The sequence below is a fragment of the Muntiacus reevesi genome, chromosome 11, assembly GCF_963930625.1.
Source record: "Muntiacus reevesi chromosome 11, mMunRee1.1, whole genome shotgun sequence".
Lineage (NCBI taxonomy): Eukaryota > Metazoa > Chordata > Mammalia > Artiodactyla > Cervidae > Muntiacus > Muntiacus reevesi.
This window is the reverse complement of record NC_089259.1, coordinates 69,018,847-69,307,204: the sequence shown is the minus strand read 5'-3', so window position 1 is coordinate 69,307,204 and position 288,358 is coordinate 69,018,847. Positions and strand designations below refer to the sequence as shown.

Below are 288,358 nucleotides of genomic sequence, written 5' to 3'. Positions count from 1 at the left end.
GTCTTCATTGGAGAGTGTCTGTTTTAGTCTTCTGCCCAATTTTTGATTGAGATTTTTTTTATATTAAATTGCATGAACTGTTTGTGTATATCAGAGAATAATCCCTTGTCAGTCACTTTGTTTGCAAATATTTTTCCCCATTCTACAGGTTGTCTTTTCAGTATTGTTTATGGTGTTCTTTGCTGTACAAAATCTTTTAAGTTTAATTAAGTCCCATTAGTTTATCTTTTATTTTCATTACTCTAGGAGGTTGATCAAAAAAGATCTTGCTGCAATTTATGTCAGAGAGAATCCTCCCTATGTTTTCATCTAAGAGTTATATATTGTCTGGTGTTACATATATGTCTGTAATCCATTTTGAGTTTATTTTTGTGTATGGTGTTAGGGAGTGTTCTAATTTTATTCTTTTACACATAGCTGTCCTATCTTCCCAGCACCACTTATTGAAGAGACTGTCTTTTCTCCACTATATATTCTTGCCTCCTATGTCATAGGTGATACAGGTGCATGGGTTTATCTCTGGACTTTCTATCCTGTTCTATTGATCTATATTTCTGGTTTTGGTGCCAGTAGCATATTGTTTCAATTACTGTAGCTTTGTAGTATAGTCTGAAGACAAGGAGCCTGATTCTACCCAGCTTCAGTTTTCTACTTTGTTTTTCTCAAGATTGTGTTGGCTTTTCATGGTATTTTGTGTTTGCATACAAAATGTAAATTTTTTTTTCTAATTCTGTGAAAAATGCCATTGGTAATTTGATAGGGATTGCACTGAATCTGTAGATTACTTTGGGTGGTTTGTTTGTTTGTTTATTTATTTACTAGTATTTGTTGAGATATTTGTTGAGAATATCTTTTTATCTTTTTGTCTTTCTTTAAATTGCTTGAGGTCCATGCAGCTGTAGTAAGCTGACCTTCTGAACATTCCAGGTAGTGTCCTGTACGTGGATGGAGAGAACCAAATTTACTATTAAGCTTTTTGTACAGCTTAGGGTTTAGGTTTAACTTTAGGGCTACTTGGTTGTAGGCGTCTGGTGTACTGGGGAGAGAAAGATCCTCTGTAGCAAAGAACAGTGTGGTCACTGCTGTGTGGGTACCAGATAAGCAGCTGTTGGAGTCCACAGCATGAATTCACCATCCCTAACTATTCCATGGTAATAATCCTGAATCACAGTCTTTGTAATGGAACGAGAGTCATACTTCAGATTTAAAAGCACTGGCTGTTAGAACCCATTGCCTTGTTTTTGTGGTTGCAGCTGCAACTACATTGGCTGTAGAAAGTGAAAATATATAATGAAAATTGGAGCCATAAGAACAAAAATCTGAATAATTACATATGAAAGTGAAAGTCACTCAGTTATGTCTGACTCTTTGCAACCCCATGGACTGTTACCTGCCAGGCTTATCTGTTCATGGAGTTCTCCAGGCAAGAATACTAGATTGGGTTGCCATTTGCTTCTCCAGGGGATCTTACTGACCCAGGGATTGACCTGGGTCTCCTGCATTGCAGGCAAATTCTTTACCAACTGAGCCACCAGGAATGACCTTGAATAATGACATGACCCTCACCTGTATAATACTGTAAAATGTATCTCAATCCAGTTGGAATTAATAGGGTAAATGACAGAAATCACAAGGACCTATGAGAAGCAGAAGAGACTAGGAAGAGCTGGCAATAATACACAGAAGAGCTGTACAGAAAAGATCTTAATGATCTGGATAACCATGATGGTGTGTTCACTCACCTAGAGCCAGACTTCCTGGAGTGTGAAGTCAAGTGGCCCTTTGGAAGCGTTACTATGAGCAAAGCTAGTGGAGGTGATGGAATTCCAGCTGAATTATTTCAAATCCTAAAAGGTGATGCTGTTGAAGTGCTACACTGAATATATCAGCAAATTTGGAAAACTCAGCAGTGGACACAGGACTGGAAAAAGTCAGTTTTCATTCCAATCCCAAGGATGGGCAATGCCAAAGAATGTTCAGGCTACAATACAATTACACTCATTTCGCATGCTAGTAAGGTTATGCTCAAAATCCTTCAAGCAAGGCTTCAACAGTATATGTATTGGAAACTTTGAGATGTACAGGCTAGGTTTATAAAAGGCAGAGGAACCAGAGAACAAATTGCCAACATTTGATGGATCATACAGAAAGCAAGAGAATTCCAGGAAAACATCTGCTTCATTGACTACACAAAAGCCTTTGATTGTGTGGATCAGAACAAACTGTTGAAAATTCTGAAAGAGATGGGAATACCAGACCACTTTACCTGTCTCCTGAGAAACCTGTATCTGGGTGAAGAGCAACAGTTAGTACCAGACATGGAACAATGTACTGGTTCAAAATTGGAAAGAAGTACGACAAGGCTGTATATTGTTACCCTACTTTTTAAACTTATATGCAGAATATATTATGTGTAATACCAGGCTGGATGGCTCACAGGCTGGAATCACAATTGCCAGGAGAAATATCAATAACCCTAAATATACAGATGAAACCACTCTAATGGCAGAAAGTGAAGAGACTGAGAGCCTATAGTAATAAAATATCCCAATAATAGATGAATTGATGCTTTTTAATTGTGATGCTAGAGAAGACTCTTCAGAGTCCTTTGGACTGCAAGGAGATCAAACCAGTCAATCCTAAAGGAAATCAGTCCTGAATATTCATTGGAAGGACTGATGCTTAAGTGGAAGCTCCAATACTTTGGCCACCTGGCACGAAGAGCCAACTCATTAGAAATCCTGATGCTGGAAAAGATTGAAGGCAGGGGGAAAAGGGGATGACAGAGGATGAGATGGTTGGATGGCATCATTGACTCAAAGGACATGAGTTTGAGCAAGCTCTGAGAGATAGTAAAGGACAGGGAAGCCTGGTGTGCTGCAGTCTATGGCATTGTAAAGAGTCAGACAGAACTTAGTGACTGAACAACAACAAGAACATTGTTAATGCTTTACAAATTCATAATATTTTAAAAATTTACTTTTTCATTTGGCTCCATTGGGTCTTAGTTGGGGCATGCTGGATCTTCAGTGTCAGTTGTGACAGGCAGGACTTTAGTTGCAGCATGTGAGCTCTCAGTTGTGGAATGTGGAATCTAGTTTCCTGATCAGTGATGAAACCTAAGCCCCCTGATTGGAAGCTTGGACTCTTAGTTATTGGACTACCAGGGAAGTCCCTCATGGTAGTTTTTTTTGTTTTAACTGTATTAATATCTCAGTCATAAGAAGTAATATTGTGAGTAATACTGTCATTACATGCAAATGATTTAAATGTTATAAAGGAGTCTTCTCAGTACTATATATAAAATAGACAACTAAAAATGTCCCTCTGTATTGCAAAGGGAACTCTAGTTGATACCCTGTAAAGAAAATTAGAGATATCAAGGGAAAATTTCAGGCAAAGATGGGTTCGATAAAGGATAGAAATGGTATGGACCTAACAAGCAGAAGTTATTAAGAAGAGGTGGCAAGAATACACAGAAGAACTCTACAAAAAAGATCTTCACGAGCCAGATAATCACAATGGTGTGATCACTGACCTACAGCCAGACATCCTGGAATGTGAAGTCAAGTGGGCCTTAGAAAGCATCACTATGAACAAAGCTAGCGGATGTGATGGAATCCCAGGTGAGCTATTTCAAATCCTGAAAGATGATGCTGTGAAAGTGCTGCACTCAATATGCCAGCAAATTTGGAAAACTCAGCAGTGGCCACAGGACTGGAAAAGGTCCATTTTCATTCCAATCCCTAAGAAAGGCAATCCCAAAGAATGCTCAAACTACCGCACAATTGCACTCATCTCACACACTAGTAAAGTAATGCTCAAAATTCTCCAAGCCAGGCTTCAGCAATACGTGAACTGTGAACTTCCAGATGTTTAAGCTGGTTTTAGGAAAGGCAGAGGAACAAGAGATCAAATTGCCAACATCTGCTGGATCATCAAAAAAGCAAGAGAGTTCCAGAAAAACATATATTCCTGCTTTATTGACTACGCCAAAGCCTTCAACTGTGTGGATCACAATAAACTGTGGAAAATTCTTAAAGATATGGGAATACCAGACCACCTGACCTGCCTCTTGAGAAACCTGTATGCAGGTCAGGTAGCAACAGTTAGAACTGGACATGGAGCAACAGACTGGTTCCAAATAGGAAAAGGAGTACGTCAAGGCTGTATATTGTCACCCTGCTTATTTAACTTATATGCAGAGTACATCATGAGAAATGCTGGGCTGGAAGAAGCACAAGCTAGAATCAAGATTTCTGGGAGAAATATCAATAACCTTAGATATGCAGATGATACCACCCTTATGGCAGAGAGTGAAGAGGAACTGAAAAGCCTCTTGATGAAAGTGAAAGAGGAAAGTGAAAAAGTTGGCTTAAAGCTTAACATTCAGAAAACTAAGATCATGGCATCTGGTCCGATTACCTCAAGGGAAATAGATGGGGAGAAAGTGGAAACAGTGTCAGATGTTTTTTGGGGCTCCAAAATCACTGCAGATGGTGATTGCAGCCATGAAATTAAAAGACACTTACTGCTTGGAAAGAAAGTTATGACCAACCTAGATAGCACATTAAAAAGCAGAGACATTACTTTGCCAACAAAGGTCCGTCTGGTCAAGGCTATGGTTTTTCCAGTGGTCATGTATGGATGTGAGAGTTGGACTGTGAACAAAGCTGAGTGCCAAAAAATGGATGGTTTTGAACTGTGGTGTTGGAGAAGACTCTTGAGAGTCCCTTGGACTGCAAGGAGATCCAACCAGTCCATCCTAAAGGAGATCAGTCCTGGGTGTTGGTTGGATGGACTGATGCTAAAGCTGAAACTCCAGTACTTTGGCCACCTCATGCGAAGAGTTGACTCATTGGAAAAGCCCCTGATGAGGAGTTGGGGGCAGGAGGAGAAGGGGATGACAGAGGATGAGATGGCTGGATGGCATCACTGGCTCAATGGACATGGGTTTGAGTAAACTCTGGGAGTTGGTGATGGACAGGGAGGCCTGGCGTGCTGCAATTCATGGGGTTGCAAAGAGTCAGACATGACTGAGTAACTGAACTGAACTGAACTGAATGACATATATGGGCAAAATAACTTTAAAAGAATGGATTTTTTATATATGCAAACTAGTACAGCCGTTATGGAGAACAGTGTGGAGATCCCTTAAAAAACTGGAAATAGAACTGCCATATGACCCAGCAATACCACTTCTGGGCATACACACCGAGGAAACCAGATCTGAAAGAGACACGTGCACCCCAGTGTTCATCGCAGCACTGTTTATAATAGCCAGGACATGGAAGAAACCTAGATGCCCATCAGCAGACGAATGGATAAGGAAGCTGTGGTACATATACACCATGGAATATTACTCAGCCATTAAAAAGAATTCATTTGAATCAGCTCTAATGAGATGGATGAAACTGAAGCCCATTATACAGAGTGAAGTAAGCCAGAAAGATAAAGAATATTACAGCATACTAACACATATATATGGAATTTAGAAAAATGGTAATGATAACCCTATATGCAAAACAGAAAAAGAGACACAGATGTACAGAACAGACTTTTGGACTCTGTGGGAGAAGGTGAGGGTGGGATGTTTCGAGAGAACAGCATCGAAACATGTATATTATCTATGGTGAAACAGACCACCGGCCCAGGTTGGATGCATGAGACAAGTGCTCGGGCCTGGTGCACTGGGAAGACCCAGAGGGATCGGGTAGAGAGGGAGGTGGGAGGGGGGATCGGGATGGGGAATACATGTAAATCCAGGGCTGATTCATATCAATGTATGGCAAAACCCACTACAATACTGTAAAGTAATTAGCCTCCAACTAATAAAAATAAATGAAAAAAAATATGTGTATATGTATATATATATATGGCTAATTCACATTACACCTGAAACTAAGACAACTTTGCAAATCAACTATGCTCTATTAAAACTCATATAAATAAAGGAGTCTTCTTCATAAAGTGACGAAGGAGCTGTGTGAGGGGTTGAGAAGGAGATTGACTTGATTCCTTTTCTTCCTCACTTAGCTTTGGATCTCGGGCAGGTTGGCCTGGTGCTGTCTCTCACCATCGCACTCACGGGGATGTTCCAGCGGTGCGTCAGGCAAAGTGCCGAAGTGGAGAATATGGTGATGTTTATCTTTCCATTCTTAGCCTTTTCAGGTCTCCTTGCTGTTAAATGGAATGAAAGCAATTCTTATGTAAAGTAGTAAAACTATTATTTTTACATCTTAGTTAACAAAGTTTTTAACATTCTTCTCCATCTGCTTAAAGTTAATGTAAAATAAAATATATATGTCTTTTCTCAGCCTTAAGTGTGCCATGTCAGAAGGTTTTATATTCATCACAAACTGTCCTCAAATACAATAAATGTCTCTGTAGGAGAGAGATTCTGAAATCCTGGAGAGAAGCTAATTTCTTAGCAGCTTGTTTTTCTTTGTTTCTTAATGAGTGATTCCTCATATTTTGTAAAATAAAGAATTTAGTGTTTTGAGGTTTCTTTAATTAATATGTTCCTATCTTCTGGCCCTCCCCCATTTTATCATTTATTCTTGTATGTGTTGAACACCTGAATTTTCTGGTGGCCCTTCTTCCTGGTAGGATAAGCTCCCTCTCAGAAAGTGCTCTCAAAGATGTGGAGTCATGGTTGTTTAGGAGGCCTTGGTCAATATGTAAATTATGCACTTTTGAATATTTGCAGCTTCTCCTAAAGGAAAAAAACAATCAAAATGAAATCTTTCCACGCCTCTCTTCTAATAGAATAGAAGATGACTAATAATTAAATGGAGGTTTGATGACCATCCAGTTCTGTTATCTGGTGTAATACATGACCCTTCTGTAGCCACACATTACTGATTGGTGTCCATAAATATTCTTTTCTTTGACAAAATGCTCTTGTTTTTCATTCAGGTGTGAAAAGTGGATCAATAAAATCTTACTATTAATTTCTCTAATTATTTTAGTGTTACTATAAAGTTGGAGGAAGTGGCCGAAGTAAAAGTATTGAAGATGACAAACAAATTTGTAAATCATCCAAGGCCTCATCAAACTCCTGTTTCTGTCTTTTGTGGATGCTAAGACCTTGGATATTCTGAACCATATAAAATCAGATATAAAGATAAAAAAAACCAAAATGTCTCATTTACAGTCTCTGAACATCCATAAACAAGACTCTCGGATACTAACTCATGTGATGTCATATGTGTTTCAGATGATTTCAGTAGAAAGAGTGATTGAATATACAGACCTTGAGAAAGAAGCGCCCTGGGAATATGAGTATCATCCACCACCATCCTGGCCCCATGGAGGACAGATTGACTTTTATTATATTAACTTCAGGTACAGCTTGGATGGTCCTCTGGTATTGAAGAACCTGAGAGCACTCACTGACCCAAGAGAAAAGGTTTGTTTAAGCCAATTGCCTCTTTAAAATCCAGCTAAAGATTCAGCACCACTCTGCTCTTGGCTTCTTTGTCAGTGTGTCGGAGGGGAGGGCTCTTAGTATCTCATGGATGCAGATTTAATCAGTGATATGTGGGTGAATCTTCCTTGGAAACTGACCACGGAATGGGGATACAAGCATTTTTTGTCCCCTGTATTGTGAGCTCCCTCATGGTGGCTGATGGGCCCTGGGCTCCTGGGCTCAATTTTAACCTGACCCAGGACACTATTTGTAGCACCTGATTACTCATACAGAGTCTGGGAAGTCAGTCCTAGTTCCCTGTTCCTAATTCTCCAGTATCTCCTTTCCATCTTCTTTGTGTTTCTGAAATCTTCTCTTCCTCCCATGGTGCCCTCTGGTTGCAGCCTGCCCCTCTGTCCCTTGGTCTTTTCTATAGACTTCTCCTCCTACACATCCACGCTGAGCTGTCATCCCCCTGCCCTCCCCCCACAGACTGCGTCTTTCTTTAGCACAGATCTGATCCTTACTGGGCTGGGTGAGCTGCTGCTGAACCAGACCACAGCCCCAAGCCCACTCCAGCAGGGGCTGTGGGGTGAGCTGCTTGTTACTAGAGGAGAGCCTGAATCATGACTCAGTCAGGGGTGAGGAATTGGAGCCTCTGATGGAGGCAGGGCCTGGAGATTTGCTCAAAGTCAAAAGCAGATTGAACAGAGCAGGGAAGATCCATGTGGGAGATGGCAGAGAGGCTTGTGACCTGAACCAGCCAGTGTCCATGTCTGCTGTGATGTTCCTTTATACTCAACTTGAGGCCCTTGGCCTGGACCAGGGCAGGATCTTGAAGAAGAGAATAAACCAGAGCAGAAAAGTTGGTAAAAAGCTCTTCCTCACCTTCCTCTGCAGCCAGAATGTCTCCTGACTTACATACATCACTACACTCGGGTTGTGTGTTGGTTCTCCCAAAGCACCACATCCTCCCAGCTTCCAGTGTGCAATCTGCCCTCTGCCTCAGAGGTCTTCCCCTCTGTCATCTGGATGGTGAAAGTCTCCTCACTTTCTGAGGCGACTCTAATGCATCTGCAAGACTCTCAATTCTTCCTCAGTGTCTTATATATTCTTTGAAGGTAGCATTTACAGTACAACTATGTTCAAAGCAGCCAAAAGTTGGAAGGAACTAATCCTTACAATGAAATATCCAGTGTTTAAAAGGAGGAAAATTCTGACCTATGGCTAAACCTTGACAACATCTTGCTAAATGTCAGACACGAAAGGAACAAATACTCTGATTCTGCTTATGTGAGGTGGTGAAATTCTATAAAATTGACACAGAGTGTGGTCAAATTCAGGAAGACAGGAAGTAGGATGGTGGTCTCCAGGAACTTGGGGAGTGGCAATGGGGAGTTGTTTGTTTAATGGTTATAGAATTTCAGTTTTATGATGCAAAAAAAAAAAAAAAATTCTCGAGCCTGGTTGCATACCATGTGAGTGTACTGAACATTAAACTGTCCACTTAAAAATGGTTAAGTAGTTAAATTTTATGTTATGTGAACTTTATTGTAATTAAAATGTAAGATAGCATCTGTGTCCTGCTTTGTAATTTGAGGTCTGTATCTCATGGTACCTTGAGACTTTTTAAAATCAAGGAGCATCTTATTTTCATCTTTGTTCCCTAGAAAGTGGCATTCTGCAGGGCATAGAGAGGGTGCAGAGGAACTGCTGTCTGCAAGGGGGAATAACACACAGTGTGAGCAGCCAGTAACCAGAACATACACACAAGACAGCTGCATGAACAACTTAAAGAACTGCTCTTTAACTCTTTCCACCACAACCCCCTAGTGGACTATAGCTGTAATTTAATGAATGATATCCTTGTAACGTGAAAATACATATTCAACTTATTGCCAAAATGATACCCAGGGAGCAGTTTCAGTTAGTTGCAGCACTAAAGGTGACTCATAATTATTTCCAGTTCCATCGTAGTTCAGGAAGAAGCTGAGGACTGTTTGTTTGGAAAACATTAACCACAGCTCTTGATACAGTCCTGTGCCTGAGAGCACTGTACTTGATGTTAGCATACTCTCAGACAATGTGTCTGTCAGATTTCTTGTTGTAAATGTGATTCTGTTAATTTGCACTTGTCTTAATTTTCCCCAAAGCCATAAAATAGGAATTGTTTAAGAAACTCTGCAGTACAACTTATGAACATAATAGATTCTATTCTTCCTTCTTAAAAACTGCAAATCATAGGATTATTGAGATTCCAAAATGTTTGAGGGCAAATTGAATTTGGAAATTGAATTAATCACTGTGGCAGCTTGACTTTTGATCTCTGCCTTGGTCTATTCCCTGTATCACAGACCAGTTCAGTCACTCAGTTGTGTCTAACTCTATGTGACCCCATGAACTGCAGCACCAGGTCTTCCTGTCCATTACCAACTCCTGGAGCTTGCTCAAACCCATGTCCTTCAAATTCGTGATGGCATCCAACCATCTCATCTTCTGTCATCCCCTTCTGCCTTATCATCATTAGCTTCATTTCTGTGTTTGGAGATGATACTCATGTGTTCAGGAAGTGATTCTATTCCACCCATGAACATCCCGGTTTACCTCTCCTGCTAACCTGTCCCACCACATCACTCTGGGTCACCGCTTTGGTGTTGGGTTTGATTGAAAGAGGCTGCTGTGGGGGATGTGGGAGTGAGCCCACCCAGCAGAAATGGGGCTTTATTCTCTTTCCATTGTTTCCTCTGCTGTCCTGATTCCTGAAAGTTACAGTCAATAGGAGAATGTAGTAGGTACTACATAGAATTCTAACTGATGGAAGAAATAGCAAGTAAAAATAAAGACCCCAAATGAGGTAAATAGCACCTTAATCTTCCCGGTTAGAACACTGGTTGCAATTTTCATTTAGATGGTTTTGTGGTTGATTTAATGATTTTAGAGTTCTGGGACATTTTAAAGCATTTTTCCAGCTCTTGGGATAGATTGGTTTTGCTTTGTTATTTTTTTCTTGCTCAGAGCTCTTACTTCTATAATACACTTTTAGAGATGCTTACTAGACCTTGCTGTAATGTGCAAAAATATTAGTTTCCTACATTTTCTCTTTTTTTACATAGTATCTCCTCAGCAACCCCTCTCCTCACTCCCAGATTGTCCCACTTCCCTTGCCGGCTTTCTAATTTCTTGTGACTCAGACTGTGGTGTCAGGGCCAGCAACTCCTACATCTCCTGGAGCTTTCTAGAAATGCAGAGTCTCAGGCCCATCCAGACCTCTTGGCTCATTTGAATAAGACCTTCTGGTAAATTCCTTTCTCTCCCATAGGCATTTCTGATGAGTGATAACCTGTGATTTCTATTAAACATCCTTTGACAGGTTGGAATTGAGCTCAAGAGTTACCCAAGTCCCTGTTATGACTGAGCATGAGGCTCTAGAAAGTTCTGTGCCACTTCCCCTATAGATTTACTTACTTTCATATTCCGTACATTGCACTTGTACTTTATAATTCAACTCTGTGTGATTCCACCGCATTTCCTTGCATCCTCTCAGTGGAGTCTCGTCTTCATCTCGGGCAGGTTTCATCCTGCCCCTACCTTCCCCACACCAGCCTCCTGCAGGGACAGGAGGGATTTCCCACAGGCTCAGCCCTGCCTGGACCTGGAGTCAGAGACAGTCCAATCCAGCAGTGTATGTGTGGTTCTTTCACCACCTGATGGGATAAAAAATGAGTCTTGCTCCCCAAGTAGGGCAGGAGGTCTGTTTGACTTGTCTCCTGGGGAACCATTGCCCCACTTAGCTGCAGGTTTCTCTTCCATCCCAGCTGTGGGTGCTGGTTCTTCCTGCTGAGAGCCAGCCCAGCTGCCTTCAAGTACTCTCGCTGCTCAGTGATGTCACCCCTCTTGTCCCACTCACCATGTTATATGTACCCATGTCCATATCATGGTTCGATTCTCTAGCCACAGGATCTCTATGGTAAGCCCGTTCCTTTAACCACAGCTACACCTCTCCCCACTTTCTCTGTTCTAGCTACAAACAGGGACATGATAAGGTGCCAGGTCATCCAGGTTTAAGGACTTCATCAGCAGAATGGAAAAGGAGGCCAACTGATGTGGGTTTGAGTCTCATCCTATGACTTAATGGACTCTGAAATTTCAGGCAGACTAATTAAGCTTCAGTCTTCTTTTGGAAAAATGGAATTCGCAGGACCTAACCTGTAGGGTTGTTGTACGGCTTAAACAAGATAGGATATGTAAAGCACCCAGCACAGAGTAAATGCCTGGACAAAGACAGTTTAGTTTTCATACTGTATAAAATGACTATAACCACTTACATGGCAGAAGTTGTTGTCTGTCCCATGAGAATGAGGTGTTGATCATTCAAAGTTATATTTATGGCTGTAGGATCCATCTGCCATGTTTCTCTTTGTCCAGCTTACCATATGTCTTAAAAATATGGTGATAGTTTTTCTACCTGGCCTGATTAAAAATCTCACCTTCCTGCAGAAGCTTCTTTGTCTTAGGGCTCCACAGGGAATACAAACAAGAAAAAGTCAAGTCTAGTACAAATCCTGCTGTCAACATATACAGGCCAGTTGAAGAAACAAGAAAATGGCTATATTAGTTTGTAAGCTAGAAGGTGGTCAGAATTTTTATAGAAGTTTAGGAAAAGATAATACAACATCTGTTAGTATTTGGATAAGCACACATAGGGGACAGGGAGAGCGTTTCTGAAGAATTAGACTTGTGAGACAGACTTAGTGATGTATGGTCAGGGCTTCAGCAGGTGGAAATGCATGGGATTTCTGCATTCTGCATGGAAATGCATGGGAATGCCAAATGAAAGGCATTCTGGGATGTGAGACCAACATGAGCAAAGGCACGATGCCCTGATCCAGTGAATGAAGAACCAGGCACCTGCAGGGCATCCAGGGAAAAGAACTACCAGGTCTGTAACACACATTTTTACATTCGACCCTCACAACTACCTAGTGATGCCAAGGAAGCTGACTCATGTACATGAAGGATGGAGAGGTCAGTGGGAACAGTTTTGTAGAAGGGATGTCCTCGCATGGAGTGACACAGAGCCGACCTTCGGGAGTTTAATCTGAGAAGTGAGAGCAAGTGGACCCGAGTGAGCAGGTGTGGGGGGCAGGGAGCCAGGAGCTGTTGTGTTTCCAGTAAGATGTCCTGGGAAAGTGACTCCACTTTTTAGAATCAAACTGATGTCAATTAAAACAAAGCTACAACACCCAGGCTTGTGAATGTGCAGGGAAACGGGTGGAAGTTGGAAATGGTATCATTTTTCTGGAGGACTAGGTTGGCAATACTTAACAGCTTTCTCTTAAAATGTACATACCTTGTTCTCAGCAATTCCACATATGAGAATTTATCTGAAGAAAATAATTAAGGTTGTTTGCAAAGATTTAGTTTCAAGGATATTTGACACAGAGTTATTTATGATAGCAAAATATTGGAGATTGTCTAAATATCTACCAGTAGGAGTTCATTAAATAAATGACCACATATACTGTAACACTATGTAGCCATTTAAAATAAATATTTTTATGAAATTCTAAATGAAGATACATTATAACAGTATGTTATACTGTTATATGCACACTCAGGTGGTGCATGTAGGCGTTAAAATGAGGATTTGAGCCATGAAACATTGGAAGAGTAGAGTCTTCAGGGCTTGGCAGCATGCTGGACTCAGGGAAAGCTGGAAGTCAGGTGGACAGTTGTGCCTATGAGTCTGGGAAAGAAGTAGAGTGGATAAGTCAGAGGAAGTGGCTGTTTTGTGTGGGGCATTAAATGTTGATCATGTTGAGTTTGGTGTGTGAAGAGAGACCCAGGAGCAAGTGTCTAACAAGTTGATGTCGTCGTCAGAGACGAATCCTGGCCTGGTTCCCTGCACATTTACAAACCTGGGATTTATAGCTTCATTTTATTGGACATCAGTTTAATTTCAAAAGATAGAATCATTTTCCCATGACATCTTTCTGAAGGCACAACAGCTCCTGACTCCCTGTCTTGCACTTCCCACTCTGTTCCAAGTGGTAGGAAAAACAGAAAGGAGCTGTTGCAAAGCAGCTAAAATAAGATTTTTTCCAAGTGTCTTTGGTGTTAGGAATGTAAACTTACTGATACGGGTGACACTTTCCATGTGGAATTGGTAAAACCCATTAGTGACCCAGGCAAGACCTTCAGACTATATTAATAGTTTTAGTGATTTAACTGTAGAAGTAGCCAGAGCCATTTTTGTTTTTGTTTTTGTTTTTTCCATTGAGTTGCCTTTGTTGGAGGGGATGTGTGGCCACATAGCTTGTGAGATCTTAGTTCCCTACCAGGTATTGAACCCATGTTCCCTGCAGTGGAAACTCAGAATCTTAACCACTGGACTGCCCATTGTTTCTTATTATTCTCCTAACTGGAGTTTCGAGCTCACAGTCCTGTGGTCTTGAGAGGCCCTCAATGCCCCCATGTATCTCAGCCCATTTATGCAAAGTCTACAAATGTTCCCATTTGCACAGATTGATCAGTTTCAGTAGAGCTGATAACATGGGAATATACACACATTCTCATGGATATGGTTGTCACCTGTGTCTTAACATGTGTTGATTTATGTATGAGAACACCCAGACAGACAGACACATACATATTTTTATTGTGCTTCACAGATAATTCTGCTTTTTTTCTTTTAGCAAACTGAACATTTATGACAACTCAGTGTTGAACAAGTACATTGGCACCATTTTCCCTACAGTATTTGCTAACTTCATGTCTCTGTCACCTTTTGGTAATTCTCACAATATTTCAAGCCATTTTATTATTATTATATTTGTTTTTCTGATCTGTGACCAGTGTTTTTTAATGTTACTACCCAATAAAGGCTTAGATGATGGTTAGCATCCTTTTAGCAATCAGTATTTGAAAATTAAGGTATGAATATTGTTTTTTATACATAATGCTATTGTGCACTAAGTAAACTATAACACAGTATAAACATAACTTTTTACAAAATAATTTTATTTATTTATTTTTGGCTGGGCTGGGTCTTTGTTGCTGCTCTGGTTTTCTGTCTAGTTGCAATGAATGGGGGGGTCACTAGGTGCAGTGACCAGCTCTCTAGTTGCAGTGCTCAGGCTTCTCACTGCGGTGGCTTCTCTTGTTGTCGCTCCCCGAGTCTAGGGCGTGTGGGCTTCAGTAGTTGTGGTACACCTTCTTAGTTGCTCTGTGGCATGTGGGATCTTCCCGGATTTGGGATTGAACCCATGTCTCCTGCACTGATGCATGTTAGTCACTCAGTCGTGTCCAACTCCATTGTGACCCCATGGATTGTAGCCTGCCAGGCTCCTCTGTCCATGGAATTCTCCAGGCAAGAGTACTGGAGTGGGTTGCTATTTCCTTTTCTGGGGGATCTTCCCAACCCAGGGATCAAACCTGAGTCTCCAGCATTGAAAGGTGTGTTCTTTACAACTGAGCCACCAGAAAAGCCCCAATCTTATCATTAGTGCACTGAATATCTCTGCTTTGGTTTTAATGACTAGACTGTTATAATGACATATATCTTTCCAAGGTGCAATCGCAAGTATTAATTTGTTTAGAAAATACCTTTTGAACTGCTCCAGTGAAAGGTCCCATATAAGTAGCAAATGTTGTTTGTGTTGATGTTGACTTCATTATGTGTGTTTTGTCTACTGTCCTCTGTCTTATAAGACACTGAGATCAGCATTTTATAAGTTTAAGATATTTCCTTCAAGATATAATATAATTAAGATATTTAATATTAGGAAGTTTTTTAGTTTTTCTACCAAAGAATAATTCTTCTTAAATAATAGGCCCTTGAAAAAGTGAATACTCATTTACGTATAATACTTCTGACTTTACTTGTTGATATCTCCATAAAATTAGTCACATAATTCTCCAGGCTGTAGGAATAAAGCTAATTTAAAGGCTGACTTCTTATGGACCGATTAGGAGATCGCTGGCCTTTCACTGCCAGCAGATTGTCATTTTTAACTCTTCTTGGGACTAGTGGGCTCTCAACCAGGGGACAGTTGTCAGTGTCTGAAACATTTGGTTGCCACAGTTTATTTAGGGAGTGCTACTGGTGTCTAGTGGGTAGAGTTCAAGGCTACTGCTAAACATCCTACAATACAGAGGACAAGCCCTCTTCCCCAAGAATGAATTATCTGGCCCATAATGTCAACAATGCCATGACTGAGACACTTATAGACTACTCTTTATATAGAACTTTTAAAATTCATCATCAATAACCAGCATTTCTCCCAGATTCGTTGCATTATGTTAATTATTACTCTCTCCTGGATCTCTTTACAGCTTGGCATTGTAGGAAGAACAGGGGCTGGAAAAAGTTCCCTCATCACTGCCCTTTTTAGATTGTCGGAACCTGAAGGTCTTGTTTGGATTGATGGGTTCTGGACAAACAATATTGGACTTCACGATTTAAGGAAGAAAATGTCAGTTGCACCTCAGGTATGCACTCACATGTTCTTAGCCACCTAAGTTTACTTATTTTTTATTTTTATTTTTTTCAAATTAAATGAAAGGGTTAATTCTTTTTACCCCTAGTAGAGCCTATTTTTAGCAGCAGGTATTTTCAACAGATACTTTCATCATATACTAGGTTTTGTTTCTTTGTTTATTTGTTAGTTTTGTGTGCATGTGATTTAATAATTTACTGAGATGGATTTCTGGACTCAGACTTCCCCAGGTTCCACAATTTTATCCACTCATAACCACGTAATTCTGAGAACAAAAGGGTAAATTGTTTGTTTAGCGCTGGAGAGGTTCCTATAGGGAAATGCAAATTTTAAGTGTCTTCCAGATAGAGCTTTGCTGTAGGAAAAGAAGACATCTTTTCAAAGTTGATTATGTCCCTGGAGGGTGTTCTGTGAAACTGTGGGGCTTTGAAAATTGCAGAGTGTATGGATGCTATGGGGAGACTTTAACAAATCAGCCATTAATAAATAAGTTTCTCCAGGCAGTCAGTACAGAATAGTGAGGAAGAGAAAGGGACTTGGATTTCCACCTCTGTGCTCCTCAGTTTTCTCTGTCTTACAAGGTAGCTAACAGTACCAACCTTTCAAGCTATTCTGAGGGCAAAATAGGGCAGTGCGTGGTATAGAGTGCTTCACCCTGAGACCCAATGTGTGGCTGCTGTGATGGTGGAGCATTGAATTGACCATCTCTCCCTCAGCTCTGATTCTGTTTTCTTTTCTTCTGCTTCTTAAAGAAGTATGACTTTCAGAGAGTGTGTTGGAAATTGAATTATATGCACAGTAGAAGGTCCTATCTTTTCTTGTGGTTTATCCATTCAACATACTTTAGTGAATATTTACTGAGCAATTACTATCCTCCAGGTATACTGTTGTTGCTCAGTTGCCCAGTCGTGTCTGACTCTTTGCGACCCCATGGACCTCACCATCTCCCAGAGTTTGCCCAAGTTCTTGTCCATTTCATACGGTGACGCCATCCAGCCATCTCACCCTCTGTTGCCCTCTTCTTCTGCTTTCAGTCTTTCCCAGCATCAGGGTCTTTTCCAATGAGTCAGCTGTTTGCATCAGGTGACCAAAGTATTGGAGTTCAGCTTCAGCATCAGTCCTTCCAGTGAGTATTCAGGGGTGATTTCCTCTAAGGTTAACTGGTTTGATCACCTTGCAGTCCAAAGGACTCTCAAGAGTCTTCTCCAACACCACAGTTAGAAAGCATCAATTCTTTGTTGCTCTGCTTTCTCTATGGCACAACTTTGACAACCATACATGACCACTGGAAAGATCATAACTTTGACTACATGGACCTTTGTCGGCAAAGTGATGTCTTTGCTTTTTAACACACTGTCCAGATTTGTCATAGCTTTCTTGCCAAGAAGCAGTCATTCTCTAATTTCATGGATGCAGTCACCATCCACAGTGATTTTAGAGTCCAAGAAAGGGAAATCTGTCACTGCTTCCACCTTTCCCCCTTCTATAAGCCATGATGGGGCTAGAAGCCGTAATCTTAGTTTTATTAATATTTAGTTTTAAGCTGGCCTTTTCACTCTTCTCCTTCAACCTCATCAAGATGTTCTTTAGTTCTTCTGTATCTGCCATTAGAGTGGTATCATCCAAACACCTGAAGTTGTTGGTGTTTTTCCTGCTAGTCTTGATTTCAATTGAAACTCATCCATCCTGGCATTTCTCATGATGTTCTCAGCATATAAGGTAAATAAACAGGGTGACAATAAACAGCCTGGTTGTACTCCTTTCTCAATCCTGAACCTGTCAGTTGTTCCATGCAGCATTCTAACTGTTGCTTCTCGACCTGCATATAGGTTTCTTTTTTTTTTTTTTCTTTTTCTCTTTGCAGTCCTTTTATTGGCCAATGTCCCCAACAAGGGGAGATATCTCTTCTCTTCCAACCCTTTCTATATAGCACCCAAGGCCCCCAGTATACTGAAACAGCTCTTCTAAAGGCCTCAAATGGCATTTTTCTTTCCTCCTTCCATAGCTGCCTTTTTTTAAAAAAATTTTTTCAATTATTTTTATTAGTTGGAGGCTAATTACTTTGCAACATTGCAGTGGGTTTTGTCATACATTGACATGAATCAGCCATGGAGTTACATGTATTCCCCATCCCGATTCCCCCTCCCACCTCCCCCCCCCCCACCCGATTCCCCTGGGTCCTCCCAGTGTACCTGGCCCGAGCACCTGTCTCATGCATCCAACCTGGGACGGTGGTCTGTTTCACCATAGATAATATACATGCTGTTCTCTTGAAACATCCCACCCTCGCCTTCTCCCACAGAGTCCAAAAGTCTGTTTTGTACATCTGTGTCTCTTTTTCTGTTTTGCATATAGGGTTATCATTACCATTTTTCTAAATTCCATATATATGTGTTAGTATGCTGTAATGATCTTTATCTTTCTGGCTTACTTCACTCTGTATAATGGGCTCCAGTTTCATCCATCTCGCTAGAACTGATTCAAATGAATTCTTTTTAATGGCTGAGTAATATTCCATGGTGTATATGTACCACAGCTTCCATATCCATTCGTCTACTGATGGGCATCTAGGTTGCTTCCATGTCCTGGCTATTATAAATAGTGCTGCGATGAACATTGGGGTGCACATGTCTCTTTCAGATCTGGATTCCTCACTGTGTATGCCCAAGAGTGGTATTGCTGGGTTATATGGCAGTTCTATTTCCAGTCTTTTAAGGAATTTCCACACTGTTCTCCATGTGGGCTGTACTACTTTGCATTCCCACCAACAGTGTAAGAGGGTTCCCTTTTCTCCACACCCTCTCCAGCATTTATTGCTTGTAGACTTTTGGATAGAAGCCATCCTGACTGGCGTGTAATGGTACCTCATTGTAGTTTTGATTTGCATTTCTCTGATAATGAGTGATGTTGAGCATCTTTTCATGTGTTTGTTAGCCATCTGTATGTCTTCCTTGGAGAAATGTCTGTTTAGTTCTTTGGCCCATTTTTTGATTGGGTCATTTATTTTTCTGGAATTGAGCTTCAGGAATTGCTTGTATATTTTTGAGATTAATCCTTTTTCTGTTGCTTCATTTGCTATTATTTTCTCCCAATCTGAGGCCTGTCTTTTCACCTTACTTATAGTTTCCTTTGTTGTGCAAAAGTTTTTAAGTTTAATTAGGTCCCATTTGTTTATTTTTGCTTTTATCTCCACTATTCTGGGAGGTGGGTCATAGAGGATCCTGCTGTGATTCATGTCGGAGAGTGTTTTGCCTATGTTCTCCTCTAGGAGTTTTATAGTTTCTGGTCTTACATTTAGATCTTTAATCCATTTTGAGTTTATTTTTGTGTGTGGTGTTAGAAAGTGTTCTAGTTTCATTCTTTTACAAGTGGTTGACCAGTTTTCCCAGCACCACTTGTTGAAGAGGTTGTCTTTTTTCCATTGTATATCCTTGCCTCCTTTGTCAAAAATAAGGTGTCCATAGGTTCGTGGATTTATCTCTGGGCTTTCTATTCTGTTCCATTGGTCTATATTTCTGTCTTTGTGCCAGTACCACACTGTCTTGATGACTGTGGCTTTGTAGTAGAGTCTGAAGTCAGGCAGGTTGATTCCTCCAGTTCCATTCTTCTTTCTCAAGATTACTTTGGCTATTTGAGGTTTTTTGTATTTCCATACAAATTGTGAAATTATTTGTTCTAGTTCTGTGAAAAATACTGTTGGTAGCTTGATAGGGATTGCATTGAATCTATAGATTGCTTTGGGTAGTATAGCCATTTTGACAATATTGATTCTTCCAATCCATGAACACGGTATGTTTCTCCATCTGTTTGTGTCCTCTTTGATTTCTTTCATCAGTGTTTTATAGTTTTCTATGTATAGGTCTTTTGTTTCTTTAGGTAGATATACTCCTAAGTATTTTATTATTTTTGTTGCAATGGTGAATGGTATTGTTTCCTTAATTTCTCTTTCTGTTTTTTCATTGTTAGTGTATAGGAATGCAAGGGATTTCTGTGTGTTAATTTTATATCCTGAAACTTTACTATATTCATTGATTAGCTCTAGTAATTTTCTGGAAGAGTCTTTAGGATTTTCTATGTAGAGGATCATGTCATCTGCAAACAGCGAGACTTTCACTTCTTCTTTTCCTATCTGGATTCCTTTTACTTCTTTTTCTGCTCTGATTGCTGTGGCCAAGACTTCCAACACTATGTTGAATAGTAGTGGTGAGAGTGGGCACCCTTGTCTTGTTCCTGATTTCAGGGGAAATGCTTTCAATTTTTCACCATTGAGGGTAATGCTTGCTGTGGGTTTGTCATATATAGCTTTTATTATGTTGAGGTATGTTCCTTCTATTCCTGCTTTCTGGAGAGTTTTAATCATAAATGAGTGTTGAATTTTGTCAAAGGCTTTATCTGCACCTATTGAGATAATCATATGGTTTTTATCTTTCAATTTGTTAATGTGGTGTATTTTACCACATTGATTTGCGGATATTAAAGAATCCTTGCATTCCTGGGATAAAGCCCACTTGGTCATGGTGTATGATTTTTTTAATGTGTTGTTGGATTCTGTTTGCTAGAATTTTGTTAAGGATTTTTGCATCTATGTTCATCAGTGGTATTGGCCTGTAGTTTTCTTTTTTTGTGGCATCTTTGTCTGGTTTTGGAATTAGGGTTGATGGTGGCCTCATAGGATGAGTTTGGAAGTTTACCTTCTTCTGCAATTTTCTGGAAGAGTTTGAGTAAGATAGGTGTTAGCTCTTCTCTAAATTTTTGGTAGAATTCAGCTGTGAAGTCATCAGGTCCTGGGCTTTTGTTTGCTGGCAGATTTCTTTTTTTTTTTATTTTTATTTTTTATTTTTATTTTTTTTTTATTGTCTTCTACTTTATTATTATTTTTTTTTTCAGTGGGTTTTGTCATACATTGATGTGAATCAGCCATAGAGTTACACGAATTCCCCATCCCGGTCTCCCATCCCACCTCCCTCTCCACCCGATTCCCCCGGATCTTCCCAGCCCAACAGGCAGATTTCTGATTACGGTTTCGATTTCCTTGCTTGTGATAGCTCTGTTGAGATCTTCTATTTCTTCCTGGTTCAGTTTTAGAAAGTTATACTTTTCTAAGAATTTGTCCATTTCATCCAAGTTGTCCATTTTATTGGCACAGAGCTGCTGGTAGTAGTCTCTTATAATCCTTTGTATTTCAGTGTTGTCTGTTGTGATCTCTCCATTTTCATTTCTAATTTTGTTAATTTGGTTCTTCTCTCTTTGTTTCTTAATGAGTCTTGCTAATGGTTTGTCAATTTTGTTTTTTTTTTTTTTTTTCAAAAAACCAGCTTTTAGCTTTGTTGATTTTTGCTATGGTCTCTTTAGTTTCTTTTGCATTTATTTCTGCCCTAATTTTTAAGATTTCTTTCCTTCTACTAACCCTGGGGTTCTTCATTTCTTCCTTCTCTAATTGCTTTAGGTGTAGAGTTAGGTTTTTTATTTGGCTTTATTCTTGTTTCTTGATGTAAGCCTGTAATGCTATGAACCTTCCCCTTAGCACTGCTTTTACAGTGTCCCATAGGTTTTGGGTTGTTGTGTTTTCATTTTCATTCATTTCTGTGCATATTTTGATTTCTTTTTTGATTTCTTCTATGACTTGCTGATTATTCAGAAGCGTGTTATTTAGCCTCCATATGTTTGAATTTTTAACAATTTTTTTTCCTGTAGTTGAGATCTAATCTTACTGCACTGTGATCAGAAAAGATGACTGGAATGATTTCAATATTTTTGAATTTTCCAAGACCAGATTTGTTTCCCAGGATGTGATCTATTCTGGAGAAGGTTCCGTGTGCACTTGAGAAAAAGGTGAAGTTGATTGTTTTGGGGTGAAATGTCCTATAGATATCAATTAGGTCTAGCTGATCCATTGTGTCCTTTAAGGTTTGTGTTTCCTTGTTAATTTTCTGTTTAGTTGATCTATCCATAGTTGTGAGTGGGGTATTAAAGTCTCCCACTATTATTGTGTTGCTATTAATTTCCTCTTTCATACTAGTTAGCATTTGCCGTACATATTACGGTGCTCCTATGTTGGGTGCATATATATTTATAATTGTTATATCCTCTTCTTGGATTGATCCTTTGATCATTATGTAGTGTCCTTCTTTGTCTCTTTTCACATCCTTTATTTGAAAGTCTATTTTATCTGATATGAGTATTGCGACTCCTGCTTTCTTTTGTTCTCCGTTTGCGTGAAATAGTTTTTTCCAGCCCTTCACTTTTAGTCTGTATGTGTCTCTTGTTTTGAGGTGGGTCTCTTGTAGACAGCATATATAGGGGTCTTGTTTTTGTATCCATTCAGCCAATCTTTGCCTTTTGGTTGGGGCATTCAACCCATTTACATTTAAGGTAATTATTGATAGGTGTGGTCCCGTTGCCATTTACTTTGTTGTTTTGGGTTCACATTTATACAACCTTTCTGCATTTCCTGTCTAGAGAAGATCCTTTAGCATTCGTTGAAAGGCTGGTTTGGTGGTGCTGAATTCTCTCAGCTTTTGCTTGTCTGTAAAGCTTTTGAATTCTCCTTCATATCTGAATGAGATCCTTGCTGGGTACAGTAATCTAGGTTGTAGGTTATTCTCTTTCATTACTTTCAGTATGTCCTGCCATTCCCTTCTGGCCTGGAGTGTTTCTATTGATAGATCAGCTGTTATCCTTATGGGAATCCCTTTGTGTGTTATTTATTGTTTCTCCCTTGCTGCTTTTAATATTTGTTCTTTGTGTTTGATCTTTGTTAATTTGATTAATATGTGTCTTGGGGTGTTTCGCCTTGGGTTTATCCTGTTTGGAACTCTCTGGATTTCTTGGACATGGGTGGCTATTTCCTTCCCCATTTTAGGGAAGTTTTCAGCTATTATCTCCTCGAGTATTTTCTCATGGCCTTTCTTTTTGTCTTCTTCTTCTGGGACTCCTATGATTCGAATGTTGGGGCGTTTCACATTGTCCCAGAGGTCCCTGAGGTTGTCCTCATTTCTTTTGATTCTTTTTTCTTTTCTCCTCTCTGCTTCATTTATTTCCACCATTTTATCTTCTGCCTCACTTATCCTATCTTCTGTCTCCATTATTCTATTCTTGCTTCCCTCCAGAGTGTTTTTGATCTCATTTATTGCATCACTCATTTTTAATTGACTCTTTTTTATTTCTTCTAGGTCTTTATTAAACATTTCTTGCATCTTTTCAATCTTTGTCTCCAGGCTATTTATCTGTAACTCCATTTTGTTTTCAAGATTTTGGATCATTTTTATTATCATTATACTAAATTCTTTTTCAGGTAGATTCCCTATCTCCTCCTCTTTTGTTTGACTTGGTGGGCATTTTTCATGTTCCTTTACCTGTAGGGTATTTCTCTGCCTTTTCATCTTGTTTAGATTGCTGTGTCTGGAGTGGGCTTTCTGTATTCTGGAGGTCTGTGATTCCTTTTTATTGTGGAGGTTTTACCCAGTGGGTGGGGTTGGACGTTTGGCTTGTCAAGGTTTCCTGGTTAGGGAGACTTGCGTCAGTGTTCTGGTGCATGTAACTTGATTTCTTCTCTCTGGAGTGCAATGGAGTGCTCAGTGATGAGTTTTGAAATGTGTCTATGTGTTAAGTGTGACCTTGGGCAGCCTATATGTTGGCGTTCAGGGCTATGTTTCTGCGTTGCTGGAGAATTTGCATGGTATGTCTTGGTCTGGAACTTATTGGCTCTTGGGTGGTGGTTGGTTTCAGTGTAGGTATGGAGGCTTTTGGACGGTCTCTTATTACTTAAAGTTCCATGTAGTCTGGAGTTTTCTGGTGTTCTCGGGTTTTGGGCTTAAGTCTCCTGCCTCTGGCTTTCAGTTTTATTCTTCCAGTAGTCTCAGGACTTCTCCTACTATACAGCACTGCTAATAAAACTTCTAGGTTAATGGCGAAAGATTCTCCCCCTTGAGGGACGCCCAGAGAGGTTCACAGAGTTACATGAAGAAGAGGAGAGGGAGGAGGGAGATAGAGATGAGCAGGAGGAGAAAAAGGGGGACTCAAGAGGAGAGAGATTGATCTATGCAGTTGTCTGTTCCCAGAGTGTTCTCCATAGCCCAGACACCCACAAAGATTCACAGAATTGAATTGGGAAGAGAAGGGGAAAGGAGGAAATAGAGGTGTTCTGAGGTAGAAAAAGGAGAGTCAAGATTGGGAGAGAATAATCAACACACTCCTGAATAAAAATGGGAACTGAATACTGGATTCTTAAATGTCCACAATTTATATCATATACCGAAGAACAAAAATTAAAAATCTAGAGTAGAGGTTAGACTCTTAAAAATACTAGATTAAAAGCAAACACCAAAACACACACAAAAAAATTTTAGAAATATATATGAAGTTCGGTTTAAAAATAGGGCTTCTCTTTTTTTTTTTTTTTTTTGGCAAGGTTATAGTGTAATGAAAATGAAAATTAAGGAGTCGTAGAGGAGTAATAGAGGACTTTAAAAGGAAATAAGAGAAAAAGAAAAATAGAAAATAGAAGAGAAAAGGGGGAAAAAAAGAAAAAAAACCACACAAGTAAAAAAGAAAATTTTTTTCCCTAATTAAGAAAATCGTAAAAATCTATGAAAATGAAAGTTAAGGAGTAATGGGGGAGTAATAGGGAATTTTAAAAGAAAATAAAAGAGAAAACATAAAAAAGAAAAAGAAAAAAAAATTTTTTTCTTTACTCAAAAAAAAAAGAAAATGTAAAAATATATCTAGGAATTTCTCTGGAGCTGTTGCGGTCAGTGTGGGTTCGTTTCAGTTTCAGATAGCTCTTCCTTCCAGCTTACACTTCTCAATATCTACAGGCCCCTTCCGGTGTAGTCGGTGTTACCTACAGGGATTTTAATCTGTTGCACCGGTCCCTTCTGAAGCGGTTCCCTTTGTTTATTTGGCTTCTGTTTGCCGTCTCTTCCGCACCTAATTTCCGCCCTGACACAGGCGGGCGGAGGTGGTCTCTTATTCAGGCTGCTAGTTCCGTCCCGCTGCGGGGAGGGGCTGGTGCTGCTTTTCCGTCTACGCTGCTCAGGCTCCCGGCTGCTCTGTAAGGAGCGCGCCCCACGCTGCGCACGGTTCCAGCCCTCAGGTGATCCACAAAAGCGCGGAACACAAAGCTGCGCCTGCATTTTGTGCCTACGCTGCCCGAGTGGCTCAGGCAGCCAGGCGCTTGACGGGCGCTCCCTCCCCAGGTGCGGCGCATCTTCTGCCTTGCGCGGTCCCAGCCTCATTTTCTGCCCGCAACGGTCGGGTGCCTGCGCCCTGTGTCTCGCCTCGACCCTCCCGGCGGATGTCAACCATCCAGCATCTCAGGAGGTCTTTGATTAGAAAGTGGAGGCCTGTTTGCAGTGCGGTAGGGCACCAGGCTACGGTCCATGGGATTCTCCAGGCAAGAATTCTGGAGTGGGTTGCCATGCCCTCCTCCAGGGGATCTTCCCGACCCAGGGATCAAACCCATGTCCCTTATGTCTCCTGCATTGGAAGGTGGATACTTTACCACTAGCGCCACCTGGGAAGCCCAACTTTGTTCATAGTGATGCCTTCTAAGGCCCACTTGACTTCACACTCCAGAATGTCTGGCTCTGGAGAGTGACCACAGCGTGGTGATTATCCGTGTTATTAAGGTCCTTTTTGTACAGTTCTTTTGTGTATTCTTTTCGTCTCTTCTTGATCTCTTCTGCTTCAGTTAGGCCTTTACCATTTCTGTCCTTGATTGTGTCTAGGTTTATAGCCTAGGGCAGTGTAGGCCAGGGGTCCTGATCTTCCATCCTGCCCTCTGTTTTGACAGACTTGCTGTTTTTCTTTTTTTTAATTTTGAGATTTCATTTTTGTACTCCATAATCATCTGCCCCTATCAGACAAAACTTAGAAAAACACCCTCTTGAGATGGGAAACAAAGAAGAGATGAGACACAAAGAACCAGGCAAATGTGCTTCCTGGAATGTGGGTGTAATGTGCCCTGAAATGCCTGTCTATTAGGAAGCATTTCAACATGCCACCCAAAGGGAAGGAGACTGTGGGCTTGGGTCTTATGACTGAGTATAGCTGTTGCTACCTACTGGTGGCCTCTAAAATACCTGGAGTTACACTAAGTACTCTTGTTTTTTCTAATTTATTTTTAATTGATGAATAATTGCTTTGCAATATCGTTTTGGTTTCTGCCATATATCAACATGGATCAGCCATAGATATACATATGTCCTCTCCCTCTTGAACCTCCTTCCTACCTCCCACCTCATACCACCCCTCTAGGTTATCAAAGAGCACTGAATTTGAGCTCCCTGCACCATACAGCAAATTTCCACTGGCTATCTAATTTACATATGGTAATGTGTATGTCTAAGTACTTTTGAAACCAAGATATAGCTTTACAGACTACAGTGCAATGCCACCTCGCACCCCTTAAGACATCTATCAAAAAAGAAAAATGAAAGGGAGAAAGAAAGAAAATGGATTGGCAGTATTGGCAAGGATGTAGAGAAATTAGAATCCTTGTTCGCTGTTGGTAGGAATATAAATATTGCAACTACTGTGGAAAAAAAGTTGGTCATTTATTGGAAAAGTTAAAGATAAGAATTATTATATGATCTAGCAATTCTGCTTTGGAGTATAAACCCAAAAGGACTGAAAGAAAGATCTTAAAGTGATACCTGTACATGCATGTTCATAGCAACATTATTCTCAGTAGCAAAAAGGTGGAGGCACCCAAAGGTCCATTGACAGATGAATCGATAAACAAAATGTAGTGCATATGTGTATACAGTGGAGTATTGTTCAGCTTTAGAAGCCAAGGAAATTCTGACTTGTGCTACAACACAGATGAACCTTGAGGAAATTAAGTGAAATAAGCCAGTCACAAAGGACAAACACTGTATGATTCTACTAATATAAGGTACCTAGAGTACTAATTTCATGGAGACAGGAAGTAGAATGGTGGGTACCAGGAGCAGCTGGGAGTAGAGAGTTGTTGTTTAATGGTACAGAGTTTCAGTTCTGAAAGATGAAAGGAGTTCTGTGGCTGGATGATGGTGATTGCTGTACAACAGTGTAAATGTATTTATTACCATTAAACTGTGCACTTACAGGTGGTCAAACTAGTAAATTTCATGTGTATTTTACCACAATTAAAAATGCTTTTCAAAGGTATCCCTTTCAGGAAAAATGGAAAGAGCTTTTTATCACATTCAGTCTCCATATTTAAAGGTTCCCTCTGGCTATTAGATTCATGACTTGTAGTTACAGTAGAAAATAAATGAGTTTAGATTCCCAAGTTTTATGTTTTGATGGTACTCATCTCTGAAATGGCCAAGTGAGATTAGTTAGTAGAAATAAAGGGCATGTCTGTAAAGTCCTTTCATTTCCTTTGATACAAAGCTTTATAAACACGCCCTGCCTTATTTTAAAGCTTCTTAATAGGAAAAAGTTGTATGCTTGTATACATAAAATAGCTCAATAAATAAAGAAATAACATTAGAAGATCCTTGGGTCTGCCAATAATGTTTGGAAGCACAGCTGAGCAAAGACTAAACATAACTCTGCATCAACATGGTTTGGTTCTGTTCTGTTCTATTGATTTCCACCCTTCCTTTGAGCATGTTCAATGTACAAACTCCAGAGAACATCCTTACAAAATAGTGCCAAGATTTGTATCCATGTGGATTCCTCTCTATATGCCTTTGTCTCCAAGGTACAATATTGGTTGATAAAAGAGGGAGTATCTGTAGAGAACTTGCAATGTGCAAAAGTTTCCAGGAAATCATTCCAGAGGCAGCCAGGGATAGAATGTTTGTGTAGACCGAGTGTCAACGTGACCCACAGCTTTGTTCCTGCTCTGCCTCAAAGGGTTGTGGGGCCTTGATGACAGCACTCAGCTTCCAGACTTCAGTGTCCTCATCTTTAAACCAGGTCTGGGAATCATTGCAACACAGATTTGTTGTGAAGATGTAACTGGGCTTCCCAAGTGGTGCTAGTGGTAAAGGACCTGCCGTCCAATGCAGGAGACATGAGAGATGCAGGTTCAATTCCTGGGTCAGGAAGATCCACTGGAGGAGGGCACGGCAACTCACTCCAGTATTCTTGACTGGAAAATCCCTTGGAAAGAGGAGCCTGGTGGGTAGGAGCCTGGTAGTAGTGTGTATTTCTTAACCACAGATTTTTAACTTATCCTTCTCCTCCACTCTCTTCTTTGGTAACAATTAGTTTTTTTTCTATATTTGTTAATCTGTTTTTGTGTTGTAAATAAGTTCATTCCTATCATTTTTTAAGATTCCATATATAAGTGATCTCATATGATATTTGTCTTTCTCTGCCTGACTTATTTCATTTAGTCTCATAATATCCAGGTTCATCCATGTTGCTGCAAATGGCAGCATTCATTCTTTTTATGACTGAATAATATTCCTGTGTGTGTGTATGTACATCATATCTTTAAGCATTCATCTGTCCATCGACATATCTTGGCTATTCTAAGTAGAACAGTTGTGAAAACTGGTGCATGTATCTTTTTGAATTAGGGTTTTTATGTTTTCCAATTATTTGCTGAGGAGGGGAATTGCTGGATCACCCAGTAACTCTTTTTCAATTTCTTAAGGAACCTCCCTATTGTTTACCATAACAGCTGTACCAATTTACATTCCCACCAGCAGTGTGGGAGGGTCCCCTTTAAAGCCCTTACACCCTCTCCAGCATTTATTATTTGTAAATGCTAAAATGATGGTCATTCTAACCAGTGAGAGGTGATACTTCATTGTAGTTTTGATCTGCATTTCTCTAATAATTAGTGACTATGAAGAAAACTGAGCACAGAAGAATTGATGTTTTTGAACTATAGTGTTCAAGAATACTCTTAAGAATCCCTTGGATTGCAAGGAGATCAAACCAATCAATCCTAAAGGAAATCAGTCCTGAATATTCATTGGAAGGACTGATGCTGAAGATGAAGCTCCAATTCTTTGGCCTCCTGATTCGATGAACTGACCTCTTAGAAAAGACCCTCGTGTTGGGAAAAACTGAAGGTGGGAAGAGAAGGAGACTTCAGAGGATGAGATGGTTGAATGGCATCACCATCTCGATGGACATGAGTTTGAGTAAGCTCTGGGTGTTGGTAATGGATAGAGAAGCCTGGTGTGCTGCAGTTCATGGGGTCACAAAGAGTCGGACATGACTGAGCGACTAAACTGAATAATTAGTGATGCTGAGTATCTTTTCATGGGTCTGTTGACCATCTGTATGTCTTTGGAGAAATGTTTATTTAAGTCTTCTTCACATTTCTTGATTAGGTTGTTTGTTTCTTTGATATTGAGCTGTATAAGCCATTGTTTATACAGATATTGACTGTATTTATATAGACTAGAAACAAAGTATCAGAAAGAGAAATTAAGGAAACAATCCAATAACATCACATCAAAGGAAAGATAAAAAAAAATCGGAATAAACCTACCGAAAGAGGAGAGTGAAAAAGTTGGCTTGAAGCTTAACATTCAGAAAACTAAGATCATGGCATCTGGTCCCATCACCTCATGGAAAATAGATGAGGAGACAGTGGAAACAGTGTCAGACTTTATTTTGGGGGGCTCCGAAATCTCTGCAGATGGTGATTGCAGCCATGAAATTAAAAGACGCTTACTCCTTGGAAGGACAGTTATGACCAACCTAGATAGCACGTTAAAAAGCAGTGACATTACTTTGCCAACAAAGGTCCGTCTGGTCAAGACTGTGGTTTTTCCAGTGGTCATGTATGGATGTGAGAGTTGGACTGTGAAGAAAGCCGAGTGCCGAAAAACTGATGCTTCTGAACTATGGTGCTGGAGAAGACTCTCGAGAGTCCCTTGGACTGCAAGGAGATCCAACCAGTCCATCCTAAAGGAGATCAGTCCTGGGTGTTCATTGGAAGGACTGATGCTGAAGCTGAAACTCCAGTACTTTGGCCACCTCATGTGAAGAGTTGACTCATTGGAAAAGACCCTGATGCTGGGAGGGATTGGGGGCAGGAGGAGAAGGGGATGACGGAGGATGAGATTGTTGGATGGCATCACCAACTCGATGGGCATGGGTTTGAGTAAACTCTGGGAGTAGGTGATGGACAGGGAGGCCTGGTGTGCTGCGATTCATGGGGTCGCAAAAAATCGGACACGACTGAGCGACTGAACTGAACTGAACTGAACTGAACTAAAGGAGGTAAAATGCCCGTATACAAAACCTGTAGGACACTGATGAAAGTAATTGAAGATGATACAAACAGACGAAAAGATAAAGTGTATTCTTGGATTGAAAGATTCAATATTGTTAAAAGTAACCATACTGCCCAAGACAATTTACAGAGTCAATGCAATCTCTATCAAATTGCTAGTGGTATTTTCACAAAACTAGAACAAAAAATTTTTTTAAAATTTGTATGGAAACAGAAAAGACTGCAAATAGCCAAAACAGTCTTGAGAAAGAAGAACCCAGCTGGAGGAATCACAGTACCTGATTTCAGACTATACCACAAAGTTACAATAATGGAAAAAGTATGTTACTATCAAAGAAACTAGACACATAGATTAAGGGAAGAGGATAGCAAACCCAGAAATAAACTCATGCACTTATGGTTAATTAATCTAAGACAAAAGAGGTAACAATATGTAATAAAGAAGAGACAGTTTCTTTGATTAATAATGTGGGGAAATCTGTGTGACTGCATGTAAAATAAATAATTAGAACATTCTTTAATACCATAGAAAAAATAAATAAAAAATGAATAAATTAGCAAAGACCTGTAAGACAAGATACTTAGTAAGACAAGATCTTAGAGGAAAACATAGGCAGAATACTCTTTGACATAAATCACAGCACTATTTTTTTTAATCTGACCCCTAAAGTAATGGAAGCAAAAGCAAAAATAAACAAATGTGACCTGAGTAAACTTAAAAGTATTTGTAGCACGAAGGAAGCCATTAAAAAACCAAAAAGACAACCTATGGAAAAGAAGAAAATATTTGCAAATGATGTGATCAACGATGTATTAATTTTCAAAATATACTAATAGGGTTCAAAGTAAATTTAAAGAGATTCCCAACTCCATACGCTGAGAAGCAAATTACTCTGCTTGTGCAAGACTTCAGGTGACTGTTGACTATGGTCCTTGATAGAACTCCTTCATATCATGATTTCATGTGCATGCATGCACACACACACACACACACACACACACACACACACACACAGGAACAAAAATGTCACAAAACAACATTACTATTGTTCTGTGTTCTGATATTTACTGTGATGCCAGTTCTATTCTACTTCATATAAAAGACAAAATGTTGATCAAAATGCACAAAATTAATTTCATCACCCACTGGCTACATCTGAAGTTTGACAAACACTGTCCCTGCCTGTCACCCTGTTGGGCTGGGCTCCTGGTCCATGTTAGCATCACATCAGGAACTTCATTGTTGTTTCAGATTGTCACAGCAACCCTGCAAGGTTAACCCTAGTTTCCAGTAAGGGAACTGTGTTGGAAAGATAAGTAATTTACCCTGAGTCTAATAACTAATGAGAAGTTGAATCAGAACTTAAAACTATTTGACTCCAAATTTATTTTCTGTTTTCAATAAATGTTAGTTAAACTGAATGATGTTCTCGTGAGATATTTTCCCCAAAACATAACAAAAGTTTAGTAAAGTCAGAAGATATGACTCCTCCTGTTTTGAGTCTCATTTGGAGAATGTCAGTTTTGAAATGGGTTTATTCATTTATGTGTCAAAGGCTAATAAGTGTCAGGAGAAGATATTCAAAATCTTACCCATCCCCAGCCAAGAGCCCTTTGTCTTTACAGTGTCTTGTTGGCTCAGAGATGGAGAAAAGTCTGTTGGCTTGGTTACTTCAAGTTAACTTGTCTATGTGCAGAAAACGTACATCTCTTCCCCTCAAATGAGTATCAAGCAGTGATGCTTGTGTGTCAACACCCTGATTTAAGTAAACTGGGAAGCTGAGAGCAGACTCTGCAGAAGAGGGAGCCCAGGGCTGTTTCTTTGAGTTGCCCTACTCAGGTGAGCCAGGCCCACATCATGTTCCCCAAATCCCTGTTACCTGTGATCCTGGGAACAGCAGCAAGCTTCTGGGATCATCTGTCTCTCTCTCCCTCAGGCTTATCCCCATCACTGTTGATCCTGCCATGAACAGGTCGGAACTGGGGGAGATGTGATAGCAGCAAGGATCTGAGTAGGAACCAGAGACAGGGGAGTCAGGACATAGACCATCAGTCCTTGGGGGAACTTTAAAAGATAAGAAGTACTCTTCAATTTGTATTCCAAGTTTCAGGAAAAAGCAAAAATAAAAGCTTTTCCTAAATAATTTCCTTAAACACAACAGGTAGTTGAAGTGTATGCATCCTTTGTGCTCAAGATCTGAAGTAGTTAAGTATATTCCCCAGGAAGAATACCAGTTAAGATTACATTCAGGGAGTACCTGCTTACTTGAAAGGACCTGGATAATGGAGGGAAGATGGAGAAGAGAAGGGCAAGGAATCCTGGGGACCAGCCTCCCCTCACCTCGCTGGTTGTTTGTGTAAACTTCATAGATACAGCTAAAGGATGAGAAATCGCCTCCATGGGGGAATCTTAGGGTTGAAAATTACAAAGAGTAAGATGTTTTTATAAAAATATAAGGTACAATGATGGTTATTTTCCTGACAAGGAACTCTTACTATTGCTTAGATGGTTGTTAATCTTTGATCCTAAATTCAAGAATTTTAAGGGAAACTTTAAATTTGAGTCTCTGGATTTTTCAGTTCAATTCAATAATCATCTTGAAATGTTGTTGTCCAGTGATTTTCAATGCTTTGTAGGCTTATTGGTCCCTTAATCAACTTTGTGCAAGTGAAGCTCCCTACATAGTGTATTTTTAGTTTTGGATTTTCCTTAGGGATGTATTTCTTTTGGTGGCTCACTGTTCTGTGGCTTCTGCATTCATTTCTTGATCACTAGACTTAAAACTGAGATAATAGGGAAAGAAAGTATGGGAGGCTCTCTGAGTGTCATTCTTCATCATGACTAGGGAACAGAAATATTTGTCTTCTTCATCTTTCTTCTCAGGCTTTTATGAAGTTAGGAGGAAAGTCCAGCCCCAAGGCCAGGCAGGATATGAACATGGTGATTTCCTGGAGCAGTTCCGGGCATTTGTGGAAGAGTCAGGTCTCCCCTTGTTCCCACATGTGTGCGTCCTCTTGCTCTGCCCCCTTTACTGAAAGGAGCCTATTGGGCTCTTCTCTGCTGCCCATATTCTTATGACCTGGCTTATGAGAGCCTTCCAGAAGAAAATGTAAATGGTCTACATGAGCTTATATACAAAATTATTTGGCTCCTTCTAATGATGACTAGGTAGATGAATAGGAAAAACTATTTAAATAATTTTATTATGGCTCACGTCACAGTGGGTTTCCAGGTCCTCCTGGCCTTGCAGTTAGTAACGAGGTTCTGTGAGGCAGGTCATCCTGATGCACAGGTGAGAGAATGTGGGGTCCAGCTGATGTAGAATCAGAAGTGATCTCTCCATGGACAGAGGTGCCTCAGGCCCCAGGAGCTGACGTTCTCTTTGAACGTGCGGGGATGTTCCATTCATACCTGGAGAGAGATTCCAGATCCTACAAGACAGTCTAGTCTGACCAATGGAGAAAATAGCCGAGTTTATTCTTCATTGCCAAAGTATAAATATTGAATGGTTTTGCTTTGAAGCACAAACCTCAACTAATCATGTAGTTGATGTTTCCCAGTCACACCAGGATTGACAGTTAATTTATGTATATCTTGATGTAAACTTTCTCATGTGATTATAATGTCAGTTTGTGTGTGTGTGTTTAAGCAGATATTTATTACCAGAATGGCAACTTTTTTCAAAAAATAAAATTTTCCTTTTTTTTCTTCATTTATTTCTTCTTAAGATGAAAATACTTCTTAAACACTTTCTTCTTTTAATGTTTAATAGTCCAGAGGATTTTTTTGTGGCACACTTTGTACAATGGAAAATTATTTTAGAGATACTGTTTTGTAAACATACATTTGTAACTTTAATATTAATAATTGCAGTGAATTTTGATATTTTGTATTTTCATTCTTTTCTATAAGCATTGGTTTAAAATGAAAAGAGATTAAGTTACTAATGTTCACTATTTCGTGGTATTTAGGAACCTGTTTTATTCATTGGAACAATGAGGAAAAATTTGGATCCCTTTAATGAGTTTTTGGAGGAGGAACTGTGGAATGTCTTAGAAGAGGTAATTTATGTAATGTTATTAACTTGTTAGCATCAGTATCTGTGTGTGTATATTCATAGCATTGCAAGTAATTAAGGGAAGCTTATCATTTTAACTGTTTACTTTCTAGGAGAACAGTGATGAGATGGGTGCACCTAAAATGTGCGTATTGATAATGAAAACCAACAATATAATTCCTAATATTTTCATTTTAATTTTTTCTGTAGAACCCCAAGCAACTAGATACATTATTTTGTCCTTAACAGAGCATTAAACTAGACATTAAAACTGTGGGATCAAATTCTATAAATGACCTAGTAAATTAATTACCCTAATTACCCTCCAATGTTCATTTTATTCCTCTGACCTTAGGGACTATCTAAGTGGAGACACTAGTTTTTCATTATTAACTGAAAGATAAACAAGATCATTCCAATCAAATGCTATGAAGTCTCATAAGAAAGTGTTTATAAAAGTAAATTATTTAGTTGGAATGTTATGATGATTACTCATTGACGATTATATCATTTTAATGCTGCAGCATGAATGCAGGTAACAGAACCCTGGTGTTTTGGCTCAGATTTTATATGGATAGGTTAATTTCTAGAGAAGTTTCTGTTATTTGTGTCATATTTCCACTTGCCCTACTTCACTGAATTTCCCTACCCTTGTATGAAAAAAATTTGACTATTAAGTCGCTGTTGGTCTGTATATTTTAATACTAATTATTTTGTGTATTAGCCCTAGTTTTGTAAATTGATTCTACTGATGGCAGAAACTTTAGATTTCTAAACCATAGACAGACTTCTAATCTCTCATGGGACCTAGTTGTCTTTTGGTTTTAAAAAGTAGCACTTGATAAATAGGTACTAAATGTTTGGTTTATTGCTTCATTTTAGAGAAGTATGGCTTATTTCTTTTTTTTGTATTTTTTGACTTATTTCTCTAAAAAATTTTTGTGTTACACAAATCCAGCATCGATAGTATCTCTGTTAAGACACAAGTGTGTCTCATCACATAGGAAGCCAAGGTTCAGAAATCTGGGCGTCAGCAGCCTGTGCATCAGGAACCACGTGGTTCAGTCCTGGCTGTGGGACAGCTCACGTGTCCATTTCCCAGGGCCTTGTATTAGGTGAACTTCCTTTACTGCTGGTGCTGCTCTGGTAAAAGCTCTTCCCCATCTGTTGATTGCATTTCCCTGTCTTCTTCCAGCCCGCATCAGCCTTTCTTTTTGAGAAGTAAGAAGGTTCCATGAAATGTGGGAACCATCTGACGTCTGTGTTAACCTCCTGTGAGAGGTGTTGGCACCTACTAGAAATACTACACAGTGGGTTACTTTAAAAATGTTTATGATGTCAGAAATAGGGTACCTTATAAGCTCAGTTCATTGTTTTTCAATTTTGCTATATTTCATTATCTTCCCAACTTCAAAAATGATCTGAATTATTTCATATTGCGATGTATAGTTTTGATTAGTATTATTTGCTCCATTTTCCTTAAATTATAACTTTTTATATGCTTCCCACAGTTTACAGGGTGATGTGGTATTCTGGAGTCAGCTAATTGTTATAAGAATATAATCCTTTTACATGTAATAATAGTGTTATATGTAAACTATCTATATGGATTTGCTTTCTAATTTATAGGAACAGATATGTCATATGATGAGATTCACTTCTGCCTTCACACTGCCAACAAATATCTCTGAAAGCTTCTTAGACAGGCATTGTTGCAGATTCTGGGTCTATCATAGTCATCAAGAGATACAATCTCTATCCTTTTCAGGGACATTCTCTTGCATAATCTAACACAATTATCTTGAATAAGAAATAAAACAGTAATATTACACTTATCATCTAAAGTGTTCAGATTCTCCAGTTGTAACTTCTAGCTATTATTGTCTACTGCATCTGTTGCCCTTTACTTCCATTCTAATACTTCATACCTTGATTTTATGATTACACTGCAGAGAGTTTTGATATTCATATTATTCTCAAACCATCCCTGATTCATATGCAAATAAATGCAGCATCTCAGAAAACAGTATTTTATGAAAAACACTACCCCTTACAACTCTTATTTGTCATGAAGCAGATTTGGACAACCTAAGGAAAAGAAAAAAAAAAAAACAGATTAGTTATGTGATGTCATCCAACTCAGGAGTAAGTGTGAGATTATTTCTTCAAAGTTAGAATGTCAGTCTTAACAAAGACCAACCACTGGCATGACAATTCAAATCTTACCCTTTAGAGTTTGTACACCTTTTATGCTGTCACCAAATACTAATACCATATTTAATCCTAACTCAGAATTCTGCTTTCTAGGGATTGGACTCCATCAGGAGCACAGTTCAGGATCACATTCATGGAAGTTCTCCAGCATTTAGGAAATCACGAAAATTCTACTCATTCACCCTTGGTGTTTTGTTATCTGACGCTGTAGTGTGTCATATAACTTATTGGCCATCAGTCTGTTGGTTTCTTACTTTGAAGTGTATTTCTTCTTTGTTCTTTCACTTTAAATACAGCCTGAGTTTGCTTCTTGCTCCATAAAATTTCTCCAAAATGAATATTCATTGAACTGACTCCTACCACCAAGTGTACTTTCAGATTATATTTGGTGGTTAAAGATTTGTTTTTTTTAATCTTACGAGTATTATTTTATGAAGATAGATTAGTATGAACATCACCTATATCCATATTGTGGGTGAGATAAGATGTAATATTCTATCTTGTTTTTTTGTGAGTTTTCATTTACTGGAAGACATTTATGATATTGAAGAAAATGCACTTGACTGGTCCACTATTTATAGACTAAGCTTGGGAAATGTCCCAGGATTACTAATGTATTAGATGGAATTTTCCATTGCTTAAATTTGTATTATTTTAAACGTTAAAAAATTATAAACTGTTAGTAAGATTATATCTTTAGAGAACCATACTTTCTCTAATTTTTTATTAAAGTTTCTTTTTAATGTACCAACTCCTATGCAAAATGTACATTGGTAAAGTTGATTCAACCATAAAAATCCTTTTAGATTTTCTGTTTAAACCACATTGGGAGAAATAGCTTCAATTTTTGAGAGACTTTCTGAACTAATTCCTAGGTGGGGGTTGTTGGTGGATGGCATGTGTTGGGGATGAAGGGACATTGAGATCTTTCTGTCCTGACTTGACACTACCAACCATCTTTCTCAGTGACCACTAACTGGAAACAGCTTTTCCCATCACATGGCTGTATATGTAAGATACATAAGAAGTCATGAGGACTTCAGAGCTCTAACATTCTAAGAGGCTTTTCTACTTCAGCAGCCATTTGTTTTTGAATTTTGTTCTTTCTGTATCCACAGGTACAACTTAAAGAAGCCATTGAAGCTCTTCCTAGTGAAATGAATACTGAATTAGCAGAATCAGGATTGAATTTGAGTGTTGGACAGAGACAACTAGTATGCCTTGCTAGGGCTATTCTCAGGAAAAATCAGATACTGATTCTTGACAAAGCCACATCCAATGTGGATCCAAGGTATGGAGCTGAGGTCCATAAAACCTGGAATCCAAATTGTAAATATAGTAAATGGAAAACATTTAGTTATGCTGAAAAATGTTTCTGTGCTCTCTTTGGCCCACAGATATCTTTTAATAATATTAATCACCAAGGAAAACAAAGGAAGAGACCAAGACAGTTATATGCTGTTAATATTGTTATGAGGCTTCCTAAGAAAGATGGATTTCTAAATCCAACTTCTGATAGTTTCAAGCAATTTCAAGGGAAGATTATTTTCCATCATTTTATGAAAAATAGTAAATTTCTAAATAGACATTTTATACTTAGTTTTAGGAACAAGATTATATGTTAAAGCATTGATTTTTAATTTTTAACTCTTTAGTCTGCATTTCCTGTCTTCACTGAAGTATATCAACTTCTCTGATTCCAGAACTGATGAGTTAATACAAAAAAAAATTCATGAGAAATTTGCCCAGTGCACTGTGCTAACCATCACACAAAGGTTGAGTACCGTTATTGACTGTGAACGGATACTGGTAAGACCCTCACCATTTCAGTTGTTTTCACTTATATTCAATTTTGTACTGATCCTTCCTCGTAAAACTTGATAGAAACCTCCAGTAATTTAATCTTCTCTTGGTTTCTCTTCTCATTCCTGAAAATAACTCGAGTAGTTAACTTTACTTTCAAAATGTACTATTAACTAATATATCTAATAACCTTATATTTTCATATAATATTCTTATATTTGAATTGTTGTTTTTTTAAGACATTCAGTCATGAAAATATTCCAAACCCACGTTATAGCTTCATATTTCAAGAGGCTAGAACACAGTCATTTTCACTGTGTCACAGTTGTTTCAGCACTTTTTTGATTCCCTTAATAAAAAAATTAACCTCTCATTTAGTCTGCCAGGAGGTTGTTAGCTAAGGTTCTAGAATTTTTCAGCTCTTGCTGTCAGAAGGTAGTGCATGAGAAGGAAGGGCTTCGTGAGAAAAACAGTATTTCAGCTGAAAGGATTTAATATAGGATATTTGCTACTTAAGAATAGAAGGCTAGTGCACCAGGCCCAAGTACTTGTCTCATGCACCTGGGCTGGTGATCTGTTTCACCTTAGATAATACACATGTTTCGAGGAATCGGGTGGAGAGGGAGGTGGGAGGGGGGATCGGGATGGGGAATATATGTAAATCCATGGCTGATTCATGTCAATGTATGACAAAAACCACTACAATATTGTAAAGTAATTAGCCTCCAACTAATAAAAATTAAAAAAAAAAAAAGAAAGAATAGGAGGCTAGAAAAATGAAAGGAAACACTGGGGTAATGATTTTAGGAAGCCGCTACCATGTCCTAGGACAGATCTCAAGACCTAAGAACTCAGAAGAGAGGCCCTACAGTTGGTGCTCAAGCCTCCAAGGAGAGGTCACTGCCCAGCTGCTGGTCATATGTGCTGAGGAAGCAGAATAGGGCTATTTCTCTATGTGCTAATAGAAGCTCGGAGCTGGAGTCAGGTCCCACTGCTGAGGTGATGCTGCAGGAACAGCCAAATCAGTTAGAACATTAGCTCTGTCCCACTTTCAGTCTCCCCCTAGTGCCCACTTACTGGCACAACCTAAAAAGAGGCCAGCTTGCCAGAGCCTCTGAAAGGTGACTTGCAGAGACTGAACCTGTGCATCGCAGGTGAGAGTTTGAAAAGAAAGGCCTATCAAGATTGAGAGGCTGTAGATAAACAACTAACAAGTCTCTAACACAGTAGGTCCAGGCACTGCACATGTGGTAGGCTCCAAGCTTTGGTCTCTGGATATTTGTCTAGTATCTTCCCTCCAGATTTGATCAGCTCTTTCAGTAATTTAATATTTCCTTCCTTGTTTTCTTTTCCTTCCTCACTCTATTCCTTATCTCTTTTCATCTTCTTTCTTTGTTGTTTCCCTTTACTGCTCACTGAGTTTCAGTAAATGATAGAGTGTGGCTTTATAAAATGATATAGAAAGCATGGCTCAAAGGAAAACCTTTGGCTGCATATACTCTCAAAAGAATATGTTTGTCACTCAGTCATGTCTGACTCTGCCTCTCCATAGACTCTAGCCTGCCAGGCTCCTCTGTCCATAGTATTCTCCAAGCAAGAATACTGGAGTGGGTAGCCATTCCTTTCTGCAGGGAATCGTCCCGACTCAAGTATTGAATCCAGGTCTTCTGCATTGCAGACAGATTCTTTACTTTCTGAGCCACAAGGGAAGTCAGTCCCTAAAGAATGCAGGATATATTTAGGTATTTTGATGGTCTACACAAAATAGGTAATAATCAATAATAAACAGTAACATCCAAACTTCCTTATGTCTTATGATATTAGAACTCTTTTGATTTCTTAGACAGTTTCTGGAATATTGCTCCTTCCCCCTGCCCCCACTTCACATGCATTGTCAGATGGATCATCAGTGGGGACATTGAGTAGATAAGATATCAAGCTGTCAGCACTGAAGCAGTGTCTGTAGCCTCACTCACCAAGCTGGACATACAGAGAAGTGAGCTCCAAGGAGTCTGCGATAACAGTGGGGCATCCCCAACCACAGGGATGCTCTGGGCTCCAGCAGTGTAGCCAGTTGTCTAGACTAGAGCAACTCAGTAGGAAGCCAACTCCACCTGCAAACTTTCATGAGGCACTGGATTAAATTCCAAGACTACAGGACAGTAACTCAAATTCCAGAATTTTTTTTTTTAGCACCCAGTATTCTTAGACCCTCATTTTGTGTTCTTGAATGCTAACTGGAAAAGTAGACTTTCATTTCTACTTTTTCCTTGTTGCTTTGTTGTTCTTACCTCTTAGCACTATATATTTTAAAGACTGTTCCCTAAAGCATCCTTCTTCCATAATAAATAAATGATGCTATCAAATTTACCTGTTTCAAGCCCTTTGTCAGGCTTTAGAGGCAGCAGCAGAAAGTTGGCTTGATCTACAGCTCAGTTAGGGGTCTGTTCAAATAAATTCTTTGTTCTTAAATATACCCTGCAGCTTTATTTTTGGTTTTTGGTATTCCAGTATTAATAGTAGCAGATTATTTTTATTATCTAATTCTTAGAAATACTGTCACCTTGAAGTGTGTGATTGGTTAAGGAAACAGTGAGGAAGGACAGAGTTTTGAAAGCCTTTCCACTAATTAATCCTCAGTCTGATCCCTCAGCACCTCATTCACAGATATGAATGTCTGTATCCCCTGAACCAATCAGCTTTGTTGCTGTTATCAAAGTGTGTTCAATTTATTTAATGCTTTACTTACTCGTGTGTGTTACTTGCTCAGTCATGTCCGACTCTTTGCAACTCCATAAACTGTAGCTCGCCAGGCTCCTCTGTCCTTGGGATTTTCCAGGCAAGAATACTGAGTAGGTTGCCATTTCCTATTTCATGGGATCCTCCCTACCCAGAGACGAAACCAAGGTCTCCCACATTGCAGGCAGATTCTTTACCATCGAGCCACCAGGGAAGCTTATCTCTTGGTAAATTTCTGTAACCTCAAATTTTTCTCAGTTGATCAGTGTACGAATCTCTAACTTGCTTTAACAAGCAGTTTACAGCCCGGCCCCGCCCACCTTCCTAGTTCTGTCCCGCTCTGCTCCCCTCCTTCCGTTGCAGCTGAAAGCACACTGACGGTCCTCATTCTTCACACGCAGTGTCCCCTCTCTCACACAGTTGTGCCCGCTCTTGACTGTTGGTGGCTGAGACTAAGGTGCCTGCAGTGGAAATGGGGAGATGGTTGGATTTGGGGGAGATAAGGAAGAGAATCCAAGTGATGAATTGAACGTGGGACCTGAGTGGGGAGAGAGGAGTTGATGCTGGTTTCTGGGTGTGGAGACTGAGTATCTGGGTGAATGGAGAAGACAGAGAAGAGACATGTGAGGGTTCTCTTTGGAGCCTGTCACCTTTGCGATGACTAGACTTGTTTTCCGTGATGACCTTGTCCTTCACTGTGGAGCTGCCCTTCCCACTCCTGGCTTGGGAGACCTTCAGTGTAGGGCTCCCTGATTGAGGTCATCAGTGATGTCACAGGGAGGTCACACCAGGAGATGTAAACTCAGCCACTTGTTTACATCTTGGTCCGAAATGGTTGTGGTTGCTGACTCCTCTTGTAGGAACAGCAGGGTTAGACCTTAGGGGACTAACAGACATTCATTCCCCAGCTTCAGAGTTGGGAATTGTCCTCTGTGCTCCATCCACCCCAGGTGTAAATCTTATATTTTGTTCTAGAGCTTCTGATTACCGGTTGGTTTTCAATTCAGCAAATCATCATAAATAACAAATAATGTTCTAACCTTTGATTTTTGAATCAGTTTCTTTATTGCTTGCTTTAGAGGTACAGGCATACCTTGTTTTATTGAAGTTTCCAGATAGTGCTTCTTTTTTTTTTTTTTTTAACAAATTACAGATTTGTCAGCAAGTCGACAAAGTCTATAGGTACCATTTTTCCAACAGCATTTGCTCACTCCATGTCTGTGTCACCTTTTGGTAATTCTCACAATATGTCAAACTTTTTCACTATCATTACCTTTGTTATGGTGATCTGTGATCAGCAATCTCCGGTGTTATTTGCTGAACTCTACGATGATAGTGTTTTTCAGCAATAAATTATTATTATTATTTTAATTAATTTTTAAATGAAAGATAATTGCTTTTCAGAATTTTGTTTTCTGTCATACATCAATAAGAATCACCCATAGGTACACCCATTAGCAATAAATTATTTTTTAATTAAGGTCTGTGCATTGTTTTCTCAGGCATAATGCTACTGCACACTTGCTAAGCTACAGTATAGTCTAAATAACTTTTATACACCCTGAGAAACCAGAAATTTTGTGTAACTGACTTTATTGTGATATTCACTATATTCTGGAATTCTGGAACTCAACCCCAAATATCTCCAAGAGATACTGGATCTGGAAAGCAGGTGACTGTCTATTCTGAAAGCTTTAATGTTGACATGAGACAAGTCAACCTGCTGCAAAACCTGATGATCCAGAGGGCAGGTAGCCAGCCTGAGGGAGAGGCTGGGGAAGATATTGATGAAGGGCATAAGTGACAGGGTTGTCACCATAAAGTCCTGTGGTTATAGGTACTGAAGGTGTTGTTGTTTAGTTGCTAAGTTGTGTCTGAGTTTTCTGCCACCCCGTGGACTATAGCCTGCCAGGCTTATCTGACCACGGGGATTCTCCAGGCAAGCATATTAGAGTGGGTTGCCATTTCTTGTAACGAGTTCATTTTGTTGCACTGGTGAATATATTTGCACAAAAACAGAAGGGTATGGTTTTGCTTTGTTGTTTCTCAGTTGTTCAGTCATGTCTGACTCCTGGCGACTTGATGTACTGCAGCACCCTAGGCTTCCCTGTCCTTCACCATCTCCTAGAGTTTGCTTAAACTCATGTCCATTGAGTCAGTGATGTCATCCAAGCATCTCATCCTGTGTCGTCCCCTGCTCCTCCTTCCCTCAGTCTTTCCCAGCATCAGGGTCATTTCTAATCAGTCAGTTCTTCACATCAGTGGCCAAAGTATTGGAGCTTCAGCTTCAGCATCAGTCCTTCCAATGAATATGCAGGGGTGATTTCCTTTAGGATTGACTGGTTTGATTTCCTTGCAATCCAAGGGACTCTCAGGAGTCTTCTCTAACACTGCAGTTTGAAAGCATCAGTTCTTCAGCACTCAATCTTCTTTATGGTCCAACTCTCACATCCATTTCATGACTACTGTAAAAACCATACTTTTGACTATGCGGATCTTTGTTGGCAAAGTAATGTCTCTGCTTTTTAATATGCTGTCTATGATTGTTGCAGTTTTTCTTCCAAAGAGTAAGCGTCTTTTAATTTTAAGGCTGCAGTCACCCTCTGCGGTGATTTTGGAGCCCAAGAAAATAAAATCTGTCACTGTTGCCATTGTTTCCCCATCTGTTTGCCATGAAGTGATGGGATTGGATGTGATGATCTTAGTTTTTGAATGTTGAGTTTTAAGCCATCTTTTTCACTCTTCTCTTTTGCCTTCGTCAAGAGGCTCTTTATTTCCTCTTTGCTTTCTGCCATAAAGATGGTGTTACCTGAATATCTGAAGTTTTTAATATTTCTCCCAGCAATCTTGATTCCAGCTTGAATCTTGATTCCAGCTTGAATCTTGATTCCAGCTTGTGCTTCATCCAGCCCAGCATTTCACATGATGTACTTGGCATAGAAGTTAAATAAGCAAGGTGACAATATACAGCCTTGACATACTCCTTTCCCAACTTGGAACCAGTCTGTTGTTTCATATTCAGTTCTAACTATTGCTTCTTTTCCTGCATACAGGAGGTAGGTAAGGTGGTCTGGTATCCCCACCTCTTGAAAAACCTTCCACAGTTTGTTGTGATCCATATGGTCAAAGGCTTTAAGATAGTCAATGAAGCAGAAGGTGATATTTTTCTGAAATTCTCTTGCTTTTTCTATGATCCAACAGATGTTGGCAGTTTTGATCTCTTGTTCCTCTGCCTTTTCTAAATCCAGCTTCCAAATCTGGAAGTTCTTGGTTCACATCCTATTGAAGCCTAGTTTGAAGGATTTTGAGTGTTACTTTGCTAACATGTGAGATGTGTGCATTGTGCGGTAACTTGAACATTCTTTGCCATTGGAATGAAAACTGACCTTTTCCAGTTCTGTGGCCACTGCCGAGTTTTCCAAATTTGCAGGCATGTTGAGTGCAGCACTTTCACAGCATCATCTTTTAGAATTTGAAATAGCTCAGCTGGAATTCCATCACCTCCACTAGCTTTGTTCATAGTGATGCCTCTTAAGGTCCACTTGTCTTTGCACTCCAGGATGTCTGGCTCTAGGTGAGTGATCACACCATCATGGTTATCTGGGTCATTAAGATCTTTTTAAATATAGTTCTTCTGTGTATTCTTGCCACCTCTTCTTAATATCTTCTGCTTCTTTTAGATCCATACCATTTTTGCCCTTTATTGTGCCCATTTTTGCAAGGAATGTTCCCTTGGTATCTCTAATTTTCTTGAAGAGATCTCTAGTCTTTCCCATTCTATTGTTTTCCTCTATTTCTTTGTATTGATCACCAAGGAAGGTTTTCTTATCTCTCCTTGCTATTCTTTGGAACTCTGCATTCAGATGGGTATATATCTTTCCTTTTCTCCTTTGCTTTTCACTTCTCTTCTCATCTCAGCTGTTTGAAATAGTTTTGTTTACCCTAAGTAAATTAAGCAAAAGACTTGTTGGGAAACAACTGACTTGGTTAATAGCTGTTTTGTTTTGACTCTTCAAAGGGATTTACCCAACTTTGGTTCATTAAGTACCATTAATGTTTCAGAGTTCTATTTTATAAAGATGTTTTCTCAATTTTAATTTTATTAAACATAATGGAGTCATAGGACAGCTAATTTAATCTTTCTTACTGCCTCCAAAACAGTGGGAAAAGACAGATAAATTAGAAATCCTCTTTCTCCTAATACTCACCACTGTTTCTGCCTTAAAAGATGGGTTCTTCCTGTAGTTTTTAGGATTCACTGGGTGCTTGTGACCTGTTTTCTCTTCAGCCAAGAGCATAGTTTTCCCCTCCCATCTCTGCACACTCCAGTCTTCATATCACCTGCATTCTCCCTAGAAGCATGAGCGAAGGAGGCATGTGAAAATCTGCACTCACTCTAACAGTGTTGCTGGCTATGTTCAACATTTTCACTGTCTGCCATTATTCTTTGGGAATGAATGGTGAATGACTAAAACCAGGACCAGGAATCTCAAATTCCACCTCTTCTATTTGTAAACAATCTTATGCATATTCTTTACCTCTTTTCCTCCGCTCAAATCTCTGCTAAGTATTTTTGCTGGAGAAATCAAACCCAGAAACTCCTGAAAAACCCAAAAACATCTCAAAGTTAACTAGAGCTTTACGTAAACTGTTTTTAACCTTCATGGAATTTTTCTTTCATAAGCCTACATGGATACAGTTAGACCATTTCAGAAGAGAATTCTCCTTCAAAAGCATGCCAAGAACTTTCATTCAAGTTTTTAGAGGAAAAATAACTAATACGGAAGTAGAGAGCACAATTAGAGAGAAGAAATACCTTATGAAGGAGGTGCTTATGTGCATATGAAGGGGGTGCTTACATGCAAAAGCAGCGGATTTGAGAGAGCAATTATGGAAGTGACCATGACCCAGCATTCATCATTCCATGGGTAAGAAGAATGATATATTATTTCAGGATCCAAGAAAAAATTTTGAGTGTCCAGTCTCTGAGAAAATCACAAGAACCCATTTTATGAGGGACCCAACTTCCAAGGCTGGATAACTGTCCCTGTGTCACCTGGCAGCCAAAATCAGAGGTCTAATACTCAAATCTTTACATCCCCACTCTATTTGTCCTTAATGGGATCTCCCTTTAATGTTTGTCACCGTAGTGAAAACTGTTCCTGGCATCTTTTCTTACTAGGCTTTTCTTCCAGCCTCTCCTGCCCCTACCTCACCCAGTAGCCACTCCATTATCACTGATGGCAATCTGCCAATGAAAACAAATTGTATTATCTTGCAGTGGCTCCATTTAATTTTTGTGTGTAGGACAGCTCCCTGGAATATCTGTGGCTGCGCTGCACTCCTGCTCCTCTCAATTCCCCTTCCTCTCTGACTATCTCTTTTCTTCTTTATCTTTTCCATTATTTGACATAGATGAGTTTGAAGCCTCCATCCTCAACCCTGGTTTCACCCTCCTCCATTTCCCCCTCTCCCTCTTGTCCATAGCCATCCACCTGAGGCATGTGGTCCTCTAGGTCCACATTCCTCATCCTGTCATCCCTGTGTCCCCCACCTTAGCTGTTCCCATGCCAACTAGACTCATCCTCCCCTTGATCTCAGCCTGTAGTCTTGACAAACCACACCATTGAGTGCTCACCCAGTCATGCCCTGAATTTAGTTTCATTTGTATTGAACTTTCAACTGGCATGTACTGTGTGCCTGTTACTTATCATGTGTAATGCCAGGACCCTGAGATCCAGCAGTGAACAAGAAAAACTACATAACCCTGCCCTTAAGGAGCTGCCAGGCTCATCTCCAGTCCACTTGGCCCATGATAGTCCATGTGTCTGGAAAGACCATTGTCCACCCAACCACCCATTTGTGCATGTTCACGCCTGTCCTTTCTTTAAGGCCTAGTTCATTGCCCTCTCTCCTCCTTGAAGCTCATTCTCAGAACATCTGACCAGAAGTCATCTCTTCTGTTACTAAACCCTTCTTGTGCTTTTTTCCCTGCATGATAGACACTTGAAATTTTCTTCTCTCTCTCTCTTCTCAGTACAGGTTCCCTAGGGGCAGGGTCTGTGGCTTATGTGTGATGTCATCTTCCACAGCGTCTAGCAAAATGCCATCAGTGCACTTAAATGTGCAATAAATGTTTGCAGAATGAATTCAGAATTTAATGAAAATTTATTTAATGTTACTCAAATGTGTTTTGGCTGTGTGTTACTCCTGTTTGTAAGCATGAAATATAGTTGATTTACAATATTTTGTTAGTTTCAGATGTATAGCAAAGTGGTTCACCTAAATATGTATATATTTTTTCAGAATATTTTCCATTATAGATAATTACAGGATATTGGATATAGCTACCTGTGTTATACTCAGCAGTGGTCACAGGACTGACATTGTACAGGAGACAGGAATCAAGACCATCCCCAAGAAAAAGAAATGCAAAAAAGCAAAATGGCTGTCTGAGGAGGCCTTACAAATAGCTGTGAAAAGAAGGGAAGAGAAAAGCAAAGGAGAAAAGGAAAGATATACCTATTTGAATGCAGAGTTCCAAAGAGTAGCAAGGAGAGATAAGAAAGCCTTCCTCAGTGATCAATGCAAAGAAATAGAGAAAAGCAATAGAATGGGAAAGACTAGAGATCTCTTCAAGAAAATTAAAGATACCAAGGGAACATTTCATACAAAGATGGGCTCAATAAAGGACAGAAATGGTATGGACCTAACAGAAGCAGAAGATATTAAGAAGAGGTGGCAAGAATACACAGAAGAACTGTACGACCCGGATAATCATGATGGTGTGATCACTCACCTAGAGTCAGACATCCTGGAATGTGAAGTCAAGTTGACCTTAGGAAGCATCACTGTGAACAAAGCTAGTGGAGGTGATGGAATTCCAGTTGAGCTATTTCAAATCCTGAAAGATGATGCTGTGAAAGTGCTACACTCAAGTAGCAAGTTTGGAAAACTCAGCAGTGTCCACAGGACTGGAAAAGGTCAGTTTTCTTTCCAGTCCCAAAGAAAGGCAATGCCAAAGAATGCTCAAACTACCATACAATTGCATTCATCTCATACGCTAGTAAAGTAATACTCAAAATTCTCCAAGCCAGGCTACAGCAATATGTGAACCGTGAACTTCCAGATGTTCAAGCTGGTTTTAGGAAAGGTAGAGGAACCAGAGATCAAATTGTCAACATCTGCTGGATCATCAAAAAAGCAAGAGAGTTTCAGAAAAACATCTATTTCTGCTTTATTGACTACGCCAAAGCCTTCGACTGTGTGGATCACAATAAACTGTGGAAAATTCTGAAAGAGATGGGAATACCAGACCATCTGACCTGCCTCTTGAGTAACCTGTATGCAGGTCAGGAAGCAACAGTTAGAACTGGACATGGAACAACAGACTGGTTCCAAATAGGAAAAGGAGTATGTAAAGGCTATATATTGTCACAGCTTATTTAACTTATATGCAGAGTGCATCATGAGAAATGCTGGGCTGGAGGAAGCACAAGCTGGAATCAAGATTGCTGGGAGAAATATCAATAACCTCAGATATGCAGATGACACCACCCTTATGGCAGAAAGTGAAGAAGAACTAAAGAGCCTCTTGATGAAAGTGAAAGAGGCGAGTGACAAAGTTGGCTTAAAGCTCAACATTCAGCAAACTAAGATCATGCCATCTGGTCCCATCACTTCATGGCAAATAGATGGGCAAACAGTGGAGACAGTGACTGACTTTATTTTTCTAGGCTACAAAATCACTGTAGATGGTGATTACAGTCATGAAATTAAAAGACACTTACTCCTTGGAAGGAAAGTTATGACCAACCTAGACAGCATAGGAAAAAGCAGAGACATTACTTTGTCAACAAAGGTCCGTCTAGTCAGAGTTATGTTTTTCCCAGTGGTCATGTATGGATGTGAGAGTTGGACTATAAGGAAAGCTGAGTGCAGAAGAATTGATGCTTTTGAACTGTGGTGTTGGAGAAGACTCTTGAGAGTCCCTTGGACTGCAAGGAGGTCCAACCAGTCCATCCTAAAGGAGATCAGTCCTGGATGTTCATTAGTAGGACTGATTTTGAAGCTGAAACTCCAATACTTTGGCCACCTGATGCAAAGAGCTGACTCATTCGAAAAGACCCTGATGCTGGGAAATACTGAGGGCAGGAGAAGACGGGCACAGCTGAGGATGAGATAGTTGGATGGCATCACTGACTCAATGGGCATGAGTTTGAGTAAACCCCAGGAGTTGACGATGGACAAGGAGGCCTGGTGTGCTGCGGTTCATGGGGTCACAAAGAGTCGGAAGCAACTGAGCGACTGAACTGATTTTGCTTATCTGTTTCGTTTATGGTAGTTTGTATCTGTTGATCCCATAGTCTTAATTTATATGCCCTCTCCTTTCCTCTTTGGTAACTGAGTTTGTTTTCTGTGTCTTTGAGTCTATTTCTGTTTTACATGTCAGTTTGTTTGTATTAATTTTTAGGTTCCACATTCAAATGATATCATATTTGTCTTCCTCTGTCTGATTTACTTCACTTATTATGATTCTCTAGGTTCATCCAAGTTGGTGCGAATGGCAATATTTCACCATTCATTAGGTCTGAGTAATATTCCATTGTGTATAAGTGTGTGTGTGTGTGTGTGTGTGTGTGTGTGTGTGTGTGATCACATTTTCTTAATCCAATCATGTGTTGATGGGCACTTAGGTTGTTTCCATATTTTGGCTATTTTAAGTATTGCTGCTATGACTATTATATGTGTCTTTTTGAATTAGGGTTTTTGTCATTTATAGATACATATCCACTACTGAGATTGTTAGATCATATGGTAGCTCTATTTTCAATTTTTTTCAGAAATTTCCATACTGTTTCCCATCATGGCTGCACCAAGTTATATTCCCATAGATCATATAGGGGGGGTATCCTTTTGTCCACACCCTCTCTAGCATTTGTTATGTGTAGACTCTTTAATGATGGCCATTCTGACTCCTGTGAGTGATACCAAATTATGATTTTGACTAACATTTCTCTGATAAATAGTGATGTGCAGCATCTTTTCATGTGCTTGTTAGTTTTCTGTATGTGTTCTTTGGAGAAATGTCTATTTAAGTCTTCTGTCCATTTTTTGATTGGTTTTTTGATATTGAATTATATGAGTTGTTTGTATTTTTTATTTTTATTTTTATTTTTTTGATGATCATATGATTTTTTTTATTTTTTATTCTGTTAATGTATCACACTTACTGATTTGTGTATGTTGTGCCAACTTTGCATCCCAGGGATGAATCCCACTGGATCATGGTTTAGTGTCCTTTTAATGTGCTGTGGAATTCAGTTTTCTAGTATTCTGTTGGGAATATTTTTGTATCTATAATCATCAGGGATATTGGTCTATAGTTTTCTTTCCTTGTAGTGTGCTTATCTGGCTTTGATGCTAATCCCATGAAATGAGTTTGGGGGTTTTCCCTTCTCTTTGGGGTTTGTAGAAGTTTGAGAAGGGTTGGCATTAATTCTTTAATATTTGGTAAAAAAAATTTACTAATGAAGCCATCTGGTCCTGCAATTTTCCTTGTTGGGAGACTTTTAATTACTGATTCAATATTTCTTACTGGTAATTGATCGGTTCAGATTTCCAGTTTGTTCCTGATTCGGTCTTGGTAGGTGATATATATCCAAGAAGTTACCCCTTTCTTCTAGGTTGTCTAGTTTATTGGCGTATAGTTGTTCATAACAACCTCTTATAATCCTATGTATTTTTTTTCATAATTTTGTTTATTTATTTTTGTTTTTTTTTAAAATATTATTTTATTAGTTGGAGGTCAATCGCTTCACAACATTTCAGTGGGTTTTGTCATACATTGACATGAATCAGCCATATAGTTACACGTATTCCCCATCCCGATCCCCCCTCCCACCTCCCTCTCCACCCGACTCCTCAGGGTCCTCCCAGTGCACCAGGCCCAAGCACTTGACTCATGCATCCCACCTGGGCTGGTGGTCTGTTTCACCATAGATAATATACATGCTGTTCTTTCAAAACATCCCACCCTCACGTTCTCCCCCAGAGTTCAAAAGTCTGTTCTGTACTTCTGTGTCTCTTTTTCTGTTTTGCATATAGGGTTATCGCTACCATCTATCTAAATTCCGTATATATGTGTTAGTATACTGTAATGTTCTTTATCTTTCTGGCTTACTTCACTCTGTATAATGGGCTCCAGTTTCATCCATCTCATTAGAACTGATTCAAATGAATTCTTTTTAACGGCTGAATAATATTCCATGGTGGTATATTTATTTTTGACTGATCTGGGTCTTCATTGCTTTGCACGGGATTTATCGAGTTGTAATAAGCGGGGACTACTCTTCATTGTGATGTGTGAGCTTCTCGTTGCAATGGTGTCTCTTGTTGTGGAGCACAGGCTCTAGACGCACGGGCTTCAAAAGTTGCAGCATGTGGGCTCAGTAGTTGTGGCACACAGGCTTAGTTGCCCTGCAGCATGTGGAATCTACCCAGACCAGGGATCGAACCCATGTCCCCTGCATTGGCAGGCAGAGTCTTACACACTGTTCCACCAGGAAGTCTGATCCTATGTATTTTTGTGGTGTCAGTTGTAATGTCTCCTCTTTCTTTAATGATTTCATTGATTTGGGCCTTAAATAGGAAACAGGAAAATAATAGAAAAGACAAAACCCCCTAAGAGTTGGATCTTTGAAAAGGTGAACAAAATTGACAACCTTTAGCTAGACTAACCATGTATATTTTAGATATTAGACCCCTGTCGGTTGCATCATTTGATTTTATCCCATTCATTTGGGGTTGTATTTTCATTTTGTTGGTGGTATTCTTTGCTGTTCAAAAGTTTTTGAGTTTGAGTAGGTCCCAATTGTTTACTTTGCTTTTTTTCTTTTGCTTTGGGAGACTGATCTAACAAAATATTGTTGTGATTCATGTCAAAGAGTGTTCTGTCTGTGTTTTCCTCTAGTTTTATAATATCCAGGTCTTTAAACCATTTTGAGTTTATTTTGTATATGGATTATTTTGTATGGTTGTATATATACAAAAAATTAGTGTGTTCTAATTTCATTTATTTCCCTGTAGGTGTCCTGCTTTCCCAGTACTATTTACCAATGAGACTGTCTTCTCCATTGTATACTCTTAACTACTCTTTCATAGATTAATTGACCATAGGCATTTGGATATCTGTGTTTTAAAATTGTACTTTTTCTTCCTTGACATCAGAATGAGTAGTTATGTTCTGTCATGTTATACTTAAGTAAAATTGCACATTCAGAGCATCTGAATTGGCCAAGTTACAGAAGATACAAATTATTATGTGGATGTGACAGATTCTATTATTCTTGAGCTCTTTTGAGAGAGCTGCCCTTAGCAATGGTCCACAGGAGTGAAAAAAAGATTAACAGGAAAATGGACTTTATGAGACTTAATAAATATTTCTAATTAAATACAAAGAATGGAATTAACTGTAATACCTAGATGTGGAAAAACAACCTGTGTCTTGTTTAGAGTTTCAGCATACTCTCTTAAGATACATTTACTCTAAATGAAGAACGAAGTACTATTTAACATCAGAACAGTTTTTATAGTTAAATCATTTGAGCAAATTGTTTCAGACACTCCCTACTCTCCCCCCAAAAAATCATTAACCAAAGTCACTAATAAGTTGAAAGAGAGAGTTGAGCCCCTTCCTCTCTCTTTCAATTTCCAATTAGTAGACCTATTGTGCTTAGTCACTCAGTCGTGTCTGTGTCTCTCTGTGACCCCATGGCCTGTAGCCAGTCAGGCTCCTCTGTCCATGGGATTCTCCAGGCAAGAATACTGGCGTGGGTTGCCATGCCCTCCTCCAGGGTTCCTGCCAACCCAGGGATTGAACCCAGGTCTCCTGCATTGCAGGTGGATTCTTTATTGTCTGAGCCACCAGGGAAGCCCAAGAACACTGGAGTGGGTAGCCTGTCCCTTCTCCAGGGGAACTTCCCCATTCAGGAATTGAATCAGGGTCTCCTGCATTGCTGGTGGATTCTTATCATCTGAGCTACCTGAGAAACCCGGCAGACCTATATTTGAGCAATAAAAAGGGTGTAAGGAAGGCATTTAGAAAGAAAGAAAAAGGAGCAGTGAAAGATAATTTATGAAAACAGGTTCAGGTCCTAGACAGTTCAGATTAGGCTGAACTGTGCTGTATGGGCCATGATCACTAGAATTACAAGCTCAATTTCTTAATTGTTTCTTTTATCTTATTCAAGGAGAAAATTGGATTTCTAGAGGTGTTTTTTTTTTTTTTTTTTTTGCAGAGCAATTCTACTAAAGCTTCTATGTAGCAACTCCTTTTGCCAGCCTTATACTCTCAGAATAATAAACTACAACCATATCCAACTTCAAGAAACAGCTCAGATAAAGGATTCTGCCCCTCTTAGCAGCTGACAGTAATCAAGAACCATAAAGAAATTCCAGAAGTATCTTCTTCTTTCCCAAATACTGCTCAGATTCTGTCAAACCAAATTGACAATTTGCTGTCAGGCTCCTGCCATCTGGTTTGTCTGACATCAACCTGCTTTTTAGATAAATTGACTTTCATTTTCTTGAATCAAGATATTTGCCAACTCTGTGTAACTGTATAAATATCCCTCAGAGCTCAGAGTCTGAGAGTTAAAAGCACTAACTAATGATAACAACCCCAAATGTCCTGGGTAGAATTTAAGATGCTACAGACTGCTGAGTGTCAGTAATCATACTGTAAAACTTCCATTTTCTTCCTTTCCTATAGCCTTATAATAATAAAAGACCAGGTTAGGCCTTTTTCTGCCTGTAAAACAGGGGAATCAAACCATTTAAACACCAGCCAGTCCTGTCACCCAGATAGATTCTCCCTATTCTCCCTGTCCCACCCATTTCTGAAATATTGTCCAAGTTTTAATATTACTGTGAAATATTTGGCGCTCATGGTAAAGAACCCACCTGCCATTGCAGGAGACTCATAAGAAACATGGGTTCAATCCCTGGGTTGGAAAGATCCCCTGGAGAAGGAAATGGTAATCCACTCAGTATTCTTGCCTGGAGAATCCCGTTGACAGAGGTACCTGATGGGCTACAGTCCATAGGGTTGGAAAGAGCTGGACACAACTGAAGTGACTTCACACACACACACACACACACACACACACACACACACATAATATGTTACTGTGAAACACTGGTGCTAATTGGTTTCTTTCTGCTGATTAACAGGTTTTGGATTCAGGGAGACTGACAGAATATACCCGACCATATGATTTGCTGCAAAATGCAGATAGCCTGTTTTACAAGATGGTGCAAAAACTGGGCAAGGCAGAGGCCTCTGCCCTCACTGAAAGGGCAAAACAGGTGAGCCTGCTGCAGGGTGTCGTAGTTAGTTTGTCTCCTGGTTCACTCTTCAGCATCTCCACCAGGGGTCTCTGTGCCCTTTTCAATCCTACACCTCCAGAGACTACACTTCATGACTGGGTCTTAACAACATGTGGCGGGTTGAAGGCAGGTCTGCTGAGAATCTGCAGCAGTGGTGGGGGTGGGGTGTAGGATGAGTGTGCGCTTCTGTGCACGTGCACCTGTGCCTAAGAGACAGATTTCGGATGGGACTCACCACACACTTGGACCCTAGGTTCAGATTCCCTTAGAGCATGGGACACTCTCACTTTGCAGACACTTTATGCTTCATTCTGATTGGTCCTCAGCACATTTGTGATGCAAGTGCTGTCCAGGAACATCCATGAAATTTGAGAGTTTAAGGAAAAAAGTTTGGAATACGTTGAGTCTAGGAAGATTAACCAGGGAAGGTATAAGTTGCTTCTGTTTCTAACCTGTAAAGAAAACTCCTACATGATACTGTCACGTAATTCCCAATTCTTCGTTGTTTAGAATTTTATCCTGTTACCCCTCCCCGCCCATGCTCCCTGTAACTTCCAGAAGAAGGTAGATTGTCATCAGGATGAATCAGGAGTTCACAAACCTTAACACTGTCCTCTGAATGGGGCTTGTGTGTGTGTGAAAGCTCGAAACACTGTACATGGTGAGGAAGGTGCTCGGTGAGTGACCTTCAGTCACGTGCTGTCTTTCTAACAAAGGTGAGGTGGTAGTTCTTGTACAGATGCAACAACTGAGGTCTAGTTCAAGGGACTTTCCATTGTCATGCATCCACCTGTGATTCATTCTGCAACAAGGTGGGATTGACACTGATGGGAAGAGGGAGGGAGGGAGGGAAGATGTGGTGTTCTTGCTGTTTGAGATGCATGGTTTTGGGGCGGGATGAAGGCTTCAGACTGTATGTGATAAGGCTTCCCCCATGAAAATTTATGTCTGGGTATTAAATTATGGATGCATTTTACCTTCTTCATACTTTTCTGCATTTCCCAGATTTTCAATTGTAAGTAGAATAAAATTACTTGTATAATATTTAAAATACCTGTTAAAGAAAACACGTCCCAGTATCTAACAGTATTTCTGTATGAAAAATGTATCTAAAATGTGGCCTAAATTCCCTCAGTCTCTGCTTCATCTCAATCCTCCTTAGAAATGAGGAAATACACAGCAGTACCTTCCACTGTTCATAGCGTAGGAGATAGCTTTTTGTAAGGACTGTACTGTATGCAAATGTTGAGAAGCTGAACATGGAGCTCTGTATTTTTTGTGCCTAAAATTCACAGAGTTCTTTCATCTACTAGAGTGTCTCCCAGTCAGAGTTTCCCTCCTGAGACCTGATAATCATTTGTGATTTCCCATATAACCAAGTCACAAAGCAGCAAGGACTCTTAGAACCCTTTTGTTCTTTTGAACTTAGATATTACACGTCAAAGAGAGATGTCCCCACCTATTTGTCAAAGTGTTCATTTAAAAAACTGTATTATCCTTACATATGATCAAGTCATTGAGTAATGAGAAATTGATCTCAGAATTTTAGTTATGCCCAGATAAGATAACAGGGTTCAACATCCTCATCTTACAGGTGAGGAAACTAAGTCCTCAGAAGGAATGTGGTCCCATGTATATAATTGGTGTGAAGCTAGTTTGCAGCAGACACAGAATTAGAAATCTGTTCTTTAAATAAATGTTTTAAATCAAGTGTCACATACATACAGAAGCAGACATAGGTCATAGAATTAGAAATCTTGTGATTCCTGGTCTAGTAATCCTGCACCTATTCTAACAGTATTAATGGTAAATTACATTTGTGTAGTTCTTTATAATTTATTTTACACAGTTCTTGCATGTATAATTTCACTTAATCCTCATGACTTTTTTATCCCACATCATGGATGAAGAGATTGGGTCCAGGGTTCACCCAAGATCACAGAGCTGGTCCAGGGAGCACAGAGGGGGAATCGCTGGGGAGGCTGAGTGCAGACCTAGGTACTATGTTCTGTGTTGAGTCTGAGAACACTGCTTCTTTCATGTGGTAGCCAAGGTGGAGGTGGTCACTCAAGTTCACATGGTGACAGAACCTCACTCTTAGATTTCAGTCCTGCCCCTGGCTCAGGTCACCTCTACAGAAACAAATGCACTTCTTGATTGTCATCCCATCTTGACATTATTTCTGCATACTCTGCATCCTCTTAGGAGGATAAACTGTCAGATTATCAGTTTTCTGAATTTGCAAGCATCAGGTATCAATGCCTTGTTCAGAGCTGTAACAACGGGGTAATTAGCCTAAGTCAGAGGGTTTTCACTCTAATAGAACAGAATTCATTCTTCTGAAGAGAAAGCTCAACATCTGGGAGAAGGTGCTTCCACATCACATTTTCTTGGAAAAATAGTTCAGGTGGACTGATCACTGTTTGATTGACCCTGATCCATGAAATAGTAGAGAAAATACCTTTTAGATTCACAAAGCTGAAGCAGGCATTAGTCTGCTAGGACTGCCATACAAAGGCCACAGAGCAGGCGACTTAAACAACAGAGACGTATTTCCTCACAGCCCTGGGGCTGGAAGTCTAAGGTCAAGATGTCGGTAGGGTTGGTCTCCTCTGAGGTCTCTCTCCTTGGCTTGGAGATGCCATCTTCTCTCTGTGTCTCACATGGTCTTCCCTCTGTGTGAGCCTGTGTCCTGATCTCCTCTTCTTATAAGAATTCCAGTCTGTTAGATTGGGACCCACCTGTAGGACTTCATTTTAACTTTATTGCCTCTTTAAAGACCCTCTCTCCAAATACAGTCACATTCCGAGGTACTAGGGGGTTTAGGACTTCAACATGTAAAATTGGAGGGGACGCAGTTCAGCTCAAAGAATGAATGCCTGTCATCTACTCTGTTCTGTGATGAAGCAGATCTGGTTGAGGTTTTTTGAAGTTTCTTTGTTCCCAGTGTGTAACAGAGGTGTCATTTTGTCTAGTCATGAAATCACCTAATACAGCCCAGAATTTATAAAATCCTCATATCCTATCTCTCGGGGCCTGGACCTGCTTGAATAGATGGAGGAGGCACTTAGCATCCATGTGGCCTTGTGTCCCCCAAGGTCTCTGAGCCTCAGGTCCTCGCCTGTGTATAGAGCAGGGATTACAGCCCTGCCAGCTTCTTCACACTTATTATAGGGATCAGATGAGAGTGCAAATGCTTAAGGGCTTTGAGAATATAGAGCGTTTTACAGTATAAAAGTGGGATCATTTTTTAAAAGGTTGTAGATGGAAGACTTGTCTTCCAGTAATAAAAAAATACATCTATAGTTCTAAGTAGCTTTAGAGACTCTAAATCAGGGGTCCCCAACTCCCGGACCAGATTGGTATGGTCCGTGGGCTGTTAGGGACTGGGCCACACCACAGGAGGTGAGTGGTGTGCAAAGGAGCAAAGTTTCAGCTGCGCTGCTCATTGCTCATTTTACACCTGACCCCCTTCTTTCTCACCCTGTCTGTGGAAAAAGTGCCTTCCAGAAACTGGGTCCCCAGTGCCAAAAAGGTTGGGGACCACTGCTATAAACAATTAAAATGTGTTTTTAATAACATATTTTAAAACACATGGCTTATCTAATGGTACAAAATTTAAAAACTTTTTTCAAAACTTTTTTAAAATTTATGAATGAAAAGGAAATCACTCTCTACTCCTGTCATCACACAGCTACAAGGCAGAGCCCCAGCACCACTGTTGACTGTTCTGTTGCGCTGTTCTGTGAATCAGGAAGAAACTTCCTGTTTCTAAGCACAAATGATACCTGTTCTTTCTCTTTTTTTCACTTACTGTTGTATCTCAGATCTTATCAACGCATGTGGTTATCTCATTCTTTTTAATGACTACATGTGTGTGTGTGTTAATTGCTCAGTCGTGTCCGATCCTTTGTGACCCCATGGACGATAGCCCACCCGGCTCCTTTGTCCATGGGATTCTCCAGGCAAGAACATAGTATTATGCTTTCTCCATTTCCTAATCCTTATTTTCAATGCTTGTCAATCAGAGTTTATTAAATACAGGGATTACACCCTGATATTAGCATCCAAATTTGTTGTGCTCATTTTATGTGTGAAACTTGGGCAGACAGTATTAATAGATTTCCCAGCCTCTTTGTCACCTTGTTTTTAATTTCTCTGCAGGCTTTGAGTTAGTAAAATGATTTTGCTTATCAATTTAATCTAGTGATAAAGCATATCTGTGAATCAGAATAACCAGAAACCAAGCGTACCTACAGGTTGTTGGCATTAAATGCAGCCGCAATGAAAGTTTTAATGGGGCTACTTCCTCCATTGAATAAATACACCCCTGGTTTTTCTTCTTGTGTCTCTAGTAGTGATATGATTTGCTTCACATGAAGCAGTGGACCAAAGAATGTGTTGCCTTAGGAGAAGGACTTTAAAACTCATAAGTATGTGGGTTTTTTTTTTCCCCCCTCTCAGGTGCACTCTGAAAGGAAATAACCAGATATCACTCACAGTGACTGTGTGGTTATGAATACTATGAATGACAAGTGGACAACCCTCAGCCTTCACAGTTTTCGAGTCAACTCTGTGATTCTACCATGAGTTCATGTCTATTCCAAAGGCATTTTTCCAATAGATTTCTGCACTGCATAAATTATATTATACTTTTTTTACACCAGCAACAGATATTTACATATTACAAATATTAATCTATAATTTTTTCTCCAACTTCACTCAGTGGGTTCAAGCTCTTGCAAAAGGATTTGTTATGTTTATTTATATGTAATACTATTTTTTTTTTTATCCAGATCAGCGGTGCAGGCCACCAATAAGAGCTGGTTTTGTGTCTTGAGGGATTCTGGAGCCAAACTCATTTTATAAGATTTGAGACAAAGTTCTCACAGATTTTTTTTTTAACTGTTCCCAGAATTACATATTACTTTCTAATTATATTAGGGATTCTTGAAGACTGTGTGATGATGCCATTTGTATCACCTCTTCCTTTAACAGAACTACAATCCATTTTCCACTCAAAGACCTTTGGTTAAAATACTACAGAGAAAAATGATAGGAAAACATAGAGTAATGTAGTTTAAGTGACATTATAGGAGAGAGAGTTATCACCCTCCAAAAAACATGTGGTTAAAATACAGAAGGACAATATTGTATGTTCATCTCCTGTGTCCCCTGCATTGCAGGCAGATTCTTTACCACTGAACCATTGGGGAAGCCCTCTAAAAGAGAAGGAAGAGAAAATATTCTTTATCAAAGTAGGAATCCTTCCAGGGGATTTGCTAATGAAGGACAGACATGTTCTAGACTGTCTTCTAGATAGAAGATTTTATTTTTTACATTAAAAAAATTGTGGTGAAATATATATAACATAAAATTTACCATATAACCATTTTTAATCACACAATTCAGTGGCATTAATCATACTCACAGTGTTGTGCAGCCATGATTGTCTGGGTAGCTTGATAATTATGTGCTTCCTATTCAGTGTGTTATTTCTGCAGAGTCATTTTGGTAAATTTCATTTTTCTAGAAGTGGATCTGTTTCCTGTGAGTTTTGAGCTTGATTGGCATGTTTCTTCACAATATCTTACATGTTTAATCTCTGCAGCATCTCTGTGTTCTTTTGGCTTTTAATTTTCTTTGAACCTTCTCTTTTTTATGAGTAATCTTGTATAACTTTTTCCTGTTTTCAAAGAATCAACTTTTTGCTTGATTGATGCTCTGTTTTTCTTTCTAGTTCATCATATCATTCTTTCTTTCTTTCAACTTTTCCTTTTTGAGATTTTTTTCTCTAAATTCTTAAATTGCAAACAGATTAATAACATCATTATTTTTCTAACCTAAGTATATAAAGCTGACATTTTTTTCTGAGATCTACTTTAGCTACAGCCTACAAGTTTTGATACTGACACCAATCAATAGCCAAAGTATTATGTATTTTCTAATTGCTAATTTAATTCATTAATTATATCTTTTACCCATTATAAGTTTAATGTTCCCTAAATTTCAAATGCTAATGGCTTTTTTCTATTAGATTGAACATGTGGAGCTGCTAACATTCAGCCTTTTATATAAAATGGCACTTTCATGTGTTTCAACATAATAGTTTTCTTTTATTAATACATAACTTAATTTCATTTTGGTCAGACAACATCAGGTTGTGGATTTTAAACGAAGGGTAACGATATTCACACAAAAAGTCCTTGTTTCCACCATTTTGTATTTTATTTGGGGGTTTTAAAATGTTATAAGTACATGTGTAACTAGTAATTTTCAAATAAAAGTTCTCCCTGAGTACTGGAATGTTTTCTGATACGTGTTGCAGGCTGGTTCTCTGAAATGCAGAACCAGATGAAGTTTAGTGCTGGGATGTTTATCAGGGGTGCCCTTGGAATCAACACTGTGGAATCAGCAGGAAAGAAACAAGATAGGCAGAAGGAAAGATCAAGCAGGAACACTGGCTGGATGACCTTAGCTGATCCCATGGGGCATCTGGAGTGAAGATGGCCCTTCAGAGTTGGCCTGACACATCCAAAGCCCAAGTCTTTATACCTCCACCTGGAAGGGTCACTGCATGCAGGCTTGTGGTTTAAGGTTGCCCACAAGCAGCACCTCCAGCAGCTGGGCAACGAGTCCTTGAAGGGAGGTCTGAACAGCACGTCTCCATGTCCCCCCACATCCTGTGTCACAGCTCTAAGGTAGGTGATGAAGATGTACTGTCGGGGAAACTCTTGATGACTGATGTGTAAGTCAAAATGATGACTTAGTGATTCTCCTCAATACCCTCTGGTTTAAAACATAGAGGAGAAGGTCCATGAAGGGGAGAAATCTCATTTTCTAGGATCAGCCCAGTTGTCACCTCTTGTAGGAAGTCACTTTAAGATCAATCATCATCCTAGGTAACTTGTATTTCTGTAGGACCCTTAGCACCTCTCTTTTGTTAAACTGAACCATACTTGGTTAGTGTCCTATTGTCATCCAGTGTGGTGATTTTTAAACAAGGGGCCCTCTTCTTTCCATTTTACACAGGTTATGTAAACTATGTAGCCTGCCCTGACCATGAGTATTCATATGGTTTGTTTTCTCACTAAACCAAGTGAGAAAAAGACTTGGAACTGTGCCCTATTTACCTTTTAATTACACCTTTCAGCACAGTATCTGTTACATATGGGGCACTCAGTAAATGTTTTCTGAATGAAGAAATGATGACTGAGAACAAACCTTCCTTGCTAACTTTATAATTTTGGAATTCTAAGAAGTAGCCAGGGATAACAGAAAGCCCTGGTTTTGCGATTAGAAACACTGACTTGCCTTGTCAGGTCTTTCTATGCTCCTCACCAGCACTGTGGGTGTCCAAAGAGTGTACTGTCCAGAGTGGGACACTTGAGAGTGAAACGAAAGGAGTAACCAGACAGAGTGCCAGGGAAATAAACTAGCGCCATCTTTGACAAAATGGATTATGGACACCATTCAGCCATGTAGCTTTAGTCTAAAAACAATTCTGTGCATGTATTTATATACATTCGATTCTTGAATCAGCAGCATGGTCCTAGTGTTGAAGAGGGTACCTAGAAACACAACAGGTTTTTTAAAATCAAGATTTCATGTATACATTATTTTCATTTTAAAACAGAATATGGATTGAGTTTTTGTTTTTTAAACCTAATGTTCTAAGGAAAAAATTTTTTTTCAAAGACTAAACCAGCAGTGTGTGTTGAAAACTGGGAGAAATACATATTTATTTGAATTTAGACCTAAAAAATAATATTACTAGAAGGAATAACATGCCCCAGTCCTATGAGACCTTCTGTCTATACACCAGAACCATGTTGACCTACCATAATCAAATTGGGATTGTGTGATATTTTTAAGAACAAAGTTAAGACTTAGACACACTAAGAATGTTCTACATGAAGTTTACATTGGAGGGTTCTGACTAGCTTCACTCTTTCACTCAGCAACGATGCTCACAATTATCCACCTAATAGGTGGAGGTTTTGGGTATTTCAAACCAGTGTTTTATCCAATAGTTAATCACATTTAATTCTGGAGGACATTATGTGAAAAACATTTTTTAAATTACATTTTGCAGACTACCTAGACAAAAAACTGAGTCTCTGAGATGGAGTTTATATCACATTAGAACTTTTGTAAGTAAATAACAATAGACAGTAGATTGAGGATTTTTAAACCCTACATTTTGCAACAATAAAAATTTTTAAAAATCCATGCGTTTATACTCATTCCAATAAGACATAAAATAGATAAGAGGAAGGGAAAATCTTTTTTTGCAGTAGAAAGGCAACTCACAAATGTAGACAAATTGACAGAAAAGTACCACATGGGAGTCATTGTCATAAATAATTCAGACAAAATTCATCATTGACTGAACATACGTTGAATGTTTGGGGGTTGGAAGAGACACAGCATTTTCATAGACTCAAAATATCTTGTCAGATTAATTCTTTAGGAAAGAATTCTATTTTTAAAGTGGAAAAATCAGACAAACACCTGGCTAAGCAAGTAAATAGAGTAAATATTAATAGTGAACCTACTGACACCCTTGGCTTTTTTTTCTTGTTTCTTTAAAAATGTATATAAGTATGGTTGTCTTACACTGTTGTGTTAATTTCTCCTGTACAGCAGTGATTCAGTTCCACATATACATACATTCTTTCTCATGTAGGTTTAATAAGCAGGGTGACAATATACAGCCTTGTCATACTCCTTTACCAATTTGGACCCAAGCAGTTGTTCCATGTCCAGTTCAAACTGTTGCTTCTTGACCTGCATACAAGTTTCTCAGGAGACAGGTAAGGTGGCCTGGTACTCCCATCTCTTTAAGTTTTCCAGTTTGTTGTGATCTACACAGTCAAAGGCTTTAGATTAGTCAACGAAGCAGAAGTAGATGTTTTTCTGAGCAGAAACCATAAGGCCCACAAATCCTGGAAATGGACTTTCTGGTCCTTAACAGGAAAACTCTGCCCACCCTGCCCCAGAGCTCTGCTGTTCTAAGTGCGTCCTGTAGACCAGCAGCATTGGCTTGCCCTGTGAGTCTGTAGAACACAAAATCTTGTCTCTACCCCAGACCGACTGACTCAGAATCTCTAGAACCCAGGTGAGTCCTGCTCACAGTACAGTTTGAGAAGCGCTGGTTTAGAGGCCCTGCTCGGGTCATCCTGAGGTTGCACCTCCCCCAATGTGCAGCAGCCAGAGAGGACCAGGGGGTGTGGCCACCTGGAGCCCCGACCCCTCCAGGCAGAGCTCTGAGCACCTGGACCCCAGAATCCCTGCTCACACACCCAGTGCAGGGCTCCCTCCTGGGGCCCATCTCCCAGCCCGACAGGTGGTCAAGATGCAGCTATTTATGGGTGGGAAGAGGGTGGCCTGAGCGTTGACTTGAAGGCTGCAATGTTCTTGCTTGAGCAAGAGATTCCTCAGGGCACAGAGAGGGTCAGAGCCAGAGGTGGGAAGAACGGTGGGAGGGCTGGGGGCTGGGGCGGCCCCGCCCTCTGCTGTCCTGCCTTCTGGCTTCAAACTCCGGGGTCCAGGAATCTCAGCCTGCCAGGTGGTTATGAGGGTGTACTTGACAGTGTGTTAGTTTGATTTATAGCTTTTAAATATGTAAACATAAAGGATCGGCTTCATTATACCGTTGACCCAGGGTCCACAGATGCGAGTGGCAGGTCTGTTAAAAGCTTCTCAGAATGTTCTCAGAGGACCCCCCTGCATCCCAATCCACTGGGATGTTGGATCAGATCTTTGGGGCTGGAGCCTAGGACTCTGCATTCTGACCCCTTCTCTGGTGACTCTGACCCATAGCAGAGCTATAGGAACACTTGTAATGGAGGGGCATGGGACGTGAAGAGCTGCCCTGAGTGGCGGGAAGTGTCAGGAGAAGAGAGAGTGGTCCCAGGTCAGAGGAAGGTGCTGACCATGAGCTCACACCTTTCCTGCTTCTCTCATGATTCTCCTCACAACCTGGCCTGACCCCACCCCCGGGAGTTGGCTGCAGGGAAAAGCTGCTAGAATGGGGCAAGGATGTCTTCCTGCCGACCATGGTGCTCTCAGGGGCTGCCCTGCAGAAGGAAGGACCTGAGTCAGGGGCAATAGGAGCAAAGGGGCTGCGGGCCCCTGGAGAGACCACACGGACCCACCCAGGGAGTCAGGCTGAAGCTGCTGAGCAGATCTTTGGGCAGGGAGATCTCCTGGTCCTGGGGGACACGGGTGGAGCGGGCTCAGGGGCTGCATCTGTCAGTCGGGAGTCTTATGACCTCTAGCAAGGTCCTTAAGCTCTGTAAGATGGTGGGGGTCCTAACATCCTAATACCCTCCGAGCTTGTGTTAAAATTAAACATGATGGTCTTTCTCTCAGGCCCATGGTGCTGGTAGAATGAGTGTCACAGTCTTTGCCAGGAAGCTCTGTAGCCGCCGACGAGCCCAGAAGCGGCATTATAACAGTACAAGGAAGCCCATTTGGGCACAGCCCTTTTAGACGCACTTCTCATGCCAAGAGAATTGTGCTCGAAGAAATAGGGGTTGAAGCCAAACAGCCAAATTCTGCCATCAGGAAATGTGTCAGGGTTCAGTTCACCAAGAATGGCAAAAAACCACAGCCTTTTGTACCCAGTGATGGTTGCTTGAATTTTATTGAGGAAAATGATGAAGTTCTGGTTGCTGGATTTGGTTGCAAAGGTCATGCTGTTGGTGACTTTCCTGGAGTCCACTTTAAGGCTGTCGAAGTAGCCAGTGTCTCTTTTTTGGCCTTACACAAATGCAAGAAGGATAGACCAAGATCATAAATGTTGATGATTAAAGAATGATAGTAATACATTTTCATATACAAAAAATATTAAATGGGATATGATAGTTAAGCAAAAGCACATCCTTCTCACACAGAGCAGAATAAGGGGCAGCTGCTGTTTATCGGGACGCTCATTACATTACACCTTTGAACTTCTTGATGCTCGCTATCATAGGCACTTGTCACTACCTGTGTTCAATCATGTCCAACTCTTTGTGACCCTATGACTGTAGCCCACCAGGCTCCTCTGTTCATGAGATTTTCCAGGCAAGAATAGAATACTGGAGAGGGTTGTCGTTTCCTCCCCCAGGGCTTCTTCCCGACTCAGGGATCAAACTTGCAGCTCCTGTGTCTCCTGCATTGGCAGGCAGATTCTTTATCACTGAGCCTGGGGATTACCTGTCACTAGCCTATAAAATCCCATGGACAGAGGAGACAGGTTCAGGGTACTGTTCATGGGGTCGCAAAGAGTCAGACACGGCTGAGCGACTTCACTTTTTAACTTTAAGATCAGTTCCCTCAAGCCCCCAGGGGGCGCTAGGGGTAAGGACTCCACCTGCCAGTGCAGGAGATCCAAGAGACACAGGTTCGATCCCTGGGTTGGGAAGATCCCCTGGAGGAGGAAATGGCAACCCACTCCAGTATTCCTGCCTGGGAAATCCCATCCTCTGTCCATTGGGTCCCAGAGAGTCATCACGACTGAGCACACACACACACACCTCAGACCCCAGGCACAGGAAGGTTCCAGTCACAGCCATGTGCCACACCCGGGCTCGGCCAGTTGCCTGGAGCTTCCTGAACTTCCCAGCTCAGGAGCTACTCCTGAAGTTACTGCTGAGCTGCTTATCCTGTATAGTTCCCAGGATTTCCCTACCAGCAAGCCACACCTTGGGAATCCTACTCATAGGTCTGTGATGAACTAAGGCGGCGCTTGTATGAAATCTCCTGAGACAACTGTATCATACTGAAAATCACCACCAGGGCACAGAAGAATCCAGGCATCCAGGTGAGAAGTGTAGAAAGGCTGTGCAATGAGGGACCAGGAAGGCCTCAGAGTGGGCAAAAGGGGTCACAGGCCCCCACCCCAACTACACCCTCTACACAGAAACATACACTCCGGCTCCTGCAGAATCACTCTGCTGTTTACTCTGTTTCCTCATCCAGGTAGAGTTCTTTATATCCTCAGTATGGCAAAGGCCAGCAGTTTGTAAACTTGGCTACAAATCTGAATCACCAGGGGAGCTCTGTAAAGCCCAGTGCTAAAGCCTCATCTCAGTTAAATCAGGATCTCAGGGGAAGGGACGGGGAAAGCAACACTTTTTAAAACCTCACAGGTGATTCCACCCTGCAACCAAGTGAGAACTACTACTGGAAGCAGATCTCATTTCTTCCCAAATGGCAGCTGCTTTCTTTGCTAGAAAGTGTGAAAAAGTGTAAGTCGCTCAGTTGTGTCTGACTCTTTGCGACTTCATTAACTATAGCCCATGGGAATTCCATGGAATTCTCCAGGCAAGAATACTGGAGTGGGTAGCCATTCCCATCTCCAGGGAATCTTCCCAACCCAGGGATCAAACTCGGGTCTCCTGCACTGCAGGCAGATTCTTTTCCATCTGAGCCACCAGGAAAAACAGAGAAGGACTGATTTCTTCCTATTTTGTTACCAGTTCTCCGAAGTGAGACCCCCTCCCCTCGACAGGAGGTGGGGGTCCTTCTGCTAGGGGTGTGCGTGTGTGTGTGTGTGTGTGTGTGTGTGTGTGCGCGCGCGCGTGTGTGTGCGCGCGCGTGTGTGTGCGCGCGCGCGCTCAGTCATTCAGTCATGTCCGACTCTTTGTGGCCCATGGATTGCAGCCTGCCAGGATCCTCTGTCAATGGGATTTCCCAGGCAGGAATACTGGAGTGAGTTGCCATGTCCTGCTCCAGGGGGTCTTACTGACCCAGGGGTCAACGTGAGTGTCCTGCATTGGCAGGCGGGATATTTACTGCTGAGCCACCTGGGAAGTCCCTCTGCCAGGTGTGGCTCGTCCAGTAGAATGTGCTCCAGAGACACTGTTTCCTCTGAAAACCCTCCACGGCGCTGCTGAATGTGATTCCTGTCAGCTGGGGGCCGGGGGTGTTCTCACAGGACCGGCTCAGCTGTGCTGCCGGTGGCTCCAGATTGTAGTTCTGGGCTCAGCATCTCCGCACTCAACCCCTCAACGCCATCTCGAATCGCAGTGCTCGGCGCAGTGACTGCACTCGGCCCTCCCAGCTGAGGTGTCAACGCAGCCATTTCACACCAGGGATTCTTGTCTGATGGGCCGGGTGTGAGGCCTCTTCATGAAGCACCCTGTGAGCAAGTGAAACTTGACTCAGCACAGAAGGAGTAACAAAATGTTAGACTTTATTTTATTACCAAGATTCTACTTTTACTGCCAGGGAATTGTTGATGGGCTTTGTTGGTGACTGTTTCATCACAGTCCAGCCTCATGGAATATTAAGGGCCCTGACTTATCTTTAATGACTGTTTCCTTTGTTATCTGTGGCGTAGGTGGGCACAGATATTGAGATAAACAGGATCCCACAAAAACTGACTTGAACCAGCTAAAATCAAGATGGTTTTGAATATGGTCTGGTCTCTGACTTCTAACTCATTACCCCTTCATTGTAACACTAAAATTCACTCCCCTCTCACCATGACGGGTGCTGTGATAGTTCCAAGGCTGACCATAGACGGTCAAAAAGTGAAGGGGGTTTCCATCTGCTCACACTCAAATGCCAATAAAGAGGCCAGGTTGGTGGAAAGGAACATTTGCTTTATTTTGGAGGCTGGTGTGTGTGTTGGGGGGAGGGTAGACGCCTGTCCAAAGGCTGACTCCCCCTCCCTTGACAATCAGTGGACAAGAGCTTTTATAGACAGAGAGGACTATAGTCAGTATTGTAAACTATAGACAGAAACAGTACAGTCAGCATTGAGTGCGTTTATTATTTTTTATCTAAATATTTTATTTACATTTTATTATTTATATTTAAAAAATATTTTTTATTCAGATGGTCTTCATATATGGGAAAAATTCTGAAGTTACTTATTTTTCTCTTATACTGATGTGCACTTATTAGTTCACTTTATTTATTTATTTGAGAGATAAAGAAACCAGAATTTTACTTCTGCTTATATACTTTTCTCTCTGCATCAGTTGCTGGGTAACTGCCTTCATGCCCCGAGAAGAATGTGCTTTGCTCTTTCCTCTTTCCCTCTCCTATCAAAACAGGATTCCTCCAGGAGCAACCTAGGAGTAGGACAGACACTAGGGAGTTAGGGGCTGTCATCTAAGTAGTCTGGCTGTCTTTGTCCCTGTCATTTATGCTCACCTCTGCTGACCAGTATTGGTCACTGGCCCTGTGTATCTCAGGCAGTGGGGGAAGCATAGTTCTCCCTTTGGTCCTGAGAGACAGAGAAACTTTTTGAGTCACAGTAAATGTTTTTAGAGGTTGCAGTGCCCTCCTCTTTCTGGTGGGGTGTGGGTATCCTCGTCATTCACCAGGCATGTGCTTTCTAAGACTTCCTGTGGGCAGGGCATTGAGTGGGCACTCGAGTCCGAGGGAGTGGTTCTTCTCCACCTGCTTTAAGAAGCCTATGGTCCAGGCATTGTGAACCAGTGCAGATGCAGCAATTATAACTCTTAGCTCATTTTTAATAAGCTAAAAATAGAAATAACAGGCTTCTTTCTCCTTTATCTCTTAAAGATTAATCTGCATTTTACCTTGTAAATAAAGTAGTGAGTGACTGGCATCTAGTAGATAGTCAAGCAAATACAGCTGAGAGATAAGTAAGAGTTCTTCTTGTGTAAAGTGTGACCAAAGAACCTAATTCTGACCAAAAATGTATTCTACAGCATGTTAGTATGTCATCTGTGCCATTTTTGGTTCTTTAAGCTCAGATATACTTTAGGATTGTGCTTTCTTGGCCTCATAGTTTAAAAAATCCATCTCTCTGTGGTAAGTTGATTTCTTCACCATTGTGATGTACTGTCCTTGCCTCCAGGGTTTGACAGCACAGTGTTCTAATTGTTCTATCCAACATGACTCTGGTGACCACACTTCAGCTTGCTCTGAAGCAGCCATTTTCCCCAGCAAAGTGTGTTTATATACATCTATCCTCCTAGTTCTAAATTGCATCCAGCACATCAGAAATGTTGATGCAGTGATTATTCTTTGACTTTCTGTTGGTGACTATAAAATAATACCTAAAAGTACAGAGAGAGGCAGCCCAAAGTGGCAGAAAGTTCATGGGTGTTGGGACCAATATCTGGGTTAAAATTTTTCCCCATTTAGGAGAATCCGCTTCATTGTTGTCTCAACTATATTATATGTAAAAAGATAAGAATAATACATACCTTACAGTAGTATTGCAAGGATTTTTGAGATGATGAGAGGGTATTGTTATAAATTTGATAAATGGTAAATGTAATAATAGCCATTGGTATGTTTTTCACATGAATATTGGTATTTCATTTGCTATGCGCTGCTGAGAAAGTTAGCAGCAGCCATATTTTCTTTAGTAATACTTTTTGTTCCTTTAGGGCTTCCCTGGTGGCTCAGATGGTAAAGCGTCTGACTGCAATGTGGGAGACCTGGGTTTGATCCCTGGGTCAGAAAGATCCCCTGGAGAAGGAAATGGCAACCCACTCCAGCATTCTTGCCTGGGAAATCCCATGGACAGAGGAGCCTGGTGGGTTACAGCCCATGGGATCACAAAGAGTTGGACACTGAGCGACTTCCCTTTCTTTCTTTCCCTTTCTTTGTTCTTTTAAGACCACCTTCTGAAATTCACAAAATCTCTATTAATCTGTATATTGTAATTACAGTACTTCTTTACCAAAAGAAAACCACTTTCTTTTCTTGAGGAAAAACAAGTTTTGTTTTTGTTTTGTTTTTTTTAATCACCCATAATCCCACAAAAGAGAAATGATCATTGTTATCATTTTGAAATATTTTCTTTTAATGTTTCCTGTTTCATGCATTCTTGTGCAAAATTGGTATAATGGTTTCATGTCATTGCGTGAATATTTTCTGTTGTTTTAGTTTGGGTTCCCTGAAGCTGAAGTCTAGGATTAGAATTTGAATGCAATAGGTTATTTGGGAGGGGGGTCCCAGGAAACACTGGTAATGGAGTGGGGAAGTGAGACAAGAAAGGGAGAGAGGGCCACAGAGGATGTGTTATCAGGTATGTTCCAGGCTGGGTCACTGGGAAACTGTAGGAGGCAGTGTGGAGCACAAACCTCAAGGTTAATTTCTGACAGTGAGTGAGTTGGGGTATTTGTTCACCAGCTCCTGTCTGTTGACTGAAGGCCGCTGGGGGAGGAGGGCAGAGGAGGACATTAAATTCCCCATCACTCCTGGCTGCCTTGTGCTTTAGCAGAGATGACTCTGGTGGCAGACAAAGCCCTCAGGCAGAGTTGCAGGAAGTCAGGCCAGGGTGACATGGAAGGCACCAGGGCAGATACTGACAACATCGGCTCACCCATGTTACTTAAACAGTCTATTTTTAGACTGGCTATTGAACAGTTCACAGTGTGGGTGAGTGCCTCCTCAAGGGTTATAGTCCTGCAGTTACTTCTTTTCCTATTTTCTGTTCCTCCTCACAGCAAAATTTCTCACAGGTGTTGTGTACAACCATTTTCCCACACCTTCAGACACAGTTCTCTGCGCAACACATCTTTAAAAGATTTCAATCTCTTTCTCTTTAAAATAATGCTTTTCCTAAGTCACCAAAACCCCTGTCTTTGTCGAATCCAATCGGTACTCTTCTGTCTTCAGCTTACCAGCCTCTCAGAAGCGTGGGCTCCAGCTTCTCCTGTGCTTCTGTGACTGCACATTCTCTCCCTCCTCAGTCTCCTTGGGTGAGTCTCTACCTGTGAATGCTGGACGGTCTCAGGGCTCAGTCTTGGGCTTCTCTCTCCCTCTTTCTCCTTGTTTCTGTATATCTTATTCTTTAATGAAAATCCTTAAATAACTATAGAAGAGTGTGAATACTTTATATGTAATCCATTTGGAAATTATTTACATTTAAAAAATAAAATTGGGGAATATTTTTAGTATTCTTAAACTATTTCATGTCCAAAGGAGAGAGGAAATTTACTAATCACTTAGGAACACTTATAAAGCCATGGGCTTCCCTGGTGGCTCATCTGGTAAAGAATCTGCCTGTAATGTGGGAGACCTGGGTTCAGTCCCTGGGTTGGGAAGATTTCCCGGAGAAGGGAAAGACCACCCACTCCATTATTCTGACCTGGAGAATTCCATGAACTGTAAAGTCCAAGGGGTTGCAAAGAGTCCAACATGACTGAGCAACTTTCACTTTCACCCTCACTTTCATAAAGCCATTAGTAAACCAAAGCACCTTCTGATAACATTCACTTTTCCAGCTGTCATCTTTGGGTAATTTCAGTCCCACAGAAGACATCTGACACCAAGAGGCATCTAAGTTGCCAAAATTAGATCTGCAAACTCATAATTATTCCTAGCAGAGATCCTCAGATCCTTATTTTAAAGCCTCTTAAATCTTACTTTACAAGCTAGTTTAAAAGAAGTAAAAGTAAAGTATTATGAGAAAAGATAAGAAATAAAAATATAGAAAAAATAGATGTGAAATTTTTATAAGTTAATTTGTTGTTAGTAAGTGTATGTAAATGAATCTGTAAACCCCTATACCTATGTTTCGTTAACCCCTAAGACTATTGCACCAAATGGCATAATACTACTGCTGGTAATGATATCAAATAGTTAATAATGTTTGTCATTATGTTCTGCAAACTGCGAGGGAGGGACATCAGCAATAGATGTTAGAGAAAATGTCCGTAAAAAGTCAGTACTTTTAATATTGACACATGATGGACTTCATTTCTGTTGTCCACATACAATGAAAGCCTTCATGCAAAGGTGTGACTCTTAAGAATGGGAATTGTACACACATTATAAGTTGTATACTTGGTGAGGGTAGGGAACACATTTCATTCAGATGCAATTTATACTTTTGCAATTTATACAGATGCAATTGATACTTTTATACCCACAGCTTCTCTGAGAATGCAATTGAAAGTAGACTGTATAAAAGGAAGCAAGCGAAGTCTCTTCTCAGAAAACAAAGCATTTTAAAGTTCTTTATGTTTAGAAAAAATATTTCAGTTTTTTAACCTCTGAATGCTATAAAAGTATATAAAATATAGATTAAATATTAATAATATGCAATACAAATTAATTTTATAGATGTATTTTTTACCTCAAACTCTACTTCTCCTAATTTCACTGAAGTTATATTTAATAAACAGAAAATTTAATGAAGCAAAATGGACTTGATTTGCAAGGGGTGGGAAGGAGAATTATAACTCTGGTAGTGTTTTATAAGTTATTTTCAAAAATTGACACGAGAAAAGGTAAATTGTTCTTATTTTCTTGATTAAATTGAAGAAAGTTATCATGTGATTTATAAATCTAAGTAATACTATAAGGGATCAGTGGGACATTTTATTAATATGAATCTCAATCTATAACTTTAAAAGTCTCATTTCCTCTATTATAACACTTCATTTTTAAAAATTGTTATTTATTTGCTTATTTTAATTTTTGCCATGCTGGGTCTTTGTTGCTATATATGGGCTTTCTCTATTTGTGGTGGGCAGGGGCTATACTTCATTGTGGTGCATGGGCTTCTCATTGCAGTGGCTTGTCTTGTTGTGGAGTACAGGCCCTAGGGCGCACATGCTTCAGGAGTTATGGTTTGTGAGCTCAGTAGTTGTAGAGAAGAGACTCTAGAGTGCAGGTTACACAGCCTGTGGGGTCATCTGAGGGCAGGGATAGAACCCATGTGTCCTGCATTGGCAGGCGGATTCTTAACCACTGGACAACCAGGGAAGTTTGAATGTATAATCATCAATGTCTCACAAACATTTAATAGATTTTTCTTTCTGGAGGAGGTGGGGTGGGGAAGGTACAGAGATTTCCTTCTCTCCCCTGCCCCCACACCTCATAGCTTCCCCACTATCAATATAGAGTGAAAGATTTGCTACATCTGATGAATCTATAGAGACACATCAGTCACCCCAAATCCATAATTTACATCAGGGTTCACTCTTGGTATCATGCATTCCATGGGTTTAGACAAATGTATGATAACATTTCCATCATTATGGTATATTACAGAGTATTTTCATTCCCCTAAAAATCCCCTGTGCACCATCTACTCATCTCTCATCCCACCTCCGCCCTCTGGCAAACTGGTCCTTTACTGTCTCCATAGTTTTGCCTTTTTGTCATATTGTTAGAATCATGCAGCATGTAGCCTTTTCAGACTGACCACTTTCACTTAGTAATGAGCATTTATGTTTCTTCCATGTTGTTTCATGTGTTGGTAGCTCATTTGTTTTTAGTGCTGAGTAGTACCCCATTGTCTGGATGAACCAGTTTTTCCATTCACCTGTTGAAGGATATCTTGATTACTCCCAAATTTGGGCCGTTATGAATAAAGCTGCCCTAGATATTTCATAGATTTTAAAAAAAATGGTTTCTCTTCCTTAAAAATTAAATACATAATGACCCCAGCTTACTTCTGTCAGGCGAGTGTATGCTCCTCAGTTTTTGTCTCGTCACAACAAAGTTTTGGAGTGACGGACATTAAAGCCCCCCTTGGCATGTCACAGCTCTCCGGTCTTGGACAGACTGTGTTATAGCTCTCAGGTCTTGAACGGACCGTGTTATAGCTCTTAGATAAATCAGTGTTACAGCTCAATTTTACAGCTCTATTATTTAGATAATAGCAGGAAAATCCATCTTCAAGGCGTGAGGGCATGTTGACCCAAACACGCGAAGAGAAGAGCACCCCAGTGCGCGGAAGAGAGGGAGAGGGAGTTAGCTTTTATATGTTTCTCTCTCCCTGGGTCTATCCTATGTAAATTGGGCCAGCCAGGAGTGTTGTTTGTTTTACCTGAGGTACTCACTCCAGTCCTCGGACCTTCCTTTGTTCTATTTTCACGGGCTTTTCCCTTCCAGGTATTTTAGCCATCGTCATTCTGGACTCCTTTTCCCTCTTCTAACTACCTAACACTTCAAATATGCATCCAAACCAGAGTGAAGAAGCACCTCCCTTCTTTCATTTAATGCTCTCTCCATATTTACATTAATTGCATTGTTGTTAATATTAGCATATCGATTCTTTCCATCTTCTAGTTTTTTAAACAGTGGAGGAAAATGTAATAAAACAGCTAAATGGATCTACAAAGAAGGGCCATTACAATACAGACATGATTGTTTTATGGAAACTGAACAAGTTGACTGATCGAGATGGATGGCAATGCTTGATAGTCAGTTGCTGGGTGAAATTCTAAATTTGAAATAAGAAAAGTGGTTTGAGGTTAGCAGAGTAAAGGTTATGACCCAATGGGACATCTAGATGTGTGCTAGAAATAGCCTCCCTGGCTGTTTTGATTAATGAGTAGAAACTCAAGTCTCTTGTCTGTTGCAGAATGATAAATGACATACACAAAAAGGTATCAAAACTTTTAGTCCAGAATTTGGTCTCAATTTAGACAGAGTGGCATCTCTCATGGGATACAAGCAAGCTATATTACATAATTTGATTCTGAACTTTGTGTGGCTACATGACATGGAGTTAAATGTATCCTTACAGATCAGCTCATTTGAAGAGATGGCACCTCAGGCTCTTTGACCCAAACTACCAGCTTTGAACCAAAGGCCAGTTGCTCTTAACCAGTCATTTCTTTTCTAAAGCTATTGTCTTAGCATGGATCCTCCATCTGGTAGATTGTTGTCAAAAGTAAAATATTGTCACTACACAAAATCCAGAGACACCCACTGCAGGCAGTAAAACAAACACAGCTAGGAAAAAAAAAAACAAAAACTGTCATTTTAATCTGGATTCCTCTGTGTGGTAGACTCTGTTAAATAGTAAAATACCATCACCAGGTAGAATCCAGCAAAACCTACTACAAAGTGAAAAAGAATAATAACTTTAGTTACCAAAGCTCAGTCATAGTCAAATGTTAGGAATCCAGAAAGAACCTACAGTTGAGTCAGTGAAAGGTATTAGCTGTCAGTGCAGTAAAGATAGGTCAACATACAAGTCAATATACAGTGGGCTGATTCTAAGTTGACAAGTGATACACAACATGTTTTTCCATGAAAGAGAAATGAAGGAATGGGAATGGCAGGCAGAGCCTAATAGCTTCTTAGCCAGAATACCTCACAGCTTCTTTGTTGCTTTCATCAATACACTCTCAGGATCCAGCTTTCTTAAGATCTTCTACCATTTTGATGATTGTTCAAAGCATTCAGTACCATTTTTGTTGTTATTGTACTAGATCTTTGTTGCTGCATGGGTTTGCTCTAGTTGTGGTGAGTGGGGGCTACTGTTTGTTGTACTTTTCATACTGTCCATGGGGTTCCCAAGAAAAGAATACCGACGTGGTTTGCCATTCCTTTCTCCAGTGGACCATGTTTTGTCAGAACTCTTCACCATGACCCATCCGTCTTGGGTGGCCCTACAAGGCATGGCTTATAGTTTCACTGAGTTAGACAAGGCTGTGATCCATGTGATCAGATTGGTTAGTTTTCTGATTGTGGTTTTCCTTCTGTCTGGCCTCTGATAGGTAAGGATAAGAGGTTTATGGAAGCTTCCTAAAGAGAGAGATTGACTGTGAGGGAAACTGGGTGTTCTGATGGGTGGGGCCATACTCAGTAAATCTTTAATACAATTTTCTGTTGATGGGCAGGGCTGTGTTCTCTCCCTGTTGTTTGGCCTAAGACAAAACTATGCTGGGGGGTAATGAAGATAATGGAGACCTCCTTCAAAAGGATCTGTGCACACAATGTTGCATTCAGTGCCCCTAACCCAGCAGCAGGCCACTGCTGACTCACGCCTCTGCCGGAGACTCCTGGATACTCCAAATCTTGCAGAATTTCTGAGGGTCAGTAATCTGGAAGCAGCTTGGCTGGGTAATCTGGCAGTCCCTCATGAGGCTGCAGCCATCAGAAGGCTTCTCTGGGGCCTCACTCAGCAAAGTAATACTCAAAATGCTCCAAGCTAGGCTTCAACAGTACATGAACTGAGAACTTATAGAGGTTCAAGCTGGATTCTAAAAAGGCAGAGAAACCAGATATCAAATTGCCAATATCCATTGGATCAAAGAAAAATCAAGAGAATACCAGAAAAACATCTACTTCTGCTTTCTTGGCTATGCCAAAGTCTTTGACTGTGTGGATCACAAGATACTATTTAAAATTCTCCAAGAGATGGGAATACCAGACCACCTTACCTGCCTCTTGAGAAATCTGTATGCAGGTCAAGAAGCAACAGTTAGAACCAGACATGGAACAATGGACTAGTTCCAAATTGGGAAAGGAGTATGTCAAGGCTGTATATTGTCACCCTGCTTATTTAACTTATATGCAGAGTACATAATGCGAAATGCTGGGCTGAATGAAGCACAAGCTAGGAACAAGATTGCTGGGAGAAATATCAATAACCTCAGATATGCAGATGATACCACCCTTATGGCAGAAAGTGAAGAATTAAAGAGCCTGTAGATGAAAGTGAAAGGGGAGAGTGAAAAAGCTGGCTTTAAGTTCAACATTCAAAAAACGAAAGTCATGGCATCTGGTCCCATCAATTCGTGTCAAATAGATGGGGAAACAATGGAAACGCTGACAGACTTTATTTTCTTGGGCTACAAAATCACTGGAGATGGTGACTGCAGCCATGAAATTAAGAGATGCTTGCTCCTTGGCAGAAAAGCTCTGACCAACCTAGATAGCATATTAAAAAACAGAGACATTACTTTGCTGACAAAGGTCTGTCTAGTCAATGCTGTGGTTTTCCAGTAGTCATGTATGGATGTGAGAATTGGACCATACAGAAAGCTGAGCACCAAAGAATTGATGCTTTCAAATTTTGGTGTTGGAGAACTCTTCAGAGTCCCTAGGACTGCAAGGAGATCAAACGAGTCAATCCTAAACAAAATCAGTCCTGAATATTCACTGGAAGGACTGATGCTGAAGCTGAAACTCCAGTACTTTGGCCACCTGATGTGAAGAACTGACTCACTGGAAAAGACACTGATGCTAGGAAAGATTGAAGGTGGGAGGAGACGGGAACAGAGGATGAGATGATTGGATGGCATCACTGAGTCAATGGGCATGAGTTTGAGCAAGCTCTGGGAGTTGGTGATGGACAGGGAAGCCTGGCATGTTGCAATCCATGAGGTTGCAAAATGTCGGATATGACTGAGCGACTGAACTGAACTGAACAGACTTTTTATTGCAGTGACTTCTCATGTTGTGGAGCATGGGCTCTAAGCCCACAGGCTTCAGTAGTTGTGATGCTTGGGCTTAGCTGCCCCGTGGCGGGGATCTTCCTGGACCAGGGGTTGAACCTGTGTCCCCTGCATTGGCACATGGATTCTTATCCACTCTACTGCCAGGGAAATCTAAAACAGTCCTCTAAAAATTCTTCATGATTTATTCATTCATTTTGCTTTTGCTGAACTTAGAAGTTAGGCTATTTCTAAATTCTATTGTTATAATAAGCACTGCTCTGAGAAACATGAAAGTTAGTCGCTCAGTCATGTCCGACTCTTTATGATCCCATGAACTACACCCTGCTAGGTTCCTCTGTCCATGGAATTCTTCAGGCAAGTGTACTTCCTGGAGTGGATTGCCATTTCCTTTTCTGTGGGACCTTCCATTCCAGGAATTGAATCTGGGTTTCCTGCATTGCAGGCAGATTATCTACTCTTTGAGTATTTGTACATAAATAGCTGTCTATAGCTGACTTTTTACCGTCTTCATCCTCAAAGTGGAAGTCTTACTGAGTTAAAAAGAATGAACATTTTTAAGGCTCTTAATAATAAATATTGTTATTTTCTGAAAAAACTATTCTAATTTATATTTTGTCAACAATACACTACAGTGCCTATCAGACTTTGCCTTCATTAGGATGGGTTATTTTGTTTTTTCTGTTTTTTTTTTTTTTTTTTGATGGCTATTAGGCCTCTTTATTTGACTGAAAAACATTTGAAGCATGAAACTATATGACACAATCAGTGCCACCATCACAAAACATCCTTAATTTAACAGGGTAAGAATGAATGTGTTTGTGTTATTTTATTATTTTTTAGTCTTTTGCTGAAATTTCCTCTTTACATATTCTTTTTCTAGATTGTGAGCCTAATAAAAGTAGGAATTTCAATTTTTTAGGTATATTCTTTTCTGAGGACATCTTTCTTAACTCTTAACAGTTTCTGGACAACTCATCTCAGTAATGGACTAGTGTTCCAAGTGAACTGAAAACAAAATTACTCAAGGTTCCATTATTATTATAACATCTTAAAGCAAGATCAAATAGAATATATTGATCCAAAATAAGGTGTTTTGTTTAAGTTTTTATACCAGGACTTTCTGTAAAAGTGTTATAGTGCAAGTATGTCTGAGAGCCAGTGGGAAGTGAAACAAGTAATTCATTACTAGTAACAAAGTTCTGAAATGTGAGGATTTCTTTTCATGAATTAGATCACATTCAAGGTTATTTGTATAATAACATGAACATTATTAATTTGCTTTCTTGAATGTGAGAGATTTGTGGTGCCAGAGCCATTGGTTACAGCAGTCCTGTCCATAGAAATATAAAGTGAACCACATCTGTAAAGGCAAATTTGTAGTAGCCGTTTTAAAAGGAAGATAATATCAGTAAGACATTTTTACACCAGTTTGTCCAAAATACTATATTAACATATAAACAATATAAAAATCATTAATGAGACAAATGATGTTTTTTGCTGTCTTTGAAATCTATTGTGTATCTTATCTTATAGTTATGGCATATCTCAAATTTGGACCGGATGTATTTCAAGTCCTCAAAATTGTCATGCATGTAGATAGTGCTACCATATAGGGTAATCCAGGGTTTATAGTATTAGCTAAGAATTTTATGGGTTCATGCATACTAAGTCACTTCAGCTGTGTCCAACTTTTTGTGACACCATGGACTATAGCTCGCCAGGCTCCTCTGTCATGAAGATTCTTCAGGCAAGAATACTGGAGTGGGTTGCCATTTCCAGGGAGTAAATATATTTTTCAGTAATTAGAAGGATGTTTCTGGTAAGTGTCATAGTTTAGATTCCCTGGTAGCAGACTATGAGAAGGATTTGAGTGGAAGGAGTTTATTTTATAAGTCATCCCTGTGGGGAGTGGCCTGAACCAAAAGGCTGGCTCTGGGAGCTGCCTTGATCCTCAAGGGTCTGTTCTTGGACATAGCTCTCTGTCCCGCCACCCCTCTCTGGAATTTATTATCTAAGTTAATCTTAAAGAACATTTGTAAGCCTTGAATGCACATATGACGCAGATGGATAAGTCTTTCACGACCACCCTTAAGATAAATGGGATGCCTTTGGTGTTATCAGAGAGTTCTGGTGATTGTTATCTCAAAGTGATGTTTATGGAAACATATTTTCTCTTCTTAAGATTCTCTTCTTGGTTTAGTATAAATGTAACCCTGAGAAATAAAGAATCATCGTTGACTGCAGCGATCCTCTCGACCCCATCTGTTCTGTGTCTTTATTTCTTAGCCTAAAGGAACGCGTCGTGTTGCTCACTGAAATCTTCCGGCTGGCCGGGCACATCCCAGGAAAACATTTGTAGGGAGTGAAGAAGTGAGACAGAGAAGGGAAGGAAGTCAATGAAAACTGTGTTAACAAGTTACTGCTTAGGCAACTCGGCTGCTTAGAGTGCTGGGAGACAGAATTGTTCCAACTCACAGACAAAGGCACTGGGGCATTTATCCCCCAGCTCCCCATCCATCACCAGTTGAGGGTTGAATCCTGGGGTTTGGACCTGCCTTGACTATGGTCCCAAAGTGCTCCCACAGCTGGAAAAAGGCCCTTCAGTAGAGAGTTGCAGATAAGCAGTGACCTCCTTAGTCCTGGCGAAGAGTCAGAGGATATGAGCTGGAAAGTGACAGCTCCTGCTCCAGCAGGTCCCATCATCTAAGGAGGGAACCTAGCAGCCTCAGGAACCCCAGAGATTTGATGCCACCTTGACTCTCCTTTATATACCATGCTGTTCACTTATATGTCATGTTCATGGTACACAGTAGGTGTTTAATAAATAGTTGTTGAGTGCATGACTTCCCTTTGGGTTTCTGCTTTACTCTTTCTGGCCTCTTCATGTGAATGCGAGGCATGGCTACAAGCAGTTATGGGTCATATCCTTATAAGTCCCTAATCAGAAAGGAAAGAGGTTTTCTCTTTCTAGCACCAGCAAAAAGAAAATTAAAAACACCCTAAAAAACAGCCCAACCATTTGTAAACCTGAAAACAGTTAGGTCAGAAAGGTTAGGTAAAAAGGAAAGTATCTAAATCTCCAGTCCCCTGGCTCCAGATTCAGTCTTCTGTATACAAACCAACACTGGTTTTCAATGTCTCTTATAAATACCATGTTAGTTTATGTCCAGAATAGGATGCTAAGAAGTTTCAAAAGGTCTTAGTTTAAATTAAAAAAAAAAAAAGACAGTAGAAGCTGAAGGAATTGAATGTACTTGGCAGTTTGGAGATGGCTAATTATGGTCTTGAGATAGTTGTGGGGATGGGACAGAACAGTCTGGGGCAGTCTGACAAGGAAGTCACTAGACCTCCAACTTTAGCAACCAATTCCCTCATTTTTGAAGTAGAACTAGTAGTTGAGTGTTTACAGCACTGGAAAATGTAGGGAATGTAAAAGAGAACTGTAAATCAGGACAAGTCTGGTACCATACATTGTGGATTGCATTATCTGAGAGAGACCTAACACGAGAAATGTAGGTTATTGAAAAATTACAATTTTCACCTCTAATCACTTGTCTTTTTTGCAACAGAAAATTTCAAACATGCATGAAAAGCAAGAAAATAGTATAATAAATTCTCATCATGCCCATCAATACAAAATTATCAACACCTTGCATTCTTATATGTTTGCCTCATAAAAAATGTTTGAATATATTAAGGGTTTCTTTAAAATCAATTTCTCCTCTGGCATTAAGGTATAATTGACGAATATTATATATATTTAGATGTTCAGCCTGATGACTTGATTTACATATACATTGTGAAATATTCATCACAACTAAGAGTCAATGCCTAGGTAGGTTGATAAGAAGTCCAGGGTCCCCGAGGAGGAGAAAGGGGTCTGGGGCTCTCAGGGAGAAAAAGACAAACTTTTTTTTTACATTGCTTTATGGTAGTCAATATAGCAATGTAGCTTGCTCCAGGACATGTTTCTCCTTGGAACCTTCTGACTAATCCTGTCATCTTCAAATGTATGTTGTGGGAGTGGGTCTGGTAAAAGTATGTAAGACCTTGGTAAGACTACCTAGTGGGGGCACTCTCCATCCCCTACCTCCCACCCCCCTTCTGATGTCTGTGTCAGAAGATTTCTCTGTCCCTTTTCATAGTTTAATAAAACTCTGCTACACAAAAACTCTTGAGTGATCAAGCCTGGTTCCTGGTCCCGAAGCTAAATCTTCAGCTTTGGAGATCACGAATTCAACACCATTCACCTTAAGCTATCACAACAAAGCCAATCAACATGTCCATCACTTCCACTTTTGCCATTTTCCTTTTTTTTTTTTCTTTTTATGTTGAGAACCACTACTCTTTAAGCAAATTAAAAGTACACAGCAATATTATCACATTGCTGTACACCAGTTTTCTAGAACTTAACCTTTTCATCTTGCATAACTGAAGCTAAAAGCTGTCAATAATAACACAAATTTTAGCCAAGGTATATGGGAAATTATCAAAATAATATGGTGATCTTGTTGTAGGTACATAAATTTTAATCTTTTTTCATTTAGAGTAGAAGGGAAGAGAAGCTGTTGAGCTGGTAATTAAACACTTATGAGTAGGTCCCAAGATTTTGCTCATTCAGTCCTGCAGTCATTCATTCATTCACACAGCATATTCTAGGCACTTTTCACACACACTGTCTATCTACCAGTGAGACAACCATGTTGAACCCCAAACTTGGGTCCAAGACCTTGGACAAGTGCTGTCTTTGAGCCTCATCTTTCTTATCTGTACAATAGGGATAATACCTTCTTGAACAGCGCATTGTTAGAGTTGAAAGTGAGGTAAGGTCCCCAGAAATGTACATATGTATTTTGTGACACTGTTTTACTTACCTAAGTTCTGAACACATGATGAAAGAAATTAGGAGGCAGTTTCTCTCCCCCCAGAGTCCCCTTTCCCAATCTAAGAGGGCAGCAAAAAGCTCAGAGGCTGCATCACAATGCAACGTGTGAGATTCCGCAGGACATCTCACGTGGGCTGTTCATGCCTTCACCCAGCTTTCTTCACCCAGCTTTCTCCAGGCCTTCCCTGCCGCCCATGGGGAGCTTTTGAGCAGAGGAGGGCAGAGCCTGAGCCTGCCCTCTTCGCCTCTGGGTGAGTGCCTGGGCTCAGAACAGGAGTTTCAGCGGAGTTTGCCGCCCAGTGGGATCCTTGGAGCTGGTTTGCTCCTGGTGTCCGGTCTACCCCCCTCCATCAAAGAGCCTGTGGCCTTGCCTCCCACTCGCATGCGGCTCCTGGAAGCTTTGGCCTGACTGCCTCTTCGTCCTGCAGCCCCACACACGGCCCTACTTCTCCCAGAGCGGTGACAGCAGCGCAGAGTCGGTGACCCGGAGGCGACCCGGGAGGCTGCGCAGTCCCGGGAGGCGGAGACCTGGCGGGCTGTGGGTGCTCCACCCCGAGAAGCCTGTGGTTCCCGGGGCCCGCCCAGCAGACCGCGAAGGCGGGCTGGTTTCCAGGAGCCGCGGGAGCCTCACCGCGGCCAGAGCAGCACAGCGCCGCTCCACGCCCGCCCCGGCCGGCACGATGCCGCCGCGGCACCCGGAGGTGAAGCCCAACCCTCTGCAGAAGGCGAACCTCTGCTCACGCCTGTTCTTCTGGTGAGCGCCCCCCGGCCGTGATACGCGGCAGTCACGGCGCCCATCGCCGCCGCGCCTTTCGGAGACAAGTGTGGGCCCTCCCAACGCTGTCCTGCTGCCCCCTGCACCTCGGGAAGGCGGGGCACTACTGGGCAAGGAAGTGGGGAGCAGGGGTGGCGAGGGGACCCGGGGACCTGGTGGCGGAGGTACAGGGTCTCCGTGCCTTGCTGCCGGCAGCCCCTCCAGAGTCAGAGAGCAGGAAGCGGGAAGGCTGCCAGGGGGAATCCCAGCCCAGTGGGAAATGCACTGAGCACCCCGCCTCTACTCTTCCCGGCTTCCCCTGAGCTGCTCAGGAATTCCCAGTTCTGAACTGAAGCGTCACACCCCACCCCCCACCCCGTCCCCAGCCCCAAGCAAGCGGCTTATGAACAGCTTCCTTCATCTAATTAGTGCCCTGGACCGTTGTTGTTGTTCAGTCGTTCAGTCGTGTCCGACTCTTTGGAACCCCGTGATGGCAGCACTGCTGGTCTCTGTCCCTCATCGTCTCCGGAGTTTACCCAAGTTCATGTCCTTTGCATCCATGATGTGATGTCATCTATATAACTCATCCTCTGACACCCTCTTCCCTTGCCCTTAATCTTTTCCAGCATCAGGCTTTTTTCCAGTGAGTCATCTGTTTGCATCAGATGACCAAAATACTGGCGTTTCCGTTTCAGCATCAATCCTTCCAAAGAATATTCAGGGTTGATTTCCTTTAAGACTGATTGGTTTGATCTCCTTGCAGTCCAAGGCACTCTCAGAAGTCTTCTCCAGCGCCACAGTTCGAAGGCATCAGTCCTTCAGTGCTCACCTTCTTTGCCATCTTTCAGTGATGTCCCCGCCTTTTCCCACATGCCCTGTGTGGCAGTGTGTTCCAGCTGCCCTGGGTCCCCTCTGCCCCCAGGTCTGTGACCCTGTGTTTCTTTCCCTCTCCGTTTCTCCCTGTGTGGCTCTCACTGTGTGACCTGGTTCCTAGTTGTGGCAAATTTCACGTGGGTAAAAGATGAAAGGTTTTTTATTTAATGATTGGGAACACTTCTTGAACACGTTTTCTTTTGCCTGGGACACACAGCCAGGGTTGGAGGATGTATTTGATCAGCCCCTTTCCTTATTGTGACTGTTTCCACTTCCACCTTTGAGGATCACTCTGGGGATAGAGTCTCTGAAGCCTGCGAGGTCTTTCCCAATCTCTAGCCTTCAGAGAAGCAGTGCATGGTCTTGATGCAGGTGGTCCTGCCCAGGAGTCATTTGGTCCTGAAACGACTGAAGGGTCCCTGAGCCCAGAGGAAACACACAGATGAAAAACAGCTCAGAGTTGAAGCTCTTAACTAAAGTGTTCCATATGGTAGCTGGGGCCACTAACTACGTGGTCCTGAACCTTTGGGCTTTAATCACACTTGGATGATTACTAGTTGTTTTATTTCTGTACCCTAACTCATTTATATTTCCCCCAATTCTAGTATTTCCTTCTTTTATGGAACAGACCAGGGAATCTCCAGGTTTTGGGAGCTCCTATGCTTATTTTGATGATGGTGTATTTAGTGTGTATAGCTTCATCTCTTGGCCATTTGGTTGCCCTTAAGGAAAGAGGGGCCTAGAAGAAGGAATATGGGTGTGGTTACTGTAAATAATAATAAAGTCAAAAAATTTCTCCTTAACTTCTCTCAGGGCAAGGAATTTTCCAAACCCCTTCTGTTTGTGAATTTTCAAAGTGTATGTGCCTGGAAATGGGAAGGTGAGGACTTTTCATTGATTTGGGTAGGCACCCATTTCCAGTTTTCCTGCTGGAGGGAAAGGCACTATTACCTCTTATTTTATACTTGAAGGCACTGAAGCAGAGAGGTTGAGTAACTTGCTTATCGCCACACAGCCAGTAAGTAATGGAGCAGGATCCCAAGTCAAACAGTCTGGCACTGAAGACGGTGTTCCTTGTATATGTAACTGATGTCACCAAATTGGTCTCCTGCCTTGTGCTGGGCTCCTAGCCCAGGCTAAGACCCCTTTTCTGGGCTGAAGAGGTTGCTTTTCCACGCAGATTCCCACAGCCAATAACTAAATTGATGGTGAGACTGGAACAGCAGAAGTTTTTTTCAATGAGCAAAGAATGGAGAAACGAGAGCTTAGTTCACAAATCAACTTTTCAACCCAATTTGGGTCAAGGTAAAAGCAAGGAAATTGAATCAAGAGAGGGAGGACTATTCATGACTTATCTGAGTACAAGGGTCTGGTTTGGACCTGAAGGGCAACACTCATTTTTAGTCCTTGTGTGGATTGTTGTCATGACCATTGTCAGCTGTCACGGCACGGATGAGGATGCCATTTAGCATACTAATATATTACAGCGAATGCAAAAATGAGGCTCAGGGTCTAGGGGAGGTTAGGTTTTTCACCATTTTGGGCCTGAAAGTGAAAGTCGCACAGTCGTGTCCAGCTCTCTGCGATCCCGTGGAATATAGCCCACCAGGTCCTCTGTCCATGGAATTTCCCAGGCAAGAGTACTGGAGTGTGTTGCCATCTCCTTTTCCAATTTTGGGCCTAGCTAGTTCTAACCAGTTTTTATTTTTCTCTGTAACTTCCTCCTTTGATCCTGAGACTCAGACAAAAGCAGGAAGTAAAAGTGAAAGAGTTAGTCACTCAGTTGTGTCCAATTCTTCCTGACCCCACAGACTATAGCCTGCCAGGCTCTTCTCTCCATGGGATTCACCAGGCAAGAATACTGGAGTGGATAGCTAAAATAAATATGATTGTCACCTGGCTGAAGTCCCAGTTCCCAACCCAGGTAAAGACCAGATAAAACTAATGAGGCAGTTGGGGATATACGGAACAAAAAGCAGGAGGAGAATAATTGTAAAGGGTCCTAAGAATGGTAGAAGCCCAGGAAGCTGAGATTGCCCTTTTGATACTGTCCCACCCAAATTTGTTCAGTTAGGGCCCTTCTTGTTCTGAGTATTTGATCAAGCGACTTTCTCTTCATTGAATTTTTATTGGAGTACTGTTGATTTACAATGTTGTGTTAGTTTCTGCTCTACAGCAAAGTGAATCTCTTATACATATACATATACACACTCTTTTTTAGATTCTTTTCCTACGCAGGCCATTACAAAGTATAGAATAGAGTTCTCTGTGCTATACAGTAGGTCCATCTTGGTTATCTGTTTTATATATTATAGTGTGTGTATATGTCAATCCCTGTGTCCCAATTTGTCCCTCCTCTCACCCCCTGGTAACCGTAGCTTTTTCTTTTTTCCCAAGATCTGTGACTCTAAGTCTATTTTGTAAAGAGTTCATTTACAGCCTTTACTTACATTCCATATATAAGTAATATCATATGATATCCGTCCTTCTCTGTCTGCAAGCAGCCTTCTCTAACAGTCAGGTTACACTGTCTTCTATTCGACCACTCATGTTAACATAGAAACAACAGGAAATAGTTGCAAGGGCACGAATTCCTCCTTGATCAGAGCCACCAGGTAATCAGGAGCTATGTAGTGGTCAAGTGTCATGTGGACCAGAGGCCCAGTGAAGATTTCATCTTTCTAAAGTTAGAGCTGGGTTCTTTAGTTGCCCAGGCCACTGTTCGAGTGTCCCCCCCCCCCTTTTTTTTTGTTGTTTTTTTTTAATAGCTTTGGCTTTATAAATTGTTTCTTGTGCTAGGCTCACCAAGAATGCTACAAGGGCGACAACTCCTTCCATTACCAGTCCAGTCCAGCTCCCTCCTGACTAGATGAATGGCTCCATTTAGATGGGAGGTGGGGTGAGTCTAATTAAAATCTGAATGTGACCTGGATTGGGGTGTGCGCCTTGTATAGCCCAGTATCCACTAGTAGAGTTTTCTTGGAGACAGTTGATGGCCCAATGTGGGTGGTCCTTGCCCCATGGGCCTCGAGGACCCTCAGGGATGCACTGTCTTTGGGTTTTCTTGAGTCATGTTTAGACTAATGGTGGTGCCCTTCTGTCAAGGATACTGCCTCCACAGACCAGACTCCCCCAGGTCTGGTATGATCCTGTTCCCAGAGCCCTTGGGCATGGTCAGTATCTAGAGTCGGTCATGTCTGGAGGCGGAGGGCTCATTGGAAATATTGGTTGGGTCCCAAGAAAATAGGGATTTGACTAACACATACGCCTTTGCTGGGGTGGGGTGGCAATGGGGGTAATCTTGATGTCCCTGGGCAGAAGCCTGGGTATGAAGGGATTAAACTGTAGTTTGGTGATGTTCTCAGCTGTTAGTGGAGTTTCCTGAAAGTATAGGGGGCTATATTTATTCCCTGATTGAGGCTGAAGGTGGCAGACCCCACAGTCAGTTAAATTTCAGCCCTTATGAAAGTCTTGTGTTACATTTGAAAAGAAATTAATCTGCCAGGAAGTGATAATGAAACGTAAAACCTGAGTTCTATTCACGAAGCCTAAGAACGAATTCTGGGGAACTCGCAAACACACAGGCAAAGATTATTTTAGAAGATAGAGATACAAAGTCCTCAGCATAGACTCTGAGAGGGCATGAAGGGCCCCCAAAAGGCAAGGATATTAGCAGTTTTATATCTTTTCTAGTATTGATCTGTACATTTTTGGTTGATTCATGACTTTAATATACATCATTTTTGTTCAATTAATGTAAACATCACAATGTCCATTTTGTCAATGTTATGACTTTCTTGGATGCCCCAGTTTCTCAGTTTCTCTAGACATTGCAACGCCATCCCTCGACCCTTTCTCAAGACCCCAGACCATTATTTAGGGACCAAATGTATGTTTTAACTGCTAATGGTCTTCTTGCAGGTTTCTCTTGATAAACTAGACAGCAGTTAATAATTGTCTTGTCCTGGGTCAGAATGTTTTATGACCTTCCAGACCAGGAAGGGATTCCTCTGAATGCCTGGAAATTGGAGCAAAGAGTGAGATGCTTACTTGAGAAGAGAACAATTGAAATTAAAAAAGGAATTAAAAATTGAAGTTAAAAAAAGTCTTACACTGTCTAGCAATTTCTGCTTCAATTATAGGGAGGACTATAAGAAAAATCAATGTATTCATTTTAGTTGGAAAGATATTATTTATCTTTAGGACATCTTCAGACGGTCGGAGTCAGAAAGAGGCTCATGTGAGGGGAGTCTGACAGGGCTGTAAGGAGGTCAGAGTCCAGAGCCTGTTAGACTCAGGGTGGTGTATTGTAACCTGATCCCCTGTAAAATTTCCTTTGTGTTATTAGCTGAACTAGGGAGGTCTTGAGACTGCAAGGTTGCATCTTATGTGAATATGACTGAGGCATTCTTGAGTCTGGTGGGCTTTCCTGGTGGCTCAGTGGTAAAGAATCCATCTGCCAGTGCAGGAGACATGGGTTCAATCCCTGAGCCAGGAAGATCCCCTGGAGAAGGAAATGGCAACCCGCTCCAGTATCCTTGCCTGGGAAATCCCATGGACAGAGGAGCCTAGAAGGCCACAGTCCATAGGGTCACAAAATCAGTCAGACACGACTTAGCCACTAAACAACAACAGCAAAATCATTGAGTCTGATACAGTTCAGAAAATTTAAGTGCTTGGTAATACAGAAATGTATCTACAGCCTTATCCACAATGGCCGTTCAGCTCTATTCTGTGCTCCTGAACCAAGGTAACATTATTTTGATTTCTAAATGTATTTTTTGTAACAATTAAAGTAGATGTACAATGTATGTTCAGTAGACCACAAACAGGGTATTTTAGTTAAGTTATATTCTGTGTAAGCCAGAGTGACTTATCGACACCCTGATATTTGTGTCTGTAAACATGTCTCATTTTCTCCCTACATCTTTATATAGTTAAAATGTAGACTTTTTTAAAACAATGTCCATGAATGTAGGATTTTAATTAAAGATATGTATTTTGAATACATGTTGCTCTCCTTTTAATGTTTAACAGGTGGCTAAACCCCTTGTTTAAAATTGGTCATAAACGGCAATTAGAAGAAGATGACATGTACTCGGTGCTTCCGGAAGATCGCTCCCAGCGCCTTGGAGAAGAGCTGCAAGGGTGAGCACAGACATCAGGGAGAAGGGAGGGAGAGTGAGAATTTCCATGTGGGGCTAAAGGCTTGTGGGGAGGGGGCTTTGCCTTCCTCTGGGGTCTTCTGAGCCTCCTTCCTTGACACTGAACCCTCACCCCTTCATGCTGACCCCGGGCTTAGCCCACTTTGGAGGTTGGGGGAGCCTGTGTTCCCCGTGAGAGTGGACGTGGAGGGAGCCCGCAGCCATGGCCCTGGAGACCTAGCTCTGGCCCCAGAGGTGGGGTCCCTGGAGGACAGTGTCTGCCTTTCTCAACTGCTCATGACCTGTGAGTCCAGCAATGCTTAGCAGGAATTTGTTTCTAGAATCTGGGACTTTTCTCTGAAGACCTGGTCTGGTGCTTTTCCTGGTGCTTCAGAGTCTGCTCCGCTCATCTTCTGGGAGCCCTACGAGCAGTTAGCCAGCATCTGTGGGGCCCCTCAGAGCGCCCTGTAGTGAAGGCTCATCTTCTGCTCTGTCCCCTCCCCTGTTTTCTATGGCAGGGCTGGTCTTCACGGTGCTTTGTTTCTCTCCGCAGGTACTGGGATCAAGAAGTGTTGAGAGCCCGGAAAGATGTGCGGGAGCCTTCTTTAGTGAAAGCAATCGTAAAGTGTTACGGGAAATCCTACTTAGTTTTGGGAATGTTAACATTTCTTGAGGTAAAAGCTTAGCTTTTCCATACCGTGCATTGACCTTGAGTATATGTGGGTCAGTCCTGAGATGGATGGACTGAGGCAGGGAGAGGACAGTGGTTTAAGGTCTAAGGGTAAATCTCATCTAGGAATCATGATGTAGATCAACAGTTGTATTTGTCTTTCGATTAGACAGATTCTTAAAGGACTTGACCTCTGGAGATTACTGTTTTTCTTTTAACTGATTAAAACAGAGTGTAATGGAAGGATAGCAGCACTGGAAAGATATTTTATACCATGTTAGGATGTTTTTGGTGCTCAATATAAATATTGAGTGATCTTACAACCTCAGGGAATATGTGTCCTGTTGTTTGGAGGAAGTAAACTTCAGACAACAGGGTCAGGAGATGGCAACAAACATAACAGATTCCAAAACAAAGGCCAGAAGCAGAGTTTTAATAAATCATTCAGACAGTAATTTGAAGTAGAGAATTTATGTGGCAACAACAGACCTATGTTCAACAACATGGAACTGAACATTATTTTTCATACAAAATTAAAAGCACATTGTATTTCCTTCCTTACCACTTGTCCAGTCCCCATCTCTTCGAGAGAGACAAGCTTCATCTAAGTTATTTCATCTGATTGATGACTGTCATTTATAACTTTATTGCTGCTTCTGTCTTGGGTATTCCTTTAGAAAAGGTGTATGGATTCATTACATATTCTAATGTATTGTTTATAGATTGTAAGATAAAGTTAAACATGTACTGAGGATACTTTTTAAGTTGATCTGTCCTTATACTTAGAAATGTCTCTTAATAGTAGGCTTTCCTGGAGGAGAGTTTTGACAAAATGTGATCCACTGGAGAAGGGAATGGCAAGCCACTTCAGGATTCTTGCCTTGAGAACCCCATGAAAAGTATGAAAAGGCAAAAAGATAAGACATGGAAAGATGAACTCCCTAGGTTGGTAGGTGTCCAATATGCTACTGGAGATCAGTGGAGAAATAACTCCAGAAAGAATGAAGAGACAGAGCTAAAGCAAAGACAACACCTAGTTGTGGATGTGACTGGTGATGGAAATAAAGTCTGATAGATTCAAGGGATTAGATCTGATAGACAGAGTGCCTGAGGAACTATGGACGGAGGTTTGTGACACTGTACAAGAGGCAGGGGCCAAGACCATCCCCAAGAAAAAGAAATGTAAGAAGGCAAAATGGTTGTCTGAGAAGGCTTTACAAATAGTTGTGAAGAGAAGAGAAGCTAAAGGCAAAGGAGAAAAGGAAAGATATACACATTTGAACGCAGAGTTCCAAAGACTAGCAAGGAAAGATAAGAAAACTTTCATCAGTGATAAATGCAAAGAAAGAAATGAAAACAATAGAATGGGGAAGACTAGTGATCTCTTCAAGAAAATCAGAGATACCAATGGAACATTTCATACAAAGATGGGCACAATAAAGGACAGAAATGATATGGATCTAACAGAAGCAGAAGATGTTAAGAAGAGGTGACAAGAATACATAGAAGAACTATACAAAACAGATCTTCATGACTCAGATAATCACAGTGGTGTGTTCACTCGCCTAGAGCCAGACATTCTGGAAGGTGAAGTCAAGTGGGCCTTAGGAAATATCACTAAGAACAAAGCTAGTGGAAGTGGTGGAATTCCAGTTGAGCTATTTCAAATCCCAAAAGATGATGCTATGAAACTGCTGCCCTCAATATGCAGGCAAATTTGGAAAACTCAGAATTGGCCACAGGACTGGAAAAGGTCAGTTTTCATTCCAATCCCAAAGAGAGGCAAGGCCAAAGAATACTCAAACTGCCACACAATTGCACTCATCTCACATGCTAGTAAAGTAATGCTCAAAATTCTTCAAGCCATGCTTCAACAGTACATGAATCAAAATCACTGCAGATGGTGACTGCAGCCATGGAATTAAAAGATGCTTGCTCCTTGGAAGAAAAATTATGACCAACATAGATAGCATATCAAAAAGCAGAGATATTACTTTGCCAACAAGGTCCGTCTAGTCAAAGCTATGGTTTTTCCAGTAGTCATGTATGGATGTGAGAGTTGGACTATAAGGAAAGCTGAGTGCAGAAGAATTGATGCTTTTGAACTGTGGTGTTGGGGAAGACTCTTGAGAGTCCCTTGAACTGCATGGAGATCCGACCAGTCCATCCTAAAGGAGATTAGTCCTGAGTGTTTTTTGGAAGGACAGATGCCGAAGCTGAAGCTCCAATGCTTTGTACACCTGATTCGAAGAACTGAGTCACTGGAAAAGATCCTGATGCTGGGAAAGATTGTAGGTGAGAGGAGATGGGGATGACAGCGGATGAGATGGCTAGATGTTGTTACCGACTCAATGGACATGAGTTTGAGTAAACTCCGGGAGTTGGTGATGGAAAGGGAGGCCTAGAATGCTGCAGTCCATGGGGTCGCAAAGAGTCAGACATGACTGTGTGACTGAACTGAACTGAACTGAGCTTCCTGGTGCTCAGAAGAATCTGCCTGCAGTTCAGGAGACCCTTGTTTGATCCGTGCATCTGGAAGATACCCTGGAGAAGAAAATGGCAACCCACTCCAGTATTCTTTCCTGAAGAATTCCATGAACACAGGAGCATGGTAGTGTCCAGTCCATGGGGTCCCAAAGAGTCAGACATGACTGAACAACTCTTACTCACTCAAATTTGGACTGGAGCCCAGAATAACATAAGACATTTGACAGTTGCTCAGCAAGTAATTGTTGACTTTCCCAGGTCACATATGATAAATGCTTTCCTAGGAAAGGATCATCCCCTTCCTGTGGAACAGAACCTGGGGTCCTGTGTCTGGGCTGGAGCTGCCAGAGCTCCCAGCATCACTCCCTTCCCTGGGCTGCCCCCTCCCCATGGGCCAGGTCAGCCAGGCCAGAGCCCCCCGTGGGGAGGAGCTCCAGCTTCACCATGAATTGTGGAGAACTCATGCACCCTCCATTAAGGTTTCTATCCTGGGTGAGTTCTTATGAGTCCTGCTTGTCTGGAAACCCTGGGGCCTCGTGTAGGTGTGGCTCATGCCAGGTGCTTGGTTGGATGATTGGCCTCTGGGTTTATTGTTGGATCATATCCTGGAGCAGCTCTTTCTCTGCTGTCCCTGGTTCTCTAGTTTTTCTTTGGTACCAGATGATAAAGAGGCTTGAAGGCAAGAGGGTCTCAAAGCATAGCCCATGTGGATTTTCTTGCTGTCCTGGGCTGTCAGCTCCTTAGGTGCGGTCCCTAAGCCTCGAATGGATCCCATCCTAATATGAGTCCCAGGTCTTGGCTGTGGCATTTGATAGAAGAAGCAGACATAGAGGGAGAGGCTACAGAATCTGTGGTTCTTCCTGAGAGGGAATCCGCCCCACTGTGGTGCTGGGAGTGTTGATTTCAAAGTTTTCCAGCCCCAGTAATACTTCCTGCTGGGGATCCAGGAAGGCCAGGCCTGGGGCTGCATAAGGTGCAACTGGTAGAGCCCTGGCCCCTCTTTTAGGAGCTTGACTGTTGGGTGGTCATGACAGAGAAGAGGGAGCAGAGGACCTTGAATGTAGGGGCTCCTCTGTGTGGTAGCACTGCTAGTACTAGTAGCAGTAGCAGTACTAGTTACTTAAATTGATTTTATGAAGCAAATTTCCATGTTGTGATCTATCTGTACTGATTGTTGGTCTTTATATTTTAGATAATGAACGATCTAAACTCAGCCCAGGATTTTCTAAAACACAAACATGTTTCCTTTGTGACCTCCAGCCCTCTTTCAATTCCCCAGGTGCACAGAACGCCCTGTGGATCATCCACGATCCCAAGCAGTGTGCTGTCACCACCCACAGCACAAGCAGGGCCTCCCGGGTACTCCTGGCGGCACCAGTGGGAAAAAGCAGGGTGACGCCAGTCCAGGGTGAGGCTCTTAGGATTCTGAGATATGAAAACCTCTGTCCTGTGAGGACTGAGCAGTATCTGTACCACTCAGAGAAACAGGTAGCAGGCTGTGGAGCCCTTGCAGGTCAATGCTAATTAGAACAGAACAGGCAGAGAGTTCCCAGCACCCTGGCCCCTGTGTGCTCCTCCACGGGGACCACAGGTGGGAAGGACAGGTCTCCACCTGCCTGGGGCCCTCAGGGTGGGGTCCCAGCCTGAAGTCTCTGCCTGGGCCAGAGACACAGAGACCACCTCCCCAGGTCATCAGCGCTTCTCTCTGAGAGGTGAGGTCTCCATTGCTGGTGTATAAGTGGGGTGAACTCAGAGAGCCAGAGTGAGTTCACCCAGTCTCTCCTGAGAGGGGAGGTGTGGCTGGGAGTTATATCCTTTTCCCAGGACCCTTGGATGTGGCCCAGCCTTGTCCGGACACTTGGCCTTTGTCTGAGGCCACTTTTACTGATGGTCTCTGGTTCGGGTGGAGGCTGTGGGGAAGCACATGTGTGTGTAAACCTTCACTTTGGAGCTCAATTGATGCACAGGAAGGAAACAGAATCCTCTGAGTTCCTCTTTGGGCTTTGTGCCTCGACTCAGGCCTGGTTCCCTGAGAGTTTTAGTGGGCTTTTGGCTTTATTTCCCAACCCTTTCTTCCATGTGTCCCTCACTTCCGCTCAACCGAGGAGCCTGAGAAGTGTCTGCTGGTGGCAAAGATACTGTGAGCTGAGAGCTACCACTGAGGACCACACAGCAGGGGAGAGGAGGAGGGGGCACTGAGCAAAGTGGTCGTGGACCTGCAGAGCAGACCTGCTGTGTGCGCCCTGCTGGTTCCTGAGAGCTTAGCATTAGCCATTAGGTGTTAGTAATATCCACAGTGATGACCTTGAGTTATAAATGAGGGTGATGGTTTTCAATCCATTTTCTTTTCTTTTTCTAAGTAATTTTTTAATGTAAAATTTAAAAAAAATTAAAAATTGAAGCATGATTGGCTTACAATGTTATATTAGTTTCTGGTATACATCGTTAGTGATTTAATATTTTATAGAGTACATGGTAAATTTAGTTACCAACTGTCACCATATAAAGTTATTCCAATATTATTGAGTATATTTCCTATGTTGTATATTATAATCCCATGCTTTATTCATTTTTTAAAATTTTATATATTTATTTTTGCCCCCGATTCCCTTTTACTTATTTTACAACTTGGTGTTGGTACCTCTTAAGTTCCCTCACCTATTTCACTTGTTCCTTCCACCCCCTCAATCCATTTTCTTTAAGTAGTCAGGGAAGTAGGTGACTCTTTTTTAAAAGATTGCATTTATAATGGTTAAAAATTTTAGCAATATGCTTAGAAGTGAAACTTTAATTGCAGTCTAGAAAATTTGGCTTTTACACATGACTTTTTCAAGAGTTCTTCCACTATGATCGCCTGTGAGCAACAATGAGTTTTCCAAGCCTTTTGTGAAACCAGCCTCTGCCATTAAGAATAGAGGAGTTGTCTTTCCAGCCCTTCTAATAATGAAAGTAATGAAAAACCTGGCTGTTTCAGAGCTTGCTGAGCTGTTATAGCTCATTTAGTTGTCCCAGGATTCCTCTGAGGGAGGCAAGGTGGGTATTTTCACAGATACAGACTTGGAGGCCCAGGAGGGCACATGATGGGCTTAGGGTCATGTGACTTGCAGGTGGCCGACCTGGTTTCTGAAGCTCAGTGTTCTGACTCCTAGACCCGTGTTCTCTGTGTTCTGGTCTCTCCTCCCACAGCCTCCACTGAGGCTCAGAGCCAAGAGGAGCTGTTTTTCTAGCAACAGCTCTGTGCTCCTCTGTCAACTGCTTTCTATAGTTTTTTTTTTTTTTTTTTTTTTTTACCCCTGTAGATTTTTGAGAACATTTCAAAAATGCAAAAATAGAACAGAATGAAAGGATAACACAATGTGTCACTCCAGAATAGGACTCTCTGACAGAAAGATTGTTGTGAGTTGATTCAGTTTTTGAGAAATAGACACAGGAGAAACCCGAAGACAGAGTAGAAGTTACTCTCCTTTGAGGGACATTTACATTGATAAAGGAAACATCTCTTTGTAAAGGTGTCTGCCTCTCTGTATCGGAAAAAGAAGGATGGCTCTAAATCACAGCAGGATCCTGCTGAACGACAGTCTTCAAGAAGGATGAAAATCTGCATAACACACCCAACCCTGCTGTAGTTTAAGCTGCTTTTCCTGTTAACCTGTGTTAGGTGCCCCATCACCTTTTCTTCTGTCTTTAGCTGGAGATGCATTTAAGGTGGTGGCTTGGGCCATCTCAGGGAGTCAGTCAGCTCTGCTTGATATTTCGCATGTGTATCAGAAATATACATATTAATAAGCTTCTGTTTGATTTTCTCTTGTTATTCTGTCATATATTACAGGGATCCTCAGCTAGGAACTCAGAAGGGTAAAGGGAAATAAGCCCCTATGTCACCCTAGTGAATGTCGCTCAGTCGTGTCTGACTCTTTGCAACCCCATGGACTATACAGTCCATAGAATTCTCCAGGCTAGAATACTGGAGTGGGTAGCCTTTCTCTTCTCCAGGGGATCTTCCCAATCCAGGGATAGAACCCAGGTCTCCTGCATTGCAGGAAGATTCTTTACCAGCTGAGCCACCAGGGAAGCCCATGTCACCCTAAGTCAGCTTCAATAGTTGCCATAATGAGCCATCTTGATTCATCTGAAACTCACTCTCACTTCCCAAGATTATTTTAAAGCAGTTCCAAGACATCATATATTTTTTATCCATAATTATTTTAGTATGTATCTTTAAAAGATGTGAAATCTTCCCTTACTGAACATATTAGCATAAACATTATTGTTATTATGCATAAATATTAAATTTAATATCATCAGTATCTAGCCAGAACTCACAGTTGTCTTTTGCCCCTCTTGCTGTTGGAAACAGTATTAAATAAGGTACATTTGGCTGACATAGGTTATACAGATTGCTTTTCTGTTCCGCCCTACCCTGCATCTCTAGGTTGTTTGTCCTGTAGAGATTCCCACAGCCTGGATTTGGCTGATCGCTTCTCCCCCTGTCAGTTAACATGTTCCTCTGACACCTTAGTTGGTGTTTACATCTAGAGGTTTGATATAACTCATTTGGATTTTCTTTACCCCTTTCATCTATGTAGGAGGTAAGGTTGTATACCTCCCTTATGAGGTACATAACATCTTGTGTGTGTGTGTGTGTGAGATGTTAGGAGCTATTCATGATCCTCTCTCAAGGTCCATTAATTCGTTAAGGGTTGCAAAATGGGTATGTTCTAAGCTCTTTGATTAACCCTGAACTATAGTATTTATAGGAAGAGTAGGGGAAAATAATGTTTTTCATTTTTTAAAACCTGTTTTCAAAATGATGAGGTGGTTCTCCTCTGGGGCTGGTGAGTTTTTATTGTTGTCTGGTTTGGTTTTGTGAATGTCAGTTTGAGCTCATGGATTTGAGCATTTCTGATCTGCTTCAGCCCGTTTCATCTGTTACACTTGTGCCAACCTTTGGCCATCTTTGGACAGTGGGGGTCTGTTCAAGTTGGGTCCTAAGTATTTTGCACATACTCTAGAAGTCTTTGTGAGATTTTTTGTTTTGTTTTGTTTTTTGGTTCCTGGTGTGAGAGGATGTTTCTAGCTCATTTTGTACAGCATTTGCTCCAGCCCTGGAATCATCCATTTCTCTAAGCAGCCCTGACTTTTTTTAGTGTGAAATGATATTCAAAGACTATAGTCTGAATGTTAGAGGTGCTTATTGCTCTTGGTTTTTGTTTCTTGGCTTTTTCATTAGACAAAGTTAGAATATATTTTTTAAGGTAAAGAAATATATATATATATGGGTGTTTCCAGTTCAAGTCAGATGCAGGAAGTTTTTACTTCATCTTATTATGCTTACATCTGTATCTCTTTCCTCCCATCATCTATTCTTTGCTCCATGTCTAAGCCCAACTCTCAATGATATCAACATAATTATTCATTTGTTTTACCTTATAATGTGACTTCTGAAAGCAATTTAAGATTTTTTTTGCACTTCGTACTGTCTTCAGGTCGGTGTATCACACAGAGAATATATTTTCAAATTATTTTGTTTAAAACTACTTTTTAAAAAAAAGTGTTTATTTTTTATTGAAGGATGATTGCTTTACAGAATCTTGCTGTTTTCTGGCATACCTCAACATGAATCAGCCATAGGTATACACATATCCCCTCCCTTTTGAACCTCCCTTCCGTTTCCTTCCCTATCCCACCCCTCTAGGTTGATACAGAGCCCCTGTTTGAATTTCCTGAGCCAAACAGCAAATTCCTCATTGGCTATCTATTTTACATATGGTTATGTGAGTTTCCATGTTACTCTTTCCATACATCTCACCCTCTCCACAGAAGTACCTAAATATATACCCATCCCCTTGGTTAGAGCCATACCAAAAAGAACTATTGGGCATATATTTAGGTACTTTGGTTTAATTTGACCCTGAAATTTTAGGAATTGCTTTTTAATAATTATTAAATTATTAAATGTTATTAAATTTATTTATTAAATATTTATTTAAAATAAGTTTTATTATTTATTTTTATTTATTAAATTTATTTATAATAATAAATATAATTTATTATAAATATTATAAATTATAAATAAATAAATTATAAATTATAAAATAATTTAAATATTTAAATATTATAATAATATTTACTGTTATTAAATAAAATTAATTAAATTTATTTAATTAAACTAAATAATAATTTAAATATTAGATATTTATAAATAAATTATGGATTATAAATAAATAGATAAGATATTATAAATATTATAATAAATTTATTTATTAAATTTATTATTAACTAGCTTATTAAAAATCATATAATGCTTTCATGATTCCCAAATCAAGAAAGGGCTATTTTTAAAGAAGGCTGATGGGGGGATCGGGATGGGGAATACTTGTAAATCCATGGCTGATTCATGTCAATGTATGACAAAAACCACTACAATATTGTAAAGTAATTAGCCTCCAACTAATAAAAAAAATAAAAAAAAAATAAAGAAGGCTGATATCCTTGTTAGCTCTATTCCAATTCTCCTTCTCCTTTTAGAGATAATTTTTCAGGCTAATTTTAATTCATCTTTTATTCATATTTTTAAAATGCCTTTACTGAACATTTTGTTTTTCTTACTGTGCAGAATGAAATATTTTAATTTCATCACTATAATCTCTGGACTTGAGTTTAGAAGGACTTTTCTAGAAGCATGAAATGTGCCATGGGACTCTGGTTAAAACTCTTTTGTGACCGTCGTAACTCCTTCAGGGCAGGTCCATAGCCATTCCAGGCTCGGATGCTGTGACAGTGCAAGAGTGGAGCTTAGCAGATGCATACATGGGGTTAGTCTCTACATCCAGAAACTATAGGGAGAGGAATCTTCAAGCTCCACCCTAATCAGTTGACTCTAAGCCAGTTTCTAGAGACTGGTCCTCGGGCGTCAGAGTGCACTTAATCCCTTCCCAGGTGATGCTAAGGTGCAATCAGGATGAAGACCACTGTGTAAAAGACGAGCGAAGGCTAGGATATCTAGAATCCTGATGGCTATGATTTCCCCAGATTCGCCTCTTTTCCTCCTTATCTCTGGATTTTTCTCAACTCTACATTTTGTCACCTTTCCCCCAGTTCTAAAGATTAACTGCCTATTCATTTTTTTCCTACAAGCTTACTCTTTTCTGCTTGAATGTTTTACTGAACCCTTTTTCTTTGATAGCTTGTTTCTATTTTTGTTTTGTTTGTGTTTTTTTTCTGTGAATGAGATATGGGGAAGTTGGGTAAGAAATGTTTCAAGTACATTAACATGGAGGAGAAATTCTACCCACTGTGGAAGTTCTAGCATCTAACCTAGCCATGCAAGATGTTACCCTGAGAAGCAAGAGGTGGAACCCAATGTCAGGTGCTTTCAGAAGGCTGAACACTCAGAGTCTCTGAGAACCTTGATTAATGGACATTGTAGTATTAAATTAGGCTCTTTTAAAGATCCTTTATGATTACAGAGTTGTGAAGAATTCTTGTGAAAGAGGAAGGACTATACTCAGTTTGTTTGTGGAAAAAATAATCGTGGGGTGGTCATAGATTGATGTCAAAGAGGAAGGGCTTAAGGGGGCAGTGTTTGACTTTGTTCTTGCCAATCAAGAAAATTCCAGTTTGGTTAGCTTCGTGGTTGATAATGAAAATTTTCCCAGTTGTTTTATTTCTTATTAGTTGAAGGTGAGAATCAGGAATGTACAGATGAGAGAAATCCTTGGTGGTGTCTGCCCACACCAGTGCACACGTGGTAGGGGCAGCTCCCGGGAATGGCTGCCACCAGCGTCTGTGTCCCCAGGGTGAGCCACAGCCACTCCTTGCCTCTCTGAGAGTCTCTCCAATACAAGCAGAGTCTTCTGAAATTGGACCTTTCGTTAGGATTCACACCACTGTTTCATTTGGAGCTAATACTTGGAACAGAGCTTTGAGCATATGCAGGAGTTAATCTTCTGGTAGCTGGGAAATCTTTTGCCTGGTTTGCCTCAGCCAGTTTTACCAAATGTCAGAAATCGAAACACAGATTACAAATGCTGCTGCCAGCTCTCCTGTTAAATGACTCTTCATCTCTAACCTTCCCTTGTGTGTGGAGGGGATGGATTTACTTAGTCTACCTTTGATGACCTCAGTCACTTCTGTTCTGTGTGTTCTGGAAGCTTTGAAGAATCATATTTAATATGTGTATTCTTGTTCTCTATGTATACTTTGGGGTTTTGTTTTCACAGTTTTTTGCTATTCACTATTTTGTTTTCTATTTTTTTGAGAAAAATTACTGGAAAATTGTTCTTGCTGGTATTTTTCATATAGAATATAATATCAGTTTTATATTTTCAATAGTTGAAACTTATGCAAGAATGGAAATTCCTTGTACATTGTACTTTTCATCACTTCTCTGAACTGCCATGACTCCTCCTTGCTGGAGGCAAAGTTGTGCATGTGTGCTCAGTCAGTTGTGTCTGATTCTTTGTGACCCCATGGACTGTAGCCCACCAGGTTCCTCTGTCCATAGGGTTATCCTGGCAAGAATACTGGAGTGGATTGCCACTTCATCCTTCAGAGAATCTCCCCAACTCTGGGATCAAACCTCTGTCTCCTGTGTCTCGTGTATTGAGATGGATTCCTTTCCGTTGGTCCATCGGAGGAAGTGTCAAAATAATGCTTAAGAATAGCAAATGACTCTCCCCTCAAATTACATCAGATTAAAGTATCAGTTCATGTTTGAAAACCTTCATCTTTTTGAAAATTTCTGTCCCAAATAAAGAATAATCATTATCAACAAAAAGAAAAAAAAATTACTGATGAGTGGCAGATATGGGTCATTAACTGGTATTAATTCCTTATTGAGGCTTTTGTTCAACTGTTGTTGGTGGTGTTGTTTTTAATATTCATTTGTTTAGCTGTGCTAGGTCTTAGTTGCAGCATGTGGGATCTAGTTCCCTGACCAGGGACTGGACCCAGGTCCCCTACATTGGGAGTGTGGAGGTGTGGAGTCTTAGCCACTGGGCCACCAGGGAAGTCCCTCAACTGGATTATCAAATACTGTTTATCAGTGAAAAAATCCACATATGTTTAGGCAGCAGTGACCTGTCTTTATTTATACTCTTTTTTGCTGGATTTGTTACATTTATTCATATTCTCTTTGGTGAATGATATTACTCTTATTTCTTCTGTAGTTACAAGGACGTTAGGCTCATATGGGGAGCTGAGTAACAGGCAACAGTGATTCCCAAGGAGAATCACAAGTTTCGGGAAAGTCTGGGGTGGCAGGTGTTACTGCTGGGCTTCTGGTGGTTCGTGGCTGCAGCACTGGACTGCCCTAGGCGGCACCTGGGCTGGGACTGCCCACGTGTACAGTTTGATGTTCTTGCTTCTCTGTGTGGGCCTCCACATTTCCATCTCAGGAAACACTATAAACAGTGTGTTTGGCAATCCCTTGTATGAGGGTCTCTTCCAAGAGCTCTCCATGCCACTTGGGATGGATGACAGGACATGGTGGAAATGTATGATAAGTAATCATTTTACTCAGGTCTGATCATCTTACTTATACTTCAACTAAATAGTGTTTCCTTTATCCTCTATAGTAGATGAAAATCTCCATGACTTCATGGAAGGAAAAGCAGTTGGTACAGCCTGTGAACGTGTGTGTGTGCATGTGTATAGTTCAGGACAGAAATGTTGAGGTTTAAAGAGACACCCATATGAGGGACTCAGCCATCTGTTGGTAAATATCCTGATCAGACACTAGCTGGCTGAGCAGAAAATGCTTAATTATTTGGTGTTTGGTGTTATGGATTCTCCTTCCCTTCCTCTTGTGTGTGGGTTCCTCAGGTTCAGACAGATAGAAGAAAGCTATCAAAACAAACCTGTCAGTTGCTTCCCCTGTCTGTTAGTAAGGCGGGATTGCCAAAAAGGAAAAGCCCTGTTCCTGAAAGATTTCCAAAATTTTGGCATTTTGTCTTTTGAGAAGTCTGTGGAGGAAATGACCTTGAGGGCCAAGGTGTTTACTTTTGGTGACTTGGATTCTTTGAGTGTTTGGTTTTCCTTGATGGTGGAGAAGGAAGGGGACCTTCCTGGGGAGAAGTGGACCTTCAAGGAGTGACCAGAGAGAGGAAGTAGGCTGTGGGGTGAAGTGGCTGTTTGGCAGGATGGGTAAGTGTTGCTGTTTTTTTTGCTTTTTCTTTGAGAAAGAAACTTGCTTTCCCTAAATCTTACTCAGGGTGGAAGCCTCAGTGCACCCTGAGTCAATTGGTTTAGACTTGGGGAAGAGATGATTCAGAACATTTCTTCCAAACAACTAGCTGCAGTGGATGGTGGATGGAGAACCACAGAAGACATAATCTTTTCGCTTGACCTCCACCATGTTTAATTCTTTACTCCAAGGAACATTCTGACTTCTAGAGGATAGAGGCATAGTGGGGCAGTGCTCTTGGGAGCTGAGAGCCTGCAGAGCTGCCAAGCCTGGTTTCTTTGTGGTACTCCAGCTGAAGCTGGTTTCCATTCCCTTGACCTACAGATATGTGGGGTTCAGGGTGGAAAAGAGTGGATGTATTTGTGCCAGTGTCTCAATTTGTAAAGATTCATGAAGAAGGTGATAAAACCGTGTCTCCCATATGTGAACCTGGTTGACTTTCTATTGGGCTGGGGCACTGAGAGTACAGCAGACATGGGTAGACTGTCAGCAGGCTTGTTCATATGGAAGCAGATTTCTTACTTTTCTTCTGTCTCCTATTTCATCTTAAGGTTCAGTTGGTATTGAGCCTGGTTGTCATATTTACTGAGCATCCACAGTGAACTAAGCATGATACACTAAGACTTTACTGTCTTCGAATGTAAAATTTTGCCTTAAGGTTAAACTGTTGCTTGCTTGTCTTATAGGGCATTGTGGATCTGCATATTTTTCTTTTAAATTAGCCATGAATATAGCATTCTGTCAAAATGTATTTTTAGCAGGTAAGATCATGGCATCCGGTCCCATCACTTCATGGCAAATAGATGGGGAAACAGTGGAAACAGTGGCTGACTTTATTTTTCTGGGCTCCAAAATCACTGCAGATGGTGATTGCAGCCATAAAATTAAAAGACGTTTACTCCTTGGAAGGAAAGTTATGACCAACCTAGACAGCATATTAAAAAGCAGAGACTTTGCTTTGCCAACAAATGTCTGTCTAGTCAAGGCTATGGTTTTTCCACTGGTCATGTATGGATGTGAGTGTTGGACTATAAAGAAAGCTGAGCATAGAAGAATTGATGCTGTTTTTGAACTGTGGTGTTGGAGAAGACTCTTGAGAGTCCCTTGAACTTCAAGGAGATCCCAGTCCATCCTAAAGGAGATCAGTCCTGGATATTCATTGGATGGAGGAGGAAATGGCAACCTACTCCAGTATTCGTGCCTAGAGAGAATCCCCTGGACAGAGGAGCCTGGCGGCTGCTGTCTCTGGAGTTGCACAGAGTCAGACATGACTGAAGCGACTTAGCATGCATGCGTGCGTTGGAGAAGGAAATGGCAATCCACTCCAGTGTTCTTGCCTGGAGAATCCCAGGGACGGGGAGCCTGGTGGGCTGCTGTCTATGGGGTCACCCAGAGTTGGACACGACTGAAGCGACTTAGCAGCAGCAGCAGCAGCAGTTCATTGGAAGGACTCATGTTGAAGCTGAAACTCCAATACTTTGGCCACCTGATGCGAAGAGCTGACTCATTGGAAAAGACCCTGATGCTGGGAAAGATTGAGGGCGGGAGGAGAAGGGGACGACAGAGGATGAGACGGTTGGATGGCATCACCGACACAATGGACATGGGTTTGGGTGGACTTTGGGAGTTGGTGATGGACAGGGAGGCCTGGTGTGCTGCGGTTCATGGGGTCGCAAAGAGTCAGACACGACTGAGTGACTGAACTGAACTGAACTGAATGCTAAAAGTAAATTTTGTATTAAGAAAAACTGACATTTCTAATTAAGACTTTTTTCTTTTCTTTTAGGAATGCACCAGAGTAGTTCAACCCATATTTTTGGCAAAAATGATTAGTAATGTTGAAAACTATGATTCCAATGATTCTGCCCCTTTGCGTGAAGCCTATGGCTATGCGGCAGGGCTGAGCGCCTGCGTGCTCCTGTGGGCTGTTCTGCACCACTTGTACTTCTATCACATTCAGCGTGTGGGGATGAGGCTGAGAGTAGCCGTGTGCCACATGATCTACCGCAAGGTGAGTGTCACTCGGTACCACAGTGTGTACCTCCCCTGAAGCATCAGGAACATTTGGAGAAACTTCTCTGTAAACTGAAAATTTCATAACTGGGATTGTTTACACCTTCCCAAAGAAGCTTGCTATTTGCATCAAGTCAAGTTTGTTGTTATTGTTGAAGCAAACTTGGCCAATAAATAATGAAAAGTTTTATTTGAGATCAAGTGAGGGCTGCCTTTGATAACTTTAAGCCATAGGCTGTTGCATAATACCCACTAAATTTGTAGTATTGAATTAATATTAAACTATATTTTAAGTATATTAAATTAATATTGAAAAAGAAGTATCAACATATTAAGTTGATTTTCAATGTCTTCATGCCTAAATCTCATAGTGGAAATTTTTTGTTGTTGCTCAATAAAATCTTAATTTATATCAAATATATATTCAAAAGTGAACTTCAGAGATTGGAGCTATAAAACTATATCTAGAAGCAGAGAATGTATTTGAGAAAGCGAATCATTATAATTTTAAAAGACCCATCTCATTATATTCAATATAATTATGTTAATTAGAGAAAAATATAGAGAGAATTCATGCCAAGTATAGACTCACTATATTCTATAGATGTGATTGTTGTTAATGGTATATTAAAGAAGATAGGGTATTTGAGATAAAACTTGAAATTTTACACTGTTTCATTCATTCTAGAGATAATTTATTGCTCATTTAAACTATTTTAATAGAATATTTCCTTTTATCCCTAGTATGCATCATAGTACTTTTAATAAGACTGATTTAATGTGTTCAGTGATTTTATATTGAGAAATGCCATGAAATTATTCCATAGTTTACCTTGGTCTAAACTAGTATAAAAGGAATAAGGATTTCACATATCTTTACAAAGGTATTGCCACAGATACATCAGTGTCAAGAGCTGAAGTGCTCTGTGTAAACTTTGTCCTGGATACCTCTTTGCCTTAGATTGTTTGCTTTAAAAAAAAAAAAAAAAAAAAATCCTTATTTGACTGTATTGTAGCCTTGAAAATTTCCAAGAGTGAATCTTAAGTATTCTCACCACACATTTAAAATAGGATCACTATATAATGTAGTGGATACTTTAGTGGTTTTACTATAGTAATCATTTCCCAATGTGTATTTATATCAAAGTATCATGTGGTCACATATATATATATTTACACACATATATATTTATATAAATTTTTTTAATAAAGTCCTCATTGAAAGATAAAACCAAACAGCTTAAATTGAAAATATTGCTTCTTTTACCTAGTTGTTACTTACCTAGAGTTTCTATTTCTTCAGAATACTTCTGTCAGCAGAAAGTGAGATGTCATCATATCTTTCCTTGAGCAGAGTCTTTTACGTCTCAGGACTGTGTGAACCTGGGAATCTGACATCTCACTGTCGTGCTTGACAACAGCATCTGAGCTGGTTTCCTTCTGAGGGATGTGGAAATTGCAGCAGTGCCCCACTCTCCAGTCAGGGTCTTCATTGTCATTTATCATCATCTTTGTTACTCTGTTGCATCATTAACCGTTTAGGAGATGGATACTCAAATGTCCCCACAAATTGGCTGAATGTTTGTCTTTTCAGATCTTGCTAATCTCAAGTGAGTGATAGTCACTCACTTGTATCTGACTCTTGGCAACCCCATGAACTCTAGCCTGCCAGTGAGAGGGTAACAGGCAGGAAGGCCAGGGGTCTCCAAACGGAGGAAAGAGGCTACAAGTGCCAGACATTTTTATCTCTCTTAAGAGGCAGGAGGAAACAAACCAGCAATATTTTTTCTTCTCTATACAAATTTAAAAGGAGGTTTCTCTTAAAAATGCTGTGCTTCCGTGACACCTGGTTTCACCTGAAGCTAACTACTCTCAAGCTTGAGTTAACCAATACATTTTGTTTTCTTATGGAAATGTTGTCTTAAGCTATGACTCTATCTTCAAGTTGGTTCCACCAAATGGCCCAACCTACTTATTCAGGTATTGTTCCCCTAATCTATGTAAATGAAACTATTTTGTTGGTAATCTGCCCTTCTACAAGATTCAGGTCAATCGTTTTATGGCCAGGGATGAATTATCTGGTGCCATTCTAAGTTTTATGACATTCCTTTCTTTTCATTAACAGACTGTGAGTGACTATGTAACAATAATGTATCCTGCCTGAGGCCAGTCTTTGGATTAAACCCTCTGGCTGATTCTGTTATCTTAAAACATAAATTATGGGAGTGGGTCTGGTGAGGTCTTTACAACCTCCGGACATTCTTTGGATTCATTGGAGAGTATATAACTCCATTGCTAGTACTGGCAAAGGGGTACTCTTTTGCCCCCTTCTGATGCCTATGTCAGAAGCTTTCTCTAAGTCCTTTATACTTTAATAAAACTTTATTACACAAAAGCTCTGAGCGATCCAGCCTCGTCTCTGGCCCCGGATTGAATTCGTCTCCTCCAGAGGCCAAGAATCCCGCGTCTTATCGTTCAGCAACAGCCTTTCACCAGGCTCCTCATTCTATGGAATTCTCCAGGCAAGATTACTGGAGTGGGTTGCCATTTCCTTCTCCATAACTCTCATAACAATTTTGAAATTTTACCAGAATTGCATTGCGAAAACCTTAAGTTAGGTGTGAGGTGATGGTTTAGTCAAATCTCACTCTTTGCAGCACAGGTGAGCCATTGTCCACCTGTTTTTCTTCCTCTTCCCTCTAACACTTTGAAATCTTTCCTTTTGGAAATGTGATCTGACCTGGCACCTTGGCTTATGTGAATGTAAATATCTCCTAAGATGTTCATTTGCTGGCTTAATTATGCCTAAAATATGGTTCCTATATGAAGTCAGAAATTACGGAGATTATACTATAGACATTACCTGAAATTGCAGAAACCTGGGAAAGACAAATTTGCTTGTGCACAGCCTTGCATCAAGAGTCCTGTTGTTGCAGAAACAATACACTTCTTTTCAGGTTATAGGTGGGTTGATTCCTAAGGGCCCAAAAGCTGGTGCTACAGAGCACTCTGAAAGCATTTGTGGTTCATCCTGTGGGCTCCACCTCCTGATCCCTGGTCCTGGGAAGAAATCAGGTTGAGTGTAAAAAATCAGGTGGCTGCTAAGTTCATAGCTGTGGTTTGTTCTCACCATGGATTCCAGGTTTGGGCATGGCTTCAGGAGATCTCTAAGGCTGCACAGCTGCAGCTCCTAAAATGGCCCATTCAGCATTTTTGCGCTCTTTGCAGCTGAATTTTGCATGATCATTAGGGAGGTATCGTATATAAAGATGACTTTCCATTTTCTTAATATATTGCCACAGATTTGGTAAAGCTACTTTTGACTTTTGATCACTGATCTTTTTTTCATTCTGGTAAAATATACACAGCATAAAGTTTACCATTTTCATTCCTTTTAAGTGCAGCATTTAGTGACATTAGGTATATTCACATTGTTGTGTGACCATCACCATTATTCATCTACAGAACTTTTTCTTTTTGCCAAACTGAACCTCTGCACCCATTAAACATAGACTTACCAACCCCTGTCCCCTCACCCAGTACCATTCTACTTCTTCTCTCTGTGAATTTGACTATTTCAGCACCTCATGTAAGTAGAATCATAAAGTGTTTGTTATTTTGTCTTCAAGGTTCATGATGTCTTAAAGGTTCATCCTTGAAGGTTCTTCAAGGTTCTTCAAGGTTCATCCATGTTGTGGCAGGTGTCAGAATTTAATTCCTTTTTAAGACTGAATAATATTCCATTATAGGTCTATACCACATTCTGTATATTTGCTTATCTGTCAATGGACAGTTGTTTCCACCTTTTAGCTATTATGAATATCGCTGCCATGAATATGAGCATACAAATTATCTGTTCAAGTTTGTGTTTTTAGTTCTTTTGAGTATATCCTTAGTAGTATAATTGCTGTATTATATTCTAATTTCATGTTTAATTTTTGAGGAATGTCCATATTCTCTATCTTCCATTGTGGTTATATCGTTTTACATTGTCACTTGATCACTGATTTTCTTCTTTAACTTGAGGAGTAAACAGAACATTTTTTATAAACTATGACATTTTGTTTGGACCAGTGGCTCCAGTTGGTGGTCTGTTGTGGCAGCTCCTGGTGCTCTTCAGGTTCCTAAGACCTCTAGGGCATTTTTCTTACTAAATAAAGGGATTGTACAACACAGGTTGTGTTTTTTGTAGAGTCAGCAGACTGGCGTTAAGAACACAGCTTCCTCATAGGAACAGTGTTTTGGACATTATACTTGCTCATTGCAGAATGAACAAACTAAGCCCAAAGTGTTTAAATATTGTCACCCACAGAATGAATGTTTATAGTTTTATAGTTTATAGTCCAGGTTTATAGTTCAAGTCTCTGAATTTCTTTCCTTGAGGCAGCCTCTCCACTCTCATCTAATTTGATTCAAAATTACTTGGTTGTCTCTTAAGTGTGAACCTACACCTTTTACTCTTCAGACAGGCCCAAGTTTATTGCAACAGGGTTGGGGGTGGGGAGGTGGGGATTTTGCTTCTACTTCCTGCTCCTCCCTTTGGCATTGTTGAAGCAGGGCTGCCACCACACTGAGGAGTTAAAGTCTGAACAAGGGTCCCTAGAGCCCTGCTGTCAGGGGTCATCCTGCTCCTGCTGACACCACTCAAGACCCCAGGAACACATACTCCATTGTGTTATGTTCTAAGGTGACTTAGGCATTCAGTTCTATGTCTCCTCTTCTCATTTCAGACACTTTGCCTTAGTAGCTCGGCCATGGGGAAGACCACCACAGGCCAGATAGTTAACCTGCTGTCCAACGATGTGAGCAGGTTTGACCAGGTGAGCTGCCTCTGAGGAATCCTCTTCCATTTCCTGTTCTTCTCACTGGGTTCAGTTTATTGGGATGCCAGGTGCCAGGGTTTGGTGTTGGCCAGGATTCCATTGAGGATGTAAGGCAAAGGTTCTATTTATCCAACATTCATCTCTTTGTGTGCAGTTTAGATGCAATTATATGTGTTGTTCAGTAAGTGACAGTTTTGTTTTTCTGATAATAAATAGGCAGCATTGTTCTTGCTTGGCTTGATTAGTATTTCTAAGGGGTCTTCCTGGAGTGGCGCTTCTTGGCACATGGTATTGGTGTTGCTGCCTGAACTGTCTTCCTCCTCCTGTGGATGATGAAGGCCTGGTGGTCAGGGATTCCTGTTCAGTGCCTGCTTCACAGGAAGCCTGAGAGGAATATGCCAAGTGTGTGGCCCCCAGCCAGACACAACCTATCCTCTGTTGTCTCTCCAGTCTTTTTTCCACTGACCCTAGGCATAGATCACATGACCCAGGGCATTGTAGCTGTTGGTCAGATCTGTGTTACACTAGACACTTCTCAAGTATTCATTCATCAAACATGAAGTAAGGCCCCTGCTCAGTTTCAGGGATGAATAAAGCTTAGTTCCTGCCCTATCGAAGCCACAGCCTACCAGGGAGGTAAGTATACAAGTATCTCCTGGAGAGAGTGGTAGGTACTATAATGTAGGGTTTCTTGGACTGCTGGGGAGCCCCAGGGTAATGAGGGATAAATTCTGCGACAAGAAGTATTTGAGGAAGTCCTGAGCTCATCTGTAGTGTAGAAAAAATCAGCATCTTCCTTCAGTCCTGATGGTAGAGTCCTCCCCGACCATCCCTGAGTCTGACCCTATGCTGCCCCGGAACAGCATCATCTGGGGTGGACACTGGTTTTCTGCTTCAACAGGTTTAAAACCTGCTGAGATAATTTCTGTTTAAATTCCTGGCTATTCCTGCAGAGCAAAGTGTTTCTACACTGTGTCCTTGCAGTTTTGTTTTTATACCATCCCAAGAAGGCTTTGTCTTTCTCTCTTAAGGTAACAATATTCTTGCACTATCTGTGGGTTGGACCACTGCAGGCTATTGCAGTGACCGCCCTGCTCTGGATGGAAATAGGAATATCGTGTCTTGCTGGGATGGCGGTTCTCGTTATTCTTCTGCTTTTGCAAAGCTGTTTCGGGAAGTTGTTTTCATCACTCCGGTAAGAGAAACACTTCTTTTAAAAATTGATATTATGTAGTTGGTAACATCCACAGTCTGCTTGATGCTTTTGTTGAAAAACAAGACAAATGCCTTCTCTGGTCTCTTCTTTGTGTGGGTTGTAGACCCTTCAGGCTTAGCCATTGAAGGCTCCAGCCTTATGCTGAAGGCCTATCTTGAAACAGGAGCAGTGAAGGCATTCACTGGCTCCTCTTGGCACTGTATATGAATAAGTAGAGTGTCCTTCAACAGAATTTAAACCCATGTCCATGTTATTTAATTATTGTTAAAATGTAATAATCTTGTAGGCCCATTTCTCACTGCCCGTGTTTTTGTTATGCTTCTGTTGGAACCTTTTCAGGTATTATGTTCATGTTGCCATTAATTTATAAGCACCCCAAGGGCCAGGCTGATCTTCCTTATATCTTTATGAAGTCCCACATTCACAGCAGCACATGTGGTAGAAAAGTGGCTGGTGGTGAAGAGCCTTCTGGTGCTGAGTTAGACCTGAAGCAGGTCCCAGAGGGTTGGAGGTGGATGGTTGTCAGGTGATGGGGATGTTGTGCTATTTGAAGGTCACTGAGTTCTTGTGTGTGTTGTGTGGGTGCGGGTCTGTGCCTGGTGTCTTTCTCTACTTGGAATTCCCTTTCCTGTCTTTGCTGTGGAGATGCTCCCTGTCCTTCGAGGCCCTGTTCCAGTGCTACCAGGTCTCTGAAGCGCTTCTTGTTCTTCTTTCCTGTTGGAATTAACAGCCTCATCTTTTCTGCTCCCCAGAACTTCACTCCTATTTTATTACAGCACAGCCACTGTCTTCAGTGCCGTGTAGGTTTGAGTGACTTTCTGCCTTCCCTACCTGTCTGTGACCTGCTTGAGTAAACAGTTTGTATCTGACTCATTTTAGGTCTTCCTTAGCTGATGCTGCATGTTCTCCAAGTTACTTCTTAAAATGTCCCGAATGGTTGGTTGACTTTCTGATTGAAACCATTTTCTCGGTTTGTACTTTGAGTAGGACCTGCCTATTTTCTAAGTGCAAAAGGACTGTAGAGAATAATTTGATTCCTAGTTACTCCCTCTGTGCCCACTCCTGCTGCTGGTGCTGAGGAAAGTTGGGTTGTGGTCACTAAGGCTCATCTCTCACGTCTGTTCTCTTAGGAGTAAGACTGCTGCTCTCACAGATGACAGGATCAGGACCATGAGTGAAGTAATAACTGGCATCAGAACAATAAAAATGAATGCTTGGGAAAAGTCATTTATAGACCTTATTACCAGATTGAGAAGGTAAGTTTACATATATATATGTGTGTGTGTGTGTGTGTGTGTGTGTATCACTCCATATTTTCATGCTTTATTTCCCATTCTACTGAATGCTTTAGATGTCTTACCAAATAAGTATTTAAGTTCACTTTCACATTAACGTGAACTTAAATACTTACTATTCACCGCATCCCCCACATGTTGCAGGAGGGTTAAGTAGAGTAGTGAAGATGTCATTTAACCTGCTTTTCCATTTATCATCTTCTCAAAGGAAAAAAGGGTTTCCTTGGTGGCTCAGCTAGTAAATAATTCACCTGCAATGTGGGAGACCTGGGTTCAATCCCTGGTTTGGGAAGATCCCATGGAGAAGGGAACAGATACCCTCTCCAGTATTCTGATCTGGAGAATCCATGGACTGTATAGTCCATGGGGTTGCAAAGAGTTGGACATGACTGAGTGACTTTCACAAAGGAAAAGATATATATGCTTCTTACTTATATAGAAATGAAATTCTAAATACTTCTTAATACCTTAAATCTCAATAAGCAGTGCTTTTAAGATAGCATTTGAAACTATGACATTCAAACTAAAATTGTAACTTATGTTGATGGAGCACATATGGGGGGGAATTATAGAGATTGGGTGTACCTGTGTTGAGCCAAACTGTATGAATCACTATTCTTCATTGTCATCATGCTTAGTCACTCAGTCATGTCCCACTCTTTTCAACCCCATGGACTGTAGCCTGCCAAGCTCCTCTGTCAGTGGGCTTTCTCAGGCAAGAATACTGAGGTGGGTTGCCAGTTCCTCCTCCAAGGGATGTTCCTAATCCAGAGATTGAAACCATGTCTCCTGCATTGTAGGTGAATTCTTTACCACCAGGAAAGTTCATGAGTCACTATTATTCATTTCAAACGGAGCTACGAAAATACTGTTCCTTTTATTTTGCTTCATGTTTGTAGGATGTTTCTCCATCTTTCATTTAAATATCTGATGAGCATTTCTCTGACCCCACCTTGTTACCTCTGACTTTGCACCTTTGTGGGGCAACTCACACGGGGCACTGAATCCATGTCTTGTATGTTGATACTTCTTATAAAACTTAAGTCCTACTTTCTTTTCCAGGAAGGAAATTTCCAAGATTCTGAGAAGTTCCTACGTTAGGGGAATGAATTTGGCATCATTTTTCACTGTGAGCAAAATAATGATTTTTGTCACCTTCGTCAGTAATGAGCTCCGTGACAGCCTGATCACAGGCAGCCAAGTGTTCATGGTGGTGATGCTGTTTGAAGCTCTGCGATTTTCTAGCACCTTCTACTTCCCCATGGCCGTTGAGAAGGTGTCAGAGGCCGTCGTCAGCATCCAAAGAATCAAGGTTTAGTGAAAAATAACTTTTAAAAGTTATAGACAGATTTTACCTAAAATGCCTCCTTTTATGTGGTGTCACTGGGTGCCAGTTAGGTGAGATTTAACTCTTTCAGTGCCAAGCTGGCAGTCTTTCCAAAATGTCTGTATTTCTTAGGTCAAGTGCGTTAAGAGTATCATAAGATCCATGCTTGTTTAGGGCTGGTAGTATAAATAGCAGCAACACATGCTCTTGACCTGCAATGGTGGCTGCAGGATGATTGAAATGCAGGAGGAGTGAACAGATGCATCTGCTGTGCTGACTGGAATGACCAGGCAGTGACTGTGCACAGTCCTGGGGTGACGAGGGTTCCTCTCTGGGCCAGGAGGGGAGGGACTTGCTGAGAAGTCCCTGGTCTCTGGGCCTCAGATTCACTTATGTCTCTGTGTTTAAAAATGGATTCTTTCCTCCACAGATGTTTTCTCATTGATTCCTGATCTCTGTATTTTTGTCCTTATTTTACTTAGTGTCTAAGCCTTTCTCTACCTGCCCTCTTCCTTTCAAACGTGTGATTCCCACCATACCTATTGTCTCCTTTTTAAAACTAACTGTCCCTAAATAATCAGGGGTAAATCATTTTTATCACAAAGACAAGGGCCTGACACACAGTAGGTGCTCAAGTATTTCTGTTTAAAATGAAGATTAAATTGGCTCTGTGAAAATGAGTGATTTATTATGACCTCATAAGCCCAAGAAGTCTCTCTGTTTTTCTCTAAGTGAGGAAGGGGTACCCATGGTCTTGGCACTGGATGATTTCAGTAGGATTGCAAAAGATCTTAAGTTCAAAGCACTAAACGGCTTCAGTGAGTTCTACATCCAATCAAATGTGTCTCTGAGGTGATATTGTTCACAAAGCAGCTTTAGGCTTTGCATTACCAGCCACTGAGAAATCAGTCTCTTTGGCTGCCTTTCTGGCCTTGATACTTTCCTACTCGAGAAAAATCCGGTTAGCATTTCTGGTGCCTTTATGAGCTGATCGTGTATTGAATGGGGTCTCATTTAACTGTTTGAAGACTATGACATCTATCCCCCTCAGAGCTATTATTTGTGGACAAGTGCTCAATAAATTTAGTTCTTCACTTAGGGCATAATTTTCCTTTTCTTTCTTTTGTGTTTGAAAGTGAGGAATTTCTATTCTAGTATATGCAGACTGAGTATTGATGTCCTGGTTACATGCTTAAGCTGAAACTGTATTTTATTCTGTCTGGACCAGGTATTGGAGAAGACAATGGCACCCCACTCCAGTACTCTTGCCTGGAAAATCCCATGGACAGAGGATCCTGGTGGACTGAAGTCCATGGGGTTGCTAAGAGTTGGACATGACTGAGCGAATTCACTTTCACTTTTCACTTTCATGCATTGGAGAAGGAAATGGCAACCCACTCCATTGTTCTTGCCTGGAGAATCCCAGGGACCAGGGAGCCTGGTGGGCTGCTGTTTATGGGGTTGCACAGAGTCGGACACGACTGAAGCAACTTAGCAGCAGCAGCAGCAGCAGACCAGATATATAACATATACATTACTCTTCAGGGCCCTTGGTCTTTTTAATCAATAGAAGTTGATAATAGGCCAGATGATAAATTCAAGCAAGGTTTTTGAGGCTTGTGCTGCATCACAAAGTATAAAAGCAAGAAACTAATGCCCCCTGTTGACTCAAAAGGGTGGGCTAGTTCCTTAAGTGGGGTGAGGGTGGGGGAGGTTTGGGGGTTTGAGCCACAGGGGTGACTTATGTGGTCTGCCCACCTCCTTGTAGGTGCCATGTGCCAAGATCCTCCCTTCTTTGCTCCCAGAAGCTCAGAAATGGCGGTTGGCTTCTGGTGTTTTTATATCTTACTGTTCGTGATTGCCTTTGCATGCATGCGGTTATGTTTAGTCCCTTACGATTTCTTTGTATTTTGTTGCTGAAGGAGACATTTGTCCAGGTGCAAGCGCTCCCACACAGGGTCCCAGGTCCCAGCCTGTTGCTTGTTGCTGTATTAGCGTAGACTATGTAAGACTGTAGTCACGCAGTCAGTAGTTGGCTGGTTTGAATAACTGTGCAGTGTGTTCCTTCCTTTAGCTGATGCCCACTATGGGCTGACAGTGCGAGGCTCGGTATTAACTGGAGTTGGGACTGTAAAGCACACGAATGATGTAGTGTCTCCCCTCTGTGTGACTTAGCATTACTCCAGGGATTCAGAGGTAGGAAGGGCAGTGCCAGCTAGGGATATCCTGAGCTTGTTTCAGTATGGTTAGTATTTGAGATGGACGCAGAAGGATGTGTGGGGTCAGTAATCAGGGTGTCCAGGCAGAGGCCACCTGGGGAGTGTGGACTTAGGTGCTAGTGGGTCACTTTAGGTGGGGGGAGGGTGTTAAGCTGGTGGACACTCTCTGAGGGGCTGTAAGGAGAACAGGAGGGAGTTGTCTTGGGATAGAGTCAGTGATGTTGGGGAGGACTGGGGACGGAACCAGAAAAAGAAAACTTGCATTATTGAAATAGCTAATAGTGAGTAAGATTCTGAAATTATGTTGTTTCAAGAGGAAAAGAGAATTAGGAGAGATGTGAATTGTGTCAGAACAGGTGAGAGCTGGTACCTGGCTGATCATGGGAGCGGTGGTGCAGAGAGAGAACTCAGGCTGTGGTGGTTCAAAGTCTGCAAACGTGTCCTCAGACCACCGCCCATCCATTCTGCCTCCTGGTGGACATGGGTTCAGGGAGGGTAGGAGTCTCCACTCTCTCAGGGAGGGTAGGAGCCTTGTGATAACTTCTCAATGAGCTTGGATGAGAGGAGGAAGGAATGAATGAATCTCATCTTCCACCAGCTGACATTTGACAGAAATGTAAGGATCATGTCTTTCTTTTTCTGCACAATGGTTTTCACATTAAGGTTTTACCAGTTCTTCTTTTGAAGTAGAAGTTTGCAATCACATTTATGACTCTGAGGCATGATAGATGGGATGTCAAGATGTATAAGGTAATAGGTTAGTATTTATGTGTTGTTTTCTTTCTAAAACATCCTCAGATGCTTGTTTCAGTTTCCCCACTTATTGGTAAGGATTCAGTTTGCCTGTGCATCCCAGAGGTACCCATGTTAAAGCTGCTTACAGGGGCCATTTGTTTTTCTCTCATGCAAGAATCCTTGTGAGGCTCTGAGTGGGTTTCCTGGCACTGCTGTTAGAAAGTACCACAAACCAGGTGGCTTAAAACTGCAAGAATGCATTATTTCGTAGCCCTGGAGGATAGAAGTCTGAAATCAAGGTGTCAGCAGGGTCAGGATCCCTCTGAATCTGATAAGGGAGCATAATTTCTTGCCTCTGTTAGCTTTGAGTAGTGGTTTTAGGCAAATCTTGGCTTTCCTTCACTTGTAACTGCCATCACTCCAGCCTCTGTCTCCATCATCAGGTATGTTTTTTGGGTGTATATCAGTCTCTGTGTCTCTCATAAGGGCACCAGTCATATTGGATTCAGGGCCCACCCTACTCCACTGTGATCTCACTTTAATTGATTACATTTATAGCAATTAAATATCCAAATAAAATCATATTTTGAGGTAACTTGGGTTAGGACCACAGTGTATCTTTTTTGTGGGGATCCAATTCATCTCATAATAAGTTCTATGGTTAGTGTGATCCTCTGTGGTGTTAGGGACCCAGACTCACTCTTTCTTTTAAAAAAAAATATTTATTTTAATTGGAGGCTAATTACTTTACAATATTGTGGTTGTTTTTGCCATACATTGACATGAATCAGCCACGGGTGTACACGTGTCCCCCATCCCGAACCCCCTCCCACCTCCCTCCCCACCCCATCCCTCTGGGTTGTCCCAGTGCACCGGCTTTGAGTGCCTTGTTTCATGCACTGAACTTGGACTGGTCATCTATTTCACATATGGTAATATACATGTTTCAATGCTATTCTCTCAAATCATCCCACCCTTGCCTTCTCCCACAGAGTCTAAAAGTCTGTTCTTTATATCTGTGTCTCTTTTGATGTCTCATATATAAGGTCATTGTTATCATCTTTCTTAATTCCATATATATGTGTAAATATACTATATTGGTGTTTCTCTTTCTGACTTACTTCACTCCGTATGTCTGTGTGTGTTAGTTGCTTAGTCATGTCTGACTCTTTGCAACCCCATGGACTGTAGCCTGCCAGGCTCCTCTGTCCATGGGATTCTCCAGGCAAGAATACTGGAGTGGGTTGCCATTTCCTTCTCCAGGGGATCTTCCCAACCAAGGAATCAAACCCAGGTCTTCTGCATTGCAGGCAGATTCTTTACTCTCTGAGCCACTGGGAAAGCCACTATACCCTCTAAACTGGGTATTAGAGGATATCAAAGAGTTCATGTTGTTGGGCATTAATGATGTTGGTAGAACTTTAACTGAACTTGTAAGATGGCAAGGGAAATCCTGATTAAAGCAGAAGACCACAGCAGGGCTCTAAGGTGGCTGATGACTTCACGGCAGCAAGGGCACAAAGGAGCACGTGCGATCTGAGACCCTGAATAAAGCCAGAAAGCTTCGCAAAGCTTTATCCTCGGGAAAATGAGTTATCAGAGGGACACATTACCCTCCAAGGCAGTCTATCAAGAAACTTCCTGATTTAACTCTTGTAGAGGAAGCTTATGTTTCTTAAAGAATTCATAGCATGGACACAGCTGACCCTTGTGGGGACTGGAGCCTAAATTCACACTATCTATTTGGAATAGCCTGAAAAACCTGTATGTCTTTGATCCAGGAATCCCATTTCAGAGGATCTCTCTCTGTATACTTAGATGTAACCAAGCAAATATAAAATGATATGTATAAGGTTAGTCAACATAGGCTTGTTTGTAATGGTAAAAAGGTAGAAAGAATCCAAGTGTCCAGTAGAGGGAACTGGTGGATAAACTTTGGTGCATTTATACAGTGGAGTCCTAGGCAAATGTAAAAATAATGGGATGATCTCTGTCTGCTGGTGGGGAGTCATCCTGGGGCTGTCTGTTTTTTTTCTTTAACCCCCACTCTCCTGGCCACCACCCCTTCCTTAAGGCTGTCTTGTTAATCCAAAAAAAAAAAAAAAAAATGCAGGACAACATATAATATATGAGAGAGAGGGGAAGAGATGTCTTATGTAAGAAAGAGGGAAATCCCATGCATATTGCTTGTATTTGCAAAAAGAAACATTGAGAGGAGAAGTAAAAGGATAAATGATGAAAATGACTACTAGGAAAGGTGGGGAGAATGAAGTGGATGGGGTGGTGGTTAAATCTCACTTGTATACAGCTTTCTATATAGGTTTGACCTTTCAACTGTCTAGTTTTAAAAACTTAATTAAAGCCCCCCAAAAATCAATAGTTAAATGCCTGGCAAATGTATATCCTTTCTGGATGAATGTACCCACTGGCCTGAAGGACAGCAGGGTCAGGGTGGAGAAGCCTACAATCAGCAGGAAGCCTGATGGGGATGGGGCTAGTAGTGACCGCACCTTGGAGGCAAACCATAGGGAGTTGAGGGACTTGGAGACATTCTTTTCTAGGGGAGAAATATTCACAAACATGAGCATCTTAGCACTCTGTATAATAGGTTATATTTCATCCACCTCATTAGAACTGATTCAAATGCATTTTTAATAGCTGAGTAATATTCCATTGTGTATATGTACCACAACTTTCTTATCCATTCATCTGTCAACGGACATCTAGGTTGCTTCCATGTCCTGGCTATTGTATACGGCACTGCGATGAACACCGGGGTATGCATATCTCTTTCAATTCTGGTTTCCTCGGTGTGTATGCCCAGCAGTGGGATTGCTGGGTAGTATGGTAGTTCTGTGTCATGTTTTTTAAGGAGTCTCCACACTCTTATCCATAGTGGCTGTACTAGCTTGCATTCCCACCAACAATGTAAGAGGATTCCCTTTTCTCTGCACCCTTTCTGGCATTTATTGTTTGTAGACTTTTTGATAGAAGCCATTCTGACCAGCATGAGATGGTACCTCATTGTGGTTTTGATTTGCATTTCTTTGATAATGAGTGATGTTGAGCATCTTTTCATGTGTTTGTTAGCCATCTGTTTATCTTATTTGGAGAAATGTTTGTTTAGTTATTTGGCCCATTTTTTGATTGGGTCATTTACTTTTCTGGTAATGAGCAGCGTGAGCTCATTGTATATTTTTGAGATTAATTCTTCATCAGTTACTTCACTTGCAATTATTTTCTCCCATTCTGAAGGTTGTCTTTTCATCTTGCTTACAGTTTCCTTCATTGTGCTAAAGCTTTTAAGTTTAATTAGGTCCCATTTGTTTACTTTTGCTTTTATTTCTTTTACTCAGGGAGGTGGGTCATAGAGGATCTTGCTGTGATTTATGTCAGAGAGTGTTTTGGCTATGTTTTCCTCTAGGAGTTTTATAGTTTCTGATCTTACATTTAGATCTTTAACCCATTTTGAGTTTATTTTTGTGTATGGTGTTAGAAAGTGTTCTAGTTCATTCTTTTACAGGAGGCTGGCCAGTTTTCCCAGCACCACTTGTTAAAGAGATTGTCTTTTGTCCATTGTATTTTTCTGCCTCCTTTGTCAAAGATTGGGTGTCCAAAGGTGTGGGGATTTATCTCTGGGCTTTCTATTTTGTTCCATTGATATATATTTCTGTCTTTGTGCTCGTATCATACTGTCTTGATGACTTAGCTTTGTACTATAGTCTGGAGTCAGGCAGGTTGATTCCTCCAGTTCCATTCTTCTTTCTCAAGATTGCTTTGGCTGTTCAAGGTTATTTTGTATTTCCATATAAATTGTGAAATTATTTGTTCTAGTTCTGTGAAAAATACCATTGGTAGCTTGATAGGGATTGCACTGAATCTATAGATCACTTTGGGTCATATACTCATTTTCACTATATTGATTCTTCCAATCCATGGACATGGTATATTTCTCCCTCTATTTGTGTCACCTTTGAATTCTTTCATCAGTGTTTTATAGTTTTCTATATATAGATCTTTTGTTTCTTTAGGTAGATTTATTCCTAAGTATTTTATTCTTTTTTTTGCAATGGTGAATAGGATTGTTTCCTTAATTTCTCTTTCTGTTCTTTATTTCTTATTATTCCACTGCATGTGACCTTGACCCCGCTGGCAGCCTCCAAGGCCCAGGCCATGGGGTGGAAGAAGGTCCTGGTTGCTGTCACATTCCACTAACCTGTATTTAGTCACATGGATGTACCTATCTGATTGGGACTCTGGAGAGAGAGGGCCTTCTTCCAGGCTGCCACATGCAGCTAAGATCTAGGGTTTGTTACCTCAGAAGAAAGAGAGAAGATTTCGAGGACAGCCAGCAGTCTCTGCCTCATGCTCACAGTTTTGGGGACCTTGGAGAAATGGGAGTGGTATAAATTGTTTGTTCAATTTCTCTACCACTCTAGCTTTCCTCTTTGAATTATGTCTAGCATTTGCAAGACAAGAGAGAGTTTTGTTATATGTGTTTCAGCTTTGTAGCAGTTCATAGGACTTTGTCTTATTTAGCTAAATTGCATTGATTAGCTGCTAAGTGGTGTAGAAGATAACAAGAAATGGGAAGTGTGGCCATTCCTGCTGTGGAGGAGAGAGGGCATTGACTAAGGAGAAGAGCAGTAAATGTGAATAGATACTGGTAAAATATTTTTTAAGGTGTAGAAACTTAAGAGCATTTTCTTTTTAGAATGATGACTTAAATGATAGTTAATGATAAGCAGTGATATGGATTTGACACACATGAGGGGGAAAGCAGAGTGTGCACGGTTTGCACTCAGAGTCTCTGTTGTTGGTCTTGTGTTCCCAGCCTGTCCTGTGCCACCTGCTTCCTGACGGCCTGGGAAAGGCCTTCCTCTGTGTCCTAGCAGTGTCGCATGGTGCTTGGCACATGGTGGGATTCAGTTAATGTTTATGAAAAATTTCCTACCAGCTCACATGTTTGTTGTTGGTAACATAAAAGTAAAACTGTAGAAATGTCCAGGTTCTAAATGTACTGGAGTTTGAAGCCATATTTTCTTCTTAGAGAGGAACCAGTACACTTGTTGAGAAAGTAGAAAAGATAGCTGCATGGCCAGGAACTCTTTATTTATCTGTTTTATACACATGCACACACACACACACACACGTATGATATATATGTACGTATATACTATATTATATATATGTTATACTATATTATATACTTATATGTACCATATACTATAATAATAATGTGTAATATATGTTATATAGTGTTTCTTATGTAAACCAAGACTTAATAAAATACAGCTGTAAAATGATAGGTAAGTATAAATGATATGTATAAAACTTTTTTTTTTAAATGCCAGAGAAGCAGTTGTTTTGTTTGTGCTTTGTTCTTGCAGTATAAATAATCTAAGTCTTTCCTTTTTCTATAGAATTTTCTGTCACTTGATGAGATGTCACAGTGTTACCCTCAGCTGCCATCAGATGGTGAAATGATAGTGGACGTGCAAGATTTAACAGCTTTTTGGGAAAAGGTAAGAGACCATCCATTTCAGAATCGTGACTGCTAAAAGACAACTGTGACATAGATTTATCAGAGAATTTTGAGATTTTACACATACTGGTAAGTGTGACTTGCCCATTTACTGAAAATATGTTATGAAAATTCTCAGAATCAGGAATAAAGTTTGCAATGAATGGAGATTAAGTATAAAGTCAGCATGAGGCATTTGACGTGTTGCTGTCTATCTCATTTTTTTTTTTTTGTCTATCTCATTTTCAAGAGAGCTTTCAAAGTATTAGCACATGTTGAATTGAAAGTACATAGCAGTCTTCTTTTTAAAATTTTAGTTTATTTTCCATTATGTATGTTTTATTACAAAATATCAAATGTAAATCCCTGTTCTATACAATAGGATCACCTTAAACAAAAGTTACACAGCATATATACATCTTTTCTTGAAAACCCAGATCTACTATTTTGGGCATCAGTGGTTTAACTGTTTTTAAACACGGCAATATCCTTTGGGGTTACTTATGATGATAAAGTAGACAGAATGCTGTAGTACTGAATGGGTTAACTAACAAATACATAACCAGTTGCTACAGACCAGAGGCTTTGAGGAATCAGTGTATGTTTTTTGCCCTGATGTTCTTACTGTACACTGAAGGAGGCCATGATTTGGATCTTGGCTGTGGGATAGGGTGGGGTCTCCCCCATCCTGAGATGCTGGATGGTTTTGGCTACTTTGGTGGCAGCCAGGGGCAGGAGAAGACAGCAGGTGGGCATCGTGAGCAGCTGAGATTCCCAGCTAAAGGGACTTAGCCACTGTGTGGCAAGTTGACAGGGAGAATTGGCAATTTTCCAATACTTGGTTTATTTATGAAGTTCAGACAAATAGGAAAAATAACAGAGACTGATCTCAAGAAGTCTCAAAATATCTCGCTCCAAGCATCCCTTTAACCAAAGACTGAAACGTTCCCCCTGGTTCCCTGGTCCTCTGTGCACATCCTCGTGGATCAGTGTGGATTACTCAGGAAAATAGAACCTATGACATGGGAGAGGGAGTTCCATGTAGCGAGTTAGTTACATATGAGATGAAAGAGCCAAAAGGGCAAAATTGTGGTGAGTAAGGCAATGCAGGGATTAATGATAATAATAAGCTGCTCCCACCCTCAGGGCTATAGGGTCTTGGGGAGGAGGTGCCTGCTTCAGAGGTTCTGTATTCAGAGCAGGCTCCTGGCCCAGCAGCTGTCAGAGTGGGGGTCACAGAGCAAGTGTCCAGACTCTGTAGACTCATCCTGCCTTTCATGCCTGTGACTCTGTTGTGCCATCTGCGTCATGTTCACCTGCTTCTGATTCATCACCTTCTATCCCCACCATTAGGCTTCTCTGGTGGCTCAGAAGGTAAAGAATCCGCCTGCAATGCAGGAGATCTGGGTTCCATCTCTGGGTCAGGAATATCCTCTGGAGAAGGAAATGGCAACCGACTCCAATATTCTTACCTGGGACATCCCTGAGAAACAGAGGAGACTGGCAGGCTATGGTCCATGCAGTCACAAAGAGTTGGACACTACTAAGTGATTAAGCACACATACCCACCAACAAAATAGTAGTATGTTCTCAAATATATAAAATCACATCTGCCATACTGTTTGCACACGGAAACTCACACAGGGTGCCTGATCAAATGTGACAGCGTCTCCTACTTGAATACAATAGATTTACCCCCTGCTTGGTATTTTACACTTGAAACATATACGAAAATCACCATTTAAACTTCATTATAATGGCAGACTTTATATTTGAATGATCTGTTACCAAATTTCTTTTGTAGTAAACTATGAAACATTACAAAAAAGAGCTGTTTTGTTCTTCTTCCAAGATCTTAGTAACCTGTTCTCAGACTTCTGTGCAAATCGCATTGTAGTACAGAACAGCCTGTTTTGTTGTCCTGGCCTTGCCTATGGAAGGACTGTGCTCCTTGCCGGGGTCATTAGTGATTAGGGGCTGTCAGTTCAGGTCATGAGAGAGAGAGAGAGCGCGCGCGCCAGCCAGTCAGCCCTTGGGATGGGGAGGGGCACAGACATTGGGGTTTTGGAGAAAAGCTGAGTCTGAATGAAGCTCCTGCTCGTTGGGAGGCAGGAGATAGACATGAGCTCTGTAACCTGCTCCCCTAGACAGCCAGGTGGGCAGGTAGGGGGACGGTCTCATGGACCCAGGTCTCATTCATGGAATGATGGAACTTGGTCTTAATCTTGAAGCTTTAAAATATATGTGGGAGCCTTCAAATCATGGGGCAGGGGTTTCAAACTGTGTGTGGCCCAGAGTGGGGGCTCAACTGTTGATTCCTGTTCAATCATTATCCCCTGATCCTGAATAATGGAGAGGCAGATTCCCAGAACCCTTGGGCTGTCAAGTTCTTCCCCCTTCTGGTCATGGTTGAGCAGTGCCCAATCCTGAAGCCTGAACAGGGCATGAACTCTGGCCCTGACAGACTCTAGGGGCTGTGACATACTGACCTGGGTCATTATCTGAGTGTGGATCATTGTTTTGTTCTCATAACCGAGTGGAAACTAGTACAATAGGAACCATAGGTGTCAGATAATAAGAGAAACTTAAAACATATTTCTCATGTATTAAAGTCTAGCTTCTCCTTGGGAGCTTTTATTCCTATTATTCCTATTTATTCCTATATTTATTCCTATTTATTCCTATTAAATATGGAGTAGGTTTTTGATGATTCAAAGTAATTGTTGTTAGTAAGTGTTTCATAATTGGTTTAGTTATTTCCAGAGAAACTTTTCATTTAGAATATTTTCCAGACCTTTTTATCCAGAAATATGAAGTGTCAGTTATTTCAGTCATATCTGACACTTTGCAACCCCGTGGAGGAGCCCACAGGCTCCTCTGTCCATGGGAGTCCCCAGGCAAGAATACTGGAGTGAGTTGCCACTCCCTTCTCCAGGGGATCTTCCTAACCCAGGGATCTAACTTGGGTCTCTCACACTGCAGGTGTTTTCTGTACCATTTTATCATGGACTTGTTCTTTTAATCTTTTAGACATTTTACTAAGCACATATAAGCACTGTTTTTTTTGAACACTTACAGTTATTGAGAATTTTGTTTATACTTAGTACATGTAAAGACACAAACACACTTAACTCTCTTTACCTTAGAACTTAATAGATTGTGCAGTAAATCTACTTGCACCTGACATGCTGAGGTTTTGTCCATCTTCCTCGAGTTGGATTGTACACCCAACAAATAGCACAGCTCCATGTTTTGTTGTTGTCCCTGTTTAGTCAGGACAAGAAATGCATGAAGTACATATAAAATTGAGGCTTTATCACTCTGCCCCATGATGCCATAATTAATGTCTTCATTCCCCGTGTTTTGTTGTTGTTGTTCAGTCCTTAAGTCATGGACAACTCTTTGAGACCCCACGGACTGCAGCATGCCAGGCTTCCATGTCCTTCACCATCTCCTGGAGCTGGTTCAGACCCATGTCCATCATGTCAGTGATGCCATCCAACCATCTCATCCACTGTAGTCCCCTTCTCCTCCTGCCCTCTATCTTTGCCAGCATTAGGGTCTTTTCCAATGAGTCGGCTCTTTGCATCAGGTGGCCAAAGTATTGGAACTTCAGCTTCAGCATCAGTCCTTCCAATGTACATTCAGGGTTGATTTCCTTTAGGATTGACTGGTTTGATTTCCTTGCAGTTAAGGGTCTCTCAAGAGTCTTTCCCAGCCCCACAATTTGAAAGCATCAATACTTTGGCACTCAGCCTTCTTTATGGTCTAGCTCTCACATCCATACGTGACTACTGGAAAATCCATGGCTTTGATGATATGGACCTTTATTAGCAAAGCAATGTCTCTGCTTTTTAATAGGCTTTTCATAGGTATTCTTCCAAGGAGCAAGCATCTTTGAATTTTATGACTGCAGTCACTTCTGAAGTGATTTTGGAGCCCAAGAAAATAAAATCTGCCAGTATTTCCACCTTTGCCCTTTCTATTTGCCATTAAGTGATGGGACTAGATGCCATGATCTTAGTTTTTTGAATATTGAGTTTTAAGCCAACTTTTTCACTCTCCTCCTTCACCCTCATCAAGAAACTCTTTAGTTCCTCTTCACTTTCTGTCATTAGAGTGGTATCATTTGCATATCTGAGGTTGTTGATAGTTCTGTCAGAATTCTATATTCCAGTTGTGATTCATCTAGTCTGTAATTTTTGTATCATGTAGTCTGCATATAAGTTAAGTTAGCAGGGTGACAGTACAGTCTTGACATACTTCTTTCCTGATTTTGAGGCAGTCCGTTATTCCACATTGGTTTCCAACTGTTGCTTCTTGTGCAGCATACAAGTTTCTCAGGTGACAAGGTAACTTGGTCTGGTGTTCCTATCTCTTTAAGAGTTTTCCACAGTTTGTTGTGATCCACACAGTCAAAGGCTTTAATGTAGTCAATGAAGCAAAAGTAGATGTTTTTCTGGAATTATCTTTTTTTCTATGATCCAACAGATGTTGGCAATTTGATCTCTGGTTCCTCTGCCTTTTCTAAATCCAGTTTGTACATCTGGAAATTTTCAGTTCATGTATTGCTGAGGCCTAGTTTGAAGGATTTTGAGTGTTACTTTGCTAGTATGTGAAATTAGTGCAATTGTGCAGTACTTGGAACATTCTTCTGTCCATATGGGAATCTAGCAAAAAAAAAAAAAAAAAAAGGAAACTTCATAAAGTCAGTTAAAGCTGCCTCAAGAGATAAGATTTGATCAGAGGCCTTCAGGACACAGTATCTTAAAATAGGAAAGAGAAAAATGTGGGCTATATTTTGCATATTAATTATGTTGACTATTGTTTTCTTTTCCACTTTGTAAAACAGTTTGTGTTACTTTATTGAAATAGGTACATTTTTATAAACTTTAATTTGTAGGCATCAGAGACCCCAACCCTACGAGGCCTTTCCTTTACTGTCAGACCTGGTGAACTGTTAGCTGTGGTCGGACCTGTGGGAGCAGGAAAGGTAAGTTATGATGCCTTTTGTCAGCTTGATGCAATGCTACAGCTCCTGTTAAATTCTCAGAGTTGAGCCCAGAGCTATGTGACACAGTTTGAATTGAGTATATCTAGAAAAGTATTTCTCTAGGTGTGTTCCATGGAACATTCATTTTACAAGAAAGGTTTGTGTTCAAATAAAATCTGGATAAATGAGCACTGTTTTTCTTCTTGGTGCTTCACATGGCAGAGTTGGGAGCTGTTTGTGGGGAATTTTGACGTCTCAGTGAAGGAAATTATCTATTTGACTGCTGTTCAGGATGGACCGAGACAATGGGAGCTTCTTTTTATCTTAGTGGCCCTTCCAGGAAATCTGGAGGTCATAAAGACACTTACCGGAAGCTTTGAGCATTTCCTTGTGTGACTTGACGTGATCCTCTCAGTGCACGTGTAGTGAATGTGCAGCCACGTGCCAGACACATAGGTACAGATGTGAGCAAGTCCCTGACTCTCTCCTTTTCAGAGGCAACCAGGTACTGGGGTGAGACAGATACACCGACATATTATTTCTTCCCAGAGGTGAGCGCTCTGATGGTGTGGATACACAGATACCACGTCTGAGTGATGTTGAAGATTTGGAGGAAATTTGCAAATGCACTTGGTCTGAAACAACAAAATACAGAAATCTATTGTGGGATGTGGGCTTCCTTGGTGGTTTAGTGATAAAAGAGTCTGCCTGCCAACTCAGGAGACACAGGAATCTTCCCTGGGCTGGGCAGATTCCACATGTTCGAGAGCAACTAAGCCTGTGCACCATGACTGTTGGGCCTGTGCTCTGGAGCCTGGGAGCTGCAACTACTGGGCCCACAGGCCGCAACTGCTGAAGCCTGCTGACTAGAGCCTGTGCTCCTCAACAAGAAAACCCCTGTGCACTGCAATGAAGAGCCAGGGCAAGCAACAATAAATAAACTTAGAATGTGGTATGGCAGAAACCAACATGACATTGTAAAAAATAAATGAAAAAAATAACTAAAAGTAAATAAATAAAAAAAGTTATCTTTTAAAATGTGGAATGTGTACATGAAAGGGTGCTGATTTCCTCTATGATGGACTTTTGCTCTGCAGACAGAACTCACTTCAGACTTCTTTCAATTAATCATCTTTGGATATATTTGTCACACCTAGTATTTTAAGAATACGTGCCAAGAAAAGGATACCCAGATGCAGGAGCAACTGCACTAAACATCAGACGCAAGAAATACACATCCTGCTGGGTTGCTCTGCTAGACAAGGATGTTAACATTCTTAATTATTCTTTGCTGAGTAGAATTTAATTTGGGGGATACGTGGGCAGAGTAGATAGTTTATGCTATTAATATATTCCTTCTCAGCCATTGTTTTCATTTCAAAAACAAATTTTCATTAGTGTTATTTTCTTTCTTTCTTTTCTCAGTCTCAACTGCGAGGGCTGTACTTTATCCTGTTCTGAAGGAAAGGGTTCTATCCTGTATCAAGCACCAGGGTGGGGTCGGCTGTGCTGCGGGGCGTGTTCCCTCCTTAGTGCTGCCTGTTCACCTGTGTGTGTTGTCCTCTGTTGCAGTCGTCACTGTTAAGCTCTGTGCTGGGGGAGCTGCCCCCGAGCCAGGGGAAGGTCAGCGTGCACGGGAGGATTGCGTATGTTTCTCAGCAGCCCTGGATGTTCTCAGGAACTGTGAGGAGTAACATTTTATTTGGGAAGAAATATGAAAAAGAACGATATGAAAAAGTAATAAGGGCTTGTGCCTTGGAAGAGGTGAGTAATGACTTCTGAGTTGCATATACTTGAATTTCAAATGATGATAGTGGTTTAAACTACCAGGTTTGTTAAAAAATCTTTTTTCAAAAAATGGATTTTTGAATGTTGCTTAATATTTATGTTGGTCTTCTGGGTAAATATGCAGGCATATTTACATATGCTGCCATTTTAATCCTTATGGGATAATGACACTTACAGAATACCTTTTCTGGAGGGGGTGCTTGTTTCTTTCTGTGAAGTTTCATTCACTTTCAACTTTTTAAAATGGAAAGTTACAAAATTTTATGAAAATAGACAGCATGGTGTAATGAACCCTTATGTACCCCACCAGCCCCTCCAGCTTCAGCTAGGATCAGCTGGTGGCCAGTCTCACTGCATCTCTACCCCTGCCCTCTGCCAGCCCCACTCCCACCCCAGAGTATTGTGGAGCAGATCTTAGACCTCAGATTAGTTCATCTGTAAACATTTCATTAGTTTTCTCTAAAAGACAGGAAAGCTTTGGGAAAAAATCACTACTTTATTTCACCTGAAAAATACCTCAAATTCCTGAGTATTACCAACTTCTGGTCTGTGGTTACATGCTGTCGATCATCTCACTGAGAAACCTCCTTCACCATTGTTGGAATCCACACAAGGTCTACCCCCTGCACTTGACAGATGCCTCCTTGGTCCCTTTCAGTCTGTGAATTTCTCACTCCCCTTCATCTTTGACTTGTAATTCATTATTTAAGGAAACTGGAATGGTTTAAAATTTCTTTTTAATACTGCATCATTTCACTGCGGGAGAGATTATTTTCAGAAATGACATTGAGTTTCACAGAAAATGGTGGGATGAAAGGTTTAAACTGTATGTTGGTATTTCAGTAAGATTAGTGAATAAATAATGAGAACTAAACTGATAGGAGAATGCAATTTGGCAAAAAGAAAGGAAAAGGTTAAATAATATTAAATACTATGTTACTTTCTCAGGTTGTAAAAATCAGTGAATAATAGCATTAATGGTCTCCCCCTGGGGTCTGTTCAGTTCAGTCTGGACATCTGACTGTTCTTTTGTACTGTGAGGAAAAGCAGGGACAGATTTTCAAAGGTGTGGTATTGAAGGCTCCAAACTTGCTTTCTGAGAAAATTGTAATTCTCTTCAAACAATGGCTTGAACATCATAGGTTAGTTATATCAGGTGTGTGTGCCTGCTAAGTCACTTCAGTCGTGTCTGACTGCAGCCCTATGGACGATAGCCCACCAGGCTCCTCTGTCCATGGGATTTTGCAGGCCAGAATACTGGAGTGGGTTGCCATGCTCTCCTCCAGGGGATCGTCCCAACACAGGGATGAACCTGGGTCTCTTATGTCTCCTGCATTGGAAGGTGGGTTCTTTACCACTAGCGCCACCAGGGAAACCCTGAATCAGGTGAGCAGCATTTTACAGTGATATGGACAAACAGAATTGCTTGTTTAATGGACTTATTTCTTTATTCTGGGTTCTTGTTCACGGGTGGTTGTCCATTTGCAGAGATGATGTCAAATTAGCAGGGATGAGCTAGATATTTATTAAATGGTATAGATACCGTATAAGTAAAGAAGGGAAAGCAACTGTAGAACAGTGAGAAGAGTAGCTCCCATTTATTTAGAGTTCACGTGCAAATCACTTTTCTCTTTCACACATGTGCATGCACACACACAGCAATGTTTTTGAGTTATTCATTCTTTATGAGTGGCTTTGATATTCCCTTCTTTGTTTTATAGTTAATAAAACTGAGGCCTGGAGAGGTGAGACACCTCATCTCTACATTTGCAGCTCAAGTTCAGATCCTGGGGCCGATGCTTTGCTGCAGCCTCATGGGAGCAATGTGGACAGTGTCTGGGGCTTCACCCACCCTGGGGCGTCTGTGCAGCACAGACTCTGGTGGGAAGGGGCCCTGCAGGACTGGGCTGCACAGAGCTTCTTCTGTATATGATGTGATGTTTATAAACATGGACTGCTCTCCTGTTCTCTGTGTAGTTGGGACATGGAATCAGGACCCCTCGTGCACATTTCCTTCTTGGCAGGAAGGGAGGGTCAGGGTAGAGAAGTAACAGAGAGCAGAGCCCTGACCCTGACTTGATCACTTGCCTGCTGTCACTTTGGACATGTCTTGTCACCTGCATGGGCCTCTAATGTTTCTGCAGCAAAATGAGGACATTGGGTCAGAGGGTTTCCAAGAGGTTTTGCTGCTGCTGTGAAATGTCATCCATGTGTCTGATTAGTAAGGGGTCAGCAAGGACTTTACAACACCTGGGAACCACTTAGTAAGTTATGAGAGGCTCTGCTTATCTCCTTTTGGATTCCAGGTATCAGTGGATAGACATAAGGAAATCACAGGAAATAGTGGCATCCTGGAGTCAGCCTGGCATGTAGACAGAGATGGCATGTAGTAGAAAGGGCTTAGCCTTTGGAGAGAAACCGTTCTGAGTAGTAACTCCAGGTGTTTGTCTCAGTTTCCTTTTTATTAAATGGAGGAGGGGTGAAATTACTGTAAAGGCTATAGGTCATGCCTGTGAAATGCAAACAAGTCAGGATTTCAGTAAATGGTGGCTATTATTATTACTATTCTAACCTTTTTCTCTCCATCCATCCACCCATCCATCCATCCATATAAATATAAAAAAAGTTTCTCCTTACTCTTCTTCCTATTCCCACCTCCTCCAAATCTGGAAGATAAAACAAAAACCAACTCTATGGCTGATTCATATCAATGTATGACAAAACCCACTGAAAAATAAAAAATTAAAAAAAAAAAACCAAAAACCAAGCACTTTTTATATTACATCTGTTAATAACAACTAGATGTATTATACCAGATCTAATTGAAGTAATCCTTTACGTTCATTGAGCTGAAAATGTTTCTGTAACAAATTAGGGAGACATGAAGTAATCACATTGGCAACATAGATTCAGGTTGATGACATAAACTTCAAGGTCTAGGAATCAGAAGGTTCAGGAATTGAGTCCCAGTCTCTCTGTTGATCAGGTGTGTGGTTTGGCTAATTGATCCTTACAAGCCTGTTTCTTCACCTGTAAAATGGAGATAATAAAACTATCAACCTCATGAGGTTGTTTTGAGGATGAAATGTGGTTGTGATTTTAAAGACCTGATTGCTAGGGACATAACAAGCACTCTGTAGGTAGTAGAATGATTTTGAAAATAAATTAATTTTTAATTATAAGCTCAGCCAGTTTTTGGTAAAATTACAAATATAAAATGTGATATGTAAGAAAGAAGGTATCTGAATATTTAACTTACACTGTTTCATTTGCTATTTCTATAGCTGCTCTACACATTGTACATTATATAAATCAATAATAACAATATTCTGTTACCATAATATAAGCAATGTAGTATGTAACATTTGTCTACATGTTATCTTTAACCACTGGGAGGCTTCTGAAAATATTTAGTCAATATATATTTAAAGGTATCAAATTGATAAATTCTAGTTTTTAAAGGCATCATGTTGATAAATGCTAGTTTAATATTTTCCCACATTTGGACATTTTCTTTTCAGATTTCCTTGAAAATCTTAGGTTAATAAGTGTGTTGATCCTTCTGTGTCTAGGTGTAGAGGACTTAAAGTCTTGAATTAGTATTGCCTTCATTTCAAATATACTCTTCAGTCATCACCTGGGCAGCATGACGTGAAAGAGCATAAGGCTGTGAACTGACATGACCTTGTTCAGATTCCTGCTCTTCTGTTTAACAGCTGACTGTCCTCAGACCAGTGATGTGACCTCACTCAGTCTCAGTTACCTCATCTGTGAAATGGGGCCAGTAGTTCCTGTGAGTTTGTTTTGGGGATTAGTGATAATCATCATCAGGGTCCAGCACAGAGCTTGGTGCACAGATCTTACCCCCAGGAGCTGAGAGAAGCTGTGTGCATGTGTACGAATGATGGAGCAGAATAAGACAGTCCTTCATGAGAGATGAGAGATGAGAGATGTAAACAGAGCCTTAGGAACCCAGCAGGAAGAGATGAGTCCAGGATGGTTTCATGGGAGAGTGTGTTTGGGCTGAGCCTGGAAAGATGGGCGGGATATTGACAGGACGTGAGAGGAGGGGCGATTCCACGTGGAAGAAAAGCTGTGAAGGGAGGTGTGTCCTTCCCACCGCTTGACATGAGTCCATCCTCCTGTGCCAGGGCCTCATGTCACGCTGGCATAACCACTTCAGCAGTCTGCTCCGTGGTGTCTCTACTGTAGGTCTCCTCCATCACTGAAGGCCCTTGACATGCTTCTAGGCAGAGGGCACCAAGCCTGCACCTTCATTTCCTAGTTTGCTTCTAGTGTGTGTGCCTGCTGTTCAGTGAGAATTGGTTATATTTAACTTATAATAATATAATAATAAAAATAACTTAGAAGGGGATGACAGAGGAGGAGATGTTTGGACGGCATCACTGACTCAATGGACATGAGTTTGAGTAAGCTCTGAGAGTTGGTGATGGACAGGGAAGCCTGGCGTGCTGCAGTCCATGGAGTCATAAAGAGTTGGACATGACTGAGGGACTGAACTGAACTGAACTTAGAATAACAAACATGAATTAGAGCACATTCCTGTCAGTGGAAGGAGCTGTAACATATTCTCAACTCAAGATTTTCCTCTTTAATCTAATCAGAAAATGGTGACTGAGAAATCAGCTTGAATTTGTTTTACTTCAAATCCTCCAAAGTGTTTTTCCTCTTGGTGGCTTGTTCATAAATACTTTGCAGGGTCAACAACACTCTTGAAGTATTACTACCTGACTCGGGGATAGTTTCTTATGTCCTGGAAAGAGAGGCCACAAGTGCCTTTTCTAGAATGTGGTTAAGATTGGTATATTACAACACAGTGCTATTTTAAGAAGAAAACCACTTGAACAACAGAAAATCAAAGCTTAAAAACTAAGTGGAACAGTTTGCAAGGACTGTCAAAAGTGAGAGGCCAAGTAATTCTGTGTGTGTGTGTGTGTGTGAGGCTAAAAACATAGCTCATTTTTTTTTTTTAAATGAAAAGCAAAAGCAAGAGATAGTATTAATTTCTGAGCTCAAGAAAGAAAGAAGGTGAAATAATGATAAATTGTGAGGGCTTCATCTGCAGAAAGGAACTGCAGAAGTAAGGGCTTGAGTGAGGGCTTCATCTGCAGAAATGTACTGCTGTGCATCCTAGGTTGATGCCTGAGGGGTTTAGCAGATAAAACTCCAAACAAACTGCCTATGTCAAAATGTGCCAAGTGATAACTACAGGCAACCTAAGACCTCTAATATAATACTGTGTAACTTAAGCCTGATTTTTATATTGTTATTTTGGGAATGTTCTTGTCATCTTTTCTTTTTTTCCCCATGATACTCTGGGAAAAAATAGGCTGATTTGTCTATTTACTTCTTAAATAATATTCATTTATAACTTTTGATTGATTCCCAGATCTTCAAGTTACAACTTCATTTCCTTCTTAGCTTTGAGTTTTTCCTGTGTCCACAAACAAACATCTACTTAGTTCAGCTGGTTTTCTGGGTGTTCCTTGAGCACAGTGTTTCTTTCCTTTTGGTTTTCCTGCCCAACTTGCTCTTTCTGCTCCCATTTCTTGTTCAGACCTTGTCTGTCACTCTGTCACTTGCCTTAAGTATCACTGTGAGGACTTGGGTCAGGTGTTATCCCTTCTCTGAAAGTGGGAAGCTGAGGCTGAGATCAGCAAAATGTCCAGTTGAAGACACACTCATTCCCTGATAAAACAAGTCCTGTGCCTTCACCAGCCTGGGCCACCAGCTCTTACACCTGTGTCTCTAGCACAGACCTTTACACTTGCATGTCCAGCTGCACCATGACAATACTGAGAGGTTATCTCAGCTTGTCCACAAGTGAAGTCTCCTAAGCCTGTATCCAGCATCTTCTCCAACTCAGTAAACGGAGACCCTGTTCTTCCCCTTCCTTACCCCAAACACCACATCCTCTTCTCTTACATCCCACAACCCATCCTGTCAGTAGGTCTTATAGACTTCACCTTCCAAATGTGTCTGTAGTGTGACCCTATCTCTCTATTCCTGCTGCTTCCACTGTGGTCCTGACCACAGTCATCTGTCACCTAGATTCTTCCAGTAGCCTTCTCATTTGTACCTGCCCTCACCCTTCCCCACTTACTGTTTTCTGCAAAGCACAGGAGTGATACATTAAAAACCTCAGACCACATCAGTCTTCCCCTCCCTCTCCTCTTCTTACTGGAGTGACCCCAGGCTCCTCCTGCTCTGTCTCTGCCCTCACTCCCCTCGTTTTCACTCGGCTCCACTCTCCTGCCTCCGTGTCCTGAACCCCTTGGGCATCTCCCCCGTGGCCCCTGCACCCACCGCTTCCTCTGTGAGGAGCAGCCTCTCCAGGTCTGCCTGAGCGCCTCCCCCTCCCCCAGATCTGCTCACACGCCCTATGATCAGAGCCCTCCGAACCCAGTGCAGACTCACTTCCCTCCTTCAGTATCCACCCCCTTGAGCCGGCTTCCTTTTCCTTCTTGTCCTCAGTACTTGTGCTCAGGTTATTTTCCATATCGTCTGTCTTCCACCATGGAAGAAACTCTAGGAACTTTGTTTCTTCACAACTGAGTTCATAGTGCCCAGAGCAATGCCTGTCATATAATAGATCCTCAATAAATATCTGTTAAAATGGTCAAAAGCATAGATGCTGTGAAAAACTACAGAATGAAGAAGTGAAACTCTTGCTGTTTGCAGATGACATGATGCTCTACATAGAAAACCCCAAAGACTCTACCAGAAAATTACTAGAGCTAATCAACGAATATAGTAAAGTTGCAGGATATAAAATTAACACACAGAAATCCCTTGCATTCCTATACACTAACAATGAGAAAACAGAAAGAGAAATTAAGGAAACAATACCATTCACCATTGCAACAAAAAGAATAAAATACTTAGGAGTATATCTACCTAAAGGAACAAAAGACCTATACATAGAAAACTATAAAACACTGATGAAAGAAATCAAAGAAGACACAAACAGATGGAGAAATATACTGTGTTCATGGATTGGAAGAATCAATATTGTCAAAATGGTTATACTACCCAAAGCAATCTATAGATTCAATGCAATCCCTATCAAGCTACCAATGGTATTTTTCAGAGAACTAGAACAAATAATTTCACAATTTGTATGGAAATACAAAAAACCTCAAATAGCCAAAGTAATCTTAAGAAAGAAGAATGGAACTGGAGGAATCAACCTGCCTGACTTCAGACTATAGTACAAAGCCACAATCATCAAGACAGTATGGTACTGGCACAAAGACAGAAATATAGATCAATGGAACAGAATAGAAAGCCCAGAGATAAATCCATGTACCTATGGACACCTTATCTTCGACAAAGGAGGCAAGAATATACAATGTAAAAAAGACAACCTCTTTAACAAGTGGTGCTGGGAAAACTGGTCAACCACTTGTAAAAGAATGAAACTAGAACACTTTCTAACACCATACACAAAAATAAACTCAAAATGGATTAAAGATCTAAATGTAAGACCAGAAACTAAAACTCCTAGAGGAGAACATAGGCAAAACACATAAATCACAGCAGGATCCTCTATGACCCACCTCCCAGAATATTGGAAATAAAAGCAAAAATAAATGGGACCTAATTAAACTTAAAAACTTTTGCACAACAAAGGAAACTATAAGTAAGGTGAAAATACATTCCTCAGATTGGGAGAAAATAATAGCAAATGAAGCAACAGACAAAGGATTAATCTCAAAAATATACAAGCAACTCCTGAAGCTCAATTCCAGAAAAATAAATGGCCCAATCCAAAAATGGGCCAAAGAACTAAACAGGCATTTCTCCAAAGAAGACATACAGATGGCTAACAAACACATGAAAAGATGCTCCACATCACTCATTATCAGAGAAATGCAAATCAAAACCACAATGAGGTACCATTACATGCCAGTCAGGATGGCTGCTATCCAAAAGTCTACAAGCAATAAATGCTGGAGAGGGTGTGGAGAGAAGGGAACCCTCTTACACTGTTGGTGGGAATGCAAACTAGTACAGCCACTATGGAGAACAGTGTGGAGATTCCTTAAAAAACTGGAAATAGAACTGCCCTATGACCCAGCAGCCCCACTGCTGGGCATACACACCAAGGAGACCAGATCTGAAAGAGACACGTGCACCCCAATGTTCATCGCAGCACTGTTTATAATAGCCCAGACATGGAAGCAACCTAGATGTCCATCAGCAGACGAATGGATATGGAAGCTGTGGTGCATATGCACCATGGGATATTACTCAGCCATTAATAAGAATACATTTGAATCAGTTCTAATGAGATGGATGAAACTGGAGCCCATTATACAGAGTGAAGTAAGCCAGAAAGATAAAGACCAATACAGTATACTACCACATATATATGGAATTTGGAAAGATGGTAGTCATAACCCTATATGCAGAACGGAAAAAGAGACACAGATGTAGAGAACAGACTTTTGGACTCTGTGGGAGAAGGCGAGGGTGGTATGTTTCAAGAGAACAGCATCGAAACATGTATATTATCACGGGTGAAACAGATCATCAGCCCAGGTTGGATGCATGAGACAAGTGCCTGGTGCACTGGGAAGACCCAGAGGGATCAGGTGGAGAGGGCGGTGGGAGGAAGGATCGGGATGGGGAATACATGTAAATCCATGGCTAATGCATGTCAATGTATGGTAAAAACCACTACAATATAAGTAATTAGCCTCCAACTAATAAAAATAAATGGGAAAAAAAAAAGAAGAAAAACTAAAGAATGAAAACAAAGGAAACACTGAGAAGTTTTTTTGAAATGTTCAACCCATTAACACATACCCATTGCTGTGGCTTCCTAGGTGACTCAGTGGTAAAGAATCCACTTGCCAATGCAGGAGACACAGGAGACATAGATTCCATCCTTGATTCTGGAAGATCTCCTGAAGGAGGAAATAGCAGCCCACTCCAGTGTTGTTGCCTGGAGAATCCCATGGAGAGAGAAGCCTAATGGGCCATAGTCCATGGGGTTACAAAGAGTCGAAAACCTATTAGCAGCTGAGCATGTATGCATGTTGATCAAATACTTGTATGAAGAACTAATGCTGAAAGTTTAAGATGTAGTAGAACACATTTTCAAACTTTTTTTACTCCCCCCTCCCCCTTTTTAATCTCTGTATAGGATTTACAACTTTTGGAGGAAGGAGATCTAACTGAGCTAGGAGACAGAGGAACCCCGCTGAGTGAAGGACAGAAAGCCCGGGTCAGCCTCGCCAGGTAAGTGGGGTTTCAGTTGCCATCCTGCCCCTCCTCCTCCGTGGCTCCTATTGGACGGGAGCACACAGACCCCGTTCACCAGGTGGGTCTGTGTGAAGCAGGGTCTTGGTTCTTTCCCTGGGCTCCAGGAAGGAGCATGAAGTTGTTGGATATCATCATGATTCAGAGATGAGACCCAGGGAGTGTGAATTGTCCTCTCCTGACATCTTTCTACATGTTCTAGAGCCGTGTATCAGGATGCAGACATCTACCTCCTGGATGATCCGCTCAGCGCAGTGGATGCAGTAGTCAGCAGGCACTTGTTTGAACAGTGAGTTTGCTCCTGTTTTCTATCATCTCTGCTTTCCAGGAACCCTGTAGAGATCAGGGAAGGGAGCTCAGGAAAGTTTGGTGCTTCAGGAGACTCAGCCTGTTCTGCTCTGGTGTCCCTTCCTTCTGCAGAAGATCCATTGTAGAGAAATTTTGCATCATGATGAGGTCAGGATAGGAAAATACAAAAGGTGCTTCCAGTGTGTGGAGGCCAGTGGAGTCTGTTCTTTAGGGAGTGAGGGATAGACCACAGATTTCCTCTTCTACTTGCTGTTGATAATCAGACACTGTGGATGGATCCAGACACCAGGAATGAGAGAGATGATGTATGTTTTTAAAATCAGAGTGAGACTCCATAACGTGGTACTTAGCTTCCAGTTCTTTTCCTCCATCACTATTTTAAGGCACATTAGAAGTGAAGTTTTCAGTACTGACAGAAGGCTTCCTTGGAAAGAATTTGTTGGTTTATGCTTGTTATTATTTCACTTTGGAAATAAAGTCTTTATTAAGTCTAGACTTAATAAAATCCTAAAAGATGAAGCTGTAAAAGTGTTTCACTCAATATGCCAGCAAATTTGGAAAACTCCCCAGTGGCCATAGGACTGGAAAGATCAGTTTTCATTCCAATCCCAAAGAAGGGCAATGCTAAAGAATGTTCAGACTATTACACAAGTGTACTCATTTCAGATGCTAGCAAAGTAATGCTCAAAATTCTCCAAGCTAGGCTTCAGTAGTACATGAACTGAGAACTTTCAGATGTTCAAGCTTGATTTAGAAAAGCAGAGGAACCATAGATTAAGTTGCCAACATTCATTGGATCATAGAAAAAGTAAGAGAGTTCCAGAAAAAACATCTGCTTCTGCTTCATTGACTAAGCTAAAGTGTTTGTGTGGATCACAACAAACTGTGGAAAATTCTTAAAGAGATGAAAATACCAAGACCACCTGACCTGCCTCCTGAGAAACCTGTATACAGGTCAAGAAACAACAGTTAGCATTGGACATGGAACAATGGACTGGTTCCAAATTGTGAAAGGAGTACATCAAGGGTGTGTATTGTCACCATGATTGCATAACTTCTATGCAGATTACATCCTGCGAGATGCCTGACTGGATGAAGCTCAAGCCGTAATCAAGATTGCCGCAAGAAATATCAATAACCTCAGATATGTAGATGACACCATTCTTATGGCAGAAAGTGAAGAGGAACTAAAGAGACTCTTGATGAAGGTGAAAGAGGAGAGTGAAAAAGTTGGCTTAAAGATCAACATTCAGAAAACTATGATCATGGCATCTGGTCCCATCACTTCATGGCAAATAGATGGGGAAACAGTGGGAACAGTGGCTGACTTTATTTTTGGGGCTCCAAAATGACTGCAGATGGTGACTGCAGCCATGAAATTAAAAGACGCTTACTCCTTGGAAGGAAAGTTATGACCAACCTAGACAGCATATTAAAAAGCAAAGACATTACTTTGCTTTTATATGTGTATAACTGAGTCACTATGCTGCACAAAATTAACACAATGTAATAAATTAACTATATTTCAATAAAAACAATTCTTTTTTTTTAAAAAAAGGACAGAGACAGAGGTTGTGTGTAAACAGAGGTTGTGTATAAACCATATACACATAAAGGTCCGGCTATGTAGTCAAGGCTATGGTTTTTCTGGGGCTCATGTATGGATATGAGAGTGAGACTATTAAGAAAGCTGAATGCCGAAGAATTGATGCTTTTGAACTGTAATGTTGGAGAAGACTCTTGAGAGTCCCTTGAACTGCAAGGAGATCAAACCAGTCTATCCTAAAGGAGATCAGTCCTGGATGTTCATTGGAAGGACTGATGTTAAAGCTGAAACTCCAATACTTTGGCCACCTGATGCGAAGAGTTGACTCATTTGAAAAGACCCTGATGCTGGGAGGGATTGAGAGCAGGAGGAAAAGGGGGCAACAGAGGATGAGATGGTTGGATGATATCACCAACTAAATGGACATGGGTTTGGGTGGACTCCGGCAGCTGGTGATGGACATGGAGGCCTGGCGTGCTGCAGTTCATGGGGTTGCAAAGAGTTGGACATGACTGAGCGAATGAACTGAATCTCCTAATACCAACACATTGGAGATTAGGTATCATGTGTGAATTTTGGAGACAAAAACATTCAGTCTATAGCAAGTTGTCACAGTTGGGGTGCTTAAAGATTAGAAATTAATTTTCTCACAGTTCTTGAGTCTACAGTTTCAAGGTGTGAGCAGGTTTAGTTTCTCCTGAGACCTCTCTCCTTGGCTTCTAACCACATTCACCTCTCTGTCCTCACATGGTTTTCCCTCTGTTTACACACAACCTCTGTCTCTGTCCTTTTTTAAAAAAAAAGAATTGTTTTTATTGAAATATAGTTAATTTATTACATTGTGTTAATTTTGTGCAGCATAGTGACTCAGTTATACACATATATTCGCTCATTTCCATTATGGTTTATCTCAGGGTATTGACTGTAGTTCCCTGTACTATACCATAGAACCTTGTGAGACATGTGAGGAGCTCTGAGCCCTGGACACTAGGATCTGGGATTCCATGTCCACTGAACAGAAGTCATTAGACTTTGGTGGAACCTGCCCATGTATAAAATGTGCTTAGTGTTGGGGTGATGAAAGAGTTGTGGAGATGGATTGTGGTGATGTCTGCACAATAATGTGAATTTACTTAATGCCACTGAGTTATATGCTTAAAATGGTTAAAATGGTAGATTTCATATTATGTATACTGTAACACACATATACAGAAAACTGCATAGTAGCACTGAATCTTTGAGAACACGGGGAAAACAGGACAGGTAACACACAGCTATGGCCTCCAGCTCTCTAATCTGACCCACCTTTTCACCCTCTCCTTTTGTGATTTGATGAATTTTCCATTAGAGAAGTGCCTTGTGTCTTGTCATGAGTTGAATGATGGGGGCTAGTACTGTGACAGGGATTCCCCACCCCCACCCTCCTGGCATCATTAATATATCAGCCTCCCTGTTCCCAGCACCCCGCCCTGAACTCAACAAATGTCTGTCATCCCCTCTTGTGAGCATCTGCACAAGTTCCCCATCACTGCAGGAGCAGTTTCCATTGGTGATTGCATCTGTGTCACAGGGAGGGGTGAGCAAGGCAATTGGTGTCAAGTATAGTGTGCTGATCACAAGAGGTCTCTTGAGTTCTTTTCAAACACAGGAGATATCTATAAAATCTTCTAAAATATTTTGGGTATACCACTTTGGATATATACTTAATAGAAGCAAGGTTAAGATTGTTGTTTGCTAATCAGAGCTACATTCTCTAGGGTGACGTAAAGCAGAGAGCATGAAAGTATTTTAGGAAGTCACTCAGCAGCGACTGCAATGTTCTCAAGTTAGGAAATTGGGTGGAGCAATATTCTATGAGAGATGATGGTCATGTGGAAGCTTAGTAATAGGAAGGGTTTTGTATTAAGAGTGAATGAATCACACTTCTACTTACCATTAACAGTTTCCTTCCATCATGAAGTAAAGCCATTTAGGTTTGTGAGTTTTACTTTATGCTGTGAGCACTAAATGGGTTCTGTCACCTACAGAAGGTGAGAGGCCTTAGGTGAACTGATGGAGTCTCATCATGCCATGGGGATCATGCTATGGATCCTGTTCTGGTTCAGCCCCACATCACCAGACCCCTACCTCCTGCATCATCAGGTCTTCAGGTCTGCCTTGATCAGACTCTCACGCTGCTGTCTACACAGCTCACCCTCCTGCTCCAGCCCTTCTCAAGCCCCCCACCCCTCACATTCAGGAAGCAACTCCAGGTCCTTAAACAAAGAATGGGCTTCTTTGCTGTCTTCTCCCATCAGCCTTTCCAGCTCATCCCCACATCTACTCGGTGTCCAGCTGTGCTGGCTCTGTGGAGGTCCTTTCTTATCCCTGTCTGTCTCTACATACTGGTCCGTCTGTCCCAGAGTCAGGAACAGTGTCCCAGGACACAGAAGGTGGAAGATGGGCCCTGCCGTTCCCTCCTGCTCCTCCAGGGGGCGCCTGTGCCCTCTGTCTTCCCACAGCCCTCAGTGGGTGCGCTTGACCAATTATGAGTCCCTCCAACCACCCCTAAGCTGTGAATGCAGGAAGGCACCTCAACCCAGTGCAGGCCCTCTGCACCTGCTGTGTCTTCTTCCAGGATGTGTTTCCACATGGTCTCAGGGCTCCTGTGCCTCCCCATCTAAGATAGCAGACCCCTTGCTTTTCCTACAGAGCACACATCACAGCCCCATATTGCATTTCTCTATACTCATTCAGTGTGTTCGCCTTTATGTGGTGCAAAGTACTGTCTGCTTTGTTGACCTGTGATGTAGGTCAAATGAGTGGCACTTCAGTAAACCTCTGCCGATTGAATGAATGAAGGTGGGGACTCTGTCTTATTTGTATCCCCTCTATCACGGATGTGTCTCCTTTTAACATAGTCCTTATATAGGATTATACTGTGTTGGCCAAAAAGTTCATTTGGGTTTTTTCTGTAAGATGTTATGGAAAAATCCAAACAAACTTTGTGGCTAACCCAACAAATAGGATCAACACAGCCCTTGTAGAAGAACAACAGTTAAACAACTTGTTGAAACAATTTATTTTTATGACATGACTTGAAAATTTCACTTTCACTTTTCTTAGAGATTTAATGTGCATGCTAGGTCACTTCAGTCTGACTCTGTGCTACTCCATGGACTATAGCCCACCAGGATCCTCTCTCCATGGGATTTTCTAGGCAAGAATACTGGAGTGGGTTGCCGTGTCCTTCTCCAGGGGATCTTCCTGACCCAGGGATTGAACCATGTCTCTTATGTCTCCTGCATTGGCAGGTGGGTTCTTGCCCAATAAAGCCACCTGGGGAGAGATTTGGATAAAAAGCATTATTTAGGAAGCATTTACTCTGGAGGAGGACACGGCAACCCACGCTGGTATTCTAGTCTGGAGAATCCCCATGGCAGAGAAGCCTGGCAGGCTGCAGCCCATGGGGTCGCAAAGAGTCGGACATGACTGAGCGACTACTCACAAGAAGCATTCAAAGCCATCAGCTGATCACGTCATTGTAATTATTTGTATTTCCTCATCTATGATGGGATTTTCGGAAGAAAACATTTTATACCTTTTGGGTTGCTCCATCCTGGACTTAACAGCCCATCAAATTTGATTAACATCCATCTTCAGGGACTATTAGCAGGTTATTATGAATTAAGAAGAAACAATTTCATTAAAAGCTTTAGTGCTAAGTGTGATGAGGGGGTTACTCAGTCAAGAAGCTTAGGTAGGAAAACTGAACTGAGACCTGTCAAAGGGAAAAATGACTACTTTTGGACTTAGTAAAGCTATGGTGTGTGTGTGTGCATCCTGACTCTTGCTTCTGATCACAGACCCAGTGTCCAGAGTGTCCCCTTAGGACTTTTCTGTCCTGAATCCAAAGCACAGGGCCAGTTGTGGGTTATGGAGAAGTAGAGAAAGGAGCTGACATTTACTGGGTGGACTGGTGGTTTGATTTCTCAAAACATGTGGATGAGTTGTCACTGATGTTGTTTTGAGATGAAGATCCTGAGGTTTAGTCACTCATCCAATGTTGTCAGGCTCGTGAGAGGGACTGAGCTACAGTCTGCTGCCTCCAGACTCTCCGTCTGACTCACTCACAGGCTGAGCTCTGGCCCAGGTTCCTGAGATTTGACCTGCAAGGGGCTCAGGCTCCCAGAGTACCTGCCTGGAGCCCTGCCTGTGGTCACCGGGGCCCTGGACCTAGTCAGTCACTTCCCTGGAGGGTTGTGGACCCTGTGGGTTGAGACTGGGTCTTAGTTCCTAGAGGTCTGCATTTAAAATGTAGGAGCAGTTGGAGGAGTTACTGTAAAAACGCACTTAAGGTTGGAAGCTGAGGGGGGTTGTCGGGCTGCACCCAGCAGGCCTGCCAGACCTGTACTTGCCCAGCGTAGACTTAGGAAGGAGCCCGGAATTAGTGCAAACACACAGATGGTTTAATGGTTAGGGCCAGCTTACACTTGCGAAGGAAATCCTGGAAGGACATCCACCGTTTGAGGCCCACGTTGGGACAGGACATGGTGGCAGTCTTCGCTCCCAGGAGAAGCAGAGAGCAGGGTGGGGAGATTACCTGTTATAAGGGGAGTTGATGTTAGGTTGGGCCATCAGTTACTGTGAAAACCAGCAGAGGGTCATGCCCCTCCTGCCCCTTTGACAAGCATCATGGAGCGTTTTGATCTAAAGCTAGAACAGTCATTAGCTGGACTCTGGGACAAGTGTGTAGGAAGGTTAGTCACATGAGTAGGTGTAGGTGAAGCAGGCACTGGTTAGGCAGGGGATGTACAGAGAGCAAGAGAATAGCCATCTTGGGTGGCCTGATCACACAGGGGTCTTAACTAAGAGAACTGGTGTGTCTTTTGAGCCATTGGATGATTCCCAGTGTGATTTCCATTCTTTCATTTTCATATCTGGAAGGTCTTACTTCCTGGATGGGATAGAGTGTTGTAGAGACTGATGGAGGCCACGCTAGCTTTCATTTTCTTACTAATACTATTTGGGAAGAAGTGCCTAGAAAATGACCTCTGGCAAAAGTTACCAAGAATCAATTAATCCTTTGTTGTTAATATGTACATCATAAATCATAAATAATCACTAAATACTGTCTAAGAAAAAATCTACAGAGTTTTATATGATATAGATCCCTGTTCTCCCATTCCCACATAATGATAAAGTAATGTTTTAGTTCAGTCAAGTTTTGGAATCTCAGTATTGCTCTATTATATTCCATCATGAGACATATAAATTATTGCTAAGCTGAGTGTTAGGAAAAGAAATTTAGCAAGTGCCTCCTTTAACGGACTGTTTTTAAAAATTTTTTAGCAGAGCTAGAGTCAAGTTTGCTGCTGATAAATTTGAGGACCTACTTGTCATCATTGACTTATATTTGTATTTAATTTAATTTTTGTTTATTTGGCATTTAAAACGTAGACCTTAGCTATGTTGTTTTTGTCTCATTATGCTTTCAAAATATGTGTTTTCAGTTTGGAGCACCCCCACTAATGTGCTTTTGCATACTGTATCTTTTACATTTGTAGATGTATTTGTCAAACCTTGAAGGAGAAGATCACAATCTTAGTGACTCATCAGCTGCAGTACCTAAAGGATGCAAGTCAGATTCTGATACTGAAAGATGTAAGTAGTTTCTAGAAGTCTGGGGAACTTGCTAGCACTCAAGTGTGTTGAAGATCAGGCCACCCAGCAGGTCATTCTCTTTGGATTCAAAGTAAATGCCCCTTACTCAGTTTTATTCTCCCTTCTTCTCAGAGTTGGTGTTCATGTCTTTGAAGATGAATCTGAAGACCTGTAGAAATGTCACTATTACACTCCAAGTCACATAAACCCTAAAATATAGAAAAGTGCTACTGCAGAGTTACTAAATTATCACTGTTCTAGTGAAATTTTTAAGGATGCTATTTTATGTAAAACTTTCCCCCCCTTTCCACAACTTAAATCCAAGAGTATTAATTGGAAATTAGAGATACTAAGACCTGATTCTATATAGGTGATTGTTATACATAATTTGCTGGAAGAGCATCTTCTATTAAAACCAGAAGTGAGGCTGGGTATCCAAGCACCTGGGTCAGAGATGCCCACTCTGCTGGTGTCTCCAGTTGTTGGTCTCCCTGCCCAGGTCTCTATATGCCTGATACGTGTGGGAGCCTGTGCGGCAGGAGGACAAGGCCCTGTGTTCATGGGGCTCCTGTTCTTATGGGGATGGATGTGACAAAGCGGGAGTGAGGGTGACATCCTGGCTGCCTCCCTGAGGAGCTGGTGCCCCCCGGGGCCTGAATGACAGGAAGGTGGGGTTCATGTAGTCACCTGGGGGAAGGGGTCTGAGGCAGGGAGTCCTCAGGAAGGAGCGACTTGGAAGGTTGGAGGAACAGCAGGAAGACCAGCGTGTCTGAGGAGGGTGAGCAGGGGGGCATGGAGGGAGCTTGTCTCCGAGCAGTGGGCAGCAAGCCTGAAAGTGGGATGGAAGCCTTGAACAGACCAGAGCAGAGGAGGGATGTGGTCTGATGTGGGAGCTAAGAGATTCCTCTGATGGTCATTGGAGGGGCGACAGCAGAAGCAGTTACAAGTCTTATCAAAGTTGAGGAGACAGAAGTGTGAGCTCAGGCTAGGATGTCAGTTTCTAGAGCTACTGTAACAAAGTACTGTAAACTGGGTGACTTAAAACAACAGAAGTTTATGGTCTCCCTATTCTGGAGGCTACGGGTCCCAAATCCAGGTGCTGGCAGGGCCGTGCTCTCCCTGAAGGCTCCAGGGGAGAATCCTTCCCTCCAGCCTCTGGTGGTCACTGCCCTTCCTCATGTACCTTGGCCTCTAGGTGCAGCACTGTGGTCTCTGCCTCTGAGGTCCCATGGCCATTATCCTGGTGTCTGTCTGGGTCTCTTCTCATAAGGACGTCAGTTATGTTGGATTTAGGGTCACACTGCTCCAGTGTGACCTCATCTTAACTTGATTACATCTACAAAGACCCTGTTTCCAAATAAGGTCATGTTCATAGGTGTCATGTTTAGGGCTTAAACATACCTTTTTGGGGGCCACCTTTCAATCCACAACTCCTAGCATGGTTGGCAGTGGGGTGGAGATCAGTGAGGATTTTTCAGACTTGGTGGTGGTTTGATGCTTCACTCCTTAGCTTGCTGTCTTTGTGTCTTAGCACCTCCATTGTTAACCCTTGTCTGTTGCAATCCCTTAGTTAGATCCCTCACTTAGTGAATGAATTTCTGCCCTAAGAAAGATTATTAAAATGCAGAACCCCTGCCTCTCTAGAAGCAGTTCCATGTGTTGACTGTTAACCACTCTTTCAGGAATGGGGAGCTCAGGTTTCTCAAATTTGATAGCAGTTAATTTCATATTTGGAAGAGGGTGATACTAGTGTGAAAACTCCAACATTGACAGTGTTATAAACACAGGATCAGTGGGCAGGAGAATAATCCATTTAGCCCATCCCTAGATGTTCGAGGTTCCCCTAACTGCTTCTTTTGAAGGCACCACTCTCAATTTTAGTGCTATCAGAACAACTATTTGTCCACTGGTGAGCACCTCTGGATGAGTTGGGGGACCGTCCTTACTGTTTGTCTGGTTCCTCTCTAACAGCAGAGGGAGGATGACTGCCTCTCATCCCTTGAAAATTGTCAGTGCTTGGCTGCTGAGTGAAATTGCTATCCTTGTACTGCTACTCATTTCCTTGCGCATCTTACAAATACTAAGTGGAAATTGATAATTTCATTAAATAAGGTGCATGAATTTTGCCTTCCAAGTGGAGCAAGGCACAATATATCCTAAATAATTTTCTAATTCTGTGATAACATATGGCACCCAAAGGCTTCACTGAATTTCTCCCAGTGGACTACCTCAGGAGATAGGGTGAGAGAGGCACCAGCTAGTGTCCTGGGCCACACTTTTCTACCTGACCTGCCTTAACCAGAAATGCCCTCATTTGATTAGTTTTGTATCCAGGAATTTTCCCTAATATTTTGTTTGACACTAGGTGAATGAGCTGAGTCTTATTTCATGGGGTCAGAAAATAGTGAAGACATCTGCACGTTATTTTAGATGACTTTGTAAGAGAGGGAAACTGTGCAAGGATGTGTCACATGTGCTTAAAGAGAGCTGTGTGATTGGCTGTACCTTAAGCAGATGCCTGAAGAGAGGACACCTGCTTGGCTGCTTTTGATTGGTGGTTCTTAAGTTGTTTTTTTTTTCCATTTATGAGTGCATTGATTCTTAGGTGTTGGTTTCCTGGCATGGGCTGTCAAGGATTCAGAGCCACCCAGTTTTATGACCTCCTTGTTTAAATACTTGGACAGGTGGAATATTGAATTTTCAGTTGGGAACTTCCTGCATTTGTGGAGAAGTGGTAAAGACCATGAAGGCAGAGTTAATGGATTCTCTCCAGTGCTGGTTCCTACATGTCTTGTCCTAGCTGGGCACATGATACTATATTCATTGTCACTGAAAATTTGATGACAGACCATTACCTATGGAAATGTTCTTGTGGCCACCTCTGTGTCAATCTTTCCTATAATATCCTGCCCAATTAACTTTTTTGAAAAAAAAAAAAATTGTGCTTGTCACATGATGCTTCTCTCAGTTTCCTTATTGTCTAAAAATACTATAGTGATACTTCCACCAATATCTGTACTTTTAGCTTCCCTGAATTCCCATGGTAGTTATGTCAATGGCCTCCATTTTTAAAACATGAACACACATTACTTTCATATCCCCCAGCACCTAGCATAGGGTTTGGCTAATGCTTGCATGTATGTTGAGTTGAACTCAACTCAATTTGTTCACCAGAATTCCAAATCTAAGGATCATTTTCTTAGGAAAATCATAATTTAAGACTGGTTAATTTTTCCTGATTAGTATGTAGATTAGATTAATATTATCAAATGCAAATACATTCCTTTTAAATTCTTTATTTTAGGGCAAAATTATACAAAAGGGGACTTTTGCTGAGTTTCCGAAATCTGGAATAGATTTTGAAGATATCCTTTTAATGAAGGAGATTGAGGAGACCGAACCATCTCCAGGTCCAGGAACTCCCAGTCTGATCTCTGAGACTTTGGTTCCATCTCAACAGTCTTCCAGACCCTCCTCGAAAGATGCAGCTCCAGAGGACCAAGATGTGAGTTTCTCATCCTACAGTGTGCCCTGGTCTGTCTGCTCTTGGTGGTCTTGTGGACCCTCAGTCTGCTCTATTCATGACATCTTCATTTGTCCCAAAGTAAATCCTAAGGTTCCCAAAGTCTTACTCCATGGAATTTGCAGAATTAGAAAAGCCTGAAAGGAGCAAGCCTGCTTGGGGTTCCGTTTTGGGTGTAGAGTGGAGAATCTTATGGCGACCAGGAGTGGGTGCACTGCTATGAATTTCTGGGTGCAAGCGGCTCATACTGATATGAGAACTCATCAGTTTACCATAGTTACATTCTACTTGCTCTGGTGGATCCTGGCTTTCCTTATGCATACAGAGCCTTAATGTGAAGATCCCCTTAGTCTGAGTCCTGCTGTGGCCACATTAAATCAGCTACTTTTCCTATATGTTGGAATGTTCTGGCACTGCAGATGACTATTTTGTTCCATCATCAGATGGTTTGTGATAGGCCAGAGATAGTTTGTGCAAAGGACACAACACAGAATTAGTTCTTGCCTTATTTTCTTGCCCTTTAAGACCTAGAACCACACCTTATCCACCTTGAATCCCCAGTGGCCAGGAGAGAGCTGAGGACATCCTTGGCTAATGTGATTCTGTAATGCATCCTAAACTGTTGAGACAGAAACGAAGAAATGCACTAGCTTTCTCTTAAAAACATACACAGGTATTCCTTGATATTCAAACCCTCACTGTCCAAACCCAGGAGCCTGATGACTCTGACAAGTATTCAGATTAGTCCCTCACATTCCACACTCAGCAATCACTCTCTGAAATTCAGGGACCACAAAGATTCAGATCAAATGCTGTCTCCCGACTATGAACCTCACTCAGATTATTCCAACTTCAATGTGAATTCATTTTATTTTATTTGGCTAGGATTTTGAGCATCGAGTATGTTTTATGTTTCTGTCATTGGAAGTGATACATGTCATTTAGAGGGATATGTTAGTGTCATATTGTTTGGTATATTAGTTTGGAACAAGCCTCTGTATTTTTACTTGAATTAGATATGTTGTACACCCAACAGTGAATAATCTCATGCAAATGGTGTTTCTTTATTTCTAATAGATTTCTAAGGATAGGATTGTTGGGTCTGAAGGTACATGCACACATGGTTTGACCAGATAATTCCCACACTCTTCTCTGTAGGAGATGGGCCATCCTACATTCCTATCAGCATATGAGATGTGTCTTTTTCCACAACTTTGCAGTGGAGGGCATTGTTGAACTTTGGAAATTTGGGGGTTCCTTACTTAAAATTTTGTTCCTCACTTCCATTTTTCCCTTTCAGGCTGAGAATATACAGGTTACATTACCACTGGAGGGCCGTTTGGTGGGAAAAGTTGGTTTTAAGATCTACAAGAATTACTTCACAGCTGGGACTCACCAGTTTATCATCATTTTCCTTATTCTAGTAAACATCGCAGCTCAGGTAAATATGGACATTTATTTTGGTTTGTGCCCTCAGCTTGGTATTTACATACTATTTATGCTGTACTTATTTAATTTATTAATATTGTTTTTAATATTTAGAGATTTATCTTAAAGAACTTGCTGATGAGGTTGTGGGCTCTAGCTGGGTGAATGTGAAATCAGAAAGGCATGCCTGCAGGCTGGAACCTCAGGCAGGAGCTGATCCTGCTGTCTTGAGGCAGAATTTCTTTCACCTCCGGGAAGCCTCAGGTTTGGCTCTTCCAGCCTTTGAGTGACTTGACGAGGCCACCACAGTGTTGAGGGTGATCTCCTCTACTGAAGTTCTGATGACAGATGTGAACCACAACCACAACATACCTTCCCAGCAACATCTAGACCAGTGTTTGGTTGAGTCCCCGGAGACTGGCCTGGCCAAACTGACACAGAAAACTGACCATAACCGTACCTGTCAAGATATTTTCCTTTAAAAAAAATCCCCACATTTATACTATTGTATTTTGCAGTCCACTTGGATTTGCGTTGAAAAGAATTCTGTGAGGAAAATAAGCCAGGCTTTCTGGCGTTGTATGTACACAACAGAGAGATTCGAAGGAAAAGGATGTGTTTTAAGGATTTTAAAATGTAGCATGCCCTCCCCTGAGCTGTGGTCATCGGGGTGTGGGGCTTGGCGCAGACCTGAGCCGGAAGGACCGCCTCCGTGTCCTGGAGCCTTCCTCTCCCCAATCCTGTGAGCGGGGGCAGGGCTCAGTGACGTCAGCGTCTGAGTGACTGTGTTTCCTGCTCCAGGTCACCTACTGCCTGCAGGACTGGTGGCTGGCATACTGGTGAGTGATTCCTGGTCTGACCCAGAGTGCTGTGAAATCTACACGAACCTCACTTTCCCACAGAGTCAGGGGGAGAGATGGGGCGAGTTCAGCCTCCTCTTCTGACCCTCACGTAGTTTCCCTGAAGAAAAATGAAAGTTCCTGCTGGTGGAGTGTGACTCTCCCATGGTCTCTCCCCAAGTCTGACCCTCAGCAGCTTCTTCACAGACAGTTTTGAGAACTGAAAGTTGTGATTCAAATGGAATTTTTATAAAATAGAAGGACACGGGGCCCTGTGAGCCGTTTTCTAGCATAGAACATATCCCCTAAATTGAGGTTAATTTTTTATTTACCTAAATTTTATCTATAGTGTAATTTTATTTCCTGTTCCATAGGGCAAATGGACAGAGTACTCTGTATTCCATAGAGAATGGAAAAGAAAACGTAATTGTGATGCCTAATCCTGTCTGGTACTTTACAGTTCATGCAGGTAAAGTTGAGTCTATTCTATGAGAGGCTGAGTTGCTTACAATGAGCTTGTGTGAGCACCTAGGGCTTCCAGGTGTAATTCAGTAATGTCTTACCTTGTGGCTTGGCTGGAAAAGAATCGCCTGTAATGCGGGAGACCTGACTCTGATCTCTGGCTTGGGAAGATTTCCTGAAGAAGGGAACGGCTACTCACTTCACTGTTTTGACTTGGAGAATTCCACGTACTGTTGCATGGGGTAAAAAAGAGTTAGACATGACTGAGCGACTTTCACTTCAACAGATGAAGAGTCTGAGTTGCATCTACTCTGTGAATCAATTAGAATGGTTATTTTTGAAGTCTACTAGAAGAAAGAGGGTGCATGAAGACTTAATTTGCTCTGTAGTGGATTTTGGTAGTTAAACCAGGATTGCATACTGAGAAAATCAGCCACTGGAATTATGTGCTATAGTCTACTCTAGTAGGTTGCCTTAGCTAAATCTTCTATCATGTGAATGGGCAGTGAAAGTGAAAGTCACTCAGTTGTGTCCGACTTTTTGTGACCCCATGGACTATACAGTTCATAGAATTCTTAGTGTGAATGGGCCACAGAGTTAGAAAAGGATCCTGACCCTGTGGTTTGCATTGTTTCAATTCTTTCTGAATAAACTGTGGCTTTTATTAATCTTGGAAGAAATCCTCTGGCAGCAAGTGTCCCCAAGTAAAAGCATTATTCCCTCGCAGGTATGCAAACTCCCATTTGCCACACTCCTCATCTTTTTTCTTTTTTTAAATATAAATTTATTTATTTTAATTGGAGACTAATTACTTTATAGTATTGTAGTGGTTTTACCATACATTGACATGAATCTGCCACGGGTGTACATGTGTTCCCCATGCTGAACCCCCTCCCACCTCCCTCCCTATCCCATCCCTCTGGGTCATCCAGTACACCAGCCCTGAGCACCCTGTCTCATGCATCAAACCTGGACTGGCGATTCATTTCACATATGATAATATACGTGTTTCAATGCCATTCTCCCAAATCATCCCACCCTCATCCTCTCCCACAGAGTCCAAAAGATTGTTCTATACATCTGTGTCTCATTTGCTGTCTCGCATATAGGGTTATTATTACCATTTTTCTAAATTCCATATATATGCGTTAGTATACTGTATTGGTGTTTTTTTGGGGGCTTACTCCACTCTGTATAATAGGATCCAGTTTCATCCACCTCATTAGAACTGATTCAAATGTATTCTTTTTAATGGCTGAGTAATATTCCATTGTGTATATGTACCATAGCTTCCTTATCCATTCGTCTGTCAATGGACATTTAGGTTGCTTCCATGTCCTGGCTATTATAAACAGTGCTACAATGAACATTGGGGTACATGCGTCTCTTTTAGTTCTGGTTTCCTCGGTGTATATGCCCAGCAGTGGGATTGCTGGGTCATATGGCAGTTCTATTTCCAGTTTTTTAAGGAATTTCCACACTGTTCTCCATGTGGGTTGTACTACTTTGCATTCCCACCAACAGTGTAAGAGAGTTCCCTTTTCTCCACACCCTCTCCAGCATTTATTGCTTGTAGACATTTGGATAGCAGCCATTCTGACTGGCATAAAATGGTACCTCATTGTGGTTTTGATTTGCATTTCTCTGTTAATGAGTGATGTTGAGCATCTTTTCATGCATTTGTTAGCCATCTGTATGTCTTCTTTGGAGAAATGTCTGTTTAGTTCTTTGGCCCATTTTTTGATTGGGTCATTTATTTTTCTGGAATTGAGCTGCAGGAGTTGCTTGTATATTTTTGAGATTAATCCTTTGTCAGTTGCTTCATTTGCTATTATTTTCTCCCATTCTGAAGGCTGTCTTTTCACGTTGCTTATAGTTTCCTTTGTTGTGCAAAAGCTTTTAAGTTTCATTAGGTCCCATTTGTTCATTTTTGCTTTTATTTCTAATACTCTGGGAGGTGGGTCATGGAGGATCCTCCTATGCTTTATGTTGGAGAGTGTTTTGCCTATGTTGTCCTCTAGGAGTTTTATAGTTTCTGGTCTTATATTTAGATCTTTAATCAATTTTGAGTTTATTTTTGTGTATGGTGTTAGAAAGTGTTCTAGTTTCATTCTTTTACAAGTGGTTGACCAGTTCTCCCAGCACCACTTGTTAAAGAGATTGTCTTTTCTCCATTGTATATTCTTGTCTCCTTTGTCGAAGATAAGGTGTCCGTAGGTATGTAGATTTATCTCTGGACTTTCCATTTTGTTCCATTGATCTATATTTCTGTCTTTGTGCCAGTACCATACTGTCTTGATGACTGTGGCTTTGTAGTAGAGCCTGAAGTCAGGCAGGTTGATTCCTCCAGTTCCATTCTTCTTTCTCAAGATTGCTTTGGCTATTGAAGGTTTTTTGTATTTCCATACAAATTGTGAAATTATTTGTTCTAGTTCTCTGAAAAATACTGCTGGTAACTTGATAGGGATTGCATTGAATCTATAGATTAATTTGGATAGTATACTCATTTACACTTGGTGACCCCAAGTGTGCTACATTGATTGATTTGTGGATATTGAAGAATCCTTGCATCCCTGGGATAAAGCCCATTGATCATGATGTATGATCTTTTTAATATGTTGTTGGATTCTGTTTGCTAGAATTTTGTTAAGGATTTTTGCATCTATGTTCATCAGTGATATTGGCCTATAGTTTTCTTTTTTGTGGCATCTTTGTCAGGTTTTGGTGTTAGGGTGATGGTGGCCTCATAGAATGAGTTTGGAAGTTTACCTTCCTCTGCAAATTTCTGTAAGAGTTTGAGTAGGATAGGTGTTTGCTCTTCTCTAAATTTTTGGCAGAATTTAGCTGTGAAGCCATCTGGTCCTGGGATTTTGTTTGCTGGAAGATTTCTGATTACAGTTTCAATTTCTGTGCTTGTGATGGGTCTGTTAAGATTTTCTATTTCTTCCTGCTTCAATTTCAGAAAGTTGTACTTTTCTAAGAATTTGTCCATTTCTTTCAAGTTGTCCATTTTATTGGTATATAGTTGCTGATAGTAGTCTCTTTTGATCCTTTGTATTTCAGTGTTGTCTGTTGTGATCTCTCCATTTTAATTTCTAATTTTGTTGATTTGATTCTTCTCCCTTTGTTTCTTGACAGTCCTCATCTCTTGGCCTTTACTACTTAAGAGAAAAGTTAAGCAGGGAGAAATCCACTGTCTGGGAGTTAGGATTCCTTCTCTTTCTTACCTTGATATCACAATGTTATTGTGTCCTCAACTATGTGATTAACATCTGACTTGCCAGACTAACCTCTGCATAACTCTTATGTGTTTTCAAAGGAGTGCTTAGGATATGTGTGTCATTACATACATTTTAAGGAAAGCCTCAGCTGAAATATTAAATATTCCCGCAGGAAATCCTCATACAAGTTTTCTGCAAAAGTAGAGTGTGTTATCTTTATAAGAACCCACTCATTGAAATTTGGTGTTTTATTTTGTTGATCACTTGATAAGAAATGTAAATTCGTTAGTTGTTTACCTTCTGAATTGGTGGACTATGGAACTTCCGGAAGGTATTCTGTTATATATTCATATAGGATGGTGAGTTAAGGCAAATATCTGCCAATGGAATTCAGGAATTTGAGCAGCTTTCAGAGTTGAAATAACAATGATGTGTTAGCTGAAGGAGAAAACAAAGTATTTGATAGAATATTTATTACAGAGGTTTCTCCACTCTCTTTAGCATTGTGTTTTTAAGAGATGTTAGGAGGGCTATTATCATAGCAGGTACTCATTTATGTTATTTATAAAATATAAATTTAGGTGATTATGTTCATTTCCAAATGCTTCATGGTTTTATAAAACGCTTAGTGAGAAATTACTTACTCATTTAGATTAATTATCTCTTTTAAAATATAATATATATTTTCCTGCAATTCAATTATTTAAGAGACTGTCTGCTTGCAATTTAATATAGTCTTTTCTTACTCTTTAAAGCTGCTTGGGCATGGAAATAGTTACTTTACCTGGAAATAAATTTCCATGTAAATTTACCATTTACTAGGAAATGAAATATCATTTCTCCCATTCCCTTTTAATCCATGGTGGTATCAAAACATTTCTCAGTATTAGATTATGGGACATGCTGTAAATAGTCAGATTTGAAATATGGTTAAAGGAAGTTACTACTTTTTATCATTTTCTTTCTTATGAGTTTTTGTTAATATTTGTATTTGGGTTAGGAAAATCTCAAATAGTATTTTATACCTGATTTTTTTTCTCATGTTGCATCTAGTTAACAAGAGAATCGTAGTTATGTTTATATTTTTCTTTATAAATGTTATCTGTGAATGTATTAAACTCTCACAGAATCCATTATAATTATATTTATCTTATAATCTATATATGATTTTATATATAAATTATATTTATAGAATGAAGCATACTATCTTTGTAACCTGTCTGCCATACTTTAGCATAATTGAAAGAAAGGCAGAGATATTGTTCTGAGTAATGTTTCTTTATTTCAGTTCTAACTGGAGGTACCATTCTTTTTGGCATCACAAGATCTTTGTTGATATTCTACATCCTTGTTAATTCTTCACAAACTTTGCACAACAAAATGTTGTGGTCCATTTTGAGAGCTCCAGTATTGTTCTTCAATAGAAATCCAATAGGTAAGTCAGACACCAAGTTTCTCAGTAAATATGTCTTGTTATTTCATTTAGTTCCAGATTACATTTGATATATGAAAATGGATGATGATCTTAGAGGAAAATTTCTGTGAATGTTGATCTATTTGCTACAAAAAGCTTTACTGATATTTTTTACCTACCAGAGAAAATCTGAATGTAGGGGTGTATAAGTTTTTATCCAATTTCTGTGTATGGAAAGATAAACATGGCATATGAAACTGCATGCAATGCAAATGTGTTTCAGTTTTGTTGACTAGTTGCTAAAATACTGACTGTGTTACATAGTGTTAAGCTAGGTTGTCTAGATAGGACCTTCTTATAAGGAATCTCTGCAAGAGACAGGCTGTGTGTTTCTTCATTTAATTTCCCATCTGTGGGCTCACAGAGCTCTGGCATGTGCCCATACTTTGAGATTTACCTAAAATAGTAATGAAAAGTTAATTAAAATATAAGATTGGTAAAATGTAAGCATCTTCTTCAATGAAATTAGCTCTATAGTTTTACAGTAGACATGTGGTGGCATATAAGAGGCTTTGTCATGTCTCGTGCATGAATCTTCAGTAGTAAGTTTCTCGATATAAGTGTCCCTGGAGGTTTCCCAGTGGTTGTTTCCCGACCAGGAATGATTTTGACCTGTCTTGCTTCTGAAGACAGCTTCCTGGCCCAGGTTTCTATTAAGAATTAGTTCATTAGCCTACACGACCACTCTGTTCAGTTGGTCAAACCTTTGCTGAGGCAGCTTTGTTTTTGCAGTCAATGATTGACACAACTGTTTGGGCAGGGATGTGGGTTGGAGGGAGCACAGATATAGACTTGGCCTGCCCATCAACAAGTTATGTGACCAAGGCCAAAGCAGGTGAATCCTACTGGGCAAGCAAATCTCAAGCCAGGATGTTGTCTGTCTTGGTTTTAAAGTGTAGACTCTGGAACCAACTGCCTGGTTCAATCCTGGTGCTAGCTACAAATAGTAATAGCAGGTTATGTAGTTATATTAATATAATTCTTATGTGATAGTTACTTAATTTCTCTGTGTGTCTGTTTTCTTGTCTCTGAAAAGAGGATGTTTTAATACACCTTTTTTTGACTGTGTTAGAATTAATCTGGTTAATGCATTCATAACATTTAGCACATTTGTTCACTCACTTCAGTTCAATTCAGTCTCTCAGTCATGTCCACAATCCTTTGCATGTAGCAGGAATTGTGTCTAGTGGAGTATAGATCCCTCTTGGGACTGAGATCTTAGCATGGTAATGTAGTAAAGGTCACTTTCAGACTCCTCCAGTCTCATCTATGCAGGGACATTTCTGTAGTCAGGTCAGAGCCTGTTCAGGAGAGCTGATCACTGCATCTCTCTCAAAGCACAGCTGCAAAACACTCTGTCAAATACTAGATGCTTTGGAAACAAACACAGAGGTAAATCAAGGCAAAGATCCTTTAGCTCCTTCCGGGCAGGTATGGGTGACAAAGGAACATTATCAGAAATGTTCAGTTCCTTCCTTGCTTCTCAAAGTATGGTCCCTGGACTAGCAACATCAACATCACTCTGGAGTTGTTTCCAATTCAGAATCTCTGACCTCATACATGCTCCTGAGAATCTGCATTTAAGCAGATCCCTCGGAAATTCCTGTACAGATTAAAATTTGAGAAGCATTGTTCTTGTGAGTATTGGCCCATTTCTGATGTAACTTCATTTTGGATCCACAGGAGCCTTCCACGGATTGGTAGTTTCACCCATATGTTTATAACTCTAAGAAGACTAGCACTGGTAGACTCTGTAGTGATCAGATTAATCTTTCTAACTTCCCCCACATTGACATGTACCAAGTTGGTCACTGAGTGGATTTCATGTCTTACAGTCTGGCTTCAGTAAGAGCCACTCTTAAAATACTCATTTTACTGATTTTTGTTCTGTTTTTTGTAAGAGTCCAGAAGCACAGAAGACTTCAAATCTTAAACCAAAAAACGTTAAAAAGCCACTGGGTTTATGACCACCAACACCTGGAGGTTTACATTTTGTTATAGATGGTGTATGAAATATGGTCCATGTTTACAAAAGGTATATAATCTTGATGTGAATTCAAGTCTGTTACATGTGAAACATTGTTAAACCACTAAATAGATTATACCATGATATATTCTGAGAATAGACCAGGACTTCTGATGGAATCTGGAAGAATGCCGAAATAGTCTTCATCAAACAAAGTGTCAGAAAAACTATGTCTTTAAACATAAGAACTGTATATGCCTTTGCTGAGAGCATGTGGAGTCTTCTTTCAGGCCCTACTTGGTTGCAGGGTCTCTTCCATCCTCAACTCTAAACATAGGGATGGAGGGTGGAGGCAGGTGGTGGCAACAGCAAAATATATCAACTGAAAGCACAGTGTTATAAAAGTGTTTTTAAAAAATAGTAGGTAGGTGGAGGTTGGAGTGCATTTTAGGTAACTAAAAGTAACCCCAAAGGACATTACCATGTTTAAAAAGTGATCAAACCAAAGGGGGGGGGGGAACACAAGGAGACCACTGATACTCAAAATATTAGATCTGAGTTTCAATAAAAGACGTATTTCTCCTGTCCTTTAAGATGACAAAACTCTGTAGTCCTCATGAAAAAAGTTTCTCACTAATAGTTTCTTCCTAAGCAGTAATATGAAAATTTAACTTTACAAGAATGTCTCATTTCTCCAACTAATTTTAGCATGCAGTCTTTTGTTGTACCTGTGGTGATGGTTTTAGTCAAGGCTTTTGGGTTGCTAATGGCAGAATCTACCCAAGTTAGTTCAGAGGATGAGGGCTTGATGGAAAGGAAATGGGCATCTTGATGCTGACTTTCCTGGAACTGAGCTGGGAACTGGGGTCCTCATGGAAGCTGGGTTCATTCTCATAGGATGCAAGCACGTTCCTGAGCCCCTTTGCCTCTCATCTTCACTGAGTGTGGTAGGTCTGCTTCACTTTCCTGCTTCTCTCCTGGCCTCATAGTTCTTAGGAGGGGAAATCAGAATGACTTGGTGGCTAGTTAGTGGTTAGCTTCCCCTGGGCATTTTTGGTCCATTAGCTGTGGCCAGGGCTGTGGAGTGTTCCTGACAGGCCAGCACCATTATTCCAAGCTTGTCCACTAAAGATAAAGGAGTTCAAGTGAGTGGCAGATTTCTGGGAGCTACATTTGTCAGCAAGAGTTTGGGGAGGGGAAAAGGGCTAAGGCTAAGATCTGGACAGACAGGGTAGGGACTGGGGACCTTCTTAGTGGGTGAATAGAGGAGAGAGGAGGGCCTCTCATCAGAATAAGGGTACACAATCAAAAGTGATGAGAGGGAGGTAAGATGGGTACTATCCCTAGTGAAAATAACAGGCAGCAAAGAATAGGGCAGGAAGTTGCCCTGAAAAGTGAGATTTCCTTGTCTCCTCTGTCTGCTGGATGGCAATCCCAGGATGGCTTGGCAGTAGCACCCACCTCATGGTGAAATATTGTATGCTTAATACTATAGCATCATCCTGAGCAAGGTGGGACCTTCTCTCCTCCATCATCAGTAGCTTGGTCTACAAAGGGGTTTGAAAATTTCTATTTGGTACAGAACCCCTTCTTGAAATACCATCTCTAAATGAACATCCAGATGAATGTAAAGGGCTCTGTTTGGAGGGGATGGGCAGTAAGGCAAACAGGTGGAGTGTCTTATCCTCCACTTCCTCCTCTTCTTCATCTTCCAAAGCAACTCTGTAGCATCTCAGATGCTTCCCAGGACAAAGTTTGGGAAGGCTAGGCCTGGTGACCTTTCATGCCCCTCAAAGTTCTAAAATCCTGTAAGGATAATATGAATAACACCTTTCACATGTGTTACTTCATAATATAGATGGTACTTGCGTATGCATGATCTCTTTTATCTTCATCTTTTATCCTCTGATTGTCATAACCTCCCTTTTACAGATAAGGGATTTGCCTCTAAGTGGAGGTTGAATGAGTTGCCTAAAGACCTCTTGCTGCTGAAAGCCAGAGGAGGACCATGACTTGGTGGTTTTTCACTAGTGGTTTTCTATTAATCCTTCCTGTTACTCTATCAGTTTTGTAACCTTTGTTGAGCAGCCTATTGATGACACCAAAAACAAAAAAAAATATGAAGCTCCCAGACTTCTATAGCTAGAGCTCCTATTCTCAGGTTCATCCAAGCTGAATTAGTTTATGTAGAATGATACAACTCTGGCCCACCTCTCTTAGTGGCTCTCTAATGCACACAGGAATCCTTTTCAGCCTGAATACCATCTCCGGGCTCTACTTGACACTCTCTTCTTTTGGACCAGTTTTGCTCCATCCCCTTGCATGGCGTGTTTGATGTGCCTCTTAGGAAAGATCATGCTCCTTTTTCCTTAATGCATTGCTTGGATTAGATCCTGCTTCTCACCAGGAGAGTGGATCTTTTACTGTCCTCCCCACCCAGCACCTCTACACTCCACTGGATTCAAAGCCTGAGCTCAACCCAGCACTCCTGGCTTCTGACTCGCTGTTCAGTTCAGTTCAGTAGCTCAGCCATGTCCGACTCTTTGTGACCACATGGACTGCAGCATGCCAGGCCTCCCTGTCGATACCCAACTACCAGAGTTTACTCAAACTCATGTCCATTGAGTTGGTGATGCCATCCAACCATGTCATCCTCTGTTGTCCCCTTCTCCTCCCACCTTCAATCTTTCATAGCATTAGGATCTTTTCAAATGAGTCAGTTCTTCACATCAGGTGGCCAAAGTACTGGAGTTTCAGCTTCAGCATCAGTCCTTCCAATGAACATTCAGGACTGATTTCCTTTAGGATGGACTGGTTGGAGCTCCTTGCAGTCCGAGGGACTCTCAAGAGTCTTCTCCTACACCACAGTTCAGAAGCATCAATTCGTTGGTGCTCAGCTTTCTTTGCAGTCCAACTCTTACATCTATGCATGACCACTGGAAAAACCGTAGCCTTGACTACATGGATCTTTGTTGACAAAGTAATGTCTCTGCTTTTTAATATGCTCTCTAGATTGGTCATAATTTTTTCTTCCAAGGAGTAAGCTTCTTTTAATGTCATGGCTGCAATCACCATCTGCAGTGATTTTGGAGCCCTCCAAAATAAAGTCAGCCACTGTGTCCACTGTTTCCCCATATATTTGCCATGAAGTGATGGGACCAAATGCTATGATCTTAGTTTTCTTAAATGTTGAGTTTTAAGCCAGCTTTTTCACCCTCGTCTTTCACTTTCATCAAGAGACTCTTTATTCTTCTTCACTTTCTGCCATATGTGTTGTGTCTTCTGCATATCTGAGGTTATTGATATTTGTCCTAGCAATCTTGATTCCAGCTTGTGCTTCTTCCAGCCCAGCATTTTGCATGATGTGCTCTGCATAAAAGTTAAATAAGCAGGGTGACAATATACAGCCTTGAGTACTCCTTTCCCAATTTGGAACCAGTCTATTGTTCCATGTCCAGTTCTAGCTATTGCTTCCTGACTTGCATAGAGATTTCTCAAGAGGCAGGTCAGGTGGTCTGGTATTCCCATCTCTTTCAGAATTTTCCACAATTTGTTGTGATCCACACAGTCAAAGGTTTTAGCATAGTCAATAAAGCAGATGTTTTTCTGGAACTCTCTTGCTTTTTCTATGATTTTGGCAATTTGATCTCTGGTTCCTCTTCCTTTTCTTAATCCAGCTTGAACATCTGGAAATTCATGATTCACATACTGTTGAAGCCTGACTTGGAGAATTTTGAGCATTACTTTACTAGTGTGTGAGATGAGTGCAGTAGTTTGAGCATTCTTTGGGATTGCCTTTCTTTGGTATTGAAATGAAAACTGACCTTTTCCAGTCCTTTGGCCACTGTTAAGTTTTCCAAATTTGCTAGCATATTGAGTTCAGCACTTTCAGAGCATCATCTTTTAGGATTTGAAATAGCTCAACTGGAATTTCATCACCTCCACTAGCTTTGTTCTTAGTGATGCTTCCTAAGGCCCGCTTGACTTCACATTCCAGGATATCTGGCTCTAGGTGAGTGATCACATCATCGTGATTATTTGGGTTGTGAAGATCTTTTTTGTACAGTTCTTCTGTGTATTCTTGCCACCTCTTAATATCTTCTGCTTTTGTTAGGTCCATTCCATTTCTGTCCTTTATTGTGCCCATCTTTGCATGAAGTGTTCCCTTGGTATCTCTAATTTTCTTGAAGATATCGCTGCTGCTGCTGCTGCTAAGTCACTTCAGTCGTGTCTGACTCTGTGTGACCCCATAGATGTCAGTCCACCAGGCTCCCCTGTCTCTGGGATTCTCCAGGCAAGTATTTCCTATTCTATTGTTTTCCTTTATTTCTTTGCATTGATCACTGAGGAAGGCTTTCTTATCTCTCCTTGCTATCTTTTGCAACTCTGCATTCAAACGGGTATATCTTTCCTTTTCCCCTTTGCGTTCTACTTCTCTTCTTTTCTCAGTTATTTGTAAGGCCTCCTCCAACAACCATTTTGCCGTTTTGTATTTCTTTTTCTTGGGGATGGCCTTGATTCCTGCCTCATGACAATGTCATGAACCTCTGTCCATAGTTCTTCAGTCACTCTATCTGATCTAATCCTTTGAATCTATTTGTCACTTCCACTGTATAATCGTAAGGGATATGATTGAGGTCATACATGAATAGTCTTGTGGTTTTCCCTACTTTTTTCAAGTTAAATCTGAATTTGGCAGTAAGGGGTTCATGATCTGAACCACAGTCAGTTCCCGATCTTGTTTTTGCTGACTATATAGAGCTTTTCCATGTTTGACTGCAAAGAATCATAATCAATCTGATTTTAGTATTGACCATCTGCTGACGTCCATGTGTAGAGTCTTCTCTTGTGTTGTTGGAAGAGGGTGTTTTCCTCTGACCAGTGCATTCTCTGGCGTAACTCTCCTCCAAGAGAGAGAAGGGAATGGCAAACCACTTCAGTATTCTTCCCTTGAGAACCCCATGAACAGTATGAAAAGGCAGAAAGATAGGACACTGAAAGATGAACTCTCCAGGTTGGTAGGTGCCCAATATGCTACTAGAGATCAGTGGAGAAATAACTCCAGAAAGAATGAAGAGATGGAGCCAAAGCAAAAACAATATCCAGGTGCGGATGTGACTGGTGATGGAAGTAAAGTCTGATGCCATAAAGAGTCATATTGTATAGGAACCTGGAATATTAGGTCCATGAATCAAAGCAAATTGGAAGTGGCCAAACAGGAGATGGTAAGGGTGAACATCGACATTTTAGCAATAAGCGAACTAAAATGGACTAGAATGGGTGAATTTAACTCAGATGACCATTATATCTACTACTGAGGGCAAGAATCCCTTAGAAGAAATGGAGATGGAGTAGCCATCATAGTGAACAAGAGAGTCCAAAATGCAGTACTTGGATGCAATCTCAAAAATGACAGAATGATCTCTGTTCATTTCCAAGGCAAACTGTTCAATATCATAGTAACCCAAGTCTCTGCCCCAACCAGTAATGCTGAAGTAGTTGAACAGTTCGATGAAGTTCTACAAGACCTTCTACAACTAGCAAGCACCCAAAAAAAGATGTCCTTTTCATTACAGGGGATTGGAGTGCAAAAATAGGAAGTGAAGAAATACCTGGAGTAACAGGCAAATTGGGCCTTGGAGTACAGAATAAAACAGGGCAAAGGTTAGTAGAATTTTGCCAAGAGAATGCACTGGTCCTAGCAAACACCCTCTTCTGACTCTCTGTAGGGCTATCAAACCAATGATTGTTTCTTAGCAAAATAATTAGGTTCAGGAACCATTAATGAAGCTAACCATGAGCATATATGAAGAAGTTCACAATATTGAAGAGTCACAGAACACATGTGCTATTGCCCTCAAGATCAGGTGTGGGTGACCTGATATGGGGTCTTTTTTGCTGGTGCCTAAGACCTCTTATTTGGTTAAAAAATGGGGCTCAGAAAGACACATGCTATTTCATTGGTGAGCCTCAGAAACCTTGGCACCTTAAGCTAAGTGAAAAAAGCCTGACCCAGAGACCCCGTATTTTACAATTTCATTTGGATGTCATGTCTTGAAAAGGCAAAGTTATAGAGAAAGAAAGTAGATTAGTGTTTGTATGAGGTTGGAAGGGGGAATAGGGAGTCATTGTAAATGGCAGGAGGGATCTTAATTAGTGCATAAAAATGTTTTAAAATTGATTTTTGGTGATGATTGTGTCACTCAGTAAAATTACTAAAATTCATTGAATTGTACACCTGAAGTGGTGCATTCTACGAGCTGTTAAATACATCTCAATAAAATACATCTTGATATTTTATGATATATAAATATACCATTTTTGTTGCTTAAAGAAAAAGATAGGGCCAAGACCAGATGTGGGAACTTCCATGTTTTAAATTACAATTTGATATTAAGTAAACTGAGGCATCCTAGGTGTGAGTCAGATTTCAGAATTTTAGAGGTGACTGAGTCCAGCTTAGAGTATAGGTTCAGTTCTTAAAATACAATCATCATGAATTTGTATTTTGACAAGTTCAGTGTCATCTTTCACAATATTCTATCTTGTGGACAAGACAGAAAAAATGTGATCCCAGAGCAGTTAGGAGGACCCTGATTGGTTCTTGGATATCATGGTCTTCAGTGAAGGGGAACTCCCCCTCCTCCCTCTCATCCCTTATTCTTCCTCCCCCTTCTTCCCTCTCTACTTTACATCTTTAAGCAAGTAATAAACAGTGTATACAAGAACATACAGAAAAAATAAAAATTATGCATAATACATTACAGCCTTGTTTCAGACTTGTTTAAGTTGTTTTCTACTAATGACTTTAGAAATATACTACATTCAACAGTTTGATGCACTTACTGACTCCTGGGGATACATTCACAGGCATGGAGTTTCTGGGTCAGAAGGGATGCACTCTTATAGTAGTTTACATGTATTATTCATTTGTTCACAAAAATCTGCCTGTGCAGTACAGATGGAAGTGATGTGTCCAAAATGTGATCTGACCTGTAATTTGACAACCACAGAATTGCCTGTGATTGTCAGCTTTGTGACTGGCTATGCAGGATAGGAGAGGTGGTGATACCACTTTACCCTGAGGTAATCAAGCAAGACTTGGGCCCAAGGTATGAACTGAGATTGACCCTCTGAGTCTGGTCAAGAGGCCACAGCCAATATAGGACCATGCCTTATGAGGGATCACTGAAGCACCAAGGTGTAGTTGCTGGAAAAGATATGATTCACTTCCTTTAAGGAGTTGAAAGGCTATCCTATCGCGAGAAATTAGGTTCATCTGTGTGGTGACAAGAATACGTAACAGAGGTTGGATATTCCAGGAAGACAAAATTTGGTTTAATGTGAGAAAGCCCTAACAGAACAGTCTAAAAATGGATTGTAGTCCGCTTGTTTTTGTGAATCCCCCTTCCCTGTACATCCCTGGAGATCTTCCAGCAGAGGCCTCATGTCATTTGGATGAAGAGTCATGGCATGTGTGTGAAGGGAGTTAATGATAGATATTTAATATTCCATTTGGAGACTTCTGAGAAAACTTTTATTACTACAAGGCTGTAAACTTGAAATCACAGCTCTAGTTACAATGTGCTCAGTTGTATCCAACTCCTTGTGACCCCATAGACTGTAGCCTGCCAAGCTTCTCTCTCTATTGAATTTTTTTAGGCAGGAATACTGGAGTGGGTTGGCATTTACTCCTCCAGAGGATCTTCCCAACCCAGGGATTGAACCTGTGTCTCCTGCTTCTCCCTACATTGGCAGGCAGATTCTTTACCACTGAGCCACCTGGGAAGCCCAGTCTATCTCAAAGCCAAAGGAAATATTCTGCAAACACCGTGTGTTCTTTTAATGTTTCTTAGAGCAAGGAAGAAACTGTTGAACTTCTGATCGCACATTTTTTACACTCAGCTCACTGGTGAATAAGAGTTTAGTTTTTTGACAGTCTTTGATAGTCAGTTCAGTTTTTGTAGTCACTGTGTGGGGAGATGGTTTTTCTCATTGTTTTTTTTGTTGTATTGTATACTCTTTACCAAACCTGGGTCTCTCAGACCTTAAGGTTCCCACATCTGGTGAAAGGTAAAGAGGTAGTTTACACATACTGTTCACCTCTGAGCAGCCTTTTCATCTTAAAAAATTTTAATACTGCTTTCAACACTTTCTAGGCCAAATCGTACTTGTAGTGTTTCTGAATCTTGCCAGTGTTAACAAGTTGCATTTTTCCATCAGAGATATTACAAGCATTTAAACTATTCCTTTAGCATTTTTGACATATTTTCTTCATTTCAGTATTGCTACTTCGAGAAGTTTAAAAATGACCGGGGTGGGGGGATCACAAAATTCATAAGAAATGTGCAAAAATTTGCCATCTGATTTTAATGTTTCTGAGGCACAACAGATTAAATAATAATGCAACTTTCTTGCCCCTCAGAGCTTGGTCTGGGAAATAGGGCATCACCTGGCAGCTTGGAGGATATACAGTCTCTCTAGCTCCCCCAGCATTCCTGAAGCAGAATCTGCGTTTTAACAAGTGGACCCTCCTGCAGCACCTGGTGGACTTTCCCAGGTGATGTGACGCTGCAGAACCTGGGGCTCAGAATCATCATCTCCTGGTTATTCACCTGGCATCATGACTGGGTTCTTTCACCTGCATGAACCCCTTTAATCCCAAGACTCACCCTCTAAAGCGGAGCTAGTCTAGAGGCTCAGAGAGGTTGTCACTGGGTCTGAAAAAGTGTCACTGGAAGACAGTCTCTGCATCTATATTTCCTAAGCCGAAGACAGGAAACCTGAAACATAAGCTATAATGATCAGGCCTAGCCAAGGGCAAAAGCTTCTGGTGGCTCCAGCTCATGGCATGGGCACACCCTGTGCTTCTGGTGAGCTAGCACCTTGTGGAGGACAGCAGAGCCACACACCCAGGTGGCAGAAACTCAGTCCCTAGCGTCTTGTCATTCATGGTCCAGCTGTGGCTTGTACAGGTCTTGGGAGGAAGTCACCTCTGACAGAGGTCAGGAGGAGCAGGTAGAGGTCCCACGTCTCAGCTGCAGGCTGGCTTCCTGGAGCCTCAATTATTAAAGAAGTCCAGGGGTCTGAATAACAGGAGATGTTCAGGAGTTGCTTCACCAAAATCATCTGTGTGTGTGTAGTTTCAATATCTTTAAATTTGATCATTAAAGGACTAGATATTCATTCGAAATTAGTTCTAATCTTCCAATCTTGTAGCCTTTAGGATATAGTTTTTGTGGATTCTGAGAAGGGAAATAAAATCAATAATGATAAGTGATCTTTAGTCATTATGTACCTTTCCTGCCATTTTCCTGCTTGCATCCATCTGGTCTTCTTGGATGCTTAAGCATGAGTCTGTGCTTGTCATACCTGATATACCTATGAACATAATGATACTACCGTGATAGTAAACTCACAACATGAAGATGACAGGAATCTGAAATTTCCCAAAATATGAGTTGCTGTGAATCATTTTGTGAGGAAAAAAATAGGTTATAATTACATTTATTTAAAAAGTATCACTTAGCAAAATTAATTTTTATTTATTTATTTATTTATTTTTATTAGTTGGAGGCTAATTACTTCACAACATTTCAGTGGGTTTTGTCATACATTGATATGAATCAGCCATAGAGTTACACGTATTCCCCATCCCGATGCCCCCCCTCCCACCTCCCTCTCCACCCGATTCCTCAAAATTAATTTTGATAACTAAAGCAAAATTAGTGTAACAATTAGGATTAACTGAAGCATTTTGCCAGTGCTTATTTACTGACTTAGCACTTGAAGTAAGTCTTAGATAGTGTGGATCTAAAAGGAGAAAACATTCTTAAATACAACAACTCTTCCTAATGCTGCCACAAGATTTTCCCCCATTCTTCTAAAAAACAAGGCTCAATTTCAACTCCCCACCTACTGCCATTTGGTGGAATTTTGTTTCTTTTTAGTTATCTATCATCCTATTTTCTCTTTCTTTACCACTGACATCAGCTTATTTCATATGGATCTGTAATATACTAAATAGTATAATAGTAAATAGTTAAAAAATACTGTTTTGATTTGTTCATGAATTCTTTTAAAGGGCCTCTATGGGGAAATGAGTAATTTCTTGTGTCCTGTTCTTGCAGGAAGAATTTTGAATCGTTTTTTCAAGGACATTGGGTATATGGATGACCTGCTGCCCCTGATATTTCAAGATTTCATCCAGGTAATGTACCAGTCCTGTCAGAGTTCTCACAGAAAGAGCAGAGTGCCTGTTTTTCAAGGCCTTTTCATAGGGGCAGAGGGTGGGCCTTTCAGCCGGGTGATGTGTCCTCTTACCTTCAGCAAAGGCCATGTTTGTGAGAGAAAGGTGCAGCTGTGATTGGGAGGCTGAGTTAACATGAGGAGCACCTGGGGCAGGAGTGGCTACACAGTCACCTCAAGGTTGGTCTGAAGCAACAACATGCTGCGTGAGTGGTTCTCCCTCTGCCTTCCAGGTGTCTGGTGTGGATTCCCTTTACTGTGAGCATATTTCATAGCAGAAACCGTTACCTCTCATGGAAAGATATCCTCGATGAAGTAAAGTATGTGTCGTATTAACACAGAAGCCAAGTATTTATTGCACCATTTTTTTTTGATTGGGTCAGATGTGATCACTTACAAAGAAAAGATAGTAAGGTGAAAATAATACTTGACCAAGGACAATAAAGGGCAGTTATTGATGATACAAAGCGTTTAATCCAGTAATTTGATTACAGGTTTAAAGTCATCTCAGAAAATTTCTTTTTTTGTTTTTTTGGCAGTTTTTCTTTTCATACATTGAATATTCTATTTTGACATATCTTAAAAAAAAAAAAAAAGAAAGGCAGAAATTCCCACAGAAATACTTCTATCCAGCCTTTGTTTTGTCTGTGAACTTGAGGTTCTAAGGAATGATGCTGGGTCATCTCAGCTCTGGTTTCCTCACTCAGTATCATTGCTCTCCTGGGGTGTTTTATTTGTTATTCCTGTCTGCTTTTCAGTGATTCAAGCTATGTGACTTCCTAAGTGTTTATTTTGGAAATGAAATGCATTTATCAAAAGCTTCACACAGAAATGCCACAATGAATGTCTGAATGCAAACAGCACAGCCTGTGGGCAAAGCCTTCCACTCTTTACCAATGAGAAGTAAACTAAGACTCAGAGGCAGAGGCCTTTTACTCCAAAGATATATCCGCTTTTTTTTTTCCTACAAACTTATTTTATAAAGGTGTCCTGTGGGGTTTAGCTATGCTACTTATCCCCAGAAGCAGTCTTTCAGTAAAGCGGTGTCATATCTTGACAGTGATTGTTAATTACTTTGAAAAGATTTTGTGAAAGGTTCTGTTCCTTTGTTACTATAAACTAGGCCAAGTTTGGTTTTCCAAAGTTGGCTGGCCTGCTTGCTGTGTGTGGCACATGGTTAATTGGCCCTTATAATCAGAATCCCTCACACATTTTTGCATGACCTAGAGGGGACAGGGATAGATGCTGTCTGATTTCAGGATAAAACATTCTCAGTCATGTGAGGAGAGAAAATTTCAGTCTCACTGATCTCCAATCCCAACTCTTCCACTTGTAGTTCAATTATCTTGAAGTCTGGGACCTCCTGGTGGAGGTGTCCTAAAGGTCATTGGACATAAGAGTCTGGTGTTTGAGGGAGAGACCTGGGATGACACTTGTGTATTCTTCACTGAGAAGGTAGTAGTTGAATCTGTGAAGATGAATAAGATTGCCCAGAGAGAGTGAGGCATGTTTAGGGACCAAGGTCAGAAACTTATGGAGGCCTTGATATTTAGAGAGAAAGCTGAGAGAGCAGGCAAGCAGAGGAGACAGACAATGAACAGCAAGTAAAGAGCGGAGGAGACCCGGTGGAGACCTGATGAAGAACAGGTCTGTTCGGTGCAAATGAGAAGGTGAGTCCACAGAGAGTTGTTGGTTGATTTGGAATCAGTGAGGTGTCGGTGACCTGAGAAGCAGGTTTCAGATGTGAGGAGACCAGACTACAATGGACTGCAAATCCAGGAGACCTGGAGGGAGTTGAGGTGAAGACAGGCTACTCCTGGAAGGAGTTTGAATGAAGCAGGAGAGAGACCCATCTGGAATGTAGGGTCTGAGGAGGTGTTGCCGGCTGTTTGGGTTTGTAGTTTGAGTTGGGTGTATGTGTGAGGTGGTGGGTGGTCTTCTCTCTCTTTCTCTCCTTCTCTTCAACAAATAGGGATTAAAGGTGAGGCCCTGAGGTACAAGGGTGAGTCCTGGCACAAAACCCTCTTTCAGAAGCCCCAGGAGAGGGAAAACAAAGTGAAAGTGAAAGTCGTTCAGTCATGCCTGACTCTTTGTGACCACATGGACTATACAGTCCTTGGAATTGTCCAGGCCAGAATACTGGAGTGGGTAGTCTTTCCCTTCTCCAGGGGATCTTCTCTACCAAGGAATCGAATTGGGATCTCCTGCATTGCAGGCAGATTCTTTACCAACTGAACTGTCAGTGAAGCCCGGGGAAGGAACCACATAGAAACTCACCTCTTGCTGCCTTTGGAATCTGAATTGTGCAGGTATCTTGGAGGAAGCCCTGAAAGGCAAACTGAATGTGGGAGCTGGAGCAATTAGGGAGTCTGGTCCAGAAAGTGGATGGAGTTTCTATGAAGTGACCTATGATCCCAGAGGAGAGGAAAATTCTCCTGTGGGTAGTGGAACAGGAGGTTTTGTCAGAAGCACACACAGTTCCTATGTGGGAAGCAGCCTTTGCTGTCACCATTGAGAGTGGGGTCGAGAAGGGGCTTGTTCAGCTTTGTTAAAAAGGATATAGTTAATGTCAAGTGGGTTGGAACTCATCCCTGATGATTCTGATAAACCTTGGCATATTTTATAAAACTTGGAAAATACTTGATTATGTTCATTTTTATTACATCTAAAGGGTTTACTACATATACTTTTCCTTATCTAATTTCTTCTCATTGTTTTAAATGAAATCTTAGGTAATTTGTTTAATATTTTGAAGTATTGATGGCAGGTGTGAAAACCCTGGATTATGACTAGTGCGTCCACACTTCAAGACAGTCCATCCCCTCAAGTGATGTCATTCAGAGACCACATCCCAAATAGGTGTGATCACGAGTTTGTACACCATTTTGTACACTGACTCTTATAACTACAGATATCTTGCCTGTTCAGTCATATTATAGTTATTGAAAAAGGGGAGTTGTTTACAATTCCAAAGGAAGAAGAGGGGCAGCATTAAAAAAAATCAATTTGTATAGTGTGATTGGTGGCTCAGATGGTAAATAATCCACCTGCAATTCAGGAGACCTGGATTCAATCCCTGGGTTGGGGAAGATTCTCTGGAGGAGGATGGCAACCCACTCCAGTATTCTTGACTGGAGAATCCTCATGGACAGAGGAGCCTAGTGGGCTACAGTCCATGGGGTTGAAAAGAGTCAGACATGACTGAGTAACTAACCTCAGCACCTGATAATCATTTACAATGTCAACAGCTTTAAAGTGTCATGGAGAGGGGAGGCCTTCAGTCTCCCTTTTGAAACTTGAGTCCTAGATCTTTCTCTTACCATCTCTGACGCACAAAACCACACTTCCTCTCTGTAAGACAGGAAAAATAATACCAACTTCATAAGGTTTATTGGGAAGACAAGATGAAGTTGTTTTAATGAAATTCTTAGCACAAAAGCTAAGTACATGTTGAGCACTAAATCAGTTCACTTCAGTTCAGTCACTTACTTGTGTCTGACTCTTTGCAGCCCCATGGACTGCTGCATGCCAGGCTGCCCTATCCATCACCAACTCCTGGAGCTTGCTCAAACTCATGTCCATCGAGTCTGTGATGCCAATCAACCATCTCATCCTCTGTTATTCCCTTCTCCTGCCTTCAATCTTTCCCAGCATCAGGGTCTTTTCCAATGGGTCAGTTCTTTCCATCAGATGGCCAAAGTATTGAAGTTTCAGCTTCGGTATCAGTCCTTCCAATGAACATCTAGGACTGATTTCTTTAGGATTGACTGGTTTGATCTCCTTGCAGTCCAAGGGACTCTCAAGAGTCTTCTCCAACACCACAGTTCAAAAGTATCAGCTCTTTAGCACTCAGCTTTCTTTATAGTCCAACTCTCACATCCATACATGACTACTGGAAAAACCATAGCCTTGACTAGACGGACCTTTGTTGGCAATGTAATGTCTCTGCTTTTTAATATGCTGTCTAGGTTGGTCATAACTTTTCTTCCAAGGAGTAAATGTTTTTTAATTTCATGGCTGCAGTCACCATCTTCAGTGATTTTGGTGACCAGGAAAATAATCTGTCACTGTTACCATTGTTTCCCCATCTATTTGCCATGAAGTGATGGGATCGGCTGCATGATCTTAGTTTTCTCAATGTTGAGTTTTAAGCCAATTTTTTCACTCTCCTCTTTCACTTTCATCAAAAGGTGCTTTAGTTCTTTCCTTTCAGCCATAAGTCAAGGCTGAGTATTGTCACCCTGCTTATTTCAATTATATGGAGAGTACATCATACAGAATGCCAGGTTGGATGGAGCACAAGCTGGAATCAAGATTGCTGGGAGAAATATCAATAACCTCAGTTATGCAGACGAACACTAAATAATGTATTGTTATTTTAAAACCAAATGTATTTTTAAGCAGTAGAAATAGTCTGCTAAAGGCATGATGTTGAATTAAAATTATTGTGACAGACAACTTTCAGACTTGTAAATATTACCTCATGAGTTTGCATCACATAGTTTCTAGGCTTTGTAATCTGTAAAGACTTAAATGGACACGTTCCCATGTAGACTCACAGAATTAAAATCAACTCTTCTCAAAATAGACCATTGAGCACAAAATATTTCAAACTAATGTAATTTTCACACAGTTTGCCAAAGTGCCAGATTACATTGGGAAAGACTAGATAGCTCTTCAAATAATTAGAGATGCCAAGGGGACATTTCATGCAAAGATGGGCATAATAAAGTACAGAATGGCAAGGGCCTAACAGAAGCAGAAGATATTAAGAAGAGGTGGCAGGAGAACTTTACAAAAAAGGTCTTAAAGACCCAGACAACCACGATGTTGTGTTTACTCACCTAGGGGCAAACATCCAAGAGTGTGAAGTCAAGTTGGCCTTGGAAAGCATTACTGCAAACAAAGCTAGTGAAGGTGATGGAATTCCTGTTAAGATATTTCAGTCCTAAGTGGTGATGCTGTGAAAATTCTGCACTCAATATGCTAGCAAACTTGGAAAACTCAGCAGTGTCCACAGAACTGGAAAAGGTTACCTTACATTCCAATCCCAAAGAAGAACAATGCCAAAGAATGTTCAAACTACTATACAATTGCACTCATTTCACATGCCAGCAGGACAAGGCTCAAAATCCTTCAAGCCAGGCTTCAACAGTACATGAACTGAGAACTTTCAGATGTGCAAGCTAGATTTAGAAAAGGCAGAGGAACCAGAGATTAAATTGCCAATATCCATTGGATCATAGAAAAACCTAGGGAATTACAGAAAAACATCTACTTCTTTTTTATTGACTATGATAAAGCCTTTGACCCTGTGGATCACAACCACCTGTGGCAAATTCTGAAGAGATGGGAATACAAACCACCTTACCTGCCTTCTGAGAAATCTGTATGGAGGTCAAGAAGCAACAGAATCATACATGAAACAACAGACTGGCCCAAAATTGGGAAAGGAGTATGTCAAGTCTGTATATTGTCACCCTGCCTTTTTGCTTATATGCAGAATGCATCATATGAAATGCTTGGCTGGATGAAGCATAAGCTGGAATCAAGGTTGCCTGGAGAAATATCAACAACATCAGTTATGCAGATGATATCACTCTGATGGCAGAAAGCAAAGAGGAACTAAAGAGCCTCTTGATGAAGTTGAAAGAAGGGAATGTAAAATTTGGCTTAAACTCAAATTTCAAAAAACTAAGATCATGGTATCTGGTCCCATCACTTTGTCGGGAATTTGTAGCTTCCTCAGTTCTGTCTCCTCACAACAAAAATTCGAAGGGACGGACAGATCAGTGTTACAGCCATCAGACAGACCAGTGTTACATCTCAGTGTTATAGCTCAGTTTTATTTAGAAAGTAAAGGAAAATATATCCTTGAGGCATGAGGGCATGCCGACCCAAAAGACTTGAAGAGAAGAGAGGCCCCTGGCCCAATTGTGGCTTGTCTTTTTATATGTTTTTCTCCTCCCCCTAGGCCCATCCTATGTAAATTGGGCTATCCAGGAGTGCTGTTTGTTTTACCTGATGTCCTCACTCCAGTCCTCAGACCTTCCTTTGTTCTATTTTTGTGGGCTTTTCCCTTCCTTATTTTTAGCCACTGCCATTCTGGACTCCTTTTTCCTATTTTAACTACCTAACATTCCACCCTCAAGAGATGGGAGCCCCAATTCTTTGGGAATAGGGACATTGAAGTCTTTCTGGCTACTTCCTGCTGAACTGGGACAGCAAGGGGCATTGGGCCTCCCCCTCTTGCTAGTCTCAAGCCTCACAGTCCTTGAGGACACAGTGTGGTGTCCATCTAAGTGTGAGTGATATTTTCCGTGGTCGGCTGTAGTTTTATATATCCTTGTTGGACTGGCACTGCATGTTGTAGCTTGTCAACCTGATGGCAAAGCTGTAGCTTCTATGGTCTCAAAATTGGAGACTACTGTATGTCCAGCTCTTCCTTTTCCATCCAAAAGAAAGTTGCTTCCATCAGTATACCAGATTTCCTCAGGATTGGTCAGAGGATCTTCTGACAATCCCTTTTGGGGTTTTGTCCAGTGGTCCAAGGTTTCTAGGCAAGAGTGAAAGGGGAGAGAGCCCTCGGGATAGGCAGGCAGGTGGCTGGGTTAAGAACCTTGCAAGGGGATATAGTGAGGCCTGGATTTTCCATCAGCACTACTTGATATCTGAGGATTCTTTGATCAGACATCCATAAATGGCCTCTCCCATTTAGGAGTTGTTTCACTTGGTGGCTGGTAAAATAGTTAGTTTGCCCCCAAAGGAGAGTTTAAAAGCATCTTCCATCAGGATTGCAATACCTGCAAGATTTCAAAGGCAGAGAGGCCAGCTTTGGGGAGTTGGGCGAGCCTCTTGGATAAGTAAGCTACAGACTGGGGCTCAGATCCCAACTTTTGAGTTAACACTCTCAAGGCTAATCCTTCTTTTTCATGGACATAAAGTTGGAATGCTTTTTCTGGGTCTGGTAACCTTAAGGCAGGTACTTGAGTTAAGGCTTGTTTTAGTGTAACCTCTGCCTTTTTTTTAGGAGTTCCCCACATCAGTGGGATTAAATCATCCCATCCCTTCAAATTTTCATTATAAGGGCTGGGCAATTAGACCATAGTTGGGTATCCAGATTCTACAATACCCAGTTAGCCCTAGGGAAGCTTGCAATTGTTTTCGAGTCGTGGGGGAGGGCAACTGGAGGATTCCTTGTACTCAATCAGAGGATAGCCTCCTAGACCAGTGTGTAAGCTCCCAGGTTAGTGACCTTTGTCTTGACCATCTGTGCCTTAGCACGGGTAGACTTGAAGTCCCCTCTCTGCCAAAAGGTTTAGAACCTGAATTTAGTAGGTCATCTATGTATTGTAATATTTTCCTCTTAGGTCTCAGGTCCAGATCTAGGAGATCCTGGCTAAGAGCCTGCCCAAACAGGTGAGCACTATCTCTGAACCCCTGTGGTAATACTGTCCAAGTCATCTGTTGGTGTTTTGCTCCTGCAGCCTCCCACTTGAAGGCAGGAAGATACTGGGATTCTTTAGCCAGTGGTATGCAAAAGAATGCATCTTTGAGATCCAAGACTGTAAACCACTTGGCACTGGGTGGGATTTCTCCCAAAATTACATAGGGATTGGGTACTGTGGGATGGAGGGGGACTACAGCTTCATTTATGATCTGGAGATCTTGAACCATTCTCCAGGTTCCAGCCTTTCTCTTTACAGGGAGGATCGGGGTGTTACACGGTGAATTGGTGGGGACCAATAGCCCTCAGGCAAGGAATTTATTTATTAGAAGCTGTAGTCCACTACGAACAAAGCTAATGGAGGTGATGGAATTCCAGTTGAGCTATTTCAAATCCTGAAAGATGATGCTGTGAAAGTACTTCACTCGATATGCCAGCAAATATGGAAAGCTCAGCAGTGGGCACAAGACTGGAAAAGATCAGTTTTCATTCCAATCACAAAGAAAGGCAATGCCAAAGAATGTTCAAACTACCACACAATTGCACTCATCTCGAAAGCTAGCAAAATAATGGTCAAAATTCCCCAAGCCAGGCTTCAGCAATACATGAACCATGAACTTCCAGATGTTCAAGCTGGTTTTAGAAAAGGCAGGGGAACCAGAGATCAAATTGCCAACATCCAATGGATTATCGAAAAAGCAAGAGAGTTCCAGAAAAACATCTCTTTCTGCTTTATGGACTAAGCCAAAGCCTTTGACTCTGTGGATCACAATAAACTGTGGAAAACTCTGAAAGAGATGGGAATACCAGACCACCTGACCTGCCTCTTCAGAAACCTGAATGCAGGTCAGGAGGCAACAGTTAGAACTGGACATGGAAGAACAGACTGGTTCCAAATAGGAAAAGGAGTATGTCAAGGCTGTATATTGTCACTCTGCTTATTTAACCTATATGCAGAGTACATCATGAGAAACACTGGGCTAGAGGAAGCACAAGCTGGAATCAAGATTACTGGGAGAAATATCAATAACCTCAGATATGCAAATGACACTACCTTTATGGCAGAAAGTGAAGAAGCACTAAAGAACCACTCGATGAAAGTGAAAGAGGAGAGTGAAAAAGTTGGCTTAAAGCTCAATATCCAGAAAACTAAGATCATGGCATCTGGTCCCATCACTTCACGGCAGATAGATGGGAAAACAGTGGAAACAGTGGCTGACTTTATTTTTCTGGGCTCCAAAATCACTGCGGATGGTGATTGCAGCCATGAAATTAAAAGACACTTACTCCTTGGAAAGTTATGACCAACCTAGACAGCATGTTGAAAAGCAGAGACACTACTTTGTCAACAAAGATCTGTCTGGTCAAGGCTATGGTTTTTCCAGTGGTCATGTATGGATGTGAGAGTTGGACTATAAATAAAGCTGAGTGCCAATGAATTGATGCTTTTGAACTGTGGTGTTGGAGAAGACTTTGAGAGTCCCTTGGACTGCAAGGAGATCCAACCAGTCCATCCCAAAGGAGAGCAATCCTGGGTGTTCACTGGAGGGACTGATGTTGAATGTGCAACTCCAATTCTTTGGCCACCTGATGTGAAGAGCTAACTCATTGGAAAAGACCCTGATGCTGGAAAAGGTTGAGGGCAAGAGGAGAAGGGGACGACAGAGGATGAGATGGTTGAATGGCATCACCAACTCAATGGACATGGGTTTGGGTGGACTCGGGGAGTTGGTGATGGACAGGGAAGCCTGGAGTGCTGTGGTTCATGGGGTTGCAAAGAGTCAGACACTGAACTGAACTGAAATGAGTGACTGAACTGAACTGAAATGAGTCCTTCCTGAGCTTCTCTTCTGATGGAATATTGTTTCCAGTTAGGAAAACCAGTGGGATCTCAGAGCACAATGATGATAGGTTCAACTTGGTGGGCTTGTCCAGGAGTCCTCTGGCCCCACACCTGGGGGTTAATTTTGTTCTCCCTTAGTTTTTGGTCCCTCTCTATTGGAGAGTGTGTAATGGGTTCCTCAGTAGTAACCAGAAGCTGTAGGGCTCTAGGGGCTGAAGATCTTCCCATCACAAGGGTGGTCCCCAGTTTGGTTAGTATATCTCTTCTCAATACGTGAGTAGGACACTCAGGAGCACCAGAAACTGGTGGGAAAATACATGTCCATCCCAGCAACAAAGAAGTGTTCAGGTGAATCTTTTGTAATTGTTTTTCCTGTAGTACACAGAATGGTACAAGTTTAGGAGAAGAAGGCTCTGGAGTAGGAGGTCAGGACAGAGTAGGTAGCTCATGTATCAACCAAGAAATTCTCAGACCTACCTGCCACATCCGGTTTCACCCTTGGCTCCAGCCCTTTGATGGTCATCTGTGACCGGCAGGCTGCTGGATTGGGCCACTTCAATCCTGTTGAACCATTGTGAGGGAAGGCTTGGGGCTTGACCTTGAGGCTCTTGGGTCCTGAGGGCAGAGTGCTACCCAATGTCCCAGTTGATGGCATTTGTAGCAAGCCTTTTTAGGAGACTTGTCATGGTTTGGATACTCTTTGGCCCAATGCCTTGCATGTCTACAGATGAGGTTTCTTCCTCATGCCCTGTCCTTTAAAGACTCGGGATTTGCCATAGGGCTTCCCTGGAGGACAGCCAGCATCTGGGCATGCCTTGCCTGTTTCCTTTTCTCCCTTTCCTGGGCCTTGAACTCCCTCTCCTGTTCTCTGTTATAAAAGGTATTGGTGGTTGTCTGGACCACCATCTGAAGAAGCAACAGGGTCCTGCTGCTGTAGCTGTTGTAACTTTATCCTGATGTCTGATGCACATAGGGACAGGAATTTGTCCTTTAAAATCACCTGTCCCTCATAAGAGTCTAAGTCCAGATTGGTAAACTTTTAGAGGGCCTCTTTTAGCCTTTCTAGAAAGGCAATGGAGTTTTCATTGGGCTCCTGAATTATTGCTGAGACTGGGCACAGTCCCACAAGTAATTGGCTTCCTTCTATTTCCATAGGTGGACTTCCTTATGGGTGAGTCTTTCTGAAGCTTATCCTGTCCACTACTGTTGCAACCTGAGAGCCATGCATCCCTGGGTCAGGGTGAAGATCCCCAGGCAAGCTGAGGCATGACAGCCTCCTGGAGATCAAATCCCCGGGCAGGTCGAGGCAGGTCGGCCTCCTAAGATTTGGGTCCCTGGGCAGTTCAAGGCATGTCGACCTCCTGGGACCCCTGGACCGGCAGATCCTTGAGCAGGCTGAGGCATGACAACCTTTCGAGGACCAGATCCCTAGGCAGGTCAAGGCAGGTTGACCTCCTGGGAACCCCCAGGACTGGCAGATCCCTAAGCAGATTGAGGCATGACAACCTCCCGGAGTCTGGATCCCTAGGCAGGTCGAGACAGGTCGACCTTCTGGGACGGAGTTGGGCATCCCCCAAGGTCTCCAGAGTGACCAGTGCTGGGTAGGACTAAGGGGTTGTAATTTTAACTTATTGCCAGTTTGTTTACCACAGATGGGAATAGATATCATGATGTAAAGCAACCCAAGCCTGTGCCCTGAGCCTGGGAACCTGGTGAAACAACCATAAGGCTTATCCTCTTATTGTTCTGAGAGAATGTAAGTCACTGATTTCCCCCCCTCCCCCCCCCCCCCAGTCCTCAATAAGAACAGTTGAGGGTGTTTCTAATGGTAAACATTTCATTTTCATAGACCCACTTTAGGTAATAGCAGAAGTAATGACAAAGGAGTGGATTATCTGGTCCTGTTAGGGGTATTAACAGTATTTTCATAATAGGCTGGGTTGAGTGATGTTGCCTACAAGGGGGCAGGGTCCTGGTTGTAGGAGTTAGTAAGTGCCTTAAGAACAAACTGATAAGAGGAAACAGACCAGATGTTCCATAAAAGTGGAGTGGAGATTTGATCCAGGGGTATGTTTGTAACGTTAGGAGTAGTGTGGTAAGGGTTTGGGCCCAAACAGCCTGCAGGGCTAACTCCCAAAGTGGCAAACATTATCCCCGGAGGCCCACTTGCCTTTGAAGGGATGTCACCAACAGATGGACTTCTAGCAGGCACTGTGTGCCTGTCACCCGCCCTATCAGGTTTACTGAGAGATGTTGATGTTGCACATGTTGTAGGAAACATGGAAGATGAAGGCCTGAATATCTAGAGGGACTGGCTATTATACTGTATTTCCCTCCCAAGGGCCAGCTATTTTCTGGTTGTCCCTCCAGAAGATTGTAGAGGCAACATTGTGGGTCTGGATGGGGTGCAGGAAAAGAGCACCCCAGGAGTGAAACAGGAGGGAAGGGGGGCAGGGCACAACTTTTGAAAGAATGACATAGCACAAGGGCAAAACATAAACCAATTAAAATCAAATGGGTCCAAGATGACAAGCCAAATTCAACTAAACCTTGATCCCCAATCTGTAAGCTAAATGACACACCCAGAGGTGGCAGGATGGTTCCAAGTCACTGTCAAAAGACAGAGGACTGGGTGGTTCCCCAATGGTTGGGATGACCCTCCCACTCATTAGCATATGAATTCACCCAGCTCGCAAAACCTAGCCACACTGCACCACTTGCTCTCTGTGATGGCCCATACCCTGTGGAGTATGCTTCTCTGAATCCGAGCAAACCCACCTCTTACCTATCTCCATGTCTCTAACAGAATTTTTACAATGAGATATCAGAACCTGAACATCATTAGGTCCTAAAGTCAGGCACCATGAGTTTTTGCCAGGCTCAAGTCCCGAGAGAGAGGAGTTGAAGGACAGTAGGAGAAAGCAGTGGGAAAAACATGCTGAGGAATCCCATTCATAAACTGCTGGAAAATCTGCTAAATACCTGACCAGTGCTTATAGTTTTCATTGGCCTTATCCTTAGGACAAAGAAGATTAAGGACAGAAGGACAGAAGAACCCCCCACTGGCTTGGGTAACAGCTAGGGGACCCAGCAGATAGTGGAGCCTTTGGGACACACTGAGGAGTAGCCCCTGCCTGAGTCCCTCAGTTGCACCCACTGCCGCTCACCTGTTCGTGGAGGGTTAGAGGAAATGAGAAATTGTAAAGGAATTAAGATTTTGTTAGGCATATGTCCTTCCAGCCACAGGAACGAGGACCTCCTACCTTATCTGGAGGTTAATCTGAGACTGAGCCGCATGAGCTTTCTGCTGAATTTGTTTTTCATTGTCCTGGTTTCCAGCACGCTGGGCTTTTGTCACTTCCCCTGCCCTGGGTTTTCTTCATGTTCAGCTTCCACCGTGGAAGATTTCGCCGAGTTGGGCTCCTGCTGTTGTTGGCCTCCTTCTTGTGGGGGCCAAGCTGAGGTGGTTTCAGCCAGGTTAAATCTGAGTCATGGCACCATAGGTGTTGGGGAGTTTGTAATTTCCTCAGTTCTGTCTCATCACAACAAAAATTTGAGGCGACGAACAGACCAGCGTTACACTCTCGGATGGACCAGTGTTAAAGCCCTCAGACAGACCAGTGTTACAGCTCAGTGCTATAGCCCAGTTTTATTTAGAAAGTAAAGGAAAACACATCCTTGAGGCATGAGGACATGCTGACCCAAACGACTCAAAGAGAAGAGAGGCCCCCCGCCCAATTTTGGCTCCTCTTTTTATATGTTTCTTCTCCTACACCTGGGCCTGCCCTATGTAAATTGGGCTATCCAGAAGTGCTGTTTGTTTTACTTGATGTCCTCACTCCAGTCCTTGGACCTTCCTTTGTTCTATTTTTGCGGGCTCTTCCCTTCCTTATCTTTGAGCCACTGCCTTTCTGGACTCCTTTTTCTTATTCAAACTACCTAACAACTTCATGGTTAATAGATTGGGTAAAAGGGGATATAGTGACAGATTTTATTTTCCTGGGCAGCAAAATCACTTGTGGCCCCTCACCCACAACATGCGTTTTGAGATAACATTGGCACAAGGTGTTTTCCTGGGCCATAAAGTGATTTACTGAATCTTGAAAAAAGGCAGGTTTCCAAGCAAAGACATACTCTCATTAACAAAGCTTAAGAGAACATTTGGATGAGTAAAACATACTGGTTTTTCAAGTCTGTTCTGAGTCTTAGGCAGAACTGACCTGAAGACAGAGTCTAGGGTAAATACATAGTTCATTATCATAGCTTAAGGAAAACATTTCCATAAAAGCAATGCATTGGTTAGCTCAAGGTTTGAGAAAAGTTAAGTTCAGGTGGAACCAGGTGTCATTGTGGCAACACAGAATTTTAAAGACATCTTTTAATTTTGTATAGAAAAGGAAAAAAATCTGACACTTGTAGTTTGTTTCCTCCTACCCATTAAGAGAGAGAAAAAATGTCTGACACTTGCAATGTATTTCCTCCATTTGGAGACCCCTGGCCTTCCTGCCGGTTATCCTGTCATGTTTACCTTTAATTTCTCTTATGATATGCTTTTGAATCCTAAGAAATCTTTATGTATCTTTAAAAGTATGAAGATATTTTCCTATTGTTCTAGCTTTTTTAGAAACTGATGCGTTTTGCATTAATTTTTGTATACTAAAATGTAGTTAAGTTGTTGAGGTTTATTTTTCCTAGTTATTATAGCCAAGTTTGTTAAAGACTTTTTTTTTTCCACTTATTTTTATTAGTTGGAGGCTAATAACTTTACAATATTGTAGGGGTTTTTGCCATACATTGACATGAATCAGCCATGGATTTACATGTGTTCCCCATCCCGATCCCCCCTCCCGCCTCCCTCCCCATCCCATCCCTCTGAGTCAGCCCAGTGCACCAGCCCCGAGCACTTGTCTCATGCATCCAACCTGGGCTGGTGATCTGTTTCACACTTGATAATATGCATGTTTCGATGCTGTTCTCTCAGATCATCCCACTCTCGCCTTCTCCCATAGAGTCCAAAAGTCTGTTCTATACATCTGTGTCTCTTTTTCTGTCTTGCATATAGGGTTATTGTTACCATCTTTCTAAATTCCATATACATGAGTTAGTATATTGTATTGGTGTTTCTCTTTCTGGCTTACTTCACTCTATATAATGGGCTCCAGTTTCATCCATCTCATTAGAACTGATTCAAATGTATTCTTTTTAATGGCTGAGTAATATTCCATTGTGTATATGTACCACAGCTTTCTTATCCATTTGTCTGCTGATGGGCATCTAGGTTGCTTCCATGTCCTGGCTATTATAAACAGTGCTGCGATGAACATTGGGGTACACATGTCTCTTTCAGTTCTGGTTTATTTATTTAGATGCCAGTGTGGTTTGTCAATAAAGCAGAAGTAATGTTTTTCTGGAATTCTCTTGCTTTTTCTATGATCCAACTGATGTTGGGAATTTGATCTCTGGTTCCTCTGCCTTTTTGAACTGCAGCTTGAAATCTGGAAGTTCTCAGTTCACATACTATTGAAGCCTAGCTTGGAGAAGTTTGAGCATTACTTTGCTAGTGTGTGAGATGAGTGCAATTGTGCAGGATTGGAATGATAACTGACCTTTCCCAGTCCTGTGGCCACTGCTGAGTTTTCCAAATTTGCTGGCATATTGAGTACAGCACTTTCACAGCATCATCTTTTAGGACTTGAAATAGCTCAGCTGGAATTCCATCACCTTCACTAGCTTTGTTCCTAGTGATACTTCCTACGGCCCACTTGACTTCACATTCCAGGATGTCTGACTCTAGGTGAGTGATCACACCATCATGGTTATCTGGGTTACCTGCCTCCTGAGAAATGTATATACAGGTCTAGAAGAAACAGGTAGAACTGAACATGAAAAAACAGACTGGTTCCAAATTGGGAAAGGAATACAACAAGGCTGTATACTGTCACCCTACTTATTTAACTTATATACAGAGTACATCACGTGAAATGCTGGACTGGATGAAGTAGAACCTGGAGTCAAGATTGCCAGGATATCAATGACCTCAGATAAGCAGATGACACCACCCTTATGGCAGAAAGCAAATAGGAACTAAAGAGCCTCTTGATGAAAGTGAAAGAGGAGAGTGAAAAAGTTGGCTTAAAACTCAAAGGTCAAAAAACAAAGGTCATGGCATCTAGTCCCATCACTGCATGGCAAATAGATGGCGAAACAATGGGAACAGTGACAGACTTTATCTTCTTATGCTCTAAAATCATTGCAGATTGTGACTGTAGCCATGAAATTAAAAGAAGCTTGCTCCTTGGAAGAAAAGCTATGATCAGCCTAGACAGCATAATAAAAAGGAGAGACATTATTACTTTGGTGACAGAGTTTCATCTAGTCAAAGTTATTATGGTTTCTCTAGTCATCATGCTTGGATGTGAAAGTTGGACCATAAAGAAGGCTGAACACTGAAGAACTGATACTTTTGAACTGTGATTTTGGAGAAGACTCTTGAGAGTCCCTTGGACTGCAAGATCAAACCAGCCGATCCTAAAGGCAATCAGTACTGAATATTCATTGGAAGGACTGATGCTGAAAGCTGAAACTCCAATACTTAGGCCACCTGATGTGAAGAACTGACTCACTGGAAAAGACCCTAATGCTGGGGAAGAATGAAGGCAGAAGGAGAAGGGGACAACAGAGGATGAGATGGTTGGATGGCATCACTCATTCGATGGACATGAGTTTGAGCAAGTTTCGGGAGTTGGTGATTTACAGGGAAACCTGATGTTCTGCAGTCCATGTGATTGCAAAGAGTCAGGCATGACTGAGTCATTGAACTGACTGGTTTGTCAGAAATTGTTTCACAGGACAGCATCCTTTCTGAAGAGGGGAGATGGTGTGATGACTACCTTAGTCATCCTGACATCTTAACCAGGCTGTTTGCCTGTGCCAAGAGGCTGAATTGGAGTGTACACAGTTGAATTTCCTAAGATTCACTAGTGTACAAAATCTAGCTTTTATCCTTCCATTGATATCAATAAACCAGTTCATGGTGCATGGAATAGAAAAAGTCAATTTGATCTTCTCTTTGGACTGAATTGAATAATTTAGTTTAGTTTAGTTATTCAGAGCTTGTACACTTTTTCCCTTATTTTCCCATAAATATTCACAGTAAGTCTTCTCATAGAAGAAGCAAAATTGAAACAGAAAGAGAATATGGAATAAGAAAATAAACATCTCTAAAAACCTTGGCTTGCTGCCATATCCCTAAGGTTATCAATTTTTTGAAGACCTAGAATTGTGAAGAAAATACAGAGAGGACAAAAACTGTAATAAATGAGATTTGTTGATCATTATCTCTAGAAGTATTTCCTCAAACAAAACAGACCTTAGATTCAATTGTTCTGTGGCTTGAGAAAAGCCACAGTCACTTTGATACATGTGACATCATCACCACGACTAAGAAAAGTATCACCTTCTCTGATGTATCCTTGAATAGTAGAAAGCTGTTCCAGGGGTTAGAATGAGTGTCCTCTTAGGGTCAATTTCATGAGGTTCTTAAGGTTTTTTAAGTCCTTAAATCTGCAATACACCATTCCCTCCTCCCCTGGCTGCTGTAACGCAGAGCATATGGAAATGTGAAAATAATGGGCTTAGAGTTTATATTTGTTATGGATAAACTGGTAAGCACTTTATTTAATTCCCACCAATATCATTTTATTTTGGGGGGGCTCCAAAATCACTGCAGATGGTGACTATAGCCATGAAATTAAAAGACACTTACTCCTTGGAAGAAAAGTTATGACCAACCTAGACAGCATATTAAAAAGCAGAGACATTACTTTGCCAACAAAGGTCTGTCTAGTCAAAGCTATGATTTTTCCAGTATTCATATATGAATGTGAGAGTTGGACTATAAAGAAAGCTGATCACTGAACAATTGATGCTTTTGAACTGTGGTGTTAGAGAAGACTCTTGAGAGTCCCTTGGACTGCAAGGAGATCCAACCAGTCCATCCTAAAGGAAGTCAGTCCTGAATATTCATTGGAAGGACTGATGTTGAAGCTGAAACACCAATAGTTTGGCCACCTAATGCAAATAACTGACTCATTTAAAAATACCCTGATGCTGGGAAAGAGTGAAGGCAGGAGGAGAAGGGGATGACAGAGGATGAGATGGCTGGATGGCATCACCAACTTGATGGACATGAGTTTGAGTAAACTCCAGGAGTTGGTGATGGACAGGGAGGCCTGGCATGTTGAAGTGCATTGGGTCGCAAATAGTTGGACATGACTGAGAGACTGAACTGAACTGAACCATCCTTTTATAACATTGATATATCCCAGCTTTACTGAGATTAAAAGTAGGTGTAGGGTCTTACCATCCCTGTTAATTTTCAGGAGGGTGTACGCTAAACCCTCTTTAAAATTAAGTCTCAGATACCTCAATACCTGGCTAATGGAATTTCTCCTCCAAGTGTATCTTCTCTGCAAACTGAAGAATTGTTCTGCCTTGTGAAAAATCACCATGTACTTTCAGGTGAAAGACTTTATCCTAGAATTTTTGCATTTATTCATATGAACATAGACTTTGGATAGAATTCTCAAATGGTGTGCTCCAAATAGGTTATAAGTATATCAAAACAATGATTCCACTTATTTCTCAGGACATTAGGACTTGGGTCACTTGCTTCTGTGTCAACATGCTTCTTGCTGTTTACACACCATTGTCTCTGTTCCATAGTGAGACAGAGGTACAGAAGCACTGGCCGTGGTGAGGTGGGCCATCAGATGGGTCTGAAATCCAGTCAGATGGGTGGAGTTGTGTGTGTAGCTTGGATTAGGCTCCTTGGAATTCCTAAGAATGTGGAAGGAAGAGATGAGATTGGCTTCAAGGAAGGGATGTTTATTGCACCCAAGAATCTTCTATTTTCTTCTTTAGAGTGTTGACTTCTTGCTCAGATCCTATTTTTGCTTTCTACCAACTTTTTAAAAAGAGTTTGAGAGAGCTGGCTATAAGTAAAATATTCCTAAATGTATATACATAGATACTTATAAATGTATAATATAATAAAATAGGTTTTATGTATAAACCTATACAATGTGTACATATATATGTTTATATAATATTTAATCCATTATAAGACTGGCTACAGTATGATCTTCATGTAGAAAGAAAACTCTTAGAGAAAGTCAAATTGTATTGCTTCAGAATTTAGGGGCATGAAATCTGAAGGACGGAACCTAACTGGGGATCTTTTGAGAGCAATAGTTACTGGTCTTTAATGGGCACCCAAGGAAAAAGCATCGGCATAACTGCCTTCATTTTGATCTCACGTCTGCTTCCCAGGTTGTCTGCCAGGCCAGATTAGTCATTAAAGGCCCTTAACTGTGTAGAAACAGATGATTGAAACTGGTGAATATTGTCTAAATTGAATATTGTCTAATATTGAGTATTGTCTAAAGAAGAAAATAGAAGATTCTTGGGTGCAATAAACATCCCTTCCTTGAAACCAATCTCATCTCTTCCTTCCACATTCCTAGGAATTCCAAGGAGCCTAATCCAGTCAAATGATATGAATCTGCTAGTAAAACAAAGAAACAAAAACTATAATTTGAATTTTTTTTCCTGATTGATATTTTAACAGGTTTTTTCTCTAACAATTAATGATGACACCCCTAGTGACTTTTAAGACCAGATATGGAAGCAGTGAGCAGGACCCTCTTCATGAGCACAAAGGGTATAACAGGGTGGGATGCACAGTTAATCCAGTAACTATAACATTGTTCATCTGTAGGTCTAATAGGAGCGAGGTCAGACAGCTCTGTTTTTCTCCGTTTATGATTGGCATTTGTTCCTGCAGGATTCCATTCCTCTTCACCCTGAGTTTTATATTGATACCATGGCACAGATGAGAGAAACAGGAAAAGCACATGGATCTCCATCCAGATAATGCAGTTTGCTTCACAAGGGCTCCTGGCTACAGAGTAACATTTCTGGGAGTTTCTTCCTCTTTCCAGGCTCCTCTTCCTGCAACTGTGGCTCTTGGATTTCCTGAGTACAAACCATTCCTATCTTTCTCCATGACCTGCGGTTCTTCCTGGAAAAACTTAGGGCAGCCACTTGCCCTCCAAGCTTCATGTTTCTTATCTATAAATGGAAATGATAGTTCTTACTTTTCTCATTCACAAGACAGTTGTGAAGATCCTCTGAAAAACTGATCTGGAAGAGCTGTGCAATGATAACCCGAATCTCTGTGATACAGGCACTACCCCACTAACCCATTCCATAGAGGTGTGCTGGGGACAGTCCTGAGTGACAAGGAGGGGGAGACCCTGGGATGCAGGTGCTGCTGCTGAGAGGACTCAGAAAAACCAGTGCTAACTCAGACAAGCATCTAAACCTCTCCTCCTGCCTCCTTTTTGGTCAAAATTTATATGAAGTATGATTACTACTTGCAAATTATTCATGCCACTCTCTGTTAAACCAGCCTGTGAAATTCATTTATCAATCTCTTCTTTGATTTCTCAAAAAGGTGTTCGTATATTCTTCCCTGTGTTTCCTCTGTCCTCTCTGCCTTTGCAGATTGTCATGGATTTGTCTCTACCTGAGATCACAAACTTCAGAAGCCTTGACCCAGACCATGTGAATCTCCATGTCCCCAGTACCGACCCCACTTCCATAGCAGGCAGACACTAAGTGTTGATTGCATTCCTGTTGCCTGAAGTTGTCCACCATGATATCATACTTTTCCTTATAAGGATGGATATTTAAAGCAGCAGCATGTAATATTTGGTTTCTATTCTTTCTGCCATAATTTTAGATCAAGGTAATTTCTGAAGATAAAATCACATTATGGGATGAGATGATTAAATGAATATTCACAGAATTCTTGGCATAATGCTTTATATGCAGTAAACATCTGATAAATGGTATCTGCTGGTGTTATAATCATTAGACTTTGAAATGAACATTTTACATACTTAGCATAATGGTGGAAAGTTGGATGTATGTTGGGGACAAGCTTAAATGTGTCATATCATCTCATGACATGGGCTCTCCAGGTTTGCAACTTAGCCTTTGGAGTCATGATCAAGTTGTTTTTCTTCTCCATGTACCTCAGTGTCTCCATCTGTAAAATGAGATAATATTGTTACTACATAGGGCTATTGTGAGGATTAATGAGTTAATACACAAGAAGTGTTGAATGTGCGGCCCTGTACACAGTCAGTACTCAGTAAATGTTAACTATGGATAGAAAACCAAAACACAGAATTCCTACTTCCAAAGATCAATATTTGAATTTTTTCCTACTTTTCTGGACACTGAATTTATAATCAATTTATAATCACTTCTGTATCCTGATATGTATAGCTGAGACTTCTGGATTCCTCATCTGTGATACCTGCTTGCTCATCTCTAGTAACACCTACTGACTCCTGATAGTTTGGTATTCAAGTCTTTTTCGCTGGGAGTTTCAAATATTCTCTCACCTGTTAAAAGTAGTAATGCCTGCCTCATAGGGCTACTGAGTGTACCAAAGGAGCTAATACCTGAAAAGTTCTCTTCATAGTGTTTAACACATGCAGTAAATACCACGAGGACCATGTATTATTTTATTTTTTTGGATGGGAACACATTCCCTATTATTCCAACACATCTTTTATGAAAAGAGTTTAATCCTAACAAAACATTAAAGCTTATCTTTGAAAAAAATCCTTGACAAAGATGCCTCTGTATCTATTTTCACTATTTCAGACATTTCTACTTGTGATTGGTATAATAGGCGTGATGGTGGCAGTGAGTCCTTGGATTGCAATACCCGTGATTCCCCTTGGTATTGCTTTCTTTTTTCTCCAGCGGTATTTCTCAGAGACTTCACTAGATGTTAAGCGCCTGGAATGTGCAAGTGAGTACGGGACTCTCGGGTTGGTTTGGCAAAGTAGGCTGGCTTTCCTTTATGGCATTTCAGTAACCAGACCCCTGAAATCCTGCAGACTGTCTTCTGGAATTTCTCACTAAGTTAATGATAGGTAATTGAATATTATGGGCCCTGTTCAGTGTGGCCCTTAAGGTGGAAAGTCGGCTGTAGCTTTGCATTTCAGCACACAGAGGTGAGTTTGCCTTTCCACATCCTGATTCCAGGGAACTGTTTACCTCCTGCTTCTTAGACATCCCATTTCCACTGCTTTTCTGGGTGGACTCCTGGGAAGAGTATTTTTTGCAGGCACCTGGGGGGTCATCACTGGCTTTCAAATAGAGCTGCATCCTAACCATCAGAGACAGTCTAGCATCTCTCCATTTCACAGACAGGAAGGCTGAGGCACCACGTATCGACTAGTTCAAGGGCAGCTTCCCAGTTGGTACTAGTGGTAAAGAACCTACATGTCAATGCAGGAGACATAAAGAGATACAGGTTCAATCCCTGGGTCAGAGAGATCTCCTGGAGAAGGAAATGGCAACCCACTCCAGTATTCTTGCCTGGAGAATCCTATGGACAGAGGAGCCTGGTGGGCTACAGTCCATGAGGTTGCACAGAGTCAGACACAACTGAGCGATTTCACAGCAGCAGCAGCAGGTGAATTTGAGCACCATGAGGATAGGGACCATTTATGTCTTGTTCATGACATACTTTCTAACAGAGCAGCCACTCCATAAATACTTTTCTTAAAAATAAAATATTTTATTACTCTGGAATGTATGTACAAGGAAAATAGGGGATTTTTCTTACCCCAGAGTTACTAGATATGACACGGAAAGGGAAAAATTAGGAAAAGGAAAGGAGGTATCAGGAAATACACTCATATACCAGAAATGATACATTTGAAAAATTCACTTTTTCACATACCTAAAAGATGGCAAGTAAGTTGCAGTTGTTAAATGTTTGGAAAAGCTAAGTGCTGTTTTTTTCAGGTTTACCCTTTATCATCAGTATTATTTGGGGTGAACATGCTGTTTGTGTTCTACCATCCCCAAGGCTATTCATATAAATGATGCTGAAAAGAATCCCCTTAGAAGGACACAGGATGGGATCTGTTCAGTAGGTATGTAGTCTATTATTCCATCTACCTTTGTAGCTTTAGAATGATGGGGAACACATTTTATGATTGATCCTTCTGTTCTACAGATATTCACGGAGGATAGATTCATTCAGAGCTTATCTCATTAATGCACAAGCATATTTCATTAATAATAAAAAATGATAAGAAATCATAAGGAAAGTAGAATTGTTAAATGTATTTTTTAAAAGTATACCTTTTGGCAAGAGCCAAAAAGGAAGGAAGACGTTTGTATTGATATCACAAACCTTAACCATGGATAGTTATTAGTGAACTTTCCAGAAATCAAGCCAAGAAGAGAAGTATATTGAGTTTCATGATTCTTAGTATCTAGTAGATACTGAGTGGAAAAAAAAATCTAAGTTTATCAAAACAAAGGAGATTTTTATTGTGGTATTTGCATGTTTTGTTTTTAATAATAAACTCTTAAGAGGCATTTATCCTAAGTATTTGCCTAATAGAGAGTGGTTGTTGGTTTCATAAATACTATAGAAAAATTTTTGGTCATCAGGAGAATCAGCTAAACTTCCATGAGGTCTGGTCTTAAGAGGTATTTGAATGGGATGCAGAGCAGTAGAGGCCAGGTTGTGTGACGTCCTGCTGATGTGACTTGGTAGGATGATAGGACGCGGGGAGGCAGAAAAAGGAAGTGAAGAGCTCCATCCAGTCTTCTGTAGACAAGGCCTCACATGTTTTATGATTTGAGGCTGCTCATGAAATGGAGTTGGGCTTCCCAGGTGCACTAGTGATAAAGAATCCTTCTGAAATGTAGGAGATGCAAGAGACACAGGTTCAGTGCCTCGGTCAGGAAGATCCCCTGGAGTAGGAAGTGTCAGCCCACTCTGGTAATCTTGCCTGGAAAGCTCTATGGACAGAGGAGCTAGATGGGCTACAGTCCATGGGGTCACAAAGAGTCAGACACAACTGACCACCATGAAATGGAGCCATTCAGCAGTCTTGTTGCAAGGCAGGTCTCTGGTACATTCAAAGAGGAGTTGTTCCAGAAGGAACGTGTGACTGAGATTTATGCCTGGGGAAAGGGCCACTTCCCATCCAGAAGGAAGTAGAGAGATGGGTACTTCCTAAGGCTTTTTAAAGAGGAAGTACTGGATTTTAAAAATGTTTTTAGAAACCATTCCCAAGAAAGAGAAATGCAGAAAGGTTGTTAGAGGAGGCATTACAAATAGCTGAGAAAAGAAGAGAAGCTAAAGGCAAAGGAGCAAAGGAAAGATATACCCATCTAAATGCAGAATTCCAAAGAATAGCAAGGAGAGCTAACAAGGAGAAAGCCTTCCACAGTGATCAGTGCTAAGAAATAGAAGAAAACAATAGGATGGGAGAGACTAGAGAGCTCTTGAAGAAAATTAGAGATACCAAGGGAACGTTTCATGCAAAGATGAGCACAATAAAGGACAGAAATGGTATGGACCTGACAAAAGCAGAAGATATTAAGAAGAGGTGGCAAGAATACCCAGAAGAACTGTACAAAAAAGAACTTCATGACCCAGATAACCATGGTGGTGTGATCACTCACCTAGAACCAGACATGCTAGAAAGAAAACTAGTGAAGGTGATGGTATTCCAGTTGAGCTATTTAAAATTCTAAAAGATCATGCTGTGAAAGTGCTACACTCAATATGCCAACAAATTTGGAAAACTCAGCAGTGGCCACAGGACTGGAAATGGTCAGTTTTCATTCCAGTCCCAAAGGAAGGCAATGCCAAAGATTGTTCAAACTACCACACAATTGCACTCATCTTACACACTAGCAAACTCATCCTCAAAATTCTCTAAGCCAGATTTCAATAATACATGAACCGTGAACTTCCAGATGTTCAAGCTGGATTTAAAAAAGGCAGAAGAGTTCAGTTCAGTCGCTCAGTTGTGTCTGCCTCTTTGCGACCCCATGAATCTCAGCACGCCAGACCTCCGTGTCCACCACCAACTCCTGGAGTCTACTCAAATTTATGTCCATCGAGTCGGTGATGCCATCCAGCCATCTCATCCTCTGTTGTCCCCTTCTCCTCCTGTCCCCAATCCCTCCTAGCATCAGGTCTTTTCCAATGAGTCAACTCTTCTCATGAGGTGGCCAAAGTATTGGAGTTTCATCTTCAGCATCAGTCCTTCCAATGAATACCCAGGACTGATCTTGTTTAGGAAAAGGCAGAGGAACCAGAGATCAAATTTCCAACATCGGTGGATCATCGAAAAAGCAAGAAAGTTCCAGAAAAACATCTGCTTCTGCTTTATTGACTATGCCAAAGCCTTTGACCATGTGGATCACAACAAACTGTGGAAAATTCTTAAAGAGATCGGAATACCAGATCACCTGACCTGCCTCTTGAGAAACCTGTATGCAGGTCAGGAAGCAACACTTAGAACTGGACTTGGAACAATAGATTGGTTCCAAATTGGGAAAGGAGTACATCAAGGCTGTATATTGTCACCCTGCTTGTTAAACATCTCCAGAGTACATCATGTGAAATGCCAGGCTGGGTGAAGCACACGCTGGAATCAAGATTGCCAGGAGAAATATCAATAACCTCAGATATGCAGATGACACCACCCTTATGGCAGAAAGTGAAGAGGATCTAAAGACAGCCTCTTGATGAAAGTGGAAGAGAAGAGTGAAAAAGTTGGCTTAAAACTCAACATTGAAAATACAAAGATCATGGCATCTGGTCCCATTACTTCCTGGCAAGCAGATGCGGAGACAGTGGAAACAGTGACAGACTTTATTTCCTTTGGCTCCAAAATCACTGCAGATGGTGACTGCAGCCATGAAATTAAATGATGCTTGCTTCTTGGAAGAAAAGCTTTGACAAACCTAGACAGCATATTACAAAGCAGAGACATTATATTGTTGACAGAGGTCTGTCTAGTTAAAACTAAGGTTTTTCCAGCAGTCATGTATGTATGTGAGAGTTGGACTATAAAGAAAGCTGAGCACTGAAAAATTGATGCTTTTGAACTGTGGTGTTGGAGAAGACTCTTGAGAGTCTCTTGGACTGCAAGCAGATCCAACCAGTCCATCCTAAAGGAAATCAAACCTGAATATTCATTGGAAGAACTGATGCTGAAGCTGAAACTCCAATACTTTGGCCACCTGATGCGAAGAACTGATTCATTGGAACAAACCCTGATACTGGAAAAGATTGAAGACAGGAAGAGAACAGTACGACAGAGGATGAGTGGGTTGGATGGCATCACCGACTCAATGTACATGAGTTTGAGCAAGCTCCAGGTGTTGGTGATGAACAGGGAAGCCTGGAGTCCTGCAGTCCATGGGGTTGCAAAGGATTGGACATGACTGAGCAGCTGAACTGAACTGACTGGGTTATATCAGTATTTGATCTGGAGAGTCTGAGAACTTTGGCCCCGTCCCTGTGGAATATTGGGATTTTCTTTTTGCACTTTAGTATGCTGTAAGAACATTAGACAGCAAATTATTCAGTCCAGATAACCCCCCCCCCACACACACACACACCCCGTATAAGCAAATGTGGTGACCAGTTGATTAGAACTGTTTACGCTCGCTCTCTAGGTGGTGAGTCTGTGTCATAAATAATACCACTGTTTTCTTGAAATGTAACTGATGGTATGTCTGAAGGTCACTGCTGAAGGTACCAGTAAAAACAGGGACACTCGACTCCTGTATTCAGAAGGCTTAATCTTGCTTCATCCTTGTGCTCTGAAGGACTACTGACGTCCTGAGGTTTAGTTTCAGATCCTATTGCCAAGCTGCCTCTGGACGCTTAGGCTGACCTTTTTATTCACCTTATTGACAAATATGTAGCTGCTTTTAGTGGGTTTATAGGGTACATTTTTGCAAAAGTGAGCATAAGAGCAGTCACAGAACAGTGCATAAAATCTGGATGGCATTTGATTGTCTTTCTCTAGCCAATTCTTTTTGTTTATTTTTAAAACTTTTAATTTTGTATTGGGGTAGAACTGATAGTCAAATAACAAGCAATGTTGTGATGGTTTCAGGTGAACAGTGAAGAGACTCAGCCTTACTTATATTTATATCCATTCTCCCCCAAACTCCCCTCCCATCCAGCCTGTCACATAACATTCCATGTGCTGTACAAAATAGGTCCTTGTTGGTTATTTGTTTTAAATAAAACAGTATGTACATGTCTATCCCAAACTCCCTAACTATCCCTTCCTCCCATCCTTCCCCCCAGGAACCGAAAGTTCATTGTCTCAGTCTGTGAGTCTCTTTCTGTTTGTAAGTAAGTTCATTTATTTCAGTTTTTTTAGATTCCACATATAAGGGATGTCATATGATATTTCTTCTTCTCTGACATACTTAATTCAGTAAGTAATGACACTCTCGGTCTATCCATGTGGCTGAAAATGACATTATTTCATTCTTTTTAATGGTCTAAACAACTCTTTGCATTTAGCAGTGCCTGAATGATGAAGTCATATCCAAATTCTGTCTGAAAGGCTTCTGTGATCAACTAGCAATGTCTGCAACAGGCATTGCTGGCAGTCGGCTAGCATGTTTGTCATGTGTATTCAGACTATGGATCCTCGCCTCTGCTGTTTTAAGTGTTCTCATACCAGATTCCCATGGACTTTATTCAACCTCAGGCAGATACAGAAACATTCGTCAGGTTCCCTGAACGGACCTCAGGACCATTCAAAGACCCCTCCTCTGTCACATCCTGTGGGCACAAGGGCGGTGCAGTACCGGGTGCTCCGTGACCCGCACAGAGGCCCCCGGCGCAGGTGCGGGGAGAGTCCCCGGATGGGGAGACGGCAGACTGTCCGCCCCTTACTCGTCTCACCCTTTCCTGGGTCTGGCTCTGGTCCAGGGTGGGGGATGTACCGACTCTATCCCAACCTTAGGTTACCCATCTGAGGTGGAGATAGCACACAGGGAGCTCAGCAAAATTCAGGGTGGTGAGGACCCTAATGAGGAATTAAATTTTGAAATGCTACTGACTCAAAAATTACTAGTAGTTAGTCATGGAAAAGAATGAAATGTTGCCACTTGCAGCAACATGGATGGACATAGAGGGATATTATTCTTGGTAAAGAAAGTAAGAAAAATACTATATGGTATCTCTTCCATATAGAATCTAAAGAATAATATAAATGAATATATATACAAGACAGAAATAGACTCAGAGACAGAAAGCAAACTTACAGTTGCCATAGGGCAAAGAGAGGAAAGCAGTGACGGATTAGGAATATGGAATCAACAAGTACACACTGCTGTGCACCAAACAGTTAAGGAGCATGAATGTACTGTACATCGCAGGGGATTTTACTCAATATCTTGTAATAGCCTATCTAGAGACAGTTCTAGCCTCACTTGTGCTCATATTTAGTCGCTCAGTCATGGCTAACTCTTTCAACCCTATGGACCGTAGCCCACCAGACTCCACTGTCCATGGGATTCTCTAGGCAAGAATAGTGAAGTGGGTTGCCACTTCCTCCTCCAGAGGATCTTCTCGACCCAAGGATCAAACCCACATTTCCTATGTCTGCTACATTTCAGATGAGTTCTTCAACTTCTGAGTCATCCTATAATGGATTGTAATCAGAAAAAAATAACTGCATCACTATGCTGTATACTTGAAACATATCATAATTCAACCATACATATATATGTATATATATATAAATAGATAGATATTTTTTTTAATTTGGAGGGGTGTATACTGAGGAGGACCTTGATGAATGAGCTAGTAAAGAATTTCTTTATCTAAATTTAGCTGTGATTTGAATGTGGTTTAAAAAAAAAAAGAATTCAAAGAGAATCTTTCATTTCCAGGTTGTTAAAGTGAAGGTTGGTGTGAGCAGGAATTTGAGGGTCATGTGGAGGATCCTCTCTGAAGGGGCTTCATCCTTCCTCCCCCAGGCAGCCCTCCAGGAAGCCCCGGGTGTGCCCTTTGGCGGTGTGTGACCACAGAGCCCGGGAGGCAGTGGTTTCCTCGCAGCCATCCTCACTGACTTTGTTGTGTGTCTGTCTCTGCTTCCCCAGCACGGAGCCTAGTATTTTCCCACTTAGCATCTTCTCTCCGGGGACTCTGGACCATCCGGGCGTACAAAGCTGAAAAGAGTTTTCAAGAGCTGTTTGATGCACACCAGGACTTGCATTCAGGTCTGTACATTTCTGGAGATGATTTCGAAGGATGGGATGTTCTGCCTCCTGAGGCCTGACCTCCCTCTCAGGTGGCCTGGCTGGCCAACACTTTGCTGTGCCGCCCCATGGCCCCCTCTGCACACCCGCCTCCCCCACCCCTTCCTCTCACCATCCCCTCTGTGCGCCCGTCTTCCCTTCCACCCCCTGCTTGCCTCCCCTGACTGGCTGGATTGTCCTTGCATCACTGTGCCCTGTGGTTTTCTGTCTCTTTAGGGCAGGAGTCAGCAGAGAGCCAGCCTTGTGTGCTGTCCTGGGTCTGTTGTAACTTCTCAGGTTTCCTGTTGTAGCACAAAGGACGGCCAAGGTAATAAATATGTCAGCAAATGACCGTGCCTGTGATCCACTAAAACTCCACTTATGGAACCAGGTGCTGGCCATTCCTGGCCTCCAGGCTGTAGTTGTCAGCTCTCTTTTCAGAGCATGTCAAACCTGACTGAGGAAAATAATTTCCTGATCATCATATTTGCTGTTCTCTTCATGTATATTATTCTTTATATCAGTGAAGATTTGTTCTAGGTAGAAATTCCAGAATTTACTCTAAGTCTATAAAATCCTGGCCTGTATCTTCAATCTGTATTGTATTTTGAAGATAAGATGGCATTTTAAAAGTCACATGCAGGTCCTGTGAGCCGATGGTTATTTACACACTGGCTCTGAAGAGTAAACACTGTGCAGGGCCCTGTAGGAATTGCAGAAGGTTCTGGAAACAGTGTGAGCTGTGCTCTCTGCTATCAGAGAGCTGGGAATAATCAACATGTGAGAGGGTGATCTTTGGGTTGATGCCCAGCACTGTAGGAAACGCACTGATGAGACTGTTTTTCCATCTTCTTTCTCCTGATGAAATTTCTGTTTATAACCTGTGGATTGACTTTTTCAGTGCATGCTTCCCACAGAGCCCCTGGACTGATTCCTGTGTGCGTCAGATGTTGTCGTGTCAAAATCTAGCTTTCTGGACTCTTTGGACTCCTTGGGTGTATAACTTTGCTATCCTACCTGTGTGAAAATCTTCTGTTGCTCAACTGAACAAAATTCTCATTTGAAGCAGCTAATATGGCTGTTCTACTGATTTATTATACTTATTACGGTTCACAAATGCAGAGGCTTGGTTCCTGCTTTTGACGACGTCCCGATGGCTCGCTGTGTATCTAGATGTCATCTGTGCCGTCTTTGTCACTGTTGTTGCCTTTGTGTCCCTGATTCTTGCAGATGGTAAGTATAGATGTGAGTAACTGCTTATAATATGAATGCAGTTTATAGTTTCATTTACATTTATTAAATAAAGCTCTTGCTGTCTTGTCTAGTATATACTGTTTGACTCTAATGAATTAGTGTTTGCAGTATAGGATTCCACCATGTGGTCTATATGAAATCATTTGTGTCTCGATGAGACCTTTCTATCTCTTTCTTTGAATGGGTTCAGGTCTATGCAAATGTAGCAAGCTGACTTGTTGAACATTCCAGATAGTGTTGGGAGGAGAAAACCAAGTTTACTATTATATTAAGCTTTTGTCCAGTTAGCTTTAGGGCTACTTGGATCTCTTAGTTGCAGGTGCCTGATTCACTGAGGTGAGAAAGATTCCCTGTAGGAAAGAACAATGTCCTCACTGCTGTGTGGGTACCAGATGAGCAGGTGTTGGCATCTGTGCCATGAATTCACCATCTCTATTCCATAGTAATAGCACCGAATCAAAATCTTTAATAAGGAGCAATGAGAGTAACAGTTTAGAGTTGAAAGCACTGGCTCTTAGAACCCATTGTCTTGTTTTACATGGTTTCAACGGCAGCTCCCTTGAATGTAGAAAGTGAAATTTACACAAAGGTTCTTGAAACCCTAATGATGAAAGTGAGAATAATGATATGGTTCCTCACCTTGGTAATGCTGTCAAGTGTGTCAATCTTGTTGGGATTAATAAACTCATTTTGTAGTCTTTTTGAAATTAAAGTGTTTTTTTCATTGTATCATGGTCTCAATCAAGACATACTAAAAGTACGTGTCATATTATCATTATGTACAAATGATTTAAATATTATAAAGGAGTCTTCTTCATAAAGTGACAGAAGAAGCTAGGTGAGGGGTTAACAACAGGACTGACTCTTTTCTCCTTCTTTCTTATTTAGCTTTGACTCCTGGGCAGGTTGGCCTGGTCCTGTCTCTTGCCCTCACACTCACGGGGATGTTCCAGTGGTGCGTCAGGCAAAGGATGGAAGTTGAGAACCTGGTGATGTTTATTTTAACCTTCTTAGCCCTTTCAAGTCTCCTTGCCATTAGATGCCATAAAAGCAATTCTTATGTAAAATATTAAAGCTGTTATTTTTGCATCATAGCTAACAGAGTTTTTTATATCCTCCTCCATGTGGTTAAAGTCAATGTAAAATGAAACATATACATATTATCCTTACTATACATATTATCCTTAATCTAATGTATGTCATGTCGGCAGGTTTTATATTCATTGTAAGCTGTCTTCAAGTAAAATAAATGACTCTTCATTATTATACTCTTTAGGTATAATGAAAGTAGGGGGAAGGTTCTGAAATTCTAGAGAGAATATATGCTAATTTCTTAGAAACTTGTTTATTTTTGTTTCTTAATGGATAATTCCTCATTCTTGGTAAAATGATTCAGTATTTTGAGGATTTTTTTGTTTGTTTAATTAATAGGTACACGTACTTCATTGTAGCATTTATTCCTGTATGTGTTGAACATCTGAATTTGCTAGTGTTCCTTCTTTCTGGTAGGATAAGCTGCTTCTCAGAATAGCCTTTCTGTAGCCACATGTTACAGATTGGTGTCCATAAGTATTCTTTTCTTTAACAAAACTCTCTTTTTTCTTTTATCCATATGTGAAAAGTAGGTAAATAAAACTTTATCATTCAGTTCTGTAATACTTTTAGATTCAATATGATGTTTAAGGATGAAATTCTAAACGAAAGTGTTACGAGATGATGATTAAGTTTCAAAATCATCAAAGGTGTCATCAAATTCCTATTTCTGTCCTTTGGGAATGATAAAATGTGAGATATTTTAAACCAATTATACATAAAAGCAGAGCATCTCATTTACAATCTCTGAACACCTATAAACGAGACCCTCTGTCCTGACCCACATGATGTCATGTGTCTTTCAGATGGTTTCAGTAGAAAGAGTGATGGAATATTTAGACCTTGAGGAAGAAGCTCCCTGGGAATACAAGGATCATCCCCCACCTCCCTGGAGTAATGAAGCAAGGATTAGGTTTAACTCTGTTAACTTCAGGTATACCTTAGATGGGCCTCTGGTATTGAAGAACCTGACCGCAATCATTGAAGCAACAAAAAAGGTTTGTTTAATCCAGTTGACTCTTTAAAATCCAGCTAAAGATTTAGCACCATATTTGTTCTTGGCTTCCTTGTTGCTGTGTCAGGGGACTCTTTGTTCCACATGGATGCACGTTCAATAAGTTGCTTCAGTTCTGTCCAAGTCTTTGTGACCCCATGGACTGTAGCCCATCAGGCTGCTCTGTCCATGGAATTCTCCAGGCAAGAATACTGGAGTAGGTTGCCATTTGCTCCTCCAGGGGACCTTCCCAACCCAATGATCAAACCCACATCTCTTAAGTCTCCTGCATTGGCAAGCAGGTTCTTTACCACTAGTGCCACCTGCGAAGTCATATAGTGACATGATAAGTGCATCATTCTTGGAAATTGACCATGGAAGGGGCATCCCCACATTTCTTTGTGTTGCGAGCTCCCTCATGATGGTTGGAGGGCTCTGGGCCCTGGAGTTGGAACTTAACCTGAGCCGGGATACTGTATATTTTACCCGATTATTCATGAGGAGTGTTGGAAGTCAACCCTGGCTCCCTGTCCCTAACTCTCCTATATCTCATTTCTAGCCATCTTTTCTTCTTTGTACTTCTGGACTCTTCTCTTCCTCCCACGATGCCTTTCAGTTGCAGCCTCCCTCTCTATCCCTTGACCCTTCTGACTTGTCCTCCACTCACCCACACTTGGCTGTCATCGCCCTGCTCTCACTCCAAGGCTGCTTCTTTATTTAGCACAGATCTGATCCTTACTGGCCTGGGTAAGATAGTGCTCAAACCATAGTTCAGCCCAAGGTGCACTACAAATAGGGACTGTGTGGCCATCAGAGAAGAGCCCAGAATCGTACTCAATCAGGGCTGAGGAACCAAAGCCCCCCATGGAGACAGGGCCCCGACATTTGCTTAAAGTTGGTGAAAGCAACCCAAAAGGAGCAGAGGAGGATCCATGTGAGAGATGATAGAGAGGTTTGTGTCCTGGCCCTGCCAGCATCCGTGTCTGCTGGCGATGTTCCTTTCACGCTCAGCTTGGGCCCCTCAACTCAGACCAGGAGAGACGCTTGAAGAAGACACTAAACCTGAACAGACAAAGTCATAGGAAGCTCACCACCTACCTCGCCATCCTTGGGTCCTAACATTCCCACCCCCTCTGCACTCAGCTCCTGTGTAGATTCTCCCAGAGCAACATGGCCTCCCTGCTCCCAGTGTGTACATGCTGCCCCTTCCCTTCTGTCATGAGGCTGGTGGAAAATTTCCTCATTTTCTAAGTGAAAGTGTTACTCGCTCAGTCATGTCTGACTCTGCGACACCATGGACTGTGTCCATGGAATTCTCCAGGCAAGATTATTGGAGTGGGTTGCCATTCGCTTGTCCAGGGGATCTTTCCCACCCAGGAATCAAACCCATTTCTCCCGCACCGCAGCCAGATTCTTTACCGTCTGAGCCACCAGGGAAGCCCCTGCACCTTCTGAGTTAATCCTAATGTGTCTGCTTCTGTAAGATCCTTGATTTTTCACCAGCATTATATATATTTTTTAAAGATAACATGTATGGTATACTTATGTTCATAGCAGTATTATTCACAGTAGCCAAAAGTTGGAAGCATCCCAAATATTAATATCTATCATCAGATGAGTGGATAAACAAATCCTTACAATATAGTATATTCCTACAATGAAATACTATTATTCAACCTTAAAAAGAAAGAAAATTCTAATCTATAAGTGAGCCTTGAGGACATCATGTTAAGTGAAATAAGCCAGAAACAAAAGGATTGAATACTATATGATTCCATGTATGAGAATCCTACAGCAGTCAAGTTTATAAAGACAGACAGTAGAATATTGGTAGCCAGGGACTGGAGTAAAAAGGATGGGGAGCTGAGTTTTTGGGTACAGAATTTCAGTTTTACATGACAGAAAATATTCTGGAGATTGGTTGCAAAAAACTGCGAATGCACTTAACACTAAGCTGTCCTCTTAAAAATTGTTCAATTCAGGTCAGTCACTTGGTTGTGTCTGACTCTTTGTGACCCCATGGACTGTAACACACCAGGCTTCCCTGTCCATCACCAACTCCCGGGAGCTTGCTCAAACTCATATCCATTGAGTCGGTGATGCCATCCAGCCATCTCATCTGCTGTCATCCCCTTCTCCTCCTGCCTTCAATCTTTCCCAGCATCGAGGTCTTTTCAAATGAGTCAGTTCTTCACATCATGTGGCCAAAGTATTGGAGTTTCAGCTTCAGCATCAGTCCTTCCAATGAATATTCAGGACTGATTTCCTTTAGGGTTCATTCCAGACTGATTCCTGGTTGGATCTCCTTGCAGTCCAAGGGACTTTCAAGAGTCTTCTCCAATACCACAGCTCAGAAGCATCAATTCTCTGGTATTCAGCCTTCTTTATTGTCCAACACTCACATCCATACATGTCTACTGGAAAAACCATAGCTTTGACTATATGGACATTTGTTGGTAAAGTAATGTCTCTGCTTTTTAATATGCTGTCTAGGTTGGTCATAGCTTTTCTTCCAAGGAGGAAGCATATTTAATTTCATGGCTGCAGTCACCATCTGCAGTGATTTTGGAGCCCCCCCCTCCCCTCAAAATAAAGTCTGTCACTGTTTACATTGTTTCCCCATCTATTTGTCATGAAGTGATGGAAACAGATGCCATGATGTTCATTTTCTGAATGTTGAGTTTTAAGTCAGCTTTTTCACACTGCTCTTTCACCTTCATCAAGAGGCTCTTTAGCTCCTCTTCTCTTTCTACCATAAAGGTGGTGTCATCTGCATATCTGAGGTTTTTGATATGTTCTTCCTGAAATCTTGATTCTAGATTGTATTTCATCCAGCCTGGCATTCTGCATGTTATAATCTGCATATACGTTAAATAAGCAGGGTGAAAATTCACAGCCTTGATGTATATTGGTGTAGTCAGTAAAGCAGAAGTAGATGTTTTTCTGAAACACTCTTGCTTTTTCTTTGATCCAACGGATGTTGACAATGTGATCTCTGGTTCCTCTGCCTTTTTTTGAATCCAGCTTGAACATCTGGAAGTTCTCAGTTCATGTACTGTTGAAGCCTAGCTTGGGAAATTTTGAGCATTACTTTGCTAGCATGTGAGATGAGTGCAGTTGTGCGGTAGTTTGAACATCCTTTGGCATTGCCTTTCTTTGGAATTGGAATGAAAACTGACCTTTCCAGTCCTGTGGCCACTGCTGAGTTTTGCAAATTTGCTGACATATTGAGTGCAGCGCTTTCACAGCATCATCTTTTAGGATTTGAAATAGAAATTGTTAAGCTGGTAAATTTTATGTTACATGTTTTACCAGAATTAAAATAAAAGGTATCATCTGTGGCATGCTTTGTAATTTTCATCTGTAACTCATAGAACCCTGAGGCTTTTTAAGATCAGATAACATCTTGTTTTCATCTCTGTTCCCCAGGAAGTGGCATTCTGCAGGGCACAATGAGAGTACTGAGGGACTGCTGGTTAGGAGAGTGAGTGAGTAACATACAGGTCTGAGCAACCAGTAACCAACACACACACGTTTCTCAGGTAGCTCAGTGGTAAAGAATCTGCCTGCAATGCAGCAGATGTGGGTTCAACCCCTGGGTGGGGAAGATCCTCTGGAGAAGAAAATGACAACCTGCTCCAGTATTCTTGCCTGGAAAATTCTGTGGACAGGGGAGCCTGGTGGGCTACAGTCAATGGGGTCACAAAAAACTGGACATGACTTAGTGACTGGGCACGCATGCATCCTTTTAACATGAAAGAATATTCAACTTACTGCTCAAATGATAGATACCCAGAGAGACGCTTCAGTTAATTACAGGGCAAAAACTTCCTCCAAATTGTTTCCATTTTCACTGTAAGTCAGGAGGAAGATGAGGATTCCTATGGTAGGAAAGCATTAGCTATGTTAGCTACACTTTTTATGAAATCCTGTCCCTGAGAGCACTGTAGATGGCATTTGCTTACTTGGAGACAATGTGTCCATCAGATTTCCTGTTGTAAACATAATTCTGTTAATTTGTACTGATCTTAAATTTCTCCCAAACCAAAATTATCTAAAATGACCTTAGGGGCTTCCCAGGTGGCGCTAGTGGTAAAGAACCCATTTGCCAATGTAAGAGACATAAGACACCAGGGTTAGAAGGGTTAGATCCCTGGATGGGGCAGATCCCCTGAAGAAGGGCATGGCAACCCACTCCAGTATTCTTGCCTGGAGAATCCCATGGACAGAGGAGCCTAAAGTGCTTCAGTCCATAGGGTCTCAGAGTCAGACACAACTGAAGCAACTTAGCACACAGCACAAAATGACCTTAACTAGTTGTGCTGCATAAATTGTTGTCTGTCCTGTGAAAATAAGGGGATGGCCATTTGCAATCATATTTATGGCTATGGGATCCATCTGTCATATCTATTTCTCTGTCCAGCTTATCCTATACCTAAATAATATAGTAATAGATTACCCATAAATTTCTTCAGTCTGAGTTAAAAACCTCAGCTCCCTATGAAAGTCTCTGTCTCAGGATAGCACAGGTAATACAAATAATACAAGGGCAAATTTAATACAGATCCTGCTTTTAGCATACAGTTCACTTGAAGAAATAAGGAAATGCCTGTTATCAGCTTTGTAATATAGGAAGCAATTATAATTTTTATAGGAGTTTAGAAAAGATGATATAGCATCCATTAGGGTTGAGAGAAGTCCACTTAAGAGAACAAGTAGAGTTATTTCTGAGAAATTAGGCATGTGAAATACACTTAGTGACTTGCTAGGATTTCAGTAGGTGGAACCATTTGTGAAAGTCATTCCAGGTGGTGGGACCAACCTTAGCAAAGTCATGGTGCCCTGATTCAGTGAACAAAGAGTTAGGCATCTGCAGAGCATTCAGGGAAAAGAACCACCCAGTGTATAACACACATATTAACATTCAAGCCTTACAGCTACCCAGAAAGCCCAAGGAACTGACTTGTGGAGGTGAAGGATAGAGAGGTTTGTGAGTACAGTTTTGTGCAGGTGACTTCCTGGGGCACATGTCAGGCATAAAGCTGGCCTTTGGGAGTTTAGTCTGAGAAGAGAGTGCACATGGACCAGAGTAGGCAGATGTGGGAGGCAGAGAGCCAGTAGCTATTTTACCTCCAGCAAGATGTCATGGGAAACTGATTCTACCTTTTGGGATCAAACTGATGTTGATTAAAACAAAGTTATAACACATGAGTTTGTGAATGTGCAAGGAAACTAGTAGGAGTAGAAAATGGTATCATATTTCTGAGGGGTAGGCTGGCAGTACTTAACAGCCTTCTCAAAAAATGTTCATACCTAGTTCTCGGCAATTCCACATCTGAGAGTTTATCTTCAGGAAATAATTAAGGTTGTTTAGAAAGATTTAGCTTCAGGAATATATAACCAGTTATTTATAACTGCAAAGTATTGGAGACCACATTAAATATCCAACAATAGGTGATTTGTTAAGTAAATGATCACATGTACTATAATATTATATAGCCATTAAGATATTTTTTGAAATGTTAAATAAAAACAGATTACAACAATATGTTCATATTAATTCCATTTTGATTAAATATATGAACTTTTATCTTTAAGAACACATATATAGAAATAAGGGCTTCCTTGGTGGCTCAGTGGTAAAGAATCAGCCTGCCAAGCGGGAGAAGTGAATTCGATCCCAGGGTCAGGAAGATCCACTGGAGGAGGAAATGCAACCCACTCCAGTATTCTTGCCTGAGAAATCCCATGGAGAGAGGAATCTGGTGGACTATAGTCATTGGGGTCACAGAGAATCAGATATGACTTAGTTGACTAAACAACAACACAGAAATAACAAAAGAAAAAAAGAACACACGTTCAAATCTAGAAAGAAAACACATCAGCATCTTACAAATGGTTTTATCAGAGTGCTGGGGTGATGGCTAGTATTTATTGACTTTTCAGATTCATTCACACTGATTACGATTAAGGAAAGAGGTTTTTTTAAACTGTTTATTTTGTATTGGAGTATAGCCAATTAACAATGTTGTGATAGTTTCAGGTGAACAACAAAGCAACTCAGCCATACATGTACATATGTCCATTTTCCCCCAAACCCCACTCCCATCCAAGCTGCCACATAACATTGAGCAGAGTCCCCTTTGCTACACAGTAGGTCCTTGTTGATTATCCATTTTAAATATAGTGATGTGTACATGTAGATCCCAAACTCCCTAACTATCCCTTCCCCACAGCCTTCCTTTGGGCAACTCTAAGTTTCTTCTCAAAGTCTGTGAGTCTGCTTCTGTCTGTAAATACATTGACTTCTATCACATCTTTTTAGATTCCCTGTATAAGGGATGTCATGGGCTTCTCTGGTGGCTCAGTAGTAAAGAATCTGCCTATGATGCAAGAGATACAGGAAATGCGGATTTGATCTGTGGGTCAGAAAGATCCCCTGGAGAAAGGCATGGCAACCACTCCAGTATTCTTGCCTGGAGAATTCCATGGCCTGAGGAGCCTGGTGGGCTAAAGTCTGTGAGCCCAGAAGGTCTGACACAACCGAGCAACTAACACATACACAGTTATTTTTAGTCCCTTACAGTTTCTTTGTATTTTGTTGTTTGAGGAGATGTTTGTCCGGTATAAGCACTGCAGCAAAGGGTCCTAGGTCCCTTCCTGACTCAGTCAGAGACCAACCCTGACCCTCTTGGAAAAACAGGCATTCACAAAGCTGCTAAAATAAGATTTTTGTTGTGAATTTTGTCTTAGGAATGCAAACTTGCTGATACGGTGATCTCCATAGGCAATTGGTAAAACCCATCGGTGACCATGAAAGACTTTCAGCCTGTAGTGTTGATGACTGAAAGGTAGAAATAGCCAGAGCCGTGTTTTCTTTGAGCTGTGTTTTTCTTATTTTCCTCACTGGAGTTTGAAGCTCACAGTCCTGTGGTCATGAGCAGCTCTCAGTGCCCTGCATATCTCAGTCATTTACATAAAGTCTACAGATGTTGCAGTTTGAACACATGAATCAGTTTCATTGGAGCTGGTAGGATAGGAATATATATGTATATACATATATATGTATATATATTTATAGGAATATTCATAGCATAGGAATATATATTCTCACAGACACAGTTCTCACCTGTGTCCTGAGCTGTGTCAGTTTGCACATCAGAACACTGGGAAATACAGGCATAGCTGGTTTTATTGTGCTTCACATATATTACAATTTTTACAAATTGAACATTGTGCCAAATCTGTATCAAGTAAGTTCACTGGTGCCATTTTTCCTACAGCATTTTCTCACTCTATCTCTGTCACATTTTGGTAATTCTCACAACATTTCAAACCTTTTCATTATTATTATATTTTTTTATGGTGACCAATGGTCTTCATTGTTTTTACAGTCTGCTGAACCCTCTGGTGGTTAGTGCTTTTTAGCAATAAAGTATTTGAAAATTAAGGTATGCATCAATACATTGTTTTTTAGACATAATGCTGTTATACAGTTAGTAAACTACCTTATAGTATAACTTTTATATGCACAGAGAAAGAAAAATATTTTTTATCACCTTATTTTGTGATATTCACTTTATTGAGGTGGTCCCTAACCAAATCCACAATATCTTCAAAGTCTGCCTCTACACAGCACCTATAAGTCATATATATACACATTAAAACCTACCTGTATGCAGAGAATGACCCATTTAAATTACATAAATTACAGTTTACCATAAGGTACAAAATGACAACCAAAATAAATCAGCTGAAGTCTGTTTTGTTATGTGTGTATTTTTTAGTCCCTCAGTCGTGTCTCTTATATTTAATTTCTATAAAGATAAATTCTTTTTTTAATGTCATTATTGATTTTACAGATTATATGTGACAATCCCAACATATAATCTGTCCTCAGAAAGGTCTAACTTCTCTGTTTAAAGGATTGAGTTTTTTAAATTTACTGAATTAATTTGCAAATGATTGAAAGCATGTCTTACATCCCTCACTGACTCCAGATTCTTAACCAGAAATGAAATTATCTCTTGGGAAGTTTCCACCAGGAATCATCAGTTGGGCAAACTCATTGGTTTAAAAAAAAAAAAAAAGTCAGTTTCTGCATACATGTTTGAATGCATTCAGCTAAAAGCTAGCTTTCGCAATACAGTTTCATTCTTCAGCGGGATTTTGCCTGCTTTCTTAACTCATACCTGCTTAGCCTGTCCGACTCTGCAACCTCATGGACTGTAGCCTGCCGGGCTCCTGTCTATGCTTTATGTTGATCCTTGAATATACTGTTAGTGCACTTAATTTCTCTTTGTTTTGGTTTGAATAAATAGACTGATATGTCACATGTGTCTTTCTAAGATGTGATTGTATCAACTGGTTTTTAAAATCGCTTTTGAAGTGCTGAGATGAAAGGTTCCATATAAATAGCAAATGTTAATTATATTGTTAATCTCATTATGTGAATTTTGCCTATTGGCTGCTGCCCATTAAGACAGTGAGACCTGCGTTTTACAATTGCAAGATGTTTCCTTCAAGGACAGAGAATAATTAAGATATTTAATGTTAGTAAGTGACTTAGTTTTTCTACCAAAAAAATTCCTCTTGAATAATAGAACCCTCGGAAAATGAGCAGTTATTTTGTGTATAACGCTTCTGCCTTGTTGACATTGCTGTAAAATTATCCACATAATTCTCATAGTAGTATATTCTTATAGTATTCTCATAATTCTCGGAGTAGAAATACTCCAACATTAGGAATAAAGATAATTTAAACTTAATTTTTATGGCTCACTTAGGAGACTGCTGGCTTTTCACTGCCTATCGATCGATTCTGTTATTTTTAACTCTTATTTGAACTATGGGGTCTCAACTAGGGGACATTTGTCAATGTCTGACATTTTTGATTGCCACGATGTGGGGAATGTTTCTGGTTGCTAGTGGTTAGACTCTAAGATACTACTGAAAACCCTATAATATGCAGGATATTGGGCATATATCCAGACAAAACCAACTATAATTAATTATCCCCCAATAATGAATTATCTGGCTCCAAATTTCAACAGTTGCCATGACTGAGAAATGTTTAAACAACATTCTGCATAGAACTTTAAAAATTCTTCTTCAGCTGGCAGGGTTTCTTCTAGGTTTGTTGCATGTTGTTAATTCTTAATCCCTTCTGGATCTCATTACAGGTTGGCATTGTGGGAAGAACAGGAGCTGGAAAAAGTTCTCTTTTTTCTTCAGTTTTTCGATTGTCAGAACCTGAAGGCTTTATTTGGGTTGATTATTGTTGGGTAGGAGATACTGGACTTCACAATTTAAGGAAGAAAATGTCAATCATATTACAGGTATGCACATCAGAGCATTCTCACATGTTCTTTTTATAAGGCATCTAAGTTTGATTGATTTTAATTTGATTTTTGTTTGTTTTTACATTGGATGAAAATTTTTATTCTTTTGCCCCCAATAGAGCATGTTTTTAACAGCAGGTATTTTCAATAGATATTCTCATCACATACCAGATTTTTTAAAATTATTTTATATTGAAATATAGTTGATGTACAATGTTTTGTTAGTTTCTGGTGTGTAGCAAAGTGATTCAGTTGATTTAGTTGATATATCTATATATGTATATACGTATATATACTTTTTCATATTCTTTTCCATTATGATTTATTTCAGTTTTCAGTTCAGTCACTCAGTCATGTCCAACTCTTTGCGACCCTATGGACTGCCTCATGCCAGGCTTCCCTGTTCATCACCAACTCCCGGAGATTGCCCAAACTCATATCCATCGAGTCGGTGATCCCATCCACCCATCTCATCTTCTGTCATCCCTTCTCTTCCTGCCTTCAAAATTTCCCAGCATTAGGGTCTTTTCCAATGGTCAGTTCTTTATATCAGGTGGCCAAAGTATTGGAGTTTCAGCTTCAGCATCAGTTCTTCCAATAAATATTCAGGTTTGATTTCCTTTAGGATGGACTGGTTGGATCTGTTTGCAGTCCAAGGAACTCTCAAGAGTCTTCTCCAACACCACAGTTCAAAAGCATCAATTCTTCAGTGCTCAGCTTTCTTTATAGTCCAACTCTCACATCCATACATGACTACTGGAGAAACCATAGCTTTGACTATACAGACCTTTGTTGGCAAAGCACTGTCTCTACATTTTAATATGCTGTCTAGGTTGGTCATAACTTTTCTTCCAAGGAGCAAGCGTCTTTTAATTTCGTGGCTGCAGTCACCATATGCAGTGATTTTGGAGCCCAAAAAGATAAAGTCTGCCACTGTTTCCATTGTTTCCCCATCTATTTGCCATGAAGTGATAGGACCTAATGTCATGATCTTAGTTTTCTGAATGTTGAGCATTAAGCCACCTTTTTCCCTCTCCTCTTTCACTTTCATCAAGAGGTTCTTTAGTTCTTCTTCACTTTCTGCCATAAGTGTGGTGTCATCTGCATATCTGAGGTGATTGATATTTCTCCTGACAATCTTGATTCCAGCTTGTGCTTCACCCAGCCCTGCATTTTGCATGATGTACTCTGCATATAAGTTAAATAAGCAGGGTGACAATATACAGCCTTGACATACTCCTTTCCTGATTTAGAACCAGTCTTTTTTTTTCCATGTCCAGTTCTAACTGTTGCTTCTGGACATGCACATAAATTTCTCAGAAGGCAAGCAAGGTGGTCTGGTATTCCCATCTCGTGAAGAATTTTCCACAGTTTGTTGTGATCCACACAGTCAAAAGGCTTTGGTGTAATCAATAATGCAGAAGTAGATCTTTTTCTGGATATGATGATTTATTACAGGATATTAAATATACTTCCCTGTGCTATACAGTAGGACATTGTTTTCTATACAATGTGTACATAAAATTTCAATCTGTGAATCCCACACTCTCAGTCCATCCCTCCCCAACCACTCCATTCCTGTGGCAGTCATAAGTCTGTTCTCTCTATCTGTGAGTCTATTTCTGTTTTGTAGATAAGTTCATTTTTGTCATATTTTAAATTCCACATATAAGTGATATCATATGATGTTTGTCTTTTTGACTTATTTCACCTATTATGGTGGTCTCTAGGTCCATCAATGTTGCTGAAAATGGCATTATTTCATTTGTTTTATGGCTGAGTAGTATTTTATCACATATATATATATATATATTCCAATATCAAACAAAGGCAATGCCAAAGAATGCTCAAACTACTGCACAATTGCACTCATCTCACATGCTAGTAAAGTAATGCTCAAAATTCTCTAAGCCAGGCTTCAGCAATACATGAACTGGAAACTTCCAGATGTTCAAACTGGCTTTAGAAAAGGCAGAGGAACCAGAGATCAAATTGCCAACATCTGCTGGATCATCAAAAAAGCAAGAGAGTTCCAGAAAAACATCTATTTCTGCTTTATTGACTATGCCAAAGCCTTTGACTGTGTGGATCACAACAAACTGTGGAAAATTCTTCAAGAGATGGGAATACCAGACCACCTGACCTGCCTCTTGAGAAACCTGTATGCAGGTCAGGAAGCAACAGTTAGAACTGGACATGGAACAACAGACTGGTTCCAAATAGGAAAAGGAGTATGTCAAGGCTGTATATTGTCACCCTGCTTATTTAACTTATATGCAGAGTACATAATGAGAAATGCTGGGCTGGAGGAAGCACAAGTTGGAATCAAGATTTCCAGGAGAAATATCAATAACCTCAGATATGCAAATGACACCACACTTATGGCAGAAAGTGAAGAAGAACTAAAGAACCTCTTGATGAAAGTGAAAGAGGAGAGTGAAAAAGGTGGCTGAGAGCTCAACATTTAAAAAAAAAAAAAAGAAAAGCTCAACATTCAGAAAACTAAGATCATGGCATCCGGTCCCATCACTTCATGGCAAATAGATGGGGAGACAGTGACTGACTTTATTTTTCTGGGCTCCAAGATCACTGCAGATGGTGATTGCAGCCATGAAATTAAAAGGTGCTTGCTCCTTGGAAGAAAAGTTATGACCAACCTAGACAGCATATTAAAAAGCAGAGACATTACTTTGTCAACAAAGGTCCATCTAGTCAAGGCTATGGTTTTTCCAGTAGCCATGTGTGGATGTGAGAGTTGTACTATAAAGAAAACTGAGCACAGAAGAATTATGCTTTTGAACTGTGGTGTTGGAGAAGACTCTTGAGAGTTCCTTGGACTGCAAGAAGAACCAACCAGTCCATCCTAACAGAGATCAGTCCTGGGTGTTCATTGGAAGAACTGAAGTTGGAGTTGAAACTCCAGTACTTTGGCCACCTGATTTGAAGAGCTGACTCATTTGAAAAGACCCAGATGCTGGGAAAGATTGAGGGCAGGAGGAGAAGGGGACGACAGAGGATGAGATGGTTGGATGGCATCACCGACTCAATGGACATGGGTTTGGGTAAACTCTAGGAGTTGGTGATGGACAGGGAGGCCTGGCGTGCTGTGCTTCATGGGGTCACAAAGAGTCGGACACGACTGGGGTCACAAAGAGTTGGACACGACTGAGCGAGTGAACTGAAGTGAAGTGATATACACACAAACATCTTCTTTATCCATTCATCTACTAATGCACATTTATTAATAGGTTCCTTCCATGTTTTGGCTGTTCTGAATAGTGCTGTTGTAAACATAGGGATGCCTGTGTATTTTGAAATACACTTTTGACTGGATATATGCCCAGGAGTGGGATTGCTGGACCATATGGCAACTCTGTTTGTAGTTTTGTGTTTTTTTTTCCTCCCTCCCAACTCGCTCCCCATCCCACCCCTCTAAGTTGATACAGAGCCCCTGTTTGAGTTTCCTGAGCCAGACAGCAAATTCCCCATTGGCTATCTATTTTACATATGGTAATGTAAGTTTCCATGTTACTCTTTCCATACATCTCACCTTCTTCCTGACACCCATTTTCTAACACCATTGTGGTGGTGGTCAGACACTAAGTCACGTCTGACTCTTGCAATTCCGTGGACTGTAGCCTGTCAGGCTCCTTTGTCTATGGGATTCTCCAGTCAAGAATTCTGGAGTGGCTTGCCATTTCCTTCTCCAAGGGATCTTCCTGACCCAGGAAATGAATCTGGGTCTCTTGCATTGCAGGCGGATAATTTACCAACTGAGCTATGAGGGAAGTCCCTCCTGACACCATACACAAAGGTAAACTCAAAATGGATTAAAGACCTAAATGTAAGACCAGAAACTGTAAAGCTCTGACAGGAAAACATAGGCAGAACACTCGATTTATGATGACATAAATCAAAGCAAGATCCTCTTTGACCCACCTCCTAGAGTAACAGAAATAAAAACAGATGTAGACAAGTGGGACCTTATTAAACAATTTGTAGTTTTTTGAGGAACATCAAGACTGTTTTCCATAGTGACTGTACCAATTTACATTTCCACCAAAACTGTAATAGTGTACCCTTTTTTTCCTCACATCCTCTCCAGCATTTGTTATTTGTAGACTTTTAAATGATGGCCACCCTGACCAGTGTGAAGTAGTACATCAGTGTCATTTGTATTTCCCTAGTGATTAGCAATTTTAAGCATCTTTTGATGTGCCTGTTGGCCAATGTATGTCTTCTTCATAGACATGTCTATTTAGGTCTTCTGCTCATTTTTCAGTTAGGGTTGTTTGTTTATTTATTGTTGACTTATATTAACTCTTTGTATATTTTGGAAATAGAGCACTTATTGGTCACAAAATTTGCAAGTATTTTCTCCAATCCATAGGTTGCCTTTTCATTTTGTTTATGATTCCCTTTGCTTTGCAGAAGTTTGTACATTTGATTAGGCCTCATTTGTTTCTTTTTCTTTTTATTTCTATTGCATTGAGAGACTGACATAAAGCATTGGTATGAGTCATGTCAAAGAATGTTTAGCCTATGTTCTCCTCTAGAGGTTTTATGGTGTCATGTCTTATATTTAAATATTTAAACTATTTTGTGTATGGTAAGAGTATACACAGTAGTTGCTCATGCAATATTATTCAGCCTTATCAAGGAAGGAAATTCTGAGGCATGCTACAACACAGAAAAAACTTGAGGTCATTGTGCCAAGTGAAATAAAACAGTCAAAAATGACAAATACTGTATGATTCTACTAATGTGAGGTACCTAGTGTAGTCAGTTAATGGAGATAGAGACAAGAAAGAGGTTTACCAGGAACTGCAGGGACAAAGTGGAGGGGAGTAGTTGTTTATGAGTACAGAGTTTCAGATTTGCAAGATGAAAGAAATTCTATGCCTGGATAGTAGTGATGGCTCTATGACAATGAGAATGTGTTTAATACCACTGAACTGTACACTTAAAGTGATTAAGTAGAAAATTTTATGTGTATTTTACCACAATTTAGGGCTTCCCTTGTGACTCACCTGGTAAAAAATCCACCTGCAATGCAGGAGACCTGGGTTCAACCCCTGGGTTGGGAAGATCCCCTGGAGAAGGGAAAGGCTACCCACTCCAGTATTCTGGCCTGGAGAATTCCATGGACTGTACAGTCCATGGGGTCACAGAGGCAGACATAACTGAGTGACTTTCACCACATTTAAATTTAAAAAAATCCCTTTCAGGAAAAATGGGAAGAAATTTTCAGCACATAAAATCAGTATTTTAAAATTCTCCCTGGCTATTAGTTTTCTGAATGTTGAGCTTTAAGTCAACTTTGTCACTCTCCTCTTTCACTTTCATCAAGAGGCTCTTTAGTTCTTCACTTTCTGCCATAAGGGTGGTGTCATCTGCATATCTGAGGTTATTGATATTTCTCCCAGCAATCTTGATTCCAGCTTGTGCTTCCTCCAGCCCAGCATTTCTCATGATGTACTCTGCATATAAGTTAAATAAGCAGGGTGACAATATACAGCCTTGACATACTCCTTTTCCTATTTGGAACCAGTCTGTTGTTTCATGTCCAGTTCTAACTGTGGCAAATAGATGGGAAAACAGTGGCTGACTTTATTTTTTTGGGCTCCAAATTTACTGTAGATGGTGATTGCACCCATGAAATTAAAAGGTGCTTACTCTTTGGACGGAAAGTTATGACCAACCTAGACAGCATATTAAAAAACAGAGACATTACTTGGTCAATAAAGGTCCGTTTGGTCAAGGCTATGGTTTTTCTAGTGGTCATGTATGGATATGAGAGTTGGACTATAAATAAAGCTGAGAGCAGGATAATTGATGCTTTTGAGCTGTGGTGTTGGAGAAGACTCTTGAGAGTCCCTTGGACTGCAAGGAGATCCAACCAGTCCATTCTAAAGGAAATCAGTCCTGGATGTTCATTGGAAGGACTGATGTTGACGCTGAAACTCCAATATTTTGGCCACCAGATGCGAAGATCTGACTCTTTTGAAAAGACCCTGATATTGGGAAAGATTGAAGGGAGGAGGAGAAGGGGACGACAGAAGATGAGCTGGTTGGATGGCATCACCGACTTAATGGACATGAGTTTGGGTAAACTCCAGAAATTAGTGATGGACAGGGAGGCCTGGTGTGCTGCAGTTCATGGGGTCGCAAAGAGTCAGACACGAGTGAGCGACTGAACTAATACTGATACTGGCTATTAGATTAATGACTTAGTAATTATAGTAGGAAATAATAGATGATTAAAACCATGCACAGGAAAAAGAAATACAAAAAAGCAAATGGTTGTCGGAGGAGACCTTACAAATAACTGAGAAAAGAAGAGAAGCTAAAGGCAAAGGAGAAAAGGAAAGATATACCCATTTCAATGCAGAGTTCCAGAGGATAGCAAGGCGAGATAAGAGAGCCCTTTTAAGAACACAATGCAAAGAAATAGAGGAAAACAACAGAATGGGAAAAACTAGATATCTCTTCAAGAAAATTGTAGATACGAAGGGAACATTTCATGAAAAGATAGGCACAATAAAGGACAGAAATGGTATGGACCTAACAGAAGCAAAAGATATTAAGAAGAGGTGGCAGGAATACACAGAAGAACTATACAAAAAAGATCTTAACGACCTGGATAATTGTGATGGTATGATCACTCACCTAGAGCCAGACATCCTGAAGTGTGAAGGCAAGTGGGCCTTAGGAAGAATCACTATGAAAAAAAGTAGTGGAGGTGATGTAATTCCAGCTGAGCTATGTCAAAGCCTCAAAGATGATGCTGTAAAAGTGCGGCACTCAATATGCCAGCAAATTTGGAAACTCAGCAGTGGCCACAGGACTGGAAAAGGTCAGTTTTCATTCCAATCCCAAAGAAGGGCAATGCCAAGAAATGTTCAAACTAATGCACAGTTTTACTCATTTCACATGCTAGCAAAATAATGCTCAAAACCCTTCAAGCTAGGCTTCAACAGTACGTGAACCAATAACTTCTAGATGTCCAAGCTGGATTTAGAAAAGGTAGAGTAACCAGAGATCAAATTGCCAACATCCATTGGATCATAGGAAAACAAGAGAATTCCAGGGAAACATCTACTTCTGCTTCACTGACAATACTGAAGACTGTGTAGATCACAACAAACTGTGGAAAATTCTTAAGGAGATGGGAATGCCAGGCCACCTTACCTGCCACCTGGGGAACTTATATGCAGGTCCAGAGGCAACAGTTAGAACTGGACTTGGAACAACAGACTGGTTCCAAATAGGAAAAGGAGTACGTCAAGGCTGTATATTGTCACCCTGCTTATTTAACTTACATGCAGAGTACATCATATGAAATGCCAGACTGGATGAAGCACAAGCTGAAATCAAGATTGCTGGGAGAAATATCAATAGCCTCCAATATGCAGGTGACATGACCCTTATGGCAGAAAGTAAAGAGTAACTAAAAAGCCTCTTGACGAAGGCAAGCATGAAAGTGAAAGAGGAGAGTGAATAAGCTGGTTTAAAACTCAACGTTCAAAAAACAAAGATCATGGCATCTGGTCTCATCACTTCATGGCAAATAGATAGGGAAACAATGGAAACAGTAACAGACTTCAGTTTCTTGGGCTCCAAAATCACTGCAGATGGTGACTGCAGCCATGAAATTAAAAGAGGTTTGCTCCTTGTAAGAAAAGTTATGACTAACATAGACAGCATATTAAAAAGCAGATACATTACTTTGCCTACAAAGGTCTGTATAGTCAAAGCTCTAATTTCTCCAGTAGTCATGTATGGATGTGAGAGTTGGACAGCAAAAAAGGCTGAGCACCAAATAACTAGTGCCTTCTAACTATGGAGGTGCAGAAGACTGTTGAGAGTCCCTTGAACAGCAAGGATATCAAACCAGTCAATCCTAAAGGCAATCAGTCCTGAATATTCATTGGAAGGACTAACACTGAAGCTGAAGCTACAATACTTTAGCTACCAGATGCGAAGAGCTAACTCATTCGAAAGACCCTGATGCTGGGAAAGATTGAAGACAGGAGGAGAAAGAGACAACAGAGGATGAGATGGTTGGATGACATCACTGACTCAATGGAAATTAGTTTGAGCAAAGTCTGGGAGATGGTGAAGGACAAGGAAAGCTGGCATGCTGCAGTCCATGAGGTGGCAGAGTTGGATGTGACTGCATGACTAAAGAATAACAAGAGAAAAATGAATTTCAATTCCCAAGATTTATGTTTTGATTGTACCCATCTCTGAAATGGACCAGATGAAATTAGTTTTAGAAATGATTAGCATGTCTGCAAATTACTTTTATGTCCATGGATGAAAGTATCTATAAATGTGCCCTGTTAATGCTTCTTGATAAGAAAAGGTTATGTGCTTATATACATAAAAGTACTCTATATATAAAGATATAACACCGGATGATTCTTGGCTCTGCAAGTAATGTTTCGGCAGTACATCTGAGCAAAGACATCCCTTGACATCACCAGGTTTTGGACTTGCTCCATCAGTTTCCATTCTACCTTTGTGCCTGCTTTATGTACACACTCCAGAGAGTTTGCTTACAGAACATTATTAAGCTTTGTATCCATGTAGATAATAATCACCAACCATTGTAAACACAGAACCTTCATTTATTTATTTTTGTTTCACTTTGTATTCACTCCAATGCACAATATTGGTTGACTCAAGAGAGAGAATCTGAAGAGATCCTGCAATGTGTAAAAGGTCCAAGGAAGTCATTCAGGAGGCAGCCAGTGATTGAATGTTTAAGAGTGGAGACCAAGTATCAACATGACCCACATTTTTATTTCTACTCTGCCTAATATCACTATGGGGCCACGATGAAGTCATTCAGCTTCTAAGGTTCATCGTCCTGGTCCTTAAACCAGTTCTAGTAATTACTGCTGCACAGATTTGTTGTAAAGATATAACTGGATAAGAAAACAGCTGTGGCCCATTTCTAGTTCTTATGAATCCTCAGTCAGTAGCAGCTGTTACTATCCTTAAGGATCAGGACACTGACCTTTCCAATAACTTCTAGTTAAGTAAAAAGAGTAACACATTCTGGACTGATTTTTCTGTTTAATTTCTGTTTATATTTTTGTGGTTTGGGGTGATTTTCTTTACATTTATTGTTTGTAGTGTAAAACACATTGTTTATATAAATTTAAAGAGTGAAGGGAAAACAGATTAGCAAAATAGGAGTTTTAAGGAAAGGCAAGACAGAAAAATCTGTCTTTTCAATAAGGAACAAGAGGAGAGAATATCACTTCCTTTTTATCTTTTGATTTCTGGCTCCCATCCTATAACATTCTTCCCAGCCCGCCACCCTGTACCCACTCATACTTTCTAGTCCCCCATGAATATCTCTGGCATTTTTTTGCCCGCCCCACATTCTTGACTATTTTCTTCCTCTCCTTGAGGACAGGGCTTCTGTGTCTCATTTCTTTTGCTCTAGCATTTGTTTCAGGCCCTGACAAGTTACACAGGTATTAATTATAATCCCTAACATTTGTGGAATCCTTAGCTCTGGGAGTTGGTGATGGACAGGAAAGTCTGGCATGCTGCAGTCCATGAGGTCGTAAAGAGTTGGACATGACTGAGTGACTGAGTGACTGAACTGAACTAAGATGTTTTAACATGTTCCCTGGTGCTCAGTTGGTAAATAATCCTCCTGCAGTGTGGGAGACCTATGTTCGATCCCTGGGTTGGGAAGATCCCCTGGAGAAGGGAAAGGCTACTCACTCCAGTATTCTGGCCTGGAGAATTCCATGGACTGTATAGTCCATGGGGTTACAAAGAGTTGGACACAACTGAGTGATTTTCACTTTAACATGTTTTACCCTCTTTCTCTACCATCTTCCACTTTTTGCTCACAAGAATACTATGGTTATCTTTATCTTACAGATTTTAAAACTGGGGCACTAGAAACTTAACTTACCAAGGGGCAAAACCTGGACTTTAATTTAGAGAGATTCCCAACTCCAGAATCCAGCAGAAGAAAATCTGATACTGTGGTTACTTGAAGTTACTTGTCTCAGAGCAGAAAACTTAGAATCTTCTTTCCCCAAACAAGTATGAAGCAGTGATGCCTATTTTCTCAACACCTTGATTTAGGAGTCCTAGGAAGCTGGGCTCAGACTCTGCCAAGGGGGAGCCCGGTGATGCTCTTTGAGTTGCCCCACTTAGGTGATCCAGGTCTGCATCATCTTCGCTGACTCCCTCTGTCCTGTGATCCTGTGAGCAGCAGCAGCTTCCAAGGTGGTCTCTCTCCCTTCTTCACTATTGACCCCACCATGAACATGTCAGAAATGGGGAGATGTCATAACAACAAGGACTTGCCTAGGAACCAGAGGCAGGGGAGTGGTAACATAGACCATCAGTCCTGGAGTCTTAGGGGGAACTTTTAAAGAAAAATACTGTGTAATATTAGGAAGGTACTCCTCAATTTATGTTCAAAATTTCAGGAAAAAGCAAAATATGAAAGTACTTCCTATATAATTTCCTTAAATGGAACAGGTAGCTGAAGTCTGTACATACTTTGTGCTCAGAGTATGAAGTAGTTAAATATATTCCCCAGAAAGAACACCAAGGTTAGATTATATTCAGGGAGTAGCTGCTTATCTGAAAGGATCTGGAAAATGAATTTCAAAACTTCTTTAGATGATACTCTACACATAGAACCCTTTATCCTATTGGCATAAAGAAGATGTTTTCAATTGAAGAGAGATTGCATGTGAATTCAATATTTATGATTGTAGTCTAAAGGTTGGCACAGATCAATAGCATCTTTATCATGGTTAAATATTCATTTTTATAGTTGATAGTTTTTTTTTTTTCTTTTAAATGAAAGCAAAAGCTAAGTATTTTTTACACAGCCCATTCTGCTCTTTGGTATTTCTATTCCCTGAGTTTTCTTCAGTCATTGAAGAAGGTGAACCAGAGCTGTTCTGACTTCTCTGATATATTCTTGATATGCTTTAGTGGAGGGCAATTTCTTGCTTTGGGACTGAAATGATGAGGATAAAGATTGTGCTTTATCTGCCTCGTTTGTAATCACTTGTGTGGTTTTTGTCTTGGTCCTGGAAAACCAGGAAAGAAAACCTAGTTTTCTTTCTGTTTTTTTGTTGTTGTTAAGAACAAATCTCAGAGAGAAGAGGTAGATGTGCTGTTACTAGTAAAGAAATACAACTAGATTCTAGCCTAATGCAGTTTGCCCTTTGCTTCCAACACTGAAATCTTAGTTAAAAATCCCTGAAACTGTTCTCTGGAGCTCTTGAGGATTTTACAAGGCTTAAATTCCTTTTCCTTTATTAGTTAACAGTGTGCTTTTCTTCTGAATGTGGATGACAACCAGTTCATTGAGAAGCTACAGGATTAAAAATGAAAGGTGGTTTGGGGAAACCAAGATTTAAAGTGACTTTAGGTTATTCTCTTTTGCTTGAAACAGGGAGATGAGCAGCTCCTTAAGAATGGTCCTCAGATTAGAAATGAGAACATAGCCCTTAGGACTTGGGGAAATATCAGCAGTAGCTACTCTTTATACTTTAGCTGAGGGCAGGTTCTTGCTTTGGGACTGAAATGATGAGGATAAAGATTGTGCTTTACCTGCCTCATTTCTAACCACTTGTATGGTTTTTGTCTTGGTCCTGGGTCATTTTAAGCTTCAGTTAGTGGGTAGGGTTTCTTTTCAACATAGTTTATAGTCTTTCTTCCAGCAGCATATATAAAAGGTCCAGTAAGACTGCAGTTTTCAGTCTGCAGTTGTGTTGAGAGTTTGTCAATTTATTGCACTAAATGCTCTGATTCAGAGTAACTATTTTTGGGTCACACACCTAAAATGACCTTGTGTAATGTTTGTAACAAAGGAACAAATCAGTACTGAATATGATACAGTGAATTACATTTTAAAAAGTATAATCTTTATCCATGGTGAAAAAATAGTTCAGAAACTAATGTTTCATTTAAATTGTTACATTGAATAAGCATGCTTTCCTGACTGTTGTGCCAGCCAACTCTTATTCATTGAGGTTTATTTGTACTTTCAGAAAAAAATATACATGGGCTAATAGATGTAGTGTATATTTACATGAAGTTTGTACGTCCTACTGTTGCAGGAAGGTGGACCCCTTCCAGGGCCCAAAACTGAGCTCTTGTCTAACACTCGGAAGTGAATTGTCCGAGGAGACACATGTGCTGACAAAGCAAGAGATTTTATTGGGAAGGGTGCCCGGGTGGAGAGCAGTAGGATAAGGGGACCCAGGAGAACATCTCTGCCACATGGCTTGCAGTCTCGGGTTTTATGGCAATGGGATTAGTTTCTGGGTTGTCTTTGGCCAATCATTCTGGCTCAGAGTCCTTCCTGGTGGTGCACGCCTTGTTCAGCCAAGATGGATGCCACAGAGGATTCTGGGAGGTGGTCGGAGTACATGTGGTGTCTCCTTTTGACCTTTCCCGAACTCTTCCGGTTGGTGGTGGCTTATTAGTTCCATGTTCCTTACCAGGACCTCATGCAAACGGTTACTATGGTGCCTGGCCAGGATAGGCAGTTTCAGTCAGTATGCTTCCCCTAACACTACCATAAATCTCTACACTGTTGCATCCTTCAGTATAAACATTTGTACACTTATTTACAAAATTAGTTTATTTACATAATTACTTAGAGGTAGGTTCTTTAAATAATATCTGCTTAGAAATGATCATTGAGAATTCCCAGGTGCTCCAGTGGTTAGAACTCTGTACTCTCACTGCTGTGGCCCTGGTTCAATCCCTGGTTGGGAAACTAGGATCCCACAAGTTGCGTGGTGATGCCAAAAAAATAAAAGATCATTAATTTGATCCTTATCTGCCCTTGCAGTATGTGTGTACTGTGAGCAGTTTTATTAGCTTTTATTTGGCAAGTGATGAAAGAAGAATGAGTAGAAACCAAAGTGAGTACCATGCATAAAACACATTCACATATTCAAATAAATATTGTTCACAAATGGCCTGCTGATTTCAAGCAAAATAGAGCTTCAATCAGTTAATATTTTTATAAATCATTCTTTTCATTCTCATTTTAATTAAAGTTTTGCTGATTTTTGAAATATATATTTGGCATGTCATAACAAGGAGTAATATTCTTTTTTACTAAACTATGTTCTTCCATCTAATAATGCTAAGTAAACATGCATAATTGCCAAATATATCCTTTTAGACTGACAGTGTAGACTTAAGTGAGAACCTGTATTGCAATGGGAAAGTGTTGAAACAGTTTTTGTTTTGTTTTTTAATGTGTGACAATCACCAGTGGTTTGGTGATAATTAGCAGAATCTTTTTAAGGCCTACAGAGTGTCTAGGGGCTCTGTTTAAAGCTCAGCATGAAGCAGCTGCAGATGTTGGTCAGGGGCTAAGAAGTGAGGGACTCCCTCTGCTGCAAAGAATCCAATTTTAGTCCCCTAGTCTTTGATGAGCTTCGACTGCTTCAAGGAGTTTCCTAAAGAGAAGGTGAGGGAGGTGACAATAGAGAGAGACCCTCATTGCAAAATAGGCCCTGATTACAAACTAGACCCGGTTTGAACTTTTTATGAAATCTTTATTAAATTTGTTGCTATATTGTTTCTGTTTTATATTCCTGTTTTTGGCCACAAGGCAGATGGGAGCTTAGCTCCCTCACCAGGGATCAAACCTGCAACCCCTGCCCTGGAAGGTGAAGTCTTAACCGCTGGACCACCAGGAAATCACCCTGGTTGAACTTTAAGTGGGGTCTTTATGCCTGTTCTCTTGAGCCACCAAATGTGTTAATGTGCTGTTGTTGTTCAGTCACTCAGTCATGTCCAGCTCTTTGTGACGTCATGGGCTGTAGCAGGCCAGGCTCCTCTGTCCATGAGATTTCCCAAGCAAAATACTGCTATTTCCTTCTCCAGGGAATCTTCCAAACCCAGGGATCAGATGCTCTCCTGCATTGGCAGGTGGATTTTTTACCACTGAGCAGCCATCCACCTTCTAAAAACTAAGTAATTTAATATTTTCCATAAAATAGCTTAGGTAACACCTCTCTAGAGTGTACTTTGAAAACCAGATGGCTCTTTATCAAACACTATACCTCTTATGGGATGTGAATTTGCCCTTTGAAAGGAGCCTGAAGGAAAAAAATGTTCAGGTCACATAAGCTATGATGGGAAAAGAAACATTCTTCTAGTTATAAGCAAAGAGACCTGATCTTTCTTCTCCTGGTTGGGCTCAAAGCTGGTTCCTTTAGGTGGCCTCTTTCAGCCCCTTTATCTCTTCAAACACTAGTTCTCGAAGAGTTTCTCATCTTGACTTAGAGCAGAATCCTGTCCATTGTTTAGGTTCCTGGGGGAAAGTAGAGGAGAGTCAGAGGAGAGGAATGAATACTGGGCACCAGCTTCCCCTTGCTTGGACATGTAATTTGTGTAAACCTCGTGGAAATAGCTAAAAGAAGAGAGATCATCTGGCTTGTTAAAATCTTAAGAGTTGAAAATTAGAAAGAGTAACAAGTTGTTCTTTTTTTAAATCTGAGGCAGAATGGTATTCCTCTGATCAGTAACTCTTACCGCGCTTAGATGGCTGTTTAGTCTTTGACCCTAAATTCAAGTTTTAAGGAGATTTTAAATTTGGGTCTCAGGATTTTTCAGTTCAAGTCACTAATTTTGACATGTCATATGGCCTGTGATTTTCATTGCTTTTTGGGGTATATCAGCCACTTAATCAACCTTCTGCAAATGATGGTTAAAGTTAAAAGTCTTTTTAACTTTAGATTTTGCTTAGGGATACATCTTTTTTTGGTGGCACACAATGTGTTTTCTGCATCCATTTCTCTCTCACCAGACTTGAAACAAAGACAACAGGGAAGGAAGGTAGAGGAGGCTGATTGTCATTCTTCTTCATGGCTGGAGAAAAGAAATGTCTGTCTTCTTCATGTTTCTTCTCAGGCTTTTATGAAGTGAGAAGGAACAGTGCACTTTGAGACTGGTGATTCTGAGCAGTTCCAGGCACTTGTGGAAGAGTCAGATTTTCTCTTGTTCCCACACCCCCTTGTTCTGCGTCGTTCACTGAAGGGAGCCAATTGCACTCTTCTCTGTTGTTCTTATTCTGTGGTCTGGCTTATTAGAGCCTTCCAGAAGAAAACTTAAATGACTTGCATGAATGTATAGGTAAGATTCTCTCCTGGAATGCAGAAAGATATTTTATTTCCAGAGTAATTTACTTGTGGCTCCTCCCCAAATAGATGAATAAGAAGAATTTTTTAAATTAAAATAATTTTATTATGGCACAGGTCACAATAGGTTTCAGGTCATCCTGACCTTGCAGTTAATAATGAGGTTCTGTGACACACAGGTGAGAGAAGTAGGGGCCAGCTGATGCAGACTCAAAGGTGATCTCTACACAGAGAGAGAAGCCTTTGGTTCAGTTCAGTCGCTCAGTTATGTCTGCCTCTATGCAACCCCATGGACTGCAGCACACCAGGATTCCCTGTCCATCACCAACTCCTGGCGCTTGCTCAGACTCATGTCCATCGAGCTGGTGATGCCATCCAACCATCTCATCCTCAGTCATCTCCTCCTCTTGCCTTCAATCTTTCCCAGCATCAGGATCTTTTCCAAGGAGTTCTTCCCATCAGGTGGCCAAAGTGTTGGTTTCAGCTTCAGCATCAGTCCTTCCAATGAATATTCAGGACTGATTTCCTTTAGGATGAACTGGTTTGATCTTCTTGCAGTCCGAGGGACTCTCAAGAGTCTTCTCCAACACCACAGTTCAAAAGCGTCAGTTATTCAGCCCTAAGAGAAGCCTTAGGCCCCAGTAATTGACATTCTCTTTGCATGTATGGAGATGTTTCATTCACATATGTGAAAAGATTCCAGATCCTTGGAAGACTGTTTTACCAGCAGAGAAAAGAGCCTAAACTTGATTCTTCATGCCAATGTGAAGCTATTTAATAGTTTTGCTTTGAGGAACAAACCTGAAAGGTTATGGCTGTGAGCTGTGAACAGTGCCAGTATTCTTGGTCTCCAGAGGAGAGAATTTCAATCCAGGACCTAAGAGGACCACTTTTGAGCAATCAGAGCTTTTGTGTAGCAAAGATTTTTTTTTTTAACATAACAGGGATAGAGAAAGCTTCAAGCAAAAGGCCCTGGAAGGGTCTAGGAGAGTACCCCCTTGCTAGTCTTTAGCAAGGCATTATATACTTGTTAGTGAGCTGCTAATTATAGATAAAAGAAACACCTCAAGGCTGGCTGAGAGAACTGCTCCAGGCTTCTCTCCCATAGCATAAATCCTGAGATAGCATCTGCACTAGGGAAGCAGTCTCCCACTGAGGTGTCTCTGGGTAAGATAAATTGTATCCATAAAGCAGTTGACATTAGTTTTTAAAGAAAAGCAGGTTTCTAAGAAAGATACATTGTTTAATTAACATAGCTTAAGACAGGGTGTTCCCTTGAGCAAGATATAATGTTTTGCTGAGCAGATAGTAGCTGGAAGTTTGAAAAAGTTAGTTTCAGATAGTCCCCATAGCAACACAGGATTTGAGAAACCTCCTGCTATGCCAAGGAATATGCCTTTTTGTTTTTTTGTTTTGTTTTTGTTTTTTAATTTTTTTTATTTTTATTACTTGGAGGCTAATTACTTTACAGTATTGTAGGGGTTATTGCCATACATTGACATAAATCAGCCATGGATTTACATGTGTTCCCCATCCTGATCCTCCCTCTCACCTTGTCCCCATCCCATCCCTCTGGGTCCTCCCAGTGCACCAGCCCTGAGCACTTGTCTCATGCATCCAACCTGGGCTGGCAATCTGTTTCATCCTTCATAGTATACTTGTTTCAATGCTATTCTCTCATGACATCCCACCCTCGCCTTCTCCCACAGAGTCCAAAAATTTGTTCTATACATCACTATCTCTTTTTCTGTTTTGCATATAGGGTTATTGTTACTATTTTTTAAAATTCCATATATATGCATTAGTATACTGTATTGGTCTTTATTTTCTGGCTTACTTCACTCTGTAAAATGGGCTCCAGTTTCATCCATCTCGTTAGAACTGATTCAAATGAGTTCTTTTTAATGGCTGAGTAATATTCCATGGTGTGTATGTACCATAGCTTCCTTATCCATTCGTCTGCTGATGGGCATCTAGGTTGCTTCCATGTCCTAGCTATTATAAATAGTGCTGCAATGAACATTGGTGTACACGTGTCTCTTTCAGATCTGGTTTCCTTAGTGTGTATGCCCAGGAGTGGGATTGCTGGGTCATATGGCAATCCTATTTCCAGTTTTTTAAGGAATCTCCACACTGTTCTCCATAGTGGCTGTACTAGTTTGCATTCCCACCAACAGTGTAAAAGGGTTCCCTTTTCTCCACACCCTCTCCAGTATTTATTGCTTGTAGACTTTTAGATAGCAGCCATTCTGACTGGCATGTAATGGTCCCTCATTGTGGTTTGCATTTCTCTGATAATGAGTGATGTTGAGCATCTTTTCATGTGTTTGTTAGCCTTCTGTATGTCTTCTTGGAGAAATGTCTGGTTCATTGGCTCATTTTTTGATGGGGTCATTTATTTTTCTGGAATTGAGCTGCAGGAGTTGCTTGTATATTTTTGAGATTAATCCTTTGTCTGTTGCTTCATTTGCTATTATTTTCTCCCATTCTGAAGGCTGTCTCTTCACCTTGCTTATAGTTTCCTTTGTTGTGCAAAAGCTTTTGAGTTTCATTAGGTCCCATGTGTTTATTTCTGCTTTTATTTCCAGTATTCTGGGAGGTGGGTCATAGAGGGTCCTGCTGTGATTTATGTCGGAGAGTGTTTTGCCTATGTTGTCCTCTAGGAGTTTTATAGTTTCTGGTCTTACATTTAGATTTTTAATCCATTTTGAGTTTATTTTTGTGTATGGTGTTAGAAAGTGTTCTAGTTTCATTCTTTTACAAGTGGTTGACCAGTTTTCCCAGCACCACTTGTTAAAGAGGTTGTCTTTTTTCCATTGTATACCCTTTCCTCCTTTGTCAAAGATAAGGTGTCCATAAGTACGTGGATTTATCTCTGGGCTTTCTATTTTATTTCATTGATCTATACTTCTGTCTTTGTGCCAGAACTATACTGTTTTGATGACTGTGGCTTTGTAGTAGAGCCTGAAGTCAGGCAGGTTGATTCCTCCAGTTCCATTCTTCTGTCTCAAGATTGCTTTGGCTATTTGAGGTTTTTTGTATTTCCATACGAATTGTGAAATTATTTGTTCTAGTTCTGTGAAGAATACTGTTGATAGCTTGATAGGGATTGCATTGAATCTATAGATTGCTTTGAGCCGTATACTCATTTTCACAATATTGATTCTTCCAATCCATGAACATGGTATATTTCTTCATCTATTTGTGTCCTCTTTGATTTCTTTCATCAGTGTTTTATAGTTTTCTATATATAGGTCTTTCGTTTCTTTAGGTAGATATACTCCTAAGTATTTTATTCTTTTTGTTGCAATGGTGAATGGTATTGTTTCCTTAATTTCTCTTTCTGTTTTCTCATTGTTAGTGTATAAGAATGCAAGGGATTTCTGTGTGTTAATTTTATATCCTGCAACTTTACTATGTTCCTTGATTAGCTCTAGTGATTTTCTGGTAGTCTTTAGGGTTTTCTATGTAGGGGATCATGTCATCTGCAAACAGTGAGAGTTTTACTTCTTCTTTTCCTATCTGGATTCCTTTTATTTCTTTTTCTGTTCTGATTTCTGTGGCCAACACTTCTAGAACTATGTTGAATAGTAGTGGTGAGAGTGGGCACCCTTGTCTTGTTCCTGACTTTAAGGGAAATGCTTTCAATTTTTCATCATTGAAGATAATGTTTGCTGTGGGTTTGTCATATATAGCTTTCATTATGTTGAGGTATGTTCCTTCTATGCCTGCTTTCTGGAGAGTTTTTATCATAAATGGATGTTGAATTTTGTCAAAGGCTTTTTCTACATCTATTGAGATAATCATATAGTTTTTATCTTTCAATTTGTTAATGTGATGTGTTACATTGATTGATTTTTGGATATTAAACAATCCTTGCATTCCTGGGATAAAGCCCACTTGTTCATGATGTATGATCTTTTTAGTATGTTGTTGGATTCTGTTTGCTAGAATTTTGATAAGGATTTTTCCATCTATGTTCATCAGTGATATTGGCCTGTAGTTTTCTTTTTTTGTGGCATCTTTGTCTGGTTTTGGTATTAGGGTGATGGTGGCCTCATAGAATGAGTTTGGAAGTTTGCCTTCTTCTGCAATTTTCTGGGAGAGTTTGAGTAAGATAGATGTTAGCTCCTCTCTAAATTTTTGGTAGAATTCAGCTGTGAAGCCATCTGGTCCTGGGCTTTTGTTTGCTGGAAGATTTCTGATTACAGTTTTGATCTTCATGCTTGTGATGTATCTGTTAAGATCTTCTTTTTTTTTTTTTTCTTGGTTCTGTTTGGAAAGTTATACTTTTCTAAGAGTTTGTCCATTTCTTCCAAGTTGTCCAATTTATTGGTATAGAGCTGCTGGTAGTAGTCTCTTATGATCTTTGTATTTCAGAGTTGTCTGTTGCGATCTCTCCATTTTCATTTCTAATTTTGTTGATTTGGTTCTTCTCCCTTTGTTTCTTGATGAGTCTGGCTAACGGTTTGTCAATTATATTTACCTTTTCAAAAAACCAGCTTTTAGCTTTGTTGATTTTTGCTATGGTCTCTTTTGTTTCTTTTGCATTTATTTCTGCCCTAATTTTTAAGATTTCTTTCTTTCTACTAACCCTGGGGTTCTTCATTTCTTCCTTCTCTAGTTGCTTTAGGTGTAGAGTTAGGTTATTTATTTGACTTTTTTCTTGTTTCTTGAGGTAAGCCTGTATTGTTATGAACTTTCTCCTTAGCATTGCTTTTACAGTGTTCCATAAGTTTGGGGTTGTTGTGTTTTCATTTTCAATCATTTCTATGCATATTTTCATTTCTTTTTTGATTTCTTCTATGATTTGTTGTTTATTCAGAAGCGTGTTATTTAGCCTCCATATGTTGGTATTTTTAATAGTTTTTTTTTTTTTTTCTTCCTGTAATGGAGATCTAATCTTACTGCATTGTGGTCAGAAAAGATGACTGGAATGATTCCAATTTTTTTGAATTTACCAAGGCTAGATTTATGGCCCAGGATGTGATGTATTCTGGAGAAGGTTCCGTGTGCACTTGAGAAAAAGGTGAAATTGATTGTTTTGGGGTGAAATGTCCTATAGATATCAATTAGGTCTAGCTGGACCATTGTGTCATTTAAAGTTTGTGTTTCCTTGTTAATTTTCTGTTTAATTGATCTATCCATAAATGCAAATGGGGAATTAAAGTCTCCCACTATTCTTGTGTTATTGTTAATTTCCCCTTTCATTCCTGTTAGCATTTGCCTTACATATTGCGGTGCTCCTATGTTGGGTGCATATATATTTGTAATTGTTATATCTTCTTCTTGGATTGATCCTTTGATCATTATGTAGTGTCCTTTTTGTCTCTTTTCACAGCCTTTATTTTAAAGTCTATTTTATCTGATATGAGTATTGCAACTCCTGTTTTCTTTTTGTCTCCATTTGCGTGAAATACTTTTTTTCCAGCCCTTCACTTTCAGTCTCTATGTGTCCCTTGTTTTGAGGTGGGTCTCTTGTAGACAGCATATATAGGGATCTTGCTTTTGTATCCATTCAGCCAGTCTTTATGTTTTGGTTGGGGCATTCAACCCATTTACATTTAAGGTAATTATTGATAAGAATTGTCCCGTTGCCATTTGCTTTGTTGTTTTGGGTTCGTGTTCATAAAACCTTCCTGTGTTTCCTGTCTAGAGAAGATCATTTAGCATTTGTTGAAGAGCTGGTTTGGTTGTGCTGAATTCTCTCAACTTTTGCTTATCTGTAAAGCTTTGAATTCTCCTTCATATCTGAATGATATCCTTGCTGGATACAGTAATCTGGGTTGTAGGTTATTTTCTTTCATTACTTTAAGTATGTCCTGCCATTCCCTTCTGGCCTAGAGGGTTTCTATTGATAGATCAGCTGTTATCCTCATGGGAATCCCTTTGTGTGTTATTTGTTGTTTCTCCCTTGCTGCTTTTAATATTTGTTCTTTGTGTTTGATCTTTGTTAATTTGATTAATATGTGTCTTGGGGTGTTTCACCTTGGGTTTATCCTGTTTGGGATCCTCTGGGTTTCTTGGAGTTGTGTTACTATTTCCTTCCCCATTTTAGTGAAATTTTCAGCTATTATCTCCTCAAGTATTTTCTCATGGCCTTTCTTTTTGTCTTTTTCTTCTGGGACTCCTATGATTTGAATGTTGGCACGTTTCATGTTGTCCCAGAGGTCCCTGAGGTTTTCCTCATTTCTTTTGATCCTTTTTTCTTTTTTCCTCTCTGCTTCATTTATTTCCAGCATTTTATCTTCAGTTATCCTATCTTCTGCCTCCATTATTCTACTGTTTGTTCCCTCCAGAGTGTTTTTGATCTCATTCATTGAATTATTCATTTTTAATTGACCCTTTTTTATTTCTTTTGGGGCCTTGTTAAGCATTTATTGCATTTTCTCAATCTTTGTCTCCAGGCTATTTATCTGTAACTCTATTTTGTTTTCAAGATTTTGGATCATTTTTATTATCATTATTCTAAATTCTTTTTCATGTAGATTCCCTATATCCTCCTCTTCTCTTTGTCTTGGTGGGCATTTTTCATGTTCTTTTACCTGCTGGATATTTCTCTGCCTTTTCAAGTTGGACGATTGGCTTGTCAAGGTTTCCTGGTTAGGGAAGCTTGCGTTGGTGTTCCGGTTGGTGGAGCTGGATTTCTTCTCTCTGGAGTGCAATGGAGTGTCCAGTAGTGAGTTTTGAGACGGGTCTGTGGGTTTGGTGTTACTTTGTGCAGCCTGTATATTGACGCTCAGGGCTACTTTCCTGCATTGCTGGAGAATTTGACTGGTTTGTCTTGCTCTGGAATTTATTGGATCTTGGATGGTGGTTGGTTTCAGTGTAGGTATGGAGGCTTTTGGATGATCTCTTATTAATTAATGTTCCCTGTAGTCAAGAGTTCTCTGGTATTCTCAGGTTTGGGGCTTAAGCCTCTTGCCTCTGGATTTCAGTCTTATTCTTCCAGTAGCCTCAAGACTTCTCCATCCATACAACACTGATAACAAAACTTCTAGGTTAATGGTGAAAGGATTCTCCACAGTGAGGGAAACCCTGAGAGTTTCATAGAGTTACATGAAGAAGAGGAAAGGGAGGAAGGAGATAGAGATGAGCAGGAGGAGGAAAGGGGGGAGTCAAGAGAAGAGAGACAGATCTATGCAGTAGGCTATTCCCTAAGTGTTCTCTGCATCCCAGAACACCCACAGAGATTCACAGAATTGGATTGAGAAGAGAAGGGGGAGGGAGGAAATAGAGGTGATCCAGGGGAGAAAAGGGAGAGTCAAAAGGGGGAGAGAGTAATTAAACCAGTAATCCCACTCCTGAGTAAAAATGGGTACTAAAGGTTGGATTCTTCAATGTCCAAAATTGATATCAAATACTGAAAAACAAAGTAAAAATCTAGAGTAGAGGTTAGACTCTTAAGAATACAATATTAAAAAAAAAAAAAAAAAACACAAAGTAATGTAAGAAATATATATGAAGTTTGCTTTAAAAATAGGGTCCTTTTTTTTTGCAAGGTTATAGTGGGTTATAAAAATGAAAATTAAGGAGTAATAGAGGATAATAGAGGACTTTAAAAAAAAAGAAAGAGAAAAAATTTTTTTTTCTAATTAAAAAAAATTAATAATAGTAAAAATATATCTAGGAATTCCTCTCGAGCTGTTGTGGGCAATGTGGATTTGGTATAGTTTCAGATAGCTCTTTGTTCCAGTTTACACTTCTCAATATCTACAGGCCCCTTCCAGTGTAGTTGCTGTTAACTACAGGGATTTTAATCTGTTGTACCTATCCCTTCTAAAGTGGTTCCCTGTGTTTATTTGGCTTCTGTTTGCAGGCCTCTTCAGTGTCTAATTTCTGCCCTGACACAAGTGGGGGGAGGTGGTCTCTTGTTTAGGTTCGCCCGTCAGTCGTGCTGTGGGGAGGGAGGGGCACTGCAAACAAATATCACTGGCGTGTGTGGGGAGCACTCGCGGTGTTCCGGCCACACTGGGTTTGCCCCCACTCATGACATGTGTGCTTTCCCCGTCTACAGTGCTCAGGCTCCGGGTTGCCCTACAGGTAGCGGGCCTTGAGATGTGTGCACTTCCCAGGCCTAAACCACTCAGGTTCAGGTTTTTGGGTACTCCACAATGGTGCAGACTTCGTTGGGCCTGAGTTTTGTGCTTTCCCAGTTGGAGCAGCTCAGGGAACCAGGATTTTGACAAGCGCACTCTCCCCGGGTGCAGTGCACCTTATCCCCTCCACGGTCCCAGCCTGTTTCTTGGCGTGTTGCGCCTTGTGAGCAGATTTCTGGCTGCGACCCTCCCGGCGGATGTCAACCATCCAGAATCTCAGGAAGTCTTTGGTTAGAGACTGGAAGCCTGTTTGCCGTTTGGTAGGGGGTGCCATCTCTGGGGCCGAGTTTGCCCCTTTCCCCTCCCCCCTGCCTCCTGCCTCCAGCGGGGGATGGGCCTGTCCGCAACCAGCTAGCTCTTCTCTGGTATTCGCTCAGTCCTTTGTTCCTAGGCAATGCTGCCTGCTCCTCTCCATTTAGCCCTCACTTGCTGGTGGTGGATGTGAGTGTCTGGGGTACTTTCCTGCTGGGAGTTGCTTTTAGGCATGTAATCTGTGGGTTTTATTTATTTGTCCTCCCAGTTAGGTTGCCCTCCGAGATTCGAAAACTTCCCCCACACCCGCTGGTGAGAGGGTTTCCTCGTGTTTGGAAACTTCCTCTATTAAGACTCCCTTCCCGGGATGTATCTCCATCCCTAACTCTTTTGTCTCTCTTTTTATCTTTTATATTTTGTCCTACCTCCTTTTGAAGACAATGGGCTGCTTTTCTGGGTGCCTGATGTTCTCTGCTAGCAATCGGAAGTTGTTTTGTGGAGTTTGCTCAGCATTCAAATGATCTTTCTTTCGATGAATTTGTCGGGGAGAAAGTGGTCTCACCATCCTACTCCTCCACCATCTTAGCTCCTCCCTCGGAATGTGCCTTTTTGCCTTCTCCCCATCTTTGGAGACCCTGGCCTCCATACCTGCCTGACTGTTAACCCTTTCAAACCTCAACTAATCACGCTCTTGGTATTTCCTAGTATCACACCAGAATTGACAATTTTTCTAGTGCTGTTGTTGTAAAATTTATCAAATAATTATATCCTCATTTTTTTTATTAAGTAGGTATTACCAGTGAGATATTGGTAAAAAATCAAATCTTCCTTTCTATTCTTCAGGTTTTTCTTAAGGTGACACACCTCAGCACTTTCTTTTGTTAGTGTTTAATGGTCCAGAGGATATTTTGCAGCACAGTTTATACAACTGAAAATTATTTTAGAGATGCTGTTTTTGTAAACAGGCATTTGCAATCTTATTATTAAAGATTACAGTGAATTTTGATTTTGTTCATTTTAATTCTGTAAGTACTGGAATAAAATGGATAAAGTTGACTAATAACATTTACTATTTTGGTTTATTTAGGAACCTGTTTTATTCACAGGAACAATGAGGAAAAACCTGGATCCTTTTAATGAACATACAGAAAAGGAACTGTGGAATGTCTTAGAAGAGGTAATTTATTAAATGTCATTATTTTGTTAGCATCAGTATATGTGTGTGTACATTTATAGCACTGCAGGCAATTAAAGGGGAGCTTATGCATGTAACTGACTTTGTTTACCTCCTAGCAGACCATTGATGACCTGTGTATTGATGATGATGAAAAGCAAGAATACAATGCCTCATATTTCCACTGTAGCTTTTCCCCTAGAATCCAAAGGAACTAGACACATTGCCTTGACTTTGTGTTGTGTTGTGTTCAGTTCCACAACCATGTTTGACTCTTTGGGACTTCATGGACTGCAGCATGCTAGGCCTCCCTGTCCTTCACTATCTTCCAAAGTTTGTCCAAGTTCATGTCTATTGCATCAGTGATGCTATCCAGCCATCTCACCCTCTGATGCCCTCTTCTGCTCTCAATCTTGCCCAATATCAGGGACTTTTCCAATGAGTTGGCTGTTCGCATCAGGTGACTAAAATACTGGAGCTTCATCTTCAGCATCAGTCCTTCCAATGAGTATTCAGGGTTGATTTCCCTTAAGATTGACTGGTTTGATCTCCTTGCTGTCCAAGGAGTCTTCTCTAGTACCACAGTTCGGAGGCATCAATTCTTTGGTGCTCTACCTTCTGTGTCCAGCTCTCACAACCATACGTGACCACTGGGAAGATCATAGCTTTGACTATAGCAGAGCACTAAACTAAAATTTTAAATTATGGGTTCAAATTCTATTGGTGACCTAGTAAATTAATTACTCTAATTCCCCTGTAATATTCATTTTATTACTCTGGTATTAGGGAACAGCTACTAAGTGAAGATAATAATAGCTTTTCATTATTAACTGAAAGATAAATGAGATCATACTACTAATAGTGTGATGTTTCGTAAGTGTTTATAAGGGTAAATTATACAGTTGAAATGTGATAATAATTATATATTGACTGCTATTTTAATGCTGCAGAGGAAATGCAAGTAATAGAACCCTGGAGCTTTAGCAAAATTTTTACAGTTTTAAGTTCATTTCTAGAAGATGTTTTATTTGTCTAGTGTCCCTTTGGACAACTTCTTTGAATCTCCTCACTATTTCATGAAATGGATTTTGAGTGTTAAGGTGTTGTTGGTTGGTATATTTTAATATAAGTTATTTTGTGTATTTGCCCCAGTTTTGTAAATTGATTCTAAGCTACTTACGGCAGAAAATATATCTCAGCCTCTCAACTATAGACAGATTTTAAACCTTCATAGGACTTAGCTCAGTCTTCTGCTTTTAAAAAGTAAGCACTTAATAAATACTTAATGTTTGATTGATCTCTTCAGTTCATAGAAGCATGGCTTAGTTCTCTCAAAACAAAAATGTTTTTTGTTTTTTTCCCACAAATCCCAATGACACAGTGTTGTTGTTTTGAATTGATACTTTTTGTCATTTAGTGTCACCCTTTCAGTGGTAGCTCTCAAATCTGTAATACACAGATGAATTTGACTGTGAGCAAGTCAACTTGAAGGCCTGACAATCTCCTGCCAATATTTCTGGTTTTTGAAGGATGTCAGCACTGAGTCTTCACACACCCACCCTGCTTTCTAGCAGCTGTGAGGATTTTATGCTCTTAAACCTTGTTAATTGCTTCACCTTCTTCTTGAGAAGCAGTAGACCTCTGATTTCATTTAAGTCAGTGAGCCTTTCTACAATGAAATTCTAGAAGAGAAGAGGTAGAGCAGTTAACCATCAAATATAAAGACATATGGGAGGATCCACTTCTAGTGAACTCAGATGAAAAATTTAATGATGAGATTAGTACACACCTTTCAAAAAACTAGAAGTATTGGTAACTTATTTTCCAATTTGTTTCCAAGCTTGAGATCTCTCTCCACAGATCCTCCAGTAGTAAAATTACTATTGAATTTTAGAACACATTGTTCCATGGACAGTGAAGAAACTTTAATTGTGAGATAAATCCTTTGAAAAGCTATCTTAGAACTTGGCTCTAACTTATATTTAATTCATCTGTAGGAGCCAAAATAAAAATAAAATGTAGTAGTCTCTGAATTCTAATAATGATGAAGTGCTGGAAGTGGTAGACAATACTAATATCTACCTTTATATAAAGTACATTTGGAAATTTCTGTAAATAGAAATAAACATGAGTTTATTTCACAAAGTGAAGTGTGTGGTTTCCATATGCCACTTCCAGAAGTGGTCCTGTTACTTTAGTGCTATCTCTTAGGGAGGAATCATCCCATCATTGTATTTCTCTAGGAATTGTTCCTTTATGACTTTTATGTGATATTCTAATTTTTAGAATATCTACTAAGTCTTTCATTGATAAACATGCAAATGTCATAAAGAAATACTTCCTATAGTAACAGAGTGATGAGATGATTTGTCAGTTTAAGAAGTATCACTCAAGCAAAGAGGTCAAATTTTAGGTGGATTAACACCCCCAGTTATTGGTTTATAAGTGATGCCAAACAGGTGGAAAATGTGAACCCTAACTCAGAGTCTTCCTGAGAGTAAGAGGGCACCACTGCGTTTTCCATTTTAAGAACTTCAGCTAAAAGTAAAAGAAGATTTTATATTTATTTTTAAATTCTTAATTCTGTCTCTTCCTTCTCCCTTGACTGATTTGGACACTCAGAAGGGAGACAGTTTTATGAATGCTGCCCATCTCATCTTAGTTATTTTTTTCAAGGTATTCTGAAAATAATTTTTTTCAATTAATGATAAAGAGTTTACTGTAAATTGAGGAAAGTTCATCAGAAATTAATGCTGATTGGGACACCTAAAAAGCAAGGGCAGCTCTACCAATATAACATCAGTAGTGTCTGAAGATGAAGCACTTTATCTCTCAAAGGTTAAGGAATCATGGTAACTAAAACTCTGGAAAAGAAGGGAATATATACATACATATATATATATATATATATATTTAATATACATACATATATATTTAAAATAGTGACTGATTCACGTTGATGTATCACAGAGACCACTGCAACATTATAAAACAATTACCCTCTAGTTAAAACAAAGACGCAAACAAGAACTCTTGAAAATAATCAGCAGTATGTTGCTTCTGTTAAAAAAAGAAAACAGCTTTGATCCTGGAATAGACAACTAAGGAGGGCATACCTTATGAAAACTGTGAAGAAATAACCCAACTATGTTTGATGTTGATAGTATCTCTGTTAGGACACAAGTGTGTCTCATCACACAGAAAACCAAGATTCAGAAATCGGTGTCAGAAGCCTGTGCATCAGGAATCACATGATTCAATCCTGACTGTGGAGGCAGCTCACATGTCCATTTCCTGGGGCCTTGTATTAGGTGAACAGGCTCCCCCTTTACTTCCTTTTCTGCTGGTCCTGCTCTAGTGAAAGTTCTTCTCCATCTGTTGATTGCACTTCAGTGTCTCTTCCAACACACACCAGCCTTTCTTTTTGAAAAGTAGGAAGGTTCTACAAAATATGGAGACAATCTGACATCTCACAATCTCCTGTGAGGGGCATTGGCACCTGGCTAGTAGATACAGTATATATAGTAGGTTACTCTGCAATCATGATAATAGAAATGGTTGTCTTATAAATTCAGATTATTACTTCCAGTTTTACTGTAGCTTATTACTTCCCCAAGTTCAAAAACAATCTCAGGCATTTTGTACTGAGATATATAGTTTTCAATAGTATTATTCTCTCTGCTTTCCTTAAATTATACCTTTTAAAATGCCTTCCACAGTTTACATTATGATGTTATGGTATCTTGGAGCCAGTTAATTGTTAGAAGAATATATTTTTTTACACTTCCATTTAGTAAGAAAATGGTATTATATATAAATTATCTGTATGGATTTGTTTCCTAATTTATAGGAACAGATGTCACAAGATAAGATGCACTTATAACTTCATTCATACATCCAACAAATATTATTGAGAGACCTTTAGACAGGCATAGTTGCAAATTCTAGGATTATCACAGTCATCAAAATTGATAAAGTCTCTACCAGGTAGCTTAAACTCTTGTGGAGAAGAGGGAAAACCAGTCAATGCATGTGTAATAAATTCTCAGTGCTGATACATGTGAAAAAGAAAATAAAGCAGAACATGAAGAGAGGCCAGCTGACAGCATTATTAATAATGGACAATATCTGTTGATTATTTTGTATCAACCACTACAAATTCTACACATACTGACTCATTTTATACTCTGATGATGTTAGCAAGTACATACCTTTATTATTTCATCTTCATGTTAGTCTCATTATCACAGTCTGAGACAGCAGTGTTTACTGGAAAACATTTCCACCTCACAAAAGCCTCAGTCCTTGTAGGCCAAAGTGGAAAACCTGAAGGAAAGTAAAACAAAAAACAAAAAACAACCCCCCCAAAAAACAGATTAGTGATGAGATATCATCCAAATTGAGAGCAAGTGTGAGATTATTTCTTTAAAGTTAAGACATCGGTCTTATGAAAGACCAATTTGATGTACAAAGATTACTAATGTCAGCTCAGAAGGAAAAGTGATAAAAGCTTTGCCACTGTTACACCTTTGATTAGTCCCATCACTGGGTGCAGATCTATGAATTTGTTTCATAGATAGAATACTAAGTCCTCTTGCTTGTAATGGAGGAAAAGGGGTGACTAAGCTGACATCTCCCATTTTATAGTTTTCACTACAAGCTCTTGCATCACAATCGAAATCTTACCCTTTAGATTCTGTAAGTATCAATACCATACTTAATCCTAAATGAGAATTCCCTCTTTCTGAGCTTGAACTCCATCAGGAGCATAATTCAGGATCATATTCATAGAAATATTCCAGCATTTAGGATACCATGAGAATGTTGCCCTTTCACCCCTGCTACTGCTGCTGCTAAGTCACTTCAGTCGTGTCCGACTCTGTGCGACCCCACAGACAGCAGCCCACCAGGCTCCCCCGTCCCTGGGATTCTCCAGGTAAGAATACTGGAGTGTGTTGCCATTTCCTTCTCGAATGCATGAAAGTGAAGTCGCTCAGTCGTGTCCGACTCTTCTCGACCCCATGGACTGCAGCCTACCAGGCTCCTCCATCCATGGGATTTTCCAGGCAAGAGTACTGGAGTGGGGTGCCATGCCTTCTCCGCTTTCACCCCTAGTGTTTTGTTATTTGACACTGTAATTCTGGGTCCCTGCTCACTGGTCATCACTCATCACTCTGTTAGTCTCTTAATCTGAAGTATATTTACTTTTTGTTCTTTAACTTCAAGCATAGTCTGGGTTTGGTTCTTATTCCACAATATTTATCCAAAACAAATAATTGTTGAAATGACTCCTACCAACCAGTGACCTTCAGATTATCTCTGGCAGTTAAAAGTTTGTTTTATTTAATCTTATGATTACAATTTTTAATTTTTTTTTTATTGAAGGATAATTGCTTTACAGAGTTTTGTGGTTTTCTGTCATACATCAACAAGAATCAGCCATAGGTGCACTCATGTCCCCTCCGTCCCGAACCTCTCTCCCGTCTCCCTCCCCAGCCCACCCTTCAGCCTGTTACAGAGCCCCAGTGTGAGTTCCCTGAGCCATACAGCAAATTCCCACTGGCTATCTATTTTACATGTGGTATTGTAAACTTCTATGTTACTCTCTCCATACAACTCCCCTTCTTCTTCTTCCCCTCCCCCCATGTCCATAGGTCTGTTCTCTATGTCTGTTTCTCTAAACCTAGAGCCTATTATACAGAATGATTACAATTTTTTGACAGTAGATTAATATAAACAACACCCATACCCATGGTCTGGGGGAAATAAGATGTTATATTGTGTCCTGTTTTTCCTGAGTTTTCTCACTGCGAAACATTTATGACATTGAAGAAAATGCAGTTGACTGGTAAAATAGCTATGGGATTAAATTCGGGAAGGAACCAAAGCCAAAATAGGCTCCAGGTTTAATAATATATGAGGTACAGTTTGCCATTGTTTGAATTTGTATTTTTTTAAACCTTTAGATCTTCCAAAATGGTAAAGTACTGATAAGATTATATCTTTAGAGAACCATACTTCTGCAATAATTTTGTTAGAAAATTTTTTCCCTTAGTGTACTAACACCTAGGCAAAATATACTTTGGGAAACTGTAAATATCCTTTTAACTTTTCTGTTTCGATCAGATTGGGAGAAATAGCTTCATTTCTTGAGAGACTTTCTTAACTAATCCCTGGTGGGATTTCTGATGGATGTCCTGTGTCAGGGATGGGGGGCACTGAGGTCTTTCTGTCCTGAGTTGACTCCACCATCTTTCTCAGTGAATGTTCCTGGGAAGGAGCTCTCCCCATCAGGTGGCTATACATGTAAGATACATAAGAAGTCCTGAGGACATCAAAACTCTAACATAAGAGGCTTATCTCCTTCAGCAGAAATTTGTGTAGGAAAATGTTCTTTCTGTATCCCAGGTACAACTTAAAGAAACCATCGAAGGTCTTCCTGGTAAAATGGATACTGATTTAGCAGAAACAGGATCAAATTTGAGTGTTGGACAGAGACAACTGGTGTGTCTTGCTAGGGTTATTCTCAAGAAAAATCAGATATTGATTATTGACAAAGCCACATCAAATGTGGATCCAAGGTAAGGCACTGAGGTCCATGAAACCTGGAATTTTTATTTTAACTGTGGTAAATGGAAAATGCTTGATGATGCTTAAAAATGTTTCTAAATGTTCTCTTTGTCCCAAAGGTATCTCTTGATAAGATTAATTCTAGAAAACAAAGAAAGAAACTAAAGCATGTTATATAGTATAAATATTGTTATGAGACTTCCTAAAAGAGCAAAATTTCTAAATCTAGCTTCTCATAAGTTCAAGCTTTCAAGGGAAGAATATTTCCCATTGTTTTATGAAAACTGTTAAATTTGTAAGCAGATTTTTTTATACTTTGTTTTTTAGAAACAAGACTAAGTCATAAAGCATGGATTTTTAAAAATCATCATCATTATATATGATATTTTTAAGTCTTGAGTCTGCTTTTCCTGTCTTTACTAACTAAATGGAACTTCTTTGATTCCAGAACTGATGAGTTAATTAAAAAAACAATCCATGAGAAATTTGCCCAGTGCATTGTGGTAACCATCACACACAGATTGAGCACCGTTATTGACAGTGACATGATAATGGTAAGACCCTTACCTGTGGAATTTCAGTTATTTCCATTTTCGTTCAATTTTGCAATATATCCTTCCTTGTAAAACTTTATAGGAACCTCTAATAAGTTAACTTTCTCTTAATTTTTCTCCATTCCTGACAATAACTTAACTTATACCTTCAGAATGTGCTATTAAATAATATATCCAATAATTTCATATTTTCATATTAAAAGTTTATTTACACTCATTTTTCTTAAAGATGGCCAACCATGAGACTATTTCAAATCCAAGATAAGTCTCTTCAGAGTAGTAGAACATGGTCATTTTTACTATGCCACAGTTGTTTCATTATTTTTAGATCCCCATAACCAAAAAATGAGATCTTTGGGAATTCCCTGGCTCTCCAGTGATCAGGACTTCATGCTTTCACTGCCAAGGGCCAAGGTTTAATCCCTGGTTGGAGAACTAAGATCCCACAAGCCACATGGCATGGCAGATTTTTTTAAAAAGTAATCTTTTATTTAGATTACCAGGATGCTGTTGACTAAAGTTGAAAAATTTCTTAGCTGTTGCTGTCAGAGGGGATTCCATGAGAAGAAAGGGCGTGGTGAGAAAAACAAAGTATTTTCACAGAAAGCACTTAATAAAGGAAATATGTCACACAGCAATTGGAGGGCTAGACATGTTAGAAACACTGGGTTAATCATTTTAGCAGGCAGATACTGTGTCCTAGGACAGATCTCCAGACCCAAGTACTCAAGAGAGGCCCTAAAGAGTCGGTGCTCAGACCTCCATGGAGCAGTCACTGCGCAGGTGCTGGTGATATTTGTGAGGGAGCAGGATGGGGCTGGTTCTCCACATGCTAATGGAACCTGGAATCTGGAGTCAGGTCCCACTGCTGAGGTGATGCTGCAGGATTAGCAGAAACTAAACAGTCTGTTTCTGGAGAAGGCAATAGCACCCCACTCCAGTACTCTTGCCTAGAAAATCCCATGGATGGAGGAGCCTGGTAAGCTGCGGTCCATGGGGTCACTAAGAGTCAGATACGACTGAGTAACTTCACTTTTACTTTTCACTTTCATGCATTGGAGAAGGAAATGGCAACCCACTCCAGTGTTCTTGCCTGGAGAATCCAAGGGATGGTGGAGCCTGGTGGGCTGCCGTCTATGGGGTCGCACAGAATTGGACACGACTGAAGCGATTTAGCAGCAGTAGCAGACAGTCTGTTTGTTCTGTGACTCCCTCTAGTGCTCCCTACTGGTAGGATCTAACAAAGAGCCAGCTGGCCAAAAGTGAAAGTGAAAGTCACTGGGTCTTGTCTGACTCTTTATGACCCCATGGACTATACAGTCTATAGACTTCTCTAGGTCAGAATACTGAAGGGGGTAGCCTTTCCCTTCTCCAGGGGGGTTTTCCCAACCTAGGATTGAACCTAAGTCTTCTGCATTGCAGGCTGATTCTTTACCAATTGAGCCACAAGGGAAGCCCAAGAATCCTGGAATGGATAGCCTATCCCTTCTCCACGGGATCTTCCCAGCCCAGGAATTGAACCAAGGTCTCCTGCACTGCAGACAGATTCTTTACCAAATAAGCTATCAGGGGCAAAGTGTTTCTGAAATGTGATTTGCAAAGAGCCAGCCTCTGCATCACTAAAGAGTGTAGAAAGAAAATTAGGTCAGGGCTGAGAGACTATAGATAAACAACTAGTAAGTCTCTTACATAGTAGATCTGGACTCAGCACACAGAGCAGGATCTAAGCTTTGGTGTTTAGATATCTGTCTAGTATCTTTCCTGTAATTTTGATTTGTTCTTTCTTCCTCAGAAATTTAGTATTTCCTTCCTTAGCTTTGTTTTCCTCCTTCCTCCCTCCCTTCCTTTTTCCTCTCTTTTTTCTACCCCTCTCTCTTTTTTTCTTTTCCCTCTGTTGCTGAATTTCAATAAATCTTAGGATGTGGATTTATAAAATGACAAGGAAAACCATTCCTCAGAGAGAAATCTTTGACTGCAAATAAGCCCTAAGGAATTCAAGTTGTTTTCAAGCTAATTCTCAGCCTGTGGAAACAAGCTGATATTACTCATTTTACAGATGCTAACTACTGTCACAAGATCCTGCAGTATCCAGTGTTGCTGATTAGAGATGAAGTAAATAGATAAAGAAAGCCTGCACAGTGCTTAAGAGGCAGCAGAGTTAACTTTTATTTCAATGATCTATACTAAACAGGTCAGTCAGTATATACTAAACAGATAATAATCAGTAACAAATGGTCAATAATACTCAAACTTCTTTATGTCCAGGGATAATGGAGCTGTCTCTTTTGACTTCTTGAGCAGTTCCTGGAATATCACCTCCCTCCCTACTCTGCATGCATTGTCAGGTGGGATCACCAGTGGGGACACTGAGTAGATACCAGATTGACAGCACCGAGACAGTGCCTATGGCCTCATTCCTCTGAGGTAGATGTACTTAGGGGTGAACTTTGGAGAGGCAAATGACACAAGTAGGGCATCAACAACCAATGGATGCCTAGATCCAAGCAGTGTCTGGTCACCTGAACTAAAACATCTCAGTCAGAAGCAGGCCTTTCTTGCAGAGTTTTGTGAGGGACCTGATGACATTCCATGATTTTAGGACAGTGACTTTGAAATGCCAACACTTTGCTTAGCATCAAGCATCCTTAGTCCTTTCTTTTTGTTCTTGAATGCTAATTGGAAAAGTAACCTTTGATTTCTACTCTTTACCTGTCACTTTGTTATTCTCATGCCTCAGCCTTATATTTTGCAGTTCAGTTAAGTTCAGTCACTCAGCCGTGTCCAACTCTTTGTGACCCCATGAACTGCAGCACGCCAGGCCTCCCTGCCCATCACCAACTCCTGGAGTCCACCCAAACCCATGTCCATTGAGTCGGTGATGCCATCCAACCATCTCATCCTCTGTCGTCTCCTACTCTTCCTGCCCTCAATCTTTCCCAGCATCAGGGTCTTTTCCAGTGAGTCAGCTCTTCACATCAGGTGGCCAAAGTATTGGAGTTTCAGCTTCAACATCAGTCCTTCCAGTGAACACCCAGGACTGATCTCCTTTGGGATGGACTGGTTGGATCTCCTTGCAGTCCAAGGAACTCTCAAGAGTCTTCTCCAACACCACAGTTCAAAAGCATCAAATTTTTGGCACTCAACTTTCTTTATAGTCCAACTCTCACATCCATACATGACCACTGGAAAAACCATAGCCTTGAGTAGACGGACCTTTGTTGGCAATATAATGCCTCTGCTTTTTTCTAGGCTATCTAGGTTGGTCATAGCTTTCCTTCCAAGGAGTGAGCGTCTTTTAATTTCATGGCTGCAATCACCATCTGCAGTGATTTTGGAGCCCAGAAAAATAAAGTCTGACACTGTTTCCACTGTTTCCCCATGTATTTCCCATGAAGTGATGGGACGAGATGCCATGATCTTAGTTCTCTGAATGTTGAGCTTTAAGCCACCTTTGTCACTCTCCTCTTTCACTTTCACCAAGAGGCTCTTTAGTTCTTCTTCACTTTCTTCCATAAGGGAGGTGTCATCTGCATATCTGAGGTTATTGATATTTCTCCTGGCAATCGTGATTCAAGCTTGTGCTTCCTCCAACCCAGCATTTCTCATGATGTAGTCTGCATATAGGTTAAATAAGTAGAGTGACTTCTTTTCCTATTTGGAACCAGTCTGTTGTTCCATATCCAGTTCTAACTGTTGCTTCCTGACCTGCATACAGATTTCTCAAAAGTCAAGTCAGGTGGTCTGGTATTCCCATCTCTTTCAGAATTTTCCACAGTTTATTGTGATCCACACAGTCAAAGGCTTTGGCATAGTCAATAAAGCAAAAATAGATGTTTTTCTGGAACTCTCTTTCTTTTTTGATGATCCACTGGATGTTGGCAATTTGATCTTTGGTTCCTCTGCCTTTTCGAAAACCAGCTTGAACATCTGAAAGTTCATGGTTCATGTATTGCTGAAGCTTGGCTTGGAGAACTTTAAGCATTACTTTACTAGTGTGTGAGATGAGTGCAATTGTGTGGTAGTTTGAGCATTCTTTGGCATTGCCTTTCTTTGTGATTGGAATGAAAACTGACCTTTTCCAGTCTTGTGGCCACTCCTCAGTTTTCCAAATTTGCTGGCATATTGAGTGCAGCACTCTTCCAGCATCATGTTTTAGGATTTTAAATAGCTCAGCTGGTATTCCATCACCTCCACTAGCTTTGTTCGTAGTGATGCTTCCTAAGACAACTGCCCTCCAGAAGCATACTTCTTCCACAAGGAATGAATGATGCTATGAAATTTCCCTTTTAAAACCCTTTGTCAAGCTTTAGAGGCAGCAACAGAAAGATGACTTGATCTGTAGTGCGAATAAATTCTTTGCTTCTAAATGTACCCTGGAGGTGTATTTTTGGGTTTTGGTATTACACCTTTCATGAAAGGAGCTTCCTGTTACTACCTAATTCTTATACATGCTGTCACCTTGGAATGTAGCCTCTCTGGTGACTCAGATGATAAAGAATCTGCCTGCAGTGCAGGAGACCTGGGTTTGATCTCTGGTTCAGGAAGATCCCCTAGAGAAGGGAATCCCCTATCCGGTGTTCTTGCCTGGAAAATCCCATGGACAGAGGAGCCTGCCAGGCTACAGTCCATGTGGTCACAAGGAGTTGGACACAAGTGAACAACTAAAACTTTCACTTTGGAATGTATGATTGGCTAAGGAAACAGTAAAAAATGGACAGCATTTGGCAGACGTGTCAGCTGCTTAGTTCTAAGTCTTTATCTATCAGTGCTTGATCCATAGTTGTAAATGTCTAGTTCATAAGTATCTCCTTAATCAATCATCTTTGTTGTCATTATCAAAATATGTCCATATGTTTAATGTTTTACTTACCAGTCAGTTCAGTTCAGTTCAGTTGCTTAGTCATATCTGACTCTTTGCAACCCCATGGACTGCAGCACGTCAGGCCTCCCTGTCCATCACCAACTCCAGGGATTTACTCAAACTCATGTCTGTTGAGTTGGTGATGTGACCTCAGATTTAAGTCCTTAACCTAGTTTTACAAAACAATTTACAGCCCGTCCCTCCCCACCTTTCTAGTTCTGTCCCTCTCTGCTCCCCCTCCTTCCTTCACAGCTGAAACCACACTGACGGTCTTTCAGGTCTCCAAATGCAGTCCCTTACAGTGTGTCCTTTCTCAACTGTTGGTGGCTTAGATTAACATCCCTGCAGTGGAAATTGTGAGATGGCTGGATTTGGGATAGTCAATGAAGTGGAGCCACGTGATGGACTGGACATGGGATCTTAGCGAAGAGAAGGGAAATACAAGGGTTCTCTTTGGAGCCTGTGACAATGACCTTGCCCTTCATTGTGGAGCTGACCTTCCTATTCCTGTTTTGGGAGACCTTCAGTTTGAGGCTCTCTGGTCAAGTTCATCAGTAATGTCACAAGGAGATTCCAGGAGAAGATGTAAACCTGGCCACTTGTTTACATCTTGGTCTGATCTGGTTGTAGCTGCTGACTCCTCTGGTAGGAAGAGCAACAAGAGATATGCGTCCTCCAGCTTCAGGGCTGGAGAATTGTCCTCTGTTCTACACCCAACCTCAGCTATAAACCTTGTATTTTTTTCTAAAGCTTTGGATTACCAGTCAAATTTCAATCAGCAAAAACACCATAAATATTGTTTTTCTCAAAACTTTGACTTTCAAGGCACCTGTTTTTCTTGATTTGTTTAGAAATACAGAAATATGGGGGATGGATAAATTAGGAATTTGGGATTAATAGATACCCACTACCACATATAAACAACAGGATCTACTCTATAGCACAAGTAAGTATTTTCAATATCTTGTAATAACTTGTAATAGATAAAAATCTGAAAAAATATATAATCTCTCTCTATATATTTATATATGTACAACTGAATCACTTTGCTGTGTACTTCAAACATTATAAATCAGCTATACTTCAGTTTAAAAAAGATAAAAAGAAATATGGGCATATCTTGTTTTACTCTACTTCACAGATACTGACTTTTTTTTTTTTTTTTTACAAATTGGATGTTTGTCACAACCCTACATCAAGTAAGTCTATTGGTGCCATTTTTTAAAAACAACATTTGCTCACCCCAAGTCTCTGTGTCACATTTTGCTAATTCTCACAGTATTTCAAAGTTTTTCACTATCATTACTTTTTTATGGTGATCTGTGACCAGTGAACTTTAATGTTACTACTATAACTTACTGAAGGCTCAGATGATGTTTAGCATTGTTGAGCAGTAGAATATTTTTAAATTAAGATCTGCACATTGTTATTTTCAGTCACAATGCTATTACACACTTGATAGGGCACAGTGTGGTATAAATTTAACTTCTTTATGCTCTGGAAAACCAGGGACTTTATGCGACTCTTTATTATGATATTCACTTCACTGTGGTGTTCTGAAACTGAACCCGCAATATCTCCAAGTTTCCTTTCCAGAAATCAAGTGATTATCTGTTCCAAAAGCTTTGAAGACATAAGTCAATGAGCCTAATTGACATAAGTCAATTGACATAAGTCAATAAAGCCTAATAATGCTCGACAGGGCAGGCAGCCAGGTAGGGGGAGTGATTGGGTAAATGATAGATGCTGATGAAGGGCATAATCCACAGTGTTGTCCTTATGGTCATATATTTCCAAGTGCTTTTGTTGTGCAGTCACTCAGTTGCGTCTGACTGCCAGCCCATGGACTGTAGCACTCCAGGCTTCCCTGTCCTTCACTATCTCCCACAGTTTGCTAAAACTCATGTACCTTAAGTCACTGATGCCATCCAACCATCTCATCCTCTGCCATCCCCTTCTCCTGTTGCCCTCAATCTTTTCCAACATCAGGGTTTTTTCTAATGAGTCAACTTTTTGCATCAGGTGGTCAGGTATTGGAGTTTCAGCTTCAACGTCAGTTGTTCCAATGAATATTCAGGGGTGATTTCATTTAGGATTGACTGGTTGGATCTCCTTGCAGTCTGAGGGACTCTCAAGAGTCTTCTCCACACCACAGTTTGAAAGCATCAATTCTTGTGCACTCAAGTCTTCTTTATGGTCCAACTCTCACATCTGTACATGACTACTGGAAAAACTATAGATTTGACTATACGGAACTTTGTCAGCAAAGTGATGTCTCTGCTTCTGAACACACTGTCTAGATTTGTCGTAACTTTTCTTCCAAGGAGCAAGCGTCTTTTAATTTCATGGCTGCAGTCTCCATCTGCAGTGATTTTGGAGCCCCAGAAAATAAAATCTGTCACTTTTTCCATTGTTTCCCCATCTATTTGCTATGAAATGATGGGACCAGATGCCATGATCTTAGTTTCTTTTTTTGTTGTTGTTGTTTATTTTTATTAGTTGGAGGCTAATTACTTTACAGTATTGTAGTGGTTTTTGCCATACATTGACATGAATCAGCCATGGATTTACATGTGTTCCCCATCCCAATTCCCACTCCCACATCCCTCCCCATCCCATCCCTCTGGGTCTTCCCAGTGCACCAGCCCTGAACACTTGTCTCATGTATCCAACCTGGGCTGGTGATCTGTTTCACCCTTGATAGTATACTTGTTTCAATGCTATTCTCTCAGAACATCCCACCCTCGCCTTCTCCCACAGAGTCCCAAAGTCTGTTCTATACATCTGTGTCACTTTTTCTGTTTTGCATATAGGATTATCATTACCATCTTTTTAAATTCCATATATATGCGTTAGTATACTGTATTGGTGTTTATCTTTCTGGCTTACTTCACTCTGTATAATGGGCTCCAGTTTCATCCATCTCATTTAGAACTGATTGAAATGAATTCTTTTTAATGGCTGAATAACACTCCATTGTGTATATGTACCATAGCTTCCTTATCCATTTGTCTGCTGATGGGCATCTAGGTTGCTTCCATGTCCTGGCTATTATAAATAGTGCTGCGATGAACATTGGGGTGCATGTGTCTCTTTCAGATCTGGTTTCCTTAGTGTGTATGCCCAGGAGTGGGATTGCTGGCTCATATGGCAGTTCTACTTCCAGTTTTTTAAGGAATCTCCACACTGTTCTCTACAGTGGCTGTGCTAGTTTGCATTCCCACCAACAGTGTAAGAGGGATCCCTTTTCTCCACACCCTCTCCAGCATTTATTGCTTGTAGAATTTTGGATAGCAGCCATCCTGACTGGCATGTAATGGTACCTCATTGTGGTTTTGATTTGCATTTCTCTGATAATGAATGATGTTGAACATCTTTTCATGTGTTTGTAAGCCATCTGTACATATTCTTTGAGAAATGTCTGTTTGGTTCTTTGGCCCATTTTTTGATTGGGACATTTATTTTTCTGGAATTGAGCTACAGGAGTTGCTTGTATATTTTTGAGATTAATCCTTTGTTGCTTCATTTGCTATTATTTTCTCCCATTCTGAAGGCTGTCTCTTCACCTTGCTTATAGTTTCCTTTGTTGTGAAAAAGCTTTTAAATTTAATTAGGACCCACATGTTTATTTTTGCTTTTATTTCCGATATTCTGGGAGGTAGGTCATAGAGGATCCTGCTGTGATTTATGTCAGAGAGTGTTTTGTCTATGTTGTCCTCTAGGAGCTTTATAGTTTCTGGTCTTACACTTAGATCTTTAATCCATTTTGAGTTTATTTTTCTGTATGCTGTTGGAAAGTGTTCTAGTTTCATTCTTCTACAAGTGGTTGACCAGTTTTCCCAGCACCACTTGTTAAAGAGGTTGTCTTTTTTCCATTGTATACCCTTGCCTCCGTTGTTGAACATAAGGTGTCCATAGGTATGTGGATTTATCTGTGGGCTCTCTGTTTTGTTCCATTCATTTATATTTCTGTCTTAGTGCCAGTACCATACTGTCCTAATGACTGTGGCTTTGTAGTAGAGCGTGAAGTCAGGCAGGTTGATTCCTCCAGTTCCATTCTCCTTTCTCAAGATTGCTTTGGCTATTCGAGGTTTTTTTATACTTCCATACAAATTGTGAAATTATTTGTTCTAGTTCTGTGAAAAATACCGTTGGTAGCTTGATAGGGATTGCATTGAATCTATAGAGTGCTTTGGTAGAATAGTCATTTTCATAATATTGATTCTTCCAAACCATAAGCATGGTGTATTTCTCCATCTGTTTGTGTCCTCTTTGATTTCTTTCATCAGTATTTTATAGTTGTCTATATATAAGTATTTCATTTCTTTAGGTAGATATACTCCTAAGTATTTTATTCTTTTTGTTGCAATGGTGAGTGGTATTGTTTCCTTCATTTCTCGTTCTGTTTTCTCATTGTTAGTGTATAGGAATACAAGGGATTTCTGTGTGTTAATTTTTTATCCTGCATAATTACTGTATTCATTGATTAGCTCTAGTAATTTTCTCGTAGAGTCTTTAGGGTTTTCTATGTGAAGACAAAGACTGGCTGAATGGATACAAAATCAAGACCCCTATATATGCTGTCTACAAGAGACCCACCTCAAAACAAGGGACACATACAGACTGAAAGTGAAGGGCTGGAAAAAAATATTTCACACAAACGGAACCTTTGCTACCTAAAGAAAGCAGGAGTTGCAATACTCATATCAGATAAAATAGACTTTAAAATAAAGACTGTGATAAGAGACAAAGAAGGACACTACATAATGATCAAAGATCAATCCAAGAAGAAGACATAGCAATTATAAATATATATGCACCCAATATAGAATCACTACAATATGTAAGGCAAATGCTAACAGGAATGAAAGGGGAAATTAACAATAGCACAGTAATAGTGGTAGACTTTAATACCCCACTTACATCTATGGATAGATCAACCAAACAGAAAATTAACGAGGAAACACAAACTTCAAATGACACAATGGTCCAGCTAGACCTAATTGATATCTACAGGACATTTCACCCTAAAACAATCAATTTCACCTTTTTGTCAAGTGCACACAGAACCTTCTCCAGAATAGATCACATCCTGGGCCATAAATCTAGCCTTGGTAAATTCAGAAAAATTGAAATCATTCCAGTCATCTTTTCTGACCACAATGCAGTAAGATTAGATCTCCATTACAGGAAAAAAACTATCAAAAACTCAAACATATGGAGGCTAAATAACATGCTTCTGAATAACCAGCAAATCATAGAAGAAATCAATAAAGGATCAAAATATGCATAGAAATGAATGAAAATGAAAACACAACAACCCAAAACCTATGGGACACTGTAAAAGCAACACTAAGGGGAAGGTTCATAGCACTACAGGCTTGCCTCAAGAAACAACAAAAAAGTCAAATAAATAACCTAACTCTACACCTAAAGCAACTAGAGAAGGAAGAAATGAAGAAACCTAGGTTAGTAGAAGGAAAGAAATCTTAAAAATTAGGGCAGAAATAAATGCAAAAGAAACAAAAGAGACCATAGCAAATATCAACAAAGCTAAAAGCTGGTGTTTTGAAAAGATAAATATAATTGACAAACTGTTAGCCAGACTCATCAAGAAACAAAGGGAGAAGAACCAAATCAACAAAATTAGAAATGAAAATGGAGAGATCGCAACAGACAACTCTGAAATACAAAGGATCATAAGAGACTACTACCAGCAGCTCTATGCCAATAAAATGGACAATTTGGAAGAAATTGACAAATTCTTAGAAAAGTATACCTTTTCAAACTGAACCAGGAAGAAACAGAAAATCTTAACAGACCCATCACAAGCCTGAAGATTGAAACTGTAATCAGAAATCTTCCAGCAAACAAAAGCCCAAGACCTGATGGCTTCACAGCTGAATTCTACCAAAAATTTAGAGAAGCGCTAACACCTATTTTACTCAAACTCTTCCAGAAAATTGCAGAAGAAGGCAAACTTCCAAACTCATTCTATGAGGCCACCATCACCCTAATACCAAAACCAGTCAAAGATGCCACAAAAAAAGAAAATGATAGGCCGATATCACTGATGAATATAGATGCAAAAATCCTTATCAAAATTCTAGCAAACAGAATCCAACTGTTTAAACATATTAAACAACATATTAAAAAGGTCATACATCATGACCAAGTGGGCTTTATCCCAGGAATGCAAGGATTCTTTAATATCCACAAATCAATCAATGTAATACACCACATTAACAAATTGAAAGATAAAAATCATATGATTATCTCAATAGATGCAGAAAAGCCTTTGACAAAATTCAACATCCATTTATGATAAAAACTCTCCAGAAAGCAGGCACAGAAGGAACATACCTCAACATAATGAAAGCTATATATGACAAAGCCACAGCAAACATTATCCTCAATGGTGAAGAATTGAAAGTATTTCCCTTAAAGTCAGGAACAAGACAAGGGTGCCCACTCTCACCACTACTATTCAACGTAGTTTTGGAAGTGTTGGCTACAGCAATCAGAGCAGAAAAAGAAATAAAAGGAATCCAGATAGGAAAAGAAGAAGTGAAACTCTCACTGTTTGCAGATCTTAGTTTTTTGAATGTTGAGTTTTAAGCCAGTTTTTTCACTTTCTTCTTTTACTTTCATCAAGCGGTTCTTTGATTCCTCTTTGCTCTCTGCAATTAGGGTGGTATCATCTGCATATCTGAGATTATTGATATTTCTCCCAACAATCTTGATTCTAGCTTGAGCTTCATCCAGCCCAGCATTTCACATGATGTGGTCTGCCTATTGGTTAAATAAGCTGGGTGACAATATACAACCTTGTGATGCTCCTTTCCCAATTTGGAACAAGTTTGTTGTTCCTTGTCCAATTCTGACTGTTGCTTCTTGACCTGCATACAGGTTTCTCAGGAGGCCGGTAAGGTATTCTCATTTCTTTAAAAATCTTCCACAGTTTGTTGTGATCCACACAGTCAAAAGCTTTAGTGTAGTCAGTGAAGCAGAAGTAGATGTTTTTCTGGAATTCTCTTGCTTTTTCTATGATCCAGTAGATGTTAGCAATTTGATCTCTGATTCCTCTTTCTTTTCTAAATCCAGCTTATACATCTGGAATTTCTTGGTTCATGTTCTGTTGAAGCCTAGCTTGGAGGATTTTGGGCATGACCTTGCTGGGATGTTAAATGAGTGCAATTGTGTGGTAGCTTGAGCATTCTTTGGCATTGCCCTTCTTCGAAACTGGAATGAAAACTGACCTTTTCCACTCTGGTGGACACTGCCTAGTTGAGACATGCAAATCATAACTACAGTGAGATCTCATACCAGTTAGAATGATGATCATCAAAAAATCTACAAATAAATGCTAGAGAGGGTGTAGAGTAAAGGGAGCCCTCCTACGTTGTGGGTAGAATGTTAATTTGTACAGACACTATTGAAAAATGGGAGGGATTTTCCTGGTGGTCCAGTAGTAAAGAACCTGCCTTCCAATGTAGAGGACTTGGGTTCAATCCCTAGTGGGGGAACTAAAATCCCACATGCTACAGGTGACTAAACCCATATGCCACAATTACTGAGTTTGTGCATCACAACGAAGATCCCTCATACCACAACAAAGATCCCTCATACCACAATGAAGATCCCTCATACCACAACAAAGATCTCTCATGCCACAACTAAGACCCAGCACAGCAACAAACAATCAAATGAATAAAAACTATGAAGGTTCCATACGAAGCTAAAAACAGCCCCTGTATGATCCAACAAGTCCACTCCCAGGAATATACCCAGAGAAAAACATGGATACCTGCACCCCAGTGATCATTGAAACACTGTTTACAATAGTCAAGACATGGAAGCAACCCAAATGTCAATTGACAGATGAATTGATAAACAAGATATTATACATATATATAATGGAATATTGTGCTGTGCTGTGCTTGGTCACTCATTTGTATCCGACTCTTTGTGACCTCATGGACTGTAGCCTGACAGTCTCCTCTGTCCATGGGGATTCTCCCAGCAAGAATACTGGAGTGGGTTGCCATGCCCTCCTTCAGGGGATTTTCCCGGCCCAGGGATCAAACGCTGGCCTCCCGAATTGCAACTATATTCTTTACCATCTGAGCCACCAGAGAAGCCTACAATGGACTATTACTTAGATTAAAAAAAGAATGAAATAATGCCATTTGTAGCAACATGAATGGACCAGGAAATAATCATATTAAATGAAGTAAGTCAGACAGAGATAAACAAATATCATATAATATCACTTACATGCAGAATCTTAAAAAAATAAAGTGATACAAATGAACTTATTTACAAAACAGAAACAGACTCACTAACATCGAGACCAGAGACCAAATTTATGGTTACCCAGGGGAATTGTGCAGGGAGGGATAGATTGAGAGTTTAGGACTGACATGCACATACTGCTCTATTTAAAATAGATGGCCAACAAGGACCTACTGTATAGCATAGGAAACTCTCTTCAATGTTCTATGATGACTTGAATGGGAAAAAGTTTTGAAAAAGAATGGAAACATGTATATATATATATATCACTGATTCACTTTGCTGTAAACCTGAAACTACCACAACATTATTAATCAAGTATATTCCAATGTAATAAAAAATTAAAAGTAAATATACTCCCATATAAAGTAAAAATTAAAAAAAAAGAAAATGCAATAGGTCCATTTAATTTTTATGTCTAAGAGAGCTACCTGGAAAATCTGCAGATGATACACAGGCCTCATAAACTGCCGGGGTCCAGCCTCAGTAGGATCCAGGGGTACCCTCAGGATGAACGGTGTCGGCGAGAGAGAGAGAGAGAGACCAGACTGGGGTTTCAGCAGGGTCTGGCTGTGCTTTATTTTTCACCGTAGCCTTTATACCCTAAGTTAGTACATTTCTAAGGGGAGGTGAAAGATAAGCATACAGAGTTGGTTTAACATTACGTCAGTTTGCCCTTTACAAAACCAGGATGTCTTCTGCATACTTCTTTGTTTATGAGTGTCTTTTTCCATAGTAGATTTGTGTACATTATCTTCTGGCCTTGGGGCCTATTGACATTTTATGACCTAGGTGAATGCAAAGCTGTTTTCCGTAATCTATTCCTTATTGTTCTATGTTGCCTTGAGCTTAACAGAAAACGGAAAAGTTTCAGTCTCATGGTACAGCAGGTTGCAACATAGTACAAATACAATCCTGTTAACACAATGGTCAGTCTTTTTGCAGAAGTTAACAGCTAAATTTATTTAAAAGGTTTATCACACAAAGACTCTGGGACTCCGGTGAGGTAGCCCCTGTTCAGCACTCCTGGTTAAAATTAGCAATCATCTTATCGTTTCCACACTAGAGCTAAACTCTTATTTTTCTGAATCTTTAAGTATGTTAACAATAGTTTCAACTGCACAACCTCAGCACATTAAGAGCAAAAACACAGCAAGCAAACGTTGATCCAATAACCACTTTTAGAATAATATTTTTGTGTTCTCTAGTAGGGTTTCCTCACCCCTTGAAGGGCTCCGTGCCTATTAGGGCCTTTTGTGTGATCAGGTTCTTTATGCTGTTCATGATTAAAGTGTTGTGAGCAGTCATGTGCACTAGTACATATTTGCCAAGCAGACTAGAATGCCAGTAAAGGGGTCTAGATTGAAAGACTCCTTCCATCCTGATAATCTTATAGGATACCACCATCCGGGGGACATATTAATTAAAGTTCTAAGTTGATTCTGTTTGGAAAGAGATCAGTGAAGGCCTTCTACCTGTGTCACAGAAATTAGGGAGTAGTCTAATATAGCAAGCATCAGAAAGACAGATATCATCTTTAAGGTGAGCACTGGGGCAGCTTTTCGAAATCCCTGAAGTCCTGATCTGCCTTGCTTGTCAGGGCTTCTTCTCATGACCTTGTCATGGGTGGGATCTCATGCGCTGGCTCCGGGGAATAAACACATCTTCATTGAGCTCAGGTAACTGACTGACTTATCTCAATGCATTTTTCTGTAACCAGTGGAGAGTGGCAAATGATTTGAGATCGGCATTCCTGGAGAGTTTCTGGGATCAAGGGATTGTTATCACACTAACTTATATGTGTGGTTCATTTTAGTTCAACTTGGGTTACAGGAAGAATGGGGAAAGAGTGAGAGACTATAGGAACATTTTCTTATAGATATAAAATGTTAAAAAAATTCAAAATTGTACCTATTTTTCTGTACATAAAATTTAGAGTTGCTTTATGTTTATGTGTTCTGAAATACCTAGAATCTTTGGCAAAACTGGTAAGCATAGAGGCTAAGTTGGTAAAATTCTATTCCTGGCCTTTTTTCAGTCTATGTTCCAGTGTAACTCTTGTAGCTCCTGACATGAGCCTTGACCACACTGCACTCTGTTCCTGTCAGTGCCCCCTCCTCTATGACTGCCCCTTTTCTTTTTCTTCTTTTCCAACATTTGACAATAAGTTTCAAGCCTTTATCTTCAACACTGGCTTGTTTGTCTTTCATTTTCCCTTTCACTCTCCCTCTTGCCCACAACCATCAGGCATGTGGTCCTCCAAGTCCACATCCCTAATCCTGTCATCCCTGTATCCCACTGCCTCAGCTGCTTCCCTTGCCAGCTATACCTGTTCCCTCCTTGATCTTATCCTACACTCTTGCCAAATTACACCATTGGGCAATCACCCAGTCATACCCTGAATTTAGTTTCCTTTGTTTTTAACTTTTAATCAGCATGCACGTGTGCCTGACTCCTGTCATGTACAATGTCAGAGCCCTGAGATGCAAAGTGAACATGGAAAACCATATAAACCTGCTCTTGAGGAGATTCCAGGCTAGCAACCAACCCTCTTGGTCCATTTGGTTGCCTGTGTCTGGAATGACTGCTGTCTGCCAACCCACCTCCATTTCTGTGTGTTCAAGGCTATCCATTCTTCAAGGCCCAGCTCTCTGCCCTCTGTCCTCCTTGAAGCCTATCCTCCAAACCTCTGGCCAGAAGTCATCTCTTCTGTTACTCAACTTCTCCTTGTCATGCGTTTTTTTTCTTGCATTATAGACACTTAAGGATTTTCTTTTCCCTCTCCTTTCAGTAGAGGCTCCCTGACATATGTGTTTTCCTCTTCTAGAGCATCTAGCATAGTGCTATCAATGCAGTTAAATATGCAGTAAATGTTTGCTGAATAAATTTAGAAACTAATGAAAATTGGTTCGTTTTCCTCATATATGTTTTGCCTGTGTGCCATTTCATATTTATTGAACATGAAAGTTAAATAAAACTCATTTTCTTTTTCTGTGAATATATACCTGGCACACAGTAAACAATTTATGCCTGAGTATAATAAAATTACAGTTGAAAAGTAGACAGGAGAAATGTTTATGTTTATATGCATATTTTCTTAAATTATAAACAAAGTTAATATGAGGTATTATCCATATGGGAAGATATTTTAGGATATTGAATATTAAGCTTCTCATGTCTCTTATTTTACTTCTTATGCTAAGTTATTTAACAGTGTCTTTTACTTGTAACTCACATGCAGAGGAAGCAATGAAAGTTCAGTCCTAGATTCAAATCCCAGCTCTGCCATCTACTGATTCTACTGCCTTGGCCAAGGTATTTAACTGCACATCAGTCTTCATCTGTGTCTGGCCGTGAACTTCTTGATAGACTGTCTTGCTCATATTTGAATCTCCCATTCCTAGAACAGTGCTTTGGTGATAGATATTCAGTGCTTACAGGATGGATGAATGGATAGGGAAGATGGAAGGAAAAAAGGAAGAAATAAATGGAAGAGTGGATTGATGGAAATCATGAACCTTGTTTGTCTACTCTCGAGAGACATTCTTGAGAATTAACAATGGTGATTATAAAGCATATGGAACAGTAAATACTCAACTCACAGCTATTTTTATTTTCCATTTCAAATTCAAAGACTGCTATTTTAGTTATTGGATGATTTCATGGATCTGATGGTCACCGTAGCCTTTGTTACTCTCTATTTATATGCAAGGGCATCCCATCTCTGAAACCTTGTGACTCTGTCCACTTGAGGCTGTATTAATAATGCAGTTCACTTTAGGATACTGTATTTTATTTTAATGCCTATCAAAAGAATATCAATGAAGTATATTGTATTTTAACACATTTTTAAAGTGTTAAAAAAATTAAATTTTAGGTTCTTATAAATTATCAAGCAGTGCAACAAATTATCATACTTCTGGCATTCCCCCACCTAAAACTGAGAAGTCCCCTTGTGACATATAGTGAGTTAGTAATGTCAACAACAAAAAAATGCACAATGTGAGAATTGTGAGTTGTTTCATATGGGGCAAAATGAAGACTATGGCCCGGGAGACAGCATTCCAGATCGCTCTGAGAAACTGCTTCAAAGAGTAGAGGGAAAGGTCATTGTTTTATGTCATTGTGAAGGAGGGTATGTGCAGTCAAGTGCACCCTTTGGCAGTGGCTTGTTTCTGGTCATGAAGAGCAGATATTGCTGTTAATGATTTTAGTGCTTTTCTAGATATGAGGAGATGCAAGAATTGGGCTAGATATGAGAAGATGCAAGAATTGGGGTCACAAAAATCTTCTCTTAAAAGTACCTAAGTATCTGAAGGCCTATTCTGCCAATTTTTCCCAGGGCACAGAGTGTCTCATTTTGAGTCTCCACCCTGTATTTCTTTGAGGATGTGTTGAAGGTCAGTGACTGAAGTGGGTTTGTGACCTAGTTCCTGTAGAAGCAGAAGGCAAGTGCCAATATTTAGTAGGCACTAATACTTAAAAGGCTCAAAGTATTTTGACTAAAATGATCTTTCTGCTATTTGTATTATTAATCCTATTTTTTTTGAGAGCATTAAAATTTTTTTCTGGCTTTGAGTATTTTAGATATTAGCCAAATCTAAGAACTACTCATCTCAGTGGCATTTGTGTTTTAGACAATGTGAGAGAAATTGGAAGATTTACTATTTATTCAAATTTGAATAAATAAAGTAGAAAGTTGGATAAGGACAAAATATTAATAATATTTTCATTAAAATATATAAAGTCTTTATAGTCAGAGAACTCATCTTCACCAACTCTGAAGTGGTGATTTTTAAAAGTTGTTGCTTTTGCAGAATGTAAAGTTGTTCATTGTATGAAGTAATGAACCATCTCAGGTGGCCTCAGCCTGAAGCAGCTTGAAGAAGGATTTTGGGTCCCTGGACAGAGATTGAAGTCAGGCAGAGGCATAAAAAGCTCTGAATGCCAGGCACTAGGCCTCAAGGGCCAGGAGCCAGTGACAAGGCCCTAGACTTCTGACTTGGTATAAATGAGTTTACACAAGCAGATGGAAAGTAGTTAAACAAGTACAGTGCTCTGTAGGAGGGAAAATGATAACATGTAGATAGTCACATGGGCAGGCTCAGAAAAAGACTGGTACACTTGTGATAGTTAAAATCACTTATATGGGGCATTTTTCCTGGGTTTCCTTTGGACAATCATCTTGTTTTATCTGACTCTGAATCTGTACTTGGTTTATCTCAAGATCCTCCCATGTGTGTGCATACATCCCTTAGCCAAGATGGATCCTAGAGAAGAGGCTTATGGGTAGGTTGACAAAACCTACAGTGGGGTGGTGACCCCTCCGTTTTTGACGCCCAAGGAACATTTCTGCACTTGTGTAGGTAGGAAGGTCTCCTTGACCTTGAGAATGAGAAAATGTGGTCTGTTTATCTTTAATCTGGGCAGAGCTCATCTTCTCCTCCCTCCTGCTATTGTCTTCTTCTTGGAGTGTCTGTCCAGAGAGGACAAACTCCAGCTGGGCAGCCTGGGGCCCATCTGTCTCCTGCCCCAATTTCATGTACTTATTTACTTAGCCTTTGGCATGAGAGAGACCTGTGTTTTAAAATTTTGTTTTTTCTTCTTCAATGTCAAGAGGAGTAGTTATATGTTCCATGTTTAAGTAAAATTGTACATTTAGGGCATCTAAATTGGCATGCCAAATTATAGGACATTTTAATAATTAGGTGGATGTGGCAGATTCAATTATTCTTGAGCTCTTTTGAGAAAGCTGCTCTTAGCAGTTAACAAAAGATTAGTGGGAAAATGGCCTTTATGAGACTTAATAAACATTTCCCACTAAATAACATAGGATGGATTAAGTACAATACCTAGATGTGAAAAGCAACCTGTGTCTTCTTAGTTTCAGTGTATTTTCTTAAGATACATTTACTCTAGTAGTGGTAGTAGTAGTGTTAGTCACTCAGTCATGCCTGACTCTTTGCAACCCCATGAACTATAGCTCGCCAAGCTCCTCTGTCCATGGGATTTCTCCAGGCAAGAATACTGGAGTGTGTAGCAATTCTCTTCTCTGGGGGATCTTCCCAACCCAGGGATGGAACCTGAGTCTCCTGTATTTCAGGCATTTTCTTTACTGTCTAAGCCACCAGGAAACCACTTAACATCAAAACTGTTTTCCTAGGTACATCATTTAGGCCAATTGTTTCAGACTCTTCCTTCCCTCTGAAACTATTAAGCAAAGCCACCAATGGGTAGAAAGGCAGAATTAAGAACCCCTTCCTCTCCCTTTCAGTTTACAGTTAGTGGGCATATTAATGAGCAATAAAGTGGCCGAAAGGTAGGCAGTAGGAAAAAGAGAAAGATGCAAGGAAAGATAAATTGTTACAAAAGAGATTCAGATCCTCAGCAATTCAGACCAGGCTTCGCCCTGTGTTCTGCCAGGCTGTGATCACTGGAATTTGGAGCCCAATTACTTTCTTGCATCTTTAGCCTTATCCAAAGAGAAAACTGGATTTCTACAGATTTCTTCTATGCAAAGCAGCTCTGCTAAAGCTGCTAAACTAGCAGCTCTTTTTGCCAGCCTTTCACTCTCAGAATAATAAACTACAACCACAGCCAAATTCAAGAAGCATCTTAACCTCTCTGACAAGAGATTCAGTGCTCTTTTCAGTTCAGTTCAATCACTCAGTCATGTCTAACTCTTTGCAACACCATGGATTGCAGCAAGCAGGCCTCCCTGTCCATCACCACCTCCTGGAGTTTACTCAAACTCTTGTCCATTGAGTCAGTGATCAACCATCTCATCCTCTGTCATCCTGTTCTAATCCCATGTTCAATCTTTCCCAGAATCAGGGTCTTTTCAAATGAGTCAGTTCTTCACATCAGATGGCCAAAGTATTGGAGTTTCAGCTTCAGCATCAGTCCTTCCAATGAATATTCAGGGCTTATTTCCTTTAGATTGGACTGGTTGGATCTCCTTGCAGTCCAAGGGACTCTCAAGTGTCTCCTCCAACACCACAGTTCAAAAGCATCAATCCTTCGGTGCTCAACTTTCTTTATAGTCCAACTCTCACATCCATACATGACTACTGGAAAAACCATATCTTTGACTAGATGGACCTCTGTTGCAAAGTAATGTCTCTGCTTTTAAATATGCTGTCTAGGTTGGTCAAAACGTTTCTTCCAAGGAGAAAGCGTCTTTTAATTTCATGGCTGCAGTCACCATCTGCAGTGATTTTGGAGCCCAGAAAAATAAAGTCTGACACAGCTTCCATTCCTTCCCCGTCTATTTGCCATGAAGAGATGGGACCAGATGCCATGATCTTAGTTTTCTGAATGTTGAGTTTTAAGCCAACTTTGTCACTCTCCTCATTCACTTTCATCAAGAGGCTTTTTAGTTCTTCTTCACTTTCTTCCATAAGGGTGGTGTCATCTGCATATCTGAGGTTATTGATACTTCTCCTGGCAATCTTGATTCCAGCTTGTTCTTCATCCATCCCAGCTTTTCTCATGATGTAAACTGCATATAAGTTAAATAAGCAGAGTGACAATATACAGCCTTGGTGTACTCCTTTCCTGATTTGGAACCAGTCTATTGTTCCATGTCCAGTTCCATGTTGCTTCTTGACCTGCATGGTGTTTAAAAAAATTAATGCACATTTAATTTTCTTAAAAGTGCTTGAAAATCTGCATACAGATTTCTCAGGAGGCAGGTCAGGTTGTCTGGTATTCCCATCTCTTGAAGAATTTTCCACAGTTTGTTGTGATCCACACACTCAAAGGCTTTGGCATAGTCAATAAAGCAGAAGTAGATGTTTTTCTGGAGCTCTCTTGCTTTTTTGATGATGCAGCAGATGTTGGCAGTTTGATCTCTGTTCCCTCTGCTTTTTCTCAATTCAGCTTGAACATCTAGAGTTTCACAGTTTACCTACTGTTGAAGCCTGGCTTGAAGAATTTTGAACATTACTTTGCTAGCGTGTGAGATGAGTGCAATTGTGCGGTTGTTTGAGCATTCTTTGGCTTTGCCCTTCTTTGTGATTGGAATGAAAACTGACATTTTCCAGTCCTGTGACCACTGCTCAATTTTCCAAATTTGCTGGCACATTGAGTGCAGCACTTTCACAGCATCATCTTTTAGGATTTGAAATAGCTCAACTGGAATTCCATTACCTCCACTAGCTTTGTTCATAGTGATGCTTCCTAAGGCCCATTTGACTTCACATTCCAGGATGTCTGGCTCTAGGTGAGTGATCACACCATCATGATTCTTTTGGTTCTCTTTTAGCAGCTGGCATACTCCAGGACTCTAAGGAAATTTCAGAATCCTTTTCCCCCAAATATTGCTCAGGTTCTATCAAACCAACTTGACAATTAATTTGCAGTGTTTTCATTGCCATCTGGTTTATATGACATAAGCTTACTTTTTAGCTAAATTGAGTTTTATTTTTTGAATCAAGAATTCTCTCAACTTCAAATGCCTGTATAAATAGCCCTCAAAACTCTGAGTCTGAGCTAAAAACACTAACTAATGATATCAACCCTAAATGCCCTTGGCAAATATAAAATGCTACAGACTGCTGAGTGCCCCTAATCATAATCTAAAGCTTTCATTTTCTTCCTTTCCTAATATATAACAATAAAAGTTCAGCCTAGTGGAATAAGAGGGAAGGGGACAGGCCACAACCTTTAAAAGACTGAGGTAGCCTTTGAGGATATGATATAAACTGATCAGAGCAAACTAGATACAAGATGGCAGAAGATTCGACTCCATAGACCTTGACCTCATTATATGCTCATTGTATTACATTAGTATGCTAGTAATAACTCACACACCCACGGGTGCTATGACAGTTACAAGGCTGACCATAAAAGGATAAAAAGATGGGTGGTTGCCCAGTTTCTGGATATCGCTGCCAGTTTCCCAAAATAGTTGGAATAATCCTCCCACTCATTAGCTTATGAAATTAACCAGACCATAAAAACTAATCCCACCATATTTCAGGGCCTCTTGTCTTCTGAGATGATCCACACTCTGTCCCTTGAGTGTGTTTCTGCTATAGCCACTCTTGCCTTTTGAGATGGCCCACAGAGTCTGTCTATAGAATCTGTATGTGTGTGTTCAGTCACTCAGTCATGTCCAAGTCTTTGTGACCCCAAGGACTGTGGCCTGCCAGACTCCTCTGTCCATGGGATTTTCCAGACAAGGATACTGGAATGGGTTGTCATTTCCTTCTCCAGGGAAACAAAACATAGTAATAGCTAAATCAGTGAATTCTTTGAAAATGAGGACTCAATAAAATTTAGCTGAAATAGAAGAATCTGTCATGAAAACACTGTAAGAAGGTAGTTTTCCTAAGATTTTGTGATTCTTGCTACAGTAAGGTGAAGAAGAAATCTGGACCAATATTCTAGAATATATTCTTAAGGCTTCTGTATAATATAAGTACTGAGAGTGAACTTTTTGACTAATAAGTGTTTTATTGGAACACATTCTTATCAAGTATACAATAGAGATACAATAGAATCTTTATCTCACTAAATAAATCCACTTCTTACCTATCACTTTGTCTCTCACTGAATTTTTTCTGAGCAGAGACATAAAGCACCTGAACTTCAGTACATCCAGATACCAGGTGAGTGATTCTAACTAAAAGACCATGGGTTCAAGTCCCAATCTGAGGTTGCACAGTTTCATTAGGACTTTGCCTGGTAAAACAAGGTAATCAAACCATTTACACACCACAAGGCCTACCACCTAAATAGATTCTCTCCATTCTTCTCCTCGTGCCCCTTTCTAAAATATTGTCTGAATTACAGTAAGTTGCTGGGATACATTGCATGCTGCTAATGGGTTTCTTTCTGCTGATTAACAGGTTTTGGATTCAGGGACAATGAAAGAATATAGTCCACCACATGATTTGCTGCAAAACAGTAATAGCCTATTTTACAAGATGGTGCAACAACTGGGTGAGGCTGAGGTCACCAACCTCACTGAAAGAGCCAAACAGGTGAGGCTGCTACAGGAAGTTGTAATTAAAATTTGTCTCCCGGGTTCACACTCTTCACTGATCTCCACCAGGCATCTGGTAACAAGCACTCTGTGCCGTTTTCAATCAGAAGCCTCTGGAGACTAAGCATCATGCTGCTGCTGCTGCTGCTGCTAAGTCGCTTCAGTCGTGTCCGACTCTATGCAACCCCATGGACTGCAGCCTATCAGGCTCCTCCATCAATGGGATTGTCCAGGCAAGAGTACTGGAGTGGGTTGCCATTGCCTCCTCCGAAGTGGCATGACTGAGTGTTAATAATACTTTGCAGGTTGAAGGCAGATCTGCTGAGAATCTGCAGCAGTGCTGGGGGTGGGGTCAGAATGTGTGCAGTCATGTGTGCATGAGAGAGATTTTGTATTGCAGAGTCCAGGTGGTTGGCCTCTGGCTTTAGATTCTTACAGAGCATAGAACACTCTGCAGATCCTTTACATTTCATTCTGATAAGTGCTCAGTACATTTTTTCAAATTTAAATTTATTTTTAATTGGATGATAATTGCTTTACAATATTGTGTTGATTTCTGCTGTATATCAACTTGGACCAGCCATAAATAAGCATATGTCCCCTCTCTCTTGAGTCTCCCTCCCACCTCCCACCACATTCCATTCTGCTAAGTTGTCACAGAGCAGCGGATTCGAGCTCCCTGCATCATACTGCAAATTTCCACTGGCTATGTCTGCATCTCCATTGCTGCTCTGCAGATAGATTTATCAATACCATCTTTCTAGATTCCATATATATACACTAATATATGATGTTTGTTTTTCTCTTTCTGACTTATTTCACTCTGTTTAATATGTTCTTGGTTCATCCACCTAATTAGAACTGAGTCAAATGCATCCCTTTTTATGACTGAGTAATATTGTGTATATGTACCACAATCCCTGTATCCATTCATCCACTGATGGACATCTAGGTTGCCTTTATGTCCTAGCTATTATAAATAGTTCTGCAGTGAACATTGGGGTACATGTGTCTTTTTCAATGATAAAACCACACCTCAGTGTATATACCCAGTAGTGGGATTTTTGGGTCATATGGTAGTTTAATCGTAGTTTTTTGAGGAATTTCAATACTGTTCTCCATAGTGGCCGTATCAGTTTACATTCCCTTTGGTGCGAGAGAGTTCCCTTTGGTTCACACAATCTCCAGCATTTGCTTGTAGATTTTTTGATGATGGCCTTTTTGAACAGTGTGATGTGATACCTCATTGTACTTTTGATTTGCATTTCTCTAATAATTAAAGATGTTAAGCTTCTCTTCATATGTTTATTAGCCATTTGTATATCTTCTTCGGAGAAGTGTCTGTTTAGGTTTTCTGCCCAATTTTTGATTGGGTAGTTTATTTTTTTGTTATTGAGCTGAATGACCTGCTTATATATTTTGGAGGATAATCCTTTCTTAGTTGTTTCATTTGCTATTATTTTCTCCCATTCAACCCTCTCCCAACAAGAGGGTTTGTCTTTTCACCTTGCTTATAGTTTCCTTCACTGTGCAAAAGCTTTTAAGTAGGTGCCATTTGTTTACTTCGGCTTTTATTTCCATTACTCTAAGAGGCAGGTCATAGAGAATCTTGTCCAAGAGTGTTCTGCCTATGTTTTCCTCTAAGAATTTTTATAGTTTCTGGTCCTACATTTAGGTCTTTAATCCATTTTGAGTTTCTTTTGTGTTAGGGGGTGTTCTAATTTCATTCTTTTATATGTAGATGTCCAGTTTTCCCAGCACCACTCATTGAAGAAATTATCTTTTCTCCATTATATTTTCTTGCATCCTTTATTAAAGATAACATGCCCACAGGTGCATGGGTTTATCTTTGGGCTTTCTATCCTTTTCCACTGGTCTGCATTTCTGTTTTTGTGCCAGTGCTATGCTGTCTGATGACATTAGCTTTGTAGTCTGAAGTCGGGAAGGTTGATTACTCCAGTTCCATTCTTCTTTCTCAAGATTGTTTTGGCTATCAGTACATTTTGGATGTAAGTGCTATCAAGGAATAGCTAGGAAATTTGAGAGTTGGAGGGGAGAAACGTGAACTATTGTTCATGGGATCTAGAAAGATCTACTGGGGAAAGGTATAGTCACCTCTGTTTTCTAATTTGTGAAGAAAAATCCTACATGATACTAATATCATTTTCTCCATAAGTCTTTGTTGTTTAGTATTACGCCCAGTTAGAGCATTGTTCTGTTTGCTCTACCAAAACCTCTATTTAGCACTCTAGAGATCTCCTCTCCTGTGATGATACTGTCTGCTTGCTCAGTCTTTACTTTATTACTTTCTGTGTGTGAAATGCCTCTACAGTTGCAGGTAGGAAAGTGTCCATGATCACAGAGCTATTGGAAGAGTTGACAAAGTTGGCTTGTTCAAGCCTAGACTGGGGACAACAAAGATTGTGTTCTGAGCTTTTCAGAAGTACTTACATTGTATGCAAATGTAAGGAAACTGCACTTGGAGCCCTATATTTTTTTATGCCTGAAAATCACAGAGCACTTTCATCCAGTATAGTGTCTCCTATACAGAGCTTCCCTCCTAAGACATGACAAGCATTTGTGATTCCCTGTAACCTAGTCACAAAATAGCCAGAAATACCACAAACTCTTTTGTTCATTTGACCTTAGGCATTTCACATCAGAGAGATATATCCCAACTATGTGTCAAAATCCTCAATTTAAAAATGTGTTTTCATTACATATAGTCAAACATTGAGTAGTGAGAAATAGATTACTGAATTCTAAATGGGTCCAGATAACATAAGATGTTGGCTTCAACACCCTTATTTAATAGAAGAGGAAATCCCTTGAGAGGAAGGTGGCCTTATATACATAACCATATACATTGCCACTCATCATTAAAACACTAAGATCATGGCATCCTGTCCCATCACTTCATTGCAAATAGAAAGAGTAAAAGTGAAAGCAGTGACAGATTTTATTTTCTTGGTCTCCAAAATCACTGTGGTCAGCCAGGAAATTAAAAGATGCTTGCTCCTTGGAAGGAAAGATATGACAAACCTAGACAGCATATGGAAAAGCAGAGACATCACTTTGCCCTCAAAAGTCATATATATAGTGGCTCTATAGACATAATTAATATTATGCTAGTTTGCAGCAGACACAGAATTAGAAATCTGTTCTTTCAGTAAGTGTTTCAAATCAAGTGTAATATTCATGTAAAAAGAGGCATAGGTCATAGAATTAGAAAGCTTGTTGATCCCTGGTGTAACAATCTTGCAACTAATTTAACAATATTTATTGGTAAGCTACATTTGTGTGTTGTTGTTGTTCAGTTGCTAGGTTATATCTGACTGTTTGTGACCCTGTGGACTATAGCATGCCAGGCTCCTCTGTTTTCTACTATCTCCTGGAGTTTGCTCAATCTATTGAGTCGGTGATGCTATCTAACCATCTCATACTCTGCTACTCTCTTCTTTTGCATTCAGTCTTTCCCAGCAGCAGTCTTTTCCGAAGAGTTGGATCTTCAAATCAGGTGGCCAAAGTATTGGAGCTTCAGCTCCAACATCAGTCTTTCCAATGGATATTCAGGATTGATTTCCTTTAGGACTGACTGGTTTAATCTCTTTGCAGGCCAAGGAGCTCTCTAAAGTCTTCTCCAGCACCACGATTCAAAAGCATTAATTCTTTACGGCTCAGCCTTCTTTATGGACTAACTCTCACATCCATACATGACAATTGGAAAAGCTGTCACTTTGACTATATGGACTTTTGTGGGCAAAGTGATGTCTCTGCTTTTCCACATGCTGTCTAGATTTGTCATAGCTTTCCTTCCAAGGAGCAAGTGTCTTTTAATTTCTTGACTGTAGTCATTGTCTGCAGTGATTTTGGAGCCCAAGAAAATAAAATTTGTCACTGCTTCCATGTCTACCCTGTTTATTTGCAATGAAGTGATGGGACAGGATGTGATTATCTTACTGTTTTTAATGTTGAGTGGCATGCCAGCTTTTCACTCTCCTTTTTCACCCTCATCAAAAGGCTCTTTTAGCTTCTCTCCACTTACTGCCATTAGAATGGTATCATATGCCTATCTGAAATTGTTGTTATTTCTCCCGGCATTCTTGATTCCAACTTGTGACTCACCCAACCTGGCATTTCACATGGTGTACTCTGCATTTAAGTTAAATAAACAGAGTGACAATATACAGCCTTGATGTACTCCTTTCCCAGTTTTGAACCAGTCCATTTTTCCATTTCTGGTTCCAACTGTTGCTTCTGGACCTGCATACAGGTTTCTCAGGAGGCAGGTAAAGTGGACTGGTACTTTCATCTCTTAAAGAATTTTCTATAGTTTGTTGTGATCCACATCATCAAAGGCTTTAGTGTAGTCAATGAAGCAGAAGTAGATGTTTTGCTGGAACTCTCTTGCTTTCTCCATGAACCAACAAATGTTGGCAATTTGATCTCTGGTTCCTCTACCTTTTCTAAACCCATCTTGTATGTCTGTGAGTTCTTGGTTCATGTACTGCCGAAGCCTAGCTTGAAGGATTTTAAGCATAACCTTGCTAGCATGGGAAATGAGCACAACTGTGCAGTAACTTGAACATTGTTTGGTACTTCTCTTCTTTGGGATTAGAATGAAATTTGACATTTTCTAGTCCTGTGGCAACTGCTGTTTTCCAGATTTTCCCTATTGAGTGCAACACTTTAGCAGCAGTGTCTTTTAAGATTTTAAATAGCTCAGCTGGAATTCCATCACCTTCACTGGTTTTGATCATAGTAATTCTTCTTAAAACCCACCGACTTCACACTCCAGGATATCCAGTTCTAGGTGAGTGACCACACCATTGTGGTTATCTGGATTGTGAAGACCTTTCTTGTAGAGTTCTTCTGTGTATCCTTGCCACCTCTTCTCAATCTCTTCTCCTTCTGTTAGGTCCTTGAGTTTCCTGTCCTTTATCATGCCCATCCTGGAATGAAATGTTCCATTGATATCACCAATTTTCTTGAAGAGATTTCTAGTCTTTCCCATTCTGTTCTTTTCCTCCATTTCTTTGCATGGTTGATTTAAAAAGACCTTCTTTTCTCTCCTTGTTATTCTGTGGAAACTCTGCATTCAGTTGGGTATATCTTTCCCTTCTTCTTTGCCTTTTGCTTCTCTTCTTTCCTTGGCTATTTGTGAAGCCACAGACAACCACTTTGCCTTCTTGCATTTCTTTTTCTTTGGGATGGTTTTGGTCACTGCCTCCCATACACAGTTACAAACCTCCATTCATAGTTCTTCCGACACTCTGTCTACCAGATCTTATCCTTTGAATCTATTCATCACCTGCATTGTATAATTATAAGAGATTTGATTTAGGTCATAGCTGAATTGCCTAGTAATTTTCTCTACTTCCTTCTATTTAAGTCTGAATTTTACAGAAGCAGCTGATAACCTGAGTCACAGTCAGCTCTTGTCTTGCTGACCATATAGAGCTTCTCCATCTTTGGCTGCAAAGAACATAATCAATCTGATTTCAATTTTGAACAGCTGGTGATGTCCATGTGCACAGTCATCTGTTGGGCTGTTGGAAAATGGTGTTTGCTGTGACCCATATGTTCTCTTGGCAAAACTTTGTTAGCCTTTGTCCTGCTTCATTTGGTACTCCAAGGCCAAACTTGCCTATTACTTCAGGTATCTCTTGACTTCCTATCTTTGCATTCCAATCCCCTATGATGAAAAGGATACTTTTTTTTTTTTTTTTTAATGTTAGTTCTAGGTCTTGTAGGTCTTCATAGAACCAATCAGCTTCAGCTTCTTTGGCATCAGTGGTTAGGTCATAGACTTGGATTACATGTTGAATGGTTTGCTTTGGAAATGAACCAAGATCATTCTGTTATTTTTGAGATTACACCCAAGTACTACATTTTGGGCTCTTGTTGACCATGAGGGCTACTCCATTTGTTCTAAGGGATTCTTGTCACAGTTGTAGATATAGTGGTCATCTGAATTTGATTCACCCATTCCTTTCCAGTTTAGTTCACTGACTTCTAAACTGTTGATGTTCACTCTTGCCATCTCCTGTTTGACCACTTTGAATTTACCTTGATATATGGACCTAACATTCCAGGTTCCTGTGCAATATTGCTCTTTATAGCATCAAACTTCATTTTCCCCAGCAGATGCATCCACTACTGAGCATCGTTTCCACTTTGGCCCAGCGCTTCATTCTTTCTGGAGCTATTAACAGTGTCTTCCCCTCTTCCCCAGTAGTTTATTGGACAGCTTCCAACCTGAGGGGCTCATCTTCTGGTGTCATATTTGGCCTTTTCATACCGTTCATGGAGTTCTCCAGGCAAGAATACTGGAGTGGGTTGCCATTTCCTTCTCCAGGAAATATACACAAACTACATTTGTGTGTTGTTTTTGTTCAGTCAGTCATGTCCGACTATTTGTGTAGTTCTTTATAATTTATTTTACACAGTTCTTACATGTATGATTTCACTTTATTCTCATGATGGTCTTTTTTCCTTAATCCCACATCATGGATGAGGTGATTGGGTCAAGGGCTCATCTAAGGTCACAGAGCTGATCCAGGGAGCACATTATTTGTATATTTTATAGATCCTATACTACTTTATTATTGTTGTTATTCCTTCTACTCTCCTTTGGATTAAGTGATTTTTTTCCTACGTCATATATTAATATTTGCAGGGCATCACTTCCAGCTAGCAGAGATTCTCTCTATTTAGCACAGAAACTTCTTATAACCAAAAGAGAGAGAGAGACAGAGAGGATAAGCAAGTTAGGAAGAAATGGAGAATGAATATTCTCTAGCCTGCAGAGATGGGTGCTTGCATTTCAGAATTTCTCTTCTCCAAGGTCCTTGACAGTGTATGTGCTTCACACAAACACAGTGGTTTTTTTTTTTTTTTTTTCAATTATTTTTATTAGTTGGAGGCTAATTACTTCGCAACATTGCAGTGGGTTTTTTCATACATTGACATGAATCAGCCATGGAGTTACATGTATTCCCCATTCCGATCCCCCCTCCCACCTGTCCCCCACAGTGGTTTTTTAATGATACCTCATTGAAATACCTTAGAATTCACCAGTTAGTTGGAGAACTGCTCACTCATGACAGCTGAGATCTATTTCCCTTAGGTAGGTAGCCTCATTCTGTCTTGCCACAGCTGGTTGGATCCTGTTGCCTAAGGCAGGCTATTGAGATCTTTTTATCTTTTGAAGTTTCAAATGACTCCTGATTTCATCAAGGATTGCCCTTATTTTTTTTATCTACCAATACCCTTGCTGTTTAGGGTGATTTCTGAGAGGAAAAGGGGAGAGAAAATTCACTATTCAATTAATCAAAAAGCAGAAATCTTAACTCTCCAGTACTCTTTAACTTTGATAATATACCTGCCAATATGTACACAAAGTTGCAGGCATATTAAGTTGCTTCAGTTATGTTTGACTCTTTGTGACGCCATGGACTGTAATCTGCCAGGCTCCTCTGTCTATGGGATTTTCCAGGCAAGAATACTGGAATGGATTGCCATTTCCTTCTCCAGGGGAATTTTCCAGACTCAAGGATTGAATCCACATCTCCTGAGGCTCCTGCATTGGCAAGTGGATTCTTTATCATTAGCGCCACCTGGGAAGACTGTACACAAAGTTAGACTTGCTTTAAAGATGAGAAATTTAACCTAGAGTAATGGAAGCAAAAGCAAAAGTAAAAAAGTGGGACCTAAGCAACTTAAAAGCTTTTGCAGAGCAAAGGAAACCATAAACAAAGTGAAAAGACAATCTATGGAGTGGGAGAAAATAGTTGTAAACAATGAGACTGACAACAGATTGATTTCCAAAATATATGAAACGTTCTTACAACTCATAAACAAAAAAAACATACAACTCAATAGAAAATGGGCATAAGAACTAAACAGACATTTCTTCAAAGAAGACGTACAGATGGCCAACAGCCACGTGAAAAGATGCTCAACATCACTAGTGATGTATTTGTCTATATATGTATGTATCACAAACCTAGATGAATGAATAGGTAAAGAAGATGTATGTATGTGTATATACATGCATCTTCTTTATCTGTTCATCTGCCAGCAGGCATTTAGGTTGCTTTCACATCTTGGCTATTAGTACTGCTGCTATGAACACAGGGATGCATGTATCTTTTTGAATTATAGTTTTGTCTGGGGATACTGGGGATATTCCCAGGAGTGGGATTGCTGGATAATATGGCAACTCTATTTTTAGTTTTTTTGAGTAATCTCCATACTGTTGTTCTCTCTGGAATTTCCATACTGTTCTGCAATTCTATACTGTGACTGCACCAATTTTTAATGACATCAACAATATAAGGAGGTACCTTTCCTTCCATACCCTCTTCAGCATTTATTATTTGTAGACTTCTAAACAATGCCCATTCTGACCAGTGTGAGGTGATACCTCATTATAGTTTTGAACTGGATTTCCTTAATCATTAATGACTCAAGAAACCCAATACTCGTTGGTTTTTTGTTCTGCTTGCCTTGAATTTTAACTCTTTTGACATCATCTCTTTTAATCTTCACAACCATGCTGAGCTGGCAGTATTATCCTTTAGATGGAGAACCTGAGGTAGGAGAGCCTAAATGACTTCTTCAAGTCACAGGTTAGAAAGTGTTAGTAATCCTTTACCACATTAAGTGAATTAATTGTGTCTTAACTTCTACTCTGGGCTTCTGTAAAGATAAAATCAAATGATTAACAGAAGAGCCCCCCAGATGTTTTGCTTTCATCCCATTAATCATGTGATATTGCTACTTTCTGTGGACTAAGGGGCCACATCTCTGAGCAGCATCGTAATCACACCCAACACTTAGCTCAGCCTGTTTCTAACCTGCAGTTTGTAGCCATCACTTAGTTCCTATGAGTCACTGTCTTGCTTCACAAATGAGGCAGCTGGTGCAGAATGAGCTTAAGTGATCTTTCCAGGGTCAGCAGTGGTCCCAGGAGAGAGAGGTGAGACTGGGCTTCTCCCCCCCAGGCTCAGTCCATCCACAAGGCCGCTGCTAACACATGTTCAGTCACCTCAACTCCCTTCATAACCTACTCTTGGAAAAGATGCCTTCTCTCACTCCTGCTGTCAGCCAGAGTGTGGTCTACACCAGGACAACCGATGGGAGAGAGGAAGATCAAATCAAGGATTTTATACACAGGAAGCTTGTTTTCATTATTTAGTTTCAAGTATTTTAGACCATGAAGTGAAGATCATTTTGTTTAAAAGTTGCTGCTAATAACATTTTTAAAATTAAAAATTGTGTTGAGAAGGGCTATAGGGAAAGGAGCCAGTTAAGTTTGGGAGGACTGTCAAGAAGTAGAAAATGAATTTCATTTTCATGCGTTCTTTTGGCTGTTTTTAGTTTCGCCAAGAGTCTACATAAATATATAACCATACAAGCATGGCTAGCTTAAAAAAATGGAGGAGGTAGATGATATGCAATTAGCCCCCAAAAGTCTGACTTTTAAATCTTTGCATTTTGAATCAAAATAGTCTCAGATTTCACCCAGTGGAGTCCAAGTACTTTTGGAGAATTTTATTTTTCTCCTTAAGTGGTACTTTAATATATAGCATTTCATATGCAGTGCTGTTTTGGGGGTAGCAAATATGCAAGCAACAAGAGGAAAAGAAAGTACACTTAATATGAAGGTAGGGGTCTCAGAACTTTTGTGTGCATGTGTGAAGTCCATCATCTCTCATAACTTTGTTGAAAGCATCCACAAATGGACTTGGAGTCATCTTTTATAAAGTAGATCTGGAATCATATGACAAGAATGAGTCTTGCATTTTATGGTACATTTTCTGCTTTAAAGACAAAAGTTTTCACATTCTTTTTTGGGGAATAAATTACTTTTGAAGTCTTTTCTTCACCCAGACACTTTTAGAGATAAGAACTCACAAATCTTGACGTTATTTCATTTTGTTTTGTGCATCTGTCAAGAAACTGAGATAACGATACAGCTACTAAAAAGTGATGACTGAAGGAACAGTGAAACTTGACAGCATTTCATTTCCTTTGTGTTCTGATCATACATGCATCAGAAAGCCTGTATCTCTTCCAGTTCAGCTAGAAATTGGTAGAATTCAAAAAATCAAGCTGACAAAGAACTGTCCTATTTTGGGTATCATCTTACATTTTAGAGAAGTTGCTTGGTTGAGTCATTGTTAGAGCTTTAGATTCTCCTTTCATTCTTGGGACCAACTATTCACAGATCACATTTCTATAGGCCCTCTAAGGGCTTTGCTGCACAAATTGAATGCCAGGATATTCCATATATATATATATATATATATATATATATATGGAAAAAAAAATATATATATATATTCAAAGAAGGCAATGGCACCCCACTCCAGTACTCTTGCCAGGATATTCCATATATATATTCAGAGAAGGCAATGGCACCCCACTCCAGTACTCTTGCCTGGAAAATCCCATGGATGGAGGAGCCTGGTAGGCTGTGCTCCATGGGGTTGCTAAGAGTCGGACACGACTGAGCGACTTCACTTTCACTTTTCACTTTCACACATTGGAGAAGGAAATGGCAACCCATTCCAGTGTTCTTGCCTGGAGAATCCCAGGGACGGGAGAGCCTGGTGGGCTGCCATCTATGGGGTCTCACAGAGTCGGACACGACTGAAGTGACTTAGCAGCAGCATGCCAAAATTTCAATGCTTGTCAATCAAAGTTTATAAAATACAGGGATTACAACTGAATATTCAGTTCAGTTCAGTTCAGTTCAGTCACTCAGTTGTGTCCGACTCTCTGCGACCCCGTGAACCGCAGCACGCCAGGCCTCCCTGTCCATCACCAACTCCCGGAGTCCACCCAAACTCATGTCCGTCGAGTCGGTGATGCCATCCAACCATCTCATCCTCTGTCGTCCCCTTCTCCTCCTGCCCTCAATCTTTCCCAGCATCAGGGTCTTTTCAAATGAGTCAGCTCTTCACATCAGATGACCAAAGTATTGAAGTTTCAGCTTCAACATCAGTCCTTCCAATGAACACTCAGGACTGATCTCCTTTAGGATGGATTGGTTTGATCTCCTTGCAATCCAAGGGACTCTCAAGAGTCTTCTTCAACACCACAGTTCAAAAGCATCAATTCTTCGGTTCTCAGCTTTCTTTATAACTGAATATTAACATATAGATTTATTGTGCTAATTTTATGTGTGAAATTGAGAAACCCTTGTGCAGACGCTGGGTTTCCTTAGCTTCTTTGTTACCCTATTTTTAATTTATCTCCAGGTTTTGAGTCAGTAAAATGATTTTTGCTTTTTGATTTACTACAGTAGCAAAGCATATCTGTGAATTAGAATGATCAGAACTCTAGTGAATCTACAGGTTGTTTGGCATTAAGCCCAGCCCCACTGAGGATTCTAGTGGGATTACTTCCTCCATAGAATAAGCACATCCCTGCATTTTTAAATTGAGCCTCCAGTAGTTATGTGATTGTTTAATATGAAGATGTGGACATCATCCACATGTATTCCAAATGCGTTGCCTTAGAAAAGAGGACTTTAAAATGCTTTAAACATTTTTTTTTTAATTTTTAATTTGTCCTTTTTCCCCTTCAGGCGCACACCGAAAAGAAATAACCAGATGTTACTCACAGTGGTCATATGGTTATGAACGCTTCCAATGGACAGCCCTCAGTCTTAATGATTGTTGAGTCGGCACTGTGATTCTACCATATGTCAAGTCCAATCCAAAGGTGTTTTTCCAATAGTTTTTGCACTGCAAAAAGTATATTATACTTTTTTTTACACAAGTCCCAAATATTTACACATAGATGTTAATTTGGATTTGTTTTCTCCAGTTTTACCCAATGATTTCAACCTCTAACAAAATGATTTACTATTTTTATTTATATTTTATACTAATTTTTCCTATCCAAATCAGAGGTGAAGGCTACAAGTAAAAACTGTCTACCAGGTTTAGTGTTTTGAGAGACTCCAGAATTAAAACTCATTTGATAAGATATAAAAAAAAGTTGTCACAGATGTCTTCTACTGTTCCTAAAATTACATATTACTTTCCAACTTTATCAGGAGTTTTGTTTACTTGAAGACCATGTGAAGTCACCATTTGTTTTACCACTTTCTTTAACAGTGCTAGGATCCATTATTGCACCCAAATATCTCTGATTAAAATAGTACAGAGAAAAAAACAAAAAAATATACTTTAGTTTATGTGAGATAGGAAAGAGAGGTATCCTCTGCCCAAATTTAAGATACATGGTTTAAAATACATAAAGATAATATTTAATTATATGTTCTAAAACACAAGGAAGAGAAAATATGCTTCCTCAAAATAGGAGCCCTTCTAGGTGATCACTGTCTTCTAGATGGAGAATTGTATTGTATTCTATATTTTACACTTTTTTAATTTATAACATAAAATTTTCTATGATAACCTTTTTAACATACAATTCAGTGGCATTAGCCACATTCACAGTGTCATGAAACCATCACCATCTAGTTCATTTTTAGTGATTATTTTAGACCATTCAGCTTATTATTTCTACAGTCAGTTTTAGTAAGTTTCATTTCTCTGTGAATTTATCTATTTCATGTGAGTTTTCAGCGTGGTTGGCTTAAAATTATTCATAAAATCTTGTATGTTTAATATCTACAGGAGCTATAATTGGGTTCTATTTTGGTTTTTAATTTTCTTTGAGCCTTGTTTTTTTCTTGAATAATCTTGCTTAATTTTTTCCTATTAATTTTCAAAGAATTAAATTCTGTGCTTGATTGATCCTTTCTGATTTTTTGTTTTCTAGCTCATCATATTCTTCCATTCCTTCAGCTTTTCTTCATTTGAGTTTTTTCTCTAAATTCTTATATTGGAAATAGATTAATTTTTAAACTTTTTTTTCCCCTAATGCAAGTACATAAAACCTTTTTTATTCCACCTAATGGCCCACTTTAGCTGCAGCCTACAAGTTTTGGTACTGAGCATTGATCAATAATCATAGTGTTATGTATTTTCCAATTTTTAATTTGATTCATTAATTATATATTTCACTCGAGTTATTCAACAGTATAATGTTCTCTAAACTCCAAATGGTGACAGCTATTTTTCTATTATATTAGCCATGTAAAATTGCTAACAGTCAACCTTTTTTTAGCCCATAAAAATAGCAGTTTCTTATGGTTCAATGTAATAGTTTTCTTTTGATATTAATATATAACAATTTCATTTTGGTCAGAAAACATTAGAGTGAGGATTTTAAAGCAAAGGTTTAAAATATTGACACACAAAGTCTTTGTTTCCATTTTTATTTTCTATCTATTATATATTTCTATTTATTTCTATTTTATTTTCTATTTCTATTTCTATCTATTTTAAAATGTTATGTGTATAACCAGAAATTTTCAAATAAAAATCATTCCCAAATTCTGGAATGTTTTCAATGTATGTTACTGGTTGGTTCTTTGGGATATGAACTCAGATGGAGTTCAGTGTTGGGATGTTTGTTAGGGGTGCCATTGGGATTGGCACTCATGGAATTAGGAGTGAAGAAACCGGAGTGAGCAGAGGGAAAAAACCAAGCTGCCAGATGACCTTAGCTGACCCCACGAAGGCTCTGGAGTGAAGATGGCCCTTCAGGGGTTGTCCTGACAGGTCCACTGGCCAGGCCTTTATTCCTCCACGTGGATGGGTCATTGCACACAGGCTGCCCCCCAGAAGCTCTGAAGGCTGAAGATTGCCCACTGGAAGCACTTCCAGCAACTAGGGGAAGAGTCCTTGAAGGGAGGTCAGGACAGCACATCTCCAGGTTCTCACAGCGTGTGTCACGGCTCCAGAGGTAGGTGATGAATATGCACTCTGGGGGAAACTCTTGGTGACTGATGTGTAAGTCAGAATGATGACTTGGTGATTCTCCTCAGTGCCCTGTGGTGTGAAAAAGAGCAGGAGCCCCATGTAGGGGAGATATTCTCATTCTCTAGGATCACACCAGTTGTTATTTCTTCTAGAAAGATCAGTCCTCATCCTAGGTAACTCATATTTCTCTCATAGATGCTCTCTTTCCTTGGTAAATCATGAGCTTCTCAAGACTTAGAACTGGATCCTATTCACTTTTTAGTTAAATCCTCCAGCACAGTGTCTGTCACATAAGAGGTGCTCAGTAAATGTTTTCTGAATGAATGATGACAAAGAACAAACCTTCCTTCTAAACATTATAATTCTGAAATGTTAAGAGGTAGCCTGGGATAACACAAAGCCCCACTTTTGGAGTCAGTCATACTAATCTGCAAGCCAGTTCTTTCTCTGCCACACGCTAGAAATGTGAGTGCGCAAAGAATGTACTGTCCAGAGTGGGACACTTGAGAGTGAAAGGAAAGATGCCAGAATAGTACACTGGCATCGTCCTTGACAAAATGGGCTATGGTCACCTTAGTTACTTGCCTTGTGTCTCAACCTCTGAATCTTAGCTTCTTCATCTGGAAAATGAATATAATTCCTGCCCTTGAACCATTGCTTTGGATGATGGATGATGGTTGGGTTGATGGATTGACTAAGAGCACTCAAAGACACAGGGTGGAATCATTGACCTTGGTGATTCTTAAACACCAGGAGAGGAGAGCAGGAAAGGTGTGGATAAAGGTAGGTTGGCCACCTGACCTGAAGGGCTAACGTATTAGAAAAGACCCTGATGCTGGGAAAGACTGAAGGCAGGAGGAGAAGGGGATGACAGATGAGGAGATGGTTGTATGGCCTTACCAACTCAATAGACATGAGTTTGAGTAAACTCCAGGAGATGGTGAAGAACAGGGAAGCCTGTAGTTCTTCAGTCCATGGGGTCACAAAGAGTTGGACACAACTGAGCAACTGAACAACAACAGCAGCAAAGGTAGGTTGGAGACTGTAGAAGGTGTATTTAGAAGGTCCTCATCCAATGGCCTAAACTGTTCTTCCTTCACATGTAGTTAAAATGACATAAGCACAGGGGGAGGAGCACAAACTCTGGAAGAAACAAGATTAAGAGTTTGATACACTTAGAATGTTTTACAGAAAGTTTACATTGGACAATTCTAACTAAAATCACTCTTTCCCTCAGCAACCATGCTCATAAACCAACTCACAATTATCCACCCCAATAGGTAGAATTTCAGGTATTCCAAAACACTGCTTGATCCAAAAGCTAATCATATTTAATTTTGGAGGACACTACATGAAAAACATTTTTAATGTTAAATTTTGAAGACTAGATTAAAAAAAAAAAGATTCTGTGAAACAGATTTTATATCTTAGCTTCCACCTATTGAGATAGATAATTATGAACATGGTTGCTTATCTCAGTTAAATCAGAATCTTGGGGAAAGGGAGGCAGGAGTCAACATTTTTTAAGACCCACAGGTGATTCCACCCTGCAGCCAAGTGAGAACCACTCTTGAAGGCAAAAGAGCTCATTTCTTCATAAGTTGCAGCTTCTTTCATTGCTAGAGGCCTCCTCCAAGAAGCCCTCCTAACTACTCACATATTGTTCTTTTCCGTCTGTCCATAGGTCTATCTGTAGCTGGGGTCAGCGCTTTATATATTTGATCCTGCGAACAGGTCGCCTGGGTCACTGTTAACCTGCAGATTCACTCAGGAGGTCCATGTGGGCCTAGGGTCTGCATCACTAGGATGCTCCCAGGTGCTCCCCTTGCTGGTGGGGGCCGCACGTGCGGGGTCTACAGGAGAGCATGTGTCTGTGCAGGCTTCTTTGCAATTGTTCTGGGGCAGTTCAGGCTCCTTTTCTGCCTTTCCTGCACAAAGGGGAGAGCAGCTGGTCCCCAGCTTTTTCCTGTCCTGGTTCTCATCCCACTCAGTCCCCACCACACTACCCATGGTGTGGACACAGAACTGTACATGTGGAAAGCTCCCCAATGACTGTTTAATGAGTTAATGAAGAAATGTGGTAAGAATCTCTATAATGTTGTTAACATAAGTGAAGGCCTTAGGAATGTTGGGAGGAGAAACTCAATCAATGTCCAGGGAGCCCTGGGTTCTAAGCACCGTGGTTTGTGCAGTTAGGCCCCACACTGTGGTTGTTGTACCCAAGTCTGAAGATTGAAACATTTTATTGAAAACAAACAAACCAAAAGCCTCAGCAAAACCGAATTCATAGATACAAAGAACAGATTGGTGGTTCCCAGAGGCAGGGGGTGAGTGGTGGGTGAAATTTAAGAGGGTGGTGGAAAGGTACAAACTTCCTGTTAATAAGGTCTGAGGCCAAGAGAAGCCCTTGGACTTCCCCTCACATCCATTCAGGGCTCTCCAGAGTTCTGTCTCAGAAGTGAAATCTTTCTCCAGCTAACGTCCCAGCTGTTTAAAAGCTTATCTCTTGATATTCGAGTGGCTTCACTCAAGACAAAGCAGGAGGGTGAGGGTGGAAAAGGCAAGAGGGTCTTGATGTGTTGATTGGTTTCTTCTCTCAGCTTTTAAACTAGGCTGTGGGCATGTAAAAGGCAGTGAAGGCAAACATCACAGCATTTTCACCCAAACCAGGTAACTTAACAACTGTGACAGGGAGGAAAAGTTATCTTTGTCAGCCGTGACCTCTATGTGGCAGCGCCTTCCGCCACTCCAGGCCTTTGGTAAGTTCCTACCTCTCCTCAAATAATTTTTAATTTCTGACTCCAGTTCTTGGGCAGAAAATTATCTCATTAGGTTATTTTATAATAATGATGAAAGAGAAGGAGTGGTATCAAGATAAGATTGAATCTTTTTGTCCAAGTATTTCAAAGGGAAGATATGAATCATTCCAGAAACTGCTGCCATGTAAAATTCCAAAGTGCAGTATTAAACTGATGGTTTGTAATGATTTAGAAAAGGAAGCAGTGGTCACTGGGACAACCTCTTGGATTCTTAAGAAATGTAATGCCAAATTAAATGCATATACTCACAATGACTGAGGGAACAGAGGAAAACTCTAGTGAAATCCTAATATTAAGATTTTAGCAGGCATCGGACAAAGTTTCTCAAGATGCTCTTGAGACATAGTACTGAACGTGAACACACACACACACACACACACACACACACACACACATACATATATATGTAGACAAATATATATATATATATATGTTAAGGTGATTATTAAATGGAAATGGTACTGTGTTTATCTTTCTCAAGTCTTTATCTCTTAGAGGTGTGTACTGGAGTATCTGTGGGTGAAATTGTATGTGTTTAGGAGTTGTGTTAAATGCTGGAAGCACCCCAGCTTAATGAACCAAGATGTACAACATGTTAATAATTGAGCAGGTCACCCCACCAACAAAGAATTATCTAGTCCTAGATGTCAGTAGGGCTGAGGTTGAGAAAGCCTGCTTCCAGTCCCCCTGCAGCACCTTAAATACATAACTATGCTTAAAACCAGTCTCCAAGTCTCAAGTCTAAATCATTCTGTTGAACAAGGACCTATGGTATAGCGCAAGGAACTTTGCTCAATGTTATGTGGCAGCCTGGATGGGAGAGGAATTTGGAGGAGAATGGATACCTGTATATGTGTGGCTAATTCCCTTTGCCATGAACCTCAATTATCACAACATTGTTGATTGGCTATACTCAAATATAGAATAAAAAGTAAGATAAATCACTCACTTGAGTTATAGGGCTGTTTCTTGGGGCTCTGGTTAGAAGGGTGGGTGTGACTGAAGGAGAAAATACTCAACGTTGTTGGCTTCTGGCTCTAGTGTGAGCCTGGTTCTCCCAGACAATGGATTTCCTTCAAGAATCCCACTCTGAGAGGTTAGGTATTTGACCTGATAGAACAAGAAGGCCTACAAACCTCACCTGGGTGGGGTGGAGGGTGGGAGGGACAATGAATTTCCCAGGCTAAACATCACTTTTCAAAGTAGTGATGCAGATCACACTAGTATTTAAGAATCAAATAGTTTCCTTGGCTAGTCCAGTGTTTCTCCCTTATCTAGGTCTCTAGGAGAATCATACTCCATTATTGGGCATAAGCGGGTTTGATTTCTTCCTGTTATGTTACCTAGACTCCCGAGTCAGACTCCAGCAAGGGTCCTTCTGCCAGGTGTCCCTTGCACCCATAGAAGGAAAAATTTGATTGATAACGATAGGGGAACTTTATGCCCACTAAAGTATGAGAGGCACAAGCTTGTGGTCTAGAGCACATGCTCTCCCCAACAACAGCAGGGCTGTTTATATGATCTATATGGTATAAATATAAATGTATATGATTTATATGACAGCAGGGCTGTCATCTGGGAGGGAGTGAGGTTCTCAAGGGAGGGCTCAACTTTGCTGCTTGAAGTTCCTGGTCACAGTGCTGGGTGCAATGTCTCTGCACACAGCCCTCCGAGCTGAGGTGTGGCCATTTTGCACCAGGAACTCTGGTCTGAAGGGCTGGGTGCCAGGCTTCTGCACAACATGCACTGTGAGCAAGTGAAACTCAGCTCAGCACAAAGGGAAAAAAAAGGTTAGACTTTATGAGCAGATTTCATGTTTCCTCCCCGGGAACTGTTGATGGGCTTTGTGGGTGACATGCCCCTCTCCTGTCCCTGTCCTGCTCCTCATCCTGAGGGTGCTGAAGGCATAGGCCCGGCTCCTGGAGCTGCTTCCTGCCTAGTGTGGGGTCGTCAGGCCTCGGGGAGGAGTGGAACTTCTGTTGTGTGTGGAAGTGTCTGATGCTCCCAGGCCTCGGCCCTAACTGCTCTGTCTCTGAGGCACTGTTGTCTGTTTTTCTAGATTCTGAGGGTCATGCAGGGGCCCAGGAAAGGCACAGCCCAGGGGCACTCTGGTGGCCTCATCACCTCGGCCTCAGATTGTTCCCTGGATCAGGTGGCCTGGTGTATGCAGCCCAGCAGCTCTCTCAGTGGTCAGTCTGCACCTTCTTCAATGAAACCACATGCATCCATGTGAAAACATCTCCACATTCTGCCTCGTGCACAGACCCCTCCCTGGGCATGAAAAGGTGATCAAGGGCAACTCAGTCCCCCAGGATCATCCCAGTCTGGGAGGCAGTGGGCTTGCATCACAGTTGGAAGCAAAGGCTGTTCTGGTTGGTCACTGTTGCAAAGGTGGCTGTTCCTTTTTTTATGGTGACAGTGTTGTATTTGTTCTCCCAACCAAGGTCACTAGCTCTCCTCTGAACACAGTCGTTTGCTCTTTGGGGACACACTTTTGTTTTTGTTTTTGTTTTTTTTTGGAAGAGAAACTTCATGTCAGAGAGAGGTTCACATGAGTATTCAAGGGCATCCTTTGACCTAGGTTTCTCTCCAAAGGACAGAGCTCAAGGCCCCCTTCGCTTGAGTGTGATGTCCCCACAGAGTGACCCCCCTGCAACTTCGGGTCAAATTGGTGTTTGGCATCACCTAGTGGGGTACATTCCTCTCAGGAGTGACTGGGATTGAGGGATGCTGCTTTTCCAGGTTTTCAGAGCCACCTGGTCCTCTGGCTGGAAGAAGTGGCAGGCAAGTCAGTAGGTACAGGCATCACCTGGTTACCTTGGTTTCTCCTACAGGGAGGTCTCACTTGAGTTGTCCCACTTCAAGGGAACTAAAGGGTCCCTTCTCTTGACTTAGGGAGTGGGTCTACCATGAGCTCAAGCACACTTGATTCTAACTTATTTCTTGGGGCTAACAGCATGCAGGTCAGGGCAAGTGGGAGTAACCTAACATTTTCTCCTGACATAGCTTGGCTAAGGTTTCTTTTAAGGTGTGATTGGATCTCTCTACTTTCCCTCATGATTGGGTCTCCAGGCTTAGTGAAAAGTCCATTTTATGCCCAGGGCACTTGTTATTCCCTTTGTCACCTGAGATGCTAATGCTACACCATTATCACTTTATGAGGATCCTAGGAGTCCAAACCTGGGAATTATGTCTCTTTAGTGACTTCGTTTGCCATTTTAGTTCTAGTGGGGAGCCTTTCTACCCACCTTGAAAACATGTCCACAAGCACCTAGAGATATTTGAAGTTGCCCTGTCCTGTCGGCATGACAGTAAGGTCAATCTGCCAGTCTTCTCCAAGATAATTCCCTCTGGTCTGAATGGGTTTTGTCAGGAGGACCTGGGGGGTCTGGTGTTGGGGTGTTCACTGTGTAGATGGTACATGTCTCCACTATTGGACTGGCTATACTTTTCATGCCATGAGTTATCCTGAGCTCAACTAACCAATTATACAGAGCTTCCCTCCTGAGTGAGTTCCTACAAGTCTGCCTAATGGCTTGACAAACTGCAGTTTGGAGAAAGAACTATTGCTCATGTTCATTAACTAGCCTCCCATGGCCTCCTTGGAGTAGGAAATGGCAACCCACTGCAGTATTCTTAACCGTAGAATTCCACGGACAGAGAAGTCTGATGGGTTATTGTCTATGGAATTGCAGAGTTACAACTAGTGTCCATGGGGTTGCCCAGTTACAACTGGAAACTGAGCATGCATGCACCCACACATGGCCTCCCTAGGGCTCTGCTGTTACCAGACTGACTTAGGATCAGCTTACCCTCTCATGTTGGGCATCCCTGATAGCTCAGCTGGTAAAGTATCCACCTGCAATGCAGGAGACCTGGCTTCAATCCTTGGGTTGTGAAGATCCCCTGGAGAAGGGAAGGGCTACCCACTCCAGTATTCTGGCTACTGGCCTAGAGAATCACATGGACTGTATAGTCCATGGGGTTGCAAAGAGTTGAACATGACTGAGTGATTTTCACTTCACTTCACTTCACCCTCTCATGTTTAGCAAATTTACTGACACCGGGTTGCGGTGAAGAAAAGTGTGGCATTTATTGTAGGCATCAAATGAGTACAAGCAGCTAATGCTCAGAAGCCTTGAACTCCCCAGTGACTTTCAGTGAGGGAAGATGAGGGAGAGTTGCAGGGTATGCAATCATATTGTTGTACAATTCTCTGGTTGATGATGAGGTAACAGGGGGAGTCACAGGGGTTAACATCACTTATCAGCCCCTAGCTGGTCTAGGCACCACGTACTCATGGTCATCATGTAGTTAATTTCTTCCATCTGATGGGGGTTTAGTATCTGCAAAACAACCCAGGAGTGTGCACCTGACACTGTTATCTGTGTCCTTCAGGAAGGAACCAAAGATTCTATGATTGCTATGACTGGTCTGTTGCTTAATTTTGTTGTTGTTGTTGCTACATGTTCACATTCTTTCAAACATTAATTCTTGAGCCAGCCTTTTGCAACTCAAGGGAGGCCTAAGAAACTAAAGTTTTCGTACAAAAAAAGAGACATAGAACATGGAAGGTGGATGGGATTTTATCACAGAAGACCCCATAGAGTCCTGCTCAGTCACATATTGAAGCCTCAATTCTAGATTTTGTCTGATTCTTTGTTTAAATAGCCTGGGGAATAATTGGATGGATCTGACCTCTTTGATTTGAGGGGTAATTGCAAGTTACTGGTCCTGGGACGCCCTTTTGGCAGGTGCTTCTGTTTTGTTGTTTCCATTTATTATTAATACTTCCATATTTCCTTTTTGATGACCCCTACACTGAAGCACTGTCACTTTTTCCAGAAGCTAAGCTGCTTCTGAGTCTCAGTATGTATAAGCCATGATTTACCAGCTTATTCTCTGCAGTAAGCATAGTCCTTTTGTTACAGCAGGCAGGTGACTAGGTGTGTGTATGTGTGCGCTCAGTTATGTCAGACTCTTTGCAACCCCATGGACTACTGTAGGCTGCCAGAATCCTCTGTCCATGGGATTTTCCCTGCAAGAATTCTGGAGTGGGTTGCATTTCCTTCTCCAGCATATCTTCCTGACCCAGGGATTGAACCTGTGTCTCTTGGCATCTCCTGCATTGGCAGGCAGATTCCTTACCACTGTGCCACCTGGGAAGCCTCAAGGAATGAACAGAGAAATAGGAACAGGGTCCAGGTGGGAGGAAATCACACATCTTCTAAACAGCGGGGGTCTATGGGCAGACAAAGAAATGCAGAAACCTCTAGACTGACAGAAAACTTCCTGGAAGCAGACAAAGAAAGGTGAGGAAAGGCAGGAATCTCCTGCACTGCAATGTAACCTGGTGATCATTGTGCTCTCATTACAATAAAATTAGCCTTGCAGAAGTACTCATCCTGCATGATGTCATGACACTTCTCAGCTAAGCCAAATAAGGACAATGAAACTTCCTCCTCTTGGGAAGATGAAGCTGGGGTGAAAATCAGGGAATATGACCCCAAACCCTCTCTTCCCTGTGAATATTCTACCCTTTCATTTGAATGTCCCTCATAATCAGCTTGGGGCTTCCCAGGTTGCTCAGAAGGTAGAGAATCTGCCTGCAATGTGGGAGACCCAGGTTCGATCCCTGGGTTGGGAAGATCCCCTGGAGAAGGGAATGGTTACCTACTCCAGTATTCTTGCCTAGAGAATCCCATGGACAGAGGAGCCTGGCAAGCTACAGTCCCTGGGGTTACAAAGAGTTGGACATAACTGAGCGATCTTGGCATAAATAGGTTGCCAAAGAACCCAGGTCAGCAGCTCCTCACCTGTGTGCCTGCTCTTCCTCTGGGAGGGTATTCTTGCTTAAGTAAACTCTGTAGGAATTACAGATAGGGCATAGGAATTAGGGACCACTGGATGTGTGTCCTTTGTTTTGTTGACTGCCTTGAGGTCCTGGACCATTTGGGTTTCTCTCTCTCTCTTTAAAATACTGCATTTACTAAGTCACCAAAAACCTCTGCTTTGCCAAATCCAATCAGTACTCTTTTGTCTTCATCTTACCCACCTCTCAGAAGCATGGTCTCAGCTTCTCCTTCTAGAGACACTCTCTTCACTTCTGTGACTGCTCATTCTCTCCCACCTCAGTCTCCTTGGGTGAGTCTTTACCTGAGAATGTTGGAGGTCTTCAGGGCTCAGTCTGACTTCTCTCACTCTTGATGTTACCTCCTTTTTTTCATTTCCATAAGTCTTATTTCTTTAACAAAAATTCTTATATAAGTAGACAAATATCAGTATTTTATATAATCTGCTTGGGGTGTACATACTGCTAAAAAGTAAAAATTGATATTTTTAGAAATCTTGAAATATTTCATATTAAAGAAAATAGAAGTTTACTATAACCATTTGGGGACACTATAAACCCATTAGCAAACCAGAGCATCTGATAACATTCACTTCTCCAGCTGTCATTCTCTGGACAATTTCAGTCTCACAGAAGACAACTGAGACCAAGAGGCATCTAGGTCTTCATTTGTCAATGAAGTTGACAAAATTATATGTCCAAAGTCATCATTATTATTCCTAGTGGAGACCCTCAGATGCTTACTTTGAAGCCTTTTAAATCTTACTTTACAACCCAGTTTAAAAGTAGTAAAAGTAAAATATTATTAGAAACATGAGGAGAAGAAAATATATTTAAAAAACAGACCTGAAAATTTAAAGTTAAATCATAACTATTAAAAGTGGGTTAGTAAATCCATAAATTCCTATATCCATGTTTTGTTAGCCTGTAAGGCCAATAAAAGTGGAAGTTGTTCAGTCATGTCTGACTCTTTGCGACCCCATGGACTATACTGTCCATGGAATTCTCCAGGCCAGAATATGAAGTGGGTAGCCTTTCCCTTCTCCTGGGTTCTTCCAAACCCAGGGATCGAACCCAGGTCTCCCACATTGCCAGCAGATTTTTTACCAGCTGAGCCAGAAGGGAAAACTTATGTACTAAAGGGAAGGCTATTGTACTAAATGGCACAACACTACATGCTGGTAATGATAACAAATAATATTTATCATTATGTTTTGCAAACTCTAAGAACAGAGGGACATCAGCAACACATTTTAGGAAAATGCCCATCAAAAAAGTTGACATTTTTTGTTTTAATATTGAAGCATAATAGACTTCATTTCTGTTGTCCACATTATAATAAAAGTCTTCATGAGAAGGTGTGACTCTAAGGATGGGAATTGCACACTCAGTATATGTTGTAAGCTCTGTGAGG

General features: G+C 40.7%; 2 protein-coding genes across 3 annotated transcripts; both read left to right on the top strand.

Annotated features, from left to right (window-relative positions):
* The first annotated feature begins 64,701 nt into the window (after nt 1-64,701).
* LOC136144483 (small ribosomal subunit protein uS12-like) lies at nt 64,702-65,110 on the top strand. Its single transcript, XM_065902383.1, is given in 3 exon segments — nt 64,702-64,762; nt 64,765-64,791; nt 64,794-65,110. Coding segments are annotated over 3 exon segments (405 nt in total).
* A 17,645-nt stretch (nt 65,111-82,755) lies between these two features.
* Nucleotides 82,756-277,833, top strand: LOC136144514 (ATP-binding cassette sub-family C member 4-like). Of its 2 annotated transcripts, XM_065902419.1 has the most exons (31): nt 82,766-83,077; nt 88,988-89,098; nt 89,648-89,768; nt 104,224-104,448; nt 109,181-109,270; nt 110,305-110,468; nt 111,620-111,745; nt 112,847-113,096; nt 121,489-121,590; nt 126,493-126,582; nt 128,155-128,346; nt 137,543-137,637; nt 137,861-137,947; nt 145,060-145,156; nt 148,461-148,661; nt 149,980-150,120; nt 150,909-150,946; nt 151,321-151,415; nt 155,918-156,064; nt 168,200-168,279; nt 189,347-189,497; nt 196,646-196,765; nt 197,906-198,016; nt 198,926-199,026; nt 199,936-200,127; nt 209,306-209,461; nt 234,067-234,156; nt 240,562-240,734; nt 241,172-241,277; nt 264,288-264,422; nt 276,024-277,832. In XM_065902419.1, the coding sequence occupies exons 1-31, from the start codon at nt 83,004-83,006 to the stop codon at nt 276,042-276,044; spliced, it is 3,882 nt and encodes a 1,293-aa protein (XP_065758491.1). In that variant the 5' UTR covers nt 82,766-83,003; the 3' UTR covers nt 276,045-277,832. The 2 variants fall into 2 exon arrangements, with proteins under 2 accessions (XP_065758492.1, XP_065758491.1); XM_065902420.1 differs by lacking the exon at nt 264,288-264,422 and having other exon boundaries at nt 82,756-83,077; nt 276,024-277,833.
* Nucleotides 277,834-288,358: the final 10,525 nt, after the last annotated feature.

What these genes read in the sequence shown, in the direction of transcription:
- LOC136144514 (XM_065902419.1), top strand. Translation starts at nt 83,004, where the DNA reads ATGCCGCCGCGGCACCCGGAGGTGAAGCCCAACCCTCTGCAGAAGGCG. An exon ending in CAGCTCCAGAGGACCAAGAT is followed by an intron (nt 148,662 to 149,979) that starts GTGAGTTTCTCA and finishes TTTCCCTTTCAG; the next exon opens with GCTGAGAATATACAGGTTAC. An exon ending in GACTGGTGGCTGGCATACTG is followed by an intron (nt 150,947 to 151,320) that starts GTGAGTGATTCC and finishes CCTGTTCCATAG; the next exon opens with GGCAAATGGACAGAGTACTC.